The sequence below is a fragment of the Chrysoperla carnea genome, chromosome 5 (genome assembly GCF_905475395.1).
Source record: "Chrysoperla carnea chromosome 5, inChrCarn1.1, whole genome shotgun sequence".
Classification (NCBI taxonomy): domain Eukaryota; kingdom Metazoa; phylum Arthropoda; class Insecta; order Neuroptera; family Chrysopidae; genus Chrysoperla; species Chrysoperla carnea.
In genome coordinates, this window is record NC_058341.1 from 20,555,886 (window position 1) to 20,813,275 (window position 257,390).

General features: G+C 28.0%; 3 protein-coding genes across 4 annotated transcripts; all 3 read right to left on the reverse strand.

Moving 5' to 3' along the window:
* Window positions 1-94,546: 94,546 nt before the first annotated feature.
* LOC123300755 lies at window positions 94,547-95,655 on the reverse strand. Its single transcript, XM_044883402.1, has 3 exons — window positions 95,525-95,655; window positions 94,666-95,043; window positions 94,547-94,606 (listed from the first exon to the last, which is right to left on the reverse strand). Exons 1-3 carry the CDS (start codon window positions 95,544-95,546, stop codon window positions 94,572-94,574), a joined length of 435 nt encoding a protein of 144 aa, XP_044739337.1. The 5' UTR covers window positions 95,547-95,655; the 3' UTR covers window positions 94,547-94,571.
* Window positions 95,656-97,709: 2,054 nt separating this feature from the next.
* On the reverse strand, window positions 97,710-187,232 carry LOC123301857 (COP1-interactive protein 1). The gene is made up of 11 exons (XM_044884792.1): window positions 186,923-187,232; window positions 179,251-179,807; window positions 178,239-178,352; window positions 171,075-171,212; window positions 123,223-123,411; window positions 106,701-106,862; window positions 104,824-104,895; window positions 104,309-104,710; window positions 101,727-101,942; window positions 101,098-101,445; window positions 97,710-99,819 (listed from the first exon to the last, which is right to left on the reverse strand). Exons 2-11 carry the CDS (start codon window positions 179,668-179,670, stop codon window positions 98,032-98,034), a joined length of 3,849 nt encoding a protein of 1,282 aa, XP_044740727.1. The 5' UTR covers window positions 179,671-179,807; window positions 186,923-187,232; the 3' UTR covers window positions 97,710-98,031.
* Window positions 187,233-191,408: 4,176 nt separating this feature from the next.
* Window positions 191,409-226,165, reverse strand: LOC123300104. 2 transcript variants are annotated; one of them, XM_044882576.1, is made up of 3 exons: window positions 226,053-226,165; window positions 192,925-193,032; window positions 191,409-192,642 (listed from the first exon to the last, which is right to left on the reverse strand). In XM_044882576.1, exons 1-3 carry the CDS (start codon window positions 226,134-226,136, stop codon window positions 191,470-191,472), a joined length of 1,365 nt encoding a protein of 454 aa, XP_044738511.1. In that variant the 5' UTR covers window positions 226,137-226,165; the 3' UTR covers window positions 191,409-191,469. The 2 variants fall into 2 exon arrangements, with proteins under 2 accessions (XP_044738511.1, XP_044738512.1); XM_044882577.1 differs by lacking the exon at window positions 226,053-226,165 and adding an exon at window positions 223,269-223,304.
* Window positions 226,166-257,390: the final 31,225 nt, after the last annotated feature.

Consider the following 257,390-nt stretch of genomic DNA (forward strand, 5'->3'; position numbering starts at 1 on the left):
TTGAACTTTATGACGTCATCAAAATCCAAAAAATTTAATTTTGCTCTATCAAATCCAAATTTTATCCAATTTTGATTAACCAAGTATGTAAGTCCACTAAATTTGGGTCATACTTTTCAAATTTGTGATCTAAATTAACATAGCTCTAAAAGGTTACAAGAATGGGGAGTCTTGGTCTCGGAAATAAGCACATAAGTGATAGCTAGCGAAAAACTGATATCACAGCTGAAAAGAATGACCCAAAATTAGTGGGTTTCAAAAAAAATTCCAACAAGATCGGATCAAATTTGCCTGTGTTATCAAAAAATTTAAAAAATGTTTAATTTTTTATCTTTATAACATCAGATGACACCCTATTTCAAGTTCCCCATGACTTCACCTTTCTTTGCGTTAAGTGAGAATTTTTCATCTGAAATGATGAAAAAATTTAATCTAATCCCCTATTCTTATAGAAAAAACTTCTTGTAGAAGAATTTCAACGGTCATAAGCAGAATGATTGTACCAGCATAGATTGCAATCGATCGTCTCAGAGTTCCTTTTTTTATCCCTTTTCAAATACTTTATTATCTTTTTTCGTCACCAGAAAATTTGCTATTTACATAATTGCAAAGGATCACAATACTTGGAGAATTAACAGTAATATGTGTCCTGTACGATTTCAAAACAAATGTTGGGTGAGAAACTGCTGACATAACATTCTCCTAAAAAGGTTTTTCCCTTATATTAAAATAATATTTAAATTTCAATAATAATTCTTATCAATTTCAAAACAAATTCAGAACCCTCCCGTGCACTCCGTCTAACTCCCTTCAAAAAGATATTTTTAACAAAATCAACCAAAACAATAACAATCTATTTTAGGAAGGAAAAATAGACGAAAGAAAAATAAGCACATGATGAAACGAAGAAAAAAAAGAATCAATTTTAGATAACACAGAAAATGGTTCGTTCATATTAGAATGGGTCGAACGATCGACTTACCCTCACTGGCTTACGAAACTAACTAACCATTTCTTTAAGAGATAGATATAGTCGTGTCATTTTAGCATTTCATAGAAGAATTTTTTTGTACTTCAACCTATCGAGTCAGTTTTTTTTTTTTTAAATGACCAGGAAAATCCATATATCGGAATCTACATGAAAATTTTTGCCGTTAAAAAGTTTTGGTTTTTGCTATGGACCAAATAGGCCAATCATTAGAATCCATTTATGAGGTGATTTTAGAAAATTTTAAAACCTTGAAAATATGGGTCAGAAACGTATACTCGGGGGTTTTCGGAGTCTCTGATCACTATTCCGAAATCAGAATTTCGATATAATCTCCCCCTTATGGAGTAATTTACCTCGCTGGTCCTAAATTGCAATATTCTATAAAAATTCAACAAAATGGTTTAAATAGTATACTCAAGAGTTTTTGGAGTCACTGATCACGATTCCGAAGTTAGAATGAAGATGTGTTCCCCTCTTCTGGGGTTATTCGCCCTCGCTGGTCCAAACAGCAGGATTCTGTAAATATTCGACAAAATGGACAAAAAAAGAATACTCGGAGGGTATTTGTTAACCCATCAATGTACGTTTCTGATCATTTTGTTGCATATTTTTTCCACGTTTTGAAATTTTCAAAAATCACCTTTTATAATAATGGGCTTTTTTGGCCTATAGCAATGGCCAAACTTTCTAGCGGCAAGAAGTTAGATGTAGATTTTGATATATGGACCTTCCTGAACATTTAAAAAAAAAACTGGCCCGATAGGTTGAGGTACATAAAATTTCTTCAGTTTAGCCTTTTTTGATCTAAAATGATTCGTCTAATATACGAGAAATAGTGTTTTCCATATAGAACGAGAATTTTCATTGCAATGTGAACACAGAAATGAAAATTCTTTTGTTTCTAGAATATATACGAAAATTTTATCAAGATTCGTTTGAGTTTTCGCATGTTTTGTTTTGTTTTGTTGTTTTTCCCCATTTTCGTTTTTCATTATTCACCTTCTAACAGAGAGATATAAACACCCGAACCAAACTATAATAGGATTATTTTTTTTGAAAAAGATTTTAGATATATGAGAGTTTGTTTTCTTATTTTTATACCATGTATATGAAATATACCAAGGTATACTAAGTTGGCACAAATCTAAAATAGTTCTAAAACTACTTGGTTTTCTGAGAAAACACTTTTAAATTTCTCACAAGCAATAACGAAGTTTTGGAATAGATTACTCTGGTTATAATTTTGTATGACTATAATTGTGGAAACAAATATTTAGCGATATTTTGAAATTTTTAGATTTTACGGTCACGTTCTAAAATTACTTTTGTAAATTGATACTATTGTTTATCATATAGTCGTTAAATTAAAGACAATTTTTGTATTGTTTAGGTCAATTAAAAAAAAATCTGTATTATGCAGACACGTATAGGTAGTTTCAACTGAAATGATACTGCAACCAGAGAGAGTTCTTGTATTACACACACTAAGTACAGTATGCCTACATAAAAAAAATTGTTCATATCAAATGGGACATCTCATATAGTGCAATCATCATCACCTCTTTTCAAGTTGTCAACAGGTACGGAATTCGCACTTGAAACATAGCTAAGAACACTTTCGAAAGTATCTTTCAAAACAAAAGAAAAAAATCAAAATCGGTTCATCCGTTTAGAAGCTACGATGCCACAGACAGGTACACTGCAACAAACAGGGGGTTAAAATTGATTGGATATAAGGCCTTTTAAATTATGACTACAGTTTATATCAGAAATCCCCCGTTCTGTAACTAAAATACGAGTAAGACAGAGAGACAACATTTTTTTCTACTTATTACTATTAGGAAAACTCAGATAGGTAGAACAGTCGTATACTCGTCGCGCTTCCTCCTCTATGAGCAATGCGGACTTGGATAAAGAGACACACAATAAGGTTTATGACCTACAATAAAGTTTATGACACACAATAAAGATATAACAATGATGACTTTGACTTAAAATAACTCGCCCATGCCTGGTCTAGAGGGCCCGGATTGAATCCCTTATCCATTAACATAAATCCATTTTCAGCTCAAGTCATGCTGTTTTATACCCGATTTACTCAGTTTGGGTTGTCTTCTAAATGTCTAGTCTGGTTTTATTTGTTGAAGTAAAGTTGTAACAATGGTTACTTCGACAAAAAATTACTTGCCCATGACTGGTTTATATGATAGACAATTTTTGTAAACCATCTTGTACAGGAGAAAGCACGTCATTTTTCAATAAAACATAAATAAAAATTCTCTATTCAAGGAACACGTACATGCAATTTAAATAATAGACAATTTTTATACGCCATTTTGTCTGTATAGAAGAAAGGATTTTTTTTTTATGAAAAAAGGTAAAATAAAAAGTTTCTATTGTAATTTTAGTATATTCTGACATTTTTCACAATCAATTTAAAAATAAATATTCAAAAGTTTTCAAGATAAGATAATAACATATCATTTTTACTACATTCTAAATCTAGTAGACATTTAGATAAATTAGAATTTCTACTAAATTTAAGATATATCATTCTTCCCCATTCGCTCAATCAGTTTTTATTAATTTCAATTATCCTTAATAAAAGAGATATAAAAAAAAGGTCACCCTGTATACATGAATTACATATTATACAGGAAATGAAAAATTAAAAGAAAAAAAAAATAGAAAGAAAGTTGAATATTTATTTAAAGTATAAACCAAATATCTTACATCCGGAAAATTTGAAAATATATATATAAAAAGAAAAATATTATACGTATATGAAAATTGTCATCAATAGAAAATATACATATTATATAAAACTATACTAGTTGATATATTTCAGTTGATAGTAAAAAATTTGTATTAATCAAAAATACGTTTAGGGAAGTAATACAGGTTATGTAGAAGCTCGTTACTCTTGTCCATAACGCACTAAATTACAGAAGTTATTTATTTATTTAAATAGGTTCAGTATCACGTTCTGAATGTAAATGTACAAAATCATTTTAGGCCATATCTCCATAACCGTGCACTTTAGACCAAAAATGGTAACAATCTTTATTGTAGAAAATTAAATTACCTACCATTTTTGTAAAACAATTTTTTTGTGTCACTAACCGTTTATCACTTATACGACTATGAAAATTTACTTATTGACTATTTGACCGATATCTCTTCTAATATTTGTTTAACTCTAAAGTTCACGGTTATGGAGATATAGCCTAAAACGGTTTTCCTTAAAATGGAAGCACTTCCCTCGCCTATTTTTGTAAGGATTTTGTGCATTTACATTCAGTATGTGATACTGAACCAATTTAAATAAAACCTGTAGTTAAATGCAGAAAAAAATTCTCTGTAGTCAGCAGTAAAGTGAATTAAAATTGGATGAGAGGGTCTTTGTTGTTAAATTATTATTAATCCATGCCCTCCACTTTAATTCGACTCGATACAAGACTCTATTTTACCCGTTATTGATATTTTTATTTCATCTCCGTTCATTTCAAAAAACATTTTAGGCTTTTAGACAAACTTTTTATGAAATTTTATTGATTTTTAATCACTCATAGTTTGTCATAGTTTTTCTATCGAAAAGTATTCATGGCTCTTTTTATTTAAATTAATTTTTTTCCATATTTTTTCTCAGACAAGCCTATATCATAATTTTTGAAATAAAATTATCTTTCTTCTGGAATCAATTTCGATTGAGTAACAGATCAGTGCAGATATGTTCATACCATATGAACAGGGTAAGTCAATAAAGGTAACTACACCGATTTGTTAACCAATCGAAATTGTTATCAGAAGAAATTTAATTACAAAAATTCTTTAGACTTGCTTAAAAAAACCGTTCATGGAAAAAACCTTATACCATCTCTTAGACCACAAGAAGGTTTTAGTCCCAACGAATGTTTCCGATCAGTCTTGTTCCATTTTGATTATAAATGGTAATAGATCGACTTGTAATAAAAATGCACAATCAAGTGAAAAAAGAGATAGGTAAATTGTAAATAAGAAAATGAGTAAAAGAGATAAATGTACTATGTTACAAGGATAACGAATAAATTTTTATTGGACATAACACAATATAAAAATGGATAAGTATGAGAAAGATAGATAGATAATAATAAAAAAAAAAGAAGGAAATAATATCATATTGTGGAAGGTTGAGGAGATGGTGTGTAGAGAAGTTTAACTGTAGATATATGTATGCATGTAGTTATGAATGTGTTTATATATGAATGATACAGGATTATGGAAAATATTATTATACATTATTAAGCAATAGTTGTAGTTGTGCACTTATTTCAGCCAATAATCATGTATCGTTATACCTTGACGGTTATATTAAAAAAAACTAAGTCAAAGTGTATCCCTACACTAGGTTTTCTTACCAAGTCCGGATGTATGGAAGGAAATGTTGGTTCCAAAAGACGGCAACTGCATTAAGAGCATAGAGCTTGTAATGTTTACTTAATAAGTTGCAAGAAAATGAAAGATTGGATATGGTCTTTATGTTTTTATGTTTTTACTTTTCGAATAAAATAAAAATTTTTATTTTAAAAAGTAAAATATTTGGTTTCACTATTTATTTATTCACAAGTTGGCTAGTAGCTTTTGTTCTCATATCTAAATCACTTGTTTGGTGAGCTTCGTTATGTCAAATTTTAGTTTAAAAATAATGTAAAATGTTAATAAAGTAAAGTCTGTTATGTGCTTTGAATCAAAAAACGTCCTGTACCACGGATCAATGATCATAGGTCTGATTGTTACAACGTAAGCCATGAACGGAACTTTATATTCTGAAAATATTTCAAAATTCTAGACTCATCATACGATATAATTGTAAACATTTTTAGGCTCCACAAAAAAAATTAACCTTCAGAATCAGAATTCGTTTCTCGCTAAAAATTTTCTATTAACAACGAGTAAAGGACCTATATTCCATATTGAAAGGCGTAGTAGTTTCAGAGATAAAGAATAGATGAGAAAAGTAAATTTTCGCATAAACACTCAAAGAATGATAACGTCATATTGGTATATCAACTCTTAGAGTAGGATGCTCAAACTTATATAGGAAATAAGAACTAGGTCATCACTATTTCAAGAATGGGAGAAGACTGAATTAGTATCAAATGATTACATCACATCAACGTTCGCTCCAGAGCTTGACACAAATATGAATGTCAAGCATTCGACCAGATCGGAATTATCGGTCTCGTACCAGTATTGGTTCAATCCTCAGTTGTCAGATATTGGCCCAAACCTTGACTACGATATTCATTTAAGCTTAGGCCACAGGCAAAGAAAAATAATTCGCGTCTTTTATGGTATCATGTTTAGTTTTTACTTGGATTACCATTTGATAATCTGTTATTTGTTGTGCACTTATGGAGTGACGTAACACGTATATATAATGATTACATATTTAGTACACTTGTTTCATAAACGAATTTGCCTCGAATGGATTTGAGCCTTTATACGTGCTTACTAAAAGTTTAACGGCTTTGGTTCCCCCCACAATTGTCCCTACTATCATATTATCAAAAAACACAAATGCGAATTACAAAACTTAGTTTATTAGTCTTGGATCAACATTGATTTGCCAGCCATTGATGAAGCGTTGACCAAAGTTATTAATATCATCAGTCTCCGTTTTTAAGCCTTAAACCAGGCTTGTAAATCAATCCTTGAATGATTACGATTGGTCAAGGACTTGGTAAGGTCTGGTAGACCAAGGGTCGATTTATTAGCCTTGGTATAGGCTAGAGCACACATCAAGTCTCGAATTAATGATACTCTCTAGTTTATTAGTATTGGATCAACATTGATTTGCCAGCCATTGATGAGGCGTTGACCAAGGTTATTAATATCATCAGTCTCGGTTTTTCAGCCTTTTCCAAGCCTTGAACCAGGCTTGTAAATCAAGCCTTGAATGATTACGATTGGTCAAGGACTTGGTAAGGTCTAGTAGACCAAGGGTCGATTTATTAACCTTGGTATAGGCTAGAGCACACACAACAAGTCTCGAATTAATACTTTTGGTTAAGGTTTAGTAAACCAATTAGGATCTAGCTTCGATTTCATTGACAGATTACATATTCGAAGAAGAGGATGGATATAATAATATTTTTAGTATGCTTTATAGATATATACCATGATACCCTCTCTGTATATATGTTGTTCGTCAATGTAAAACCAAATAGATATCGATTTTATTCGGGTCATTACTTTGTTACTGACAACAAACATAGAAAGAACGTGAACATGAACAAGATATCCATCCACCATCATCCATTCTATTTTATCTGTTCGCTTCGCTTTGCTTTGCTTTGCATTGCTTTCTTTTCATACCAAACCAAAACAACATAAATGTGGTACTTCTAGCTTCATCTAACTCACTAACTTTTATTTTCAGCTAAAGAAAAGAACTTCCCAATTTATCGCATTACATTCATTCATCGATGATAATAATAATAATAATAATAATAACCAAACGAAATTATCTGTGTGTGTGTGTGTATTTTGTCAATAACAAAAATAATATCGTTTAGGGAAAACAGAATCGTCATTTTATATGTTTAGTGGTTTGAAACTTTAAAGCTTTTATTCAATTTTGTAAAAATAACTTTTAAAATTATTCAACTAATTTTATTTTGTTGCTCGAAAAAACTTTTGGTTTTATAATATAACTACCTGTTAAACCCGCTTCGCTGGGTTGTTTTAGCACATTTAAATATCGAAATTGTTAAATGAAAGACTTTTTTTTAATTCTCTCTGTGTGTACGGAACAGTAAGATTTTTTTGGCCGATCCCAATACAGTAGAATCTCGATAACTTAAACCTCGGTAACATAAAAACCTCTGTTACTTCAAAAAATACTATATTTCCTTCCCATCAGAGCCCAAAACCTCTATAATTTAAAATACGCAACCTCTATAACTTAAATAAATAATCTCTGTACAGGCCCTTAGTAACTACATAGAAACATGTACATACCTCTATATTAACTAGGGTACATAGAAACATGTACATACCTCTATATTAACCTTTACCTAACATAGACACTTGATAATTTAAACCTCTGTAACTTAAAATATTTTGTGTTTCCCTTGGACTTTAACTTATCGAGATTCTACTGTATTATGTCTACACTCTCTGTGTGTACGGAAAAGTAAGGGAAAGATCGATAGAAACCCATGGAACATTCCAGAATATTCGAGAAAGTTCTAGAAAATTCGATAGAAATCCATAGAACATTCCAGAATGTTCGAGAAAATTCTAGAAAATTCGACAGAAACCCATGGAACATTCCACATTGTTCGAAAAGTTTGATAAAATTCGATAGAAATCCATGGAACATTCCATAATTTTCGTGAAAAATCGAAAGACATTTGCGCCAGTAGCGCCATCTAGTGAAAATTGTACTATTGACCGTGGCGCCATCTATTGAAAACTATTAGAACTAAAAAATCGAAAGACATTTGCGCCAGTAGCGTCATCTAGTGAAAATTGTACTATTGACAGTGTCGCCATCTATTGAAAATTATTAGAACTATTTTTATAATCTATTTTCTATGAATTCCTAGATCATTTTTAATTCCACCCCCACCAAACTCCCTTATTCACAATGCACCCCCACCAAACTCCCTTATTCACAATGGGAGCCTAAGGGCTACCCAATGACATAATCCCCTACCGAAGGTCAATGGTTAGTTTTAGGGAAAATCGGAGACATACAAACAAACACTCTCTTTTTATATATATAGATAAATTATTTTGAAAAATATTTATCTAAAAATGTACTCTCATTTTTTGTCATTATACTCCCTTATTCTTTCGAAATATTTATTTCTTTGTCCCCCAAGTAAATAGGGCCCCGAAATGATCACAACACAGTCGAACAAAGAATAAAATTCTACGCAGAAATGTTAAAGATCGTAAATTTTTATTATATGAATTAGTAGAATTAAATCACAAAAAACCTTAAATTCAACCAAATTACAAACTTGGTCTAAATAAATTGTGAAAGGTTGAAGAAAATGTTTTTTTTTTTTTTTTTTTTTTTTTTTTTGGCGTTTTTAACGAAAAATTTCAAGTTATGAATAAAGTTTGTAAAAGAACAAAAAGCTGTTCATTGTCCAAAAAGAAACTCTTTTAGAATACAAACAATTTCTGACCCACTCGGAGTTCAATAAAAATCTTTACAAGAGTTCTTTTTAGTAAATTTAGGAACTTTTTTATATATTATTTCTCTAGCCTTTTCTTTCTATCCCTGCGAGATATCCCTCATTTTAAAGCATATCCTGTAGTTATGACTCACGGTCTAAATATGCACCACTTAGCAAAGAACAGGCTAGAAAAATAATATTAAGATTTAATTTTGTTCAGCATATAATTTGTGCAACATATCTGTAATAAAATTGCCTATAAATAAAAGGAAAATATATTACTATAGATATTTTTTATCAGCTATTAGCGAATTTCCGAAGGAAATGGAGTTAGTTATTCCTTTTGTACTGATGATTGAAAAATTTCTTCAAATTTAGTAATTTCATAACTATTTCCAATTGAGTAAATGTTAGCGGGCCTGCAAATAGTAAAAGAAAATTATGGCTTAAAAGCTTTACACTTTCATAGTATTTTTCTCCGAAAGTAAAAGTTTTATATGTAAAAAAGCGTGGGTCCCAAAAAATTTTTTCATTTTTCATTTCTGAACAAAAATTTCCTTTATAAAATTTAATATATATATATATATATATATATATATATATATATATATATATATATATATATATATATATATATATATATATATATATATATATAAAGTTCATTAAAATGTAAAAACATATTTGTTTTAGAAACAAACAAACAAACAACAAGTCTAAATCGAACAACAACTATAACACAAGAACAAGAATAACATTATTAATATTTATAACAATAGGATGGTTTGTTTGGACGTCCACCATCCACATCCTAGCATCCTTTTGTTTATGATACTGATAACATAACAACATAAACATAAATAATAGCCATTAGTAATATTAGACTGTATACAGAATATATAGATATATGGGCTGCTATAGAATATATAGACTATATGGACTGACTATTGTATGGTTGGAAGTTCCATTGGTTTGGTAGGTCCCTTCCTTTTTATTTTGTAAAATATTATTCCTTCAATTTAATAAATAAATAATGTTATATTATTATATTATAAATATTATGTATAAGTTGATTGATTTAGTTCGAAAAACAAAAAGGTTGGTATTCATGTAATTTTTCTTTTTTTAACAAAATATGAAAATAACGTAATACGCCAGTAAAATCTAAAAAAAAAAAAACCTAAAATCATTTTTAGTTATTTGGACCTCTTAGGGGATTGTGCAACTACGATTTGCTAACAAAAAAAAATTGTGCTACCTGCGTAACACGTGAAAATATTTTTTCACCTATTAAGCAAGTAGCACAACTTTCTTTTGCTTGAAAAACGTAGTTTCACATTCCCCTAAGAAGTCCAATAACATACTGAAAAAGCAACTTTCTATCGCCTTCCTGCCGCCATTTGTACTAATTTTCGAAAATTATGAAAATTTTTCAAAGTTTTTTCCAGAAAAATTATTATTTTTTCGTTTTTCTTCATAAGGCTCACTAGTTTCAAGACGATGGACACCAAATTTTTGCCCTAATTTGTCCCCTCACGAGAAAAGACAATTGACTGAGATAATTGTTGAAATACCTCGTATAAACAGTGTTGATTGCGTAATCGTTTGTTTTTTACCTCATGTAAGTAAAGAAAGATAGCTACTCTTATACACAAAGTAATAAAAGTATCTTTCTTCTCATTCTTTCAGTTTATATAGTAATAAACAAACACATACATATATACAAAACATGTATACTTGATACAATACAATACATGTATGCATATTTATTCTAACAAACCTAAATTTAAAAGGAAGATTTCTTAAATTTAAACTTTTGTTCTATCTCTAACGGTATACAAGAAGGGTCGGTTCTACGGACCCAAGACGAACTTTACCTAACTTTTTATGTCCTTAGGAGGCTATAAAAATATCTTTTTTACTTTTTACAGCTAGATATCTTTTCTATTTTGAGTAATCGTGATGACAGACAACCGAAAATGGATCAAATAGGTGATTTAATGAACACCTATACCAAAATTTTGTTTATAGCATCAATATTTTTCAGTGTTACAAACTTGGGACTAAGCTTAGTATACCTTGATATACTAACGAACAATATAAACTGATATTTCACAAGAATAACTTTAAAAATTCAGAATAACTATATTATCTAAATAACTTTATTATCTAGAATTCAGAATTCAGATTTTTAGAATTAAAAAAATATTTTCATTTTTCTACTTATTTAAAATATACATATTATTTAAAATATGGTGGCATATGAACGTCCTTTAAAAATTCATTTATGCTTTTTGGAGACTTTTATTTGGGTATCAAGGACTATAAAAAGCCAGCTCTCATAAAAAAAATAACTAAAATTTCTTTAAAAAAAACATCATTGGAAATGCGACAAGTCTGTTCAATTTATTAAAATAATAATATTATGTATGCATGAGCAGAATAAATTTAATTAATAATTAATTATACAAATACGATAATTAAATCGAATAACAAAAATATAAAAAACAAAGGTATAATATAGTAATAACACAACAACCAGTGATGTGTGATGGATGTACCAGTGATAGAGATAATAGCTGGATAGCTGGGAGCTGGGCTAGCATGCATAACATATGACGTAATAGGTATATATATAAACTAAATAACTATTGTTATTTGTTTTATAAATGTATTAAATTATTTATTTAATTCAATTAATTATTATTTTAATCAAATCAAATAACATTTTGATTGAATTTTATTTTTTTTTTAACAGGGTGTTTACTAAATGTTGGAATATGAACAAACAAAAACTTGCCATTTTTCTCGTTTAGCCTTTTTTATTACAAGAAATTATTTTTATTGAGCTCATTGTAATGAAAGTAAATATTCCCAATATCTAAAAAGAACGGCTGGTTCGATTTTAATGATCCCTGATTTGTTGGATTCGTCTCTGCCCTGAATAGCAGAACAACTATTAAAATAATTAATTTCCCCCGACTAAAGAGAGCGTATAAAAGATCGTAACTGTTTTAAACAATTATTTCGCTTATAGAATGCCATATTTTCAGCATATTTAACATAGGCAAGGTCCGCACCAAAAAGTTAAAACTCATGAAACTTTGAACGTAAAAAGAGACTTGTGAGAGCAGAGAAAGTAAAGGTTATAGCACGGTAAACTTTGTTTTTAAAATTGAAAATGCCCAAGGAAGTGAGTGCGCAACTGCCAATAGTTCAATAAAGAAGGGATTTAGCTTCAATATCCGTTGCAAAGGGTTGATTTCAACCAAATGTGATCCAACATTTATCAAATGAAAAAATTATGCTTCATTCAAGGGGTGCGACTTTGTTTTGCCACTAAAATCCATTACGAAAAACTCATTATTTAGCCCCCGAACGAAAAAAAGTCGTGTTATAAGTTTGACCGCTATGTGTGTGTCTGTCTGTCTATTTGCCTGTCTGGGGCATCGTAGCGCCTAAGCGGATGAATCGATTTTGATTTTTTTGTTTCGTTTGATAGGTAATTTAATGGCGAGTATTCTTAGCCATGGGTCAAATTAGTTCAGTTTGGAAAAGGCTTCAAGGCAAAAGATAATTTAATGGAATTTAGTGTTCTTAGATATGTTTCAAGTGCGAGTTTAGGTTTCCGAATCCGTTAACTATAAATAACGAACATATAAGGATGTCTTTGTCTTAAATGCGCTACACTGTATAAGAATGAATTGTGATTGACTTCGAGTTGAGACATAGTTATTGTTGATTAAAGACTTCTCAGGTTCACACCACTCAAATTTAATCTTTCATGTACGTACCAAAACATTGGTACGTTTTTTCGAAAAAACAATCTATAATTATTTTCAAGTACGCAATGAGACCATTAAAATGGTCGTTTAATCATTACGTTAACTTTAAAATGACACAGTCATGACCTAAATATTTTTAGACAAACTTTTCTTTTAAGCTAATTATCATATTTTAACCATATTTGTTTTGTTACCTGCATGATTTTTTCTAAAAATATTTTTTATGACTCTGATTTTTATTCTTAGACATTTGTTTTTAAAAATTTATAAAAATAAACTCTGATTACTTAAAATGGCACTTGCTGCATATTCAACACAAAAATGGTATTTTATTATTATTTTATTTGTTTATATGAATATTAATGACTTTATTTTTAGAATTTTTATAATTAATTATTTTACTAAACTGGTAATTTAATATATTTAATTTTTAGATACAGACTGATTAATAACATTTGTAATTTGTAAAAATATATTATTATAATAAAATAAAAAAAAAAGGTAAGAAAAAAACTAACAGAATTGATTGTTTAAATACAGAAAATTTCTTAATATTTATTTGATTTTTGGGGAAAAATTTCTCGCAAAGTTTACTGTACGGTTAATTTCTTTAAATACGTTTTATCAACAACCGAAATAATTGTTTTTCTTAAAGTACTTCGGCCGTCACATGACTAGTCAAGTTAGCTAATTTATATTCATTGTATGTTTTTTTGCATAAATATATGTTTTTTGGGTCAAAATAACATTATATGCAGAGTTTTATCGAAATCAGAAAATGAAACTTTTTCCCGATTTTTACGATTTCTACTAAGGGATACCAATTAAGCAAATTGCAAAAAATCGAACAAATTTTTTTGCCTTCGATATCGACAAAATTCATTTTATAAGGTAATTTTGACCCAAAAAATCCAAAAATCGGGTTTATTTAATGATTGGATGCGTGATATAATCCAAAATTGGACAGAAAGAGCGATTTTCTCAGAAACTATACATCCAATCGATATATAAACCCGATTTTTGTATTTTTTGGGTCAAAATTACCTTATATACAGAGTTTTATCGAAATCGGAAACACAAATTTATTCCCGATTTTTTCGATTTTTTTCAAGGGGTACCCCTTTAAAAAAAATCAAAAAATCGAAAAAAATTTTTTGTCTTCGATATCGATAAAATTCATAATTTAAGATAATTTTGACCCAAAAAATCCAAAAATCGGGTTTGTTTAATGATTGGATGTGTGGCTTTTGAGATATAATCCAAAATTGGACAGAAAGAGCGATTTTCTCAGAAACTATACATCCAATCGATATAAAAACCCGATTTTTGTATTTTTTGGGTCAAAATTACCTTATATACAGAGTTTTATCGAAATTGGAAACACAAATTTATTCCCGATTTTTTCGATTTTTTTCAAGGGGTACCCCTTTAAAAAAAATCAAAAAATTGTAAATTTTTTTTTGTCTTCGATATCGTTAAAATTCATAATTTAAGGTAATTTTGACCCAAAAAATCCAAAAATAGGGTTTGTTTAATGATTGGATGTGTGGCTTTTGAGATATAATCCAAAATTGGACAGAAAGAGCGATTTTCTCAGAAACTATACATCCAATCGATATAAAAACCCGATTTTTGTATTTTTTGGGTCAAAATTACCTTATATACAGAGTTTTATCGAAATTGGAAACACAAATTTATTCCCGATTTTTTCGATTTTTTTCAAGGGGTACCCCTTTAAAAAAAATCAAAAAATTGTAAATTTTTTTTTGTCTTCGATATCGTTAAAATTCATAATTTAAGGTAATTTTGACCCAAAAAATCCAAAAATAGGGTTTGTTTAATGATTGGATGTGTGGCTTTTGAGATATAATCAAAAATTGGACAGAAAGAGCGATTTTCTCAGAAACTATACATCCAATCGATATATAAACCCGATTTTTGTATTTTTCGGGTCAAAATTACCTTATATACAGAGTTTTATCGAAATCGGAAACACAAATTTATTCCCGATTTTTCTAAGGTGTACCCCTTAAGAATATTGCTAAAAATCGAGACCCAGTTTACCTAGGTTGCTCATTTACGAACTCGAACTTGAGCAAGCTATGAAACTATGAAACTTTGAATCTCTTTACGTCTTGAGCAAGCTATGAAAGTCTTAACTTTATATCTTCTTTCGTTTTTGAATTATCGTGTTGACAGACAGACGAACAGACAACCGAAAACGGACTAATAAGATAATTTTATGAAAAACTATACCAAAATTTTTTCGTAGCATCAATATTTTTACTCGTTACAAACTTGGGACTTAATTTAGTATACCTTGATATATTTCATATATACATGGCATTAAAATATTATAAATGAATTAAAATAAAAATGATACTTAAAATAAAATAAGAATCAACCTTGAACTTAACCTTGGTATAGGTATTATAATAGATACCTATTTCTATTTCATCATTATAAAATTTAATGAAATGACTGAATGATTCGATTCAATGAATCATTTGATTTCCATCTATTTAGTACCTATCTGTAAATCTAAACATTAGCATTAGCAGCTTATTGTTACTCTAACTCTACTCTATAATCATAAAAATCTATTATAATTCTATAAATCCATGGAAGTAAGAATGTAAGAGGAACAGAGCATTTTTAATAAAAAATGATATAGTAATGGTAAGTACTAAATATGATTAACATTTCCTATTTTAATGTACAGTATGATGACAAGAGAGTATAAGTCTTATAATATAATACTAGAGTGATACCCACCCGCTTCGCTGGGTTTAAAAGTTAAGATTGATAAAGATTGCTCTCGCTTATCCCCTTTCTATAACACTCGAAATAATGGTGAGGATTGTTTTACACAGGTAAAATATATGTATGATTTTCTATTTTTTTAAATGTATAATAGTCGTAATTATGCATTGAGTATATCAGAAAATATGGCCATGAAATATTTTATATTGACTATTTTTACAGAAATCTGCAATTTATGGTAATGTCAAATGTCAAATTAACTTTTAATTTTTTTTTTTTAATATATCTTTATAAATTATATCTCATTTGTTATTCTTAAGTATGAGCTATATTGCTGTACAGTTTCATTAAAAACCATTCGCTAGGTTTAGCGTGAAAGCGTAACAAATATACAAACAACACTTTCGCATTTATAATATATAGAAATATATCAAGATATACTAAGTTTAGTCCCAAGCTTAAAAATATTGTGTTCATAAAATCACCTAATTAGTCCATTTTCGGTTGTCTGTCCGTCCGTCTGTCTATGAACACAATAACTCAAAAACGAAATGAGATATCACGCTGAAATTTTCATAGTGTGCTCAGTACGTGAGGTTTTGTTCGGAAATGAGCAACAAAGGTCAAGGTCTTGGGTTTGTAGGACCCATCTTATAAAAAACATTAAATGTAATATATTACATGTAACAAATTTCACCTGACTTGACGGGACTTTTATTACTTTTGAAGAGAAAATTTATTACAATCTTATTCAATTTATATTCTATGAAGTCGAGTTTTTTGATTTTCATTAATATTTATTTATGTATTTTGTCGGATTAATATTTTAAAGTTTTTATAAAAATTACACTTCATATTGCAAACAGTTGGAAACAAATTGCATTGTATATTTATCAAAATAAAAAAAATTAATGATTTAAACATAATCAAAGATCAGAAGCACAACACAGCTCACAGATGACATGTTCAATCAATAAATCAATTGATTTAATTAATTCTTACATAACATTAAAAAAATATTAATATTATATTTTTGATACAAGTACAGAATGAATCAAGATATACTAATTTTAGTCCCAAGTTTGTAACAAAGACAAAGAAATATTTATGGTTCGAACAAAATTAGGTGTTCAAAAGATCACCTAATTTCGATATTTCCGTCTGTCCGCCCAACCGTCGACACGATAACTCAAGCACAAAAAGAAATATCAAGCTAAAATTATTTATAGCATCCCAGGACGTAAAAAGTGTGTTTCAGTATGTAAATGAGGCACATAGGTCAATTGGGTCTTACGATCTTACAAAAAAATAAACTTTTGTTTGAAACTTTGTTATCCATTTTCTCCAAAACTATAAAAGATAAGGAGTTCAAAATGTATTCAGAGTATTTTAACAATTAACTCAGTCAATCCATTATTTTCATTTGTTTTCCATTAAGTTCCTTGAGGTAGGAATTTCAGTATGCGATTTTGAAAATGTTTTGAAAAAGTTCCTATGAATTTTTTCAAATTATATTTCTACCATCTCTAGGTTTTATGAGCATGGTAGCAACCTGTAATAAGGGTTGTATATGAAGTTTAAATACTATTAAAGGAATTTCAATAATTTGAGGGGGGGGGAGAGGTTATCTGATTATTTATATAAATAACACAGTTGAGAAATAGGCATATTTAACATTGATCTTATAATTTTCATCTAGATTTGACTGATCGTAAAAATGAAAATATAAAAAACTGTGTCGACTAACTTCATTAAGGATGTTCGATCACTGTTTAAAGTAATTTCAGGAATACAATTTTTGTAAATTTATATCAAAGAATGTTATTTTAGTTCCCCATGTGTCAGATTTTGATCATGTCACTGGTCCATGGTAGACCGCCATGAATCAGTCACGACCGAATCAGTAAATATGCACTGTCAGAACTGTTGAAGGAGCAGCTCTACCCTGTATCTTATATGCATACAATACTTTTTACAGTGTATAAAATAATGTAACATAAAAAGTGAATACAAGGTCATTATAATTACATGTTTATATTTTGTAATACTTACTTTACTTTTTTTTTTTAATTATTATCTTTTTTCTCATTTTATATTTTTTTGTTTATACCTAGCAGCAAAACAAAAGTTGTATATTTACGGTGTACGTGTATATTCAAGTACTTACTGGTAATATAGTTCGTTCATGGAAAGATTAGCTTTAAATTTTTATAAAAGTTGCCGCATCTCACAAAAAAATTTGTGAGCAGTATAGCTTATTTCAGGTTTGTAGTATTTTCAGAAGGAGACTTCATCAGCCGTTATATTTGATTTCGACACTGGGAGTCGAATACGAGCTTTCTGGGTGAAATTGATGAGTCGATAATAAAATTTCATACTTTGAAATATATTTACGGTAAATTTTCAACATATCTCTACGGTTCAGGGTCAGGTCATTGGTCATTAACATCAATTTGGAGAAGAAGTATATGTGTGTGTGTATCGTATCTTTGCGTCACAAAATCTGCACAAGTTGATTATCCATACTTATTAAATCAATAAAAGTTCTAAGCTTTTGTTGATAAGTATATCACATGTATATCACCAAATATATTTTAGAGGCAAAAGTATGACACCTTTTTTGCGTTTGCTCAGTGCAGATTTTGTGACACAGAGATATACTCTAAGTCAAAATAAACGCAAAAGTTGAACCCTTCTAAGTGATACTACTATAGCAGTACATGTAATTCACATATAATGTTATAGCTATAACAATTAGAATGGTAAAATACGTGCATTTAATGAGACACACAGGAGTATATGATTGTACGTACGTAAAATCCGAAGATCAGAATTACTATCAATGAAAGATAAGTAACTAACTAACTTACCAAATACTTCATATTAATACTTATATTTATACTGACCTGGAAAAAAAAAAACAAAAAATTAATTTTAAATATACAATATTTGCCTTAAAATTAGAAAAAAAACTTAAAGACAGAGATATTTTTTAAAAACAAAAAGAAAAAAAACCGAAATCACATAGCTTTCCTGCCGACTGAAGTTGTTCCCTTCTTGAATGGTGTATGGTAAATAATAAACATGACTACATATTAAATTAAATTAAATTTGAATATTGTTTTATGAAATTTGATATTTTATATGTATATATAAAAATAATTAATAATTCAATATTTTTGTAAAAAAAAAAATTAATAATCTAAAAAATATGATTATTTTGTTGTAAAAAATATATTTTGAGGATTATTTGGACGCCATAGACACGTTCGATACTTCATTATTTCATAAATGTTTTGTATAATTTAATAACATTTGGTTTAAGAGCTCTGACTTTAGAACGATTGAATTTTGAATATTTGCGTTTATTAGTACAGATTCTCGAAAAATGATGCACAAATTTCGAATTTTAAAATCGTTTTAATCATTGCGATAACTCAATTTATCGCTTTCAATAAACTTAAAATAACGCAGTCGGTAATATCATGTATTGTTATTGAATAGAGTTAGAAAAATTGAAAGTCTATGGACCCCTTTAATTAGGATTTGATGTGATAACCGCACCTTCTATGTTCTCACACGTTTACAAAGTTCCAAAAAATTTTAAGTGAAGGTTACTTGAATGTGCAACGAATTACATCAACAGTAATTAATTTATTTTTGTGAGTAATTATGTTCAACAGTCAAAGGATACATCACAAAATAAATAAAATTAAATAAATTTTAAAAAAAAAATCGAATTACTCGACAACCTAAAGAAAAATAATAAATTGAGAATCCGCGATAACAAAAATGAAATTATAGATAAGTATTGCTTTTTTTGCTGGTAACTTGTTTAAGAACAATGTCTCAAAATTTTAAGGTAAGGAGGTACATTCATCAGACTGGTTAGACGAGAAATAAAACAAAATTATGATAATGTTAAAATTTAAATAGTTAAAGAAAGAAAAAATATACCGTTGTCGAATTAATTTCGTCGAATTTTAAGTTTAAAAAGAGACAAAAAGCAAGGATATACATGGGACTAAATGGGAAGCATAAATCGATATTTCTCAAAAATAATATCGATTACTATACTTGAAACTTTTATCAGTAAATAATTGTTATAGAATCCTTATATCCTTATATATTATAAATGTGAAAGTAAGGATGTTTGTTTGTTTGTTACGATTTCATGCAAAACCTAGCGAATGGATTTGAATAAAACTGTACAAAAATATACATCATACATCAGCATAACACATGAGCTATAATTTATAAAGATATATTTTTAAAAAAAATCAATAAAATTAAATTTAATCTGACATTATACTACTCCATCTATGATCATCAATTTGAACAATAAATTACAGATTTCAGTAAAAATTTAAAAAAGTAAATGTAAAACAATTCATGACCACCTATTCTGATATACTCAATGAGCTATGTTTATTTTATACTTAAAAAAATTTAAAACTGTGCATACATTTAAGCTGTGTATAACAATCCCTTCGAGTGTTATGGAAGGAATATAAGTCAGAGCAACAGAGGTGGAAACTACGAAGCGGTGGTTTTTACTTTTAAGTCCAGTGAAGCGGGCGGGTATTATGCTAGTATTTAATAATATTAATAACAATTCTAATAAATAACGATCATCTAAGGGTATAATAAATACAAGGATAAAAATTGTAAGAGAAATTCTTATTCCAATACACATTTAGTCACCAGAATGATGAAAGTATTCCCTGTAATTGGTAAAATAACACCATGATGGCATGACATTTGAAAAAATAGATAATTTCCAAGAGTGCAGCTTCTAATATAAAGTGTTTATCGAGTTTTAAAATGAAAAATTAACACCCAATTATAATAAAACAAATTAATAAATAATATATTTTAATTATTGTAAAAAATAAAAAGAGATTAAAATCTGTTTTTTTGTTTAATTAATAAAGGTCATCTAGTTAATAAAATAATTATATTGATCTGATTCCATCTGTACAATAATTTGCAATATATTATTATTATTATTATTATTATTATATTCAATGCAATTAAAAATATAAAAAATAATTTATTTAAAATTTAAAAAAAATGCATACAATATATTGTTATTTTAATTATTTAAACTATCAGTTTTAAATAAATATAAAAAAAAAAACTTATTATCATTATTATTTATAATTAATTATAATCATAGTATAAATAATTAATATTGATCATATTACAATTAACGATGTTTATTAAGGAAGTTGTGGCATCAATTATCAGTGATAAGAAAATTTTGAAAAAATAATACTCATTTGATTGAAATTAATACTATTGTAATACACTAGCGAAATAAGCATAAAATGGGTTCTTGCTTTTTCTAAACTGTTCATCTGGTCGTTTATTTGACGTTTTTGTTCGCCATTTATTTGGTTTTAGAAGTATTTTCTAGAATTTTTTTCGTTTTTCGAGAATATTTCGCAAGGCCATTAGTTCTTAGAATCTATCCTCAACTCCTAGCCTATTTTTTTATAGTTTTGGAGTAAATAGACAAAAGTTTTATTCAAATTTGTGACTTCGAAAAAAAATCGTTTATTTTCACGTGTTATTTTCCTGAATTTAACGTCCATATAGAAATTTGCATGGATTTTCTTTTCATCCCGAAATCAATTTTATGATATATTTACGTATTGAAGATTCTAGAACGTTCTAACATTATTTAAAAAAAAGTTTAATTTTTCTACTCTTTTCAACTTTAAATTCAATTTCAAATCAACCCTATGCTATTGTAACTTTTTAATATTGTGGCCACGTAAGCCGTTTGCTTTTAAATTAAAAACAAATAAATTAGATGAAGGCCAATAAATTCAATTTTTCCAATACAACTTTCACAATAATAAGTAAATCATACATTGTTAAAGTTAAACTGAGTAAGTCATTGACAAGGTTTAAAATAGTCTGAGAGAAGTTAAAATCAAAAGTAGATTAAGACGATGTTTACATTATCTTTGTTCAATTCTTGGAAGGAATAAGTACAACTTGGATAACTTTAAATGACATACAAATAAGTAATTAATCTTTAATTAAGGTTCAGAATTTTTTTTTACCTAATAAAAACCTATTGAACTAAAAACGACTAATTCGAGAACCGGCATCTAACCTCAAAAGATCATATCTATCAAATAATTATTATGGAAATGAATGGTCAAATAAACCTGGTTCAATTAATATCGAAAAGTGAAATGATTAAATAATTAGGGAATTCAAAATAATAATTCAAAAGAACAAACTCAAATATTTCAGCTTCGATTAAAATATTTCCAAAAATTTGTCCCAAAAAATGATAGCTCTCTAAGTATCCTTTTCATCTCATCTGATATCCTTGACCATCACTTTGATATTGCTTTAAGAAGGAGTGTTATAAGTTTAAAATGTTTATCTGTGCGCCTGTGTGTTTCTCAGTGATCGAACGGTCGAACCGACTTGATTGCGAACATTTTATAGCTTCAGAAAATTCCTTACAAGGAATTAATCGCATTTGTAGGGTTTTTTTTTTTTTATTGATAAATTTTACTGGCAATAAAATACGGATCATCAACTCATCCCTTAAAAATAACGAATAATAACGAAGTATAAGTATTTGTATTGCCTGTAAAAAGTTACTACACTATATTTCGAAAAACGACCTTGATTTTCAGATTCAGCAGAAAAAAAAAATACCCCGAAAACCATAAATCTTCTTTATGGAACTTAATCGGCCACAAAAACCGGCACAGCGGCCGGAGTACTATGTATATATATCCTTATTAAACATTTCTTTAGAAAAACTGGCACGTTGATACATAAAGGATCACCACCTCTGAAATAATATTTAGCTTTTTAAAAAGTTTTTATTTTTCATAAATATTTTTAATTTGAAGTGGGACACATGCGGATGCAACTAATGGGAAGAGGTGAAGTGGATGATTTGTTGTGTAAATTTTAATCAAAATAACATTTAAAGTATTTTTTTTTAAATATATATAAACCATATAACATAACATAATTCTCTTCCCATACCTCATTCCCACCTTTCACCCCCTTTAATATATAAAATATTTTGTAAAAGCTCTCCACACTACACTACACTCCACTCCAGTCTCTCATAATATATAAATTAATTAAATAGAAGTAATTAAATGATTGGTTTTGTTCGGGTTCGATTCGTATGTTGTGTTGAAAATAATATATATTTAAAATAAATATTTATACCAGAAATGTATTTTTGGTTAGGTATTAGAGGGGTATGCGTATTGCGTTCGTTACTCTCTCGCGATTTGTAGCTATAAATTGTTGTTATTCATTTTATTATATAGTGGTTCTAAATAAGTCAAATATTTTAACATCCCAGAGGAAGTTAATGTAATGGGGTCGATTTTGAAAATATACAGTTTTACATATTTCCGCGATTTCAATGTCGCAATATTCGAATCAAACCTTTTTAATGTGATGCCTGTGTGTGTGTGTGTGTGTGTGTGTGTGTGTGTGTGTGTGTGTACGTACGTGCGTATGTTCGTTCGGATTCTTGCGCCTCGATTATCTCGCCAACCAGTTATGAAATTAACACTTGACTTTCATTATTCGACGCGTAATCGCGTATTTAAAAACTTAAGTTCAGCAGAATTAGTTGAGCCGTTTCTTAATGGTAATAAAAAAAACTGGACTTAAGAAAGCTAATAGGCTAATGCAGGGGGTGGAAGAGTTTGAAGAGACAGGTTTGTAAGTCGGTAAAAAAAGGTCCAGAAAGGATAACTTGCCAGGCTTCCGTAAGATTCAACTTCCAGGCAGTATAAGTGAGGACAAAGGTGGGAGGAGGGAGAATTTACCCCTTAATCTCAAGGATACGATGTTGACGAGAGCAAAAATATAATATTTTTTCCAAAATCGAACGAATTCGATACATATTCAAATACTGAAGTCTAAAAAATTAAATTGTATATTGAATAGATAGAACAGATGCTTTTGAAGTTTCGACATTTTTCCCCTTCCCAGGATAAAATTCTATCCCATTGTGTCATCTTTAATATGTTAATCGAACAAACATTTTAAGAAAATTTGATAAAAATTTCTTTAATTGTATATCCAAAGTGGTATGATAAAATTATACTAAAAATGTTTGAGATGCACTGAAAATTATAAATGCCAGTATTACATTTATTTTGTAAACCATATATTTAGTTAATAAAATGAATTTATTGATTAATTTAAACAATAATAATATATTCTCATAGATAGACAAAGAGACCGACTCTTTAAATAATTCAAACTGAACGGGATAAAATATATGTGAACTTCATTTCGAGATATAAGAGAAACGATCGAAAATCGACGCTTCTCCAGGCACGTTTTCCCTTTTTCATATTCTATTTCCCCCATCGATTACCACAAACTAATCAGGTATCGTTAATTTGTAGAAAAATGATCAATTGATCATTTCCAAGACTGCGAGGTTCTCTTTTGAGTCAGTTCTCTGAATTCCTCAGAGTTTACATATTTTCAAATGCATTTACTACAAAAATCTGACGTAATAGAGGATTTTAAATATGTTACCCAGTTTTAGTGGGTAAAAATCTATAAGAAACAGTATAAAAAGTCTGTGTTTTTCGTTGCGGCCAGAGTTGCTCAAAAATTTTGTTATGATTGAAAGTAATGTAACAAAAGTTAATTAAAACTCTTTTATTCTCATTGGGGAAACATTTCTTAATTTGATGATATCTATTATATTTATAACTCTTTGATTTTATTACCCCCGCCCCTAACATATTTGATAAATAACCTATATGTGTATATAAATATCGTATACAGTCAAACCTGGATAAGCGAGAGTTCAAGCGAGCACAATCTCATTCTCGCTTATAGAGGTTTCTCACTAACCCAAGTTTCTCGCTAATGCAGGTACATGGATAGCGGTTCTCTCTTATAGAGGTACGCAGCAATAAAAAGTCACAGCAAGTACGAATGTAGTAAATATGTAATATGATAAAATTATGTAGAGGTTTAGATAAGTAGCAGTCTCACTTACGGAGGTCCATGAGGGAAAAACGACTTTCTCTTCCAGAGGTTTCTGTTTCTCGCTAATATTATAGTTACTCTCACTTATAGTTTTCTCACTTATCCAGTTCCCGCTTACCCAGGTTTGACTGTAGATAGATAATATAGATTGATTTCGTATCTGATATTTGATATAATATTTATAAAAGACAATAACAATAATTGTATGTAATTTAATAATACAATTACAATATACTGAATATAATACAACAACAATACACAATCAAGTAATGATTATTTTAATAAATAATAAATAAAATACTATCAATTTACTATAACTAAATTAAACTTTATATTTAATTTACTAACTATGTATGTATGTATATGTATATCGGTATAGTATAACTAGACCACTTTAGATTACTTTGATAGTAATTGACTATATATTAAACAAAGATTTTAATAATTTATTTTAAAATTGTCATTTAATTGTATTTGGAAGACTAACTATGTGGTCTGGTCGATATATTGTTACCTTATAATAGTCCTTACATTGACATCGAAAATTTAACAGATAGTAGAATAAAATGTAGAACTAAGAAAACAATGTAGTACTTTGAATCAGTCTTTAGTTTCTTGAAAAATATTAATATTTACTGGAAAACATTTATATTGAAATAAGGGCATTTTATATGATTAGATGTAGGCTGAAGACTGGTTGTCTATGTGGCTTTGTTTTCGAATAAACTAAAAATAAAAATTTTTGATTCTTCTGACTATCTATTTACAAGCTAATCGAATTTCATATTGTTTTGTAAATTATTCTCAATCACTGGTTAGTGGTGAGTAATTTATTGTAGCTCACAAAATAGTGTACCATTGACACATATACAGGGTGTTCTCTGAATGACTTTGGAAAACTTGACTACGAGATTAAGCTCATCAAGACGAATGAAAAAGATCTTTGCCAAAATTTCGATCTGATGCGTGATTTTCGAGAAATTTCGAGATAACTTTCATCCAGTCACAAAGCATTTAGAGTCAAGAGGCCATTAGATATAATTTGATTATTATTTAAGATTTACAATGATGTAAATGTGATCTAAATTGTTTTGCCGCTCTAAAATATTATTCTTTAATTTAATAAAAATGAACATTTGATTACTTGCCTCGTGACTCTATGCGTTTTGTAATTGGATGAAAGATCTCGGAATATCTCGAATTATGCATCAGATCGAAATTTGCTAAAGACCTTTCTCGTTTATGAGTTTAATTAAATTAAAGAAGAGAGGATTAATTAAAGAATATTTTGTATATGTATACACTAATTTTGTGTTGGAGTATTAACTGTAGAAGATTAAGGTAGGTGAATAGAAGACAGAAAAATTCTCAGAATTCCTACGAATATCACACAAAGAAATTTAGGAATTTATTTTTAATGCAAATCGATTTTTAAATTGTCAAATTAAGTTCTCGGCTAAATAAGGGGAGAAAATGAACAGAAAATTAACCGGAATATTAAATAAAAAATTAAGTATGTTCCCTCCTTTGCTTGTGATAGTTATAGGTGAACGCCTATGCCTATGCTTTGTAGTGTAGCTGTAGATGATAAATTGCATTATAATAAAATATTACATTATTTATAATGTTATAAAATAGAATTATAATTTGTTATAACTTCAATGAATGATTGGTAATGGTAATTCTTTTATTTAATTTATAATATAAAATACAACTTTATAGTTTTATACAAACAAGTACAAATATACTCAAAATATTATTCAATCTATTTTACAATACAAATCAATGGAAATTTTGAACACAACAATTTTAGAGATCCACTATTTATTATAGTACAAGCAATAATAACTTTGAGATCAAACAATTGGTTATATGTAGTTAGTTGATAGAATGTACAATTACATGTTAGAATTGGGAAGATGACTGTTATTCAAATAATAACAGAAAGCAGATGATAAAAACCAATTTCCAAAAAAACTTAGAAAATAGTTTAACGTTTTGTGAAAAATAGTAAAAGCTAACACAATGGACGTCAGGTTTTATAGTGGACGGATCATGTGCAACGGAACAAGGCCAAAAATATCTCCTAAACAACACTTCTTTAGAGTTATATTACAAACTAGCTGTGAACTACCCGCTTTGCTGGGCAACATTCCCACTTGCACCCCTCCCCCCATATTCCATATCCTTTTCTAGGTTACTATCTATCACCTAACTAAATTTCATCAAAATCCGTTCAGCCGTTTAGGCATGATAGAGCAAAACTCCCAGCAAAAACCATAAAAAAATCACTAACTCAATTCAGTTTTCTGCCTACTTCCTACCCCCTAAGTACGATGACGTGATCATTTTGATCTTATATCCGTTTTTAGGTAACCATCTATTACCTTACTAAATTTCATCAAAATCTGTTCAGCCGTTTAGACGTGAAAGAGCAAAAGTCCCAACAAAAACGACTAAAAATCACTAACTCAATTTAGTTATCTGCCTACTGCCTACCCCCTAAGAACGATGGCGTGATTATATAGCCTATGACCATTTCTAGGTTATCATCTATCACCATACCAAATTTCATCAAAATCCGTTCAGCCGTTTAGGCGTGAAAGAGTAACAGACAGACAGACAGAGTTACTTTCGCATTTATAATATTAGTATGGAAGTATGGATGGTCGAACAATATTTTGAGTATGTCTGTAAAATATACTATAATAAGTATGTAGTTTTGATTGCATGCAAATATTATTTTGTATTTTTAGTTGTCATTACAAATACAATGTATACAACAAGCATATATATAAACTACATACGTAGATAGATACCAGATAGGTAACTTATAAGTATAAATATAAATATATAAGTATATACTTGACTTGACTTGACTATCAAAACAAATTATATACTAAAATAATATAAGGTACCTTACCTTACCTAGCTAGGTACTTATTTATTTGTTGCTATACAACTACAACTACAAACAAAATATAATATACAATGCAATGCAATGAAATACTTATGCTTCATTATTATCTATAAATACAAAGGCAGCACAATAATTCTTTTTAAGGGGTGAGTTGATGATCCGTTTTTTTATTACAAGGTGAAATTTACAAAATTTAAAAAACCCCCGACAAATTAGTTCCTTGTAAACTGATTTTTGGAAACTTTTAACTATAAAATGTTCTCAATCGAATAGGTTCGACCGTTTACGGGAGCTACGATGCCACTGCTAAACACACAGACGCACAGATAAATACTTTAAACTTATAACACTCTTTCTTAAATCAATGTCAAAGTGATGGTCAAGGACATCAGATGAGATGAAAAGGATACTTAGAGCGCTATCATTTTTTGGGATTTTGTGGAAATATTTTAATTGAAATATTTGAGTTGGTTTTGTTGTTTTGAATTACTTAATTATTTTACTATTTCACTTTTCGAAATGAATTGAGCCAGGTTTATTTGACCATTCATTTCCATAGTAATTATTTATTTGTTAAAATTATATGTCATGCCTTTTCTAAACTGAATCAATTTTGAAGATCATCGCCAATTTTTTCGGATACGGAATATCGGATACTAATTTGCGCGCACTCACAGTTATGTTTACGAAAAAATGTTTCAAACAAAAGTTGTTTCTTTTTTTATATTTATATAACGAACATTTTTTTATATTTAAACTTTTTGCTATCTTGAACGGTTAATAAGATGAGTCCTGCGGACCTATGTTGCTCATTTACGAACTCGATCTCAATTTTTACGTCCTAGAGGACGCTACAAAAATTTCAGCTTGATATCTTTTTTCGTTTCTGAGTTATCGTGGGTACAAACGTGCAGATAGACTGACAGAAAACCGGTAATAGATTAATGAAGTGATTTTATGAGCATCTATAGCAAAATTTTGTTGGTAGCATCAATATTTTTAAGCTTTACAAACTTGGGACTAAACTTGATATATTTCATATATACATGGTATAATATTCAATGCAAAAACATAGTATGTATTTCGATATAACACGGAGGGGTGAATGTTCAGACTAATTGGCACTTTTTGGATACAATCTGAAGTAACACACAAATTTTCAATGCTCTATTCCAATCTGGAGGAGATGTAAAGATGAGCACAGCTTTAAAAATATTGAATCTAAACTGAACAGATTTTCTGAATCATTGCTAAGAAAACTGTATCAAATCAGCTTTCAAAAACTAAAAGTAAATTAGTATTGTTTCGTCCGTTTGGGAGCTATAATGCCACAGACAGGCACACAGATAAACACGGTAAGCCTATAAAACTCCTTTTTTTGCTTCAGGAATTAAACATCCCGCTTTGGTTAAGCCAAGGGATACAAAGATTTCAGAAAACAATATTTAAAAATTTTTATAAATAATTTCCCAATGATTTTCACACTTGAGCATTGTTATAGTGACTGCATTGTTATAAATAATTACTTAGTTATTTTATTATTAATATTGTTGCTCTGTTTTTTTTTTTGTTTTTTTTAATAAATAATAATAAAGTAAAATGTATAATGAAATATTGCCAAAAAAATAATTTTGGCATGATAATCGTTGACTTTTCTTTTGCATGTTCATGTTATAATATTTTGCCAAATTAATTAAAAATTAATATCGTAAAGTCAGTGAGTGGCTATTTATAGTCACATACTAAAAATATTATTATTATAAACATATTGTTTTTAAACTTGACTGCTGCTGCATAAAATAACTATCACATACTGTTTAGTTTCAGAATCAGTTACTAGGTTTTTTTTTAATAAGGAATATATGTGATTTTTTTTCGCATTCCTTAACAAAATATAAAAATATCATAATAAACAGATGACAAAAAGTGAAATTAAAACTAAATCGGCCAAGAAACATGGATGATATAATTATTTTAAACTCTACTAATTAGACAGATATTAGACAGAGTGATCGGACTATTTGACGTCATATACTCAAAGACAAACTTTATGCTAAATTCTATTTTGCTAGAAAGAGATACCAGCAAATCTTTGATGTCATGGTATTCTGGTATTAATATATCTGGTATTAATGTATAATCTTGGTATTATTATTATAGTTATTCAAAAGATAATTTTCCTCTTCTGTTTGTTATATTAATGAGCTTTTTTTAAAGCAAAAGAAAATCATCGATATTCCCTATTGTTTAAAAAAGTGCGAGCAGGGTAGCAACTTTTAGTTGGTTCCATCCAACCGAAGTTTCTAACGATTGCGGGGGTGGAGATAGATTTTTTGGAAGTACAAAAATCGTTTATTTTGCAAGTAAACGGGCTGGCGAAAGCATAGAAAACAGAAATGTATGCAATCGATTTATGAACCATTTTGCAGTCGAATAAAACTAATACCGAAACGATATAAAATCAAGCCCTCGTGAGATATACGGGTTTTAAACTCAAAAAATTGGAACGATGAGTCGCTAACGGTTATGGATGTGGAAAGAGGTGAATTTAAATAGAATTTTCCGGCTGCCATTTCAAATTTTCACTTTTTTATGGTCAAATACGAATCAAATTTTATAGCATGTACTAGTGAGTGGCTATTTAAAAGTGGATATCTCTTGTTATTTACGTGATATCAAAAAACAAAGGATTGCGTCATCAACAATGTCTATACATGGTATTTCAACAATTAACTCAGTCAATTGTTTGTTTTCACTTGTAACAATTTAATTTTAATATTATTATCAATATCAATTCCTGAAATTTCTTAAAGATAATTCGAATAAATTTACTTGACACTTTCGATATTTCCAAGCTTCCCATTTATTTTTAGCCCACATGGATTAAAATTTGAAAAAATACATTTTCGAATTTTCATAAGTATGTCATTTTTACCAATACATCAAGATAGTATGGCATTCACACCAGATTTTTCTAATTTAATTATTTAAAAAAAATATAAAAATTTTTTAACTATAGCACCTGTGTTATTTCAAAGTTGAAAACAAAAAATGTGTAAAAAACAACATTTAAAATATTGGCATCGGTGCCAAATTTTATGTAATTTATGTAATTATTTATAATTAAATTAAGTATTTTTGAGTGATATGCAAGCTATGCGATCAAAATTAATCTTTTTATAAATTTTAATAAAATCACTACATATCTTAATAAACCAACATGAAATTTTAGTTCAATTTGATTCACGAGTAAGTAATATTGTTTTTAAGAATAATTCATAAGAAAAAATTAAATAAACTAAAGATTTCAAAAACTGAGATGCAATAATTTTCGAATTGTTTTTTACAAACAAATTTATAATAAATTAAAATAACACAATAAAATATTTTAAAGATAAAAAATACGTTTTAACAATATTTAAAAATCATAAAAATATTTGTAAAAACTAAGTTGACTAAAATTTAACTATCAAATTCAATGATCAGCTGTTGTTTAAATTCATAAACATCTTAAATCTAGGGGGTTACACCAATCTAAACAAATACACAAAGTCCCAGAGTTAAATTTTTGTTTACAACATGTTAAAATCTCGTTAAAGGGTGCTTTTACGTAAAACCGGAAATATCCAAAATTTATTCTCTAAAACACTAAATAAGTATTTGATGATATTTATTTGCAATTGTGTACTTTGATATTTACTATACCAAAAAACAAGCCATGGTGGGTGAGGTTTTTGGGGGCCAAATCAATAACTTTCGTAAAATTTCGAAATTTCGTAAAACCCATAATTCTGTTTTTTAAAATGACTTAACTCATACTTGACTATTTATAAAGTTGGAGGCGCGCCATTTAATGTATCATGTGTGATCGGGAACGCCTCAAGTTTTTGCAGGTAGTCAAGTATGAGTGATTCATAGGAAATATTATTTTTTACTTTTTGGTACTAATAATAATAATAATAATAATGGGATTAAACCTCCGTTTCTCAGACCACGTTTATAACAGAGACCACCCACATCATTATTTATTTCTTAATGTACATCCGAATATAATATTAACTTTATGATGTGAGTGGAGTCGGTTTCTTCGTTCATACTCAAGCGACGACAATGTGATCAATTTACCGCCCCATTAACTTTTTTTTGTTATCACTGTCGCTGTCTGGATTCGAACCCACAACCTCCTAGCGAGTAGTCATAGCAAGTCAAGAAGCATTAAAAAGCTCGGCTACTAGCCGTTTAAGTTACCATAAAAGCTTGTTAAGCTTTTAAAAAGTATTTTTTATTTAAATTTATAATTTCAAATGAAAATATGAATATCAAATATGTTGGAAGTATTAAGAAAATCGATTTACACATGCACGCAAAATTTCAATTCTATCGGAAATTGGGACATATATCAAATTTTGATTGCAAAATTCCAGGACATACAAGTGAAGTTAAATAAAAACTTTTAATATTCCAGAAAAATTGTGTTTAGAAGAAAAATTTTCCACATACTTACACACAGGTATTCGGTTTGGAATTTTGCAGAGCATAAAAAAGAAACCATCTTTTATTTTACGTATGAAATTTCATAAATTTTTTTCATTTCGTTTTCACGGTGAAAACCATAACTTGTCGATCAGAAAATTAAAAATTAACTCGTGACCAATTTTACAGTAGAACTACTTTTAAATAAAATAAGTATAGAAGATAGTTTATTCCCTAAATAATTTGTATCTTGTTTTAGTTTTAATTTTAAATTGGATTAATGTTCAAGTTATATTATAATAAATTTAAGGAATTATAATATTAAATACAGATAATAATTTTAGAAGCTAATAGTTTAATAGATAACATTAAAGTTAGTTACTTAAGCAAGTTAAGTTTGTAAGTAATTCTTTAGAGACTTAAATAGATACTTAGGAGATAGTTCAGTTTGTATGTAATCTTATATATATAATCTAGCAAGTTTTTTTCTGTCCTATCCTTATCTTCCTTATTCTTTTATCAAATTCCATGATTCGCTCCTCATTTTCAAGCTTATTAAGGTTTGACGAAAAATATACTCACGATCTACAAATGTACCGCTTAGGAAAAAACACGCTAGACAAATAATTTGAACGAAAAAATATCATAAATTTGAGATGTTCTCGTAATACTCTAGGCATACAATACTCAAAATATTATTAGGCAAACATATTAGTTTTTACAGATGCTCTAATAACACTCTAGAGTTAATGACTATTTAACCCCCGAACTTAAAAAAGGGGTGTATAAATTTGATCGCTATGTTTGTGTGTCTGTGTGTTTGTCTGTCTGTAGGATCGTAGCGCCTAAACGGATGAACCGATTTAATTAACGGAGAGTGTTCTTATCTTTGTTTCATGTGCGAGCTTAGAGTTTTGTACTCGAAAAAACTAAAAAATTGGCGATGATCTTCAAAATCGGTTCAGTTTGGAAAAGAATGGTCAAATAAACATGGCTCAACGCATTTCGAAAAATGAAATGGTAAAATAATTAAGTAATTCAAAACAATAATTCAAAAGAACAAAGTTAACTGAAATATTTCAATTAAAATATTTTCCAAAATTGTTCCCGAAAAATGATAGCTCTCTAAAAGAATACTTTTCATCTCATCTGATGTCCTTGACCATCACTTTGATATTGATTTAGGAAGGAGTGTTATAAGTTTAAAGTGTTTATCTGTGCGTCTGTGTGTTTCTCAGTGGCAACGTAGCCCTTAAACGGTCGAACCGACTTGGTTGAGAACATTTTATAGCTAAGTTTCCAAAAATCGGTTAAGAAAAAATAAATCGCATTTGTCGGGGGTTTTTTAAATTTTGTAAATTTGTTTTAATACATGTTCTCCTAATATTAGTTTGAGAACTTTTGATTTTTTTCACCACTTTTCTACTAAATTTGTTCTATGTTGTTTTTAGCCACGGGTACAGCGTAGCCACGGATTAAAGTAACTACGGGAGCGTAATTCCGTACGGGCCGAGCTAGTATTATTTAAGTTTTGTATGTTCATCTTCAATGTCAACATTGTATTCAATTAATAGTAAAACTATACAAGAAGGTATATTAATAATTGAGTTTTAGCTAATGAAATAAACTTTATAAGATGTTAACTTGACATTTAAAAAAAAATAACGAGCCAGTTAAAACATTCTAAAAGATACGGCAGACTCTACTATCAATACAAGGTGTTCAAAAAGTTCAATGACTGAAAAAAAATGACCAAGACAAAAGTTGTAAAAAAAAAAATTTAATTTCATTAAATGGTGGAAGCGCATATAAATCATATATTACATTATATTCGTTGAGTGTGTAGTCATGGTAAGGATAATAAAATCAATGCCACCGCTTCCAGTGAAAAATTTTGGCGATAAAGGACGCTATTATGACTAATTTGCAGTTCTTTACATGGTAATGTTATAGAAAATTTCAAATTAAAATTATTGAAAAACACTAATTAATTAAATTTAATGCATTAAAAATTGTGAAAATAAGAAATCAAATATTTGTTTTCAAATGTAAATTATCATAATTATTTATTTAAATTTGTGAGACAATAATATTAAATTTTCAATGGAAGTCATTAATGCAATCTATACAATTGTATATGCATCCATACAATTCTATAATTAAAGTAATGAATTGTTACCAGGGAAACACCTCCAATAAAACTCACGCACGGTGCGAATTACAACATACTATGTACTACGTATTGTTAATAGTATTGAGGTATTATTTATTATTAAAATTACATTATTATTACAACTTACTATGTACAAAACATTTTTAGTATTATTGAGATAATATTTATTATTATTCAGGTATTGTGAACTTCACTGCCGAAAGCTCTAGACAAGCTCAGGCTCGACGGTCAGTCCGTGGCGTGTCCTATAAATAGGAGTAATATTTGGGTTAAATGGAATGGGATGGGATGGGGTTTAGCGGGGATTCTAAGCATAGTATATGATTTATGAATTGGTGTTACGTTTCCACAGGACAACGTCTGTCGGGTCCACTAGCTTTATATAATAAATGATAAATCAAACTTACCAGTAAAATTTCATATTAATATTAAATATGTACTAACCTGAAATCAAACAAAAAAATTGATTTAATAAAAGTCCACTAGACACAGTATAATAATACGTACAACAGTAAATGAGTAAATGATACTGAACCCTAATAAATATATTACATAATAAAATAAAAAAAATCCGATTATACTAAAATCCGTTTACATCATATTATTATGAATGGTATTAATAAGAAAAAGACAAATATATCCAATGAATATTGTATATTAAAAAAAGATAGAAAGTGTAATAATATTAACAGTTACATAACATAATAATAATGTTATACTTCAGATATAATTCAACAATGTTTAGTGTGGCCAGATATGGACCAAGCAAACATAATATCAGAGATATAAGGATGATTTTTTTTAAAGTTCGAGTTGAGACATAGTTATTGAAATAAATACCATGATACTCGAAATAAAATGACACAAGAAACAAAAATTAGACCAAACCTTTTAGACTCAACTGATTTTTTTATTGAATGAAAAGACAAAAGATGCCTACTTCATTTTATATTTTAATGTGCTGTGTCATATTTTCTCTCTCGATAGTTTTTCTAGTTTTTTATATAAACTTTGTAGTTTGTGTTCTTATATTAATTTTGTACAGAAGTTGCAAAGTCGCGATTTTTTTGAGTACTTTTTTTTTCGAAGAATTGTACATTGGCACACTACAACGATATTTAAACAATAAAGTGACCCAAATTATAATAAAAAACAATTATTTTAATGTTTTATATAATTCATTTACAAAATTTTTGTTTTCAAAAATTTTTACATTAATCTAGGGCATTTTAAACTATACACCTAAATATCTCGTTTTATAGTTACTAATCAAAAAATAACTTGAACAAAAGTTGCAGAGTTTGATAGGGACATCATGTTCTAACATCAGATTTAACCTAGTGCTTCGGGTTTCTGTAATAGATAATATAGATCCTAAACTGTAAGAGATTGAATAACACTTTAAATTAGAAAGTTGATTCTCATAAAAAAAAACTAACATTTTTCTTCTAAACCAATTTTCCGAAAATCGTCAGCTTTTAGACGAAATGCGACTTATAAATATGTCATTGTTGCATTTAATCAAAGGCTCTTAACTATGGAAAAATGCTTTAGCCAAAATTGTCAAGGACAATAGAGGACATTCGCCCGTTTCCACGACTTTAGCCTACAGTTATCGATAAACTTCAAAGTATTTTCTCTAATGCGTAAGTCGCATTTTCTCCGAAAGCTAACGTTTCTCGAAAAAATGTTTTTAACAAAAATTGTTAGTGCTTTTATGAGAATCAACGTTCTATGTGTTATTCAACCTTTTACCGTTTAGAATCTAAATTGGCTATTAAAGCATCCTCGAAGAACTAGGTCAAACCTGATGTCAGAATATGATGCCCCCTATCAAATTCTGCAACATTTGTTCAAGTTATTTTTTTATTGATTAACTACAAAACGAGATATTTACGTGGATAGATTAAAATGGCTCACTCTGTATATGTATGATATGCAATATACAACATTGTAAACAACATTTCCGTTAAATATTATATATCTATGTTAGGCGAACACATATAGTTCATTTTTCTAGAGTCTTTCTTAGCATTAAAATCCCATATAAATAATTTAAAACGGACATGCAAGATAGTTTCAGTTGCATTTTACTTCATCCTCGTCTTTAACGAAAAGAAATGAAATGAAGAGAAATTTTAGTTGGTTGATAATTTTTCCTTTATTCATAGTTTGAATGGAATTTGAAAATAAAGCGAAAAAATAAAAATATCTCCACAAGCGATAAAAATTTCTTGGTGTTTTAAATTCTCGCTTACTCATTATACTATTGGAAGTATCGAATACAGCCCCATAGAGTGTATAGTTACACCAGTAAAAACAATAAAACAATACAATGATATAGAATATTTAAAATTAATTAACAAAGAATTAATTTGTTGAATATGAAATGAAATGAAATAAAATTCAACAAAATAATAATAATAATAATAAAAAAAAAAAAACGAAATTATTTATTTAAAAAATACAAAATAATACAAAACAAAACAAAAAAGCAGACAGCACAGCACAGAGTTTAGAGATGGAACATAAAGATAACGTTGTTGAGTTGAATATGATAGATATGATGCGAGTCAACGGATTAAATCACCAACAATAACAAATAGCAACAACACTAACAAACAATAACAACAATTCAATATACAGGAGCTACGTATACTAAGTAAATTTCATCTTAAGATTAATTTATAACAAAACGCAAGCTGATGAATCTATATAGCTGATAGTCGAAGAAATAAAGCAATGAATTGTCGATCTTGTAAGCAGTAAGAGGATTGGGATGCGGTTTTTTTGGTTCAAATCGTGAGGGCGTCTTCAAGCTTTCTGAACAAAATTGATGAGGGAGAAATAAAAAACTGGGAAAACTGAAAACTAAATATCGTTGGAAATGAGTCTTATTTTGTTACTGGAGGGTTTTTAGGACCACTGAACTTGAATATCACAACAAAAATGATTCTAGAAGTACCCGGTGTCTTTTGGTGCTTTACGAGAATATGTAATATATTTCGTCGAAACTTTGGGGTTTCGGGGGTTATCGGGACCACTGAACACGAATATCACTACGAGTGGTACCCGGTGACCAAGGTGGGCGAAAGAGGGACGTACAGAGACGAAATATGTTACATATTCTTGTAAAAATCCAAGAAACAAGGTGTATACTACCCGCCCTAGGCACTAGGTGGCCATTTTTTGCTATGAAATTCGAGTTCAGCGGCCCCAAAAACCAACGAGTAACCAAATTATATTCACTTTCATCGATATTTGGTTTCCAGTTTTTCATTTATCCTTCATCACTTGTTCCCAAAGTTTGTAGACTCCCTCACGAAAACCACCTTTTAAGTGCTTTATTTCTTTGTCTATTTGTATACTCGCGCCGAAACCACACGGCACATACTCGGGCGCATCACCAATTTATACCTCATCCAAACTCTCGCGGAGTATCCTAGTCAAAGTTAGTCATTGCTGGCATCGGAATTGTAACAATAAAAAAATTGTATAATTTTTCCGAAATTTCATAAACGGTACAAAAACAACAGCTCATTTTACACGAACAGGAAATTCTCTAACAACACATTCAAACAATAATAACAACAACAATACAAATACTAACAAAATTATTAGACTGCAGTATTTAAATAAGGATGGATACATATACTATTTAAATGTTAGCAACAAAGATAACAATCATAATAAATATAATTTATAAAATGTTATTGTATTTGTTTGTTGTTGTTGAGTGTTCATCTCGAATCTAGACTCCAGTTAATGCATTCACAAATTCAAATAGTTCAAAATACAAAGTGCGTCAAAAACGCATTATATCCACCTAACAGATATTTTAAGCAACATTTTTATAGTCCTGGAGCCCGTGATAGTAAAACTGCACTTACACGGATTTCGAAGTTTTGCATTTGAATCAATACTAGTTAGGTTATATTGCCTGTCCACGAGGGAAACATTTAGGCTATGGAGCCCATTGTGATACCATATATGTGTTTAACCACCTTTCCCCTGATAATTTCATTTATCAGCTCCTCAATTTCAGAGGCTGAGTGCACCTCCTTCATGCATATACCATGCACTACACCAGCCCATCGAAACTATTAATTAAATTAATTATTATTTTAATAGCGGGAATCGAACCCGCTACCCTAAGCATACCGCGGACGGAATTCGTTACGCCTTTACTAACTGAGCTAACAGGGCGACCACAACAGGTACAATATGGACTAGGTGTGCCAGGGTTTTTATTTTTTACTGGTGTGACAGATATTTTGGTTAAGTTTTGAGCTGCCACAACGAGATATTTCTTATATAATTGGTTACATTTAATATTAATTTTAATTGAGAGGCCATCTGTAAATTCTTTCAAGTATTAAAACGTCATAATGAAAAATACAAAAAACGTTTTTAGCAATAAAATGGCACGACGTCGTACGTTGGTGGGTCGTAAAGAGCGTGATCGTAATCGATCATTAATGCGTGATCATCGGAAACGACGAAAACAAAATCCAGAACAATTATATCTTTATCAAGATGATATTAATTTTAAAATGTATGCATAAATTTAAAATAAATAAAAAATTGAATATTTTCACAGCGGATAATAACATGGATCCTGGTTTACAACCTGATGTTGAAGAATGAAGAAATTAACGTTTGTTGAGGAACAATTAAATTAAAAATATTTGTCAATAATTGAAGTATAATTTTATTTTAGAAATATCTATTTTATATGATATCATTCGCGAGCCATTACAAAGTTATACTTTTAGCTAGTTATAGAAAACTTACAAATTCGAAAAACTACATTATCGTATACAACATGGCCGATAAAAAATAGCCAATAGAGAACGTCACATATTGAATTCTGATTGTTGGATGAGAGTTGAGACAGACTGTACGCGTATACTTGTTTGTAGTGGTGGTGTTAAACTACAAATCATTTTTTATAAAAATCGTATAAAATGTAAAATAATTTATATTCATTTTGTTACAGTACTGTAATATACCGTACATAGTACTTAGGGTTGCCAACTTTAAAAAAAAAATCATTCTCATTTGAAAAAGAAAAAATAATCTCTACCTAAAAAAATATAGCATATTTAACACTGTGTCCAAAATATAAGGTGACATTTGAATTTAAACTGCGCGCGTTTTTTGTGCTTAAAAAAGCCGGAATTGTGGAAAGACAATTCATAGTTTTTACACCACGATAATGCATCATCCCATACTGCACTCATAATTCGTGATCATTTCGTCAAAAACTCAACTCATATCGTTCCGCAACCATCGTATTCACCTGATCTGGCGCCGTAAGACTTCTGACTGTTTAGCAAACTCAAAGACCGCTCCGGGGACACCGTTTTGATACGATAGAGGAGATTCAAGCCGCAGCGAAGACGGAACTGAAGGCAATCCCGGAAAGTGACCACAACCAGTGTTTCGAAGATTGAAATTCGTTGGCATAAGTGCATTGCATCGGGAGGGGATTACTTTGAAGGGAATGAAATTGATTTGGAAGAATAAATAAAGAATTTTCAAAATAAATACGATGTCACCTTATTTTTTGGACACAGTAGTAAAATCGAACGATATTTACGTACCCTGATGTGACTTTATTTGATAAACTGAACTTGTCCCAATTGGGATTTTGAACCAAAATTTTATAACAAAAGTGTTTTTATTTTTTATGATAATTTTAAAGTTACAGAGAGTTTTAAAAAGAACTTTTGAAAGAGAAACGAAAACACTCGACAAAAAAAACAGTGTTTGTGATTGGCAACCCTACTAATACTATACTGTTGTAGATTCATTGTTCACGTAGGTACGTACACGTATTAAAAACAATAATTTAAAAATATGAGTGCACGACTTTGGTCAGTCCAGTTCCAGTCACTGTTAGTTCGTACTATGTTAGTTACAGGCTTACAGGTTTGTTTATACATATAAATATTAACTAAAAACTAAAGCTAAAACAAGTCGTAATACTCATGATCTTTGTAGATCTCATCAATAACTCTCAGATTTAAGATCCCTACGCACAATTCCCAGCATCTAGCAATGGTGACGTTATATTTTCAAGAGTTGCACAAAATGTGACGCATAGCGACGAAGGGGGTAGGAAGGTAAAAAAAGTTGTAATTATGTGTGTTTCATAGCTGTGATATTCGAACCCAGAAAAATTGATTGCCCAATATTTTAAAAGAGAGAAATCTGAAAGTCGAATGGATGCAATTTTTGAAATATTTGAGTCAAAATTACCTTATAAAATGATTTTTATGAGGATTGGGGACAGAAAATATTTTTTTGATTTTTCGATTTTTTCCCAAGGGGTACCCCTTAAAAAAAATTGAAAAAATTCGAAAATTATTTTTTACCTCCCATTTTGATAAAAACATGGATTTAATGCAAATTTAATACGGCAAAAACGATACCGTCGGAGAAAATACACTCAGATTTATAATTTTCTAGATATCAGCTTTCTAATATTTAGAAAACAAAAAAAAATAAATCATTTATTTCGATTTTTAGGATGAAAACAATAATACACAATCAAAAAGTTAAACGGTATTGTTATGTTGCAATATAATAACAAACACAATAGAAATGTATATGTATTTGATTTTATACCATGTATAAGTACCGCATTGTACAAAATAAATGAATCCACTTGAAAAACACCAATTTAAAAGATAATAACGACATCAGAATCCAAAAAATTTAATTTTGCTCTATCACATCCAAATTTTATCCAATTTTGATCAACCAATTATGTAATTCTACTAAATTTGGGTCATACTTTTCAAATTTGTGATCAAAATTAACCTAGCTCTAATAGGTTTCCGAATGTGGAGTCCTCTTCTCGATATAAAGCACATAAGTGATAGCTAGAGAAAAACTGATATCACAGCTGAAAAGAATGACCCAAAATTAGTGGGTTTCAAAAAAAATTCCAGTAAGATCGGATCAAATTTGCCTGTGTTATCAAAAAAGTCGAATTTTGAACTTTATGACGTCATCAAAATCCAAAAAATTTAATTTTGCTCTATCAAATCCAAAATTTATCCAATTTTGATAAACCAAGTATGTAATTCTACTAAATTTTGGTCATACTTTTCAAATTTGTCATCAAAATTAACCTAGCTCTAATAGGTTTCAAGAATGTGGAGTCCTGGTCCCGGAATTAAGCGCATACGTGATAGCTAGCGAAAAACTGATATCACAGCTGAAAAGAATGACCCAAAATTAGTGGGTTTCAAAAAAAATTCCAGTAAGATCGGATCAAATTTGCCTGTGTTATCAAAAAAGTCGAATTTTGAACTTTATGACGTCATCAAAATCCAACAAATTTTATTTTGCTCTATCAAATCCAAATTTTATCCAATTTTGATAAACCAAGTATGTAATTCTACTAAATTTGGGTCATACTTTTCAAATTTGTGATCAAAATAAACCTAGCTCTAATAGGTTTCAAGAATGTGGAGTGCCGGTCCCGGAATTAAGCACATAAGTGATAGCTAGAGAAAAACTGATATCACAGCTGAAAAGAATGACCCAAAATTAGTGGGTTTCAAAAAAAATTCCAGTAAGATCGGATCAAATTTGCCTGTGTTATCAAAAAAATCGAATTTTGAACTTTATGACGTCATCAAAATCCAAAAAATTTAATTTTGTTCTATCAAATCCATATTTTATCCAATTTTGATAAACCAAGTATGTAATTCTACTAAATTTGGGTCATACTTTTCAAATTTGTGATCAAAATAAACCTAGCTCTAATAGGTTTCAAGAATGTGGAGTCCTGGTCCCGGAATTAAGCACATACGTGATAGCTAGCGAAAAACTGATATCACAGCTGAAAAGAATGACCAAAAATTAGTGGGTTTCAAAAAAAATTCCAGTAAGATCGGATCAAATTTGCCTGTGTTATCAAAAAAGTCGAATTTTGAACTTTATGACGTCATCAAAATCCAAAAAATTTAATTTTGCTCTATCAAATCCAAATTTTATCCAATTTTGATAAACCAAGTATGTAATTCTACTAAATTTGGGTCATACTTTTCAAATTTGTTATCAAAATTAACCTAGCTCTAATAGGTTTCAAGAATGTGGAGTCCTGGTCCCGGAATTAAGCACATACGTGATAGCTAGCGAAAAACTGATATCACAGCTGAAAAGAATGACCAAAAATTAGTGGGTTTCAAAAAAAAATTCCAGTAAGATCGGATCAAATTTGCCTGTGTTATCAAAAAAGTCGAATTTTGAACTTTATGACGTCATCAAAATCCAAAAAATTTTATTTTGCTCTATCAAATGCAAATTTTATCCAATTTTGATAAACCAAGTATGTAATTCTACTAAATTTGGGTCATACTTTTCAAATTTGTGATCAAAATAAACCTAGCTCTAATAGGTTTCAAGAATGTGGAGTCCCGGTCCCGGAATTAAGCACTTAAGTGATAGCTAGAGAAAAACTGATATCACAGCTGAAAAGAATGACCCAAAATTAGTGGGTTTCAAAAAAAATTCCAGTAAGATCGGATCAAATTTGCCTGTGTTATCAAAAAAGTCGAATTTTGAACTTTATGACGTCATCAAAATCCAAAAAATTTAATTTTGCTCTATCAAATCCAAATTTTATCCAATTTTGATAAACCAGGCATGTAACTCAACTAAATTTGAGTCATTCTTTTTAAATTTTTGATCAAAATTAATCTAGCTCTGATAGTCTTCAAGAATGTGGAGTCCTGGTTCCGACCGACATATCCGTATATGAACTTATACATGGATCTTACAATTTCATCGTTATAATCAATAAGTTTGAAAGGCAGTAATACATTTTGGTATTTCATCTGATGGTATATTTCAGGTTGATTTTATTTTATTGTACTTGATAGTACAAGTATCCCGTTTTTTTGATACCCGTACTAATGTATTATAATACATATCTGTACGAGTTCATGTATTCTGTTGTTTTGTTTTGTTGCATTCGGAAATTCCATCCATAAATATAATAAATGGCTAAAATGGATTTATATGTTTTAGGGGGTTGTAAAGCGGGAGGAATGCATCAAACTTTAGGAAAGAGTCATAGAGGTTACCTTTCATATATATATATGCCATGTATCAGCTAGGTGTAAAAGGAATCACTTTCAATACAATCAGAGCGATTTTTCCCATCAAATTATTTGTATTGTTAGAAATATTGAAATAAAAAATGTATGACTTTTTACTTGTGAAATTCGAATAATTTTTAAAACAATTTTAACACAGATAGAAAGCTAATTTTTCACGCTATATAATTTTCCACAATTGTGTAATACACCATCAAAAATTTTTGGGATTCAAATCATGTTTTGCAAAATTTAAAGTGACTAAAAACAATTTTTTATCGAAAGAATATTTAATATTTAATATATTGTATCTCAATATCTTAAATTTGGTTTTTCCATTTATTTAAATTTAAGGAACTTGTGAAAAGCCACGTAAATATACAAACGCGACTCTGAAAACCGTCGCGAAACAATTTCTGAGGTGAAATTCAGATTTTTCTAAATTTTATTTATCATTGACTTTTCTACAGGTAGTTTTAATAGGATTGCAACCACTCTCAGTTGCTTTTTGAACTCAGATTCGTGATCAGCGATTGCAAAAGCCTCTATAGGGCTGATTTCCGAGATTAAATTTTGAATTTAATAAGTTTTTGGTCTCTGCCATTTCTAGGGGTAGTTATAATGGGATTGAAACTATATTCAGTTCCTTTTAAGCCTTAGCGACCTCGGAAATCCTCGGTAAACAATATCCGAGGTGAAATTATGATTTTCGAAAAAAAATTTTCACTGTTACTACATATTTGGAGTGCTTTGGGAGTGAGAAAACTACCTAAAAAAGTTCTTACATTAAAGCACTTTTGTGCCACAACTTCCTTAATTTTGATTTTACATTTTATTATATAAAGTACATGCTAAAAAGTAATTTGTATATTCAGTGATTTTATTAACGCCCCGTCTAGAGGTAAAAAATGACTGGTACAAAAAAGATAATCGTGAATAAAAATTTCTAGCTATTTGTAATTAAGTTTTAAAAATAAATTTCCTTGATATGGAAAAATAAATTTATATAAGATGAAAAATGTTGAATATGAGAAATTGTATAAAAATATGATGATTACATTTTTATTACACAATCTATATCCATCTCTGTCAGATATTCTGTAGATTGTGTATTTGGTATCCTTCGTCTACACTTATACCACTTGAACTACTCGTTATATATTTTAAAACTTCATTATAGAAGGGATGTGAAACCAATTTACTGGATAAATTATATATTATTTAGGATATCAAATTAATTTTAGGGTAGAGGGGTTAGGCGCTACATGAGAGGGTGAAACATTAAATAAAAACAACACACCATTATCAGAAATTGTTTTGGGGCTTAGGAGATTGCAATAGATTCACTATACTTAGTATAGTCCGCGGGATAGCACCCTTTTTGTTCAATGATCAATATATATAATTTGAAACTTCGTGAGTGACTTCTTTTTGGCAAGTCTAACAGTAATAATTTGTCGGAAACTTGATAACATTAATAATTATTCAATCAAGTGAAAACAAACAATTGACTGAGTTAATTACTTTCTCACACACTATACAATTGGCGCATAATTTGCGCTTTCACGGGTAAACAGTGATGTTTACGAAAAAATGTTTTAAACAAAAGTTGTTTATTTTTTTATAAAAAATATTTATTACATTTAAACTTTTGTTCTATCTCTAACGGGCTACAAGATGGGTCCAACGGACACAAGACCCAATTGATCTATGTTGCTCATTTAAGAACTTGATCGGACTTTTTACGTCCTTAGAACGCTATAAAAATTTCAGCTTGGTATCTCTTTTCGTTTTTGAGTAATCGTGATGACAGACGACAGACAGACAGACAACCGGAAATGGACTAATTAGGTGATTATATAAACACCTATACGAAAATTTTGTTCATAGTCTCAATATTTTAAAGCGTTACAAACTTGGGACTAAACTTAGCATACCTTGGTATATTTCATATACATGGTATAATTAGCACATGTGAATTTGTGAAAAACAAAAATGAGCTTCAAAAATTTTCATCATGAAGAAAATTTATCACAGATTCTGTTTATGCAAAAAAAAGCATTACCTTACCTTTTAGAGCATTTTATTACATTTACTTCATACATATTTCCTAGTTTGAAATATTTTTAGAGCATTTTATTACATTTATGTCATACAAATTGCCTAATTGACTAGTTGACTAGTCGCGTGACAGCCGAACCACTTTAAGTACGGTTTGTTCGAGGTGGTAGACAACCTCAGAAGTGTAGAATTTTTGTTTTATTACAGTTATTTTGCAAAGGCAACGTTTTCGAAAAATTCGTAGAGAGAAAAACTGACATACTCGCCAAAAGAATGCCACTCACAAGTTTCAAGTATGTAACAATCATTTAACAAAAAAAAGGTGCTTTCCCGCGGACTATTAGTAGAACCTACATTCAAAAAATTAATTATCAAAATGTGGTTAAAGTTATTAATAAAAAGGAAATTTGACACTGAAAATAGGTAGTTTAGGAAAACAGGAAAACTAAATTATGTTCAATTCAGAGATTCAGAGAAGGTCTTACATTTAGAAAAGGACACCCAACTGATGCTGACCATATCCATAGCTAAAAATCAATTCATTGGCATCGATTTCAAAGAGTTATTGCTTATTAACTTAAATTATTTTTTACTTTTTGTACAATTTTTGTCGATTATATTTTTTGCACAACATTTCTATTTCATACTTTTTAGGTTAGAGTTTTCATTTTTTTTTTTTTTCAATTGAAGTAATAATTTCAGTCATAAGTCGAAACTTCCCTTGGCGCTCGTATGTACTACCATAAGTCTAAATTCTTACGTAAAGTACAAAATCATTTACATGTTAGGTCATATCTTAAAAACTACTTAACCGATTATCATAAAATAATTATGGGACCATCTGAAGAGGATTCTCTTTCAAAATCAGTCCACAACTGGCGAATAAACGATGAACATACATTCGAATCGATCCACAGATGAAGAAGTCAACGGGGAAACAATCAATCATTCCCTATTTGTTCTACCTTTACGGGTCAAAATTGTTTTGCTTATTTTCGCAATTTTCTTATTTTTGCTTATACAGGGGATTGATAGGCATAGAATTTTTGGTTACATAATACTTGAACATCCTCTAATTAGAAAGACAACGGCGATTAATTGAAAAGGTGGAACAAATACGCCGACTGGTAACTCGAGGGTAAACGACCAGTGCCCGGGGTCGAATCACTCGAATTAAAACAGCACTGGAAAGTCGATAATAAACAGTGCTTGAGGTCGGTATTTTAATCATCTGGAAAGTTGAATGGACCACCATGAGGGTCGCACTAAGATGAGCTAGTTTAATCTCTTCAAAAAACCCTAAAGGAGAAGCTGTGGATAGTGTCGATTATCAACTACGCTCCGTTCATTAGTCCTATGTAAATTTATGATGTTATTTTTAATAGAATAAAAAAGCACACGACCGACTCGGCTCGACTCACATAATCATCTGTATAAACAATACAACGAACCGACATGGACCGAGAACCAACACACTAAACATTATAACGAACCAATTCGATTGTTTTGTTATCTTCTATCTGCTATCTATTTATAATAGAACATATAGAGGAAGAAATATATAATAATTCATTGTCTTTATTCAATCCACGCGTTCTATAATTGATTCGTACTCTGTCTGAATGAAGAAGCTTTATAAGCCTGTATGTACTCTCTGGTGCTGTATGTAGAGTTGTTGGTGTTCCTGCCTATGCCTGTGATGTACGTGGTGTAGAGGTATAAGACAAGGCCTACCACCACCACTCTACCATATATAACAACAAACCTACAGTGTTGCCAGGGTCAAGGTCACTTTCATTCAATAATCTAGTTTTATTTTTGGAAATATTTTAATATCTCTCTGAGAGACGTTTTGAACGACGGATGGATTGTATCAAGTTGGCGAGGGATGGTGTATATGTATGTTATAGGTATCTACCCTACCTTTTTATACCCCAGTATATATGAAATATATGTCACGGTATATTAATTTTAGTCCCAAGTTTTGAGAAATATTGATGTTCGAATAAAATTTGGGTAAACGTATTCATAAAATTACCTAATTAGTCCATTTCCGTATGTCTGTCCGTCCGTCATTACGATAACTCAAAAACTAACCAAGATATTGAGCTGAAATATTTATAGCAAGCTCAAGATAAAAATGAGTTTGGACTCGTAAATGAGCTATATAGGTTATTTGGATTCGTAATTCCTTTCCTGTAAATCGTTTGATATAAAACAAATGATAAGAATGGAAATGTTTAATAAAATGTTAATAGACAACTTTTGTTTGAAACATTTTTTCGTAAATATCATTGTTTATCCCTGAGGGCGTAAATTAGGACCAAATGTTGGTGTCCATTTTCTCCAGAACTAAAAAAGATAGGGAGTTGAAAACTTACAGGTTGCTTCAACTAGTGATCTTGTGAAAGATTCTCGAAAAACGATAAAACAAAATTTAAAAAAAAAAACCCCCGGAGAAATTATTCGGGTACAAAACCCTAAACTCCGACTTGAAACGAAAATCTAATCTAAGAAAACTATCTATTAAATTACTTTTTTCTTAGAGTTTTCTCCAAACTGAACCGATTTTGAGGATCATCGTCTATTTTTTAGTTGTTTCGTGCACGAAAAAGAAAGAAAAGCATTCAACACTTATTCTTTACACAGTATTTCAACAGTTAACTCAGTCAATTATTTGTTTTCACTTGTTCTTTTTTAATTTTCCTTATTTTTCTAATATTGTATTTTCCTATATCTTCCCCGGGGGAAAGTTTTCGAAAAAAAATGATGAAATTTATTATATAAAAGGATAATTCAAGTCAAGAGATTTACCTAAAGAAAATGATTTTTAAGTTTTAGGTAGAATTTAAGGAATATATGTAACCTTCCTAGAAGGCAGATAAATAATATCTAGATAAGCGTATTTCAATTTTACTAAAACTTTTAGTTTTTTCTAATATTAAATAAGGGAATCATACACGATCAAAGCCGGTCTTTTATATTAGCTCTCTCTTTGAGCGTATGGTTTTGACTTGAAAGTAGGTGGATAATTTGCCGCTAATTAGATGTGAAAATATCGATTTTGTCGTTTTTAATTTTGAGTGCTTTGTTAACTCTTCTACGAAAACCCTCAAGTCATTTTATGGAGGCATGCTTTGCTAACTTTATATCATTATATCAAGTTAGCAAAGCACCCAATAAAACGAAAAAAAAATTGATTTTCGATATAATTCCTTCATAAATAATTAGCAATCAATTTTTATTCTATTCCCATTCTTCTACGAAACTCCTAAAATCATCTTACGGAGGCGTGACAAGTGTTTAGCTAACTTGATGCACATTAGTCTTATACAATAAGCGATATATGAGACTTTTTAACCGACTTCAAACAAGAAAGGTGGAGGTTATCAATTCGACTGTATTTTTTTATGTGTGTTACCTCAGAACTTTCGACTGGGTGAACCGATTTTGATTATTCTTTATCTATTTGAAAGCTGGTGTTTCCCGTGTGATCCCAATTCATTGTGACCCAGTTCTGACAACGGCATCCATGAGAAAACCGTAAAAATCTTAAATTTGCATTAAGTATGCACGACAAGAAGACGAATAACTCAATATCATGCAAACCGATTTCGATGATTCTTTTTTTAGTGACAAATTAGTTAGTGTACTTCAGATTCACTAAAAATCACTAAATAAAAAAAAGTTTTAACAAAAAGAAAACCGACTTCAAAAGAAAAACTTTTACAAAAAAAAATTAATATGCGCAAAAAATTAAAAAAATAACGATAATATAATGTAGTTAAAATTATTGTAATTTTTATAGTCGGTGTCAGCCGAGAAAACAACTCTGACAGAACAGTTTGCTACATTAGCTTGGCTGACACCGACTCCAAAAATAACAATAATTTTAACTTCATTGTATTATCGTTATTTTTTTACTTTTAAGTGCACATTAATTTGTTTTAGAAAAGTTTTTCTTTTGAAGTCAGTTTTCTTTCTGTTAAAAGTTTTTCATATGTTACATTTTGAACGCTATAAGTATCTGTAAAAACCCCGAATTGTACTAATCTTCGAAAGGCACATTATTTGTATGACCTCATACAAATTATAAAGTAATTTTGACTAAATAAAAATAATTAAAATGTTGTTTTTACTTTCTAAAAAAAAAAAAAATATGAAATTAACCAAAAATTATGCAATTCTTGTAAATAATTATGAAAAAAAAATCCAAATGAGTGATTTTTTGTATTCTTTGTAATTAATTATAAATGTAATTATAATTGAAATTGAGGTATTAGCTATGAATTTAATTATTTAGTGTATTTAGTATTTATTTTTGATTTCGTTAAAAATAAGTAGCTCTACTTGTATGCCTTTAATTACTGAGTTATCGAGTTTCGGTTTGCTTATTCATGGTTATAAACAAGTCAGGCCGATGTTATAAAAGTACCGGTTGATTTCAACAATTTTTAGGGTATTTCAGCGGGAATTTTCGACGTTTTTAAAGCCCGCACTAACGATTTATTTTTAGCACGTGACCGAAGTGCATAACAAGTGTAAAAATTACAATTTATTGTTTATTATACATAGTTTAAAAAGTCGCAAAAGTGAGAGGTTATGTTAATATAGAAGAAGTGTCAATGGCCCCCAATTTAAGCTATAAGATTGAAAATTTATCAGAGAATTAAGTTAATGACAATGAAGTTCCTTTTGTTTGTGTCAACTCCACACGAAAACACAAAAAATCCATTTCAATAGACAAGATAAGATCTAATAAGGGGAAAATATGACCTTTGTGGCGAAACTCTGTTGCCCTCAAGTTTTTTAAGGGATTTGCTTATCTGTTTCTTTGTTTATTTCCTGCAGAGATAAGATACTCAAAATAGGATAACAATACAATATCAAGCCAGAAAAATATAGTGGAAGCACAGTAAAACTTAATTGATTTTTATATTTAAATGACTTTAAAAAACATTTCAAAACAAAAGCTTTTTTTCAACTTAAAAGTAAAAAAATTGTTTTTTCCCTTGAGGCTATACAAAAACTTCACGCTATCAAAATTCTCTATTAAAACAATATATAGAAAACGATTAATTAAATTTTCGGAAAGTTTTTAACCTTAGGGTCTCAGGTTTCATGTTTAGTAATATATACCTAGGTCAACAGTGAAAAATCTTAATGAGAACTACTAGATATTCTTAAAAAAAATTCCTTAATTTTTTTTCTAGAAAATACAACCCTTATAAATGCATGCCATTTTATACATACATTTTCTGAAAGAAAATTTTTTATGACATAAAACCATCAATCAATATATTTTTATCTATTTTTCTTTTTTGTTATACTTCGATTTTGATGGAAATCATTTACAGCTTGTGAAAAATAAACCTATATCTATCTATACAGAAAAATTAATGGTTTCCATAATACGAACAGAATGAACATACCCAAATTAGTATTACAATTTATCCTATATTTTTTTTCCTACATATTCAGCAAATTTTAGACAATTCTTCTTTTTTTTTTGGGAAATATGTTGAAGACGTACATTTTAGTTAAATTTATTGAAGATGAACATTTTAGTTTAGAAAAAATTAAGACAATGTGCTTTGAATGAAATTAATGGACTAGATTCGGTTAATTTTCAACAGGTCACCTTAGAGGCATATTAAAACATTTTGCGTATGTAGGTGGCTTTAAAAATTACCGTAATAAAAATCTACCATAGACCTTCTTTTTAGTCCTTTAGTTCTTAGACCCTACAAAATCGCTTTGGTTGTTTTTAACAGTTCTCCGGCTCGAGTTATATTTGGTAAATAAGAGCGTAGGTGGATTCAACCGTCAAAAAAGGACTTTTTCTAATTCACCAAATCGTTACTAACATGTTTACTCTATTTAGAACGGCTTCAATGTTCAAGTATATCAAATAGCTTAGAAACTTAAATTTACTGTAAAAATTGCTCAACAATTGTTGCCGTTTTTAAAGTTCAACCAGAAGTCTGTCTGTAAATATTAGATATATTGTCACTATGAATGTTTCCCGACTCATCGGCTGTGAGCTTTCTCTCTTCCGTTTCCTTTTTGTGCCCTTTTTATATTCTTTGACTGTTGAGAGTCCCAAGGCTTGCTGTTCATTTTTATTAAAATTTTCTTTCCACAGAATTTAAATAAATTAAACTGTCATACATTTGAATATCACTTTGCAGACCCCTGCAGCAGTTAATTAAAATTTTACTGATTTTAAGATAATTGGAGTTTGTCGGTGATTTCAAGGTATGATTAACAGTAGGTACATGCAATTACGAGTATATTTCAAGTTGGAAAAATAAAGTAATTATTATTCATAAAATAATTGAAAAAATACACTAAAATAAATATAATTTTCTAATTAAAAATAACAATAAAATAATTTTTGATTAAAGTTAGAAAATGTAAAATTTCCTTACTTAAATAATAAATGCGAAAGTAACTCTACCTCTCTGTTACGCAATCACGCATAAACTACTGAACCGATTTAAATGTTTGGAGAGATAGTTTAGAGCCTGGGAAAGGACATAGGCTACGATTAATTTATGCGAAAAAGGCTTGCAACGAGTTAAAAGGGGATGTGCTTCAAAATCTTAAAAAGTTCTGCATTGATTAAGCTTAAATTTTGACACGATATACAACCATCTTCAAGGATTATTTAATCTATTTTAACCTGCGGGGAATGCAAAGGTGGGACGTAAAAGTCTGGATCAAGAATCGTATATTTTTCAAATATACCCAAGTGGGATATCAAATAAAAGAGCATGACGTGTACATTACAAAACTGTAACCTCGACACGATATATCGGGGAGATGGGGGTTAAAGTGAGGATGAACGATCGAATATTTTCAAAAATATCCAAGTCTGATATCAAATGAAAAGGTATACTGTGAACTCATTTAGCAGAAATTTTATAAATGTTACTAGATATTTCTCATCTATTTCAATGCAACTTAAATGTCTCACATTGAAACGAGGTAGTGTACAGGTATCCTTACAAGAAGTGAAAGTTATACCGACTGTAAGCTCTCTCCTTAGCCATATAAAATATATGAAGTAAGAAGAGTTTTTATGGAAAGAGGGAATGTGTACTGTGTGTTATGGTTATGTTACTGTGTGTGATTGGTAATGTATGTGTAACTTCAAGGGAGGAGTCTGATCGGCTGGGTTCATGTATACATATATCCAATCACTCTTTGTTTTATACATAAGAAATGGCTAACGATATAATTTACAAATTGTATCACACAATAATCTTTGTATTTAAAACAGGGTATTATCGTTAATCAATATTACAATTAAAAATCGTAATTTTTAAACTGTATATATCACGTGACCTAAAACGCTGGTATGCTCTGCTGTGATGTCATAGCGGAATCATAGACCAGCAGTTAGTTCAGTGTAGACAGCTGGGTATAATATATACATAGATAATAAGTATTTATATTTATTATAACCAGATGTCTATGAATATATCTGTCAAACTTATTTGTGTTATTTTTTGAAGTACTTTTTCAAAAATAGTGGAATACCTTATTAAAGTTGGCTAACGAAGCGGGTAGTTCACAGCTAGTAAAAATATAAAACACATTCATACACATTTATACAGAAACCATGTGATATTGTTTACAAAACTTTAAAATAATATTTTATATATTATGTGAACTGCATGGCATCAGTCGATTGAGTCATACCGCACCGTACCGTGTGTACACATCATCATACTATTATTGTATCATGTACACTATGTTACTATCTATCTATCTTTATTTACAATTATATTCAACTAATATAAATAAAAAGAAATGAATATATTGATATATGAATGGATCGGATAAGGAGAGCTATATAAATAATATACATATTATTAAAAAGAGATAGTTGCGAAATGTTGTTATTTATTTTATATACAATATTGATCGTTGGTGAACCGTTGCTGAGGTAGGTAGGAGGGTTTGGTTAGTTAGTTTTGATACTACCATGCGAGAGCCATGCCACTCCAGCCGAATCGACCATCATCGACCATTGTCGTTTTATGTACGAATGTAATATGTAATATGTAAGGGTAACAAACATATTACATGGACAATTTAATGACTTTCTGTCATATTCTATTTAAAGTTAGAATGTTTTCATTTAACACGAAAGTAAGTAATCCAAAGAAACTGAAAATAATAATAAAATTGGAAATGTACTGCGAAAATCAAGTTTCCTTAGACCCTACCCCCTTCACGCAAAGCAGTACTCCTTCCTTCTTCTATTTAGCCCACATTGGTAATATACACTTATTAGGGATAGAGGGCTCCTCCTTGTATTTACAAGGTGGACCATTTTAATCTTGTATGGCTAATAGCTCGCAATAGCCCGTTTTGTAGTTAACCAATCAAAAAATAACTTAAGAAAAGTTATAGAGTTTGATCGGGCATCATGTTCTGACATGAGCCTCAAAAGAAAACTAACATTATTCATTTAAAATTTTTTTTTCGAAAATCATCGGCTTTCGGGGAAAATACGACTTAAAAATATATCATTATTGTATTTTATCGAAAGAAAACAAGCTTGGTACAGAAAAAGGCTTTAGTCAATAATTTTCACAGGACATTTGTCTGAATGACTTTCATTGTCCTTGATAACTTTTGTCTAAAAAATTTTTCTAAAGCTAACGTATTTTCTTTCGATTAAAGCCAATAATAACATATTTAGTCGCATTTTCTCCGAAAGCTAACAATTTTCGATAAAAAAAAAGTTAATTGTTTCGTGAGGATCATCTTTCTAATTTAAAGCGTCATTTCTATCTCTTACCTATTAGGATCTAAATTGACTATTAAAGCAACCCGGAAAACTACTTCCAACCTGATGTTGGAACATAATGTCTTCCTTCAAGCTCTGCAAATTTTGTTTAAGTCATTTTTTGGTTGGTTAAATGCAAAACGAACTATTAGCCATAATATATTAAAATTGTCCACCCTGTATGCTCAAAACAGCCCAAAAAACGACCTTGAGCAGGAGAAAAACGATAAAATGAAATGATATAGAATTTAAAATCCCATCACTACAGGATGTTTGAATTGTGTTGCATAATAAAAGGGTCACTATCATCACAAAATCACTCGATTTAGGCGTCGATCACAGCTCCTTCAAAACTTATTACTTCGGAAATATAATCTCATTTTAAAATAAAAATATATTTAAAATTCGACAAAAATTGGTTGTATTTTAGAATAACAGGGTATTCATTTATTTATCTAGATATCGATTATCCATTACATAAAATTCATTAATTTCAAGAAATTATTCGAGTGATATTCATTTTCGAGGAACTTCGTTTATAAATTGGATATTTTGGACTTCAAATGTTTTATATCTGATAAAATATTATTGCTTTTATTGTTTCAATTGAGCTTAATTATGTCCATCTATTATACATTTTACCCAATCATACAGTTCGTTTGATATTACATGTACATAGTCACTCATTCACTCAGAGAAGCCATCATTCTTTTTCTACAGCCAACTCTCTCATACATGTAACACCGTTACATCTATCTATCTCAAGTTAAATGCAATAAACAGTACAATGATTTGAGCATGACAGTGATAAAAATGAATAACATGAATGTGATAAAAAAAAATATATACCCCCTCCCTGTAATCGTCTCAACACCCTTAAAGAATGTAACGTTTCTTTTCTATTTTCGAATTGATATTTAGAAAATCTCTTTCTATTTGTATATATGTTGAGCTTGTGAATAACATGTGCTTCGTTTCATTTATGTTATACAATGTATGGACACAAAAACCGGAATCGAAATACTTTAGCCATTGCGCAATAGCAAACACAAGTTCTTTGTGTTATAAATATATATAGGAGCTAGTGCGAGCTAGGCTAGAGCTTACAACAGTAACATTATTATCAATAATTGCAATTATAAAAATTCATTCCTGTAAATCGATTTACCGAATTAATTTTTTGTCATATTTTTAAAAAAAATCGAGTAAAAATCAATATGATACATTTTTAAACTAATTATTTTTCAAATTCTATGCCACTTGGTGTTAACTCATTTGCATGACACTAACACTTTCAGTTCAGGATTATTTAAAATGTATTTTGACAGATGACATTCTTTTGTTTTTAATTATATAAGATTTAAGGATGTATGAGCATGGTAGTGGGGGCACAAATTTAAAAATAGATATTTTCAATTTTGATGATAAATTTATATTATTACTTGACGATATAAGACGAAAAGTAAGAATAAAATTTTTCGATATCTGGCTTAATTTTCAAAATATCGAAAATTGAAAATTTTGTTTAATTATTTAGCTTTCGATATTTCGAAAACCAAGACACATATCGAAAAATTGTATTCTTATTTTTCGTCTACATTGATGAAATTATAACAAAATTCATCATCAAAGTTGAAAATAAGATAAAAATAATTTCAACCCTTAATCTACCCTGCTCTTACATCCCTTATATGGACGGTGACACTTAGTTTTTTTCTTTTCTAATTCATTGCTAATATGTTTACTTTCTATTAAAAAGTTTTTTTTAAATTTGTTTTCATTCATTCCAAATGAAAATTATCAAAAACTTCCAAAATATGTCGTTTTTTGAGATTCCTCCATAAGAGCCAATGTATTTTATATCGATTTTTAATGACTTTTTTCTTAAAAATTTGCACGGATACCTAAGCTGAAATTTTAACCACATATTCTTTGAGTAAAAGACTACCTACAAACAAATTTTGAGCCTTTAAATCAATCATTGTTGTCATGCTCATACATCCATAAGACTTAATTGTAAACAATTTAGTACATAATTTTGGTATTTTATAGACATTTTTCCTTAAAAACATCTAATTAAACTCCTCATTAATATATATATCTAGGTTTAATAATTTTAGTCCCAAGTTCGTTTCGCTTAGAAATTTGATGATGCGAACAAAAGTTTGGTATAGGTGTTCAGAAAATCACCTAATTAGTTCATTTTCCTTTGCCCGCCTGTGAGCACGATAGCTTAAAATTAAAAAGATATATCGTTCGTAGGTCAATAGAGTCTTTCGTCCGTAATGACCCATTTTTGTGAACTGTAAGAGATAGAACAAACATCAAAGTTTTTTAGGGAAGCAAATTAGGGAAATATTTTAGTTTCTACTATTTTCAAAACTATACAAGATAGAAGACGATTGATTTGTAGGTAGCTTCAAATAATGAGTCTGTTGATTTTAATTTTATGATAATGCAAGCACTAATATTCAACGCTGTCTATAAAGTAAAGTACATTTCAACAACTCAGTTAATTTTTTTTTTCATTTTTTTTGTGCAATTCCTAGATATTAATTCCAACAATAGCAATTCCTAGAATACGTTCAATGGATATGTAAATGATAACATCAATTTAATTTATCGATCTTCATTGCGTAGTAAATATGAATTTATGGCAATTACATAAATGTATTTAGTTGTTATGTCGGACATATCTTGTTCAACAGTTATAACATGGTTGAAATTATCAAATTATATTACGAATATCGCTCTTCTAACGCGAACTATCAACGGAACTTCAATCCGTGCTTATCAAATCTAATTAAGGAAATTTTTTATATTGAAAATTTTTTGTATTTAAACTTTTCTGCAATCTTTTACGATTTAAAATACGGGTCCAATAGACCCACGACCAACTTTATCTATGTTGTTAATTTTCAAAGTCAAAGACCATTTTGTCGTTTTGAATACCCTAAAAATTATCATCTCGATTTATCTTATCACTTTTGAGGGATCGTGTTGACGGACAGACGGACGTACAAACGGAAATGGTCTAATTAAATGATTTTTTGAAGATCTATAACAAAATTTTGTTTGTAGCGCTAATATTTCTAAGCGTTACAAACTTGAAACTAAACTTAATAATACTTTTATATTTTTAAAAATTGGCAGAAAAAAAATTCTACTTTTTATTTTTCTCGTCAAAATATTTTGTACTATACAATTGTTCTATTTACATACAACTACTTTTAAGGCTATTGTAAACCTACAGGATTGTAAAAAAGTTTTGGTTTATTACACGGTACATACATATAAACCAAATACATGCTTTGTAGTGAAGTACTGAGTTATTTTTAGCATTACAATACCACGCAACTACAAAAATATATTATATATTGTGTGTAAATGCTGCTTGTAAATTTGATAATATAGACATCGCTCTTCAAGCATCAATACTCTAACTATAGTCGTCTCTGTTCATCAAATGATGGATCTTCGATGAACTCATAATTAAATTAAAATTTAGTTTTTATATCATCGACAACCTTATATTTTTATGGTTTTATTATAAACTACAAGATTGTCTACATATTTTAGATAGTTTTTTAACATTCTCTAGATTTTTTGATATAGAAATATCCAAATGAAAAGGATAACCTAAATGAGTCATAATTTTTTCAAGAAACTTTGAACGATAAAATAATAATAAAAAGGCCGGTGACCTCGGAATTTTTTACGATTTTTGGAAACTTTGTTAATCAAAAAATGTATTTATATAAAGTTTTATTGAAATCTCTAATATTATTCAATCCTTGCATATGTCTTTATAAATTCTCCTTTCAAAAACACTACGTTTGTCAAAAGCCTTTAAAGTAAGTTTTGTTTCCTGGTAGAAAAACTTTAGCCTATAATGTAAAAGTTGAGTAGAAAACTTTGAATTAATTCCTGCTTGAAACATTTATTCGGAAGACAAAAACTCAACAGTTTTGCCAATCTTCAAATATAATTGGCCCTCTATTTCACCTTGAAAATACATACATAAATTTCAAGTGGTTTTTCTTTCAAGCGGTTTGTTTTTTTTAGAAGGTAGCAACCAACGGTAGCAGCAGCAGCCAACTGTACTTAAATAACTTATAGTCAAAAAAAAAGGCAAAGTAAGTATTAATATCCGTGGAGTGGACGACGACAGATAGTCGCCAATAAATTTGAAAGTAATAATAAAATTTACAAAAAAATTAAAAGATAAAATAAAATGTAATATAAATGTAATGTTCAAGGACATTCATATATAAGAATAAATATCTTATAATACTTTTAAGTAACATAACCTTACTTAATATAATATGAATTAAGTTTAAAATCTATGCACAGGATGTGTAAGGTAAACTATCACATTCATTATATGTAACTACAATTTTAAACCCCCGACGAACAAAGAGGGATGTTTACATCTGTCTGTGGCATCATAGAGGTAGCTCCTAAACGAGTGAACCGATTTTAATTTTTTTGTTTGTTTGGAAGGTAGTTTGATCGAGAATGTTCTTACTTATGTTTCAAGTACGATTTTAAAATTCCGTACCGCATAAAAACTAGAAAATAGAATATTGATCTTCGAATACTCGTGAACAAATTATCTTTGAAACTAACGAAAACATAAAAATAGGTTTATCTGTTTAAGAGCTACGATGCAATAGTCGAATCGATCAAATCTGATTTTGTGTCGGTAGTCTCTTTAAATTTTTAATTTGTGTGTTATATTTTTTCAACTTACCAATCAAATTTCGTATAGATATTGTAAATTTTACTAACCTGTAACAAAAAAAAAGAAAAATTAATATTAAAACAAGTGAAAACAAACAATTGACTGAGTTAATTGTTTGAATACTATGTATAAACAGTGTTGATTACGTAATCGTTTGTTTTTTATGTCTTGTAAGTAAAGGAAGATAGCCACTCTTACGTGCAAAGTTATAAGAGTATCATTCTTCTCACTTCCTCAGTGGACATAGTAATAAACAAACACATACACATATACAACACATGTATACTTGATACAATATAATACATGTATAATATTCCAACTTTTATTCTATCTCGAACTTTCTTCCGAGTGGTAATTAAGGTCCTGAGTCGATGTGGGGAATTTGCTCGCGTAGGACATATTTATAGCCGAGCGGCCATTTCCGATATAATAATCTAGGTAACATTAATTTAACCCTCTTCCATTTATTACCAAAGATAATAAAAGAAAACCCAAGGATATTTCGAATTACATTTCAATGTTTTCCACAATTTCCCAAAACAACTGGCAATATTAAGGACATGAAAGAAACACTAATAAAAATGTAACACCGTTCGTTCACCTTGTAAACGACCTGGTGATTCTTATATCTTTTTGATTTTATGCAAGATCAATGAGATTCATGATTACCATCTCGCATATATTTGGTTACGCTAATAACCAATTAACCTTAGAAAATGAAATTTAATCTTCAATCAAGTTATTTTGATTTCCTGCCCTTTCTAGGACTGTACATCTCATTTAGCAATGAGATCTTAAAATTTTTTTAAATTACCAGATTGGGTAATAACATTAGGCACAATAAACTAATCTTATATATTTAAACGAGCAATTCTTGTATATATATATATATATATATATATATATATATATATATATATATATATATATATATATATATATATCAACGATCTTGGAAATGGCTCCAACGATTTTCATGAAAATGAGTATGTAGGGGTTTTTTGGGGCGATAAGTCGATCTAACAAGGTTTCATTTTAAAAAAACGTCGTTTTATTCGTTTTTTCATGAAAAACTGAAAAATACATCGCAAAATATGACTCTTCCTGACATCTATTGGTGTATATCGTAGTTAATGAAATACAATGCAAATTATAACTCTTCCTGACATCTATTAGTGTATATCGTAGTTAATGAAATACAATGCAAATAATAACTCGGTCATCCAGTTATTAACTTTAAACTACGTAGCATTTGGGAATCTTCTATCTTTTATAGTTTTGAAACAAAGTGGAAACCACAAGGCACTATCCAAATTGTATTTATGAATAATCGTTTATCATTTCCAAAAGTAAGGTGATTTATTCTGATACACTCTGTAATTTTTTATTTAATTTTTTTTTTTATTTGAAAAAAATCAATTTTAAAGCTGTTTGAAGATTCAAAATCTCCATCATTATCTAAAAATTGGATAATTTTATGGTAAGAACTCTAAAAACTCGTTGCGTTACGGAAGGCAAGAAACAAAATTTTAGTTTTTAATTGAACCAAAAGTTTTTCTCCATACTTAATATTTCCAACCGTTGCACATACCTTGCTGTATCCACCTATAAGGTACATAAATCATTAGCAAATGACCTTCGATAGTATTTTTAATAAAAAAGAACTTATTAAAAATAATAATGAATAATAAAATGTAGTCTGTAACGCATGCGTATAGTACATTATACAATACACATGGTGGACTAATATCTTGAATATACACTGTTCAATGCCCTCTATACTCAAAGTTTATTATAAAATTACATAAATTGTAAGAATTAGGAAGTTGACAAGATTTACAACAAAAAAAATACAGATATTCAGAGATACATAGAGATTTGACAACATTGAATTGGTTTATTTTATGTTCGACCTTACAGACAAAGAGAATAAATAAAAATACATATATAATATTATGTATTTTCTTTGTTTGTAAGGTCCAACACAAAATAAATCAGCTCTAGGTTACAGGCAACAGTTCGGACGATGTTAGTATGGATGTCAGGCCCATACTGACTGGTGATATCCACAATACTTCTGGCGAATAGTACTATTTAACACGGTAATGTCACTGATGTTACCAATGGCATGCCAGCCATATTTATTAAAATGACAAAATAGATTAATAAGAATAGAGTGAACGAGCAGTGTGACAACAAACATAGCGTTTACACCTATACTGAATTCGATCGTAGTTCAATAATGCGTACTGATAAACGCACCAAAAATCATAGCGGGAAAAACAAGTATAATTGGGACATCTGCTGTGTAGTATGGGACTCAAGACCATACTATCGAGTTGAACTGACTATTTACTAATGTAAGTGGCGCCAAAGTTTTTATACAATGAGTATTGTAAATAACGCTATATTTATGGATCTTACGGCAACATTATATGGAGTATTATCAGATGCTTTTTGAGTATTTGTCCCTATACCATACCAGTATTGTTATAAACGCCATGAGTTTGTTACCATGAATTTTCTCTAAGGAAGGTGAGAATTATCACAGACTATTATAGGCTCTGTTTTCGTGTCCTTGAGAAATAGAAGGGTATATTTATATTTGTGTGCGAACACTTTTTCATTTTGTTGATCAAATAAACTGCATCATTTGTTAATTTTTCAACTGGTTATCCTTTGGATAATGATAATAAAACAGTAATAAGAAATAATTTATTTTAATTAATATCAGAGAACAGAACTAAACTAATTCTGGACTGTAAGTTTATTACTTGTAGCTAACTAATAGCTACTATTAAGCTACTGTTTGTAGCTTATGATGTAAATAGCTGTAGCTGGTGTGATTTTAATTGAATGATTATTCTCTTTAAATTAATAAATAAATAAATATTTAAATTTAAATGTTTTAACTACTTTATAGTAGTTACAACAATACTGCTTATTGGTGAATAAATGTTGCTATTTGCAAGATACTTTGCAAATAATTTAGACCGTGTCTTTTTGGAAATGTAGTTTTTCAATTTTCGTCTTTCGAGTACCGTATGACGTTTTTGCCTACCGTATATTTAAAACACAGCTATTCAGAAAATGCCAAAAATTTCCCCTTTCGAAAAAACGTGAAAATTTTAACTGTCAGGAACACTCGTACTTTAATAAATTTATGGTATAGATGCACTAAATATATGTAAAATAAATCTATGTACTTTATTCTTCAACCTTTTTTAAATTGCAAACTTTTTGCCATTTTTTTAATGAATCAAGTTATGAATAAATTTATTTTTAACCGATTTCAAACAAAAAAGGAGGAGGTTAACAATTCGACTGTATTTTTTTAATGTGTGTTACCTCAGAACTTTTGACTGGGTGAATCGTTTTTGGTGATTCTTTATCTATTTGAAAGCTGGTGCTTCCCGTGTGGTCCCATTTCCAGTTCTGACAACTGCATCCATGAGAAAACCATAAAAGTGTTAAATATGCATTAAGTATGCACGACAAGAGGACGAATAACTCAATATCACGCCAACCGATTTCGATGATTCTTTTTTTAGTGACAAATTAGTTAGTACTTCAGACTCACTAAAAGTCACAAAGTAAAAAAACTTTTAACAGAAAACCGATTTCAAAAGAAAAACTTTTCAAATTAATATGCACTAAAAAGTCAAAATAATGTAGTTAAATCTATTGTTATTTTTGGAGTCGGTGTCAGCCAAGCTAATATAGCAAACTGTTCTGTCAGAGTTGTTTCCTTGGCTGACACCGACTCCAAAAATAACAATAGTTTTAACTGCATTATATTATCGTAATTTTTTACTTTTTAGTGCATATTAATTTGTTTTTGAAAAGTTTTTCTTTTAAAGTCGGTTTTCTTTTCGTTTAAAGTTTTTTTTATGTTTATTTTCATAATTTTTTTAACGTGTAATTATTAATGTTGATATTATATTTGCAAGTTAACTTGCAAATAGATAACAAAATAATTACCAAAGTAACAAAAAGGGTTAATCTAAGCCTACATTTATTTAATAATTAATTAATGACTAAATAATAATAATAAAAAATAATCATTATATTATTACTATTAGAGTACCTTTATTATTATTATCGACTATATTATCTAACTGACTTATGAATGCAATGTTATTGGATGAAGTGATAATCAAAATACCAAATTAATTCATTTATTATTAATTAAATAAATTAACCCTTTTTTATTATTAAATATTTAAATCATATAAATAAACGCCACATGACCTCTATATACACTTTCTAATCACCGTGTAAATGAATGTTATGTAAACGTACGCGTAAAGCCAGATTTATTTCAAAATAGTACGAATGTTAACCCAATTAATCTGCGAAACGGATGGCCAAATTGTTATCAAAAAAATAAAAATACGTTGTTATAGAAGAAAACAATCTAAGGAATATCATGTTTTATTTTTACGGCTAATCAATGGCTAAAGGTTATTAAATTTCCAAAAGTAAAAAAAGCGGTTTTCTTACGGTTAAAAAAAAGTTGACGTTCAATGCAAGAAAATGAAATTGAAAAGTTGTATATCTCATTAAAACCTATCGATTGACGTCTAGTAAGTCGGATTTGGATTTTTTAGGTGCCCAGAAAACTAGAAACAAAAAGAGTCGTTTTTGAATTTTTTTTCTTTTTCAATTTTTAAAGTTGATATTTGGTAAGTTATGGGTCCACAAACCTACAGTTTTTCGTTAAATAAATTTTGTTTAGTTAAATAAATTTTGAAAAATTTTTGAAATATCGCATTTTTCGAAAAAACCTTTTCTTTTGTAAAAACTTTTTTCTTGGTCGAGGGATTATGGTAGAGCGGTTTTTCGGGACTTAATTTCCTCGTCTAGACTCTATCATGATCTTTTAGATGAGTAATATATGAAAGTATTCGTTGTAGTAAGAAATTCAGAGATGGATGATTAACCAAGCAAAATCATTCCTAAAAACATTATCCCCAATCTTAAACCTTATCATTGGCATGTGTATAGTAAATTAAAATTTCTCTTATAATCCTTTTAACAGTACACTATTATCTAATTAGATTCTAAACAGGTAGAAATACTCTGTATTTAAACTATTTTTAACACTTCGGAACATACTTGGTAAAAGCCATTAGCAGTATAACAAAATCAAAGTCTGCCCATATATGATTTAGATAACTATATTTTTTCTCTGTTTAATATATCGCGTTCTTTCTCACTCCGATATAAATACCTTAATTGCAAATATCTTAGATCGATGTCTGTATGACGTAGCATGTTCTTTCCCTGTACCTTTCATTTGGTAGATAATATAAAAAGTTGGATAAATTTAGTTGTAAAATTTGAAGAATAATTTAAGTAAAAACAAGTGCAAATAAACAGTTGACTGAGTTAATTGTTGAAATACTATGTATAGACAGTGTTGATTATGCAATCGTTTGTTTTTTTTGCGACATGCAAGAAATATAGTCACTCTTAGATAGCCACACACACATACATATCATAGACACATAACTGATATTCCCATATAATACAAACTATATAATTTCCGCTCTCATGGCTAAACAGTGATATGTTTACGAAAAAATGTTTCAAACAAAAGTTATTTATTTTTTATAAGGAACATTTTGTACATTTAAACTTTTGTTCTATCTCTAACGGTTTACAAGATTGGTGATACAGACCCAAGACCTATATGACCTATTTTGCTCATTTATGTAATCAAACTCACTTTTTACGCCCTGAGCACGCTATAAAAGTTTCAGCTTGATATCTTTTTTCGTTTTTGAGTAATCGTGCCCACAGACAGATAGTCAGACGGACAACCGAAATAATTTTTAAGCGTTACAAACTTGGGACTAAAATTATTATACCTTGATATATTTCACATAAATACATGATATAATTAATCCATATATTTAAGAAGTAAATATTGTTTTTAAATATTTAAAAAAAAACAAAAAGCAAAATGTTTTTTAGTAAATATTTTAAATGGTAGGTATGTAAAGTGATGTATGCAAGTGATTAGTGAATAATGAGCGTGCGTGCATGAACACAAACACAACACAACAAACACTTTATTAAAATTAATTAACAATAATGTAGCAACATTTCAATAATATTTCATCATCATAAATAATTCATTGCATGTTACTATTTTATATTTTATATTTTATACCATACCATGTGAATTGTGTGTGCTATGACTTAGCACCATACATGGAACAGTTTTAACACATGCTTGATTTTTATATGAACAAGTGAAAACAAACAATTGACTGAGTTAATTGTTGAAATACCATGTATAGGCAGTGTTGATAACTCTGTCACATTTCACATACATACATATCTGACATATTTAACTGATATTCTCATATAATGCGCAAGTGTTGATGCGCAATCGTTTGTTTTTTTTGACGTCATGTAAATAACAAAAGATATTCACTTTGATATTCCTATATTAATACATACTATAAAATTTGTACCTAATTAACGCCCTCGTGGGTAAACAGTGATGTTTACAAAAAAAATTTTCAAACAAAAGTTGTTTATTTTTTTGTAAGGAACATTTTTTACATTTAAACTTTTATTCTATCTCTAACGGTTTACAAGATGGGTACTACGGACCCATGACCCAATTGACCCATGTTGCTCATTTACGAACTTGACCTCACTTTTTACGTCCTAAGCACGCTGTAAAAATTTCAGCTTGATATCTCTTTTCGTTTTTTGAGTAATCGTGACCACAGACGGACGGCCGGACAGCCGGACAACCGGAAATGGATTAATTAGGTGATTTTATGAACACCTATACCAATTTTGTAGCATCAATATTTTTAGGCGTTACAAACTTGGGACTAAACTTATAATACTATGTATATTTCATATATACATGGTATAAAAATGTGTGTATATTATATCCATTAAGTATAGGTAAAAATGGCGTGTGTACTTCCAATTGTATATAATTAATTCTTTTAAGTTAATCAATATTTCTCCCCTATGATAAATGGAAGTTTCCAGCTAATTTTTTTATCAAAAATAGATTAGAATATCAACAAGTGAAAACAAACAATTGACTGAGTTAATTGTTGAAATACTCTGTATAGAAAGTTTTAAATGTCAGTGTTTGATTAATTTTAATTAGAAGAAGTTTAAAAAACCAACACAATTACGGCGCGCTTTCGGCCACTATTTGTTTGAGCTATCTGCAAATTTTCAACTTCCTATCTTTTATAGTTTTGGAGAAAACGGACACCAAGTTTTGTCCTAATTAGCGCCCTCACATGAAAAACATCGTTTACGAAAAATTATTCCAACAAAAGTTGTTTATTTTTTATAAGGAATATTTTTTTTTACACTTATGGTCAAATTAAATGAATTTATGAACATATACCAAAATTTTGTTCGTACTATCAATATTTTTAAGCGTTAAAAACTTGGGAATAAACTTAACTTGATATAAATTTCATACATAGGATAGATGAAAATAATTTTTAGGCATAAAGTTGCTTTTTTGAGACAAAGAACCAGAATCTGCTATAAAAAGTACATGTTCTTTTAATAAAACAAACTTGATCCCTGTTGAACCCGGACATTGCCCTCGAAGAATAAAGTTACACATATTTTTTTTCATTCCCTGCAAAAATAACAAGTTGATATTGTAAACTGTTTTTTAAAAAATTAACCGGAAACTTTTGAAAAAATCAACATTTATGAACCTCTTTGTCGCGAGTCTTTGCTCACTTGCTTCGGCAGCTATTTTGTCTTGGTACACGATATATTATAGCCTTTACAAACACATGATACAGAGTGTCAACAGATAGTGTTTTAGAAATATACTCGCATTTAAATACAACATCAATTTCTTTAAACAAGAAAAAAATTTCTAAGAGTAGTTTTTATTCTTTTTTAAAATCTGAAAAAAGATTGCCTTGCGTCAAGAAATACTTTATTTACGTGATAACAATGCATGTACGCATTGTTCTCTTGTATTTGAAATTGTATCAGATAAAAAAAGAGTTGAAGAAATGCCAAAAATTGTTTATTCAAATTTTGGGAAGCAACATCTCCCTAACTGCTTAGTTAGTATAATAACAATCCCTCTGAACTGGCGATTTTTTGGCGGTTGCGCCAATTTAATCTGGACTATTTAACAAATTACAATACCAAATATACTAAACATGTAACAAACTAGCTATTGTTCATTTATTTTTATTACAAATTTGTTTTTGTTTTGCTAATTCAGCTGTTACTTAGCTAAGCTAGTTGCTTGAAATATTTAATTATGTTCAAAAAATAGAACAAAATTTATATATTTTCAAACTTATTATTTTATGGTCATTGCTTGCCTACTTATAAATACGATTACAATTACGATTTTAACAGTTACAACCACAGCCATGTACTATGACGTGGAACATTTTTAATGGATTGTATTGTACTTACTTATTATACTTGGCTTGTAAAAATTATTATGACTCCCAAATTAATATAAACTAATCTAAAACATTTCGATATCTATTTTCGTTTTTAGTTATCGTGCTTAGGGGCTGAGACAAAAATAGATCAAAATGAAGCGTTAAACATTTGGAAAAAAAAAGATTATACCTTGATATACTTCGTAAATACAAGGTATATATGAAACGCCTAAAACAAATAGTCTTCTGTGGATGAAAGACAACTCTTATCTTATTCTTTGTAATTAGTAATCATTATACAGAGATATTGAGAACAAACAATTAACTGAGTTAATTGTTGAAATACCATGTGTAGACAGTGTTGATTACGAAATCGTTTGTTTTTTTTACATCATATAAGTAAAGAATGATTGGTACTGTTACACACAAAGTAATAATCTATTCTCTCACTTCCTCAGTGGATATAGTAATAAACAAACAAACACATACACGATATATGTAACGTATATATTTCAAATATATACAATAGGTACCAGTATACATACTATATTATGTTTCTAAGATAATTTGCGCCCTCAAGGGTAAACAGTGTTGTTTATAAAAAAAAAATGTTTCAAACAAAATTTGTTTATTTTTTTATAAGGAACATTTTTTACCTATAAACTTTTGTTCTATCTTCAACGTTTTACTAGATGGATCACTAGATCAATTGGCCTAGGTTGTTCATTTACGAACTCGATCTCACTTTTTAAGTCCTGAACACGCTATAAAAAAAAAATTTCAGCTTGATATCTCTTTTCGTTTTTTGTGTTATCGAGTCGGCAGACGGATGAACGGACAGCCGAAAATGGACTAATTAGTTGATTTTATTAACACCTATACTAACGTTTTGCTAGTTGCTTCAATATTTTTATGAGTTACAAACTGGGATAGATTGGTACTGTTTTAGTCCAGTATATCTGTATACAGCAACTGACAAACGTAAATAATCAGATACAGAGTTCAAAAAATTAATATTTTGGTACCTTAGCTTAAATAATAAATAATTAAAATAATAATAAAACTCTCTCACATTTTACTTTACATTTTTTATTACTCATATATATATATATATATATTTTAATTTTAATATATATTTAAATTTTATATTTTTAATTTTTTGTATTTTATTTCACATTTGTTTTGGTTGTATATGATGTTGTGTGTGTGTCGTAAACAATTACCCACATATTTATATAAAATAAAATAAAAAAATAAAACAATTACAATGTTCACATTACGTTCAGACTATTTTATTGAATGTCCTATACGTAATGTCAAATGTTTGAAAATACTTTGACACTGTAGTTAGAGTTTAAAGTAATGTCTACAGCAACATAAAACTATCTAAATAAGATTTCTTTCACTACTTTTCTATCTCGATAATATAATAATTATATTTTATCAGATATTCGAAGGTATGTAGGCAAATTAGGTTAATAATGTTTAAATTTGACAGGAAAGTAATTTTAAAAGATATGAATAATTAAATCAATTAAAATGTTAAAAAAAATTTTTTAATTCACAGATTACCAACATTTTTTAGGTGAAATGTATCATGTTTCTAACAGGAAATGTCAAAAGTCGTCTAGGAATAGGGAATATTCATGTATTTTTTTTATAATTTTAATTCATTGTTTACATCGTTATAACAAAGTAAAAAATATAAATACTGCTTAAAAATGCTGTATTTAAGTGTAAACAAATATTTAAAATACATTATAATTTTGAGATATTTAAACGCAGTTTTTTGGCGCTCTCTGTTGATGACGTATAAGTACGTGATCTGTCAATTGGTGACAGTTCAATGTATAGTTTACACTTTTAAAAAAAAGAATTTTCACTCGTTATTTTAATTTTTCTAATAAAAAGCCGTAGAATAGTATAATTTAATGAAATACCATATAAAATGTAAGTAATTAACACCATACAGTATGTCAACAAATTTGACAAGCCCGTACTATGATGTCACGTCCGTTTGAAAAATTTGAATTTCCGTTTTAGAAATTTTTAAATGCCCTCACTGAATTTGTACTTTTATTAATTAATTTTAAGTAATTAAAAAGATATGAATTACTAAAAAAATGGTTTAGTTGAAATGTCCAATCATTGAAGTTTAATATTTGAACCAAATTTAACAACATTGGTTTTCTTATTTCGAAAATAATTGAAATCTGAAGTTTTTGCTGGTATCCAACAAGCTGGTATCCAACCACGTCTTGTTTTCTATCAAAATTATTTCTTTCGTTAATTTTGGGATACTCTTTACTACAGAACTTTCAACGAGTTTCATGTAGTAAATGATAATTACACAATTATTTTAAGATACACTTACTAAAACAAAATATATAAAAAAAAAACTGTTTTAATTACATGTGTAGTTTTGTAGTATACTTTTTTTAGTGTACTTAGTTTGTAATACTTTAATACGGGCAGGGCATGGCAGCGCAGAGCATACCGACTAAATAGTAAAAACTAAATACTAAGTATTATGTACCTCTACATTAATGTTTTATTTTGTTGCTTCGTTACATTTAAAACACCTGTATTTGTCTACTGATATACGAAAAATATTATTATACCCCCATTACAAGTAAGTTCTCTTTGCAATCTTGTGTAAGCAGAAAAGTAATTACCGATCGAAGCTTCGATTTCGGCATCAGTTTTGATTTCGGAAGAAAATCTGCCGAACATTCGACCGCATCGAAAGTCTGAGTTCGTAAATTATCGCACGTCGTTCGGCTGACTTCGAGTCAGGTCCTTTCTGGATAATTTAAGTGTTAATTATTGGCAAAATTTTGTTCCAAGAAGTAGTTAACAAGTCTAAAACAGTTTTGGGTTAAGCCGAAACTCAAGAAAGGAATAATGCGGTGGGGCCATACTATCCTTTTGTACTTACACTCAGTATGAGTAAGTGTCTTAGTGTATGCAAGTACAAAATGAACCTAAGAATTTAATTCGAGCGGGAATTAAAATACGTTTAAAGAAATATAAGTAAATTTAATTGTTTTTTTATTTCGTCTCGTGATGTCAACGAAGTTGTTAAAAAATAAATAAAACAAATAACTCAAAAAAATTATTCTGTGCCAGCAGAAATCTACTAATCAATATACAGGTGATTTTTAAAAAAGTTTCAAGTTTTATATTTCATAAACGGAAATTCATAAAACACTAAATCACGTATCGCTTCACTTCTTAAGGGGGAATGAAAATAGAGTGTTAAGTTTTGGTTTTACTGGGACACATCTTCACAGTCAAACAGGAGTAAAACCCAATTTTTGTTTTAAAATAAATTACAAAAGTTTAAAAACCAATACAAATGTTTTCTATGATTTTCGCAAATTTTCAAAAGTATTTTTCGATAATTATTTATCGTTTTTCAAGAATCTTACACAAGTTTATTAGTGGAAGCCACGTGTAAATTTTCAACTTTCTACCTTTTATATTTTTGGAGTAAATGGCCACAAAGTTTTGTACTAATTGGCGCTCTCACGGGCAAACAATGATGTTTACGAAAAAATGTTTCATACAAAAGTTTTTTTTTTTTTATAAGGAACATTTTTTTCTTTGAAGAATGTGTTCTATCTCTGGCGATATATAAGATGGGTTCTACGGACTCAAGACCCAATTGATCTATCTTGCTGGTTTTGAACTTAAACTCACTTTTTACGTCTTGAGAACGCTATAAAAATTTCAGCTTGATATTTCTTATTTTCTTTATTTCGTTTTTGAGTTGTCATGTTCACGGAAATACTTTATTTTTAAGCCTTACAATCTTGGAACTAACATTAGTATGCCTTGATATATATTTTATATATACAGGATATAAAAATGTTAAATAGATAAAGCAAAGAATCGCAATTGTGGCTCAAATTCTTGAATGCACAATTTTTAAGTATTCGACTCGATATCCGATATTAAAAGAGTAAATTATATTAACCTTGTAAACAATATTCATATCAATATTAAGTACCTATTATTCTCACATTAAAATAAGTTTAAAATTCTACATAATTTAATCCAAAAAATTGAATTTGGCAGAGATACAGTACATGCTTTAAAAAAAATAAAAAAATATAATCAATTGTTTTCAATGCCAAGGATACACTTCAATAAAATAGTTTTTAAAATAGACAAACAATACAATAATACAATATTATAAAAATACAAGTACAAGACTGAAGACAAGCATATTTATTAAGTATACTTTACTTAGTAACTAGACTTACAAAGTACTAACAATAAAGATACATATAATTAACAGAAAATAGAAAACTTAAGTCATCTAGCTATTCACAAATGTTCAAATACTTTTAGTTATTTACACGTTACAATTATTCCATGTGTAAATTGATGATATGATATTGATAAGAGGGATACCGCAAATGTGTCTCTTTCATCAAGACTAAAGGGTCGTCTTTTCCCTCCTTGTTAAGGATGTATTGGCATGACAACAATGTTTGATTTAAAGGCTCAAAATTTGTTTGTAGGTAGTCTTTTACTCAAAGAATATGTGGTTAAAATTTCAGCTTAGGTATCCGTGCAAATTTTTAAGAAAAAAGTCATTAAAAATCGATATAAAATACATTGGCTCTTATGGAGGAATCTCAAAAAAAGACATATTTTGGAAGTTTTTGATAATTTTCATTTGGAATGAATGAAAACAAATTTAAAAAAAACTTTTTAATAGAAAGTAAACATATTAGCAATGAATTAGAAAAGAAAAAAACTAAGTGTCACCGTCCATATAAGGGATGTAAGAGCAGGGTAGATTAAGGGTTGAAATTATTTTTATCTTATGTTCAACTTTGATTATGAATTTTGTTATAGCTTCATGAATGTAGACGAAAAATAAGAATAAAATTTTTCGATATCTGCTTTGGTTTTCGAAATATCGAAAGCTAAATAATTAAACAAAATTTTCAATTTTCGATATTTTGAAAATTAAGCCAGATATCGAAAAATCGTCAAGTAATAATATAAATTTATCATCAAAATTGAAAATATCTATTTTTAAATTTGTGCTCCCACTACCATGCTCATACATCCTTAAACGATAGGAAGTTCAAATTGGATCAATATTAGCGTGTAATAAAAAAAAAATTGGAAATTGTTTGCCTGTTAACATGTAAACAGATCCCATGAATAAAAAAAATTGTCATAAAACCAGTAAAACGTAAGTAAGTATTGTTTTTTTGTAGGTAAAGCAAAGTAAGATAAAATAAAATAAAAATGGTGAATGTATAATTAGATTTATAACATGAAATGTACTTACTGTTTTTTTTTTTACAAAACATCTAATTGCAATTTAATTGTATAATAATAATAAAAAATAAAAATGTTTTAGTTGAGTTGTGCGCTGTCTATAATCATGAGGGCATATCAATCACATATAAAATACAAACACATATATATATATCTACATACAATTCATGTCATTTTAGATTCTGACAAACAGTAGTTAACATATATTATCAACATTGTTTCTATTGTTATTTTGTCAGTTAAGTCCATCCATAATGTTTGCTAATGTAAGCAGTTACAGAGATACAGAACTTTCTATACAGGGTGTATCATGATAAGTTATACGAACTCATTGGAGAAAAGTCAAGTAAAAAATTTTATGTCGAATAATTCCTAGAAGTTTTTTATATGAATACGACTCTGGTCGCCCTATGAGATCAAGTGGTTAAGGCGTAATCAATTCTGGCCGCGATATGCTTACGGTAGCGGGTTCGATCCGCAACAAAATTAATATAATAAATAGTTGTGATGGGCTGGTATAGTGCATGAAGGAGGTGCACTCGGCCTCTGAAATTGAGGAGCTGATAAATGAAATTATCAGCGGAAAGGTGGTAAAACACATATATGGTATCACAATGGGTTCTATAGCCTAAGTGTGTCCTTCGTGGACAGCCAATATAACCCAACCTAACCGAATACGACTCTGTGCTATGGTTAAGATTATCAAATTCTCTAATAAAACACAAACAGTGAACTATTTTTTTTTGTTTTCACTTGTATAACATAGTTTTTTATTTGTATAAGTAAATTTATATTTTAGTAAAAGGTGGGATTTCTTTTTACAGCGTTTTTAAAATCGCACACTTTTCTGCACCATCCTGTACAACTGCTGACAAGTATAAACAGTAGTTAGAAGAGAAAAAAAATTATTTTTTATCACCATAGATTAAGTTTTTTTTTAACAAAATACCAGACATATATTAATAAAAAAAAATATCTTAAAATGTCTACTTTTAGTAGTTTGTGCATAAACATTTATTTTTAAGATTAACTATAATTTTACTTAGCTCTCTCATTCCACTGCATCCATTAAGTTTTTTTTTTTTTTTTTCAGAAATAATAGCTACATTATTATTCTTAAAAAACGTAAAAAAATACTTTAAACTTCGGAACGCAGTTATAGTGAAGGCATTTGGATAATAGGGTATTCCACTTTTTTTGAAAAAGTACCTCAAAATGTTGATTTTGCTAATAAAAAGCCATCAAAAATTTATTTCGGAAAAATACACACGCTTTCTTGCCAGAAGCTTAAATTAAATTTTAAACCTTTTTTAAACTGTCAAAAACGCGGGCATCCAATTTGATGACGTAATATCGGTATCATTATACGAAATAACACAAATAAGTTTGACAGATATATTCATAGACATCTGATTATAAGAAATATAAATACTTATTATCTATGTACATATTATACCCAACAGTCTACACTGAACTAACTAAGGTCTATGGCTCATACCCGATATGACATCACATTAGGGCTTACCCGTGTTTTAGGTCACGTGATATAAGTTTTAAAATTATGATTTTTAATTTTAATATGTCTAAAGAAAGATGTGCTTTTGGGACTCGAAATCCGAATATTTAAGTATATTTTTACATATATGTTAACTTTTTTCAAATTTCATAATTTATTTTTGACTAACGATAATATCCTACTGCTGTATATATTTCTAAATCGATCAAATAAGAAATTGTCACTTACATTTCTGTTCTTACCTAAAATATCCTGATATGATATGATACAAAATATAGAGGCCGAGTGAAGTTCTTACGCCACACGTTTTGTTTTTATAAAAATCACCAACCGGTACCTATATTTTTATTCTTCATTCTTGGAATTATAAAAACTTAAAATTAACTCTCTTTAAAAATAATATTTGTCTAAAAAATAAAGTAAAATCAAGTGAAAACAAACAATTGACTGAGTTAATTGTTGAACTACCATGTATAGACAAGGTTGATTACGCTATCGTTTGTTTTTTGACGACTCTTAAGTAAAGAAAGACATCCACTCTTAGATGGCCACACACATTTAACTGATAATCCCATATAATACATACTATAAAATGTGCACCTAATTTGCACCCTCGTGAGTAAACAGTTATGTTTACAAAAAAATGTACCAAACAAAAGTTGTTTATTTTTTTATAAGGACCATTTTTTACATTGAAACTTTTGTTCTACCTATAACGGTTTACAAGATGGGTCCTACGGATCAAAGACCCAAATGACCTAAGTTGCTCATTTACGAACTCGACCTCACTTTTTATGTCGAAAGCACGCTGTCAAAATTTCAGCCTTGATATCATTTTTGAGTTATCGTGTTGACAGACAGACAACCGAAAATGGACTAATTAGGTAATTTTATCAACACCTATACCAAAATTTTGCTCGTAGCATCAATATTTTTAAGCGTTACAAACTTGGGACTAAAATTAGTATACTATGATATATTTCATATATACATGGTATACAAAAAAATACATTGTCATTATTTATTTGGAATATTTTTCATTAAGTTAAGTACTTTTAGTATATTTATTAGTCGGTAATGTAGAACTCATATATTACACACCACATACGGTTACTTACAACAACAACAACGTATGCAAATTTTACAACAAATACAATAATAAACAAATAGAATGGTGGCTTGACTTTCAAAAACGTTGCGTTGCGCTCGTTTGTGTACATTACGGTATTTTTTAGATAAGATATTAGATTTGTTTATACAATATATTTATTTAAAATCAAATATTTAATTACACATTGTTCAAATCTAAATTGATATCTTTAAGATGATGAGTTTTGTTCCCATATTTCTTAAGAAAATACCGTAAAAAAGATGAAAGACAAAAGGTGAAATTAAAATTAAAATCGATCAAGAAATACGGATGATATAAGCATTTTAAACTACTAAAAAGACAGATATTCGACAGAGATTGGACACACAATATTTAAGGATGTATGAGCATGACAACAATGTTTGATTTAAAAGCTCAAAATTTGTTTGTAGGTAGTCTTTTACTCAAAGAATATGTGGTTAAAATTTCAGCTTAGGTATCCGTGCAAATTTTTAAGAAAAAAGTCATTAAAAATCGATATAAAATACATTGGCTCTTATGGAGGAATCTCAAAAAACGACATATTTTGGAAGTTTTTGATAATTTTCATTTGGAATGAATGAAAACAAATTTAAAAAAAACTTTTTAATAGAAAGTAAACATATTAGCAATGAATTAGAAAAGAAAAAAACTAAGTGTCACCGCCCATATAAGGGATGTAAGAGCAGGGTAGATTAAGGGTTGAAATTATTTTTATCTTATTTTCAACTTTGATGATGAATTTTGTTATAACTTCATGAATGTAGACGAAAAATAAGAATAAAATTTTTCGATATGTGTCTTGGTTTTCGAAATATCGAAAGCTAAATAATTAAACAAAATTTTCAATTTTCGATATTTTGAAAATTAAGCCAGATATCGAAAAATTTTATTCTTACTTTTCGTCTTATATCGTCAAGTAATATTATAAATTTATCATCAAAATTGAAAATATCTATTTTTAAATCTTTGCCCCCACTACCATGCTCATACATCCTTAATGTCATATAATATGTACTATGTTTGCCATAAAAACTTTATGCTAAATTCTGTTTTACTAGAAAGAGACACAAACAGATCTTTGATAGATTTGATAAATTATTTATTATGCCTCGGAAGATTTTAAGATTATTTGAGAGGTAGTTTTCATTTATTGATAATTACTGAATAACTGACATGTTTTTTCGTTCAATTAAGACTTAAACCTATTAATAGGTTTGAAACCTATTACAGACACTAAAAAGTAGGTCAATGAGGTCAATGACAATGGCCGGTCGAAGGTCAAATGTGAGAGGTAGTTTTCGTACATTAATAAATACTGAATAACTGACATGTTTTTTCGTTCATTTAAGATTTAAACCTATTGATAGGTTTGAAAGCTGGTGCTTTCCGTGTGGTCCTATTTCATTTTGGTCCAATCCTGACAACGGCATCCATGAGAAAACCATAAAAGTCTTAAATTTACATTAAGTACGAATAACTCAATATCACGCCAACCGATTTCGATGATTCTTTTTATAGTGACAAATTAGTTAGTGTACTTCAGATTCACTAAAAATCACAAAATAAAAAAAAAAAAAACAAAAAGAAAATCGGCTTCAAAAGAAAAACTTTTCCAAAATAAATCAATATGCACCAAAAAGTAAAAAAATAACGATAATATAATGTAGTCAAAATTATTGTTATTTTTGGAGTCGGTGTCAACCAAGGAAACAACTCGAACAGAACAGTTTGCTACATTAGCTTGGCTGACACCGACTCCAAAAATAACAATAATTTTACTACATTATATTATCGTTAATTTTTGGTGCATATTAATTTGTTTTGGAAAAGTTTTTCTTTTGAAGCCGATTTTCTTTTTGTTAAAAGTTTTTTTTATGTATCTATGTATTTTAAGTGTTATATTTGTTTTGTGAACATTGCCAAATATATTATTGAATAATTTATACTCTGATAGTTTTTATAAGCCCGCTCCCACTATTTTTGTATCGTTTCTGAACAAACAACATACATAAAACATAATATATGAACAATATGTAATTTTAATGTATTTATCTATTTTTATAAGTTCACAGTTGTGATGTTATGTATTATGATGTGTGGTTTTTTTTTTAATTTAAAATTTTAAAAGTAACAAACACTGACTGTATGTGTGTGTGACCTTCAACTTGAAATCATCATTTTTATATTTAATTTATGATTAAATGACATGACAATCAACATTAACTAACTCAATTATACAACACAAAATGTATATTTTTTTTAAATTTTAATTATTTGATTCATTTGAGTCATTAAGTAAGACTTCGCAAAATGAATCAGTCGTGTAGATTGATTCATTTTTATTACAAGTGTATATTTTGGCAAGTTGTTTAAAAAAAGGACTAAAAGTCCTTGGGTTGTATCTAAAAATTTTTTTTAACGTAAATTCACATAAACTTCTTTCTTGAGGTAAAATAAGAGCCGTTAAGGCAAGTTTAGATTGTGGTTGAAATTATTTAAACCTTATTTTCAACTTAGATGATGAATTTTTCGATATTTGCTTTGATTTTCAAAATATCTCGAAAGCTAAATAATTTAACAAAATTTTCGATATTTTGTAAATTACTCTAGATATCGAAAAATTTTATTATTACTTTTCGTCTTATATTGTCAAGTTATAACATAATTCATCATCAAATTTGAGAATATACATTTTTTTTTTATTTTTGTCCCCACTAGTCGAACACAACGGGTTTTTCTTGTTTTCAATACTTTATTGAAAGTTTTAACTTTAATTTAAATAGTTTTTTTTTAATTTCCACCCACTAGTTTCGGAGAAATTTATGAGTTTTGTGTAGATAGGGATCCAAAGCCTCGCATAGATGTGTTAGTTTTTAAAACTTTTCTAATTTATTAAAAAAAAATAATGCAAGCACTGATATTCTTACACTAGCTGAACGAGGTATACTTAATTCTAAAAAAACTGCCACAGTTAAAACATTATAAGCGTACTCATCATATGTTATGTTATAATAGTAACACTTAGAATGTTTTAAAACGAGCATTTTTTTTGACATAGAGATATTTCAACAATTAACTCAGTCAATTGTTTATTTTCATTTGTTTTTCTAAATCTAAATTGCCAGATAGCTTTGCCTTTGCTATAGTTTTAATATAAATGAATTTTATAATTAAAGAATTACTAAGTGCGTTAGTAAACGTAACCGCTTCCAGGTACCTTACTCCATAACTATCAAACTGCACAAGAAAAAGAATATTCTAGATTCATTCGTCTTAAAATACGTATTTTGCCAGCTTTCGTAACATATTATTTTTTCTAAAATTTTTATGATTTACCAAAAATTTAATAATTTTTATCGCAGACTTTGGAATATTAAAAAAAAATTATTTTTCAAAATTTAATTTCTCATGATAATTAATTAATTTATACACACACATACATACTTACATACAATTGATAAATATAATAATTTTAAAATAATAACAAATAAACAGAATCATAAATAAATTAAAATTAAAATAAATATTAAATAAAATAAAAATGTATATATGTGTTTGTATATACTCCGGTAGATGGTGACAGTAGAGTGCATAGTTCGAACTTTGGATATCTTTATATTTGAGGTAGCTGAATCGAAATTTCGAGTTTACGAAAAATACTTGGTCACCAAATATAACTAATTTTTGTTATAGTGGGGGCACAAATTAAAAAAATATATATTTTTTCAATTTTGATGATAAATTATATTATAACTCGTAGTCATAAGACGAAAAGTAACAATAAAATTTTTCGATATCTGGCGTAATTTTCAAAATATTGAAAATTGAAAATTTTGTTTAACTATTCAGCTTTCGATATTTCGAAAACCAAGGCACATATCGAAAAAATTTATTCTTATTTTGCGTCTACATTCATGAAGTTATATCAAAATTCATCATCAAAGTTATAAATAAGATAAAAATAATTTCAACCCTAAATTTACCCTGCTTTTACATTCCTTATATGGACGGAGACTCCATTTTTCTCTTCTATGCCATTGCTTATATGTTTACTTTCTATTAAAAAGTTTTTTTTTAAATTTGTTTTCATAAGTTCCAAGTGAAAATTATCAAAAACTTTCAAAATATGTCGTTTTTTGAGATTCCTTCATAAGAGCCAATGTATATCGATTTTCAATGACTTTTTCTTCAAAATTTACATGGATTTCTATGCTGAAATGTTAACGACATATTTTTTGGGAGTAAAAATTTTTCTATAAAAAATTTTGAGCCTTTTTAAATCAAACATTGTTGTCATGCTCATACATCCTTAAGTCTTCAAAATCAGCGAAGTCTCGCTAATCGGGACTTAATTAAATTCGTGGTATTGTGATGTTACTGTGTTTTTAGAATCATAAAAATAAAAATCATATTAGATATATGGACAAGATATAAAACAATATCATTTTTGAGTAATAGGAGTTGTAGACAGCGGTGTGGAAAGTACGGGATGGCGAAAAGTGTACCGATTATTGGACGTTTCGAGTCTCTACTATACAAATAAAGTAAAATTTCATCAAATATTTCGACAGATCTAAGCTAAGAACACAATTTTCCAACATGAAATTGTAAATAACAAAAAACTGAACCAAAACAATGGCTTGGTAATCTCGAAATTTCGAATAAAATATTTCAAAAAACATAAAGGTACCCACAAAGTATCCAGCGTATCACGAACTATGGTGTCACCAGCTATCGGAGTGTATTTGTATATTTATGTGTGCAAAATAAAATTTATTTTTTATATTACAATATCTAGTATGAATGTGTGGTAATATGGTAAAAAGTTGAATGACCTTTTTATATACATGTTTTACTGTATTTGTGTAATATAATTATGACGTCATTATTACATTATTATTATTATTGTTATTATTACATGATTTTACATATTTAATTATTATTATTTTGTTGATTATCTATAAAAAAAACATACCTATACAGTTTTGGTGCAATTTTCTTGTTGCCTCTGTAGGGGTGCAACTAAACTTAGAGAAAATGGTTTTTTTCTGATTAAACTAATTCAAACGAAAACGTTTTACAAAATAAATATAAAAAAAACAGACTCCATCATTAAAATCATATTTCTCTCTTAGTTTCGGTAGTATGTCCGTAAATCCAGTTTTTTTTTCGGAAGAAATAAGATTTTGTATAGATGTCCCTTTGAGAATTGCTTCATTCAACATTCGATATCAAAGTTGAAACTTTTTGCATGGCTTAAATTTACTAGTTAACTAAAACTGGCACCATTTAAGGACGTTCATGCGTCAACGATATTAGTAGAGAAATTAAAAACAATATGATAAAGCGATAGTTTAAATGATTTTCTATGATTTGAAACAGGAAAAATATCCTGTTATCAAATTAATTTCATTAAATTTTAGGTTTAAAAAGTGACTAAAAGTAAGGTTTAACATGAGACTAAATGGAAAATATAAATCGATATTTTTCAAAAATTATATCGATAACCATACTTGAAACTTTTACCAGTTAACTATTATTTAAACTTTTAATAGAATTTCAAAAAAATTTTCTATTTTCTACTAATTTAAAATTCTTTAAAATTTACATACTGTTTCCCTATGAACGCACATAGCAAAACAGGTACACGCATGAACGTCCTTAAGTCATATTTAAAAAACTTTTCTACAAATTTTGTTCAAAAACAACTTAAGGTGTTTCGATACCGAAAAAATGAAAATGATCCGAAAAATTTGAAATTTTATTAATCAATTAATCATCTTTTTATTAATCATCTTTTGTGAAAAATTCATATCGATTCTCTGTACGGTTAATGAAAAATTAACTATCAAAGTCAGTGTTTTTAACAAAATAAGTTTTTCATTTTTATGCACTTATTTTTGGTATGATTTTTAAGCTTAAAGTAGTGAACTTTTAATTAAAAACAAATGAAAGTAACAACTAAAAAAATAAATTAATTAAAAACTCAGGCTTCAAAGTTTAAATAACAACAGCTTAAAGTTAATGAATCCTTTAAAATCCTAGTTTAAACTCTTTTAATCGTTCATTTAGTTTATCAAAATTTGTGTAATCTTTTCAGATTAGAATGACAATCAATCCATTAAACACTTGCAAAATTTAATAAAAATAAACACTTTAATCAATAATTTATCAAATAATTCAATCTTTTTATCATTCAAATATTACCAACATAAAGTTTTTATTCCACTTAAAGATTTCAAATCATCCTTTCGGTTTAAACAGTTCATCAACAAAAACACACCTGCCTATCTTTTACAGTTTTGGAAAAAATAGACACCAAAGTATTATTCTTAATTTGCGCCCTCGCGGGTAAATAGGGATGTCTACGAAAAAATGTATCAAACAAAAGTTGTTTATTTTTTATATAAGAAAAATTTTTTATTTTTAAACTTTTGTTCTATCTCTAACGGTTTACAATATAGGTCCTACCTATCCAAGAATCAAAGAACTCATCGGTATCTTTTTTTGGTTTTGAGTTATCGTGTTGACGGACGGGCAGAAAAACGGGATTAATTAAGTGATTACATGAACGCCTGTGCGAAATTTTTTTTCGTAGCATCAATGGTTTTAAGCGTTACAAACTTGTTACTAAAATTAGTATACCTTGATATATATTTCATATATACAGGGTATAACAACTATTAATTGAATGTCGGTTTTAATATATGAATAAGTAATGATATTTTTTTGAATTAGTAACTAAATAAAATTTAATTAAATTTAATTCAATTAAATGAAACACATCAACATTTAACACTATAAAATTCAATTTAGTAAACACCTACACTACAAGTTCAACCATAATAAAATGGAATCAAACTTCACTTAACATAAAAAATTTGAAGTTTACACCGCATCAGTTGTTTGTATGAAAGTAATATAATGTCTAACAAATTTCAAATATTGTTATTTTGAAATGCATCATAGTTTTAAACAATCTTTTTTTGATTGGTTCTATCACTTATAAATATTATAACAAAATACTGATGTGATTGACACAACCACACGGGGGGCTTTATTAAGTTTATTAAAAAAAATTACATTGCTTAGAGTGGGACTTGAACCAGCGACCTATGGATTACTGTTGATTATAGTGACTTAGGTACACCGCTGTACCAATTGAGCTACCAAAGATTCCCACTAATCAAAAAGTTTATTTTAAACTTTCTATAGTTTAGTAATAACAATTTTAATGTAGTTGAGTTAACCACATATAAACTAGACATGACAAATATGTGTTCGTAGTAAGCGAATCAAAAGTAATTTTGTCTAAGTTTTTAGGCCTCAATATTTCAAAAACTTTGATAATTATGTAAAAATTTTACTCTTAATTTTCGTCCAATTTTTTCAAGTCCTAACAGAATCCACCCTTAAAATTTTTCATACAGACATTTTTTGGGGAACATACTGAAAAATATCGACTTGACTTTGAAGTGACCTTTTTTGGTGAAGGTAAAGGTCTACAAAATCCTACAACTTTAATCTGAGGAACTTTTTTAGCCATTCTTTTCTAAAATTCAGAGGGTATTTCGAATTATTTGTGACACCGTGTATATTATATTCGTAGTATGTAACACAGTACCTAAACTATTGTTAAATATATTAGAAGTGGTTGTTACTCTCGTTTTAGTGATTAGTCGTTACTCGTTACTCGTTAGTAACACCAACATTGGATAAAAACATGCACAAATAATTGAAATATAATGTATTTCAATTTCAATTATTTTGTAGTTTTTATTTTTGTTTATTTTATTTTATTCAATATAGAAATACACCTCACTAATACATTATACATTATGTACACGTCATGTATACTCAATGTCAAAAAAAATGCTCGTTTTAAAACATTCTAAGTGTTACTATTATAACATAACATATGATGAGTACGCTTAGAATGTTTTAACTGTGGCATTTTTTTTTACAGTGAGTGTACAATTGTATCTACAACACTATAAATATATCATTACATATTCTAAGTAATTAGTTTAGGCATCAAATGTTCAAAAGAGTTAAAAGTATACAAATATTAGGATGTAAGAAGACTTCAGTGTTAAGCTTCAATGATTCGTTTAAGGGAAGGGTATTTCTCCGGTTATTTAAATACAAATAACTTGATGGGATGACAACCTCATCCCGAAATAAAGTAAAAATACTTTCAAACATTTTCCTAATGATTGAAAACAGCCAAATATTTGTATTTACCATAGAATGAAATTGAATTTAAAATATGAATTCATTGATACAAAATCACTGAAGTTAAATAAACAAAATCATGACTTCTATGAAAGAGATTGATTTTAGTTTAAAGTTGTGCATTTTATTGATGGAAAATAAAATTGTACTTCTAAGTGTTGAAATATATAATCGTGTAAATAAAGCGAATATTCAAATTAAAATATAACATATCTTTACGTTTGCTTTAAATATAGAAGTGGGTAAATAAGAAAACATATCTATCATGTCTAGTCCAAATGTGATTGAGTCAACCGCATGAAGATTGTTGTTACTAATAGACAGAATTTGTAATAAACTAGTTGATCATTTTTATAAAATATAGGATATTTTTGTACTTTCATAAAAACCATTGATAGTTCAGTTGATTACCAGACTTATATCTTTCAAAATATTGGGCAACCAATTTTTCTAGATTCTAATATCTAGAAAACTATAAATATGAGGGTATTTTCTTCTTGGGCACCGTTCTCGCCGTATCAAAATAAGCTTAAATCCATGTTTTTATCAAAATAGGAGGCAGAATATAATTTTCGAATTTTTTGAGTTTTTTTAAGAGGTGTCCTTTGAAAAAATTGGAAAAAATAAAAAATTTTTTTGTCTCCGAATCTTATAAAAATCGTTTTCTAAGGTTATTTTGACAGAAAAATTACAAAAATCGCACCAATTTAACTGCCAGACTTATATCTTTCAAAATATTAGGCAGTCAATTTTTCTAAATTCGAATATCACAGCTATGAAGCTGATATCTAGAAAACCGTAAATATGAGGATATTTTCTCCTATGGCTTCGTTCTCGCCGTATCAAAATTAGCTTAAATCCATGTTTTTATCAAAATAGGAGGCAAAATATAATTTTCGAAATTTTTCGATTTTATTAAGGGGTACCCCTTTGAAAAAAATCGAAAAAATAAAAAAAATTGTTTAGTCTCCGAATCTCATAAAAATTGTTTTCTAAGTTTATTTTGACCCAAAAATTACAAAAATCGCACCAATCTAACTGCCAGACTTATATCTTTCAAAATATTGGGCAACCAATTTTTCTAGATTCGAATATCACAGCTATGAAGCTGATATCTAGAAAACCGTAAATATGAGGATGTTTTCTTCTAGAGCATCGCTCTCGCCGTATCAAAATTAACTTAAATCCATGTTTTTATCAAAATAGGAGGCAAAATATAATTTTCGAATTTTTTCGATTTTTTTAAGGGGTACCCCTTTGAAAAAATTCGAAAAAATAAAAAAAATTGTTTAGTCTCCGAATCTCATAAAAATTGTTTTCTAAGGTTATTTTGAACCAAATATTACAAAAATCGCATCGATTTGATTACCAAACTTATATCTTTCAAAATATTGGGCAACCAATTTTTCTAGATTCGAATATCACAGCTATGAAGCCGATATCTAGAAAACCGTAAATATGAGGATGTTTTCTTCTAGAGCATCGTTCTCGTCGTATCAAAATTAGCTTAAATCCATGTTTTTATCAAAATAGGAGGCAAAATATAATTTTCGAATTTTTTCGATTTTTTTAAGGGGTACCCCTTTGAAAAAATTCGAAAAAATAAAAAAAATTGTTTAGTCTCCGAATCTCATAAAAATTGTTTTCTAAGGTTATTTTGAACCAAATATTACAAAAATCGCATCGATTTGATTACCAAACTTATATCTTTCAAAATATTGGGCAACCAATTTTTCTAGATTCGAATATCACAGCTATGAAGCCGATATCTAGAAAACCGTAAATATGAGGATGTTTTCTTCTAGAGCATCGTTCTCGTCGTATCAAAATTAGCTTAAATCCATGTTTTTATCAAATTAGGAAGCTAAATATAATTTTCGAAATTTTTCGATTTTATTAAGGAGTACCCCTTTGAAAAAATAAAAAATTTTGTTTGTTCCCGAATCTCATAAAAATCGTTTTCTAAGGTTACTTTGATCCAAATATTACAAAAATTGCATCAATTTGACTGCCAGGTTTATACATTTCAAAATATTTCGATAGCCAATTTTTCTAGATTCGAATTAGAATCAGCCAACCAAGATAGTCAGGTTTAATAAATCAAACAATTTTCAGGCGAGATAAGATTTGTTTCCTTCAATAACAATACAGCTTTCTATAATCATTTAGTTCCAAAAATGAGAATAGAAAGCTAAAATATAGTTTTTATAAACTGAAACACTTTGTATACATGATTTAAATATTCAATTGGTTTACGATTTGATTGCATAAAAATGCACCCTTTTTTCAAAATATAAAAACAAAGAACTCTTTTTTATTTAAAATATAAAATGACAAACATCGGTCGGTTCACTTCAGTCCAGTCAGTTCAGTCTAATATACGTGAATTGAATTTTTATCTTTTTAAAAATACAACAAATATAAACAAAACACAATGGATTTGATTGTAAAAAAAAATATAAATTCGTCATTTACTTTTGAAATACATTGTTTGAAGTATGTTCTATTTAGCTCAAACTTATCACAGGTATGCACAATGGTAGGGACAATAAAATCGATGCCAGCGCTTCCATTGAAAAATTTTGGCGATAAAGGAGGTTGTTATGATTAATTTGCAATTCTTTACATGTTAATGTTATAGAAAATGTCAAATTAAAATTATTGAAAAACACATTAATTAAACTTAATTCATTAAAAATTGTGAAAATAAGAAATCAATTTGCACAAATATTATTTTTCAAATGTAAATTATCATAATTATTTATTTAAATTTGTGAGACAATAATATTAAATTTTCAATGTAAGTCATAAATGCAATCCATACAAATTATATATGCATTCATACAATTCTATAATTAAAGTAGTGTATCGTTACTATGAAAACGCCTCCAATAAAACTCACGCACGGTTTGAATAAAACGGTTAAAATAATTACAAAAAACACTTACCTATTTTTTTCCAATTCGTTATGCGTTGTCCTAGAAAAAAATAATTAATATTAATAAATTAATAATTACACAAACTTTTATTATTACTATCAAAAAAAATTTTTAAACTCTCTGTACATTAAACGATAAACAAATTTGTTGAAGATACCAAATTACTTCGATTAAGGCAGAGGCTCTGAAACATTTATCCTATACAAATTAGCCTTACCAAACACCCTGTAGACCTCTAGCGTCCATTAGGGGGCGTTTTTGACGTCTGTTACACCAAAGGTAGTCCTTCCTCGGCATTATAAATCGCATAAAAAGAATTCCTTTTGGTACGGAATCCTAGAAATGTCATAAATTTATTTTCATGCACAGGCTTCGCTAATAAAATCGATTTCTCCTTTAACGATTAATTTTTACTAAGGCCATTCTTCCTTAATTTACCATTGAAGGTTCAAAATATCCTGAAATGTTTTCTCCTTATACGCACAGCTGTTAATAAAATTATTTAAACTAATTTATGCAAACGAATTATTTAACGGCATTGAATTTATCTCTCTAAACACATAAATGTAATTTTTCAGACGTTGAACCGAGAGAGAATCCTTGGCCATGACCAAGATAAAATAAATATAAATTGAAGGTAGTATACATTTATTTTAAAAGTATTTAAACATTATTGAATCATAGTTTTATCCAGAAAATCTGTTCGAAATAAGTTGTGTTGTTGAGTTAGCACTCCCGAATGTGAATGTTTCGAAAATTTTTATTCGATTTATTCTTAATTATAACCATTTATTAACCGCCGAGCCAAAAAGAGGCGTATTATAAGTTTGATCGCTATGTGTGTCTGTCAGTCTGTCAGTTTAGGATTCCGTACCCGAAACATTTGTACGAGGTTTTTTTGAATTTTGTAAATTACACTTTTCTGTGTGTATACTTTTGCAAATTATAACAAAAACCTTTTTTTCCAATCACATACAGTGGGCAAAAAGGTATGTAATCCCTTCCCTGCATATAATAAATGTGAAAGTGAGTTGTTTTTTTGTTACGCTTTTACAAAAAAAAAACTACTCAATGGATTTTAATGAAACATTACAATAATATAACTCATACATATGAATAAAACATGAGCTATAAGTTACAAAACGTATTAAAAAAATTAAATTTTTTTTGTTGGTATCTCACGGCTGCTTTAAACATCATTTTAATGCATAAATTAGAATATTTTTGTATAAATGGTGAACAAGATACAATTTATGGCCATCTGTTCAACCAGGGTTTTCTAATATGCTCAATGCATTATGAATATTTTACATTTTGTTTAAAAATTGAAAACTGTACATATACTTTTACCTGTGCAAAATAAGCTCTATCACTATTTCGAGTGTTATGGAAAGGGGATAAGTGTAAGCAAGAGAAGTGGAGACTAAAACGCGGTAGCCTTTTCTTTTAAACCTAGCGAAAGGGCGGGTCTCACACTGGTCTCTTTATATTATTTCTGAAAGGTATTTTTTATCAAAAAAATTCACAAAATAAAAGAGCGATAAATGTCGTAGGGCAATCGGTAGGAATTACGTTCTTTTCGCTTTAATTTTGAAAAAAAAATAATTTTTTTAAAGTAAAAGTTTTAAAAAAACCATTGACGTGGGTGGGTTTCTGGTCCAGACGATTTTCCACATGAGAAGTGGGGTTATGAAGAAATCGAAAATGCCGATTTACTAGTATGGCGTTTTAAAGCACGATTTCTTGTTGAGAATGTATGTACCCTTTACATTATTTTGTACCAAATTAGGGATTGGCTAAAATAGTCCTAATTCAGTACAAAAGTAATAAAAAGGAAAATTTTCAAAATCGGATTGCTAACTTAGCACAACTGCAATTTGCATAATTTACTCAGCAAACATTAATTACTAATAAATGATCACGAGTTGAGTCCAAAGGTAGTATCAATTACAATTTGATACAGGTGTACGCTTAGTACAAACCCGTAGCTTTTGCATAAACTCAACGAATTTTTCATGTTTTTCACTAAAGAATCAAATACGACTTAATATATACAGAGATTTTAAACAGTTTACTTTGCCAGTTGTTATAATTTCTTATTTAAACTACACACAATAATTTACAATGTAAATAAAAAATAATTACCTGCTTCCCTGAGATTTTTTTGTCTTTGGTCTCTTGATAACACTTCTAGAATCTTCCGTAGGCATAGGTAATGTTGAGGCGTAACCATGTTCGGCTTCTATAAAAAAAAACAAAGGAATTCTCAAACCATCTCATGAATTAATTAATCCAAGAAAAAATATTATTGTTTTTATTATTCCTAAAATCAGCTGATCCCATCTTCATTGCATTGCTAGTTCTCTACAGTCTTAGTAAATGTGTACACATATACACATATACTACATACATTTATAAAAATAGAAGTATGGGAGGCCATGTTGACTTGACGTGGAGCTCTTATACAGAGTCTTCCATTTTTTATTACATTAAATAATAAATCAAAATAATTTATTTACCTCTTTCACGTCTTTCTAAATACTCAGCAGCTTGTAATAAATCAGCAATACTCATTATTTAGCCCTTTTTTACTTTGCTTCAATTTACTTTACAAAATTGAATATTAACACCCACGATATAATTATTATGAAACCGTTTTAATAATAAACAAACACACACACTGTTACACACTGTACTCACTAATAATAACAGAAGAAATAAAACACAGACACTGTAGTACAATTATTAAATGATGGTTTTTTTTTTGTTAATAATAAAAAAGTAATGTTTTGAAGAGCTTTAAGATTATTAAAATTATTTATTTTTCTTTATATATATATATATATGTATATGTATATATTATATATTTTTAATGTAGTTTTATATATAAGATATTATTTTATAAATATATATATATATACATACATACATATATATATATATTAATCACGACCGAACAATACAATCGACAAACACAACTCATCCGCCTCAATCGAGCTCACTCTAGCATTTATTGATGTCAAATGTTGAACGGTGTGTGCAGAGAGCTGACTGTTCGATGTCGATGCGCATTAATCGTATGCGCATCATCAATGTATATTATATGTTCGGCTCTTTGTATGTATAAAACGAATACCTCGTATCGGGTATGTTCGTATCATAACAAAATAAAATCCACATTTTCTTTTGTTTCTTCACCTGACATTACCAACCAGCACAATAATAATAAACGCATACAAAAACAATAGAGAAGCATGGCTTCTTATATTTTATAATATTCACCATATAACCCGCCATGATATATGTGTAATGTAGCTTAGTTGTCATTTTAAAAAAATGCATAATAAATAAAACAAGAATAAATGAGTATGTGGTATATAATATATACCTAAATGTCTGAATCTAAATGCAATTATTTGCAACCATCTTTAATAGATGCATTATGCACATATAATCTAGTCCAGTTAAATTATGTTCATTTAAAGATTTCAATAGATATCTCAAATTTACGATTCTTTGGGGTGGGTTTTTTTAACCCAGCCAATTCAGAGAACTCGGACTCGATGCACGACACCGAGTGTTTGAAGAATTATGTAGGATCCAGAAAACCTATCTTACCTATATTGAAAAGTGGTTGTTGGGGCTACGTAATCTTTTGGTATAAAGTAAAACTAATCTAAGCCTTCTTAAGCTTTAGCGCATGCTTGTAATCTTAAATCAAAGACAAAAATTAACTAATAAGTAAAACATTATTGAATTTTCATACTCACTCCCGTCAATTTAAATATTAAAATTTCTGGTCCATTTTATTTAATCTTAGGAGCCTCTATAAGATTTTTTTAAATCGAAATAATTCTCTAGTGGCTATTTTTCTGTCAATTTTTTGTCAATATCAGTAGGACATAAAAAAAAAGATATAAACAAGAATCATTTTGTATGATTTTGATTTAGTAAACGTATCTTATTGTAACCGATTGCGTTGAATCGTTTTGATTTGTAAAAAGCAAATCAAAGATGTTTGTATTTTTATAAAGGAGAGTTTCATAAATTAAAGCTTTATTCTATGTTTTACCATTTTCAAAAGAAAATTAATGATGGGAAAACATACGCTCAATATAGAATAAAATGAAATGATTTGTTAAATTTTTAGTATACTTAAAGCGTTTTATAAAATAATTTCAATAATAAATACATCAAGGAAAATTGTACTTTTTTGTTATTGGTAGAAAAGTAGAAAACATGTAGTGTCATCTATTATTTATAAAATAGAATCTGTGGTTTGAACCCACACTTACCATAAAGCATTCTAAGCAGAGCTTAGACACAATGAACTTACGTAGCAGAAAAAATCCGCTTGTTCTGTTGATTTGGCACCCGTTATTTATTTTCTTTGTAGTTGTTTTGAAAACATTAAACATGAATGGTAAAGGATTATGTTAATAATAAAGACAAAATACGATCTTTAATAAATAAAATATAAATTTATTTTAACAATAAGATAAAATCGATTTACATTTGCGTAATTGGTTGAATATTTAATATTTTTAATGAATTGTATAAAATAATTTGAACACATTTTAATAAATAAATTCGTGCATACATTGTTGGTAACATATGTTCTTTTCTAAACGACTGAAAAACAAAAAGCATAACATGTACTACCATCTATTAGTAATAATATAGAACTAGTGGTTTAGACGTCCACTTAGCTAATATTTTAACCAAAATACTTACTGTTAATATTCGTACTCGTCGATAATAAACACTAAATTTTGAACATAATCCAAATAAAAATGAACATAAATAATGTGGATTGATTTGTTTTTTATCCAACTGACAACAATTTTTTATCATTACAGGAAAATATAGTATGTAATTATATAATAATTCCCATTCTTCCTGTAAATTAATACATAAATATATGAACAATTTCAATATTCCGTAATAGCTCCTTTAGTCTGAACCATGGCATCAAAAAATGTACCTTAAGACTTGTTTAATGTTATTAACTATGTTCGAACGACCGAAGGTACTATATGAACGATATTAAATCGATTCGAAGAGAAAATAATGTAAAAAAGTGCTTTAATTTCGTTTTTTACCTGACGTTGTAGGTTCCCTTATAAGAAAAGTCGCTAAAGGTAGCGTTAGCGTTAAAATTGACTGAAGTATTTAGACACATGGTAGTATCCGAACATCGTTACCGTAATTTTAATATGGTTGCCACACTAAGGACTGTATATTACCATAAACTTACCGGTTGATTTAGCAAAGTAATATCAATTTCTGATAATTGTGGTAATGATAACTTTTCATCTTCAAACTTTTTAATTATTGATGCAATTCTTGCACAATTGTATAAAATAAAAGACGCACCTGTAAAACATAATAATGAGTATCAAAAGAAGCTGCCTTCTAAGTTAATAATGTAATAAACATACCTTTATTATTAGAAACATTTGGATCATTAAAATTAATTTTTAATGTATTTGATGGTTTAATTTGTAACATTTCAATAATAACAGCTGCGTTACCCAAATTAACAAATAATTCTCGCCATGTTGAAATTTGTGAAATTCGCAAACCGTATTTATGTTCGGCTAATAATCTCATATCTAATTCACGTTTGCTGTAAGAAATAATTCATAGTTTAAGCTATTTTTATTTAGTTTAGAACACCTAAAAACTGTACCTGTAAAATTCTTCAGATGTAATTGTTTGATATTTTTTACCATCTATCATATTCACGACTGGCCCAGATAGAATATTAATACGTTCATTTTCAAAATTTGTTGTCTTTGATGTTACATAAATTTTATTTTCGGTTTTATTTAAATTCGGATCCGTTGGAGAATATCCATAAAATTGTAATAATCGATTTGTAACATCTTTCAAAAGTTTTACTCTTAATTGTGTTAAATTTTCAATATTTTCTTGACAATCAATTTCCGATTCAATTGAATATGTTTCATTTGTACTTAATTTCCCATAATTTTCGTTTTGATTCAATACATTATTGAATACAATTTGAAAACAATGAAATCGATTTAAATGAATCGAAATTAAATCGCTTTCAATATTTAATTTATCAATGTTTAAACTCCAGTTTTTACTATCTGCTATCAATTGATCAATATCATCTTGACTAGATAATATTTTTTCTTGTTTGCTACTAAAATCAACGGATAAATAAGGTTTCCAACAAGAAATGTTGGATGGAAAACTTAAATCACCTTTTGATACATTATCGTGTTTTCTAATAATAGCACCACGTGTGGACGCAGATAAATTATTTTTTGTTAAATAACAAAATAAATTGTTCATAAAACTTGTGTATGTGTCCATTCTTTAATATTATGGAGGCATCTATTATTTAAATATAATTATTTCGGTATTTTAAATTGCTGATTCGAAAAACTATTTTTCTCCGTTAATTTGACGTTTTAAACGTCAAAGTTTTACTAACTGTCAAATGTCAGCAATTCTTTGCTGTGAACAAATAATACATTTGAAAGTGTATTCGAAATCGAATTTTTAAACTTATTAGTTTAAATTCGAATATTAATCTCTTAATTATTTAAAATTATTTTTTAAATTTGAGTGAATCATGAGTGTATAAAGGAGCTTCTCACGACAGGATGAACTTATGGCTGCCGACTATGCCACATTTTATATTTATTCTTATTTTAGTGATTACTTAGTTCGAATCCAATAGAAAATATCAGCTTATATACAAATTTCAGCTTGATATGTTTTTTCGTTTTTGAGTTATCGTGATGACAGATGGGCAGACGACAGACAGACAGACCGAAAATTTAATTTAATGATTTTATGAACACCTATACCTAAATTTTGTTCATAGAATCAATATTTTTAAGCGTTACAAACTTGGGACAAAACTTACTATACCTTGGTATATTTCATATACATAAACTAAAGTATATAAACAAAAAATCCAAAAAAATTTATGGTTTCTGATTTGAATGAAACTTAGTATATAAGGTAATTTTGACCCAAAAAATTCAAAAATCGTATTCATTTGATGATTGAAAGCATAGTTTTAGAAATATCACCCATTTTCTCATATTTTGGATCGATATCTCCGAAACTAGTTTCCTAAACGTTATATAAATACGATTTTTGTAAATTATGGGTCATAATTACCTTATAAACAGAGTTTTATCGAAATCGGAGCCAACATTTTTTTTTCGATTTTTTTTGATTTTTGTAAAGGGGTACCCCTTAAAAAAATTCAAAAAAATCGAAAAAAATTTATGGTTTCTAATTAAAATAAAAGTTAGGTTGAAATTTGATTATTAGATGCTTATGAAAACTGTGTTAGTGAGTTAATGACACTTTTAAGAAAATACGAATTTCATATAATTTAGGTATTACCCACGAAAAAAACTTGTTGATTAAAATTTTTAAATAAAATAAACAAAGCCTTGACATTTTATTTTTCCTGTTTAAATCATAAATTAATCATAAATATGCTTAATTTAATCGGATGTTAAATTATTCTGATACCAGTTTTTACATTTATTTTCATTGTTTTGATTTGCATATGCATTTATTTTTCTATTATGCATTTATCAACCCAGAGGCGAAATCAAGCACGCTGCCAGTGAGAGCCGAGGGTGCTGAAATCCCTCCCCCCGAAATTATAGAAAATTCATAGAAACCTGCAAAATCTATGAAAAACTAGTTTTCTATTCGATCATCAGAATCATGTGTGATTATCAGAGTAGATTTACATGTTGAAAATTTCACTTTTGGAACTTTTAGCCGTTTTCTTGATAATAGACTGAATTTTTCAACTAGAATGTACAAAAAATGTCGGGCCAAAATCAGATTCATTTTCTTCCTTAATTTGTAGAACAGCCTTTTCTTTCCTAAATAATAAATTAATTTTGTTTCGTGTTTTAAAAAATAATTTATTTAAATAATTACATTAAAAAATAAATAAAAAAAGCAGTCTTATTAATGAATTCTTGTATTCCTTAATTACGGACACAATCCAAGATAATTTACTTCAACAGCTGAAACAAAAAAATATATCATTAGCTTAATATTATTTTCTAGAAAAAAAGTATATTACCGATTCCACAACGTTGGGCGCATCTTAATTGAGCCACATTATCATAGCTTTCACCATCTGTTCCACAAACCGGATCAAATGTAGCTGGTCTACCGCAGTTTTGTTCACAAGTTGTTCGTGCTGTAGCATCCCCTGGAACAGCATTTGGTGTTGTGGACGATAATGATCCTGCCGGTGTTGTGGACGAAGGAGGTGCTGGTGTTGTCGTACGACGTGATGGTCTTGGACGACGTGTTGGTCTTGTTGGTATACTATTTTGATCGATGCCACCATTGTTTAAAAACACATTACTTGATATATCAAGTTCTTGTGGACTACGTTTTATGCGTAGTTCATCATGTGGATAACAAAGCACGCATGCTGACATTATTGATAAAACTAAAAAGCGAACGATAAAGAAGACATCAATTAGTTTTAATCACGAACACCTTATATGTTAACAAGTGAAATTAACAAAATTAAAAAAACCCCCGACCAATGCGGTTTTTCCCATGTAACTCTGTCCAAACTAAACCGATTTGGAACATAGTTAAGAACACTCTCCATCAAATTGCCTTTCAAATTAAAAATAAAAATCGGTTAATCTCTTTAGGAGCTACGGTGCCACAGACAGACACACACACATAGCGATCAAAGTTATAACACCCCTCTTTTTGCGCCGGAGGTTAAAAAATATACAATTTTTTAATTGTTGCTTGAAATTACACCAAAATGATTACACAAATGTAATTCAAATTGCCTAACTAAAATAATAAAACAAATTCGATCACAATCCCAACTAGATCGTATTTGTCGATGATCACTTTCGAGTCGCACTAATTCACAATCACAACAAAGTTTAAAAAAATTTAAAACTTACCAAGTAAATATTTGAAAACCATTTTGTTTATTTTTGATCAGATAACTTCAAAGTAAAATTATCAACTAATGAATTTCAGAGAGGTAGCATAGATTTTTATATAAAAATAGTTGTATTATATATGCATCATGGATTTCCCCAAAAACACTCTTTTGTTTGCATGTCCCTTTGTCACATGAAATATGAAGACTGAAAATAATACGTTTGGTTTATCCATCAGATCTTTGAACTTAAACATTGTAGACAAGAACAGATATCACCATTGATTCATGTATAAAAGCAAGGTCGACAACATTTCTAAATGAAGAACAGGCCACTAAATTAAGTTTTTGCTATTAACTTTCCTTTGTAAACAAATAGACAACATTAATAACAATAACAACATATTACATTTAAATGATGTTTTTCCTGTTAATATGAGGAAAATACCTACAGATAATTTTTATTGTAATTTATCATTTATTAGTAATGTTGTTTATACACAGAATTCACCTCATAGGTAAATTCTTGGTATAGAATGTTTCATTTATTCTATTAAAATTTTTTATTCTACGTGAATTCCCAATGAAAATAGATTCCCCTCAGAAAACAAAAGAAAAGTAAATATACTTAAAATGATTTAATTAACAATTCTTAAAAACGGTTTTCAATGGAATAAATTTTTTACTTATTAATTTAATTATTGAGAAAAATTGAAATATAATTTCTTTTATTTTCAATGCTCAATACTAAAAAGTGTAGCCAAAATTTTGGATCATACGCATTTGCCTTTAACCATTTGACTATTTCGAGTATGTGAGCGTTAAATATAATTTTGTTTTTTAAATTAATTTTTCATTCCCCGACCGTCTACTTTTCTCTAACCGCTTCATCAGAAACCTCCTCCCCCAACCTTATATGCATTTTATATGGTTTATATGGTTCAACTTAACCTAATGTCCAACTTAATCTATGTCCTGTCCTGTATAGCACGGATATATCTAATCTAATCTAGCCAACCATTTCAAATTATTTGGATCTAAATTGCTAGCTAGTTAATGGCTCCTCAAACCTATGCCTTATTGTTTACAAAATTTATAATGGCTAAATTTAACGGATACAAGTTTAAAACACAATATACTGTCGATGGCGCAATCCGATGGCGCGTATGCCGCAGTTCACTGAAAAATATTAATTTATACTTTAAACCTAATCATTCGTTGAGAAAATCAACTTTCTTTGCCTTATTTATTAAAAATTAAATATTTAAGCATACTTGACAGTGTAAAAAGCATGTAAACGCTTAAAAAGAATACAACCTGGGTAGCAAAGTAAAAAAAAAAACACAATTTAAATTAAAATGAAAATATATTTTGTCAAATAAAATAGGTAATAATTAAAACGTTAACAATACTAGATTCTTTTTTAATTAAATTATTCTCTTTTTTTAAAAAATTAATTTTTTTTTATAATTTTTTAATCGTTATAGATAAAGAGATAGATATAGATAATATCTTTATATTTCACATTCGCATTCTTTTTTATTTATTCTTATAGTTTTGACACATAATTAATTAATTAATTAACGATTTGTAATTAATTAATTATAAGTAAATAAATTGTATATAGTCAGTCTTCATTGAAAAAAATCATTTTTTATGATTAATTATATTGTCATTAATAAAATAAAATACACATTACATATTAAAAGTCGAGTGGGTTGTACATCATTCTTTTCTTGTCAATCTTCGACCATAGAAATGCGTGGTCCTGACAATTTCAAAGAGTTCAAGAGGAATTGGAGTTCAATAACTTTTCAATAGTTTAGAGGTCTATGTTCTCAATGTAATGGACAAAATTATTGACCCGAGTTGATTGATCATTAAATAGATACATTTTTCAAATATAAACAAGATGTAATTTCTCGAAAATATCAGTTTGATCGTATCGGCTTTAAATAAATCATTTTCTAATCAAAAGGATATGATAAGGGAAATAAAATTGAGTTTTATTGATTTTGGGGGTGAAATACTGAAAATTTTAATACTGAATTGTTTTAATATTATTTCTGGTTTCAGTAAATACGAGATCGAGGGATCTAAATTTAGTATTTGTTTTTAATTTCTATTTTAAATTTCGAAATTAATTGCAAAAAATTAACTTAAATGCCCGAATCTCAAACTCAGTAATGAAGATTTAAGTCGCCATATATTCTTATCTAGCTTTCATGTAATCTCCAATAAGTCATCCTATTTCAGTTTGACCGCTGAAGCCAAACTGAAAATTAGATCAATTTAAATCATTTATTTATTGAATATTTCCTTCAGATATAATTTTTTCTATTTTTGACGATGAATATCATGCGATGTAAAAAATTTTCCTATGTTAGTTCAAATTTAATTAAAAAAATCACGACAATCAATTAGCGAATCACAAGGAAAATATTTTAATTGACATAATTCGTCATCTATAACTAATTCAAGGTCCTTTTTCATGTTTAAAATCCTCCAATTCCTCTTTAGAGATACTTAATGTAATGTGTTATTTAAATTAGAATCCGATTTTTGTAATTCATCGCGTAAACTTAAAACATTATTCTGACTCGCGGTTGACGATGCATTTAATAAATTTGATGTGGATGTTGATTGTGTTAACAATGACAAATGTTGATCAAACGAATTAAACGACCGTTTACGAAACAACGATTGTGTATTTTCACGTTGTGACATTAATTCCGATGTTAAATTTTTAATAGTACGATCCGATTGTAAACGTTGTTCTAATAAATTCGTTTGTAACTCACTAATACGTGTCTCGAGCTGTGTTATTAATTCTCGTAGCTCACTATTTGTTATATCTAAATGTAATAATTCTTTGTTTAATTTTTGTAATTGTATTTTTAAGATTGATATTTCTTTTTGATATGATTCTTCTGTATCTTCGATCACTTTTGTCGAAATATCTAAATCATCTTGTAGCGAACGGATTTTTTTCCGTAAACGTTCCATTTCTACATGACATGCACCTTCTAAATTATCTTTTATATGATGCCATTCATTTTTCGCATTTGTTAATTCATCTTTAATACAAGTATTTTCTTTTAATAAAAATTTCTTTTCATTTTCCAAATATTTTATTTGTTCGTATTGACGACGTTCAATATCTTCTAAATCTAAAATACGTTCATTAAACTCTTGAATATTCTTTCGTTGAACTAAATCATTGTCTTCAAGTTGTTTAATTTGGGTTTTTAATTGGATTTCATGATCTTCAATCACTTGAATTCGTCTCTTATATTCAGTTTCCATTTCCGCCCATATATTATCGGCTTGTTGCAACGTTTCGATATACGCATCCTCGCGTTGCTTATAAATATCAATTTGTTTTCGCAATTCCTTATTATTCTCCATTAATTCCACTATTTTCTTATTATTTCCACACGTCACTATATTATTATTACTAGCTGTGTTTAATGATTTATTTCCCCATTCGATGGAGCGTTGATTTTGATGATAATACCATAAACTATAAAGTATTAAAACGGGTAAAATTTGTACCAAAAAATCATGTTTACATTGTAATTCGAGTTGATATTCTTCTAGCTCATAGTTTCGAGCTTCACAGCGTGTAAACATTTGTTCCCAATATTGAGTATGTTGTTTTGCATCCTTTAATTTTCTTTTAACAGCATTTCGTGCTTCTTCTAAATCATGTAAATATTCTTGAGTCATTTTTAACTCAATTTCTAATTGTTGGTATTGTAATCGTGTATCATTTTCGGCTTCCTCAAACTCACATTTCTCTTCTTCTAAACGTCGATTCTCTTGTTCCAACTTATTTAATTTTGTTTGTAAATCCGTTACCTGCGTCGTAAGAACTATTTCATGATTTAAACGTTCTTTTAAACGTTTCATTTGCATATCACCAGATGACTCGTAAATATTGATCTTATTTTCTAACATTTCTAAACGGTTCTTATAGAATTCTAATTCTTTATGAATTGGAAGTGAATGAGCTTGATGATTTACCGTTTTCTTACCATTTTCTTCAATACTAGCACGGATTTTATTTAATTTTTGTATTTCCGCTGTTAACTCACTTAAACGTATATCGGTTTTGTTTGGAACTGTTAGATCTTGTAGATCGGTTTGGGTTTGAACACTGATCACATCGTCCGCTTCAAAGATGCCACTCTCTTGCAGGCTACTTGCTTGTGATAATTGTTTCTTTTTTAATATTAAATGCTTTGTAAATTCATTATTATCGTGATCTTGTTTGGTTGGTGCATGATGTAGCGGTGTTGTTTGTGTTGTATCCTGTAATCGTAATTCATCTTTAATTATCGATTGATTATTTATTAATAATAATTTATGATTATATTTAAATTTTTGTTGTAAATCTTGTAAATACTTTTTAAATGTAAATAATGAATAAACGTACATAATATTAAAAATAATTATGTCAAACATTTTTAAAATTTCCATAGTTATATTCATTTCGAATCAAAAATAAAATTTTCAACAAGGGCCCTGTCCATGTTAAAAATAATAATTTTGTTTGTTTTTAATTGTAAGAAAATTTTTATAATTACACAAGGATTTTTTAAATTATTAAAGTATGAAAAAATAATAATAATATGTCGAGCCATGGATTCTTAACTTTCCGGATGAATGCTCAGATCATTGAGTCGCTGATTTTTTTTCGGGCTTATAGAGCGAGAAAAAAAGTGTTCGCATATTCTGTTAATTTAGAACATGTTAAATATTTTTTCTGTAGTTAGTAAGAGACAGATAAAATGTGCGAGGATGCCAAACTCATAAAATGAGCGGACGCTTTTTTTCTGCTGTACAATCCCATTAACAGTGGCGGATTTAAGGAAAAAGATCAAGTGGGCAAAATCTATAGATGGGAGTGTATGCTGTGTAAGTACTACACCGAGTGTATACAAAAAAACAAAATATTTATTATTGCGTGAGAAATATCTTTAAAAACAATTAAAATGCACGTGTCTTGAGCAGTGGATATTATATTTGAGGGTGTGCTGCAATAAAAATTGTTTTGAAACCTTGGCTTCCACTCTCACCCTTCATGAAGAATCACTACTTCATTGCTCCAGGGCTCTTTTGATCCTTTGAGAGTTTGAGTATTTTGTATTTAAAGTTTTAATTTAATCATAAATTTTAAAAACACTACTTCAGCGTAAGGTCAGTTATTTAAGTGTTATTTAAAATTCGTTGTTATTTTCCAATCAAAATTCAATTTCAAAATCGTAATCTTGAAACCGCAACAATTAACAAAAACTAATTAGCATGTAAAAATTTATTACATCCATTGCTCATACCTACTTTGGACAGTCAGTAGCCTGAGTGTTCACCCGAAAATTGAAAGGTTTATGGTTTGACTAACGGAAGACTGTGATTTCGAAAAAATAGTGTTATTGGACGCTCAGAGATGAGAATGCCTTCAGATGCAATCGGTGGGGATGATTCTAGGTATATTAGTATGTGATCCATGGTACATTGTGATCTATTATGATATTGTACCATGGGTTAAGTTTTTATTGGTGGGTGTTTCATAAATTCTAGCATACTTACTGAATAATAATAATTATTAATAATGGCATCATCATGATGTATATGAATATTAAAATGGTCATCAACGTCATCATCTTGATCATCCACACCACAACAATTTGAATGCTCTTGTGATAATGTCTCTAAATTATCTAATAATGTTGTAACTTGTTGTAAACAATGTCTATCGTCTGGATCTTGTGTTTTATTTAACATAACCAATAAATGTTCACGTATTAAATCATGTTCATTCATATTATCATTATCATTTATTAATGTGCAATCATTTGTATCGTTTGTTATTGGTGTTACAACACGTGATGTTTCTATATCACGTAGTTCTGATGATGATTGACTACGTAATGACCACTGCAAAAGATAAATACAATTATGTTTAAATGATTGTAGTTAGTACCTATAAGTAAAGCATATACAACTAAATATTGATATTATCAAGCATCTTGGGTTCGAATCTTAGTGGAGGTATGTTTTCTTAAAGAGAAATTTCAAGTTTTGTTTTTAAATTTTATATAAATTTTACAATCGCTTTTCTAACGATTAATTGTTAGTTGTTATTTATATCATTGTATTGTTCGATTATAGTTATTTCAAGACTTCTATTATACCTACAGAATGTTTTGCTTACGTACCTTTTCATGACATTCTTCTAATTCTAAAATTCTAAATTCTTGTAATTCATTTTGTTCACGTAATTGTTGTAATTGACGTAATAATTGTTGTTCATGTGCTTCTAAGCACCGAATACGTTCTTTTAATAAATTTATTGTATTGTTATCATTGTTGTTTGTTGTTGAATTTGAATTGTTTGTATTATTATTTTGATTGTTGTTCTTAATTTCTCTGGTCTATAAAATTAATAAAAATTAAAATAATTAGTAATTAGACTTGATGACACTGATATAAAATTTTAAGTTCTTTGTTACAATTATATACTGAAATGATGATGTTTATAGCGCTGCACATTCCCTAAGGCCTCACACAATATTTATGGGTGAATCATTCAAATTTTTCGTCGTTTTGTAAAAAGAAACTATTTAGTTATTAAAAGAAAATGCGCGACAAAACGAGGCGAGATTATTTTATAAGGCAAAAATTTCTTGTCCAACGATTTAAAACGAGAGACAGGAAGTTTTCTCGTATCGTTATAACTCACGAAATTACTGCGAAATTTTCAAAGGATTGATTTACAAAACAAAAAAATTCATTTGTTTTCAGTTTTTTAACAACGAGGTGCAAAATAAGTACAAGCGTAATACATTTTAAATGAATTAAAGAACTATAAAATTATAAACAACAAACATTAAAATTCTTAAGGTAGTTCACTCGTATCAATCACACTATCAGAGACTTTGCAATAAAATTTTCCAGACAGTTTATTTTTTGTCATCAAAATCCAAAAAATTTAATTTTGCTCTATCATATCCAAATTTTATCCAATTTTGATAAACCAAGTATGAAATTCTACTAAATTTGGGTCAAATTTTTCAAATTTGGGATCAAAGTTAACCTAGCTATAATAGATTTCAAGAATGAGGAGTCCTGGTCCAGGAATTTAGCACATGAATGATAGCTAGCGAAAAACTGATATCACAGCTGAAAAGAATGACCCAAATTTAATGGGTTTCAAAAATAATTTCAAAAAGATCTGATCAAATTTGCCTATGTTATCAAAAAAGTCGAATTTTTGAACTTTATGACGTCATCAAAATCCAAAAATTTTAATTTTGCTCTATCATATCAAAATTTTATCCAATTTTGATAAACCAAGTATGAAATTCTACTAAATTTGGGTCAAATTTTTCAAATTTGGGATCAAAGTTAACCTAGCTATAATAGATTTCAAGAATGTGGAGTCCTGGTCCAAGAATTAAGCACATGAATGATAGCTAGCAAAAAACTGATATCACAGCTGAAAAGAATGACCCAAAATTAGTGGGTTTCAAAAAAAATTCCAATAAGATCGGATCAAATTTGCCTGTGTTATCAAAAAAATCGAATTTTTAACTTTATGACGTCATCAGAATCCAAAAAATTTAATTTTGCTCTATCACATCCAAATTTTATCCAATTTTGATAAACCAAGTATGTAATCCTACTAAATTTGGGTCATACTTTTCAAATATGTGATCAAAATTAACCTAACTCTAATAGGTTTCAAGAAGGCAGAGTCCTGGTCACGGAATTAAGCACATAAGTGATAGCTAGCGAAAAACTGACATCGCAGCTGAAAAGAATGACCCAAAATTAGTGGGTTTCAAAAAAAATTCCAATAAGATCGGATCAAATTTGCCTGTGTTATCAAAAAAATCGAATTTTTAACTTTATGACGTCATCAGAATCCAAAAAATTTAATTTTGCTCTATCACATCCAAATTTTATCCAATTTTGATAAACCAAGTATGTAATCCTACTAAATTTGGGTCATACTTTTCAAATATGTGATCAAAATTAACCTAACTCTAATAGGTTTCAAGAAGGTAGAGTCCTGGTCACGGAATTAAGCACATAAGTGATAGCTAGCGAAAAACTGACATCGCAGCTGAAAAGAATGACCCAAAATTAGTGGGTTTCAAAAAAAATTCCAATAAGATCGGATCAAATTTGCCTGTGCTATCAAAAAAATCGAATTTTTAACTTTATGACGTCATCAAAATCCAAAAATTTTAATTTTGCTCTATCATATCCAAATTTTATCTAATTTTGATAAACCAAGTATGAAATTCTACTAAATTTGGGTCATACTTTTCAAATTTGTGATCAAAATTAACCTAGCTCTAATAGGTTTCAAGAAGGTAGAGTCCTGGTCACGGAATTAAGCACATAAGTGTTAGCTAGCTAAAAACTGACATTGCAGCTGAAAAGAATGACCCAAACTTAGTGGGTTCCAAAAAAAAATTCAATAAAATCGGATCATATTTGCCTGTGTTATCAAACCACCCCCTAGTTCCGAACCTGGGACCTAAATAGACTATGGTCCACCATGCATAAACTTAGTTTTTTTCCAATTTTACAGAATTAAGGGAAAACTTTTATTTTCCTGGGCTAGCTATGTCCATAGCGAGACAACAACCTTAACATTTATATTGAGCTCTCCACTCTTAACATAAAAAATTAATTATTGGTATACAAAAACAACTCGCGATAAAAACAACACAGTTCATTACTTAAGTGTAATTAAAGAGTTAGTTAAGTAAATAAAAATAATACTTACAACCAATAAAGCACGTTCTAATTCACGCACTTGACATTTAGCAATCGCTAATTCTGTTTGTAATTCACCTTTCTCTAACGTACATTGTTGTACTGCTTGTATTGCAGTAGTATTATCGATTACATTCTTACTATTATCATTTGATTGTTGATCAACAATAACATTATTGTTACCATTATTATGTCTGTACCAGAGATCTGCAGCTGTTATTGTTGATTGTTGTTGGTGCTGTTGTTGTTGTTGTATTGTTTGATTGTTGTTATTGTTGTATTGATGATGTAATGGTGAGTTAGATGTGGATGAAACATGATGATATGGTTGTGGTGATAATGAAGATGGCGCTGATGATACTGCTGAATCGGTGTCTTCTTCAACAATAGCACGTTCTATATCCACTAAAGGCTGTAATCAAAGATATTCAATTTTAAAAGAATATGCTTTAACTAATTAAATTCATAGCTTTCTGTTACGTCGAATGTGCTAAAAGTAAATTAAAAAATAAAATTAGTACTTACTCGATAATAAAGTTCTTTTCTATGTTTATTGATTTGTGATTGTGGCGTTGTATCATTCACAATATTATCTTCCTGTTAAAACAAATAAAAAAACAAAAATAAAACTTTAAATTAAATTTGGTTGATGACAAAATTAAAACTAACGTTAATTGTATTAAAATATTTAGAAATTATGAATATCATCATAGATATCACATCACTTACACTTACAGTTACAATTAAAATTAAATTAACAAAAAAATATTATATTCTATTCAAATTAACTTTCATATTTTATTCATTTTCATTATTATTTTGTATGCCAGATTAGGCAATGTTTATTACAAATATGTAATATATATAGTATAAGTTGCTTAGTGAATACAATTTTTTATGTGCTGAAAAACGCTTTCGAAACATTTTTCTAGACATAATTCTGAAACCAACGAGCTATCATACGTATTTTTACGATGAGTATTTTTATATTTCACCAATTTGAACTTGCTGACTCGACTAAGTTAAGTATTGAACAAAATTAATTTTTAAGCAAGTTGTATTATGTTTTTAAGTAAATTAAGTTAGTTAGCAGTCTTATTCTTTATAAGTTTTAACGCCAATATGGTGTTCATAAAGACATAAGACATTTTTGCGAGTCTTGAAGTTATTTATCACAAGCTGCAGCATTACTAGTGGGATTTCAACCACTTCATATCGTATCCGCTCTTTTAGCGCTTCAATATTTATTTTATCAAACGCTTTCACAGCGTAAGCCAATGCTGAGTTTTCCTTGGCTAGATTGTGACTTAATATCTGATAGACGAACGGAAAATATGATTATTTGCTCAAAAATACAATAAATTTTCTTCAATATTTAATTTAATGCTTTTTTATGTATTTTAAGATGGTAAAAACTTAAGATGGGAAACTGATGAGATTTCATTTTCAATCGTTTTCAAATACACTTCTCTGTGAGGGCGGGTGGATTATTAAAAAATTTAAGACTCCTTGATAAATCATTTAAAGATATCGCGGTTTAAAGATAATAACAAAGCTGTGAAAGCTTGAATTATTATTTGTTTTTAAAAGCAGTAAATGTGATATCATGCAAGAATATTTAATTTAAATAAACAAAGTATTGTTTGATAAATAAATTTAATTAAATGTTTCAAATATTGTGTATTTAAGATAAAAAGTGAAAAGTTGTGTTTGTAATGTATTTAGTTACGCATAGTTACGCACGCATTTATTTATATACCTACATTGCATACTAATAAAAATAATAAAACCAATAAAAATTATAAATAAATATGCGTACACCAATTAATTAATTTACCATATCATAACCATGATCAAATTCATTTATTTATTTTTCATTTTAATTGTACTTATTTGTTTATTTAAAACTAATCAACTGAAGCTAATTATATTAATTTGCTTACTTAATTAAGCGAATTATGGCGTAAAATATTAATTAACAACGTGTACAGGAAAGTTGTTAATGAATTATGCTTGTAAAATGAGGATGTTGAATTTTGTTTATCATTTCAGATGAAGATTTTTGTCACTTTACGAATAGAAAAGTGAAGTAAACTATTCGATAATCATATTCTGTGCTTGTTTCCTGTCATTTCATATTTTATTCAGTTTGTTTTTTTTTACTTATTTTATTAAATTTATTTATTCTCTTGAGACACTTTGTTCAAATTAGGGCATAAAATCCATTCACTTTATTTTATTTTTGTTTGTAAATTAATAGTAATGTGTTTTGTTCTTAAATTAATGGTTTGTAATAATTTTTGAAAAATTAAATAATAAATAATCGATCTTATATGGTGTGAAAGTATAAAATTAAATACGTAATTTAAAAAAAAAATTGAATTAAAAGTTGTTGTGCTTACTTTTAAATATTGTTTTTGATTGTTATTAATTGTAAATAATTGTTGTTGTTCATGCTTATCGTCAACAATTAAATGTCCAACAGCTAAACGTTCCTTTAATGCTGCTGGCATATCATGTGTGTTTTTTATTATTGATTCTGATTCATTTGCATTTGTTGTAATCTGTAAATAACAAAAATTCAGAAATTAAAAATTGAATTAAAAACTGTAAACTATTTTTTATTTTAGACACATTAAAACCCCAAATCTATATAAAAGCATTTCTGGAAATTAGCAAGGAAAAACAAATTAAATAGAATGGGAGTCCATAATTAAATATGTGTCCTGATTCTAGATGACCAACCGTGTATTTTGGAGAGAAATCCACAAGTAATTTGTCCCCAAAAGTACTATTTGAAAATGTCTGACTATCAGAAGGTTTATGACTACAGTTTGAAGTATAATTTCCTGGTCTTCTGTGGTAAAATTCCATACAATTCAGGACACCAATAAGTTTCATCAAAATTAATTTTTACCAAAATACTACAGTGATGAGACTTGAAGTGGGAGACAACAAAAATGTATCCGAGAATGAGGAAAATTATATATATTTTTTTCATTAATTTCGTTTATAATGTACCAGTTATTGTTTGCTTTCCAGGAGCCCAAATATTCACAATTTTGTATTTTTCCCAAAATTTTACTATTTTCAGAATTATGAAGTATTCTTTTAAATGAGCAAGGTTGCATATTCTAAATACATGATGAAATCATAATACAAAATTATACATAAATATAAAAGACTCACTTCAGATATGTTTCTATTAAAAAAAGTAGGTTAAACTTATAAAAATGCCCGAAATTTGATGCAAAAATGCAAAATCCTAAACATAAAAGAACACATCGTAACTTTATTTTAGTTCATCTGGTATTTTGGTCCAAGAAAACGAGCAACATCGGACAAAGTCAACATTGCTTTAAAGAGAGGGAATGCGATATTTCGAAAACTATGAGGATTATCGTAAAACATTAACATTAGAAAAATTTAAAATAAATAATTCTTCGATTAGAACTTAAATAAACTACTCTAAAATTTCTCTGGTGCCTTTGTCCTTACATAAATCGCAAAAAAATTTTCTATACACAAAAAGAACTAAAAGCTGCAATTTTTTAAAAATATATTGAAATAATATTTTAATATAAAAATAATATAAAAATATATTGAAATAATATTTTAATATTAGTGCCTAAAAAGCCAAATTACCCATCTAAATAGGATATTTACACTTTTAATTAGAAAAAAAAAATGTATTACCAACGAAAAATTACCAATTAATCTTTATAATTCTTTGAATAAAACAAAGAATTAAAAGCACTTTATACATAATACTAATAATTAGTTAATTAATTAATAATTTAAAATATAATATTTAGATATTTCACAAATATTAACTAAATTAATTAATTAATTTTTTAATTTAATTATTTTATAATACAAAATAACTACACAAAGAATTGATTTATTTAAATATATAATAACTATCACATACAAATTTAACAAAATTATTAAATTTAATATTTTAAAATTTTAATTATTTAATTTAAAATAATAAATATATGCATGTTTATAACGACAATATTTATAATTAATATTAATTTTTAATATTAACATCACTTTTATCGTATTTTGATAACGGTACATGGTTATTAGGTGGCGTTAAATAAGGGATACACTGCAACCGAATCATAGTATTGACTGTAACTGAATTGGAAACAATCAAATTTACAAAAAGAAAAAACTATTATTGTGAATTATTAATACGTAATTAATAATTAAAAAAATAATGATTGGTTCATAAGGTAAACAATTATCATATTTTAAACTACCTGTTTGTGAAGACAGTGGCGTATAAATTTGGTGTAATAGATAACTATAGTCTCCTTTACAAGTATTAGTCCGTATCTTAAAAACTACTGAATCAATTTTGATGAAACCATTATGGGGCCACGTAGTCATATATAAGTCTCAGTTACACGTATTATAGTCCATATCTTAAAAACTAGTGAATCAATTTTGATGAAACCATTATGGGGCAGCGTAGAAATATATAAGAATCGGTTAGCAGATGATAATTCAGTGGGTAAACCACCAATCATTTCCTATTTCCTTTACGAATTTTTTTTTTCAAATTTATTTGTTACCAACTTTGAAGCATACCTTATCCAATTATCATACCTTATCCAACAAAGTTTTTAAACCCTTTATATATGTAATATATACCAAGGTATACTAAGTTTAGTTCAAAGTTTGTAACAAAAATATTGATGTTACGATTTAGTATAGATTGTTCATAACATCACCTAATTTGTCAATTTCTGGTTGTCTGTCCATCCGACATCACGATAACTCAAAAACGAAAATAGATATCAAGCTGAAATTTTTAAACAGTTTTCAGGACATAGAAAGCGAGTTTAAGTTCGTAAATGAGCAATATAGATCAAGGTATTGGATCCCCAGGTCCCTAAAAATTTTTCTTATACAAAAATAAACAACTTTTATTTGAACCATTTTTTCGTAAACATCACTTTTTAACTGTATGTATGAATAATTTAACTGTATGTATTTTAGTTGGCTTCAATTTTACTAAGTCGCAGTGTACACCAAGTGATATAATATTACAACTAAATGTTTGATAAACTTTTAATAATTACTTAGCTTAGCTCAACTAGCTCATGTAAGTATGTGCGCTGTGTCTGTTGTGCTATATTTTATTTATTAATATTAATATAAACCGGATATTGATACACAATTAATATTTATTTGATTTTTAAATAACTTCACGTCATATCATTTAAAAATTTTAATAATAACTACCTATACATTATAATATACAGTTTTGATTATATATTATTTGTTTATAATATATTATTTATATACAGAGTGTCTCAAAATAGATCAACAAAGATTGATTATCTATTTTTGGTTGAGAGTGCGAAAGAACTCCCAGGCAGGTATCAAAAGATTCTTTATTATATCCTTAATGAATAACTATAGGGGTATATTACGATAGATAGGGCAGAATTTAAACTTTTGGCTCAAATCATAAGCATATATATAAATTTTTTCATTTCGAACTTCAAAAATTACAAAGTTTCATATAAATTTAAACCCCCAAATTTACTCCCTTGAACCTAATCAGCTAATATATCATTTATAATTTCATAATTAACCAAATATCGCCTTAGTATACACGTACGTTACTTAAGGAACATTTTTGCAAAATTACATGCTTTTAGACCCAGTGGTTTAAGCTATGCGTTGATCGATCAGTCAATCAGTCAGTTAGTTTCCTCTATTATATATACATATATACAAATTTATTATAAAAACAAGAGAAAACAAACAATTGATTGAGTTAATTGTTGAAATTCCATGCATAGTCAGTGTTGATTTCTTTATCACATTACACATACAAACATGTGACACATACATAACTGATAATCAAGTATAGTACATATTATAAAATTTCCGTCTAATTGGCGCCCTCACGAGTAAACAGTGATGTTTACGAAAAAATGTTTCAAACAAAAGTTGTTTAATTTTTGATAAGGAACATTTTTTATATTTAAATTTTTGTTTTATCTCTAACGGTTTACATGATGGATCCTACGGACCCAATACTCAATTGACCTATGATGCTCATTTACGAACTTGACCTCACTTTTTACGTCCTGAGTACGCTGTAAAAATTTCAGCTCGATACCTTTTTTCGTTTTTGAGTTATCGTGTCCACAGACGGACGGACGGACAACCGGAAATGGACTAATTAGGTGATTCTATGAACACCTATAGCAAAATTTTGTGCGTGGCATCAATATTTTTAAGCGTTACAAACTTGGGACTAAACTTAGTATACCTTGCATATTACATATATGCATGGTATAATTACTATAGTTGCAAAATCCACTGAAAACATCACTTCTAATTTTCTAATTATTTTGAACATTATTTGATAATACATTGACTTGTTTGGCAAGACATAAATTTCGGACACCCGATAAATTAATCATGAAAAATTTTGTCTGATTTGAATATTAAATTGTATGTACCTATATTGTTTGTTTATTTTTTAGATTGGAAAGTTTTTATTCGTGAATTTTTTAATACTTCTATATTTGCAAACTTAATTTAAGTATTCCAAAATATCAGTTATAATGTCAAAATACTTGTGTGTTACATGTTCCAAATCCCTTTTTGGATTCGTTTATTTATTTATTGTTTTTAGGTTGAATTATTCCATTTAGTCAAACTATTTCGTATCTATTTATTAATTAAAAATATTTAAATTACAAAAATATACAACTATTTTACAACTTAACAAGCACATAGCAGGAAGAATCGAGTCTAAAGTTAAAAATAGGTTTTTGAAAAAATTCTACAAGATATAGATGAAAAGTAAGGCCAAGGACAGAGAGAAGAAGTCAATTATTAAATACTTCCTCAATACTATTCAAATACCTGTTCGTAATTCTACATAAATTGTGGGAGCGCAAATAAATACATAAGTATATAGTAAGGTGATATAATGCTACTATTTATCTGCGTTTCCACCATTTATTGGATTTAATATTTTGTCTTAAATTTTCAAATGTTCCGCACAAGTTCTTTAATTTTTACTTTCATAAGAACCTTTTTCTGAAAATAATTAACACAACAAAAAGAACTAACGAAATTCTTCCATCCGTTCTCAAGTTATAGCATGATCAGTGGAAATAGGGCTTCATTTTTATATATATTCGCACCGTGTGTGAGTTTTATTGGAGACGTTTCCATGTTTATGATATACTATTTTAATTATAGAATTGTATGGATGCATATATAATTGTATGGATTGCATTTATGACTTACATTGAAAATTTAATATTATTGTCTCACAAATTTAAATAAATAATTATGATAATTTACATTTGAAAAATAATATTTGTGCAATTTGATTTCTTATTTTCACAATTTTTAATACATTAAGTTTAATTAATTAGTGTTTTTCAATAATTTTAATTTGACATTTGCTATAACATTAACATGTAAAGAACTACAAATTAGTCATAACAACCTCCTTTATCGCCAAAATTTTTCACTGGAAGCGCTGGCATCGATTTTATTGTCCCTACCATGAATACGCACACAACGAATATTCTTTTATAGCATTGTTAATTTAGTTAGGCCTTAAATGACGCTAATACCTTATAAAAGAATCATTACAATAAAAATATCGAAATGTGAGCCTTCTTAACTCGTACAAAATTCAGGACAGGGTATTGTTTAAGATTCTTTTACAGAGTGTTCTACATAAATTGAAAGTACTTAAATATAAAAACAAAACAATAATTAGCAATAATTAAGAATATTATTATTTTATTAATACAAAAAAAAAACTATTGATTGACAGACAAACAGACATTAATTATTAAAAAAAAAAAAAAAAAAAAAAAAAAAAGATTACAAATGATGCTTAAAAAATGAGAACATACATGTGTTAGTTACTTAATTATTTATTTATGTGTTGTAAAGTAATATAATAATGACTTAAGTAGTACTTCAATCATAACTCTAATCTCATATTTAGCACAAATTTAAAAGTGTTAGCGTATGCTTATTTTTATTATTATAAAAAAAAATTATTAATAATAATAATAATAATTCATCAAGTCATTCATTATTTAATTCTTTTTGTAATCATAAAAATTTCACCTAATACTAAACTACAGTATGTACAAGTAAATATTAAAGTAAGTCTTACTTATACCAGATAAAAATCCTTGTGGTACAAAAGCTTCCTAATCTGTTTAAAACAATTATTCATAGGATAAACTTCTGCTGTATAATTATTTTAGGGTTAAAATGATCTCCTTTATATAGGATGAAATGATCCCTATTTTGAGAAAAATTTTTTTAGGGAAAATGATCTCCCATCATGTGGCGGGTCTTCAGACCACAAACTTCAGCCAGTTATTGAATTTTTGTTATCATTTTTCTTGGGCATTTTTATCTCGATTTAGCCACCTTGATATTATCGGTTCATGTTAATATGAAATTTTGATGAATAGACTAATAACTTAGCAAAAAGCTGTTTAAACTAAGTCAGAGATACCAATTTTGTATTTTTTAATTATATTATTTTCTTCAATTCCAGTCGTGTGAATAGCTTTGCAACAATTTCTTCTAGGAAAAATTTTACATAATTACTTAAATTCCTTATTCTTTTCGTCAAAAATTTTGGAATTATATTTTGATAAAAACAAAATATTCTTAAAAATAAAATTACAGATTATGCGAAGGTATATCGATAAAGCAACAGTTATTCCATTTGAGAGAAGTTTCGTTATTCGAAAATTTTCGGTATTTTGACAGACTCTGTATACAAAATTAATATTAATAATGATTGATTTGAGTTTGTAAAGTGTGAAAAATTAGGTGATTGAAGTAATTTATTTTGAGAAAAAAAAAACATTATTGCTAATTGTTGTTTAATTGATGATAAATGCAACACACCTGCCGTATAACTGCATGGAGTCATTAGCCAAGCCTGTGTGTCTGATGACTTTCATTAAACATCGTAAATCATTTCGGTTATTTGTAAATAAAATGATTTGCATTATTAATTGCAATGCTACGCATCTTTATCAAATTAAATTAAATGTCTAATTGAAAGTAATTTATTAAATAAAATACAAATTGAAAGTTTTTAACACACCTAGTTATAAGTAAATATTAGCTTCTGTATAGCTATAAAACTAAATTTAGCTGCAGTATTAAAAAAAACTCAATTTTTAACATTTGAAAATATAATTGAAATATTTTTTTTTGGATAGGCAACTTGTATGGTATTTATGTAAAATTATGACATAAATTGTCATAAAGTATTAAAAAGTTTTCAAGCGTATCATCAAGGTTTTGATTATAATATAATAATAACTGTTCAAGAAACGTGCTCACATTGTCTGATTCATGTTATTTAATTGAGTTTAAATCTACAAGTAAAATTTTAACTTCCTGATTTCAATCATATTTTAAAGATTATTTTGTAACTTTGTATATTAAAGTTTATCCATCCATTGTTAGTAAATGGTTCCTACAAGGCTATACCTATAACAACGGAGATGACTAGCGTTAGCTTACTTTAATGTTTGAATAATTTTAACAATTTTTTTTAGAGAGGTGATTTATCGGGACTACAATCAAGCAACTTTAAAAAGACGACTATGTCTGACGACTGTAAAAAGGTTCCAATTAAAATTGGTAGATAGAGTCTTCCTTCGCAGGATTGTACAATATCAAGTAAACAAGACACTCATTATACACAGGATATTCCATGAATTATTTTCTATGATAATAAAATTTTTAATTTTTAATAATTAAAAAAAAAAAATTATGCGTTTAGTATAATAAAAGTGTGTCAAATGTATGTATAGTAAAGTTGTTTCATGTTACCACACCTTTAAGTAAGTGTATAGAGTTAATAATTTAAATATGTCTGGTGTCTCGTGTATCCATATATTTATTTGAATTGTGCGTGATTTCTACTACAAATACAATTTATATTTATATTTGTATAATTTGTATATAAATGCAATTTTTAATCAGAAACAAGTGAAAACAAACAATTGACCTAGGTAATTATTGAAATACCATGTATAGACAGTGTTGATGAATGCAATTGTTTGTTTTTTGACGACATCTAAGTAAAGAAAAATTTAGATCACTTTTAGATAGCACTCATAACTGATAACCATATAATACATATTATAAAATTTGCATATAATTTGCGCCCTCGTGGGTAAACCGAGATGTTAACAAAGAAAAAAAAATGTTTAAAACAAAAGTTGCTTATTTTTTTATAAGGAACATTTTATATTTAAACTTTTGTTCTATCTCTATCGGTTTACAAGATGGGTCCTACAGACCCAAGACCCAATTGACCTATGTTTCTCATTTACGAACTCGACCTCACTTTTTACGTTTCTTTTTTCGTTTTTAAGTTATCGTGATGACACACAGACAGACAGACAACCGAAAATGGACTAATTATGTGATTTTATGAACACCTATACCAAAATTTTGTTCATAGCATCAATATTTTCAAGCGCTACAAACTTGGGACTAAGCTTAGTATACCCTGGTATATTTCATATATACATGGTATAATAAGTGAAGTTAAAAATGATATTGTACAGAGCTCTATAAATGCTGTGTACCAATTATATGTATTTATTTATATTTAATTCAACTTTTACTTTATTTTTGTAAATAAAATTATTAATCATAATCATAATATATATATATATATCATTATATTTATTCAGAGATTAAAGCAGTTGGTGCATGTAATTGCTTCATGAGAAGAAGATGAGTTTAAAAAATACAAATCTGAGGGGAATAAATGTTTTTAATTTTATAATTTACGGGTGAAATTTAAATTATGAAAAAGTTTCATTAACTTTTAACTTGAATAAACCTTTAACGTGAAAAGAATATGTGGTTAAAATTTCAACTTATTTATTCATGCAAATTAAAAAAAAATCATTGAAAATCTATATGAAATATCGACATATTTTAATAGTTTTAGATAGTTTTCACATTAAATGAATACAAATAAAAAATAAAAAAAAACTTTTAACAAAAAGAAAACCGACTTCAAAACATAAATTTTTCCAAAATAAATTAATATGCACTAAAAAGTAAAAAATAACGATAATATAATGTAGTTAAAATTATTGTTATTTTTGGAGTCGGTGTCAGCCAAGCTAATGTAGCAAACTGTTCTGTCAAAGATGTTTCCTTGGCTGACACCGACTAAAAAAATAACAATAGTTTTAACTACATTATATTATCGTTATTTTTTACTTTTAAGGAAAAATTTATGTTTTGATTCACGCTCATACGCTCATACATAACCCGGGTATAGGAGTTTGGAAATTACTATCACTAGCTTTTTTTTTCATATGAATCACGTGGATGTACAGATTTTTGATTTGATAACCATTTCTACATTCACGTGACCATATCTTTGACAACTTTTGTAATAAAACTTTGTATAATATTTTAGCAATAAAGTTAAATTGAGTGTAAAATAAGAAATTCAATTGATATCGAATTGAATACATATCTGTAAGTGATGAAACAATAGATATTTATATTTTATTGTATAAAATAGCTAATAATAATAATTCTTATTCAGCTGAATACATGCATAGCATAATAATTTTTATTATTCATAGAAGTATAATTATTATTACTATAAGATGTCTTGTAGTAAATCGGCCAATGAAATTTTCGGATTAGGTTGCGACCACCTTTACGATATAGTTTTCTCTGTTACATTTTTCATGCTTAGTATGAAAATAAACTGTAATCAAGGGTCGGATTTAACGTAAGCGCCGCCCCTAGGGAAAATGAAAAATGTCATCCCATTACCGAATGTCATCCCATTGGTCAATTAAGAATGTATGAGCATGATAGCAATCTTTGATTTAAAGGCTAAAAATTTTTGTATAGGTGGAAATTTATTCAAGGAATATTTGGTTAAAATTTCAACTTAGATCCGTTCAAATTTTTTAGAAAAAATCATTGAAAATCGATACAAAATATATTGCTTTTATGGAGAAATATTAAAAAAACCACATATTTTGAAAGGTTTTGATAATTTTCATATGGAACGAAAGAAAAAAAATAAAAAAAAACCTTTTAATAAAAAGTTAACATAAGAAATGCACGAATAGAGTAGATTTAGGGTTGAAATTATTTTTATATTATTTTCAACTTCGATAATGAATTTTATTATAACTTCATAAATGTAGACGAAAAATAAGAATACAATTTGCCTTGGTTTTCAAAATATTGAAAGATGAATAACTAAAGAAAATGTTCAATTTTCAATATTTTAAAAATTACGCCAGATATCGAAAAATTGTATTCTTATTTTTGTCTTATATCGTCAAGTTATATCATAGTTCACTATCAAAATTGAAAATATACTAATTATTCATACTACTATAATTTATTTTCTTTCACTTATGGCGACAGTCTCCATGACTATCATTTTTATATGATTTTTTTTTATTGAATCACTCAGTACAGCAATTATAATTAATTATAAAATTCATAAAAGTTATTAAAACAATCATTTTTATTGTATATTTTGTGCATAGAATCTCGGTCAATCAGCTTCAAAACTCCAATAGATCTATAGCTCCATTCATTCTCTCTTATTTTATTTAAATATACTGTTTTTATATTAAAATTTTATTTATTATATTTTTGTTTTTATTTTTCAAAACACTATACTAAGACAAAAGAGATAGAAATAGTAAATATACTTATACATACAAGTCACTATTCATTCAAAAATTATGATTTTATTCAAAATTTAGGTCATGGTCTTTGGTTTTGTATTATTGTTTAGTTAGCTTACCTTAGCTAAACAACGTACGTAAGATTTTTGAATTAAAAATTTAATTTAATTATTAATAAAATAAAATTATAATTAATTATTATTTTATATTGTAATAATATTTTATTTTATAATTTTCTCATCTCCTTTGTCTTTAATTATTGTAATAAAAGTAAAATAAAATAATAATTACTTATTAATATTGGATTTAAAAAAAAAAGTTAATATACCTACACTCCACAAAAGTAAAAACACATGACTTTTTGTTTTGTTAAAAATACACCAATATTTGCAGGCATGTAACTTTGTTATCCTTGATCTTTTTTCGCTCAACCAGGGATGATTTTAAGGGTAAATAAGAGAACTTGGAAATGCGCTTATATACTCTAAAGATCCGAAGTATTATTGCATTCGGATAGTCAATGTTATTTATGAAAGGAAAAATGGTTCTATGCTTATCCTAACACACGGTACTTTTCACGCTTTGAAGAGAGTACTATTCTCTCTTTACCCCTCCAATTTATAAATCGTATATCAAAACTTATTCAAAAACATATACAAACCTTCAATTCCATTCTCGATTCCTTAAAAATAAATGACATATTTTTAAAGCATTTTTCTAGAAAATTTAACGCTCTTAAAATTAATTATCTACAATTTTTTCCAGTTATTCAAGTTTTTGTGAAAATGGCCATGAGATGTGACATAAATACCTTACCATTAGAAGGAAAATAAAGAACGATTAATTCAGACGTTGGCGAGATGATATGAAAACTCTCTGGGGTAATCATGTAAGGAATGCATTCAGGAACAGAGCAGAATGACGTGTATTAGAGGAGGCATTTATCCAAGATAATATCTTGGTCTTAACGATTGAATCCTGGTATTGGCCTTGCATTATTAAAAGCACATTGAAAATTATCTTGGGGGTTCATGAATTATTTTCCACAATAAGTAGGGTAAAAAAACTTGTTATGAGTCTTGGTCTTGCGCAAAAAAGTGTTGGTCTTGCAAAGTTAGATCATTGGTCTTGCAGAGTTAGATCTTGGTCTTGATTTTAATTCATATAGATAGAGTCGCGTCGTGATATTGGTCTTGTTGAAGAGATTTTATATTGGTTTTGGTCTTGAAAAACTTGCAAGACCAACATCAAGACTGATTTTGCTCATCACTACCAATATGTGGGTTGACCTGCAGGCAACATTATTATTAAAATACTGAATCAGTTTTTTCATTTTTGGTTTGTTAATTCGCTAATATTGATTGTTTATTGGGCATGTTTCTCAGAAACTTTTTTTTACTTTCTATAAAAACAAGTAGCTAGTAATCTTTAAAATGCTAGTAATATTAATAAAAACTAGTAAACTTTTATGGGCAGATTCATAGCACTTATATATGTTAATTTTTTCTAAAAATTAATTAAAAAGTCAAAAGTGGCTTCACCTGTTATAATCCTATAATTCCAATTAATTAATTAAATATTAATGAAGTTTTAAATAATTTAATTAGTAATTAATTGTTTCTTGTATGCCTATAGTTTTATAAATAATAAGAATTTTCCCATTTAAGTGCATTTCTTTTTAAATAAATAAAAGCTTGTTTTTTTCTTTCACTTTTATTGATTTAATTTAATTTTTTTTAAAATTTCTTAAGAAATACAAAATGAATTAAATAATGTTTTAATACGTTTTTTTTTTTGGGAAAATGTCAAATGAATACATAATTTTCAATGTCAAAAGACAAATAGACTAACAAACAGACGGACGTATAAACCAAAGACCACAGACAAGGCGAATAATGTGTGTTCGAAGCATGCTACACCTATGTTTGTATGCTTAAAGAATTAATTATTACTTATGTATATATGTTTATATCTTTTAAATCGATCTATTAATAAAAATCAATACAATAAATATCAGTTAAAACTATCAGAAACACGTGTATGACTCATTTTTATAGTGTTTTTTTTTTTATTACTTATAACTGACGGATAGCACGTTGAGATTTCAATTATAGCGTTTTTTTAATTCATGATATCTCTAGCCATTTCTCTGACATTAGATAAAATATTAAGAACTGGCCCTGTTTGTCAATTTGTAGTAGGCTAAGTTTAAAGTTCTGATTTCGGTTAAGTATATTTAAAAATGTGATCCATCACCCTGTGAGCTTGTGCAAAATTTCTAGTCGATATTCCTATAAATAACGAAAATATGAGGGTGATTTAATTTTAATTGTGAATAGGTTTCCTAGGGGGTGTAAAGAATAACCATTTACAATGAAAGCTAGTTAATAGAGGGACCTGCAAATTTGTCTATATCCAGGTATAAATAAATATCAGTCTCATTTACAGAGGGTTCCATTAATAGAGGTCAGAATACAGGTTATTTCAGTTTTAGAGGTGCTATTTCATTGCTACTTCAATAACTATGAATACCGCGAGCTTTCGCGCGAAATCTTGGGCCTTTTCTTTAATCATCAGTACACTTACCGGAACGTTTTTGTTACAAAGTTGCTAGATCCATGTTAGCAAACACTGTTCAATTTCAGGATATTCTGATAAACGTACACGTTTTAGGTTTCCTTGTCCTTCAGAACATTGTGATTGAATTGTATTTTTATTCTGAATTATTCTACAAAGAGTTAATTTTGGCACATTAAATTCGACACAGACTGTTGAGGCCGCAGTTAGTTTCCAAATTTATTATTTTATTTTATGGCGTCGCATCATGTTTTGTGTAGACAAACTATATTTTATTTTTTTTGTACATAAATGTTACATACAAGCCGTAAACATTTATGTAATAATAAGATATTTTTTTTTGGTAATCAGTAGTAGTTTTTTTGCTAATAGTTAATATCGTTCCGTAACGTTACCGCAAAAGCAAAGTTATTTATCTCTATAATAACATCATTGTAAAAGTTGGTGTTTATTGAACTGTTTTTTATAAATTCTCTCGTTAAAACGGGTCCTTATTTCAAAGTTGTGAAGTGCGATTCCTTATCCTGGTATCCCAAATTTTTCCTCCGGTCCAGGACTCGTACCACATGGGATCCAGTTTCAACGGGTAAGTTCCACTAACTTATTTAATGAATTTGTATTTTACATTTTAATTACATCAACAAAACCTATTTATTTATGTTGGACAATCGTCATCCATCAAAAATAGTAGTAGATTCAGTCCACTCAATTCAAGAAGTTGGCGGAAAATCCAACACAGACTTTATCGCGTGTCTTTCCACTTTCATAAACGGATATTAACTTAAGTTTTTCACGTACTGAAAACGATTGGAGCCTTCGTTTCAGAATTTTTCAAATAAAAATCCATATGATAGTCAAAAACTGAAGATCATTTAAGCTCAAAACTAGTTAAGTGATGTCATCTCAGTTCTCAATGAGGTTAATGTATATATAAAATTTGCTCGCTGTCTTAGTTATCGAGTTAACAATGAAGATAAAATCGAAAGAACGAATCCCCCGGATATGAGATTTGCTCCGTCCCACTAAGAGTGGTAATTTTATGTTAAAGTGTTGGGACCTCAACATGAGTTCCAGTTATGGAGGTTTCTCACTTATCCAGATCCCACTTAACCAAGTTCCACTGTATATGGTGCAAAGAACATTTAATATAATGATTTATATAACTAGACAATCAACAAACACCTCTACACTTTTTTTTAATCACATCAAAACAAAACAAAGTACACACAAATGTGATTTAATCATGTTTGGTAACTTGATTTTATAATCATTTATTTATATCGTTTATTTATTTATTTTGTTCATCTATACATCTCTAACATCCAAACTTGGATACTTCAATAATTTTACCTTTGATAATCATAATAACAAGCAAAATTCATTATTCATTGTATATCTGATATTAATAATAATAATCGATTAAAAAACCGAACTCAAATGGTTGTAATGGAATTTATACTCATTGTCAGTAGTTTTTAAATATAGGCATCCAGGGTTAGTTTGCCATAGTTTTTAGATATTTTATTGTGTAAATTATTTTTTAATTTTACCCTTTATAAATTAATTTTGGTAAATCAATACTTTATTGGAATAATTGATTAACAAAATAAAAATTAAAAAGGAGATTGAAAGACATCAAATTGAATACATTTAATTTTTGTTGTTGTTCAGTCTTTTAATAAAGGGTTTCATGAAAATAATTATTGGTTTAATACTTCAATATTATTATGGGCCTCGCCAGATACATTCAGGTGTTTACTTTCGATATCGAAAAAATGGTTGCTATATGCACCTCTAGAAAATTATCTCCAAATATGAGATATTAATATAAATAGGAAGGACCTTCTCATCAAAGTTTTCATTTTTACCTACACCTATCCTGAATCAATTCATATCTTGCCATTTATTGAACGTATAGCAAATGTCAACACACATTTTTGTAGAATTTAACCATTTGAAATATATTGAAAAACAAAATTTGAAAAACTGAAAGAAATTTTTTCTTCTTAACTTTATAATTCGCTAATTAATAAAACTCATAAAATAGGCAATACATATTTTTGAAGAAAATTTTCTGATCTACAAAAATCGTCCTTTTGTTTACTAAATTACTGTGAGCGTTTCAAAGATATTCGTGGATAAAGCTCAAAGCGCACCGATTTTCGAAGTTTTTAATAGTTATACCTTAGATTATATTAGATTATACGATTTTAAATAATATTTTTTGGAAATCTTTCTAATAAAATCGAGTTTTCGAAAGCTTTTCAAACTATTTCTACATAGATACAAGTAAGACAAAGTACATATGGTGATAAGCAAACAAAAATCAAATTCGAATTAAAATAAAAAACCAATATGTATACCTTGGAGCTCTTACACTTGAAGACGGTATAGTTTTTCGCAAAAGTAATTTTAATGAACTCAGGTCTAAAGTGTTATGTATAGGCTGTTTTATTGTTTGGAAGCAAATCGTGAACTGTGGCAAAAAGAACATAAAAACTTCTGAAAGCAACGGAGATACGATTTTATTGATAAATTGAGGGTATTTTATGTATGTTTAATTAATGGTGAGACATGCATTTTTTCGTATGGGACTGTGATGGATAAGAGTAGAGGAGGAAATTCACTCTGAATCTACAATGAGTTTTTAATCTTTTTCTGTGAATTTTCCTTCAAGACAGGAAGGGGGTGCAAGTGCAGCCCCTTCAGGTGCACATTCGAGATCATAGATAGCACTATGAAGGGAGTAATGGTTCATTTATGTTTGACACACCCTGTAACAATAAAACAATTTTATGTGCAATGTTTTAGTTTTTAGATGATTGACGCCACATTAGGCCACTCCATGTTGCTGTATGCTGTAGGCCTTTAATGTAATATTCTAAACAATATTAGCCGCTATAGGTATAATATGAGTATATATGATATGACCTTATACGTATCAAATTCACTTTCATTTTATTATATCATTTATGTTGTATCAAGTGATATCTATTGTATTGTTGTATCCGGGATAACAATTACATTTTATTTATTTTTATTAGACAGATATCGGTTAAAGTAAAGTCATTACAAAATATCTTAAAAAGCACCCCAAACTTTTTTAAGATAAAATGATTTTTTGAATTTAAAGAAATTATTTTTTACCTTTTAGTTGAGCTAGTTACAAAAGCGTGTTTTTCTAGTTTTTTTTGAACTATTATTCATTTTGTGTTATTTTTTAGTTACTTATCAAAAATTGAGTAAAATATGGTGGGAGCGCAAATAAATGTATATATTTTAAGATATGGAAATTGTAAATCCTGAAAAATCCTGACCAGGATAATAAAATAAACTTATGAAATTATTGTTTTGCCATCGGTCCTTGAAGTATGCCATATTTCGAGTTAATCCGACGTTTTGAATGGGATCAAAATCATGTTAATAAAAGAGTGTTAAAATAGTTACCTTTTGCTGAACAGTTGATGATAGAAATTTTCCAAAAATGGGGTATTTCATTCAGGGAACAGCTGTTACACATTTTAAAGTAAGAATTTGAGGTGCTAAGCATACTAAGTGGCATACTTTTGAGTAACGGAAAATGAAAGCATTGAATAAAGTTTTTAAGACTTACCATAGTTGGTTGATAACAACATGCTTGTTTGATAAGCACATCAATTTTATTATTATTATTATGTTCAATATCGGTTGAACATTGATTGGTTATTGATTCGATGACCACTTGATTTGATTGTAATTTTGTTGTATCATCCAAATTATGATCGATAGTCGTTGGATCACGACCATTTATTAATTTTCGCATCTGTAACAATTCAAAAAAATTTATTTTAGTCAATTTGTTTATTTTAATCTTAGTATTTCATCCAGAAATATTTTCTCTGGAAACATTAGTTTCTTATGGTAAATCAAAATAAATTCTAGTGACAAGAATAGAACTTTCTTCAAATTATTTGTAATGTAAATAAACGAAAATAGCTACTCTTACACACAAAGTAATAAGAGTATCTTTCCTATTACTTCCTAAGTGGATATAGTAATAAAGAAACAAACACATACATAATATATGTAGATAGCGTATAAATTTAAAATATGTACAATAGGTATCTGTATACATACTATAAAATGTTTCTAACCTAATTTTCGCTCTCACGGGTAAACAGTGATGCTTACAAAAAAATGTTTCAGACAAAAGTAGTTTATTTTTTTATAAGGAAAATGCCTTTGTTCTATCTTTAACGGTTTACAAGATGAGTTCAACGGACCCAAGATCTTGATCCATGTTGCTCATTTACTCACTTTTTACTTCCTTAACACGTTATAATTTCAGCTTGATATCTCTTTTCGTTTTCATCACATCCACCATCTACATACGTTTTTGAGTTATCGTGTAGGCAGACGGACAGGCGGACAAGCGAAAATGGATTTATTAGTTAAATCCATAAATAAACTTGCCACATATTCCTAAAATATTTTCCACTAGATTTTTTACGTTTTTATAGCCCTAAAAGCTATCTTCTCTATTTCGTTAGCTATCAACTACTGTCGACAACCACATTGTGCCTACTTGCATTCCCATAAAATATCCTCATTGCACTAGAAATACTGTTCTGTTATAGAATTTTTTTCTGAGGAACAGAGAATGATTCGAGGTACATTTGACTCTTATTACAACTTACCCATCTGATACTTTAAGATGCATAAATAAAAAAGAATCTAAAAATCGTAAACTTTTCTTGGTTTAAAAGTTACATACATATTGGGTGATCATATTAGATGTATTTGTAATATTCTTCTTATTTCGATGAGGTCTTTCACCTATACAAATTTTTTTTTGCATTACATTTCCGTCCACTCTGTATAAACATTTTACATATACACATGTTTTACGCTCTATTAAATTTAAATTAATATATTATACTATATTTTTTTTGTTGATAGATTGTATTATAGGTATACCTATGATGGTTTTTATAAAATAAATAATGACTAGCAAAGAAAGTTATAAGAACTTACAAGCGCTTGTTGCTTACTTTGATAATGACTTTATTTATTTATTTACTAGATTAGGTATTGGTATTATTATATCTATACCTATACTATTATTTATAACCAATAATTATTTATAATTTTTTTATAATAATTTTCATTGTCTGTTGATTATTAAATTTTTTTTGAAAGTGATCGTCGTCATTCACGAACTTTTTGTTATAGTTTAAATCGAATTATTTTTTAATAATTTTTTTTTTGACCATTATTTTATTTACACTAATAATTATTTATAGTGTTATAGTTAAAAGTCATTGTTTTCTCACCACGAAAATCGAAATAAAATTATTTATGATATCTTTCTCATTCTGTCCTTATTGTAAATTCTAGTAAATTATTTATTTAAGGTAGGTAGTACGAATGCCAGGGCAAGTTCAGATTTTTAGTTGAAATTATTTGCACCTAATTTTCGACTTTGATTATGAATTTTGTTATAACTTCAAGAATGTATACGAAAAATAAAAAATTCCGATATATGCCTTGGTTTTCGTAATATCGAAAACTAAAAAATTTCCAATTTTTGATATTTTGAAAATTACTCCAGATATCGAAAAATTTTATTCTTACTTTTCGTCTTATAATATCGAGTTATAACATAATTCACCATCAAAATTGAAAAAATATATTTTTTTTTAATTTGAGTCCTCACTACCGTGCTCATACATCCTTAATTAGTCGAGCACAACGGTTTTTTTTTCATTAATTTAACTTTTTTTAATTTCCACCTACTAGTTTTCGATAAATCTATGAAAACATATCATCCATCTACCGTTTTAACAAAAAACCAATATTAAATATGGCAGAGAAAATAGGTAGTTTTCGATGACTTTTTGACAAATTTAGGCGAAAACAAATATAAATCTCAAAATTTGAATCCGATATGAACTTGTCCCACGAATGTATGATATTTTATTTATAATTTTCATAATTTTTTATCTTAAAGACGTTCATTCACCATCCGTTCATAGAAAAACAGTATGTAAATTTGAAATTAATAGAAAACTGAAAATTTTTTTGAAATTTTGTTAAAAGTTTAAATAATTATTTATTAACTGGAAAAAATTTCAATTATCTTATTTGTAAAAAGTTATTGATATTATTTTTGAGAAATATCGATTTATAATTTCCATTTAGTCCCATGTTAAACGTTGCTATTTGTCACTTTTTAAACTTAAAATTCTACGAAATTGATTTGATAACATTACCAATACTTTTTATTTTTATCATAATTTTGTTTTTATCTATAACAAGTCTCATGAAAGTACGACCTTAAGCTCCATAGCTAACAAAATTATCGATAGAGATATTTATCGTCGACAATATTGAAAAAAAGTAAATTTAATCACAATTTATCAATAAATACATTACTTTACTATATATCAGAAAATAATAAATGTGTCCCCTAATACTCACATTCATCACATCCACCAATCTACATACATGTGTGATTATGTATATGAAAGTCATGGAGATTTTGTACATATAATGAAAGTCAGGAATTTTTTTTCGATGAGAAATGAGAAAGTACCAATATATAGTGGAATGATATTGAAAATGATTAATGATGATAATTATAGGCTAAAGAAATTATTAAAAAACCAATAAATACGGAATAAGAAGGGAATTCTTCTTATTATTTTTATTTTAAAAAAGGTTTTTATTTTTAATTATCTATTGTCAAACGATATAGATATAGAGTGTCGTCATTCATCAAAAATGTTATGTCTAGAGCTATAACAAAAAGGAAATTTAATATATTTTAATTATAGACAAGTTTAATAAATGAGATTGGTAAGTTTCGGAGTTGTAAAATAGTTTACAAGGAATTATTATAGATATTCAATCATTACTTGATACTAATTTTGTTTTAAAACTGTTATGTACAAATTTTTGAGTGTCGTGAAACTTTATAATTTTTTTAAGAATCTTCTTAAATAATTAGCTCAGTTGGTTAAGTGATTAAGGCGTAGCATAGGGTAGCGGGTTCGATTCCCGCCGTCGCAACAAAATTAATTTAATTAACATGCATGAAAGTGGTGCACTCAACCTCTGAAATTGAGGAGCTGATAAATGAAATTATCAGCGGAAAGGTAGTAAAACACATATATGGTATCACAATGGGCTCTAAGCCTAAATGTGTCCTTCGTGGACAGGCAATATAACCTAACCTAACCTAACCTTCTTTAATATTCATTGGTGGAAAAAAAATTTATAAAGAAAAGCGGATTTCCAGATAAGAATGGTTAAAGTTACAATTGAATTTCAAGCCATGCGATTTTACCCTTTGCTCTATTTATTTGAAATTTGGATATGTTATAAGTTATAGGCAAGACTAGACTCACTCATTAAAATGGTGAAAGAAAATTTTGCAACTTTTCCTACACAATTTTAATGGGAGGGTATTTTTACCTGTCTGGGACTATAGAAATTTATCTTAAAGAGTATAAAAATCAGGTTAATTCAATGATTGGATGCAGAGTTCCTGAGATATCGCAATAATTGAATCGATTTTAGCCCGTATCTCAAAAACTATTCGGACCAGTCATCAAATGCACCCGATTTTTGTACTTTTGGGTCAAAATTACCTTATAAACTGAGTTTTATCGAAATTGGAGATAAATAAAATTTATCGATTTTTTTAAGGGGTACCCCTTTTAAAAAATCGAGAAAAACGAAAACAAATTTTTTGTTTGGTAATTTGATAAAACTCGGTGGATGGAGTAATTTTGATTGAGTCATTTCTTAGAGGTTTTCACGTTTAGAACTTGGTCGCAAGCATTTTCTCAAACATGTTATAAATTAATTTTAACCATAATTTTAAAAAAAAATCAAAACATTGATCAAAATTAAGTTATAAAAAACAACGAAACCTTTGGACCTTCCACTAATCTTGCAAATATCATAAATTTGAATAATTTTTATTCGAAAATTTTTTCAAACTTCATTTGTAATTGGAGAAAATAGACAAATGCAATAAAATTTTTAATCATACGGTATACACTTTAATACATATATGTATTAAATAGCTATTATTATTTGTGAAAGGTGAATAATGAAGGACAAATTTTATTTATTATCTATTTTAATTGACTAAAAAAAAAAAATAATTTATTTTATGAAGAATCAAGATGAAGATGCTATGATGCCATTGCATTCATTCATTGTTCTTTTTTTGAAATTCTCATCTTCAAATAAATTAATAAATCTTCACTTTTACTTTATATACTAAAAACTTTTATTACTAATCAAAACACATCAAGGACAAACTTAAGGTGGTTCTTGCGTTGTAAGATTTTTGACTGATTTTTAGTTATTGTTACGTGGTAAAATATTTGAAACATATTATGAACTTAAGGTAGTACTATCGGTAATAGACTGTTGTGACATCGGTAATCAGAATTTAATGAAACTTGGCATAGTTGTCCATTATTATATCATAATTAACCAGTTAAATTTTAGGGGCCTTCAGAGAACTGAAAAAACGATATTTTAAAGATATTTTAACATTGATCCTTATGGGAAATCACATATTTTATTTTATTTCACAAAACTGGAAGTTCAGATTTTCAGTTCTCTGAAGGCCCCTAAAAATTTAACTGGTTAATTATGATATAATAATTTACAACTATGCCAAGTTTCATTAAATTCTGAATGCAACATCTATTACCGATAGTACTACCTTAAGTATTTGATTTCACAAAACTAGTACTGAGTGCGAGAGACGTTTTAGTACAATAAATCTAAACTTACGAACATATTAAATGTCGATCATTTTGAAGGATTTGGTGAGGATGAAGGTGGTAAGATCGCCAAGGCAAATTTAGACTTGTGGTTGAAATTATTTGTCTTTTAATTTCAACTGTAATGATGAATTTTATTACGAACTTCATGAATGTAGACGAAAAATAAGAATACAATTTTTCGATATCTGCCTTGGTTTTCGAAATATCGAAAGCAAAATAATTAAATAAAGTTTTCAGTTTTCGATATTGTGAAAATTACTTCAGATATCGAAAAATTATATTCTTACTTTTCGTATTATATTGTCAAGTTATTGAAATTGTAAAAACCATCAAAATTGAAAAAATATTTTTTTTTTAAATTTGTGTCCCCACCACCGTGCTCATACACCCTTAATTACCGAACCGATTTTTATTTTTTGTTTTCTTTTTTTTTTGAAAGGTAATTTAATGCAGATAATTTAATAGCTATGTTTTAATTGCGAGTTTAGGGTTTCGTACCCAAAACACTAAAAAAGATTCTATGATCTTTGCCGGGGGTTTTTTAAATTGTTGTGAAATTCATTTTTCGTTTAGTTATGTATTTAGAAAATTCAAAATATGGTGGAAGCGAAGAGAAGAAATAGAAATTTACTCTCTAGTTAATCGGGAAGTATTTCCAGTAAAAGATTTATACCGAACAGACATACAGACGGATAAATCACTGTGTCTTTAATATTAAGAACTTAAAATATTAAAAAGAATTGGATAAATTGGATGAAATTATGACAAAAAAAATAAAAAATTATATTAAATAAGATGCAAAGTTATTATTTTTATTTAATATATTTTGAATATTTTAATTTAAAATAATTATAATAATTTTTTTTCTTCAAATTATTATTTAATACAAGTATATGAAAAGTGAAATTTGATTACAGATTTTTTTTTTTTTGGAATTATATTTTTCAAAAATAAAAGTAATTTTAAAATTATTTAACACTTGTTAAAGTTTATAATAACTTGATTATAATTTTTATAAAAAATGAGTTAAAATTATTGTAATTTTTCAAATCAATTAAAACATTTACTTTATCTGAAATATGGAGAAAATTACTAACACCTTATTAATCTGTACATATAAAATACTTTGTCCTGAATAACTGACTGACGGATCATCACAAAGCTTAAATCGTTGAGACCTGAACCTTTTAGAGTGTGTTCTTTGTATGACGTAAGCATCCGATAAGAAAGCATTTATCAAATAGAAAAAAAAGCAATAATATATAAAATAAAGCAAAATAGAAAGCAATTTATTAAATAGACTTTAAGTTAAATTTGTATGGCATGTTTATGAAATATATCAACGTATACTAAGTTTAGTCCCAAGTTTGAAACGCTTAAAAATATTGACGCTACGAACAAAATTTTGGTAAAGCTGTTCATAAAAGCACCTAATTATTCAATTTTCGGTTGTCTGTCAACACGATTGTTCAAAAACGAAAAAAGATATCAAGCTGAAATTTTTATAGCGTGCTCAGGACATAAAAACTGAGGTAAAGTTCGTAAATGAGCAACATAGGTCAATTGGGTCTTGAGTCCGTAGGGCCCATCTTGTAGGACCCACTATTTACCCGTGAGAGCGCAAATTAGGTACAAATTATATAGTATATATTATATGAGAATATCAGTTGAAGTGTGCGTCACATGTATGTATGTATGGCTTCTTTCTTTACTTATATGACGTAAAAAAAACAAGCGATTGCGTAATTTTAATACTTTACATGGTATTTCAACAATTAACTCAGTCAATAGTTTGTTTTCACTTGGTAAGTATTAACTTATAAAACACACGTTATTAAGATACATCTAAGCTAATTTTAATTGATTTCTATTAGCACTAGTATAGAGTTAATGAAGCTACAGTTGCAGCAATAGATAATTCACATAATATTTATTATAATCTCATAAATTTTGTAATATGTCTGTGTGAATAAAGTCATTTAAAATGTAATTTTTAATAATATTTTTATTTTATTTGTTTGCTTTTTGGAGAAAGTTTTTTTTGTTGTTGTTTCATTTTTAAAAAGTCACTTACTTAAGTAACTTTTATAATTGAAAACCAAAAAAACAAAAAATCAACTGATATGACAGATAATTTTAATACATAATTTATACATAATAATAGATATTATTTAAAATGGTGTATTAACTAATCATTTTTTGTGTGTTACATTAGGTGGTATGGGTGATGTCGTTCTGAAGTGAATATGGATGGAAAGTGTTCTTAGCTACATTTGAAAAAAAATATACTCAACCGTTGGAAAATGATCGCCTCTTTTCTAGGTATTTCAGGTACAGATCTCTAAATTTGTTCGTGAAACATAGCTTAGAACTCTTTCGATAAAATTAGCTTTTAAAGAATTTCGAAACCGAAAAAAGGATTCAAAACATTTGAAATTTTAGTTATCAACTAACCATATTTGTATACGTTTTTAACCGACTTCAAACAAAAACGGAGGAGGTTATCAATTCGACTGTACTTTTTTTTTTAATGTTTGTTACCTCAGAACTTTGGACTGGGTGAACCGATTTTGATGATTCTTTATCTGTTTGAATGCTGGTGCTTCCCGTGTGGTCTCATTTCATTTTGGACCAGTTCTGACAACGGCATCCATGAGAAAATCATAAAAGTCTTAAATTTGCATTAAGTATGCACGACAAGAGAACGAGTAACTCAATATCAAGCCAACCGATTTCGATGATTCTTTCTTTAATGACAAATAATTTAGTGTTCTTCATATTCACTAAAAATTACAAAGTAAAAAAACTTTTATTAATTAACAAAAAGAACACCGACTTCAAAAGAAAAAACTTTTCCAAAGTAAATTAATATGCACTAAAAAGTAAAAAAATAACGATAATATAATGTAGTTAAAATTATGGTTATTTTTGGAGTCGGTGTCAGCCAAGCTAAAGTAACAAATTGTTCTATCAGAGTTGTTTCCTTAGCTGACACCGACTCCAAAAATAACAATAATTTTAACTACATTATATTATCGTTATTTTTTTACTTTTTAGTGCATATTAATTTACTTTGGAAAAGTTTTTTCTTTTGAGGTAGGTTTTCTTTTTGATAAAAGTTTTTTTTATTTTGTAATTTTTAGTGAATATGAAGAACACTAATTTAAAATTCATATCGATTCTCTGTACGGTTTAGGAGAAATTAACTATCAAAGTTTAACTAAAAAAAGTTTTTCATTTTATGCACAGTTCTTAATTTTGGTATGCATTTAAAGCTTAAAATTTGAGAAATATTGATAAAAGCATGTCTTTATGAAAATGGTAACACTTTAGAAGCAGTTATTGACAAAAAAAACAACATTTATTACGACTTCTTTAAATACCACCATGTAAAAAGGGCTGTCTATAATAATTAATTGGTCGTAAACCGCGGTTCAGAGAATCAACTTGAAATTTATACAGAAGGCGTATTACTCATTTATTAATACACAAAATTTCACTTTTTTGGTGATACTTTCTTTCGTTTTTGTATCCAAACTCCTTAAATAAAAATAAAAATCAGTTCATTCATTTATGAGCTAAGATGCCACAGACAGACACACAGGAACAAAGATAAACATATATGTTAAACTTATATAAACTCTCTTATTAGTCCGGGGTTAATAATAGTATAAAATAAGCATTCCAATAACGCCAATTCCATGGAAATTTTTATAATTTTTATGTAATTAATTTCGAAATTATTTTGGTATAGTAGAAACCTTTTTGTTTTTATTAAAAAGCTGTATTATACCGCCTACAATACCTAGTCTATACATAATTGCATTAAAGTGAAGGAAGTATTTGTTTGAGAAAAAAAAACACACAGATTTACCGGATACAATGATTGTTGTTGATTTAACGGTTTTGTAAAAATATTTCCGTTCGTTGTGTAATTACGTATTTGAGACATTTAATAATATATTACAATAACCATAAATAAGAAATCATTGTTTTATATTGATTGGTAATCGATTAATCTATAAAATTATTACTTATTTTCATTTCATTTTTAATCGAATTTTAATAAAATGTTTGATTTATTCACACGGTCATTAAATATCATCAAAATTTCACATTTACTTCCAGTGTCCAAGGCCATTTTTTTAAAGTAAAATTGTAAAATTTGAACGGAACAATTTATATGCAAATATAAGATTAAATTATTCATTTTCTTATATATGCTTCTGTTTTTTTTTTGCAAAGTTCCTTAATTTATGTTAATAGTTAAAATGGCCGACAATAACTTTAACATTTAACAGATTTTTAAAATCTTAATGAAGAAAAATTATAATCAAAAGGTAGAGTTTCAAAAATTCGCCATGAAAGGGATGGATCTGTATGACTTCGATCCGAATATAGGTATTTTTTCGATCAATCCGGAGACCTGGGAGGGGGATGGTTGGATCTTAAAAAGAAATAATAAGTTCAAAAGTTTAGAATTCGATTAATATTGTCATGAACATTTAGACTTTGGCAAATAAAAAAAATTTCCGCGAACATGGTTAGGTAAGGTTAGAGTGGCTGTCCTGGGGTGGGACACACTTAGACCATAGGGTCCGTTGTGATACCAAAAAGGGTTGACCCATCCCCGGTCACTACTCCATGAACCATTTGGAGCTGTTTAAGAACAGCAGGAGAGCTTTGACGTCGACGGACTCTAGGTCGGAGAGATCGTCAAAGAGAGGCTGGCTCAAGAAAGTCCACCTCCTCATGACAAGAGCTGGGCAGTGACAGAGAAGATGAGACATTTTCTCTTCCTCCTCACCACTGTGACAGCTCCTGCAGTAGTCGTGAAACACTGCCAGGCTCAGGCGTTCAGCATGTCTGCCACCCAACCAGTGTAATGTAATAGTCGCAACAACTTTGCGAACAGAGGCCCTTGGAAGTGATATAAGATCTTCGAAACGCCTGCGATTGTACTCAGACCATATCTGTCTTGTAGTATCACAAATACGTTCCTCCTTCCATCTAAGATTGGCCCTTTTTAAGAAATCCTCTTTGAGGGGCAACTTGCAGATCGCAAATGCAACTTGCAGTTCGCGTGGAATACATGCCAAGCTAAATTTGATATATACATGATGTATACCTGAAAAATGAAGCCACACACAAGACTTTACGTTAAAAATTTAACGTAAATTATCCGTAAATCGGTGATGATAGTATATCTTCACGATAAACTTAAGCTATGTATATATTTATACATAGGCTTTTGTATTTTTTTTTCACACTTTGTCTAAAAAACGTTTGTAATCTGTTAATTCTTTTGTATATAACTAATACATTTTAATTATCTTATATTTAATTATACATAACTTTTAAAAAAGTTATCTTGGCGAAATTCAATATTATTTATGATAAAGAATTGAAATAAAATATAAAAATTGATGATTATTTTTTATTCAAAACCCCAGTTATGTGTTACTGAGTTTAGCGACAAATTTTACTTCATTTTGTTCGACGTTTCAAATGGTTATGCTATCTTAAAAAATATTTATGTACCGGCTCTTGATCTATGAATCTTTTATAGTCATCCATAATAGGTATTTTTCAAACGATGATGAAATAAACCTTTATAACCCTGAAAAAAAAAACCCATAAAAAGATGGGATGTAACTCTGATTAATAATTATAGAAGAATAAAGTATATATCTATCTATATAAGCATAAAACCAAAGATAGTTAATTTAGAAAAAGTGAAAGTCTTATATTAATTTGAATATATACGTTCGTATAAATCAGTAAATAATAAAATTATTTAATAATTATTATTATTTGACAAATAATAATTATTAAAAATATATAATAATAAAAATAATAAATAAAAATAATGATGAAATATAAATAAACAAACAAAAAAAATCTTCCGATTCAAGTAGTAATCAATTTTTAATTGAAAAATCTTTTAATTACTTTCTTTATAATCAATTTTTTATTATATATATATTGCTTAATTCTGTAACCATGGAACAACGTGTTGAAATCATGGTACCCAATTTTTGATTGTAATTGCAACGATGCATTTTGTAAATAAAAGTCAATTATTTTTGTGTTGCGAAAAATTGATTTTGGCAAAAATTGATTCAGACGCAAGTTATGCAATTTCCCAATTATTTTTAACTTTTGCAAAATTGTTCGAAATAAATTGATTTTTTTCAACGAAATCAATTTATCGATGTTAATGATTCTCTACAATTCACAGTTGCTTTGAATATGAAATTTTTGCAATAATAGGATATTTTCTCGAGTGTATGAAGACCAAAAATCTCAAAATGTGGCCAATAAAGCTAATTTTTCATAAAGCATCTTTTAGGGTGCGTTAGAAGCACGATATATCAAGGTTATAGATAATCATAATCCAGTATTAGTTATTTTCTGAGCAAAATATCTAATGTATGAAAATATTGAACTTATATACACGGTAAGAAACTCATGGCGTTTACTACAATGCTGGTATGGTATAGAGATAGATACATTTATTATCTATGCTAGCATAAGTGATATTATAGTATTGAATAGGGCTATACACCAGATAAGCTATATGGATATCGCCAACCAGTATGGGCCTGACGCCCATGACGTTCACACCGATACTAACTAATCAAATTTTACATTAAAATTATATTAATTTAAATATTTCATACTTTTTAGTATATTTTGAAAACGTCAGATGTTGAACACCAAGAAACCATTTGATAAATTATTTTAAAAACAGCCTGTATATATGAAATTAATATAATTAATGTTCGCATCTTTTCAAATTTAATTGATATTGGTCGTTGAACTTGATATTTAAAAAGTATATATTTTGGCCAAAAATATATTATTATACAATCATTCAAATTAAATCAATCAATAAATTGTGTATATGTAAAAAAACTTTTAAACATATCTTTAAAAACCGACATCAAACAGTTTAAAAACAAACAAAAAATAGTTTTGTAATAAGATTGTAAATATTTTAAAATTAATTTAAGTTTAAATTCCCAGTTGAATTTGTTACAAAGAAAATATACTTGAAAAAACACTATTACAGAGTCTCAGTAACTCAAACACTTAGTATTTCAAAACGTCTAGTTATAGCTGAACACATGTAATAGTAAGAAGGACATACTATAATTTTCACATTGATTTTCAGAGTACCCTAACGCCAGAAACTTTTTTTCTTTGAGATGTGTGATCATTCTTTATGCAAAATACCTTAACGTATTTCGATACCGAAAAAACTAAAAATGTACCAAAAAAAATTTGAAATTTTATTTATCAATTAATCATCTTTTTATACGTCTTTTATGAAAAATTCAAAACGATTCCCTGTACGGTTTAGGACAAACTAACTGTCAGAGCCAGTGTTTTTAGTAGTAAAAAAATTTTTTCATTTTTATCCGTAGTTCTTAATTTTGGTATGATTTTAAAGCATAAAACTTAAGGAATATTGATAAAAGTACTATCTGTAAATGGTAAAACATTTTTAAAAGCACTTACTGACTAAAAAATTAACAGTTATTATGACTTTTTCAAATACCATCATGTAAAAAGGGCTCTTTTTAATAATTAATTTATCGTAAAACCGTACAGAGAATCGACTTGAAATTTACACAGAAGGCGTATTAAATACTCATTAAGTCATACACAATTTCCGTTTTTCGGTAACACTTTTGGTATCGAAACGCCTTAAAGACATCATAAACTTTTTTATTTATTTTTTCGATAATTACTCCATTTTTTGAAGTCAGTTAAAAATAAGAGAAATGTATTTAATATGTAATATGAACATACAAATCACTTGTGTTATTGAAATGTGAAAGTTTTTTTTATCACATATTAAATTCTTGATCTCACAGCACAGAGCTATTAGCAAGCAGCAATACAATTCACACATACATATAAATACAAATCAATCAATGTATTAAGAAGTTTAACTATAAGTATAGCTGCAGCTATCTAAACTGAAACTAAAGCTAATCATTTATAAATAATTGTGTACATTTATTATTATTCTAAGAGAAATGATTTTTAAAATTTTTATAATATTTTTATACATATATAACATACCTATATAATACATGCGAATTCATTAGCACAACTTAACAAATAAAAAGGAAATTTTTATAACGAACTAAATCTATTAATTATTTATTAGTTTTATAAACTACCATTTGACAAAGATTTATTTCTGTGCGTTATTCTTCAACACTAGATTACGAGCCATTGTCCAATAAAGATGCAGGGGAGACAAGATTTTACTTTAAAAACAAGTGAAAACCAACAATTGACTAAGTTAACTGTTGAAATACTATGTAAAGACAGTGTTGATGACCCAATCGTTTGTTTTTTTTTTACGTCATGTAAATAACGAAAGCCACACACATGTAACTGATATATCCATATAATACATACTAAAAAATGTGCACCTAATTTGCTCCCGCGATTAAACAGTGATGTTTACGAAAAAATATTTCAAACAAAAGTTGTTTATTTTATAAGGAACATTTTTTACATTTAAACTTTTCTTCTATCTCTAACGGTTTACAAGATGGGTCCTACGGACCAAGATTCAATTGTCCTATGTTACTCATTTACGAACTTGACCTCAGTTTTTACGCCCTGAGCACGCTATAAAAATTACAGCTTGATATCTCTTTTCGTTTTTGAGTTATCGTGTACACAGACGGACAGGCAGGTAACCGGAAATTAACTAATTATATCAAAATTTTTTTGGTAGCATCAATGTTTTTAAGCGTTACAAACTTGGGACTAAACTTAGTATACCTTGATATATATTACATATATACAAAATGGTATAAAAATAGTTTTTAATGACTTAGTTTTACTGAAAAATAGCAAATAATTTTTTGTATTAGTTACTCATTCATTATCATTATTTAGGAAATTTATTTTTTACTTTTGAGTACAATAAAAGCTTCTTTCTTATAAATTATTTTTTATTTAAAACTAAAAAATGTATGTATATCAAATATGGTGGAAATGATGGAAAAATCAGGTCATACTAAACTCTAAACAAAAATAATTTGTATCTTTACTATAGAAATTTAAATGTACGTTTTAAACAATTCTGTATTGGTACCATTTATGAAACATGGTATAATTAAAAAAAAAAAAAAAATTAAATAACCTTTATAATAAATAAAAAATGTTGTTTGAAATTGATATTATCAAATAGTAAAATAAATGACCATAGTTTTATAAAAAATAACGTGTGAAAAATATTAGTTTAATATTCTATAACAGCTAAATAAAATGTTAAAATATTATTAACAACAAACTTATCTGATTTTTTGACGTGTTTTTTACATTTAATCGCCTCATAAAACTACGAATTTTGTTATTTAGATTACCGATTTATCATTTAGTATGTGAATTATTCGTCGGATTGTGCATAAAAATTACCGCTGTTATAAGAAAATCGGTCGGTAAAAATTAAGCACCGATACTCGATACGAAAAACTATTGAACGAGCCACCAAAATGAAACTCTCTCTCCCCCTTGGGAATTTACGTCTTTTCAAGTTACAGCAAATTTCGGAAAAAGAAGCAAATTTTATTTTCCGAATCATGCTGTAATTTAAAAAAGGGTAAACAATTGAATTCTTAATCTGGTAGGTAATACTTACAAAACAAAGTATAAGTCATAAATTCTCACGGACGGAAGGTGGCTCGTGATTTACTATTTGCCCCTATACTTTAAAAATAATTCAAGTTTCGTAACATTCCTAAGTAAGAAAGTTTCACTTCAAATTTCACCATTTTCCAAAAAACCTAAATGAAATTGATCAATTTATAGGAGACTGCGATGTCTCCTATAAATTGAAAACAAAAATAGATGGACGATTACATGCTTATAAATAAAAGCTTATTCCAGGGCATCTGGTTTCGGTTTTTCATTCATGGACTCAGAGATTGTAGAAATTATGTTATTGTGAAAATAATAAATTTAATTTATAAAGTTGGTATTTGAGTGAATAAGATTTCTCCGGTTACCTAATTTAAAAAGAAAATAAGAAATGTGAAAATATAAAATTGTACATAAAAATTTTTGATAAAGAAAAACCTGATTCTTATAGACATTTTCCTGATTCGTGTTTGTTTTATTAATATACGTTTACAGAGTACATATACATAGAGTTAATTAAATCAGAACGGAACTTAACTGTAACTAATCAACATATTGACTTGTTTTTAAAATGGTTATTACATTAAGGTACATTTACTAATAAGACAAAACAGTGATCTATAAGTCTATATTTAGGTATCTATGGCAGGTTTATTTCTTTGGTCATTCATCAGTTTTAATTTAAATAAGTTTATTTATTTAATTATAACAGCTTTTACTTCGAATGTCAATAACATTTAACTAAAATTACCTAATGAAAGATCAAATACAAATAAGAAAATAGGTTTTATAGTAGAAGATAACGATGCCAGCGCTACCAGTGAAAAATTTTGGCAATAAAGGAGGCTGTTATGAGTAATTTGCAATTCTTTACATGTAAATGTTATAGCAAATGTCAAATTAAAATTATTGAAAAACACTAATTAAATAAACTTAATGCATTAAAAATTGTGAAAATAAGAAATCAAATTGCACAAATATTATTTTTTAAATTTAAATTATCATAATTATTTATTTAAATTTGTGAGACAATAATATTAAATTTTCAATGTAAGTTATAAATGCAATCCATACAATTATATATGCATTCATACAATTCTATCATTAAAGTAGTGTATCGTTACCATGGAAACGGCTCCAATAAAACTCACGAACGGTGCGAATAGAATTGAAAATCGTTATTTTTGGGTGGTTTTTCGCGCGCTCTCTTAACAATTAACAATTACTTAAAACTAACAAGCACTTAAAATACAATTATGCTAAAGTTTTTGCAGCATATTGTTGAGTAAGCTTTACACTACAAATAAAATTTTACATATATTAAAAATGTGATTTTTTGAGTAAGGAAATTCCTAAAAATCGCATTAACAATAAAATCCTAAACTAAAAACTTTCAAATATTTTTCTAATACCTATCATTCCAACTTTCTGCACTTATTGTCCCCTTAAAAATACTACTTAAGTAAACATTTGTTTACGTCATAAAAATATGTATAATAATTTTAAAAAAATAATTATTTGAAATAATTATATATTAATTTCAAAATAATAAATATCATTACATATGAAGGGATCAAAGTATAAAAATCAAAATTAATTTGTAAATATCATTTTATATAAATCATTCGATAATAATAATTATAAAATTTTAAATGTAAATATTATAATTAATATCTAAATCAAAATTAAAGTTATGTTATTCTATCATTAATTAATATATTTTTTTGCAATTAAAGCAAAATTAATTAAATCTAAATAATATAATAATATTAATTATACTTATAATATTAAAAATAATTATTTATTATATATAATGTGTTTATATTAGACTATTATATATTATTTTAATATTTTATATATTATTATTATTATTTTTTTTTAAATATTGACCTAAATTATAATAAAAAATTAAAATGAATAATCATTAATTTTTGCATATAATATTAGTATTTATGAATTAATTAAGTAATAAAAACATATTAACAAAAAAAATGCATATAGCACAGAAATAAATCATTTTGATTTCATGATAAACTACATTTGCCATCAAAAAAATCGCTCATTTAACATTGTAACACATTATTCATGCAAGAATGTTTAATGTTTAAGGCAAATTTAGTAAAGAAACCCACAGATCTACTACCTTGCCAGTTTACTGCAGAGAGCGCAACTATTTTGCTGATAGAGGCCCTTGGAAGTGATATAAGATCTTCGGAACGCCTGCGATTGTACTCAGGCCATATCTGTTTTGTAGTACCACAAGAACGTTCCTCCCTCATAGAATTCACCCCTTTAATATAATTCAATATTTTTAAACTTCAAATTTTTGTCAAAACGAACTTATATTCAAAAAGGCTGGCTTCCGTTTTGATGGAAGTTTAATCTTCATTTTGTTGGACTATTAGTTATGCATTTATCAACATAATTTTATTGGTTTTATCACATTCTTTCATTTGCTTCATAAAATGGTATCAAAAATTCTTTGAAAACATAAAATAATGTAGTATATTCTATTTTTTTTCATACCAAAACGATTTGTTTCTCCGATATGAATACATTTTAAATAATCTTTAACGGAACTAAACAAAATAATAAAAAAATTAAACCTTAAAGGTTTAAAAACAAAACAAATAACCTCCACACCCATTCAGATACACATACGTTATACGTATTAATTATTTAATTAATACTTATGAGACAAAAACACACCTCAGAATCTCACAGAAGACATTTAATATCATAATAATATTACAAAAATATTAATAAAATAAAAATATATAAATTGAAGTAAAAGTATTTTGATATTTGATAATAAAAATAATAATAACATATTTTTTTATACATTTTTAATAGCACTGACATCTCAATTGTACAACACTTTTAAGTACTTTGTGGAGAGTTCGTTAAACCTTTCTCCCGTTGGAGACTGACTCTGTTGTGTTAAGCTAACTTAAACTAAGTATACCTATATATACAAACTATATATCTAGACATTTACACAGGTGAAATAAAATAAAAATTAAATGAAAGTATATAAATATATTTAATTTCTTATTTTTATGGTTTTGTTTTTTTATATTTTATTTATTTATTTATTTAATTTTTGGGTGGTGCTATGTTGAAATCAAATATGGAACCAAACCTCAGAGACAGTCATGTTATTTGTCATTTCAAAATAATATATTATTTAAGATTATTTATTTATTACTTAAGTTTTGTTGTAATTTTTTATTTTATTTTTAAATATTAATTTTTGCTTGCTCATTTAAGAAATTACCGTATATTAAGATTATTAGTGTAATATGAATAGGGTAAAATTTAGGCCATAGATTTCGATATTTCTTTGTTTGTTGGGCTAATAAGTGCCAGAAGAATGTTTGTATTAAAAAATATTAAATGCAATAAATGGTGGAAACGCATATAAATAGTAGCATTATATTCCTTTACAATATACTTATGTATTTATTTGCGCTCCCACCACTTTTGTCTAGAATTGTGAGCAGGTATTCGAATAGTATTGCGGTATTATTTATTATTATTCAGGTATTGTGAAAGGGTATATTTTAGAGCTATATCGAACATTTAGAAAAACATTCAGTGGTGAAATCGATGGTGGAGTATACACTGAATAAATCAAAAATAAGGAAATATTCGGTATAATTAAATGGGTAATTATTTAACTGATAGTTGATGTATCGATTGATTGTTTTTATTGTAAATAAAGTGTATAAATTAATTTTATCTATATCAACAGTTAAATCAATATTTGCTTACAACTATTAAATCTAATAGATCTTAATAAATGTACTTAAAAATAATTAATACTTATGTACAAGTTGATATGTTTCAATTCGATAGTTATCATTACCTTAATTCCACTATTCCAGGCTCAAAGCAAAGAAATTTTTTTGCAAAGGGTCATATTTTACAGCGTAAAATATCAGCTGCAAATGACATTATATACCGCCCGCGCAAAAAAAGATTGCCTAATATAAGGAATAGTATTACAAAGTTGTGTTATCGATCGATTCGTAAACAATTTTTTTAGAATCTTTTTTATTTTCATCATGATCCTAAAGTGGAAAAGTTCGTATAAATCACTTTAAATAGAAATTGATTGTAAATAATACACTTAAAATTTATTAACCATTTTAAATTGTGTTTGCCTATGGATTCAAAACAAGGTTGTATAAGTATGATACATCTTTAAATTAGTTTTACCACACGATGACCATCTTTAAAATAGAACAAATCAATTAAGATGAATCACCTTGTATAAAATAAAACTATAATGTTGAGAGTTGTACCTTGATGACAATGTCTTGGTTCACCCTTCAGTTAATTGATAATTGCTACTTATAATCTAAGAGACGGATAACCAGATGAGACATATTCTTCATGAAATTTAATTAATTGATAAACATTAGCTATCATAGCTTGTCTATCGAAAAGTGTTTATGGCTAATTTTAATTAAATTAATTTCATTCAATTTTTTTCTTAACGATATTTTGCAGACAAGTCTATACCATTATTTCTGTTATTCAATTATCTTTTTTTTCGATATCAACAACGATAGTTAACTACACCGATCTGGTAACCAATCGAAATTGTAATCAGGAGAAAGACAAACAAATAATGGACTGAGTTAGTATTTAATTGTTGAAATACCATGTATGGACAGTGTTGATTACGGAATAGATAATGCTCTCACGGGTAAACAATGATGTTTACGAAAAAATGTTTGAAACAAAAGTTGTTAATTTTTGACTCCACGCTTTATCTATTACTACTTCGATGCCAGTCATAGGAATAAGATTTACGAATTAACACGAGTATGTGGTAAAGATTTGTTTTACTTCGGCTCACTTTTTCTAGTATACCCTGCGAGAGTGTGAATGAGGGATAATGTTTTAAAAGAAGACTTTAAAACAATATACAAATGTGACTCAAGGTACAAGACTGTCCCATATACTTAAAAATATTCAATTTAGTATAAAAATTAAAAATATAATTTATTTAAATAGACTTTTTAATTTCAATATAAGTAAAATCATGTAAAATAATATCTAAGTATAGTAAATAGTAAGTATATATTAAGTACTTAAAAGGTTAATGACAAACATATAACATACCTTGGTACTTTTAAGTATTTACATGACTTAAGTTAGTTATACTGATATATACTGTTATTAAAATAATATAAATGTACTCTTAAGTCACTTTTATAATAATTACCTTGAAATTTTAAAACTATTGTTTAGCAAAGTTGTTTTATACATTATTATATATATATATATATATAAATACTGTGCATGTAATTTAATATTTAATATTTTGTATCATGTTATTTGTAAAGTCAATTTAACTTAAATATGTACTGTTTTATATTAAAATAAGTACTAATTTATATTTAGTAAATTTAACTAATTAAATTTAAATAGTTTTTTAAATTGTTATCTTCATTGTTTTGTAATTCGAAACTCTATCATCAAAAAATTGTTGATATATGAGCATGACAACAAAATTTGATTTAAAAGCTAAAAATTTTTATATAACTAGACTTTTACTCAAAGAATATGTGATTAAAATTACAAGTTAAGTATCCGATACATTGCTCTTATGGAGAAATCTCAAAAAAATGATATATTTTGAAAGTTTTTAATAATTTTCACTCGGAACGAATGAAAACAAACTAAAAAAAACTTTTTAATAGAAAGTAAACATTTTTTACTTTTTTTTAAACAGAAATTTTTCCATATTTGGTCTTCATTTCTCCAAGCTTTTTATTTTTTGCCTCTTAGATGATTTATAACGTATTGGAAAGGTCAAAAAGCTCGAAAAGTGGATACAACTTTCTGCTACCGGGCCAAACCATCTCATCAGAGTCCTATTGTGAAGAAATCAATGAAATGTACCCAAAATTTAGTTAGCAGCAGTTGGTAGTGGTCTAATAAGAGGTCTGATCCTGCTGTATACATTCACATATCACCGACCGAAAATTAAACGAATTTATCGTCGAGGTTCTGCCTCACCTACCATATATTCCCCAGGCCTCTCGCCAATCGACTACTATCTTTTCAAGCTCTTCGATAACTTCGTTGAATTCGTCGACTTTATCGAATCCCGAGCAATCAATTTTTATGCCAGCGGTATTAATCGACTTAATTTCATCAAATTTTTAAGAAAAGTGGGTTTATGGGGAAATCAACGATAATGTAATTTCAAAATTATTTTGATTGATTACAATTTTTTATCTTCATAACATATCAATATCTTTATAAATATCAATATCTATAGATAATATTAGTGTATTAACCTCAATAATTTTGATTTGATGATCATAACATGATCAATGATCATGCATGATTCATGATACAACAGTTAAATTTAATGATCAAACAACTCTTTTGTTTTAAATAACTAACGTTCAAACTTACTTTAGGTATTATCTATAGAAGAAGTTAATTTTATATTATAAATATGTTGAGTATTAGTATATAGATAATTAAGTAAAATTAAAAAAGAAATTAATATTAAATTTATATTTTATATTACTTATTGTTCTTCATAAGAAAACTAAATAAACTTAATAATTATTAATAATTTTATAAATTTTATTTTAAAATATAGTTTTAAATTGCAATCAAATGTAATCAAGTAATGTTTACTACAAGGAAGTGCGTAAACTACACGAATTTTATATATACAAACTGGGCCATTTTAATCTATACACTTAAATATTTTGTTTTGTAATTGACCAATCAAAATAATTTTAAAAAAAGAGCACAGTTTGATAGGGTATATCATGTTCTTCATGTCCAATATGATGGACCTAGTTCTTCGGGTTTCTTTAATAGCCGAATTTGATCCTAAACGGTAAGAGATAGAATAACAATTTAAGTAGTTCTTCATAAAAAATCTAACATTTATCATGGATGAGAACAATCAGTAATCTAACAATTTTTGTTTTAAATATTTTTTCGAAAAACGTTAGTTTTCGGAGAAAATTCTACTTAAAAATGTGTCATTATTACAATTAATCGAAAGAATATACGCTTAACCAAAGAAAAAATGCTTGTCCATGACTGTGACCTACAATTATCGACAAAATTTAAGCTTATTTTCTTTCGATTAAATACAATAGTGGCATATTTTTAAGTCGCATTTCTTCCAAAAGCTAACGTTTTTCGAAAAAATGTTTTAAATAAAAAATGTGAGAAAAAGTAGGTTCATAAAGCAATTTTCTGTAGAAAAATGTTTCTTGTTAGAATATGTTCAGAAGTATCCCCCTGAATGTAAGCCAAAGTTTGCAGGGCGAGGGTAAGCGAGCTTCAGCCTCCATCTTGGAAAGCACTTTTTATCAAATATCTCGTGAACCATACATCGTATGACACCGTACGAAAAATAGTAGATAGTAAAATTTCATTTTTGTAGATAAATGGTTTTGAAGAAATCGTGTGTCTTGGTGTTGGCGCTAGGAAATAATCAACGTTTTTCCAATTGCTACATTTAATAGTTTTTTCGATTTTGAACTCGTCGAAGATTAATTTTTCTGGTTGAGTTAAAGCCTTTGTTTCAAATCATACATTCGAACAATGAAATTTCTTATATCTTCTTAAATTTATTTTTATGAAACAAAAAGGCACAAGACAGAGAATATTCACAATAATTATACGCCTTAGCTATATCATTACTTAAAAAAGTATAGTGTACTTAAATGTTATTATTTTAACTGCAAATTAAATTAAGATGAGATTAAAACAAACTTTCTATTTGTAATTTTAATATAAAAAAAAAAACTATCATTTTTAAACACATTCACATCTTTAATTTTAATTTAATTATTTAATTTTATTTAATTAAAAATATAAACAATATTTTTGATAAATTATAACTAAACGCATACAAAAATAAGAAACAACCAGATTATACAAATTATCGAATTACTGGAAGTGAGATTTAACAAAAAATATCGCATAAAATGAGTGGAAAGAAAACAAAATGTAAAAAAAAGTAATTCATCCTGTATTATGAACACGGTCTACCATGTACATCCCATCCTGTATCAAGGAAGCAAAGGTGCATAGAAAAAGTTGATATACATCCCTGTGAGTGAAGGGGGCACTAGAATAGATTGCAGCGCTGCTCTCTTATGAAATTTGCAATAGATCACACGTTTTACTTAAAATATGACTATTTTTCAATTGTTTACATGTAATTGGTATATAAAATGTTAAATAAAATTATTGAATAATAATAATTAATATTTTTTTTTTAATGAAAATGAAATTTTTACGATTTTAATATTGAGAAGTGTTAAACATTTTTTTTATGCTTCACGTCTGATAAATATGTTAATATTTTTTATTTTTAACTTACCAAACATACGTATCCATTTTAGTCATAAATTTTTATGGAACACTAAAATATTCAGATTTTAAAATCATAAAATATATCTATTACAAAGTATGGAAAATGATGCCATAAAACTAAATATATTGCCTTAGCTTAGTACAAAACAATAAAACTTTCCAAAAAATATAAAAGAATATTGATTACTTATTAAAATATAAAAAAAATATGTAACTTAATACTTATGTGTAAAGATTAAAAATGAAAATGATTCCAAAAAATTTAAAATTTGATTGATTAATCACCCTTTTATGCATCTTTTGTGAAAAATTCATGATTCTCTGTGCGGTTTATGAGAAAATTATCCTGTACATGTGTAATATATATCAAAGTATGATAAGTTTAGTCCCAAGTTTGTACCGCTTAACAATATTGATGCTTCGAAGAAAATTTCGATATAGATGTTCATAAAATCATCTAAGGAACCCATTTCCGGTTGCCTGTCTGCTCGCCTGTCCATATGTTAACACGATAACTCAAAAAAGAATGGAGATATCAAGCTGAAATTTTTATTGTGTGATCAGAGCGAAAAAAGTGAAGTTAAGTTCGTAAATGATCAACATAGGTCAAAAGGGTCTTAAGTCCGTAAAACCCATTTTGTAAATCATTAGAGATAGAACATAAGTTTAAATAAAAAAAAAACGTTCCTTATAAAAAAATAAGCAACTTTTGCTTAAAACATTTTTCTTAAACGTCGCTGTTTCCCCGTGAGGGTGCATGGTAGGACACAATTTTGGTGTCCATATTCTCCAAAACTATAAAAGATAGGGAGTTGAAAATTTGCAGGTACCTTCAACTAGTGGTCTTCTTGTGAAATATTCTTCGAAAAACGAAAAATTAATAGAAATTATAGAAAATACTCTTGAAAATTTTTGAAAACTAAGCACTGATATTGAACACATTCTATACAGAGTATTTCAACAATTTTCTCAGTCAATTGTTAGTTTTCACTTGTTTTTTTTTTTTTTGTAAAAATTCTTTTTCGTAAACCGTACAGTTTGTGAATTATGTACTATTTAGTTCTTTTAACGCAAACACAAGAAGCTTTCAAGGTAAATTATGGTACGTCCTAGATGGAAAATTCTAACTAAAAATAGTAAATATATTCTTCACGCCACTTCCACCAAAATTGTTTTTTTCATAACGTAATTTTATCACGAATATATTGGCTTAAATATTAAATAAAAATTTTAATATACTAATCACGCCAATTCATGATTAATTAATTATAAAAATTTTTGTAAAAGTAGGTGTATTGTTTTTACAAATTTTTATGTAAATTTTATATATTAATAAAAATTAATTCTAAAAATAAATAATAATTCATAATAATAATTATTATTAAACATATTTTTATATTAGACAATACCTGACATCAAGAACAGGTTTTATTTATAATATGTATGTATATTTTTTTATTCGGAAGTGATCACGTATAATCATGGTATACTACAATCGAAGAACTAGGATGAGTGTCTACAGCATGTGTTATATACAAAATGGCCTAAAAATTGTTTGACCGATTATGATGGTCTAAAAGTTGTTTGGTCATGAATGTTTACAGACGTTGACGGATATGCCCTTCATTACAATTTTGGTCGTAAATTGAGTAGAAAGTGAAGCTTCTTTTTCTCTCTCGCTATCTGTCTCCTTTAACTTTTTCCAGCGATGTTAGGATTTCCAGTTCATTTTTCCATCCAAAAAATGTCCCAAAACTATCAATTTTCTTTAATAAATTTTTATTTTCTTTTATTTTGGCGTGATAGTTGTTTTAAAAAAAACTTTGATAATATATTTTTGTCATATACTGGATTTTGTCATTAAGTGGTATAATGTATTGAGATAGAAAAAGCTATATAAAGTATCATGTATGAGGGATTTTGACTTATATAAAGTAAACACAAATTTGAGATAATTGTAAAAATTTAGTTTCATAATACAAATATGTAATTTGTATCACTTAAATCGCAGTGTGAAACGTTTATGTGCTCTGTGTACACAAACAAGATGCGAACAAGTTCTCTCATATGACGTATTTATCAAGCGCGGCCATTTCCAAGATAGAAGGGAATAGGGAAATAAAATAAGTAAAAATTGAGAAAAATTCCTGCACCTTACCAAATAAGCTCCTAAAGATCGCACAAACGTTACATACTGCTAGCAGACATTTTATCCTTTTCCTTCTTCCCAAACGCACGAAATAGGACAACTTGGATTGATTGATATTAGTCGGGAAAGAAAAGGGGGATATGTCTGCTAACATTACGTAATATTTGTGCAGTTGATAGGTAACTTATATGACAAAAAGCAGACACTCTTTTTAATTTTTCCACATCGACTTAGGAGCTTATTTACCACGCAAAAGAAAGTTAGATTTCATGAAATTTTTTTTACGTGCCATATCCTAGAAAAATCGATTGAAAAATTTCAATATTTTTCACCAAAGTTCACCAAATTCTTAAGAAAAGTGAGTTTACGGTCAAACTACCTTAACAGTTAAAACTTTTGCTTCATTGTCTTTTAGCTTGAACTAGCTCATTCTCAACGCCGAACTAATACAAACTCCTTTAAACTAATAATCCAAAAACTTTTTTTTCTAAAATCATTATTGCATTTGGCTTCTGTACCGTAACTTTTCTACCACCCTGTATACACACACTTACACAGTACAGGTATCTTATATACCCATAGCTATCAATATAAAGTAAGTAAGATATAAATAAGATATTAAGATGAGTGTTTAAAAAAGATGTTTATAGTATCTTTTTAAAAAATGAAATAAATATTTTTGCCGTTATGTTGAACTGAATGACCTAATGACATACACATTATACAGTACCCCAGTACCACTGTACCAGGTATCAGTACTACATATTATTAAGTACGCTACTACACTATACTATAGATAGTACACTTGTTGTTTTGGTAAGAGTAACATATGATCATGATCATGAGAACATACCTACATTTTATATATTTATATGTATTTTTATTTGGTTGTTGATCAATAAAGTTTTTTATTATTTTATATTTTTACACAAACTAAAAACCTGTTTTTTTAGTTTATAGTTTTTTAGCTAATTATCATGATATGCGATGTGAGCAATTATTATATTATACTGTGACTGACTATTGTTATATTGCAATGTCTAAGAGAGTTTATTTACAACTAGTATGTAGCTTACTTTATTGTTAGGGTACCATATGTCAACATCATTTTTTCTTACTTATCCTTTACATCCCCTGGGAGAAACCCTAGGGTAGATTCTTTGTTGAAAAGATACTTCTTTACATGCATAACTAAAAAATAAATACAGATAGTGAATCGGTAAAATAACGTGACATCATCACATTGGAATATTATGAAACTTGTGTCATATTCTATTGGATTCTACTTGAAAATTATACACCAATCGAATTGAAGAAGCGTGGATTATAAAATCTTGAACGATTTTTGTTAATAGGTAGGGTTTCAAGTGGCTCACATACATTTCAATACTTGTGAGGACAATACTCATTTGTATTTATTAATATGACTGGTAGAGGAAATTATTGAAATGGTTAGTTGAAGTTTTCTTTCTGTCCTGGGTGTCCAAATCCAATCTGTTTTTTTTTTCAAGTAGGGAATGCCAAACAAAATGCTAAAAAATGGTAAATTGTTTCCCAGCTCTTACCTAAACCTCAACCATAGAGTTGATTAGTTTACATATAATATCAAAAGATGTAACATCATGATATAAATATCCATTAACGTACATCCTGGCCTGTGATTGGGCTAGATACTAGGACCAAGATCAGACACTCTTAGACGAAGGATGAATGTCAGATCTATGGTTGGTCAACTTGATTTACTGCACAGCCAAAAATCTTTTTCTAATATTTTCCCAGTCGCTTTTCCCTATATGGGTAGGTTGATCTAAACTCTCTATCTAGACTATATTTTAAACGCTCGTGTGCTTTTGAAAAATAATAAATTCATTAAACATTGCTGAAATCTTTGCTAGTTTTATCCCCTTATTTTACCCTCTACCTAAATCATATTATTTTTTGGAGAAGAGGGTTAATTTCTTACTCGCAAACGTGGAACCTTTCTAGAGGTGTATGAACGACAAAACAATGAATTCTAAACAAAAAATTTTACGCGAAGTTTTCTTGAAAAGTTCACACTATTTAAAAATTATTTGCAATTGAAAATATCGATTTCTCATTTAAAAACGGAACTTTTTGAACACGAAAATTTGAAAACGGTACTGCATTGTGTAAAAAAAGTGTTATCACACTTTTACGAATAGACAAAAAATTGTTTTTTGTTTTAGATCCATTTAGGCAACATTTGATAATGGGACTGGTTTCTGTTTGAAAATAGTTTAAATTTAGAAAAAAGGGAATATCGATGAATTTTTTTTTGCTTTAATAAAAGCTCCTTGAAGTAACAAACAGTAGAGGAAAATTATTTTTCGAATAACTATAAAAACAACCAAGATCAAAGCCATGAAAAATTTGTTTGTATCACTTTCTAGGAAAACAGAGCCATGAAGTCCTTATGGCAAACATTCTATATGACGTCAAATACTATGTTCCATCTCTCTGTCTAATATGTGTCTATAGCTAGTAATTTAAAATGCTCATATCATCCGTGTTTCTTGGTCTATTTCATTTCAATTTCAACTTTTTCCATCTCTTTTACGGTATCTCTATATTTTGTTAAAAAATGCGAAAAAAACCTTTTCGATATTACCTATTTATGTACCTACTATTAATTGAACGTATCCTTTGTATATAAATGAGCTCGATTCATACTTCATCGATTTGTTTTAGGTAAGCGACTTATAGACCGTAGTTAAACATATCTATATCTATCTGTGTTAGTTAAGTCAGTTTAGTTCTGGAAGGTAGGGTGTGAGAATTTTATAATATAAACACACACTTAAAAAAAAGAACTATCTCTTTCTGAATCATTCAAACATTACACTCAAATTATATTTATTATTTTAATATTTTAAGTAAGTAAGCATTCTTTAATCATGACGAAATGACATATGACGAATGGATGTCTGTTAACTGCTGTTATTAACAATAGGATCTGAATATGGTCAAAAATATAGGACCAATGATGTGAAACTAACATGTCTATAAAAATCTTGAAAAACGAAAAAAGATTCTTTTAGTTAATGGGATGTTAAATTAGAATTGAGCTTCAGGATTTGTGTAATACATAAGATTTTCGAAATAGTTCTACTTAAAAAGGAAGAAAAATTCGTTTTTCGGTTACATTCGAAATTCTGTAGCACCACTATGTAATTATTTTGTCATATAGAAATTGAAAGCCTTCTTTTTCCTTTAAAATACTCTTTGAATCCTTCCGATACCCCTTTTTGCTCTTCGAGAATTCACATGGCTTTCAAAAAGGCATTTGAAGGGGAATGAAGGTTATTTTCTAATGGTGTAAGATTTATTGAGGCAAAACAAGTTTTTTTCCATATTAAGGGACGAATTACTCGAAAATGTGACGTGCTGAAGGAACTTTGCGCTAATATTTGTATTCAGCACGCCAAAAACCTTTCAAAAATTTAACTCATATAATATAGTTATCATTGTGAATATATTGCCAAAATGGGTGTTTAGAGAAATGGAAAATTTGATGAAAAGCAAAGGATTCTTCATAATTAAGGCTTATGATGGTAAATTTATGAAAACCAGTGGTAGGGATATAACTTGTTTTGAGAATAAAATCTCTAACGCCACTGACTTCATTGCAAATTTAAAAAATTGCAATTTTTCTATGAAGCTGTTTTGGCAATTTTTTTTTCTAAAATTCCAATACTCTGTTTTCTGTCATTTGTCGAAATGATTCATCTGTCAAGAAAATTTTTATAATCTAAAAAGCGTATTCAAAATTATCTGAATATAGTGGAAGATATTGGAAGAAAAAAAGCAATTTAGATTTAAAATCTTTCCACATTATTTAAGTATAGTCTGCTTTTTCTGAGCTTTATTTCTACCTTCATAAGTAATAATAATAAGCCCACTGCTTGGGCAAAGACTTTGCTTAACGGCTTCCAATTCTTTGCCTTGCGCATCCACAGACAATGTTTTATCTGGCATCATCTTTTGCTTCTGCAATTATAGAGTGTCTATGTAGTCGTTTTATTACTTCGGCAGTGCGTATTCTCAAGCCTCGACACATGTCCCGCCAATTGCCATTTTTACGTTTTAATGTGTACGACTACATCTTTTATTTTGCTTTTGTTTCTTTTTTTTATAGAAAGGATTTTTGGCAACCTTTAACTACTGAGCATGGCTCATTCTTGCACAAGTTATCCTCATAAGTACGAGAATTTAAAAATAAAATTTGTAAAACCCTGATCGGCAAGAAAGTGTTAATGAAAAGCCTTTCAATTGGGAAAATTTATGGAACAAGCGCACTGTTAGAGCATTAACAACATAAATAGTGGCGGATTTACAGCAATATCTGCGAAGCGAATTGCGCAATATTTAAATTTAGAGCAAAGAGCAAAGCCACGGTTAATATATTGAGTACAATAAAATAGAAATCAAACGATGACACAAAACATTTAAAAAAATAAAAAATAAAAACAATTGTGAATTGAATTGTAAATAAAAAAAAAGAGACTGTTTAGCTTATGTGAAACTATTTTTAATGTTGCTTTTTATATTTTTTATTTACGTTTATTTCAAATTCTAAAAATGAAATAAAAATTAAATAGTTTTTAAATATTTATATATTAAAAAACATATCGTTTACTGCTTCCACAATTCATATACGTTAGTTCGTTCGTGTATGTGATGTGAATTCTATTTTAGTTTTTTTGTGAATAAATTATAATATTTAAAATTTATATATTTTGAATAAAAAAAAAGTCGTGAGCAGTAATGCAATCACTAAGGATATATTTTCCCTTTTTTAGATATTTCTTACTATATAAGATGCTTTTCATTATCGGCGAAAGGAGCTTTTTATACCATCATATACCTTGATATATTTCATATACCATGTATATGAAATATATCAAGGTATACTTAGTTTAATCCCAAGTTTGTAACGCTTAAAAATATTGATGCTACCAACAAAATTTTGGTATAGGTGTTCATAAAATCATCTAATAAGTTCATTTCCGGTTATCCGTCCGTCCATCTGTGAACACGATAACTCAAAAAAGAATAAAGATATCAATCTGTAATTTTTACAGCGCACTCAGGACGTAAAAAGTCAGGCCGAGTTCGTAAATGAGCAACATAGGGTCATAGGTCCAAATAACTTTTGTTTGAAACATTTTTTTGTAAACATCACTGTTTACCCGAGAGAGTGCAAATTAGGCGCAAATTGTATAGTATATGGGAATATCAGTTACATATGTGTGACTCGTATGTATGTGTAATATGACAGAGTAATCAACTCTGTCTATACATGGTATTTCAACGATTAACTCAGTCAATTGTTTGTTTTCACTTGTTTTCTATCAAAAGCACTTCTTTTACAAAAATACATGTAATTCACATAGAAATTTTAACTCAACTTAGAAGTAGAAGGAAAGAAATTTGTCTGGGAATCCCAAAATAGTCCACAATGCTCAACTGGATTTAAAGTATTGTTCCACCTAATAAACCCCTTATATACGCAATTATTGCTCATTTATGGGCGGAGCCAGAATTACTTTCAGGGGAGTGTATCTGCATAAACACTTAGGTCAAAATAATCGACTATTTCTTTTACTTTCGATATCGAAAAAATATTTGCTATACCTCTAGGAAATTATCGCGAATCGGGGACTGCGACAAAAAGAACAGAATTTCTGGAAGCAGCGGAGATGTGGTTATTGTCGAATTGACCGTATTTACAGTACGTTTAATTAATGCTGAGACATGAATTTTTTCTTATGGAACGGAGGTGGAAAAGAGTAGAGTAGGGCAATGAATTTTTAACCTTTTTTGGGTGTTTTACAAAATTGACAGAAAACAAATATATAAATAATGATATAAATCGGGCACTCTCAAAATTCCCATAAATTGTACAGGGGCTATAAAACCGAAGTTCCGCTCCGAAGGTCCTTGGTGACCTTCAATACGTGAGTGAAAAAGTCTATATTTTTAGAGAAAATATAGCTAAAAAAAAACACTAAATTATAATATGAAGCAACATATTAACTCAACTGTTAAAATGAGTCAGTCAATTGGTTTGTATACATAAAACAATTGTTGATAAATATCAGTTTTATTTATCTATTGTTTATGAATTTTTTGTTATATTATAACAATGGTTCGTTATGAGATCACACACAAGTCTTTTGTCAATTTAATATGTATGTACGTTAGTTATTTCTGCATATAATTTACTCAAAACATTGAATTTACTCAATAATAAAATATTCTCATAGTATAATTATCCTACATCCTTAAGATCATGTAGACTGTAGACAAGGAGAATTGACAAAATTTGTCAACGAAATGGTAGAAGTTATAGCGTCATTAGCGTTACTTCTGCACCGAAAAGGTGCACTATCCGATGCAAAAGGAACACTACTGACATCTAATTTGTGAGTTGAGCATCCTTGTGTAATCTCCATGCTTAAAATATTCAACTTTGAAAAAGCAACAACAAAAAACGATGAAAAATACTATGTTTGGCAGAAAACATCATGTTAACCTTCATACCTCTTTTTGATTGAGAAACGCTGACTCCCTCTTGCCTCAAAGTTTCAGAAAACATGAGACATGTTACACATAGTGAAATAACGTGCCGAAATTAATCTTCAGATTTTATTAATTTTTTTTCATTTTCTATTCTCTATTTCGTTATATAGAAATTTTTACGTTCTTAACCTTCGTTAGTTTCTAATATATAAGTGAGATTTTTTTGAAGATTAATTAACTGAATGAAAAACCTCCATAAACGAGAAAATTTCGCGATTTCTTAACCAAATTTGTATGTAGTATTTAACGCATTGGTAAAAGAATTCTAAATGATTCCATTAAGTTCTAATATTATTTCCTGTTAATGATTATTTTTGTAATTATCGTAACTGTATGAAATTATTGTAAAAAAAAAAAAATTGTTTAAAAGAAAGAAAATACCAGTTTTCAAATTATTCATAATTTCAGGAAAAATGCATTTAAAAAATAATTATTTAATATTACCAACGCATATTATTTTTGCAAATGGTGCGAAAGCTGGCAAAGAATAAATATATTTTTTCAAGAAAAATTTAACATTTAAACTTTTTTCTATCCCTAACGGTTTATAAAATGGGTCCCACGGATCCAAGACTCAATTGAACTATGTTGATCGTTTACGAACTTATCCTCACTTTTTACCGGCACGCTATAAAAATTTCAGCTTGATATCTTTTTCGTTTTTAAGTTATCGTGTCCACAGACAGACAGACATAGCATCAATATTTTTAAGCATAACAAACTTGGGACTAAACATAATATACCTTGATATATTTCATATATACGCATGGGAAAAAAACGCACTAGTACCTAATCGCAAAGACAACCGCTCTCAAAGGATATATCTAAATCTAGTGAAATGAGTCTGATTGACAAGCAAATGAATCTGATCAGCATGAAAAATTGTGCTTTTGAATCGGTGGAACTACGATTTATCATTCATCCTAAAAATTTAAATAGAAACCCATCTCTTGCAGAATTCTGTTTGTTACGGAATTCTCACCTTCGAAGCTAAGAGTGTTAAACTCAAACTTACCTAATTAAATAAATTTTTTGTTGTTTTTGCAATATATTATATGGCTAACATTACAATGCAAATGTTGTGTTTAGTTGTTGCATAATTAAATATGTAAATGCTTACATTATATTCATTTGACCTTTGTTTTTGACTTTTAAATGGTTATGCTTTAGTAATTAAAGGTTATAAATATTTTATATTAATTAAATTTAATTATATTTATAGAAGAAGCTACCACACACATCTAAAATTGTAATATTAATATTTATTATTTAATTCAAATGTCAACATTTTAAAATTTAAATCTTTATAAGTTTATTAATTAGTATCTAAACTGTATATTTTGGAGTATCTAATTATTCTTCAATATCTAGAGGGTTAGCCTAATCGATGTGGATAATTAAGTTGAGAAATCTAAACTTTTTATGTGCACGTCAATAGAGTCTCGATAATTGGAGAATCGCATTTAAATTTGCAGGTAGCTTGAATTAGTGGTCTTGTGAAAGATGCTCGAAAAACGAAAAAAATTTTTAGACAATATTGTGAAAGATCAACATAATTCTGTTTACTGCTTTTTTCAACTTTTTTAATTTATAAAAAATAATGCAAACACTGCCATTAAACACTCTCTTAGAATATTTCAACAATTAACTTAGTTAGTTGTTTGTTTTCTACTAGCAAAAATAATTGCCTAATATAACGCCTTTTTTCATTAGTATCTGTCTTTTTTAGTTTTTTTAAACTATTATTTTTTTTGTGTTTTTTAGTTTTTTAGACAATTATTTATTTATCAAAAATTCAGTATAAATATGGTGGGAGCGCAAGTAAATATTTATATTTTCAGATATGGAAATCGTTAATCCTGAAGATCCTTTTCAGGATAATCAAATGAACTTATTAAATTATTGTATTGTCATCGGTCACTGGTAAGTATGCCAAATTTAGAGTTAATCTGACGTTTTGAAGGGTTCAAAATCATGTTCAAAGTTTCCATTACATACTAACATACGTATGAAGCTAATAAAAAAAGCGTGTTAAAAAAAAGAAATGGATTTAATTTTTAGGGGGAGTTAACTTAATTTTTTTATATGGAATACATTTTTGCAAAATATTCCTGTTCTTCAACGAAAAAAGGCAACTTTTGATTGAAAATTTTTGTTCTAAAATTGCAATTTTTCGGTGCTTGATTTAACAGTTTTTAAGACTAAAACTGCAGGAGTAATATACGTAGGAAAAAAGTGTTTCCGGCCAAATTTATTTGTTTTTCAATAAAAAAAATGAATCTGTAAAAAAAATTATCATTTTTCGAAATTGTTGGTTCGAATTTTCTTGGTGATATATTTTTAACCTGAAACTATTTTTTTATATATACAGAATTTGTATATTTATCAAAAATACAGGATGATACCAACTCAATAAAAGTCCTCAGGCGTGGTAAATTATAATATTATGACTCGAACTTGGGCAACTCACAATTAGAATTTGAAAATACCCATACGAAATCAACAGTAATAGAATTACAATATAAACCACCTTCTTATGCACAGCTCTATAAAATTACCTAAAACATAATTAAATTTCGCAAAATGAAATAAAAATAAATAAAAAGCAAACCACCTAGTTTTTGATGTGGTTTTGATTTTTTTTTTTTTTTTTTGGTACTTTTGTTGTCTTTTGACGACTGACTGGGTTGACTGACTGATTGACCCAGATTTTAATTCACATAACGCTGTTGTTGCAGCACACGCCATACAGCTAACACATAGTCAGTGTACGTATATAAAAATAGCAAAAAGTAATATTTAATTTAATAATACAATATATATATATATATAAAACAAGTCACTAAGTCACCAGTATCAAACGTATATTATGAACGAATGAGAATGCGCTTAGCACAATATATGACTTAAGTAAATTTAACTATAACTTGACTTAACTCACTACCAAGATACTGACGATTGCTGTGTTATAAAATATTCACTTGTTGCAACAACAAATGCAGGCGAATGTGTATATATGTGTAGCTAATATCTAGCTCAATATACAGGTTGGACAATTTTTTACTTATACAACCATAGTTGTAAATATTTTCCGAAATATATAATTTTTAGAGAAATTGTCGTAATAATGCGAATAATCTATCCAGCCCTTTGAGAAGATAAAGATGGCTTTTTTGTTACCAACTCGTGAGTGGTAAAAATCTAATTTTAGCAAAATGGTGGAAGCGACGGGAAGTCAATAATATATACTGTTCATAATATATATATGTTTGTAAAAGTAATGTTTAACTTAATCAAAACGGATTTTTTTCTTGACTTTCTTGAAAATTTTCATAAGTGTTAAGGACTGATGAGAAGAAAATGTTTCAAAGTAATTTAGAATAGATTCATTAGCTGAGAAGTTAATGAATGTCAATGGGGGTGAAGTATAATCACAAAGTAAATATCTGACTAAATGCAAAACGAAAATATCTTAGTATATACAAACAAAGAATACCATTTTTGAGTTAATGCACGTGGGCAGACGAAAAGTGTTCCGAATACTGGACGTTTCCGATTAACGAGTGTTTCAATTATCGAGATTCTAATGCATCAAGTTTTTAAACTTTTTAAATTTTTGGTAGTCGCTCAAAGAAAAACATGAAAGCTTAAACTATTAATTGATAAATTTAACTAATTTTTGAAAAATATGATATAAAAATATGAAAAAAGTTGCGAAGTTTATACGGGAAAAATCAAGTTTTCCTGCTGGTTTTTTACAATGCGCTTACAAATTCAATCGCTTTGATAAAAATCATGAACTTGATTAAAGTTCCACTAAATAGGAAGTTTGCCTACTTGCGAAATGTATTTGAGCCAACTCGGCAACTAAATCTAAGCAAGCTAACACTTATTTATTCAAGAGTTTCCATTTTCATTTGCTTACAAGATTCATTATGGGGCATCAGTTCTGAGATATGGTTCGATGGATTTAGGAAATAATAGACCGAAAAAAATTTCTGTTATTGTGTTCCATTTTAAAACGCAAGGGCTAAAAATTTCATAGCCAAACCAACTCTTCTGTAGTCGACAAACTCAACCCAACCAACTCGTAATTACAACAATACCCCGGGCCTATAAAATTTTCGGTCTATTTTTTCCGATTACCGATTCCGAAATTATGCTTTATTGGAGCGATTGAGCATTTCAATGCATGATACTTAACCTATCATAAATTTTCTTGATATTAGACAGACAAAAATGTTCTTGCGTTGTCACTGATGCTTTAAAATATTCCTCTTAAGTGTAGACAGACCTGACTGCTTCACAATTTTGTTTTCGACACCGGAAATCTTTTGCAAATCAAATAAATCTTAGATCGTAACAAGCCCATTCTGTATATAAGCAAAGTTTAATGCCCAATATTACTTAAGTCAGTTTGTGATGTTAAATAACATACTTAAGTATGTTGTATTGAGAATACCTACTTTTAAATTAAAAAAAAAAAAAAAGTAAGAAACATACATATATTTACACACATACAAATCAAAACAAGCAGGTCTTTGTGACTTTATTTAATGGGTCATAAAGACCTGTTGCTGTTTTTGATCTCGTGTTGAATGTTGTTGTTTCATTTTTTTTTTATTATTGTATAATCTATACTTCCGTTTTAACAACATTTATTAAAATTTTAATTTTAATTTTTATCGAATAATGCATTTGTCACAAACGGAGCTACAAATTTTTAAATAAGAACATTTTTAATACAGGAAATTAAATACCCTGCATATATGAAATATATATCAAGGTATACTAATTTTAGTCCCAAGTTTGTAATGCTTAGAAATATTTATGCTACAAACAAAATTTTTATACACGGTATGTATGCAATGTATGTATATCAAGGTATACTAATTTTGGTCCCAAGTTTGTAACGCTTAGAAATAAAATTTTCGTATAGGTGTTACTAAATCACGTAAGCAGTTCATTTCCGTTTGTACGCTCGTCTGTCTACACGATAACTCAAAATCGAAAAGAGGTATCGAACTCCGTAGGATCCATCTTGTTAACAATCATAGATAGAGGTAAAGTTTCTCGTAAAAAAATAAACAACTTTTGTTTGAAACATTTTTTTGTAAATATTATTGTTTTCCTGTGAGGGAAAAACTAGAACAAATTAAGCTTATAGGCCGCTTGTAAATGTGTTTGTTTTTTGAACATGTCTAATTCATTAATAATAATACAAGGACAGATTTTCAACATTGTCTATACAGGGTATGTCAACAGTTAACTCAGTCAATTGTTTATTTCCACCGATTTTTTAAACCTCCGAACTAAAAAAAGGGGTGTTATAAATTTAACCGCTATGTGTGTCTGTCTGTCTGCCTGTAGTAGTATCGTAGCGCCTAAGTAGATGAATCAATTTGAACTTTTTTATTTCGTTTGAAAAGTAATTCAATGGAAAGTGTTCTTAGCTATATTTCAAGTACGAATTTAGAGTTCTGTACCCGAAAGAACTTAAAAAAAAAATAGGCGATGATCCTCAAAATCGATTCAGGTTGAAGAAGGCTCTAAGGAAAAAGGTAATTTTATGGAAAGTGTTCTTAAAAACGTTCTAGGTGCGAGTTTAGGGCCGAAAAATTTCCTTGAGGTTTTGTAAATTTTATTTGTATATAGAAATGATAAGCTTTTGAAAAATAGTGCAATTGAAATAGATGAAATTTTCTGTGCAATTTGACGTTCTTAATTAATGTGTGCTTGAAAGCACAGAGCAGATGTATTTATAGTCCTAAACCAACTTACAACCAGTTATTTGTTTTATTTTTTAAATTTTTGAAAAGTTTTTTTTCTCGCAATTAGAGAATAGAATGACTAATTTTCTTATTGTGGGAATTGTAAAGTTATCGCAATGAAATCTCTAAAAATATAAGGAAATAAAATGTTAAAAACTATGTGCGTACCGTATAGATAACACTGTAATAAATTAAACAAAAATTACATGCAATGCTATGCTATTTTATGCTATGCTACGCTCTAAATAATATTAAATATGTTATATGTTTATGTTTAAATAAGTTATATGATGGTAATGTAGATATCCATATCGGTATCTGTTAGTGTTAACAATCATATTTAACATTGTTGATTTTTTTTTACATACTTTTTAACTATTTAATTATTCATTTATGAATTTTATTGTAAAATTTTATACATATTTCCTATATGAATATATCCAAAAATATTTTATATCAATTTGCTTTATAAATTCATTTGTAAACTCACTTTCCTAAAGTGATAAGGATTGTAGTTTATTGGCACCGTTTATAAATCTAACAATTATAAATACTTGTAAGGAGTGCGAATGATAATAAGGAATATTCATGAAATTTAAATTTGATTCTAATATTTTTCTTCCGTAACTTTAATGATTGGACATTCTAACTAAACCCTAAAATAATTAATATCTTTTTAATTACTTAAAATTAGTTAATAAAAGTACAAATTCAGTGAGGGGATTTAAAAATTTCTGAAACGGAAATTCAAATTTTTATACGGAGGTGACATCATAGTATTGGCTTGTCCAATTTGTTGACATACTGTATGATATTAATTACTTACATTTTATATGGTATTTCATTAAGTTATACTATTCTACGGCTTTTTATTAGAAAACTTAATAATAACGAGTGTAAATTCTGTGTTGTAAATTCATTTTTTTAAAGTGTAAATTATACATTGAATTGTAACCAATTGACAGATCACGTACTTATACGTCATCAACAGAGAGCGCCAAAACACTGCGTTTAAATATCTCAAAATTATAATGTATTTTAAATATTTTTTTACACTTAAATACAGCATTTTTAAGCGGTATTTATATTTTTTACTTTGTTTATAACGGTGTAAACAATGAATTAAAAATGTAAAAAAAATACATGAATATTCCCTATTGTTTACAAACTTTTGTTTTTAAATGGGTTATAGTTCAAAATGACAATATAAAAAATAGAGCACCGAGCTGGATTGCAAGACCAGAAGAAGTAGATGGAGACAAGGTGGCCCCTTGTTCTTGTATACTGTTATTGGTTCTCATCAGTTTATAGAGCTTAAACATTTCAGATTATTCAGGCTTTCAGATAACCAAAAACTGAATTGAAATATGCGACCATTTCCTTGATATCAATTCTTTAAAATTAAATTACACATACACGAGTAAATAATACTGTAATTTACGATTTTTTCAAAAACTAAAAACAAATTACTTCATTGACATAATAAAAATTCATACTTTAAAACAATAATTTTTTAAATTTGTTTATGAAAAAATAAAATTGTAAGTATGTAATAATTGTTTTACAGATGATAAAAAATTTATAATTGTACATATCAAGTTACACATGTAGGTGTACCAAACAGCGATTCCCGCACAAAAAAATAACCAATACAATCGATGTTATTTTACAAAAAAGTTTTGTTTTTTTTGTTAATCACATTCACTTTTTATATTATATTATTTGGTTTAAAAGAAATTTTTATGTTTTACAATAGGTAGCAACTAACATAATTTTTTTCTAATTTTTAACTAGCTGGTCTGGCGAATTTCATATTCACCTCAAAATCAATAAGTCTTGTTGGATGCGGATCCCTACATTTTTAGAAAAAGTAGGCCCGTAGAAAAAGACATGAGAGACACACGAGTCAAAAAAAATTTAGACCCATGTTAACTCAACCTCATTAAAGGAATGACCAACCTGTAGATCTCAGAGTGGACGCAAGAGCCAAAAAACATTTAGACCCGTTTTAATTCGACTTCATTAAAGGCACAGTTAACCCGTGCATCTCAGAGTGTCGCAAGGGCCAAAGGGCACGCAGACTCATGGTAACTCGACCCCATTAAAAGCATGGCCAACCCATAGATCACCAGGGAGTATTTCAATGTATCTCTAGAAATATACGATAGGTATTATAATTAAAATTCAAAAACTATTATAATAAAATTTAGAAATTAAGAGTTTTAAATTAATTTTTAAGAAATTTAGTTCCTATGTACTTTATAATCCATCCTGAATGCAATTTAATAACCAGAAGACAATAGAAATCCTAGACATTTTATAAGATAATTTTCGACATACCGCAAGGACATGGAAAAAAAGAATACATTCTAATATTTCTATCGAACTATTGATTGTATATAAAAAATCAAAAAACAACAGTTATTTTTCTTTGTCAAGGAAATGTAATTATGGTGGAAGCGTTGGGAAAATTTAACTTTGTATATTTAGTGTCTTATGATTCACTTTGTATATAATATAAAAATATAATAGTTCACATATACAATTGAACAATTTTAAAACTTAAATTTTATTTAAATAACAATAGATGACTTATTTCTTTGAAAATGACTTAAGACATAAATATTTATATTTATTGTAAGGTAAAAAAATATGACGCTTTTGTATATCTACTTAAATCAGTTTTAGAATTCAGTACACTTAACATTACTATTCAAAAACACTTCATGATATATTTAAAATAAATTTTCGATTTAAATGGAATCTAAAATTGAATTTATAAATAAAAAAAATACATAAATATATTTGTAACTGTCACTTGACTAAAGTCAATTTACAGTCGTCAGTCAATCTATTGTCATTTTTATTATAAAATTAATTATTGAATTTCTAATCATTTTATTTATTATTATTACAATTTAAAATACAGCTAGCTAAAACCATATATATTTATTTATTTGTATGTTTTATTATTTATTAACAATTAAAGTAGGTTAACAAACCTTTTTATAATTTTTTAAAATTCATTTGTATGTATCTAAAAAATATTATTTTATTTTAATTATTGTATTTATTAGCTGTATCCCGCAGCTTTATATCACTTTAAAATAATTATACGAACAAGTACTTATTACATTGATTATTTTTATTTAATTTCGAGGTATGTTTTAATTAAGTTCAAGCTTTTAATTAACTTGCAATATTATGATGAGATTCTCAATAGTGATAAGACTCGATTCATGCTTTATTATCGAAAGCCTCCACCGAATTTGTCTCTGAATTCGTACTCGAGTGAAATCGATTTGGACTAAGGTTTTCCTGAAGATAGACTTCTAGATTCCTGAAATTTTTTAGGATTCAAGCAAATCTGTCAAAAAAGTGACTGTGGGCCATCTCTATCTTTAAATTGTCTATCAAAACTCAAAATTGCTACGAACAAATTTGATTCTTAAATCAAAAACATCACAAATGTTAAAATCCTATTTTAAGTTAAATTATTTTTTAATACTATTATTTCTAGCCTGTTTTTCCTGGGTACGCGATATCTCCCTTACTTCTTTACCAAATTCCATGATTTACTCCTCATTTTAAACCTTACCGTGTTGGCTAATGACGAAAAATTGATTCAAGGTCAAAAATAGCACCGCTTTGGGAAAAACAGGCTAAAGAAATAGTATTAAAATTTAATTTTGTTCATTATTTAATTTGTATATTATATATGTAATATAATTGCCTATAAACAAAAAGAAAGGATAGTATCATTTATATATTATTTCCCTAGCCTGTTTTTTGTCACGGGTACCGCACTGCGAAATTCCATACGGGTCGAGCTAGTATAAAGATAATTTCTATGCTCAAAGAAAGATTCCAATCATTTGAAAATATTGGTTATTAATAATGATTTACAAGAAAAAGGAAAGCGATAATAAATGTGTTAATTAAAATTTATTTTCTCTTAGCTGGGCTGATGCTGATAGTCATTGTGCAATGTTGTAAAACTGTACGTCGTATCTTTAGGAGGAGATAAAATTTAATAAATAATGGGCGATAAAATTTTTAGACGTGGTTTAAAGGTCTTGGGACCTACCCAGTTTATACGTATGTATAATATTTCTACTAAAACCACCCAGTAAGTGAAACGGCTCACCAAAATTGACTTTCCTTTAAGAGAAATTTTTTCCTCTGCTAAAACCGTCCATCCAGGTCATAGATATTATATTTAAATATTGTAAAAGAAGTGTAAAATAAATTTTCAGGTTGCTTCGAAAGAAAAACATGAAATCTATTAAGTTTTTCAATAAAAATTAAAATCCTTCTTCAAAGCTTATCGTATTCCTTAAAAGATAATAGTTTTAGCGTCTTGACAAAAAAGGAAATCAAAAAGTTTAGACAATAAGCTAATAATAATAAAGTAATTAGTTTTAGTTCAGGATTTGTTTGGCAGGTAAAAGATGATCAGGATTTGTTTAGTTACTTTAGAAGTCATGTTTTTGGTGGAAGCGCACGGCAGTACATTAAACATACTTATTTATAGTAAAATAAAAAAGTTTTCGTCGCTTCCACCATAATGGTAGCATATTACAGTGAAATATATTCATTCAGGATAATTTTTAAAAGTTTAAAGCTATTTTACAACTTTTAAGACATCCTATATAAATAGGCTGAAATAAAATTTATTAAAAAAAGAATACCTCAAACGTTGAAACATAGAATTCCATTTTGTGACTTCAGACTGAGTAGATTTTCTTTAAGTAGATTTAGTTTTTTAAGTAATCCAAAATTGTAAACAATTAAGTCTACTTAATATAAGTAAACAGTCGATAGAAATCATTGATTGTTGGGATTTTCAATAAATCAAAAACAAACAAAAAACAAACACTTTAGTAACGGATTTATGGGTCAATTAACTTTATATTTTGATTGTAACACTAAAAAATAACACATTATAGTAAGTCACACTAAAAATCACACTAAAAAACTTAAGTGAACTTAAAAATTGTTGTCATTGTTAAGTCATGATTTTAAAGCAATATAAAAACACTTAAAAATTATTGTAGAGAAAAAAGGTTGTAAATCCTAATGTAAAATTTAAAAAAAAAAAACAAACTCTATGTAGCTACATGTAGTATGAGAATGGAATAGATCCATCCATCATGGACACTGTACTTAAACATACTGAGTACTATAAACTCAATGCAGTGTTTACTGAGTTTAAGAGTTAAGTATACTTTTTAGTGATCACTATTCACAACCAATGGTACATAGGTAATACATATTGTATTGTTACTTCATATTGTGCTGAAGATTTTTAACTTTTATGTCTATGGTTTCGAGGCCAGGGTTGTGTAATACAAAACATTTTCCTTTACGTACAGGAAAATTAATTTTCATATTTAAGAATAGGGACAATTCCTATGTCTACATAGGAGAAATTCATATTTTATAAGTGTAAATTTTGGGAAAATTACAATATATTTTCTCTATATTACATAAAAATTTTTCATATGCCAACATAGGAATTATAAGGGTATTTGACTGATTTCTGGAAACCATCTCAGATTATTAGTATTTATAGTAGGCATGAGCGAGTTATTTTAAGTTGAAGTCCACCATTGTTATAACTTTATTGTGTGTCATAGACTTTATTGTGTGTGTCTCTTTATCCATAGAAGAGAGGAGAATCCGCATTGCACATAGAGGAGGAAACGAGATGGGTATACGACTCTTCTACCTATCTCAGTTTCTCTCATAGTAATGAGATTGGTAAAAAAAAAACTGTTGTCTCTCTGTCTTACTCGTATTCTGAGTTGTCACTGATTAGGTTGGCATTGCCTCACTCTTATGTGAAGTTAGGAGTCCGAGGGACTTCTGTAAGTCACGTTTACCCATGCCTGATTTATAGAGGCCATAAAAAGTGTTTACTTTTAATTATTTTATGTATTTTTCCAATAAATAACAAATAAAAATACTCAAAGGCAAAAAAATTAGTGACGTCATAGCTTAACAAAAAACAGCATACACACAACTAAGTACATATTTACAAGAGTTAACAAGAGAGATCTAAGACATTTGAACCATTTTCATTGAATTAGCCACCTTTCTAATATTTACTAATTTTATTTCGTCACAACGACAGCTATCGAAAAGTTTTTTATTATTATTTTATGTCAAATTTTGTGTAATTTATATAAGCTAAAGTCCCTCATACATAATTCTTTTAATAGTTTTTCCTATCTTAATACTTTATACCACAAAACTTAGCTCAAAAGTTGATAAAAAGTAGTTCTTAATAATATAGACACAATACTCAAACCAAAAGCTTTTGTTTTTCGATATTGTTGTCTATATAAATTAAGCAACCCTGTATGAGACTATATGCAAGAGAATCAAACTAACAAACAACAACAAACAGTCTGCAGCTTACAGTTTACACAAGTCTTTTCTATTGTTTTGTATTCAAACGCCATTCACTTTATTTCTTAAGTGAATGTATATTCAATTTCATTGTATTTAAAAACCAGAGAGAATATTGATAGAGTAGTTGTTATACATCTATATAGCTACAGTCAACGTTCAAAGACCTGCATGAAACTAAGTATGCTATCAAAACAAAAAGTGCAAAGTTTAGGGGTTCCATATTTTCTATCTATTAATTTCCATTTGTCACTGCTGTATTTTAGATTCACGGTTTACAAGATATCAACTATAGAGGAGTAAAATTAAGATTTATAATGAATTACGAAAACCAGCGGTGGAGGCTTGGAGGCCACTGACTTCATTACAAATACAATAACGTTAAGTATTCTTTAAGTTAGTGGTCTAAGATGTTTTTTCGAAACAGGGTTTCTACTGGTTTTCGATAATGAAGAACTGTTTTAATCATGAAGAAAATACACTCGGACCAGGATTCTAGCTCGGACTTATTGGATTCATAAAAAAAGCGTCTTATCCAATTCGTCGGCGCTAGACACAAGATATAATTATACCATGTATATATGAAATATACCTAGAAACAAAATTTTGGTATAAAATTACTTAATTAATCCATTTCTGGTTGTCTGTCTGTTCGTCTGTAAACGCGATAGCTCAAAAAAGAGAAGAAACATCAGGCTGAAATTTTTACAGCGTGCTTAGGACGTAAAAAGTAAGGTTGAGTTCGTAAATGAGCAACATAGGTCCATTGTCCCTTGGGTAGAATCCATTTTGTAAACCATTAAAGATAGAACAAAAATTTATGCGTAAAAAATGTTCCTTTTAAAAAAATACACAACTTTTGTTGGAAACATTTTTTCGTAAAAATAATGGTTTACCCGTGTAAGTGTCCTTTTTCTCCAAAACTACAAAAAGATAGGCAGTTGCAAATTTGTAGGTAACTTTAATTAGTGGTCTTCTTACAGATTGTCGAAAAACCAAAAAATTCTAGAAAATATTTTCGAAGATTTCGAAAAACCAATACAATTGGTGGACTTTCGTTCATCATAATTGTCTTGGTTTTTTTTAAACTCTTATAATATATTAAAAATATCGCAAGCACTAACATTCAACACTGTCTATACATGGTATTTTAACAATTAACTCAGTCAATTGTTTGTTTTCACTTGTTAACAATAGAATGAATAGTGACTTCATAATTTTTTAGCTAATAGCTAATAAAATAATAAAATAATATTAAAGTATATATATTGAAATCAATTGTTCTATGAAGACCACGAGTATATCAATTATATGAATTTTTGAAACGTAAAATTAAAAATAAATAAAAATTATTATTATTACAAACAAATTATATATTTATTATTATCAATCTTTTATTTTTATATTATATTTATTGACTTCCGGTGAAGTGACTGCACATATAGTGACTACATACTTAGTGATTACCTTTTTATAAATACATCCCCCTATGTGGTGACTTGTGTGTTATTGTTCTTGTGTTCGATAATAATCAGAATGCAATAAGAATGATGTCTGTCTGTGATGCATCCGATTGTAAGTTACCTAACTGATATATTGATAATTGATTATATATTATTGTGAATTAACTGTAATCAATATAGTTAATTACTAATCAATTTATTGGTTATTAATTCTAAATAAAGGATTCTTGACCCCCTTTTCAAAAATAACTAAATATATAGTTAATTTCTGATGGAAACTTCATTATATCTTAATTGATCCGTAATTATTTTTATACAAATCGCAAGCAAAATTGTTTTCCATTTTGGCAGTTGTATAAGGGTTACAGTTTTAGGGGGTACAAGCTTATTATCAAGATTTTTTCAAGTTTACGCTTGTGGAAATTTTTGAAATTTGTGAAAATCGCCAAGAATTTTTGTTGCTTGATATTTGTGAAAAAAAATAGCAGGAGGTTTGCATGTTGTTTGAAAAGGTTGAGAAAAATGGTAATTTGTTTAAAATAAAACTTCATTTAACATTATTTTCAATTTGCAAAGTTTTCGCAAATGCGTCTATCAAGTTTTGTGTTGTACATGTAAAGAATTGAAAATATGTTATAACAGCTACCAATACGCCCAAATTATCCACTGCATTCTCTGTCGTCGATTTGATTGTCGACTACGCTTATCATGACTACGCACCTAACGGATATATGTAAGTAAAAATTTTATACATATGTAAGTTACACTGACCAATAGAAAAATATTTTTACTTGTATTACAGCTTCAGTGATGTTCGTGGCGTATTTATACATATTATAACGTTTGCAACTTTGTGAATCGTTATATTTCAGAATCGGTGGCTCTTAGGAAAAAAATAATTGAGACATATCAAATTTAATTATCTGATCTACAATTTTCGCCTGAGCTAATTTTAATAATAATAATAAGAAAAGAAATATCCAAAATTCACCCGTCTTGAAATTAACTTTTTCGTTACCTTCTTCGATTTGTACAATAAATAGAAAAACTACTATTTATATATTGAGTTATATAATAATAATAATAATAATAAATAAACATCATGGACAATAAACAGTGATCAGTGGACACTATATGAGAGTAAAAAAAAAACGGATGTTGAAAGTAAATTTAGCTGAAAAATTAATGTACCATAAAAATATTAATTTTTATATTTATATTTTATATATAGACAAACAAAGGATATATTCATATATTTATTCTTATTTTTTATTTTTATTTGATTTTATTGAAAACTAGAGGATATTCATAAAAAAATTTGATGTAATAGAAGTCAATGGGTGACAAAAATATTGATAAAAGAAATTTTTAAATGCAACGAATGTTGATTTTCACAATTCTTTGTGTAGTCATGGTAGAGACAATAAAATCGCTTGCCAGTGCTTCCAGTGAAAAATTATGGCGATAAAGGACGCTGTTATGACTAATTTGCAATTCTTTACATGTTAATGTTATAGAAAATGTCAAATTAAAATTTATTGAAAAACACTAATTAATTAAACTTAATGCATTAAAAATTGTGAAAATAAGAAATCAAATTGCACAAATATTATTTTTCAAATGTAAATTATCATAATTATTTATTTAAATTTGTGAGACAATAATATTAAATTTTCAATGTAAGTTATAAATGCAATTCATACAAATTATATATGCATCCATACAATTCTATCATTAAAGTAGTGTATCGTTAAAATGAAAACGCCTCCAATAAAACTCACGCACGGTTCGAATTGTCCATAAAATATATCTTAGATTATATTAGATAGTATTTATAGAGACCGTAAAAAGTGTTTTTTTTTTTTTTTAAATTATTTTATATATTTTTCAAGAAATAAGGTAATTTTAGCATGGTATTTGCAATTCCTATGCTAAAGCAATGGTAAAAATTTTTTTCGGCAGAATTTAACGAGAAATTAAATTTAAAAACTGCAAAGTTTCAGAAAAGTGAAAAATTCATACCGTTTCCTCGTACGGTTAAAGAGAAATGTGCCCTTCTTTGTTAAAAAAAACTGACTTTGGTAATTAATTTCTCCTAATCCCTTCAGAAAATCGATATGAATTTTTCACAAGAGACGTATAAAAATATAATTAATTGATAAATAAAATTTCAAATTATTGGGATAATTTTCATTTTTTCGGTATCGAAATATATATATATAATAACTTACCAATTCAGTCGTTTGCGTAGATTTGTTATTAGTTGCATTAATTTTACCATTATGTTGTATTCGATTCTGTTGTGATTGTTGTAGTGGTCTTCGTTTCAATTGATCAATTAAATGGTCCTTCGTCTTTAATTCCTCCAACTGTAACATGAAATATAAATACCATCAAATATATAATAAGTATAATAAATTAGTTAATACATAATGATTTTACCAAAAATAGATAAAAAATTATGGTAGTGTGCAGACAATTATATCTGGAAGGCATTTACATATACATCATGCCATCTTATACTGAATAGTGAGTGATATGTTGTGCACTTAACATACTATTGAAATATTTCACACATCTTATTAGACTTATTTAATAGCTAAAATTAGCTAAAAATGGTTTTTTTAAATATTCATATCCAAAAATGATTTTATCACAATAGTAGGAAAATATATTTATCTAGACGGATAATCTCGAACATCGATTACTCGAATGTAAAGAAGAATTGTAAAACTCGAATTTTTCTACTCGAGTTACTCAATTTTATTCGATATTTGATTTTTATACCCTATACACTATGAAATACTTCCGGATATATTAAGTTTACTTCCGAGTTTTCACAAAGTTACGTGAGAATTATTAGCATATTAAACTCTTGTTTAGAAGAGCAAAATTTCATCGAAAAAAGGAAAATACTCTTTGTTTTCTTTATGTAGAAATGTTAAGTTATATTTGACGGAATCAAAATCATTCAAAAAATGTTGGAGGAAGCGCAAGGAAGTGTATTAACATATACGTATTTGCAATAAAATTGAATGTACCCAGCGCCTACACCAAAATATCATTATATAGCATTTAATCAAAATAAAATTGTTGCAATTATAGTATAAATTAATGGGGGATACTTCCTTGATTTCTTTTGTACGTTCTTCTCTACGTTTTTGAGGGTTACTCGGCAATAAAGTTCAGTTTGGTAATCATCAGTAAAATTGAGTTTTTATTGGTTAAAAGAAAGTTATTAATAACACCAGCAGATTAAAGAGAATCGTTGAAAACATCGAAAAATTCAATTTTAAACTTTAATTTTAATTTTCACCAAACTTATCTTTATTAACTCTTTAAAACAAAGTAGAATTGTAAAAGGATCTCTTTACTTAAAATTTAATCTGTTTCACTATATTTATCGAGATCTGTATGTTAGCTATATCGATACAAAATCGATCTATGCTTGTCAATATATAAGAGTTCACGTGAACGAAGATGCAAGATGAAGTATGCTAATGTTAATAAATAATAATTTAATAATTGTAAAATTAAAATTGTATTTATCAATCAAATAATAGTTGAATAATAATAATATTTTTGAAAACATGCAAAGTGCATTCATTTTATACATTATATTTGAGTAGTAGTACATTGTAACATTTATTAATATTCGATTTCATAGAATTTTAAAACGGAAATTCTTTATTTATAGACTTACAAATATAAATACTAGATGTGTAATAATAACACTATTATACAAAGACATTCTTCTTCATATAAAAATATAATTCATTTCAATACGAATCGGAGCCTTTAGTTTGCTGACATCGAATCTGAGTCTAGCCACGTGATGTTTTCGAACAATTGCACCCAAAAAAATAGAAAATAACGCATGAAAAATGATTTAATCCCATTAAAAAAAAAACATTGGTTTTCCTTCAAAACAATAAGAGTATATATTCTTAAAAGTTTTGGTAAAAAAAAAAAATAAATTTGTATTAAAATGTTTAGAAAAAGTTTAAATTTTATAGTTTCAAATTTAATTTGACAGTACGTACTTTAGTCAAAACAGCTAGTTCGATAATGTTTTCGAACATACTCGATAGAGAAATGCATTAGCTTTCGAATGCATATATTGAATTTCATGCAAAATAATTTTAGCATCCCGTGTACGGTTTCAAAGTTATTAGAATATAGTAAGATAACTTTTCTCATTCTTCCAACACTCGAAAAAACCAGTGGATGATTATATGAAATTTTCGCATTTGTTTTCAAAATCTACAAACTACAATCATTCCAACGAATTTCAATTGCGCGACGCAAAGAATGTATTTATCAGTCTATATATGAATATGTATTCCTTTGTGGCTCGCTAATGACCAATCGGGTGGGCGGGGTGCTTTAATGATTCTTACGTCAATCGATGTTTCTTTATCTTGAGAGGGGCACTGAAAATATGGCAGTAAAGAAAATTCAGTGAAAATTAAGTCAAAATATGGCAGTGAAGAAGAAAAAAATGAAGGTCGACTCACTCGACTAACTAGTCTACTATGTTAAGTAGAGTATCATTGAATAGCTAATTGAAACTAAAAAGTGTAAAAGTAATTTCCATAGCGACTTTAAAAGTTGGAAGTCATTAAAATCATCAGCTCAAATCTTCCCAATAATTAGACCCAACTGTTAAAGTCGCTGTGTAAACTATTGGACTTTTTTTTCAGTTATTCAGTTTTCTTTTATCGAAGTGGGGTTTTTTTAAGTCCATGTATTATGATTAGTAAGTCCATGGTACATAAAAAATAATGATATAGTAGGTATCAGTAAATATATAATTATTTAAAAATTCATTAGTTAAATATTATTATTGAAATATGTATGCAACAAGTTCCCACAGTTAGTTTTTATTTTAACTGCAGCTTGTATTCATATCATATCCATACATAATATATTTTAATGTACCTGTACTTAGCTAGCCTAGTAACTTGACTTAAGTCAGTCAAGTCAAGTCAAGTCAATTCAACTTAAACGTTGACTTACTTGGGAGTTGGGGCGTAATTGTTTCACGACAAGAACATCTTAAAACAAATATCATGAGTTTATGATACATGGCCGAATAGTTTAGTATGTATCAGCGCAGTTTGTAACGCTTAAAAATATTGATGCTACGAACAAAATTTTGGTATAGGTGTTCATAAAATCGCCTATTCTGTGATTACGATAACTTAAAAACGAAAATAGATCAAGGTCTGGAACAGTAGAACTAATCTTGTAACCCGTTAGAGATAGAATAAAAGTTTAAATGCCAAAAATGTTCCTTATAAAAAAATAAACAATTTTTATTAGAAGCATTCTTCCGTAAACATCAATGTTTATATATACCCCCCCCCCAACGTTTCAAACGAACAATTCATCATAGAATTGGTATAATTGAAAAAGTTCGACTTTCAAATTAAGGCCAGCATAAAAGCAGTGCAGGCATTTCAGAACTCAGAGCATTGATTTGTTTCTTCTCTTATTGAAAGAGTTATATTAGGGTTGGAATACGAGCCTGTAAACAACGGTCTATTACCCTTAAAGTTCCTTACCCAGGAAAAACTGGGTACAAATTTTCAACTTACAATTCCCTAAATTTTAAGATAGTATTGCATTTAAAAATACTATACACAAGTAGAAACAGAAAATAAGTTTTGATGATAATCTCTAGAAAAATTCTGATTCTAACTTTTATTGATATAGGGAGCTTTTTCAATTCTCTCTCCCTTTTCTAGGTCTTGCTGTAACTGAAAAATCAAATTGATATCGTAATCGTAACAGATCTCATCATCTGCTAAAATTACCAATTGATTATCCTGTTAAGGTAAAAAAAAGTTGACTAAAGGCAAACATAATATACAGCACTGATTTACCCCAACTACCTTAAGCTACAAAGAAAAAAGATTTCAGTGAGACATGAACACACTTTTAAATGTTTGCAAGTAAGTTATTTATTAAAATGATATGAATTATCTTCTTTTTTATTTTGAAAATATAGATCCATTCATTGGTAAGGAATTTGGAATGTTTTAAAATTTGTGTGAATGAATTCTTTACAAAAGGGCGTTACTTCTGTACAAACCTATAACAAAAAAAAAAAGTATCGAACCATATTAATTTCGATCTACATTATTTATACTTTGTAAACAGCAATAATGTTAGGAACTATTTTGTTTAAACAGAGCCAAATTTCATCCAATTTTAATAAAAAAGAACAAAATGAAATCAGTATGTACATGGCTTAAGCTTAATAAAAAAGTGTATAGATTTATTCACTCGACTTGCGATTTGAGAGGTCATTGTACCACTTACTTGGAAAAGAACAATTTTATTGAAAACACTGTTTCCGAAGTTCAAAACCATGTAAATGTAATTAGAAAATAGTAAAAAAATTTAATTCGATTTTATGTGATTTGCAGGAAGAAATTACCCGCGTTTAAAATTAGAGAAATATGTAGGGAAAAAATTTGTGAGAAATTCTAGAACAGAAAATCTTAGATTGCTACATAGTTGCATTATTTCTCATATGGCTTCCAAGTTGTTGATACTATAATTCCCTACATCTTCTAAATGGATTACAAAACTGAGTTCCAATCCCAAAAATAAGAAAAGTTAATGAATTTCTAAAAAAGTTTTATAATAATTAAGGAAATTCTGCCAAATTATTTAAAAAATTGAGAATTTGTACTTAGTGACGTCATAAAAATTTATAATTAACTCAGTTTAATGGCTTTATTTGATAAAAAGTCCATTAATTTTGACTTAATACAGACAAATATTTTCCAATTTGAATACAATTTGCCTTAGCAACACCATCGTTAAAGCAATCGAAGTTTATTCTTGATACTTCATTAAAATCTTGCTTTCAAAATATGAAATAGGCATTCTTTTTTATTTTTTAAATTTTGCCAGAGAGGCAGACAATCGAATTAGAAATATATCATTAAAATTTTAAAACTATTATTCTATATTCGATTTCTGACTAAATAATAAAAATGGTAAGTGCATTTTAGATCTGCACAAACTATACAGTTATTTTTGTACAAAAATAAAATATTATTCGAGAGCCCTTCAGGGCACACACACAAATAACTTAACTATCAATCATTTATATACTCATAGCATAACAGCCCTTTTTTCAAAATTGAAAAAAAATATATATTGTTACAGTTTTAAGACTATAATTATTATGGTTTTACGTGTAATTTTTTTTTTTAGAATTTATAGAATTTCATATTTTTATTTTTTAAATCGAAACATCATTGATAGAAATTTTAATTAGCAAAGGTTGTTCTCACGAATTTTCAAAAACAGATCAAAAATAATTTCATACTAGCTAAAATATGCAAATTAGTTCAATTATTATAGATATATATGCAAAGTTTATTACATTTTTGTAGTAAAATATTGCCTATGTTGTATTTTAAATTGAAATACAACGTGTGTATGAAATGTACATTTTTTTTGGTCATTTTGTTTCCATTAAAAAAAAACTTTTGATGCAATATTATCCTCCTTTCCTCAAATTTTATTCTCTAAATAAGGATAACTATTAAAAATCAGCTTCTAGCACTGTCTTTAGTTTTTTAATAATAGTATCATGTTGGTTTTTCCTCATTATTTCCGTTTGTTACATATTTTAAGCAAAAATGTAATTAATCTCATGATAACCAGCCACTTAGTTAATTTTCATATCCATTAATAAATGATCCAAATATGAGACATTTATTTTCCATTTTAGATGACGAAAAATTACAACCTATGATATTTTATGTCATAAATTACGGAAAATTTTCGAAAAACTATTAAGTTAATTTCTTTTTAAAACTTTCATATTGGTTGGTAGTATATTCAATTCAAAATTTATGAAAAATAAAGTTCTTTCCGTCTATGAATTGGGCTCAACGATTGTTAAATATATAGGCCCACATTGGGGACAAAATTTATGAGGATAAGTCGCTTGTTATTCCATCTAAATCAAATAATTTTTACTAGCGATTAATTCTTAGAATATCGATTTTTGTTTTGTCTGAAAGTACCAGATAATTTATAAAATATCTACGATTTTAGTAATAGCATAGACATTTCGTAGGTAGGAAGGTTAAAGAGCAGGTTCGGCAATCTCGAAGGCCAGAAGCAAAAGTGTTTCCTTAAATGTATTTTACCAACATTTTACTGATTATTTCAGCTCCTCAATTAATTTGAGAGGCTGAATGCACCTCGTTTGACCATAAGCCCATCACACTTATTAATTAACGATCTTTGATAACATCTACGTAATCTTGGTAGTCGTTTGTAAGGCAGAGATTTTCCCGTGGAAAATGAAAACTCTTCAGATTATTTAATACTTTCATGAATAGAAGTTATAATGACAATTGTATAAGGTTAAAGCTTTTTTTTTCCCCGGTAGCTCATTTTAGAGCTACAAAAACATTTAAATGAATTCGGCATATATCAAGTCTCGAAGAGCTAAGGTTTTTGTCATTTCTTTCTTCCTGTCAAGTTTCGACTGAACCATTTTTGGCCAAGATTTAAACCGTATATGAAAGTAGTTTTTATTCGATATTTGACAGAATGCAAAAAAGAACAAGTAGCCACTATTCTTTGAAACGTCTTGTACGTTAAGAAGTATATATTGTGCTATAGGTAAAGATAGTGATTATGATTTAATGGTCGAAGTAAGTTTGTTTTAAATAGCTTTGGGCATTTTAAGTGTGTCCGGCTCCCACGGACCATATTACTAAAATATTATTATTTCATAACATACATTTATTTATTATATATATACATATATGTTTACTTATAGTATGATTTTTAATCGCACTCGTATTCAATTTTATCTTCTCTAAAAAATCAGATAATTTTGTGGAAATGTAAGGACTGTAATGTGTAGATCCATCAGTAATTTTCCGTCCTTTGGAAACAATAAATATTTTGTAGGGTAATTAAATTGCAGAAAAATTTGTAAAACAATTTTTAGGGTCTTTTATTTTAACTTTGCCATTCGGGGTAATATAATTTTCAACTTTGGTTTGCTTAAAGGTCATAGACAGAAATGCCCCTTTAAATTAAAGGATTGTTTTTTTTTTTTTTTTTTTTTTTATAAAAAAGCAAGTATTTATGAGAAATGAATGGTTTCCTCTATCTGGCGAACCGATCAATTGTTTGAAACAGTTTTATATATATAACTAGTCCCTCACTTAAGAATGGCTAGGAATATATGTAACATACTGTATATTTCAAATTATCTAATTAATGCCTAATTTCTATTCCAACGAAAATTTAACCAGAATTCCCAAACTCAATTTTGGAAAAACAATTGAATTTTAAGATTTTTCGCCAAATTAATATTCAGACCTAGATTTAAAAATAATAATTACCAGTCTTTGTGTTTCAATTCTCGTTGAACGTTGTATTCGTTGTAATTCGATAAGATGATTTTCATGCTGTGCCCGTAAATCTGATGCTTTCAGTCGATCTGCTTCTAATAAATTCTGAAAATCAAAAATATTAAATTAAAGTCATATTAAGTCAAAATAAGTATGATTTTATACGTCTAGCCACTAAAATAGCTTAAATTTGCCATCGAATAAATCTATAACACTGAATAAAAACCGGAAATCAATAACTGTACTATCAACTGTACTAATAGCTATACTATCCTGAAAATTTTCATTATTTTGAAAATAAGCATCATTTTTTATCTATTCCTACTCTTAGTTCAAAAGCTCATATTTTGATAATTTGTTACGCCGTGAGCTTTGCTATTGGTAAGCTTTCTCAAGATTAAAGTTTAATAAGCTTCAATAGAAAATTTAACAATTTTTGTGAGCGTACTGTTAAAAAATAGCCCCCAATAAAATCAAATTTGGCTCGCACTACATAAAAACGGGTGGGCTGACTCAGAGTTTTCCCCGAAAATTTCTAAAAAAACAGTCATTGAATTCATTCGGATAATTATTTAGTGAGTAATAGACTCGCTAAAATTATAAAACATTAGGACTGCTGATTTAGAAATGACTTCTTTAAACATTTCTTTTATTAAACTGGAGACAAATGATCAGGTTTCTGGTCCGAAAAATGGGTTGGGACTCTGATCTGGTTACCACTCACATCAACTGTTAGACTCCGCCCAAAAATATTTAGAGCCTATCATGACAATTTTCAATCACGTTCCCTTCGAAAAATAACGGTTTAACGATTATTCTTATGATTATTCGTATGATAAAAGCTGTAAGAAAACTGATAATTGGAGAAATTTTTACATTATTTATGAAGCAAAAGTCTATGTATCAAATCGTTATATTTCGAAGTAAAGATAAAATTATCGAAATTTGCCATAAATGTTAATTATACGAATCAGTCAATAAAAACTATAATAAGAAAACTCACCTGTAAACGTTCTTCTAATTCCTTATTCGTTTGTTTGAACGTTTTATTTTCATTCGTTAATTTACGACAGTTTTCACAAAAATCACTCGAATTACCGCTACAATTCGTATTATCGATATTTTTCGTTTGTCTTTTCCCACTATCAGTCGTATGGTCATTACGTGACCGATTATTATGTGCTGTCTCACTTAACTGTCGTTTAAAGCTTTGTTCCCGTGATTGTAATTCGATTTTATGTTTTCGTAAATTTTTATCATTTTGTACTTTTAATTCACGCACAGCACATTTTTCCGCTTGCAGTTCCGCACGTAATTCACTAATTTCTAAACGTAACTTTTCTGTTAATGTCTTTAATTTCAGGACATCTGAACTGTTGGAGGTCGTATTTATTGTCGTTGTATTTGTTGTGGTCGTCGCCATTTTGTTGAATGGATGGACGACCTTGGATTCGGCTGTCGGCTAATTGCTATTTTTAACGAACGAAATGTTTTATTTCGATTATGGGTTTTTATTTCGTTCGTTAAACCCGAATTCTTCGTAAACACACCTTCACCGATCTGTAATTTAAAAAATGTAATGTTTTTAAACAATTGTAATAACAAATTTCTTATCATACTTTCATTATTCATACAACAAATTTTGCCTCGGTCATGCAATTCTTAAAAAACCATGAGTTTATTATTTATTTATTATTGTTCAACTGTGCATTCATCTTAATGTTCTAAAGTCCAGTTTACAATCGATGTAATCCACAGCACAGCGCCATTTACTTACTTAAGCTGAAATTTCATATGTGGCGCTTTAGGACAAAACAAGTTGTCCGAGAAATTTTTCGCCCAGAAATTTTCAATTTTTGTATTCAATATCACTTTTCTATTTATTATTTACTTATATCAGATTAAATTGGCTGATGGATTTCATTTCACGTCACTCGACAGAAACGTAGCTTCTTAAGGATGTATGAGCATGGTAGTGGGGGCACAAATTTAAAAATAAATATTTTCAATTTTGATGATAAATTTATATTATTACTTGACGATATAAGACGAAAAGTAAGAATAAAATTTTTCGATATCTGGCTTAATTTTCAAAATATCGAAAATTGAAAATTTTGTTTAATTATTTAGCTTTCGATATTTCGAAAACCAAGACACATATCGAAAAATTTTATTCTTATTTTTCGTCTACATTCATGAAGTTATAACAAAATTCATCATCAAAGTTGAAAATAAGATAAAAATAATTTCAACCCTTAATCTACCCTGCTCTTACATCCCTTATATGGACGGTGACACTTAGTTTTTTTCTTTTCTAATTCATTGCTAATATGTTTACTTTCTATTAAAAAGTTTTTTTTAAATTTGTTTTCATTCATTCCAAATGAAAATTATCAAAAACTTCCAAAATATGTCGTTTTTTGAGATTTCTCCATAAGAGCCAATGTATTTTATATCGATTTTTAATGACTTTTTTCTTAAAAATTTGCTCGGATACCTAAGCTGAAATTTTAACCACATATTCTTTGAGTAAAAGACTACCTACAAACAAATTTTGAGCCTTTAAATCAAACATTGTTGTCATGCTCATACATCCTTAAGCATTACAATAAGCAAATATTTAAATAAAAATTTAGAATCAAAAGTATTATTTAGAGTCAAAATCAATAAAACTCAACTTTACCATGGTCTTGATTAAGTGTTATACAACAGCAAGAAAGTTTTAGGCCAAAAGGCCAATTTTGGCCGCATTTTGGTGAAGGAGGGTAGTCGATAAAGAGTGAAGGAAGTTAATTTCCGTACACTTAGAGCATAAAATTCTTAATCAGCGACCTTACAACTCTCAAAAACGATATGTTACTCGATTATATTAAATATTACATGATATTTTACGCCAGAGGGTCGTCGATAAGAGGTGAAGGGCGTAAATTTACGTAATTTGATGTAATTTTTTGTAAGCAGCGACACATGCTATTCAATTTTGGAGTGAAATACTTAAATGTTCGTTTTTTGGCCGCATTTTTGGGCTTCGGTAGCACTGTGGCTGCCTAGTAGATAGTGATTCTAAAGTAAAAAACTAAACTTTCAGTTAATAATATATTTTATGATGCGACTTACTACCGTACAACATGCAAAACATTGTAACACAAATTTAAAATAAGTATTGTTCATAGTGACGAAACACAGAATTCTTAGTATTCATTTTGAATTTTGAAATAAAAATTTATAATCTTTTCAGTGATTTTATTAGAATAATTTCGAATAGTTAAAAATGTGAAAAAATAAAAATAATATAATAAAGTCGTTTAAAAAAAATTTTAGTGTTTCAAGAAAGTATACTTTATTTCAAAACAAATACATCAATTTACAAATCATGCACAAAATGATTTCTTGAAGGAAATAATAATTTCTGGAAAACCGGGCAACTTGGATGTAGCCTTAATACGGTAGGGATCAATGGTACGAAAATCTACAACGAATTTTTGTTGCTTTTTTTGTAAAAGAAAAAGTTATTACCCCAGTCCTAAAAACAATAATACCGAAATACAGTGTGCTTAAAAAATATGGGCATCCTACAATATTAATAAATAATGAAAGGTCACATGTATACATCATATATTTATTACAATTAGTACATATTGTGTGACTTATTTAGTGTGTTAGCAGTCAGCAATATATGAATTGTATATGTAATTGATATTGACAACTACAACAAAAAAAAAAAAAATGTAATTTTCAATTGATTCAATTAAAATTTAAATTAAAAATAACATCATCAAATCCTCTTCACATAATTTGCAATTTATTTTTAGTTTTATTTATTCTTCAAAGATGTTTTTAAAAATCAATTTAGTAATTCAATTAAAAAATGATATATGAATGAGCCTTCAAATATTTTAATTTTTCCCGTGAAATTTTTAATAAAATAGAAAGTAAAATCCATGAGGAGATGGACTCATTTGAGTCAGGCTTTCTTTGACGATATTTCCGACCTATACAGTCCGTTGACGTAAAAGCTCTCGTGCTGTTCTTAAACAGCTCCAAATGGTTCATGGAGTAGTGGCCAAGGATGGGTCAAACTTCTTTTCGGAATCACAATAGATCCTCTGGTATAAATGTGTTCTGGCCGAGGACAGCCACTCTCACCTAGCCTAACCTACACATCAACGATTTTTTAATTCTTTTTTTATTCACCCAAAAAATTTAATAGACGATCTGTATAAATTTTCAACCCTCTTAATTAGATAACAAATTCTATCACTACATAATAATATATTCATAAGGTATACACACAGGTCATGACCTGTGATTTTAATAGACAGTACATAAGCACACCTTTATAATGTAATCTTAAAGCCACACCCCATATCCCAACTGCACCCTAATAAATGCATAATTATTATTAATACTGATTTATTTCCGATTGCAATTTTTTAACGTAAAAAAAGATTCGTTTCAAAGGTAGGTAACGATAACATCCATCCATCAAATTTACTTATTGAAAATAAAAATACTTAAAGTGCGAGCTGGACTAAAGCGGAAAGGGTTCTATACTATCAAGCATCGCATTACCGTTAAAATATTTTTGTAGATCCCATACAAATTTGTTTATAGTTTACAGTACCGAAGGGGGTATGATTTCGTGACTAACACTCTTTGCACGAAATTTCGTGAGTGGCTTCATTTCAGTGTAACCTACAACGTTTTAATTCGCGGAAATTTTGGAAGTTGGGGCGTTTTCAATGTGGAAAGCATAAACATGTCAATAAAACGACCTATTAAAAAAATTTGAGGAACCATTTGCTTTTCTCTTGAATGCAAGATAATTGAATGTAAAAAGAGAGAATATTAGGGGCCTACAAAAATATTGGGCCGTTTGGTGTGACCTCCAACCCCAACATGTCGGAAAACCGAGGGTTTGACAATTTATCAACAACCGGCTTTTTACACTATTTTTTAAGAAATATTAGTAAAATTAAATGCTGATATACTGGCCTACAAATTGCATGAGCCGTTTACTCTGACCAACACCTTAAACATGTCAATTTAGTTTAAAGTAGATATATTTAGTGTAGTTATGACAGATTATGGCACTCATTTCCGATAAATGATCATTTACCCTATTTGCCTTGCTAAAATGACAAAATGGCCAAAAATTAGTAGGTTTATAAATGAAATTGCATTAAAATGAGATTAGAATTGATCAAATTACCGGAATAAAATTGTCTTGTTTTAATGAGTACAGTATAATGTTTAATGATTTATAGTTTCTCAAACATTTATTTAAATTGTATATCCGAAAAAGTTTAATATAAAAATGCGGAAATCAATTTCTTTTAAATTTGTATTATACAAATATTATGCGAATACGTTTTTGAACTGCCATTAAATTTTATAAATATTTGTAACACTTTATAAATAAAATTGTTATAATTCTAATTAAATGTTTTGGCAAAGATTCAAAAGTAAATTTATTAGCTAAATAAATGACATTTTGAAAATGAAATAATCAATGCTGCAATTTGTTCATTATTTATTAAAGAAAAATTATCCATATTTACAATCTCATCTTCTTGATAAGACAATCAACGATCTAGAAATATACAGGGTTAAGTTAACATATGCTTGAAACTCGAAAAATAACTTTTATCGATAAAATGCTTCGAGCGAAAAATGTTTGGTGTGTAGGCTCGCAGACATTAAACTTGACTTAGGTTTTCAAGCTCAAAGAAAAGCTCACTATACCGGAACACAAATTAGAAAATCATTGATTAAAATGTAACATTTTTTGTTCGAAACATTTTTCCGCAAGCCGTACAGTTTAGGCAAAAACGGACTTTTAAAACGGACAAAAAAAAGTTTTAGCCAAAATTGATTATTCGTAGGAAAATTGTTATTTCGTATAATTGTTTCTACGAAATCTAGGTACTGTTCTATAAAATTCTTTCGAATTATTTTGAAAATTTCGAAAACCAAAACATACAGCAGCCGAAAGGACGCCATAATTGTTTTGGTTTTTTTTAACTTTTCTAATTTATTAAAAATAATGTAAGCACTAACATTCAACACTTTCTACACAGGGTTAACTTAGTTAATTGTTTGTTTTCACTTGCTTTTTATCCAAAAAATTGTTTTATTGATTTTACTACGCTTGTACTCATGGACAAAGTTAAGATGCAGTACGACAGTGTTCCTTCCGTTTGATGTAACGAATCAAAAATTTGATCTTGATAAAAGTTTATGAAAATTAATTGAATTTCTCTAACCTTGACTAAAAAACATAAACAGAGTTAGAATAAAAACATTCGATTTTATTAAAAATGCCCACTAAAGCAAAGCATTTTTTTTTTGTTTGAAAATTGTATATTTTCGAAATAACAAAAAAATTTCGAAAAAAGTATGCATATTTCATTCTTTCTTTTTAAATCAATAATGGACGGACCTTAGTTCTTGTTTAGATTTCGAATTCGTTTATTCCAGTCAATGAACCATACTATATCTATCATATTACATAAATTTATAAAATTTTTAGGTCATAGACATGACTACAATAACGGTATTAACAATTTGAGTATTATCAACAAACAAGTAAACCACTCCACTATGTCATATGTTTGCAGGATAAAGTTAATTTATTAATTTAGAAAATATGTGAGTAATTACTCATTATAAGCACTCAGGTCCGGACTAAATGTATTGCCAAGGTCTTAGTACTTCAATAATAGATTAGTACTTCAAACCAGGTACGGATTTAGAATTAAATATTTGAGAAAGTCCCAAACCAAAGTTTATCTCACTATATTTGTCGCTTTTGCTACCTGTAAAGTGTTTTTCGTATCTTTACTCTCTAATTTTTTAAACAAAAAATTCGTCTAGATTCATTGACTTATTTTGATTAAAAAATGTATATTGTAAAAGTTGAAAATTGTATTTTTCATTTTTTCAGTAGGCCAGGCACAAATACGATACTGATATTTATCAATTTGAGAAAATTAATGAAAAAAAAATGAAAAGCCATTGAATGTTATCTCAAAAACTATAAAATTTAATAAAATTTTCTGAAAACATGGCCTTGAATAATTTTCAAATACATCCCACAACGAATCTCGTATAAAATTTATTCGATGGTGTAATGTCTAAAATTATTTTCAATACAAGCTGCAACTCATTGAAAAATCATTTATTTTAAGTACAATATATCATTTATTTTTTAAATAGACGTAATAAAATAGAGATACTATCGTAGAAAAAAATGTTTATAAAAAATACTTTTTAAGGGACAAGCTTTTATCATAGTAAAAAGTAGAAAATAATTTTATCTATGAGTCACTCATACCCGACTATTTGTAAAAGCTTGAGGTGATCAATTTAAAATATCAAAAATGAATCGGAACGCCTCATCTACTCCAGATACCTAATTATTTTTCGATTCATTCTTGATATTAAGCGCCTCAAGCTTTTACAAATAGTCGGGTATGAGTGACTCATAGATAAAATTATTTTCTACTTTTTAGTACAATAAAAGCTTCTCCCTTAAAAAAGTATTTTTAATTTAATACTAAAAAAATATAAATGTATCAAATATGGTAGAAATGATGGGAAAATCAGGACGCCACAACCTTACCATGCATTGTCATCCAAAGTCAATGAGCATGCAAAATTTCAACTCAATCGGAAACCGGGAAGTGGATCTTTGACATGCAAGATTTGATTACAGACAGACAACGGGACATTTGAAACTAAATAAAAGCTTGTAATAATGGTTTAATGTCTAATTTAAAGTTTTATTATATTAGCAGACAATTAACATAATTAATTTTTTAAATACTATATGTATACTAAAACCCATTAATTTAAGAAAAACCTGAATAAATGTCTCACTCTGAATAAATAAAAATAAAGCAACAAATGCATAGTAAAGGGGTGACTTTACGAATTACTCTATCTTTTCATTTTAAGCAAATCCGAGTGATTCAAGAACTTGTTCTTAGTTGTTCTCTAAAATATGAATTCGCCTAAAATATACAAGCAAAGTCTGTCTCACTGAACAATTAGAATTCAGCGTGAGACGTTCTTCATTGACTATTGGGGAAGTTACTACTGATGTCATGTAGTCATAGGCAGGGTTAAATTTTTTCTATGGAATTCTGAACAGTCTATTGAAAAGTATTGTTGTAAATTACTAGGGTTTCTTAATAATATATCTATTTATTCAACTCAGTTTAAGCTCTGTTCCATTTCCAGCCACCAGTTGTCGCATGGCAAAATGATTTTCCCAGTACATGCATGTTTATGTATATGCTTATCGATGCCGGCTTATGAATTAGAGTTTGCACAATGAAATAAATCTGTATGTGACTATAACAGTTCATCTTTTCGTATAGGTTGGACCAAAAGTTTTCGTCATCTATTGAAAACCTCATAAACCAAATGTCCAGAAGAAAAAAAATTTTGACCAAAACCCAAAGATTAGTTAGTCCTTTATAAAAATATCAACATCTCAAAAACTAGCTACTCATTATTTTATTACAACTTTCTTATATTGACGTTCTTTACCAATTTTTTGGACATTCTGTATTTATCTGCATATAAAATTTTCGCCAGCCAGTCAAAGCATAGAATACAGAGGACATTTCATAATATAATTATAAATAATAATAAACATAAAGATATACCTTTTTATTAATAAAAAAGAGTCGTAAATAATAATAATATTAATCCCACACACTATTTGATGATTTGCTCCTATTTTGGAATTAAACACTTCACTGTTAATCCACAAAAACTCCACTACCCATAAAAAAAAACTGAGCAAACCAATCAAAATATAACTTTTTTATTTATAAACAATAAAACACAAATATTTGATAATATATTCTCTTTTATTTTATCAAAATCTGTATAAACAATCCTTGTTATTTCATATGTTCGCGAAGCATATAATTTAGCCGCAGCCGAGTGTATGTGTAATTTGTACTTCGAGATTCTAGTGACTGACTAAACTTTTACATTGCAAATATTTTTAAATGATGTAGGTACTATAAACATCACACACTGCGGTATTATAATAAGAGCACATCGACGCTATATGCGGCGCTTACTCATTGTAGTATTTTTGAATACAAGTTTACACAAGTCTATTTCAATTTGTCTATACTAATAAATTATGCTGAGGGAAAATTTTCTTTTATCAGTCTTTTTTTTCTTTTTGCGTAAGATTTTAGAAGTAAAAACATATCCGTTAGTTTTCAGGCTTTCGCCAAAATTTTGGTAATATTAAACATTAGTACAATAAACGAACTTAGAATTTTTTCGATCCTTTCGAAAAATTGTTTGCTGAGTGTATTGACTTACCGTTTTTATACCATGTATATGAAATATACTAAGGTATCCTAAGTTTAGTTCCAAGTTTGTAATGCTTAAAAATATTGATGCTATGAACAAAATTTTGGTATAGGTGTTCATAATGATGTATAGTCCATTTCCGGTTGTCCGGTTGATAACTTAAAAACGAAAAGAGAAACCTAGCTGAAATTTTTATAGAGTGCTGAGGACATAAAAAGTGAGGTCGAGTTCGTAAATGAGCATCATAGGTCAATTGGGTCTTGGGTCCGTAGGACCCATCTTGTAAACCGTTAGAGATAGAACAAAAGTTTAAATATCAAAAATATTCCTTATAAAAAAATAAACAACTTTTGGTTGAAACATTTTTTCGTAAGTATCACTGTTTACCCACGAGAGCGCAAATTAGGCGCAAATTGAAAAATATGTGTGACATGTATGTATATGTAATATGACATAGTAATCAACACCGTCTATATATGGTATTTCAAAAATTAACTCAGTCAATTGTTTGTTTTCACTTGTTTACATTGGCTTCAGGCTTAAAGCGAAACTTTAAACCCCCCTCCAGGGACCCCCGAAAGGGAAGGGGTCTAAAAGACTCTCAAAATAGTCCATTTTTTTTCAAGTTAAGACTTTTATTGACGTTTAAGGGGGTTTTTGAGGTCACTGATCTCAAATTTTCAGTCAAAATGTTTCATTTGTTATTGTTCCCCCTCTTTTAGTCCAAATAAGCAGACCCCTTAAATAAATATTCCCTTTTTTGGAAATTTAAACCATTTTAAGGCATGTTAATGAGTTTTTAAAGTCGCTGAGCTGGAATTTATGATAAAATTGATTCAATTTGCACCTCATATGTAAGTTAAAAGAGAGTGGAGGTATCTTGTTTATCGATTTTCGCTGATTTTTTAGCAATTTGATGGTTATATATATCTTAAGAAATCGCTTGGCCCTCCTGGTGTGAATTCTGACCTCGTAGTCTTCTGCTCGTCTTATATTACAACCGTTCCTCATCTATGTCCTTTGATGACTAAAACTTACTAGCCGAGATGTACACCAACTCTCGTCAGTATCACAAAGGCAACAGACCTCTGGTAAAATAAGAGTAATCCAAAATTTGTAGGGATTAAATAAAAGAATTTGTAACACTGTGTGTTAAACTTCTAAACACAGTTATAGGAAAGAATCCTAATGTCTGCAATGTTTATTAAAAAGTGTTTGCCGAAAGTATAAAAAATAAATTGGAATTAAGCCAAAACTGAATATGATTCGTTTATTTGAATCATCTAAAATTTTATTGAATATTTCATGTTTTTAATCTACTTACATTTTTTAACATTTGACATTCATTTGACCTACTTATTAAAAATAAAATTATTATTACAGTTAAATTCATTATTGACAAAAATGTTTTTTCATGAATTTTTTAGAATTATTATTAAAATGAATATTTTATTAAAATAAGATTCGTTTTGAAGTTTGATACACGACCGCATACACAACAATGCTTGCGCAATAAGCTAATGCTCAAATTTGATGTGTTAAACTTGAATCTTTGCCTGTTAAAATACTTTAAAATTAATTTAAGTTTTTCAACAGACTTGCTTTGGTAATTTTTTGATAAAAAAGAAAACGTGAATCGTGAACAAAACGCTTGAAATTTAGTGTAAGAGTAAAAAACCATTTTTAAACAATTTTTAATCGTTGGTTTTATATAATTTTATAAGTGTTTTTATTTAAAACTGTCTTGGAGCTCTTACATCCTTAATTGATATTCAGTAGAAGAAGGTGGCGCACAGTAAACAACTTACCTTATTCCAAGAAAAATTTCGGATCGAATTATATAGATTTATTCATCATTTTATTGTAATCATTTTTATAAGTGTATTGTTCAGTTGCTGATAATAAAAAAAAATGTTTTTTTATTTAGTAATTCTACAGAAATACTTTTTATTTAATGAAATTATGTACAAATGTGTTTATAAAAATAAATTACAATTTTTTTTTAATGTTTATTGTTGCTATTATTTAAAAACAGAGAGCGATTGCATTGTTATTTATTTCATCTTACAATTAAGTACAAAGAATCACGCCTCAATTTTTTTTTTAAATAGGCAACTTTCATGTCATTTTAGTTCGAAGTTGCCTATACGTATTTGTGAAGCTAACAAACAGTCAACAAAGTCAACAATAAAATAAATTAAAAATGTGTATATAGGCAGTTTTTATTTACTTGTCATGTAAGTTGCCTAAAAAATACATAAATTAAATTTTTTTTTATCGTTGATTTTATGGATGTTAATAGTTATAAATTCCTTAGCATAAATTTCTGTAAGTTTTACTTATGATTCCTGCACTCTTTTGGCTGTTTTTAGACTTCTAATGTATTAAAAATAATATAAATTCAGGCGGAATTATTAAATTTATTCCTTGAATTTATTACTTTATTAAAAATAATTAAGTCATTGCTCAGATTTTATTTCCTATGCATACCAAAATTTAATTCGCTTAAAATTGCATGATTTACACACAGCCCGGTGTATACGTAGGCAACAGAAAATTTCCATTTTAAAATCCACTCGCTTTACATTCTCGACTTAGGTGAAAGTTGAAAATAGAAGCGTCTAGTGGATAAAAGCACTTACAAACAGCCATGAATGTCTTGGTCGATCAGAATTAATTATCGATCAGAATTTCCATGAAAGTTTTATGATTATTTGGTTAACATGAAAACAATTTTCTAAATCTGCCTTACAACTAAGGCAGCTTTTACCAGCTTTAAATTAAATTGAAAGGATTAGTAAAAGTGAATAATTTTATAAAAATAAAAAAAGCTTTTTTTCTTCAATACTAACTCACACAGTTTTGACATAGAAACAATTTGATAGCTCTGTTTTAAAAAGCTCCATTTGGTGTGATGACAGGATTAGTAGCTATAAATTAGGAAAAGCCAAGGGCTAAAATTTGAAAGGCAATCTTTTAGATTGTTGTAAGAGTTTGTCTGGTTTATCTTAGAAATGACCATCATTGTGGCTCAGAAATGTACTTTTCAAAACTTTTTAACATTTGTTTTCACTGGAACGACGTGACGACGTGAAATTTACACGTCTTCCTTTTTCTGTTATCCCTTTTTAGGATACTGTTCTTTAATTATCGGAGAAGATGAAATAGAAAAGTCCTACTTTGAATTGCTTATATGTCTAAACTATGTGACCATACAAGGTGAGGCCGAGAAGTAGGCGATTTTGAAAACAAAAACTTAATTAATTTTATTAATCATTTTCTTACCATTTTGAAATACATAAAAAAGCATTTAAGAAAATCGCATAAATTGTATTTTCAATTAAGTTATAAATTGTATTTAAACAATCAAGAAAAGTAACTAAGTGAAACTGAGCTTAAACAAAAGTTCAGTAAAATGAGATACATTTAGGTGTGTACATTCTTCCAGACGATCAAGTTATTCATCAGATTCCGCAGGATTAGAACCACAGCTATTGCCATTTTATTGCCGCTTATCCTGCTACATTTTTTTTTCCCTAATACTTTTATTTTCAAATAAACTCCCAAGAAAAGGTGAAAGTTTCTAAATCCGACAAATTTATAACTTTATTTGGCTAAAAATACAATTATTAAAAAATTTATTAATTTTATTAAATCATTTATTATATTTCTTAAGATGGTAAACTTATTATTTTCAAAAATTGATGGGTTTTGGTTTTATAGCGTTTTCAGAAATCGTACACTTCTCAAGCCTACCCTGTACTAAAATTTAAAAACTCAATTAATACTTTTTTCGTTCGTAACTTCTTTTTTAAAAAATACAATAAGATGGCAATCTATAAATAATTATAAGAGAAAGGTAATAAGTTCATTGTTTTTATCGTTTCACTAAAATACATGGTTGGCATGTGCCTGCAATAAACATTTTTGGATCACATCGTTCCGGACAATCGGTTTGTGGAGTAACCGACGGTGGTGGAATATTCGTATCATTATTACTAACTTCTCCTGTAGCTTTCACTTGATACGATGAAAAACTATCGTAGCCCGGACGTGGTAATGGATCTAACGGGAAATTATAATCGGGAATAAATAATACTTTACGTAGATCACGAATTTTTCCTTCGTCGTAAATAGAATTTGTTCGATTTAAATTCTTTGAATTATCTCCCAATTTTGGTGGTAATAATTCTTTGTTTGGAATAATTGTATTGAAGATTTGTGGATCGATTGTACTTGTTTGAATTGAACTGTTTTCTTCCAATTTCGGTGGTTCTAAATCTTTTGATGGTGCTTTTAAATTAATATCTTCGCTTTCGTTCGATATATTATTGATGTTATTAATTTTAACACTACTTTCAGTTGAGGAATCATCTTCGCTGACAGATTGTTCAGTAGTTGTAGTTATATTCACTTTTAAACTTTGTAAAGTCAGAGCAGTTTGCTCCAAAATGTTATTATTTGGTAAATTACGTATTACTTGATAACGATTTGTATCAAACGGTGGTAAAAAGTATTTTGATGGTGATTCTATCAAAAATTCAGTTGTAGTTTCTAGCACTGGTGGTGTTGATGTTGTTACTACACGCCTAATTGGAGACCTTGTTGTAGTTTTAACATTATCCTTCGTTGCTGTGGTTTGAAGTTTTCGTGGATTTTCTGTAATTGTTTGCTGCGACAATTCCGTAGACCAATGAGATGGTACAAAATATTTAACATTCTTACGATCTGATGAATCACTCTTAATAAAATCCCCTCCAATTAAATTACGCTCCTGATTTAATTGATCATATTTACGACCCCGTACTCCATCATATTGTGGAGCGATGCCAAAGAGATCTGGACGTGGGGTACGTTTATGGACAGTGTTATCATCAACAAATGGTTTATCTCGTTGTCCGATTAATAAATTTGCACTATAATCAGTTTCGGATTGACTACAGTTGACCATGTACCAATGGTCACATATTAACATGCGCTGTTGAAATAGAGTTGTGTTCGGGCATGCGTAACTAAATTGTCGCCCAAGTCCATCACACATATGATAAACCTAAAAACAATAAGCAAAATTTTATTAGGTAGTCATTTTGACGAAATCAATGAAAAAAATGTTTAAGTTCGCAGTCTTTGGGATAAAATTCGTTGATCCTAACTAATATTAAGAATACGATAAGTTTTGTTTGACTTTTTGGGGAATTTAATGAATGTACGACCCTTAAACAAAAACTAATTTGTATATAATTAGATTTCTCGACTTGATCGGCTAAATTTCTTAAACATTTATTTAATTTCAAAATAATGAAAAATATTAAAATAAAAAGATTGCACCCACTTGACATCCAGTTTCAATATCAGCATAATAACCAGATGGTCGACCTTCACACGAAAAACTGGTGGTATCTGTTGGCCCAAGAGTTGTACTCGACGACTCCTCAACATTCTGAAACAAAAATATTTAACTGTTTTTAGCTTGTTTTTCAAGTGATTTATTAGCATATATAATATATTATTAATATGTATTACAAAAAAAAAAGGTGTATGCAATTCAACTGTATAGTACGCGCGTTTATAGCACTACGCAAGTAGGCGTTATGTAACTCCTTAACAGTATTATAAAGAATATCTTAATTTAATAGTGGTGTTATGTTTATATAAATTGGCCAAGGTTTGACAATTTTATTGATTCCGTTGTCTCGGCAAGTTTTGATCCATCGTTGACCTCGCATTTGATGAAAGGTTAACGTCAACTTCTTTAAATGAATAAACAGAGTGAATGTTAATTTGGTTATAGTCATCTTGACTTGCTACTCTAAAAAAATGTTGCACATTTTCGGAGACATTTGCCAAGTTTGTATATGGACAGAAAGGCAGGCTCAAGAAGTATATGTTTCGAATCCAATTGCAGATGGAAACTATTTTAGTTGGATTCTTCTCATCAAGAAATCAATATGTTTCCACAACTTTCAACTTTTTAAATTTGAGCTTTTTCGTTTTGGGTTTTATTCTGACAAAGTTGCGTTCGATTTATTGGACCAACATCATAAAAAAGTATGCAAAAAATCAAAATTGCCGGATTTGACGCAAACTACCCTGTACTTTCAGGCTTTATGGTTACTGGATTATTTTGAATAAAGATGAGTTACTAAAACTTCTGTGATCTGTGTAAGGAAGAATTTTTTAAATTTACTCTGCCTTTAGAACTATAACTTTAGAACTATATATGATCGTTACATATCTGACCTAAGGTGCATATTCTACCATCACCGCGATCGTTAAAAAACTAAATAAAACTCAAAATTTAAACAAAAAACACATTTTTATTTAACAATAATACACATCACAAATAAATACATAAAATAAATATTTTTACTACAAATATTTTAACCAAACATCACTTTTTGGTCTCTTTAAACCATATTCATCAAGTTCTACTTTACCCTCATCGACGTCTGGTGTTATAAAGTCAATTCGCGAATTTGATTCCTTTTGAATTGCAATAAAATACAACATACTAAATATCATTATACATAATAGTGACATTACTATTATTAATTTATGTCGATTTATTCGTATTGATATATCATTGATTCGATTTAAAATATTTATTGATATCGTTGAATCAGCATTGGTTTCATTATTTTTATTATTTTTATTTGTTTCATCCGGCGATATTTGACTACCTGATAATTAAATATATAAATTAAATTATTGAAGCTCCAAATACATTAAAAAAACTCAATTGTGTCTCTGCTGAAAGTAGTCATTATAATAATAAACCATATACGGAGTGCCCATAACTCGATAGTTTAAGAGTGTATCCTTTTGACGATTTTAAATCGAAAGTGCCTTATATGCTTTTGCCAAAATCCCACTAGTTAAGCATGCATTTTTAAATTTAGCCGATAAGGTAAAGACTTTGTGGAGTAAAGTATAGTTTAATGTTTTTTTGATTAAAAATATTGGTATTGCTAACAGAAATTTAATTAAAGTTTTGGTTCAAAATATCTTCCTGCTGACTCAACACATTATTGCTTTCAAAATAATTGAATACGTAGCTTTCTGAGGAGTATCTGGACCATCTCGTATGGATCCAGCTGCAGCCATTATAAACCAGAGATGAGCTAATTCATAATATTATGTCAGCAGCTGGATACGAGACGACGCAGATACTCTTGAGAGAGCAACGTCTTCAATTATTGGAAGATAATAATGTGTTGTGAGGCAGTGGAAGGACATTTTGAGCCAAAACTGTCATTACATTTGAGTTTGCAGAGGAAACAATATCTCATCTTTTCTGGCACTACCTAGCTCTTGCCATGAGATTGAGTCAGTCTTTCTTTGACGATCTGTCCTACTTGATGAACGTTGGCGTCGAAGCACTCTTTTTGTCTTAAACAACTCCAAATATTTCATGGAGGAGTGGCCAGGAATGGGGCAACCTTCTTTTTCGTATCACAGCGGATCTTATGGTCTAAGTGCGTCCCACTCCAGGACAGTTACTCTAACCTAGCGTAAAACAAACAAACCTCTGGATTCAGTTGTAGTTCTTGCACGCAATGTGAAATTCTGTTCACTTTCAGTCTCAACACCAATAGAAGCTTGTTCCTTCTGTGTAGGTTTGTCCAATTCCATAATACTAGTATTTATTCCAATTGATTTATTTTCAATCAAATTAATAGTACTTGTTGTTTGACTAGCGTATAGACATATATCATATGTCGTTGATTGTGTTCTTTTTATTTTACAATTTTCATCAGGTTCACGTACGCCACCCATATCATTATTATTTTGTATTAATGTTGTAATATTTTTATAATTTTTGAATGATTTTAATTGTATCGATTGTTGTGTTTCACCAGGCTCCGAAGGTGGTACAGGATCTATGTTGATTGTTGGTACACGATGTGATTTCAACATACGTGGTATTAATGTTGTTGAATGTCGTATTAATAATGGTTTTATTTTTTTATTTTTAAGTGTTGTATTTTTAATTTCATTTAATTCTATCTTATTATTATCCAATTCATTACTAAAATAATATTAATATTTAATGAAAACTACAACTTTTTTCAAATTTTTCTGGTACAGCATCCTGAACTCGTACTTTAAACATGTCTTAGAACACTCTCCACAAAATTACGTTTTTCCTTAGAGTCTGCTCCAAACTGAACCGAATTTGAGTACATCGCCTATTTTTTAGTTGTCCCGGGTACAGAACAGTAAACTCGCACTTGAAACTCCCTCTATTAAATAGTTGAGACCCTCTTTTTTAAATTACTTTTCAAACGAAACAAAAAAAAATCAAATAGGTTCATCCGTTTAGGCGCTACGATGAAACTGGCAGACAGACAGAGACACATACACAGCGGTTAAACTTATAACACCACTTTTTTAGTTCCGAAGCTAAAAATCAGGTTTGATCGATTCGTTTGTGGCATCGTAACTCCTAAGCCGATGAACCGATTTTATTTTTTTGTTTGAAATATAATTTGATCGAGAGTGTTCTTAGCTGTGCTTCAATAAAATCCTGCTAAGCCATTTGAAGATCATCTGTTCTTTTCTAGTCGTTTTGGGTACGGAACCTCGAACCCGAAATGATTTTTCCATTTTATATTCTTTCAATTAGAATAACAAAAAGGCAAATATCTGTCAAGTTTAAGCTAGTCCGTTGGTATACATTCAAAAACTTTCCATGCCTCGTGAAAGACACGGAAACTCCTTACTTAGAAGAATCTCCAATTAGACATTTGTTAGAAACATATTACCTTTTATAAAAATTTGTATTTTCAATATCACACATTTTCCCAAATACCAAAATTCACTATTTTTAAATTTTATTCTTAAATTTTCTTCAATAATTATTTGTTTGTAAGCTGATTATATATTTCAAAAAAAAAGAAATTACTCTAAAATTTTGACATACATTGACAAATTTCAATATAAATTAAGACAAATGAAGTAATATTTTTGTACATAAAGCTGATAATATACATGCTACTAAATAGTACGGAGGATTTTAATACTACTCTACTTTCGAATAATTGGCTTTATTTCGTTAGTATTTAATCCAAAAAATGGGTCGCCTACTAGCTAGATAACCCACGTATTCCATCAATTATTGTTCGGATTTCTTTAAATAGCATATCCTTCATACGTCAACATTGCTATATATTATTTCTCAAAGGAATTCTTTTTCTGGCGCCTTAACAATTAATACCTATATGAAATCTACATAAAATTCTGTATGAAATATATTTATGTCATACGAACCAATATAAATTCAATAAATAATTATAACCTTTAACCTGGAGAAAAAATATAATATTAAGTATTATATAATAGTTGTCAAGATGCTATATGCGTTGCGTTAATATACCTATACGTTACGCTACACTGGTTTCAAGTACCAAAAGATATCAAATGAAAATTAATTAAAAATAAATTATTATAAATCTGACATAATCAGGATTCACTAACAGAATCTTACAAAAAAAGCGGGCATAATTTATTTATTTATTTTTATTACTGACTGTGAGTTAGTCAAAATATGAAGAAAAGATATCTATTCACGATTATTTCGAAGCTATTCGGAAATAGCTGAAAGTTTTTAACATGAAAATTTAATTTCAAATCAGGGAGGTTTTCCAAAAAGGGCTAATTCAACGAAAAAAAACTTTATAGCAATAGATTGATATTGGTTCACTTTTTTCCTGCTTCCAGTTCTACTATTGACTGTTTCAATCTATTTATACAAATTATAGAAAATTTTTTATTACTATTAGAAACACTCAAATTGTAGAAGTACCTTCTTTACTAGGCAGGATAAAAGTAGTATTAGTAGTATATTAGAAGCTGAGGCTTGAAAAGTTTGCTTTTTTACCGTCCTCCTAATGAAAGTGCCTCCGCAAGCTCTTCCACTTTCTACCAGACATGGTTCGTTTTGTCTAAATCGTTGCTCACTATTGAACATCCTTGTCACAGGCCTCAGAATAAAATTTCTTAAAAGTGGAACTCCACTAAATATTTCCCCGAAAAATTTCTAGTCTTTAACATGGCTTAAAAGAAAGCACTCATCTTAATTCTACCGCCTACATTCAAACATGACACGATAATAAATATTCAACAATGTGATGTCTGTAACTGTCTGTACACTTAAATATAAGATTATTATAAATGGCATCCACAATGGGTGTTCTAAAATCATTTCTCATTTCTTCAATAAAGAATATCGATGATTTTGCTCTCCACTTTAGTAATTTTACCTGGAGTTCCTTCATTTTAGCCGAGATATATTACGTAACCGTTCCTGGAGGAATCCCTATCTTTATTAAACGTAGTTCACATCTAGATTAATATTTTGAAGGAGATTTGCAGAAGTTCTTCAATCAGGAATAGAAGTGCACTATTTTCGTGCAGTACTGCACGTTAAAAAAAACTCTAATCTAGGTGTTATTTTAACTGAATTAGTTTCCATAGAAGGAATCGAGTAGTTTTAAAAGACGAATCTGGATAATAGGTAATGTCGATGATTTTTCTCGTATTTTTTAACAAATTAATAAGTATTTTAAACTATTAATTAGACATATATTAGACAGAGAAGTCGGAAATAGTATTTGACTTTATATACTACGTTTGCCATAAGAACTCAGTGCTAAATTCTGTTTTGCTTGAAAGCAATACAAACAAATCTTTGATGACTTTCATAGTTATTTGAAAAATTATTTTTCTCTGCGGTCTCTTCATGAAAGAGCTTTTATTAAAGCAAAATCATCGATATTCTTTATTGAAGAAGTGAGAAATGATTTTAGAACACCCATTGTGGATGCCATTTATAATAATCTTATATTTAAGTGTACAGACAGTTACAGACATCACATTGTTGAATATTTATTATCGTGTCATGTTTGAATGTAGGCGGTAGAATTAAGATGAGATGCAGATGTTCCCCCACCACCCCTAGCAATAATAAATGACACGATATCATTTATTTATTAAAATATTACAACAATAAACTAGAAATTATTGTAAAAGTTGAAGAAGGATACGTGATATGTATCTATCTTTTCTTAGTTCAATCATTTACAAATTGCATATTACATATATCCATTTAAGGTAGTTCACGCTTAAAGTTGATTTTCTTTATTCGATATCAGATGTTTTATAAGTGGACGCTTTCATGTTCAAACAAAGGTCAACTCAATTTTTTGGGTAAAAATAATTTTTTTTTATAAACAATTGAAAACAAACAATTGACTGAGTAAATTGTTGAAATACCATGTATAGACAGTGTTGATGACGCCATCGTTTGTTTTTTGACGTCTCGTAAATAAAGAAAGATATCAACTCAAATTAGCCACACGCACATAACTGATATTCCTATATTAATACATACTATAAAATTTTGCACCTAATTAGCGCCCTCGTGTTTAAACAGTGATGTTTACAAGAAATGTTTCAAACAAAAGTTGTTTTATTTTTTTATAAGAAACATTTTTTATATTTAAACTTTTGTTCTATCTTTAACGGTTTACAAGATGGGTCCTACGGATCCAAGACACACTTGACATATGTTGCTCATTAACGAACTCGATCTCACTTTTTACGTCCTAAGCACGCTAAAAAAAATTTCAGCTTGATATCTCTTTTCGTTTTTGAGTTATCGTGCTTACAGAAAGACAGACGGACAGACCGACTAAAGAAAAACTGTTTTTATTATACATTTTTTTTTCAAATTCTGTTTTTAACGAATGAACTACCATAAAGAGTGCTAAAAGGTATTTTATTAATCGCATCATTATTGCACGGCGTCTCCTGCCGCTAGTATTTGTAGTCGGGTCAAATACATCTTTCACAATCCGTATATAACACAACAAGAGTATAAAAGAGTGTAAGAGAGAGGTTATTAATTAAACAATAATAAATGGATCCATCTTCGGACCGTGAGCCCAGAATGAAGCCCAATTTGTATGATTCTCTTTGTCTGCCATTTAGAGACTTTAACTATGGCTCGAATATCGAATTTATGGAAATCGCGTTTTTAGAATTTTTGTGTACCAATTTTTGTATTACGACGATTTTGTTTTGACTATCGTTTATGTTAAAAGAAATTCATTCAAGAAACAAAAGCTAGATGCTTTTTAACTGTCAAAGGATTGAAAAATAGAATGCAATTATTGTTCGATCTTTCGAAACAACTTTTTAACCCTTTTGATATTTGCAAACTTTCCACCATTTGTTTCGGCGTATATCTTTTTGTCAATGACTTTGTTTCAATTTAAATGATAGACGTCGACAAAATCGTCTATCGAGGCACAAAAATTTAAATACCCGATTTCCATAAGTTCGATATTCGATCCATTAAAACTTCAGTTTTCTTTGGTACTAAGCTTACCTTATATAAATTTGTCTAAATAGTAGATCAAAAAAATAAAGAAATTACTGAAATTTCGCTTCATTGTGAGCTCACGATATATTAGCAGAGTTAAATAAGTTAAGTCGTTGTACTTAACTTATATGTTACGTCTTTGTTAAAGCATTATTTTGTTTTTTTTGTTTTTTGGTCAATAAAAAATAGAATGTCTCAATATTATCGAAACATTATGTAATTATTAAGATCATAATGTTCTAAAGATTTATTGTTTTAATTTATGGTTTAAGTAATCATATATTTAAAACTGTCAAATATTATTATTAATCAAGTAATATATGTGTTTTGATTCAGAGAATTTGGCAGAATTTATTTAAAATTTTTGCATATAAATATAATTTGTTGCGATTATTATTTGATAATCGTAATTAAATGTCTACAAAGTTTAAAAACTTTGTACTAATTTTCAGTTTTAGCATTCATTAAAGTATCATCTATATTCTACTTAAGTTTAATTAGCCATTATTTTCATGGAAATAAGAAAATAAAATGTATAATAAAAATTTGTGTTCAGAAAATTTTTATTAAAATGCAGATTTTTTTCGCCAGGGGATTGCATAGAAGTGGAGTTGTTGCCCAAACTAGAATGTATCATAACTTTTAACTGGCTCATAACTTTCAAAATATCACTCGTATTCGTCCAACTTTTAAAATTAAAGTTTTTATCAAAATACAAATACTTGGATAGTTCAATTACAAAATAGTTCATAAAAAAATGTTAAAAACTCTTTTGCTGCACGATTTTTCGTGCTTTTAAGTTGTTTGTCACACGAAAAACAGTTCGCAAAGAAATAACTTGTATGCTGAGTAGAAAAAAGTATTTATTTTTTTTTTAATTTTTAATTGAAGATTTAAAAGCGTACCTATGAAGGTATATCAAAGTATGGTGGGAGAGATGGCAAGAAACAAGTTTTACCCAATAAACCACTTTATAAATTATTTATAGAAAAGCACGTAATGGGTAACAACGTCTAACAATTCGGTAACAATTTTTGTGTGACTTGATTTGCACATATTATGTAAATTTAAGCTCCCTATCTGATCGGGAAATACATCAATTTTTACATGTAACAATAGTTGCTCCAAACAAACAGACAAAAAACAAAAGTTTATAAAAACGTGGTAAAAATAATGTAATTTTTGGAATAAGTGAAATGAAGAATAAAAAGCAAAAATATCCATCATTGAATCTCAGTCTGTCATCACTTTAAAAAGTTAAAAAGATTGAATTTGATGTAATTCGTGAATTTTAATTTTTAAAATAATAAATTATTATTTTTCTTTGTTTCATATTTTATGATTAATGAAACAAATCGGCGGCTAAACCTCTAAACCTACAGATTTATTTTTATAGACGTACAAACTAGTATTGTTGAAGCTTAAATTATAACTATAACTATGTAATTATGCAACTATATGTATAACACTAAATGAAACTGGTTGAAAAATTAACAATACAATAACAGATTCATTTAGATAGACAAAAATACTGGAAGGGACTGCATTTTATGAGTTCAATAAAAGCCTTTTAACAGCATACTTATCAAAAAAATTTTATCAAAATTACAGAAATAAAAACTCTAGTTTTATAGGAATTTAACAAATAAATTTACATTACTTAGGGATTCGATTTTCCTCGTTAAGAAATTTTAACACCTTAGATGTTTGAGATAACACAGGTCATCGAACATTGGTTATAGGATATTTAAGATAATTGAATGTATAATTATATATATTCACAACAATGATGATTTATTATTAGATAGTTCAAAATAATTTTAGTGAAATTTTACAAAAATAAAAGAGTAATTGTTTATAATATAAAAAATATACTATAATTTAAATTGTACTTTTTTATTTGTGAATATTTATACCGAACGTTATATCATTGTACTGCATCATTAAAAATATTATTATATCCTACTAGACTCAAATTATAAAGACACAATAAGAACATCTTATACTGACTTGAAGAAACGGTTATGATACTCATAATATACTCACAATGTTTTACAAGTAACTTATAACTAAAACCTCTTTTTCTTAGATTTTATTTCGATGGACAGTATTGCTAAATTATTGAGTTTATCTTGTCGCATTGAGAGCTACGCAAAAAGTTTGTGACGGCTTTAATTTAGATAAAGTCCGCTCATTTTTCAGAGTAGTGAGTAGCTAGCTGTCCAGCTAGCAGCATCAGAAATCACATCTAAATAGCTGGATGATGATGACAAATTCTGAAAGATAATCTATCCCCTGCCAAGATACAGGTACTATCCTGGTTGCCCTATTGTAGTTTCGGGCCTGGTAACATTCTTTGGTACTTTTTAATTCAGATATAATTTAAGTGTGTTTTCTAACTTTTGAAAACTTCTAACGTAAAATAAAACTGTTTCTCTAAACAATTTGTAAAAAATAGACTCATATCTGAAGTGAATATGTCTGCCTATTTTTAATCTCCATGTTTCGATCTTTTTCAACCAACCCCATAATTGGACAGATTTAATTTATCTTGAAACATGCTTACTGCCATGAGTCTATAATGGGAACAAACACAGCAACTTTTATGCTTGTATGAAAAAGGCTGAAGCTCTGATATCATGAATTGGAAATTGACTTTTATACTACCAAAATGTTGGAAATGCTCTGAAAAAAAGTGATCTGTTGTGATACTAACATTGGTATTAATACTTACCACTTTGAAACACAATTTTAACTCTTATTAAATTTCAAAATATTAATGAATTTATATTGCGATACACTTTATAATAATATTTTTATGATTGCTGTACACTTTTATGTAAAACGTACGAATTACCAATGCCATTATATAATTATATAGTTTATGTAACACGTACAAAATATGAATGTCATTGTATTAGGAAATTAAAATAATTTTATTTAAAAAAATAAAATCGATTTTTTCTTTAATTTTAAAATAAATTTTTGCACGTATTGCGATGTACAATGATGACCATAGGTCATACATTAGTCATGTCATACAATATTAAACTCAAGACACAACATAAACGATGCGATGTAGGTATTTTAAATAAAATAATAATTGAAATAAAATGTATTATGTAAACAGTTCACAAAATGATGTCTTTAAAATGCAATTATTTATAATTAGATGGATTGTAGTTTATATATATTTTGTACATTCTGTGAGAAAATAAAAACCTACAAAAATTATATATGCATAAAATAATATAATAAGATATAAGACTTTTTGTTTGTTTTGATCGCGTTCTTCGTGAGGTGTAAGAAAAGAAAGGTTTTCAAGATTAGCAAGCACTGTTGTTGCAGTATGGCACTGGCAGGAGGCCCAGGGGGTCACGGATGGAACACTCTCTCGCTATCTGCATGCATCATGCATTTTAGATCTAAAATTATATATTTTGTTTTTTTATTTAAAAAAATATTCACATGGTTATTAAATAAAAAAAAATAATTATGAATTTCTTTATTAAATATTTAGAGCATTTGTATTTTGTATAATACTTGGTACAGAGCGTCTCTGTCAAGAACAAATAAAGGAGCATTTTGTTTTAATTATTTGGTAATTTGGTTGCGAAACCTACTCGGCAATACTGAATCATCTATGGAATCTTAATGCTAAGAAAGGCTCTATCTAGCGATAGAAAAAAGAACTATATATGTTAGCTCACATAGATATATAATATTTAACGAAAATGTTGTATACTGCACATGAAAGATGTTAATTTAATAATTTTTGACACCAGTGTTGCTACCTTCCATTTCGTTTCTCTATTTACATTTTTCATCAAATTTTTTTTTTATCCCTATCCCTATTATATTACAAATGTGAAGGTACGGATGTTTGTTTGTTTGTTACGCTTTCACGCAAAAAATAATGGATGGATTTGAATGAAACTTAACAATACATAGCTCATACATTAGAATAACACATGAACTATAATTTATAAAAATATATTTCAAAAAAAAAATTTAAAAAAATTATATTTAATCTTTAAAAGTTAAAATTACATTAGCATAAATTAAAGATTTCTGTAAAAATAAAACAATTCATGGCCAACTTTTCTGATATACTCAATGAATAATGACTGAGAGTGAGGGCAAGGGAGATTAAGGCTATAACGCAAGCAAAGGGGGGGTGGGTATCAAGCTAGTAATGTTATAATATTGTTAACAGACATACTGGCAGCAAAATTTTAATATTTTTAATAATTTTTTTTTAACAATTTCACAGATTGTCTATTCTGTAGCTGGTAGTTGGTGACAGATAAAAAATATGACACAATATACATATTTAACTATACTTAATGGCCATTTAAAATTATTATATAATAGATTTTAATTATTTTTTATTATTTTATTTAAAAATATAAAGTATAATTTAAATAATATCTAAGTATAAAAAGTAACATAATACTTAATAATATTGTAGTAATTAAATAATTAAGTAATTTATAACAATAGGAACGTTCATATCTGCTAAGTTAATACAAACAATATGTTAAGTAATATATTTTTAGCGAATTTATTAAAATAAAACGATCTATCGGTTTAAAATGGTTGGTTTTGTACCAATCAAGAAATTTGTAAAGATTTCGTTTGCGTTAATATATGACTAATGGGCAAAAAAAAAATTTCTCGATTAATAAAAGTAAAATCCGAATTTTTGCAAAGTTATAGCAAACTTTATTTATTTACATTAGTAATAAATTTTAAAAGTTTTTCACCACAATTTCAAGAATGACATATTTTTGTTTAATAAATATATATCACAATGTAAAACATTTTTTGGCGTTTGTGATTCCTGAATATGCTCCATTCTATACTCCATTAATTAGAATTTTAATTTAACGCTGAAAATAAACCGCCTTGCGTTCAACTAGTTAGACAGTTGAAAAAATTGCATTCGTGCCTAGAACTCGAATAGCCTTATTGGTAGGGCGCTTGACATGAATCCAAGAAGGCCGGGTTCGAGTCTTGGTTCGTGTGTATTTTTTTTTCAATTCTCTTTAATTAAGTTAGACAGTTGTTTATTCAGAAAATCTTCTGAAATTTTCGTTTTCATTGTAAACTTAAAAAATGTCTAAACAATTGGCGTAAAATTTTTTGGCTTCATGGAGCCCTTCTTATTTTTATATCTTAATATATATATTTCTTGTGTGTGTGTGTATGTAATTGAACTCCTCCTAGACGGCTGGACCGATTTTGATGAAATTTTTTGTGTGTGTTCGTGGAGATTCGAGAATGGTTTAGATTTACAATTTGGTCCAGTACAACTGTTTTTGAGGGCTCCGTACCAAAAAAATGAAATTTCATTAAATGGTGGGAGCGCATATAAATCATATCACATTATGTATACTATGTGTACTATGTATTTTTAATAGTATTCAGGTATTGTCAATATTCATTTATTAGAGCCATATGCGAGCGCAGCGAGCTCTACTATCAAAGGTCAGGCCAAAGGTCGAAGGTCAGGCCACTCCAATAAATAGGAGTTAAATTGGGGTTTAGCGGGATGGGTTTAGCGGACAGGCTAAACGTAGTATAGGTATTCATGAATTGGAGTTACGTTTTTACGGGACAACGTCCGTCGGGGCCGCTAGTATATACCTAAAAAGATCACTTCTCACATTTAAAATTTTAATTATTTATTAGAGAAAATTCACTAAGTTTACGCAGCTACTGTTTGACGAATTTTTATATATTTTTATATTATTTGTATATGACATTCAATTATTGTTTTTTAATATTATAATATTTAATTTATTTTTCTCAACAAATAGCCTAAGTAAGTTAAATTAGTTTATTACCTTTTAGAACAATAGGAACCTATAAGTATTAACTTAGCATACACGCATGCATGACTTAAATTAGATACTAACTTCAAATTTATATGATTAACTAATTTTGGTGAAATATTATGAATAATTAATTTAATGCATGAATACATAAAACAATGTGACTTTAATGTAAAAATTGTTGCTGAAATCATTTTGGTAATACAATTTTTTTCACTCCATGAAATATATAGTTTTATTATTTGAGGAAATTTAAATAAAAATAATAATTTTTAGCATGCTAATTATTAGCTTGATCCGTATGAAATGAAATATGTCAATTCATTTTTCACACACTTCTGTCTGATATCATAAAACCTTTTCTAGATATCGTCAAAAATCTATTTAAAATATCGTTTTTCTTAGAAACTACATACTTGTTCGTCAAATGAATACGATTTTTGAATTTTTTGGGTCAAAATTATCTTGTAAACTGAGTTTTATCAAATTCTGAAACCAAAAAAATTTTTCAATTTTTTCGATTTTTTTAAAGGGGTACCCCTTAAAAAAATTCGAATAATTCGAGAAAAATTTTCCATTTCCAATTTGGATAAAACTCATAACATAAGGTAATTTCGACCCAAAAAATTCAAAAATCGGGTTCATTTAACATTTGGACCATTAGTTTTCGAGATAACGTCAAAAATCGATTTGAAATATCGTTTTTCCCAGAAATTCTTAGCTCGATCGTCAAATGAACACGATTTTTGAATTTTTTGGGTCAAAATTATCTTGTAAACTGAGTTTTATCAAATTCTGAAACCAAAAAAATTTTTCAATTTTTTTGATTTTTTTAAAGGGGTACCCCTTAAAAAATTCGAATAATTCGAGAAAAATTTTCCATTTCTGATTTGGATAAAACTCATAACATAAGGTAATTTCGACCCAAAAAATTCAAAAATCGGGTTCATTTAACATTTGGACCATTAGTTTTCGAGATAACGTCAAAAATCGATTTGAAATATCGTTTTTCTCAGAAATTCTTAGCTCGATCGTCAAATGAACACGATTTTTGAATTTTTTGGGTCAAAATTATCTTGTAAACTGAGTTTTATCAAATTCTGAAACCAAAAAAATTTTTCAATTTTTTTGATTTTTTTAAAGGGCTTTTTTTAGAATGTACAACTTGATCTCTACCATATTCTTTTCATGGAGTCTCAATAATCGATACAACTTTACAATTCGATGATACTGCAAGTACTTTAATATTGCTACCATCTGATTAGGTTTTACTGTAATAATTATGAATGATAATAAAATCGAGATATAGACTCATAGAGTACATAAATCAACTTTCTAGTGTGATATTTATGACAAACACATAAGCACATTTTATGAGAACATCCTAGTGTTCTCTTTGTTTATTACGTACAATTCTACAATAACTATTTCTTTTTTCAGGTGATCGTATAAAAATTTTTGTTTGAAATGATACAATAAAAATTTACGCAAAAAATGATAACAATTTTATACAGAATGTCTTAAGAGTTACAATTGAAAAAACAAACCGACGTAAAACCGAATTTTTTTTTAATCGTATATCCTACGGTAATCGGAAAAATAGATCCGGAAAAAATAAAAGTAGATCGAAAATTTTATAGACCGGAAGAATTGCTATTATTAAGAGTTGATGGGGTTGAGTTTGTCGAATATCGTTAGGAAATTATTTAAAACCCCCAATAACTAGATAGAAATTCAGATGTTTTACTCTTACATTACTCTTACCACTGCACTTATCCAAATTTATATCATTCTTCAGATTTCTATATTAATAGAAAAGTAATAATTTTGAAAGTGCTAAGTAAATTTACGTTAAATAAAGCTAAAAATAGAAGAAGTTATTATAAAAAGTGATACCCTTTTGATTTCAAAAGTCTAGAAAACTTTTAGATTTCTTTAAACATTTCTGTCTTTTCGAAACAAATATCCATTGAAATTGGATTGGTTTGGTATGAAATTAGAATCAATTGAACAAATTTTTGAAGCTACCAATTTTGGATTCTGATTAATGATTACTGATTAAATTTTATAGACTGAATCAAGAGTCAGTCTATAAAATTTCCAGCTCAGTACTTCAGACGAACAAGCGAAAATGAATGACAAAAAACTAAAATTCAGGGTACAAAAACGCATAAATAATAAACGCTACCAAAAATTGCCTGTTGATTTCAAAGGGTGGGTGATTCTTTCACGCAATTGTATTGCATCACATTCACAATTCTATTGAATAAAAATATTTGATCTTACACAGACGTTAATTTATTAATTAAAAAATTAATAATCCATTAAATATTTATTCATTAGTTACGCATAATTAAAATATAATGGCGATTTAAAACTATTAACAAATATTGTGAAAGATTTATGGATAATAATAAAAAATTTTGTGTGAAATGGGTGGATAAAAGGATGACACCCGGTAATAATTATTGAAGATTGATAATAAAAAAAAATAAAATAATTGATGAACTCTTGTAAATGATTATGTAATACACGAGTATATATATATATATATAATTTCATCTGTAGACTGTAGAAGAAGATGCAGCCAGCGAAAGTAATTTTAAATAAAATTAAAACAATTTATAATTAATTTTATATTGTTTTTATCGAAAATTATTCAGCTAGTTACAAAATTTTAAGCTATATGGTCATAGGTTAGATTGCATTATATCATTGGTCCCAAATTTTTTGGTGTTAAATGTGACGACAATATTTTGTTAATTATACCATGTATACGAAATATACATAGTATATTAAGTTTAGTCTCAAGTTTGTAACGCTTATTACGCAACGATTGCCGTAAATCATCACTTTAAACTTTCATTCACGAGAAATCGTAAACGAAATATTAAAAAAATAAATTTATTAATAGAGGATAATGCTCATGTCGAATTGGCCATATTACCCATTAAAATGTAAAACTAGGCTTGATAACATGACAAAATTTTAAAGTGAAATTAAAATTGATTTAAAAGCGAAGAAGTTATAAGCAATCAAAGATTGCATTCAAAGGTTATCCATCTCCTTTCAGCAAAACAAAGTTTTATCTGTAATCCCTATAGCGATACCCACGTAGGACGTCACTAGTGGGTATCTTCCTCTTCGTTTAATAAGGAATTTTAAATGTTCATATCTTGCATACTAGTAAAGATTTTTAAAAACCAACCTTTACTTTTCTATTCGTGAAGTTCGAATTATTCATCTGAAGTGATAAAAAAAAATTTAGTCCGATCCCCTATATTGGTATATACCGGGTATATAAACAATTGAGTATAAAAGTTACTGAATAACTTGTTTAATATTTGTAAATACTATAAGTAATAAAAGAGTTAGTGACCTAGAGATATTAACAAAATAGGAGATCTTCGTTAATAAAACCATTAATATTCATAAATTAATATTCAATAAAATAATATAGGAAATATTTATTGATATTTAATTGATAAAACTCATAAATTAATATTCAATAAATATTTGATTTTATGCAATAATAATTATCAAATATACAAAATTAATATTTAAATTAGAATATTAGAACACATTTTAAATGAATTTAAATAAATATTTCAAATATTTTTGTGACTTTTTTTTAAAATTTTGAAAACAAAACAAGTTTTTTATTGAAAAATTTTATTGCAAGTAGAACTATAAATTATTATGTAGCTCGTGCCATATTGCATTCTTATATAAAACAAAAACAAAAAATAAATAATGTCATCACAATCTCCCACGATTTTTATTTTGAATTTAATCGATCTTATGAATATTATCTACTGTTTGTTTTCAAAAAAAAGAACACATTATGTCTTTGAACTTATCTCTATTTAATGTTGTTGTAGTTTGTTTAAAAATATGGAAGAAATAGTGTCAAATGATTTTATTTACAAAAAATAAAGTCTTTTATTTTTATTAATTAAACCCTTTTTGTAACCACAGCTAAAAACGTTGGATTCTTGACTTTAAGCTGAATTTCACAACTAAAATTTACAAATAATATTGAGCCAATATAAGATTGATTTTCTACCTAGTTTGTAGAACAACCCATATATTCGAGATAATAACATTAAACTATTGACGTAGGTTTTATACTAGCCATGCATTGAAGTCTCCATGTAATAACATAGGACAAAACAAAGTTAATAAGACATACTATTATATTGTCGTAGATATCTTGTATTATTACAGTTGTTTTAATCAATTTTAGTAATATATATTTTTAGAACATCAGTTTTCTTGTATTTTTGTAAGTACTGTTAAAATTACAGTAAAAATGCAATTTTATAACATTTTTAAAGTATAAAAAATTAATTATTTTGTAACAAATGTACCATTTTTATAAAAATTCTTTAAAAATAATCATTTAAAAGTACTTATAGGTATTATATCTAATTTGTTATAAATTCTTGAAGAATGATGAGTTGTGTGAAGCTGTCAAAGGTATTTTTTAACCGCTATGTGTGTGTGTGTGTGTCTGTCTGTCTGTGGCATCGTACCGCCTAAACGGATGAACCGATTTTGATTTTTTTGATTTCGTTTGAAAAGTAATTTAATATCGAGTGTTAGCTATGTTTCAAGTGCGAGAGTTCCGTAGTCGAAAAAAGTAAAAATTGGCGATGATCATCAACATCCGCTCAGTTTGGAAAACGCTTGAAGAAAAAAGGTAATTTAATGATGAATGATAACGTGACTATTTGTAAAAGCTTTAGGCGCTCCTTGATATTTTAATGGTATATTAAAGTATATTTTTGCATTCCATATCTGAAATAGTAAAACACAGAGAAAAACCTACAAAATTGGCCTTGATATAAAAATTTGTTGAAACATTTTATATATTTATGAAAAATTTCAATAGATTCTTCAAAAATTGAATGAAAACACAACAAGATATTAATAAAATTTTTGACTCAAATTCCGCCAAATCTGTTCCAGATAAAAATATAATTTCTAATAAACCGAAGAGTGGATCTGGTGCGACCCTTGAGATCCACATGAATAGCTTTCCAGTATAGTTAACAATTTAAAAAAAAGCATCTTTTTGGATCATATTGCCGTTAATACGCTTCGATCAACACCTCAACGAGGTCGATATCAATTAAGTTCGCGCCAGAACAATAATTATCACGAACTTACACAAACATACACACACAAATACTTCTTCTCTAAATGTTGTGACGCTATTTCCACTTGGAGACTTTAAGATATATTGAAAACCACGATTTTTAAAATCTGGACCATTAAAATTACTTCCTTATAGTCTAAAAAGTTTCTAATTTAATGTGGTTTTCTATTTCTTATCAGTCTCTCTTAGCAGTCTATCTTAGCCAAATTCAAGGTCCTTTTAGAATGTTCTTCCTTGAACCTAACAGTTTGTTTGCACTAATTTCTCTCTGATACTTTAAAAATTAGGAGATATTTAAGGTGTTACTAATTACTACCCCACCTTCTATTTTACATATAGTATACACCCAGTGTGCAGGTTATAAAATTTAAAACAATCCTCTGCTGCAGTCACCCACAATTTTTGAATATGTAGATACATCTATAATTCCCACATTTTTCCTTGAAATTAATTTTTTTTAAATAAATATTACAATTAGATGCATCAGATGATTATACCGATCCTATAATAACACTTTAGGTTAGATGTGTTTATTTAAAAATAATAATAATAATTAAAATTTTATTTAATTAAATAAACAAATATTAAATTATTATTTTGTAATTATAATATGCATATTAAATTGTATATTTATTTATTTAAAGTGAAATTTATCAACAAAAATTATTTAATTAAGTGTATATATATGTATTTGTGTGTCTATACTCTATAATCTTAATAAATATACTTTTAATAATTAATTAATGTGATTAAAAAAAGATGTCTTTTAAAAATTAATACATATTTTAATAAATAATTAATTAATGTTAATAATTTTTTGTACATAAACTAGGGTTCTGTTTACTTAAGTAGAAATTTATTTCAAACTAGTGTATAGGAGATCGGACTAAATTTTTTATCACTTCAGATGAATAATTCTTACTTTACGAAAAGAAAAGTGAAGGTTGGTTTTTAAAAATCTTTACTAGTATGCAAGATATGAACGTTTAAAATTCCTTATTAAAGAGGAAGATACCCACTAGTGACGTCCTACGTGGGTATCACCATAGGGATTACAGATAAAACTTTGTTTTGCTAAAAGGAGATGGATAACCTTTAAATGCAATCTTTGATTGCTTATAACTTCTTCGCTTTTAAATCAATTTTAATTTCACTTTAAAATTTTGTCATGTTATCAAGTCTAGTATTACATTTTTATGGGTAATATGGCCAATTTGACATCAAGATTATCCCCTTTTGAGTTTTTATGCTTAACCAGCTGTATCTAGCCTGTCACGCTTCGTTTTGCACAATATGATTGGTTTTTTCTACTCAAACCTCGAAAGTAGAACCACTTTCCGGTTATCGATTGAGATGAAATTTTACATGCATATGTAAATCGTATGTTAAAGTATTTTTATTATACTTTTAAGTTTGGTCTGATTTCCCCATCCCTTCCACCATATTTGATATAATACATACGTTTTTCAGTTTTAAATTATAAATTTAAATAAAATATTTAATTTTTTAAAGACAAGCATTTATTTTACTAAAAAGTAAAACATTTCTTATGATCTACTCATCATACTTGACAATTTATGAAAGCTTGAGGCGCTCCGAACAAATTGATATATTAGAATAGTAGATAATGTATGAGTGATTCATTAGAAAAATTATTTTTACTTTTTAGTACAATAAAAGCTTCCCCTAAAAATTATTTTAGTTAAATTTTTAATTTAAAAAATTTAAAACGTTTTTTCTCTTCAATGTCTGAAATTGTTTGATTTGGGAATTTTGGGGAGGTTTAGTGCCTAAGCTCATTAGAAATCAACTTTTAGATATAAGAGATTCTATGCTAAAATTGTAATTTATTCTAGATTTGAAGCTATGCGATTCGAACCATGTACAAATAGTATATGTTCACACCTATTCATAATATTAAGTTACGTGTTCATTAAGTATTCCTTCGTACTTATCTTTTATTCAGTGATATGATGATGAAATGTTGACAAATATAATGTATTTAGATGAATGCATTTATGACGTCATAATAATATATAATGTTTATTTAGTACAGACAAACAGACATACATACATATTTAATTATTTAATTAAACCTACCTACGTTTTCAGGACATTAAGCAACTAAAAATCTTAAAAAATATTATCATTAAACATGAAAAGGTCGAAATATATTGTATGCCTTTTCATATAATCTTGTTCAACATTATGCTAATTTATAAACATACTTATTACAACATTTTAAAATCTAACTGAATACGTTTGAAGCTGTTATAATGTCTTAGCAGTATATATTAGTGATGCGCCGAATAACCGCATTCGCAAGAAACTATGCGAAAGTTTTGCAAATGTTTTTGACAACAAGTGAAATTTACAATATTTAAAAAACCCCCGACAAATGCGATTTATTCTTTGTAAACCGATTTTTGGTATAAAATGTTCTCAATCAAGTCGGTGCGACCGTTTAGGGAGCTACGTTACCTCTGAGAAACACACAGACGCACAGTTAAACACTTTAAACTTATAACACTCTTTCTTAAATCATTATCAAAGTGATGGTCAAGGACATCAGATGAGATGAAAAGGATATTTAGAGAGCTATCATTTTTTGGGACAAATTTTTGAAAATATTTAAGTTGAAATTGAAATATTTGAGTTGACTTTGTTCTTTTGAATTATTGTTTTGAATTAATTAATTATTTTACCATTTCACTTTTCGAAATGAATTGAGCCAGGTTTATTTGTCCATTCATTTCCATAGTAATTTTATATATGTTAAAATTATATGTCATGCCTTTTCCAAACTGAATCGATTTTGAAGGTCATCGCCAATTTTTTAGTTTTTTACATGTATGAAGTTATAAAACAAAATTCATCATCAAAGTTGAAAAATAAAGTATAAATAATTTTTAATACTTGGTACTTTGATCTCCTTAAAAACTCTTTATACGAAGTCGAATGTAGGACAAAATTTGATTTCATTAGGCTCTTGGGTTATATACCAACAAAAAAAAAACAATAAACTAATGAATATTTGTTCAAGTTTTGAAATTTCCAATTGTTTTTCCAATAAATACATCATAATAATTGATTACAAAATAAAATTATTTTTAATTGAAATGTATACCAATTAGTTTTAATGATTACATAATTATTTTTGTAAAAATATGTACATTTTTTTTTTAATAACATTGTTCTCTTAATATATTTGCAAATAATTAAATAATAAATAAAATCAAAGTTGTTGGTTGGGTCGGTCTGTGCGTCTATTTGTGTATGTTTGTATATGTATGTGTTTAATAGCCATCACTAAAGAGTAAAGTGTAATTCAATTCCGTCATAGATTTGTTTGTTTTGTTTTGTTTGATTGATCAATTTCCCGTGAAATAAAACAATTACCTGTTGCTGTGTTGAGATAAATAACATTTTTATGTTTTTATTGTGTATAACACAAACTTATTTTTAAAACTTAATTATATGTAATGGAAGTATTTTCACTTCTATTATATCATTTAAGTATTAATAATTTGTGGAAGTTTTATGGCTTTAACATAAAATTAGTATTCAATTACACAAAGTTTACCTAATCTATGATAAAAAATTCTGCCCCGTTTTCTAAGAGGGTAAGATGTTGTACCTACAGTCAAATGAATCTTACGAAGATAAATAATATATAAGATTCTATTTACTAAAGTGAGCTGCGATTACTTATAGAAGAGAGAGCTTTCAAGTACAATGGATAAGGATGCTTGTAAATACATTAGGTTGTGGTCCATGATACATTATGATATTGTACCATGGGTCACTCTTCATCAGGCATGGGCGAGCTATTTTAAGTCGAAGTCACCATTGTTATAACTTTATTGCGTGTCATAAACTCTATTGTGCGTCTCTTTATCCAAGTCTCCATGGCTCACAGAGGAGGAAGCGGGTCGGGTATACGAATCTTCCCTACCTATCTCAGTTTCTCTAACAGTAATGAGATAGGTAGAAAAAAAATGTTGTCTCTCTGTCTTACTCGTATTTTAGGTTGTGGTTGGTTAGGTTGTTACTGTCTTACTCGTAGATTAAGTGAGGAGTCCGAGGGACTTCTCTGAGTCACATTTGCCCATGCCGGCTCTTCATATATCATAGCTCGTACGTTTTCATCGAAGATTGATTAATATTAAAGCTCTCGAAAAAATACGTTATATTAAGTAATAAAATATTTCTCTAAACAGAGGCAATTTTTTAAATGGCTTTAAAAAACTTTTGATTGGTACTACACCTTTCGGTTTTTTTACAGTCCATAATTTCTAAAACCCAATATATTGACCTAATATGATTTCACTATTTAAAGTTCTTCATTCAAACATAAAAGGTAACAATCTATAAATTACATAACGTTTATTATGCGAGTATTGATGATGTATTTGAATTGATATGATATGCAAATATCCGTTCATTTAATTGTTTTCTTACATTTTCTAATAATTTTATGATCGTTCTAAAACAAATTTAAAACAAAATTACAATTTTATTATCTCCATGCATATTATTTTATTGTGATAATGATAAATGGTAATTACCATTTATTTTATATGAATATAACATGCGAAAAACTGTGCCATCTCGTCATCAGTAAATTTAAATCGATGTTCCGGGACGTAGACAAATTTCACATTTAAATGTATATTCTACTTACGTTTTGAGTTCTACCTACCAGTTCATATTTTATCTGCCCCTGGTGTTTTTCGAGATATTTACTCTAAAGTCCTTATTATAATTTCAATTAATGGATAATCTAATTCCTTGAAATAGGTGGCTCACATGAATTTCATTTTTAAGTCATAGAAAATGGTTTGGTTTAAATTATCTTAGAAAATGTTTTTCATTCAAATTAGAAGCTAAAATGTATCCCCATTACAAAAATCATAAAAAATTGCTTACAAAAAACAATTTTGTTTAAAGATTATCAGAAAACGTTACGAAAACATTGTCGATGGTTAAAAAATTTTTTTAATAGCTAACGCATTTTTACCTTGAAAACCATACCCAGTTCAAAAACTAGCATTACTTTTAAAGTAGGGTAGAGTAGGGCAATTTTCAATAATTGATATTTTGACATTGAATATTTAAGCCAAAACCCCGAATTGTACGAAACTATACATTTTTTTAAGATTTTTAATCCACACTTCATATATTTATCGACATTGCTTATGCGGTTGATCAAAGACTTAATTCAAAATTAATGAACTTTTATATATTGTCATTCTTAACATCTATATTTAGATGTTAGATGTTTGAGAATGTGTTTTTTACTATAAATGGAAATATCAACTTATCGTGTTCTTTATACTAATATAATTGTTCAAGCACATCTGCAGTTATACATACTGTGTAAAGGCACCTGTACACTGTATCAATATTTGCTTAAGAGAGTTTTAGCTAAGACCTCCTAAATCCAAGGTCCTTGGAAGCTACATATACAACGCAATGGCGCCAAAAGAATAAACATGATGATTTTAAATTCTATAACTGTTCATGTATCTAAACATTGTCTATATTTAGGATTTCGTATTATTTATTAGTGACAACGAAAAACCATTAGATACTATTGATTTGTTATTAGAAAAAACCAGTTTTTCTAAAATCATTAATTATAATAATATAATATTAATAGTAATCTAAAATTGTGTTTTAAAAACTTTTATTGCAAATATTGATTAGTTTCCAATTCATAAATCAATATTTTATAATTATAATATTCACAATTTGATACTAAAACCAGTTTGTTATTTAAAAAAAATATATACCACCCAAATCATCCCACATTTATAGATCATTTTTATGGCGGGTAAAACTATAATATTATGACCGTAATTAACAATTTTACAACATTTTCATACCTTATTAAAATTAAAAAGTAATAAAATAAAAATGATGTTCTTAGTACAGTAAAAATATTAGTTACATAAAATTAGATCGAAAACAAAATAACTCAAATATCTTGAAACTCCTATAACAATTTGTAAAAAAATTATATAGTAAAACCGTGAAAATTCTACAGCGACTGTTACAAACATACGTTTCCTTACATTTTTGGGGTAGAAGATAAAAAGTCATTGGGAAAATCAACTTTTTAAAAAAAGATCAAATTATTAAAATAAGTTTTAGCTGATATAATTCTGCATTTTGGTTTCTTATCCGTTTTTTTAACATGAAAATTGACTGAGATATGACAGATTTAAGTTTTGCATTCAATTGAGTTTTGAGAATGATTATTATCTGCAGCCTTTGATGACAATCTATCTGTTTAGATGTTTAACAGTAATAAGCTTTTTTCTAGAGAATCTTCATTTATTGGTGGAAGCGTAAATCAATATGCTTTGACCTTATATATTTGTAACATAATTGGATATTCAATTTTGTTATATGCATCGCTTTATAAGCAAGAATATCGTGAAACATTTCATTATTCGATTTTCTAGTATATTCATCCAAGAATACTAAAAGATAAGTAAAAACTAGTAGGGGAAGATGTCAGATAAAACTAGATACAATATTATATATAAAACTAGATTGAATATAATAAAATTAGAATATTTCGTAAAATTTTGCTTGCTTTCGAACGAATTAAACGTAAAATTTTTAATTAAAGTGAATAATCAACAACAAATGATTAACTATTTAATAATTAAATGTATAATTCAAATAAATAAGATAAATATTATAAATAATAATTAAATATTTTATGAATATGTCAATGTCTACTACACTATAAAATCACTTATTTTACAAAAAAAAAGAAAAAAAAAGAAAAATTAAAGATTTTATTCATACCTATTCACATAAACTTTGCAATTTTATTATTTTTAATATAATTTTTACTTGTTTTACTTATTTTTATCTACAATTTTATAATATTAAATAGACAATCATTTTTATTGAGAGGAAACTAGTCATAAAAATTATCTTTTTATTGAAAAATATTATTTTATTATTGTGGAGAATATCTTTAAATTAATTAGTTGAATCAAAGATGACAAATAAAAAAACTTTGAGGTGATTATATAAAATTCAAAACTTCAATTCATTGCAATTTAATTGTAGAAAATTAAAAGTTACAAAATCTCTATCATAGCATCTCCGAGTAATAATTTTGTTTAACCTGTTCTGGCAAGTTTAATGTCTCAAATTCAAAATTCTAAGTACTACCTTGATTTCAATTTTATGGCAAGTATCGGCTTTAATGATGGCAAACTAAGAAGTCATATTGCTATTATATTTTGATATATATTAATATGTGTATATAACTTATGACTGATCAAATTAAATAAAACAATAAATTGAAAGTTGATAGCTACATACAAAATAAAAGTACATGATCTATTTTTCTTTCTTTTCAAACGGCTTTCGTTTCACTTTAAACCCTTTTTCTAAAGGAAATATTTGTATTTTTGGAATTTTATTTTACTAAAGGAAATAAATGTATTAAGTACATATATTTTTCTACGAATTTAGTGATAAAATTACATTAATTAGACTATATGACTTTTCAGAGCTTTGAGGTGGTCCTAATTCAAATATTTAGTTACTATTAATGCAAAATAGTGGAGTTTATCTGCGTTCTTAATTTATTTTGCTTTCTTCATTACAATGACCAACTTGTGAAATTTTCTAACAATAAGATTAAAGAATTTGATGATACAATAAATATGGTATTGTTATTACATAATTAAAATTGTTATGAATCACTTTGTACAATTAAGTACATTTTATGTGTGACAAAAATAAGTGACACAAAAGAAACGGATGTATAATAAAACAAAGTATTAATTATTAATTAAACGAGTCATATAAATAACTCTCATTATACAGTGTTGGGAAAAAGTTCTGCAACTCTCAAACTAATTTAAACCGTTCAAGATAAAGGGCTAATATTTTAAAACGTGTTAAAGACGATTATAATAAGAATCTTTTTACGGCAATATCGCTCTTGCATCTTGGTAAAGAGAGGAAAAAAGGTAAAGTTCGTTTTTTTAACGGGGGCTTAAGTTATAGCTCATTTGAAAGATTTTCGTATTATAGTCCTCAAAATTCACCTTTCAAAAGGACCTCTTGAATTTTAGCCTTTTATTTTGAAGTTTGCCGAACTTTTTCTCATCACTGTATATGACACCTGTGTTTTTATGTACTTACATTAAAATCATAATATTATAAATAAAACTAGTTTTTTTTTTCTTACAAACTTCACTGTTAACTGCAAGTTTTTTTTAAATGCTCATCAAAGGCAAAGTTGTTTTGTATTTTAAAAAGACCGTAAATAAGACAAAAAACGTGTTTAAATTGATTTGATGTGTGTAGATTTTATGTAATCTATTATCCATAATTCATTAATCATTCAATTTGTTGGTTTTTTTTTATATTCGTCAAAATTTATTGACTTTTTTTTTTGTAAGAGTATGACATTTATAAAAATTTGAAAGATTCCATGCGATGTAACAAAATAAAAATAGAATTGAGGGTTTGGGCGATTTTTATTTTAGTTTAATTTTTCACGAAAAATTTAAAACAAACTTTAAAAGAAAAGCGTATCACTCAGAGCGTTACAAAGGGACCCGTGGAAGTTTTTGTTATAGAATTAATATTATAAGTATGCAAAAATTCCAGTCCGTATTGACATTTGTACAGATATTCGAGTGTATGGCAGTCTAATTCATTTAATTTCTGAATAAAAGGGAAAATTTCATAAAAAAGAAACCGCAAGCCTTGGAACTCTCAAAAGTCAAAGAATATGAAAAGGAAACAAAGAGGATACGGAAGAGAAAGCTCCCAGCAGATGAATCTTCCGGAGATCTTACTTCTTCATTATCTGATCGACAATTTTCACATTTCACAGTAAATTTTCGTTTTTAAACGTTTTGAACACTGAATAATTTCAAAACAAAATCGAAAAACAAGAAAAAACAAAAATCGATCAGGTTTCCGGAATTCATGCCACGCGTTCTACCAACTCGAAATTACGACTAGAAGGTAAGTAGGTACAACTTTTTTGTAACTAAATTAAATTAACGATAGTTTTTGTGTACTCATTTCCAAGAGAAATAAACGACCTCGAAAATGAGTTTACTTTACTCTACAAAGTATAAATTGAATGATAAATTTATATTCGATAATTTTTCGCAAGATACAATATTTGAAATTACGGTAAAATCTTGTGTGTCCTTAAATTATCATTAAAATAATTTTGTTGATTATATTTTTGATAATGTTGGACAATAAATGGACTGTATTTACGTGAACGCCATACAAGTCGTAATATTTGACTGATATCGACGAATATTCAATGTACACTAGCCTTATACCTAATCTACAATTTTTCGAACTGTTCTCATTCATTTTTATCTTCTTAAAATACTCCTCTAGACAAATTATTACTAACAAAAATACAGTGATATTCAATTAAAAATGAGTAATCGTAATATTTGAAGGTAAACAATTTTTATTTTTTATGTTTTGTTTACATAAAATAATTCATTTTCGTGAGAATCTCCATCAATTATATTTATTATTAGTATTATTTATAAATATTTAAATAAAAAAAAAATGATTATATAACAGTAGTAATAATAATAATTTAATTGTAAAAAAAATCACCCAGCTGGAACTGCATAAACTAAGCGAATTCCTTCTTAAAAATAATTTAAAAAGCAATTATCACTTATTGAGAAAATTTATAAATAAAAATTATACCTAAAAAACTATTATAATATTTTATGAACTATTAAAATAAATCAAAGAAGTTCAGGGGTTGGCGACTCATACAAATAATTCCATTTGGGTGTCCAAATCCATAATAGCCTTTCTAACAAGATCAGTATTTCAAGGTATACAGTATCAGTATTAAAATGTATGTATAACGAATACGCAACTTGACCGCTTACAAAATTAGTTTTTCAAATTCATGTAGGTAAGGCTACGTTAGGGTTAGATTGGCTGATACCATATTTGTGTTTTACCACCTTTCCGCTGATAATTTCATTTATCAGCTCCTCAATTTTAGAGGCTGAGTGCACCTCATGCATATATCATGTACTACACCAGCCCATCACAACTAAAACCCTAAGCATACCGCGGACGGAATTGGTTACGCCTTAACCAACTGAGATAATAGGGCGATTCAAGTAAGAATTAAAATTTAATTCAAATCGAACTGGAATTGATTTAATAAATATACCCATGATTCTGGGTACACAATCAATAGTTCATTTTATTTATAGAGGAAATTCCCTATAATAATTGTAAATAAAAAAACAATTTAAAAAAATATTAATTAAGAACACCAATTAAATAAAAAATAAATAAATAGATAAAGGTCATTTATTTTATATTTTATTGATTTTATTAACCACAACATTGTAATTGTAATTATATATATATTTATAGATATAATTACAATATTATTAAAATTATCATCAATAATATAGGAGTTAAAACGTGATGAATTTTTAAACAGCTACCTAGTCAAAATATCAAAAGAAGTGGAACATCAGCCTTTTGTTAAATGATTAATACATACTTGAAATTTCGTGAATGCCTTCCTTTTGACGACCCTACCAAATTTTATCTCTACGACTTTTTTCGAAAGTGCTTCATTTTCAAATGAGTTTCATTGATTTGCCGGAAACTATGACAATCCATTTCTGATTATCAAGGAATAGAAAAAAAAATTATCTACTGAAGAAAAAAAAACAGGAATTTAATAATTTTAAAATTCCTCTAAAATTTTGCCGGGCCCAGAAATTAAGAAGTACAGGTCTTTCAATAACAATATGCCCATACCAAATTTTTAATTATTGCAAATAATCTCGAAAAATAAGTGCTAGTTCATCTCACTTTTTACAATTTGTAAATTTCACTTAAAATTTACTTAAGGAGGTTCGACCGAATCTTATGTAAAAAATAATTTTCATAAATAAATACGTAATTCATATAATCTTAAAATTTGAAAATTATTCAATTTTAGGATAATATGAATTACGTATTTTTTTGTATGTACACTGAATTTCAAAGCTCAAAGTTGAAAATTATTTTTTTTTAAAAGTGAATTATAGAATCTATAATGATTTAACAAAATTTACCAAATATAATTAAGAAACGGTTTTTTTTGCATATTTAAGTAAAGCCACAAATTTAATCACTATTTGATTCATTGGTATTTCTATATTGTTTATTGTGTAATTTTTTTCCCCTAAGTATATACACTCATTTTTTTTTAATAATAATAACCAGAGATCATTAAACAATGATTCACATCAAAAGTTTCCGCGTTAATGGAATTATCCAATAAACTATAATTTTATCTTGGCGTGTTTAATTTGTATAAAGTGGATTCAAAGATTAGAAGTTGATTTGGTTATTTAATTTATTTATTCAAAAATTAGACATAATTCAAAATCTGATGTGGCATCGTATAATTTTTGTAAATTTTGTAAACTAAACAAAATGAATTCATAGCTAGTCGAAAAGAATTAGTTCACAGTACATCGTCCATTTTCATAAAAGATGGCTAGCAGGCTAAAACTTCATTATGGCGAACCTAAAACGTTTATTTATTTGAGAAATTTGGGGAAAATAGGCGAATTTTTCGTAATTTATAATGTATCAGGCCAGAAACACACAATTTTAAACTATCAGATACCTTTATTTTGCTCTTTTTTAATTAATTATCTTCTTATTAATTATTTTCGAAGCCCGTCGAAAAAAATTTCCCTTTTTTTCCAGAATTATCCCAAGGAACAATCCCCATATCGAAGCAACATACGAAAGAAATTTCAGATTCTTAATTTTTTTCCAAAATTCAAGGACATACATATACAAGTGAAGTTAACTAATAATACTTAAAAATCAATTCAATTCAAAAGATCCAATTCAAAATTAGCCCCCTATTTAATTTCCCATAAAAGTTCATTAAAACCATAATAATTTATAAATCATTAAAAATAATTAAAAAAATGATTCACATTAAAAGTTTCCGCGTTAATGAAATAATTCCTAAAAACTACAATTTTATCTTTTCAATTTGTATAAAGTGGATTCAAAGATTAGACCATGGTTCGGCTCTTCTATTTAGTCACAAATTAGAGATATAATTCAAAAATAGTATGAAATGTTTAAAAAATAAATAATGTAAAAAAACCTTGACTTTTATATTATACCAGAACTCAAAAAATAAATCTTTATGAATAAAATATTATATTTTCAATAAGATTTCAAGTATTTGTTTTTACCAATATAAAAAAAAAATTAACCTTTTTTATGTCATAGAAACTGCTCAAAAAAACCATGTAGATATTTAAATTTTATCAAACAAAACATGAGTATTTTTATCACATGTTATACATCACATCAAATAAGCTGTACCCGCAAATTCGCGCTCGTTGTTCACAGTATCATTATTTAAAATGGAAATATTAAGTGTGTATACAAGGTAGACCATTTATGACTAATAGCTCGTTGTCACCCTATTAGTTTAGTTAGTTTAGGCGTAACCAATTCCGTCCGCGGTATACTTAGGGTAGCGGGTTTGATTCCCGTCGCAACGAAATTAATTTAATTAATAGTTTTGATGGGCTGGTGTAGTGCATGGTATATGCATGAAGGAGGTGCACTCAGCCTCTGAAATTGAGGAGCTGATAAATAAAATTATCAGTGGAAAGGTAGAGTAAAACACATATATGGTATCACAATGAGCTCTATAGCCTAAATGTGTGCTTCGTGGACAGCCAATATAATCTAACCTAACCTAATAGTTCGTTTTGTAGATAACAAAACAAAAATTAACTTAAACAAAGTTGTAGAGTTTGATGGGGGACATCATGTGCTGACATCAGATTAGACCTAGTTCTCTGAGTTGATTAAATAGTCAATTAAGACCCTAAAACGTAAAAAAAGAACACTCTAATTAAGAAAGTTGATCTTCATGAAAAAACTAACAATTTTTATTCAAAATTTTCTTTTCTAAAATCGTTAGCTTTCAGAGGAAAGGCTACTTACATTAAGAAAAATATTAGAGACAAAATTTATCAAGGACGATAAAACTCATTCGTCTGTGTTAATATCTTTTAAATCCAAGTAATTTTCAAAATCATTTGAAAATCAAGATCAATTGACCTTGAGACTAGAATTCCAAGTCAAAGTCATGGACATTGGTGAATTTTCTCTATTGTCAGTTTTACATTTCTAGTCTTACATGGTAATTACTCCTAAGCAAACATAGAAAAATATATTAAGATAATTTATGCAATATCCAATGAATTTTTTTATTTTTGTTAAATTGAAATTGATATATATTTCTTGATTTAATCAATCAAATCAATATTGTTTAAAACAAATAATTGCCCACACAAATATTTAATTGAAATTGAATATTTGACTTTTTGCATAATCGCGCCCCCATTTCAAACAATCTCAAATTCGTTTGTTTTTTTTTGCATATGACAAAAATTGAATCGCCTAACAGTCATCAAAATTCTTCTTATTAATCAATTGATTTAATAGATCAAAAAAATAAATAAAACCCATCCTACATTCCATATGTACCTACGTGCGTTACGTTTTGCGTAGGCTGACGATTTAATCATTGTAAGTATTTTGCCGATGAATAATCAATGGGAAACTTAATACTTTATTTTTTTTTATTTCTCTTATTTGGAGCGATCGTGATCAGTTTTATGTATGACCACTATCATCTTAAAAAGTACAGTTTGATCTGTATCTTTATTCTATATATCTCTAATTGTATAAAATTATTATGTTACTCTTTCTTTCAAGGTTATGTGACTTTTTTTCTTTATGGTTCCGTTGCATAAATTAATATTTAACCAAAAAATCTTCACTAATACGAAGATTTATTCTATACTGCAAAATACGCTACAGATCTGATTTAGATGAAAATTTTAGACTCGGGTATGGTTGCTGTACATCTTCACACGCAACAATTAGTACGAGAACTTTAAATCATTTTAAGATAAATATTAAGGTCAACTTGAAAATTTGTTTAACATTTCTTTTGCAAATTTTGAATACAAAATCGGCTCATAGGCCAAGCGAGTAGAGATGCAATTCACTGTTAACTGTTTGACTACTTAGACTGGCAGGTTGCGATTATAATTAATGAGGCGGTAAATTGACTACACTGTCATCACTTGGATAATTATAAAGTAACTGACTCCACCCACATCATAAATTTAATTGTATGTATATATTCCGATTTAGTTTAAAAATAAATAAAAATTAAAAATAATGATGTGGGTGGTCTCTGGCTGGCCTTTAATAAACTAACCTGACCTTCAGCCTGTTCACAATTCTAGATAAATACGGTGGGAGCGCAAATAAATACATTAGAATAGTAAGAAGTAATGCAATATATAATTTATATGCGTTTCCACCATTTATTTCATGAGTTTTATTTTTCTGGTGCGGAGAAACATTTTGTAGTGGATCGAAGTATAGTCTAAACCATCCTCACATCGACTTGAACAAACACAAAAAATTTCATTAAAATCGGTCCATCCGTTTTGGAGTAGTATACTTACAAACACTGATGACGCGAGTTCTATGATTTTTGTTCACCCAAAAAGTACTCAACGTGTCAAAAGAAGTTTTCACATAAAAAATTACTTAAAAATTAATGCTGATTGGTATTTTTTAATATAAATAACTCATAAAAAGAATAATTACAATTTAATTTTCAGTAAACTTTTATTTTGTACCTTTTAGTACAGTCAAACTTGAAATACTTTCAAATGTATTATTTTTAACGTCAATTTGGTATACTTTATTTATAAAAAAAAGAATATCTATTAATATTAATTTTTTAGTATTCGGTCTTTAGTGACCCATTAAAAATTATAAATGACCCAATAATAATTGAGTTCGAAATTTAAGAATTGGGTAATGTTAGTATACAAATATATCACATGATATTTTTTTCTTATTTCAATAAAAACAAACAATTTTAATTTTAAATCTTAAGTTCACTTTATACACTTCTAGTAAAAATTAATCGAAAAATAAGATGAAAATTTATTTACCTGATTTAAACAAACGTCACTAAAAATAAACAAAACCAAAGAACTCAATAAAAGCGTCTTTTTCCTGAACATTTCCATTTTCATTTCAAAATATAAAGAAAGTTAATAAATCTTATACAAAAATTTTAAAATAAATCACTTTAAATTTAATAAATTAATTAAAAGTCCACATATCACAGATAAATCTACACCAACGATCTAAGTGAAAATTAAATTTTAAACAAAAATCGCTAAAATTTCACTTTAGTAAAGAAACACGATCACACGATTATTGTTAAAGATTTTCACTGCACGCATTCAATATTATATTTATAAAATCGCTAATTTAATAAAATAATAATAATAATCGTTCGTATCCAATTGTTAACTGTACGATTGTTTGGTTAAAACTGAATTGAATTGAACTCTGTTGCTGTCTGTTGTTTGTTGTTGAAGTTTGTTTGTTTGTTTATTAAGTTAGTGTTTGTATGTGATGCGGTCCGTGTGTGCTAAGATTTTTATTTTAATATTGCACTTTAAAACAATTCACACTACATTGAATTAAAGTGGTCTATAGACGTTCACTTATTTTACTACATTGTTATTGATTGTTATAGTTCACATCACTAATTAAATTTCCTTCAAAAAATATTTCTAGTCTACTCCGATAATTTTCATTCACGTTTACTTCTAGTGGGAGTAAAGCTACCGGATTTTGATAATCAATTCCACAAATTATTTGAAAAGCATTTTTGTTATAATAAGGTTCTTTCGTTGTAAAAAACAGAGAAAAGGAGTTTTCCGGTTTTGGAACATTCTACACCACCTACTGCACGCGATTTTGGAACAATTAATCTCTACATTGTTTTCTTTGGTGACGTGTTTTTATAATATCTCTGCTTCTATTGATCGGATTGAGGCGAATAAATGAATATTTGATTATTATGAATTTGAACCCTGAACATAGCAAAACAATCTCAAAATCTCAAGAAAATGTCAGTAACCTCATATTTTCAACTTTCTCTGAAAACTTTTCGAAAAATGTAAGAGAATTGAGTCAAATTTAGTTTCCTAACTTTTTTCTAAGCCCAGAAAATATTATATTATCTTTCTTATATTTTTATTAATCCAATATTAAGTACACTTAAATAATGGTCGGCTATGGACCTTCTGTAGCAGTTTATTCGCTAGAGGTATTTTGCTATGACTTTCCGTAAGTTTCGGAGACGTTATTTCACTATTACTTGGCGAGTGATATAGATGCAGCTCTTAAGAAAACCCTACAATAAGAAATCTAATTGGTCATAATCTTCGCGTAAAAATCTAAATACACTTCTTACAGAATTGTCATTTCTGTAGAGCAAGAAGAAAAATTTGAACGTTAGTTTGAATGTTTCAAACTAAGAGTTGACGTTTGAAACAAGCGAAAGTATTCAAACCATTCTAGTTTACAGAGTTCGAAACATAGGAAACTGAAATTGGATCACCTTTTAGTTTGCTGGTGATCTTAAACATTAGTCTTGTAGGTATACAAAAGACCATATTTGATTATCGTTTAATCGAACTAGTTTTACATTTTTGTCTTACACATTGGTTTTGTTTCTTTATACTGTTGGTAAAAAAAATGAATTAAAAGCAACTAACCATAATTAACGTAATGTTAAACATTGAATATGAATTATAGAACTAGGTACGTTTATGTACCGCATTAGAATGACTCTGATGGTATGTAAAAGATATTGCCTTATTGGTATTGTAATAACAATAACTATATACTTTACTATACTATACTTATTCAAAAGAATATAAGTAATAATATTAAATTTTTATTATGTAGAAATGCAAGACGTTTTAAAAAGAAATTATGATATTAAAAAATTATTTAAGAGTGAACAATACCTACTCAATCATATAAATATTTAATTTAATGTATGGAGTATGTTGAATTTAATATCTTGTGTGCAATTATTTTTTAAATACTTTTATTTATCTTTGTATCGGTACAAGGTATACCAAAAGTTATTAATTTTATTGCCTTTAATTGAATATATTAATTATAAATCAGTTGTTAAAGACAGTATATGATAGTGATAGATATGGCCTCCTGATTTTCTCGCTCACACTAAAACCTCCAAAATTATATTATTGCTGTCATAACAATACTGTTTTCTGAGCTGATACATACCCTTCCTGTGATTTTGAGTATTTTAATTTTATTTTTCTCACTTGAGAGAACTTTATCTCACTTGAGAAAACTTTAGGTTTTTATAAACAAACTTTGTTTTAAACATACAAACAGATAAGAAAATGAATTCTTAAAAACGTCAGTTTTTCATTAAGGGGGTCCCTGGTGTGATGCCCATCTGTGTTTGAAATGCCCATCTGTGTAAAGGATTTGAATGAAATTTGACACGCAGAAAGTCTATTGACTGGATTAACACAAACAACTTTTATCCTGGAAATTAGACTCCGGCAGGATTATCAAAAAAAGAACCACAGACGTATCCACTGAAATTTAGTAAAGATGTCTCTTATGGAACGTTAATCCAGAATAATAAAGAATTTTGACTACTATTATTTTAAAGTTCGGCATCAAAAAAACTGAACTTGAAATTGCCCAGCGAAGTTGGTGAATAACTGCTAGTAGTCTATATTTATTTAGCTCATTTGCACGAAGCTTGAATAAATACTTTCGTTAATTTAAAACTAAAAGTGATTCATGAAAATCATTAGCCTGACAATGAATTTCAAAATGCAGTATATTAATTTTTTTTTAAATTAGATAAATTTTATCATAAAAAACGCATAACAATAAATCTTTAAATTAATTATTATTAATATTTTTCATAATAATAATTTATATTCATATTTTGTTTGCATGTTGAGCGTATTAAAATTTTTGATGTGAAATGATACGTGATAAATACGATTCTAATGAAATCCCTAAGTAATAAAGATTAAATATTTGAAATACATTGTATGATAATAATAATAATTAATAAAAATATAAATAATAATTATTATATTTTACATTTTTTGATAGATATAACTTTAAAAATTTATTTTTTTAGAATATTCAATTACACATGAAATCACATCACATGTTCATTAATTATATAGGGTTTTCCATTACGAGGGAAAAGAACTTTAAACCTTAATTACACAGGTGTATAAGAAATCATATACCATTTAAAAAGAAAAAGGGAAAACACTATAAAACTAAAGCTAATCAATTTTTCCAAAGTTTTCCTATTTTATTAATATATAATTTTATTAAGTAAGTTATAGATTAGTCGAATTAGCAACTTTCGTTTAAATTAAATGAATTTTGAAAATTTGAATTGGTTTATTTGATAATTTAAATAAACAATTGACTTCCAATGTAGGCATATTTAATATTTGTCACATGTCAAATTGGCTGATACACGGAATATTTTGACAATTTTACGATTTGACCGTAGAAAATGGAAAAGGAACTAACTAATAGTTGAGAACTTAATAAAGAAATTAAAGACCGACTTAAATGATAGCCGATTAGTATAATTTCTAGTATCTTAGGTTTCGAAAAATTCAATTGTCAATGATTACACTGAAGATTTAATTTTCAGGACGCTCTAAATGGGAATCCTGTTAGATATTCTCTGTGTAAAAACGTATATATTGTATTTTGATATATTTTTATTATTTTATTTATTATTAAAGTAATATTGCAATAAAATATGTTATTTTAAATTATTTAAAAAAAATACATTAAAAAAATAATAATTTTTTAAGTTAAATGTGTTTAATGAGTTATGTATCATTTAACACGTATCAAAGATTTAAGAAGGTTGTTTTCAAATCATTACAAAATCGAATTTTCTGTTTTGAGATGCCTTGGAAATTTATTTACATAAGTCGAAACTAAAATAAGATCTGAATTAAATACATTGAATAATTTTCAATTTGTGGTTCGGTTTTTGATAAAGTTTTAAAATTAGAATTTCAAAATGTATACTTTTCTGGGATTTTTCCAAGTCGTGATCTCACTCAAACCTAGCTCAACTCTACTCAAATAAAACAAAAATCACATTTACCAAAAAAAATTCTATTTTGGTTTTCGGCAAGTTGATAAAATGAAATTTTCCTTATTAATCAACTTTAACTGTGATATGTTATATATTATTTTTTTAACTTGACTCGAAACCTCGAAAAAAAGCTTCAAATAGGCTCAATGAACAGCTCATAATGAGTCATAATTGGTAAGAAATAGAAAAAATATTAAAAAGGTGATAACATTTTTTGTACGAAATATTTTTCAAAAACCGCATAGTTTAGGTAAAAACTATTAATAAATCTATTCTTTCTAGTCTTCTTAAATCAATGATATTTTATGATAGATGAAAAAATACCTTTGACAGCTTCACACAACTCATCATTCTTCAAGAATTTATAACAAATTAGATATAGTACCTATAAGTACTTTTAAATGATTATTTTTAAAGAATTTTTATAAAAATGGTACATTCGTTACAAAATAATTAATTTTTTATACTTTAAAAATGTTATAAAATTGCAATTTTACTGTAATTTTAACAGTACTTACAACAATACAAAAAAACTGATGTTCTAAAAATATATATTACTAAAATTGATTAAAACAACTGTAATAATACAAGATATCTACGACACTATAATAGTATGTCTTATTAACATTTTTGTCCTATGTTATTACATGGAGACTTCAATGCATGGTGAGTACAATACCAGCGTAAATAGTCTTGTGTTATAATCGCAAATATATGAATTCTTCTATAAACTAAAGAAGAAAATTAGTCTAATTTTGAATCAATATTATTTGTACATTTTAGGTGTGAAATTCAACAGTGTATCAAGAATCCAACGTTTTTTAGTCGCACCTTTCCGATTTATATTAAAAAAACTTCCTACACTCCAATTTGTTACGTAATTATGTTTTCTTTGTTATTACTGTTTTTCTCAAAAGTATCCCGTTAAAATACCGGACGGAAGAATTATTTAAAAATGTGAGGTATTTCCTGCACTAAACTGCATTCTATTCTGCAATAAATATATATTCAGATGATATTTCTAGGTCCTTTACCAACAATATTGTTATACCATGTATATGAAATATACCAAGGTATACTAAAATTAGTCTCAAGTTTGTAAGGCTTAAAAATATTGATGCTATGAACAAAATTTTGGTATAGATGTTCATAAAATCACCTAATTAGTCTATTTCCGGTTGTCTGTCTGTCTGTATGTCTGTCTGTCTGTCGCCTGTCGTCTGTCCGTCTACCATCACGATTACTCAAAAATGAAAAGAGATATCAAGCTGAAATTTTTATAGCGTACATAAGACGTAAAAAGTGAGGCCGAGTTCGTAAATGAGTAACATAGGCTAATTGGGTCTTAGGTCCGTAGGACCCATCTTGTAAACCGTTAGAGATAAAACAAAAGTTTAAATATAAAAAATGTTCCTTATAAAAAAATAAACAACTTTTGTTTGAAACATTTTTTCGTAAATCTAACTGTTTACCCGTAAGAGCGCAAATTATGCGCTAATTGTATAGTATGTATTATATGGAAATATCAGTTATACATGTGTGACATAAATGTATGTGTAATGTGATAGAGTGATCAACACTGTCTAACATGATATTTCTACAATTTACTCAGTCAATTGTTTCACTTGTTACAGATTTAAAAATAATTATCTGGACTGATTATACATGCAGGTGGTAATACATGTGTTCTTAAATCAAATTATATAGTATTAAAAAAACATTTTTTCGTTAATAATTGTTTATAAATGAAACATATAATTATTATTTATATTTAATATATATATTTGTTATTTATCTATTTCTAATATTATAATTTGATGATATTTGTTTGTTTCTAGGATTGTTTTATGCACTATACTATATTATTGCATGTTTAAAGATGCTTTATAATCTTGTAATCAAATATAAATTAAATAAACTGTTGTTAAGTTACTTTATATTACTAGTTATTGAAATATTTCACATATCACGATCGAATTTTAATTCTATACCTAATTCTATGTTCTAATTCTATATTATAGAATGTGATTTTTAATTTTATCTATACATATAAAAAGCCTTGTCTTGAATGACTGACTGACTGATAGATCAATGTACAGCCTAAATCACTGATCGTAAAGACCTAAAACTTGGAAGGTGTGTTTTTTGTAGGACGTAAGCGTCCGATAAAAAAATTCTACCCCAAAGAGGGTGAAAAATGGAGGCAAAGTTTGTATGGGACGACGTGATTTCTTGATATACTTCTTTCTTTTTTTTTTCCTATAGAAAGAGACTAATTAAACTTGCCAGAACTAATTAAACGCGAAAAATCCGTTTTGGTGACCTTTGACTGCGAGTAAACTTTTTCCGAAGTATCGGATCGATGAGGACTTTTTACATTTCATTTACGATGGTGTTTTAAACAATCTCATCAACTTTGAGCTGAGTGCGAATTTTTGTATTTTCAGTTGATTAATTTGGTCGGATAAATCATCGAAAGCCAGTTTCATACTTTAAGTCATTTTTACGTATTATAAATTTTACACTCAATTTGACACTATCGATATTCACGGTTTATATAAAAAAAACCGTTTCACGGTATGTAATATCAGAATGGTTAAATATTAAAAGCGCGAGACACTCTTGATTTCAATGAATATTCAATTAATTAAATAATAATTGTGTGATGTATGAGGCCATCATAAATTGTTAAAATAATCTGCTGTTAAAAATGTTAAAATAAAAGAATAATTAGATATGTTCAAAATAATGATATATAATTAAATCAAAAAATTATATATCAAAAGATGGTATGAAGGTCAATCAGTCAATCAAGCATCTTAACATGCCTATAAATACCTATTTAATGCCTATTTAACCCTAAATATTAACCATTTATTCAGAATACAGGATGTCCAAATTAAAATTAAATGAATTTTTTTCTGTTCTGATCTGGCTTAGAGTTTTTAATGGGAATCCAAAACTAAAGAATACAAGGTTATTTACAGCTCGTCTTCTTTGGGCATTAAATCAAACAGTCAAATAAATTTTGACAATAAAGTCAACTGATGTTCAGCCAAATGAAACCTAGAAAAAGTGACCTTTAGTATAAACAACTATAGGACTTTGAGGAGTTTGGTAAGGGTGTTATTCTCCTACTATTTATCTCCTACCGTCTAGGATTTGAATAGGCTATTAAAGAATCCTCGAAGAACTAGGTCCAATCTTATGCCAGAACATGATGTTCTCCATCAAATCTTGCAACTTTTATTTAAGTTAGTTTTTGATTGGCTGACTGTAAAACGAGGTATTTAAGTGTATAGATTAAAATGATCCACTCTGTATATTAATTGCAACCTTGTTAGTGTCTTAAATGAAAACAAAGCTTTTTTTTTAATAAAAAAAATCCAGGTTTGTCAGTAATGAAGGCATATACAAAGCTACAACCGAAGTTCAAAAATAAATTTGTAAATAAATAATTTTTAATTTAATATTTTTTCAACTAATAATTAATAATTTCAGTATTTTGCATTTATAATACAACGATGGTTATAATTATTTATTAATTTTAAAAGACAAAATTATTAATTTATATGTTTTGATTTTGGAAATTAAATATTTGTTATATAATGCCTAATTTATTGGCTATAAAATTTTTTTAATTGCTTAAAGTTTTTAATAGTTTTCCTATTTTACACCTGTTTACTGTATATCTTTCTATAGTTTTAATAATTTTTAAATATAAAAATCCATAAAAATTTCAATTTCTACAAACCATAAAACATAAAGTCTAGGTAATCCACTTTCTTTCAATAACAAAGAATTCCTCCTATTTAAAATAAACAAAAAAGAAGTAATTTTTAAAGGGAAACAACTTTAAATCAAAATTAAATCTATAAAAATATTATCAATCACAAATTGGGTTTATTGGAAAGCTTATTTTATGCCATGAAGTGTAATCTGGTACCTCGTAGTTTTGACTTTTTATCGAGCGAGTAGGAGCGTATACCGATAGTATCCCGGTAAATATTGGATTCTAATTAGTCATATTTGTGGGGTTCTTAATTCATAAAAATATTTTGAATAAGTTAGTATAATTTCATGAATGATCGTAGAAGTAAGGAGGTCGCCCTGTATTAATATAGGTAAGTATAAGGTGATGTTTAACTAATTGTTAATAATTAGGTAAAAATAAAATTTAAATGTTTTATTATTATTCAGTTTTTAAATACATAACTAAACAAAACCTTGCTGTTCGTAATTTGTTCATTAACCTAATAATTTCCTATCTTTATATAGAATCGAATCGAATTATAAAGACATTCTTTTATTATTCTACATATTATAAAAATATTTTAAAGATGAATCAATTTTAAAATTGAACATCGTAAATCAATTTATTTTTATTTATTTAATTTATCAATTATTAAAGTCATAAATAATTAAAATATTTACAATTTTTTTTTTATAAAGGTCATATTTCCTTTTTTTTTGTTTACAAGACAGAAATTGTGTGCAAATAAATCCTTGTTTGATTCTCATCTTTTAATATTTTTAGCATTTTAGCATCAATAAAAAATTAATTAATTAAATTTAAACATAAAATGTAATTAAGAAATCTAGCCATTATAGTACAGTCATTTTGCTGAAACTAACTCTCACAAATTTGGAACAGAAATTTTATTTCATAGATTTTAGGGAAGTAAAAGTGTTTGACCATACCATAAGAATCCATCGAATTGGGGAAGGGTGGGGGACAGTAAAAGGTTTTATTTTCATGACCGTTTTATTTTTGTGTCTTTGAAAGGTGATTTGCTCGAGAGTGTTCTTAATTATGTTTCAGGAAAATCTACTCAACCCTAAGCTCACACTTGAAACAAAAAATTAAAATCTCTTTAGGAGCTACGATGCTCCAGACAGACACACAGGTAAATAGATACACAGGCATGTTAGTCTTATCACACTCCTGTTTTACGTCTTGTTATCTTATCACACTCTTACGTCTAGAAGGCGGTAATTAACATAAAATGATTCAAATAAAAATTGTTTATTTTTTTATAAGGAACATTTTTGTTTTTGTATTACAACTTTGTTGCAACAGCTTTCTAGTTTCGAATACATCCAAAAGATAAACTTAAAACAGAAATATGCATTCATAAAAAACTTATTATGGCATTATACAATCATTAATTGTATCATAAAAATTGTAGCATATTTTTTATAACGATGACTAATATGTGAAATTAAAATTGATTAAATTGTTTAAATTCAATGACAGATTTGTTTTGGGTGAGATAATAAATTGATCAATAATCCACATTGTGAATGTTGTTGTTGTAAATTCACTTTCTATTATAAATATTAAATAAATAAATTAAAACTATAAAAAGCTTTTATGGTACATAAAACTGTGATGTCCAGCGTTTCCTAAATAAATTCTACAACTCTAAAGAAAATTCGATCATATTTTTCAAAATGATTTAATCATTTGAAAATTTTCTCTTTACCTTCTGTGAGCCACTTTAAGAAATTCAAGAAGGTTCTCGAAAGTTTTCACTATCTAGAACATTCTCTTCTCAAGAAGCTATTTAAAAAATTCTCTTTAAAAAGCTTCTTGAAAAAAGAATGTGCCAAGAAGACATTTTCACCACAAAAATACAAAAATTACCTCCCCTCAGATTCACTTGGTTTGGAAAAACTTCAAGGTGAACCTTTACCTTTGACTCAAAATATAAATTCAATAATTGATATATTACCTGTACTGTTTTTACTTCCCATCGCTTTCACCATTTTTTGGAAAAAATGACTTTCATCATGCAAGGATGGAATGGAGATTAATTTTTGAAAAAATCCTAACTAGCTAGCTTTAAAAGACTACGCATTGAGTTTGTGTGAATCATTTTTTTTACTTATTTGCAACAAGCCAAAAATTGGTGTACACTCACTGTCAGAAAAAGTGCCACAGTTAAAACCATTCTAAGCGTACGCATCATCATGTTATGTTATAATAGTAACACTTAGAATGTTTTAAAACGAGCATTTTTTGTGACATTGAGTATACGTAGGTCTAAAGTGACTGAGGGCATTGAGAGGTGCGTTTTTTAAATCTTGGGTCAGAAAGTTTTTAGCTACCCCGTCAATTTAAAATTGATGAATATCTGTTTTTTGCTCTTATTATAATAAGAAGGTTTTAATCAACAGGGTATATTTTCAGTACCAATCTTGGTCAGCGCTATTCGACTACTTTAAAACTACATTTACACCAATTTTTATACACAGGATCAATTTAATATATTATGGCAAATAGCTTGTTTCGTTTTAATTTCAAATTCCGTATTATTTAAAGCTTTGTTCCAATTAACATATAAACTTTTGAACAATTACTAATATTTTGTGTTTTTGATTTTTCTACGATATTTCGCGACTGTTATAGAACGAAACACAGTCCAAAATTAAGCCGATAATATCCGAAACAATATATAATTTATTAAATATTGAATTATAAAAATTAAAAGATCAATATCAATAGTTTGATAATCGCTCAACGGCATAGCTCATAGCATAGCATGCCAATATCATCCCATATTCTATTTGAATTATATGTATTCGTTGTGTGCGTAGTCATGGTAGGGACAATAAAATCGATGCCAGCGCTTCCAGTGAAAAATTTTAGCGTTAAAGAAGATTTTTATGACTAATTTGCAATTCTTTACATGTTAATGTTATAATAAATGTCAAATTAAAATTATTGAAAAACACTAATTAATTAAACTTAATTCATTAAAAATTGTGAAAATAAGAAATTATAATTGCACAAATATTATTTTTCAAATGTAAATTATCATAATTATTTATTTAAATTTGTGAGACAATAATATTAAATTTTCAATGTATGTCATAAATACAATCCATACAATTATATATGCATCCATACAATTCTATAATTAAAGTAGTGTATCGTTACGATTGAAACGTCTCCAATAAAACTCACGCACGATGCGAATAATGTATATTCTATCTGTGTTAATAATATAATCTATTGTATATAAAAGTTGAGTTTATTTAATGTTATTATTATTAGTTGTGTCATGTCCTTTCACTTTTATTTTAACTAACTATTCATCTATTTTATGTTTTTAAATGGATTTATTTATATATGTATACTTAGATATCTTTTTAAAATCATCATCATCATCAACTAAATCTAAATTCTCAATTCTAAACAAACAACTATGAGTGATTTTTTATTTTTATTAAGTAACCTCTTTATTTAAAATATTCACTGTTAGATGTCAAATCTTTTAACTATGTACAAATTACTTGAGACATTTATGCGATAATATAAAATATTAATTAATTAACAACTTGAATCGTAAACCCACGCGAAGTGTTGAATCGAAGACGCACCAAGATTGCTTAGTTTGTTAAAGTGTAAATACTTCCGTACATGCTATGGCTAAAACACTTATGTATTTCAGCCACCCTAATTTTTTTTTTAAGACTGGCGTGTTTTGCGACGGTTGCATAATAATAATAATCAAATATGGGGTTTTCTATTATCACAAAACACGTCTTCAAAAAGTTTACGTAAAGTAAAGTTTGAGTTATTATTTTTTTTAGTTTGAGTTTTGTTTTTGTTTGTCCGTTTAGTGGAAAATCGTAGCGCTTTATTCAAATCTGAATTTGCAATTTTTTTAAGGGGTACACCCTTTGAAAAAATCGAAAAATTTACAAAAAATTTTTTGTTTCGGATTTTAATAAAACTCATTTTATAAGGTAATTTTGACCCAAAAAATTCAAAAATCGTGTTAATTAGATGATTGAGTTAGTAGTTTCGGAGAAAAACGATATTTCGAATCGATTTTTTACATTATCTCGAAAACTAATCGCCCAAATCGTAAATGAACCCGATTTTTGAATTTTTTGGGTCAAAGTTACTTTATAACATGAGTTTTACACAAATCTGAAACGGAAAATTTTTTTCGTTTTTTTGCAATTTTTTTAAGGGGTACCCCTTTGAAAAAATCGAAAAATTTACAAAAAAATTTTTTGTTTCGGATTTTAATAAAACTCATTTTATATGGTAATTTTGACCCAAAAAATTCAAAAATCGTGTTCATTTGGCGATTGAGTAAGTAGTTTCGGAGAAAAACGATATTTCGAATCGATTATTTACATTATCTCGAAAACTAATCGCCCAAATCGTAAATGAACACGATTTTTGAATTTTTTGGGTCAAAATTACTTTATAACATGAGTTTTACACAAATCGGAAACGGAAAATTTTTTTCGTTTTTTTGCAATTTTTTTAAGGGGTACCCCTTTGAAAAAATCGAAAAATTTACAAAAAAATTTTTTGTTTCGGATTTTAATAAAACTCATTTTATAAGGTAATTTTGACCCAAAAAATTCAAAAATCGTGTTAATTTGGCGATTGAGTAAGTAGTTTCGGAGAAAAACGATATTTCGAATCGATTTTTTACATCAACTCGAAAACTAATTGCCCAAATGGTAAATAAACACGATTTTTGAATTTTTTGGGTCAAACTTACTTTATAACATGAGTTTTACACAAATCAGAATCGGAAAATTTTTTTTTATTTTTTGCAATTTTTTAAGTGGTAGATTTTTATGAAAAAATTGAAAAACTCATATAGCAATCAATAAAAAACTCTCCCGAATACGTAGTGAAGTATATAAAAACTAGTATATATATTGACTTTAAATTATTATTTTTTTTAAATTGATCAATCACACAAACTATAAATATCTACAGATATAATATTTTTTTATTTATTTATCTATAGACGTCTTTTTTCTCAATTTTTATATTTATAAATAAATATTTAAAAAAAAACCGTTAACAAAGATATTTAAAGATACATAAGTAATGTAGGTTAATCAAAGGCGGTATACAATATCATGATTTTTTTATTGTTTGAATATTGATTTATTTTTTACAAATCAAATATTAAGTTTTTTATAATAATCATGTTTTAATGAATTTTAAATCATTGGTATAAATAACATCATTTTGCAAATGTTACTTCTGGCATAATTTTGATATTTGATATTCATTTGGTAGGTTTTTCGATATAACAAGCTTATTCAACTAAGAGTAAGGAATGGATAAGGAAACAGAAAAACCATTCAATTTGTCATTGCCTGCATTCTCATAAAAACTTTAATCCCTATATAATATAAATGCAAAAGTAAGCATGTAAAAGTAGTAAGCATACATCATCAGAATAACACATGAGATATAATTTATAAAGATATATTAATAAAAAAATAAAAAATAAATTAAAAATTAATTTAATTTGACATTACCATAAGTTACAGACTTCTGTAAAAATAGTCAATATAAAATATTTCACGGTCATCTAATCTGATATACTCAATGACTAATTACGACTATTACATTACTATACATTTAAAAAAAAAGAAAACCATACATATATTTTACCTGTGTAAAACAATCCTTACCATTTTTTCGAGTGTTATAGAAAGGGGATAAGCGAGAGCAATCTTTATCAATCTTTACTTTTAAACCCAGCAAAGCGGGTGGGTATCACTCTAGTTTCAATATAAATGCTGTCCAGTAAATGACAATAAATATTGAGAAGCTACAGAAAATTCAAGATACATATGACTCTAAGTAAGTAATACATCTTACCCTACAATTAACTAATTTTTTCTTTAAAACAAGAATATTATTAAGAATACTCTAGTAGTTTTTTATCTATTAGAAAATTTAATATCTATTTTGAGGAAATGTTCTGAGAGGTCAAAGAATATTATCCAAAGAGGTCAAAGGCCACTATCAATAATTTTTACAAAAAATTTGAATTATTGCTTGAATATAGAATTAATCATATTTTTGTTTGTATGATTAATAAATGCACAAATGAGTTCATCTTGAAGCAAAAATATTTACCTCAAAACAAGGTAATCTAATCACTAAATCAATTTTTTTTACAGTTTATGACTAACACACTTTTTACCTAAAATACCCACAAAATATCTTATATTTATTTGGTATTTGGTATTTGCAGTTCCTGTGCTTAAATTACAGCTAAACCCATTTTTCGACAGAATCTAACGAATTTTTTTTTCACAGGCTAAGAATAGGGCTTACTATTAAATTCCAAAGTTTAAGAAATTTTTACCGTTTAAAACATTAAATAGTCAATGCCTAAGTTTCCAATTTTGACCAATTTACATCAAAATTAATATCTCGAAAACAAAAAGACATGATTTTCTTTTTTTTTCTAAAGACATTCCTTTCAACTCTTCTACTTTTTCAATTCTGTCGAAAGAATTTTTTTGTTTAATAGTTGAGAGGACAGTGAGTTTTACATGCTTTGACCATCGAAATCGCGAACTTTGCAGCTGATTATCTCGCGATTCTGAGAGTCTGCGAAAAAAAAATAGGCCAAAACAAAACACAAAAAACTATTGAACAGTAAATCTCCATTACTCAAGTCGTAATTACCACCCATTTAATGTTAGGGACTATGTATATGTGCAAAGCCTTAAAAACCGTGAAAAAACAAGAGTTTGTAGTATAAAAAAGGAGGGTTGGGAAGTTGATAACCCAAAAAGCACATCCTTACCGATATTCTTCCTCTGGGAACAAGATCTCAAATTCATTGTTCCCTGGGAATCCCCTTAAAATTGTTTAAATGAGGCCCTGTTTTGATAACTTCAATTCGGCTTGTATTGATGAAGAGATACCCTCCCCTACGGGTTTCGATAATAAATAATGGTGGCTCATTATACCGTTTTCTTTTATTCAAATACTACATCAATGATTTTAAAAGACACCTTATTTAAATGCGACACGGATACAGCGAAATCTACCGCAATATAGCAATCTATTTTAAACTTAACCTTAAATCTTACAACATAATTATACAAATTTAATAAAAAAAAAAAAACTAATTTTTAGATTTATATACAAAACACACGCCTTAAATAAATTCATGATCCACGATTTATAATAATAAATGGCCTAAATTATAATTGACAATATAAAAATAATAATAAAATATAGGTTCAGTTATGGTCATTTTTATGTATAGAAGATAAAATATTAAACATATTTTGAAAGGTTTTTTAAAGGTGGTAAATAAATGTAATTCATAAGATTTTTATAAAAAATATTTATGTTATGTCATGGTTAACTAGATCTATATTCATAAAACAGATGAGAATAGAAGGTAGATCATCTTATATTTATCTATACATCGTTCACTTAAATGTCGTCAACGTGACCTTGTTTGGTATGTTTCCAGTTTGATCGAATCACTCCCAACAAAACGTCTCGTTTGAAAAAAATTGAGTAAAAATAAGTGAGAACAAACAATTGACTTAATTAATTATTAAAATACCATGTATAGACAGTTTTGATAACAAAATCGTTTGTTTTTATATGTCATGTGAGTAAAAAAAGACAGTCACTCTTATATATACAACACGACTGTCGTGTCACACACACATAACTGATATTCTCATATAATACATACTATATAACGTAAACATTGATGTTTGAAACAAAAGTAATTTATTTTTTTATATGAAACACTTTTTATATTTGAACTTATGTTTTATCTCCAACGGTTTACAAGATGAGTCCTATCCAAGACCCAAGACTCAATTGACCTAGGTTGCTCGTTTACCAACTCAACTACAATTTTTATTTGCCCTGCCCTGGGAACTTTTATTTTTCGAAAATTCTGTTAATATTCACAACTTTCATTGTTCACACTCAGGTACCTTTTTGTTATTTCACTGTACCTGGGTGTGAACAATGAAAATTGGGAAATTTTTGGGAGTTTTCGAAAAATAAAAGTACACAGGACAGGTAGAATATTGATACCTATAACATATTCAAATTTAAAATCCGTTGAGTGAAGGGTATAATTGTAGTGCTTGATATTCAATTGTAACTTTAACCATTCTTATCTGGAAAATCGCTTTTCTTTATGCATTTTTTTTTCCACCAATGAATATTTAAGGGGATTCTTAAAAAAATTATAAAGTTTAACACCAATAACAACCTATATTCTTCTATGCACTTCTTATATTATTTACTTATGCACTTATCTGCACCTCCACCAGAATGAACATATAGTTACAAATTTAAAAAAAAATAAAATGAAAGCTCTAAAAAAGGAGTTAACTTACACGTTTGCAAATATTTTCATCAAAGGCTTGAAGTTTCAATTATCAAATGCTCCAAAAACTTATTTGTCTTCATTCAGAGTTAAAAAAATCTGGTATGTACACCAAATAATTACTTAAAAACACAGAAATTCCAGGGTCTGGGTGGCACACGAAAAATTCCTTGACCATTTTTCATAAATTTAACTCATTTCAAAACGCAAACTAAATATCCAATGATGTTAAATATTTTTGGACGGTTTATTATTCCAACTATAATTTGTACGAAAATCGCAAGTTGTACCTGCCAAAACATTATTATTTTTAAAACCTTGTCCAATAGTGAAAAGGCTTTCTTTTTCTAGGTCTCTTTTGTAAATCCTGAACCGCCAACTATCACGCTGTCTTTGCTTTTTCGTGGTCAGCACTTTGCCATGCAAATGGCAAAACATTAGGACATTCTTTAAATAATATACAAACGTACAGAGACGTTTTTATGAAATTAATCAAAATGGATTTTTTCACAGTTGCAATAATACTTCAAACAAATTAATCAATCGTTGCGGTACATAAAACATTACTTTCTCAAAATCAACGTAGGCGTAAATCAAAACGATGTTTTAATGAACAGCATTTTAATTTCTACATTCTTTGTTTTTATTTATTACCTAGAGCATCAAATCAAACATCAAATAAAAGTACTGTTTTTTCCTGATTTGATGTTGTTGAAATTTTTAATAAATTAATATAATTTTAATTCAAGTATCAATGTCATTTTTTACATAAGTATTGTCATCCTTTTACCTACAACTAAAACTTAATAATTACTTACATTTTATATTTATTTATATACATAATAATGAGGTAAAATGTTGTACCTTGACGGAAATATTCTAGTCGTCCTGATAAAAAAAAAAAAAACATACTAGTATTTTTTGGCTTGAGGACAAATAAAAATTGTGTAACAACAAATAACAAAATTTTTTTTAGCAGAAAGCCAACATGTGTTTTCAAGTAAAATAGAAATGGTAATTTTTAGTACCAAACTAAAAAAAAATTGTAAAATCAATTTTTTTTGTTTGATTCAAAATTTATGCCGCTAAAGATTTGTAGATGAATAGCTATTCCATAGATCGGTGCTGTATTTAAAAAATTTAAGACTACTTATAACTGCCATATTGATTGTTTGACGTCGACAGTGATTTTCCCATGGCAATATTGAATTTTAAAGATAACAGATTAAAGGTAACGTTCCCAGATACTATCTGTGGGGTGTGGATATAATCTGTGGGGATGATTCAAAATATATTAGGGCGTGATCCATGGAGCACAATAGTCTTGAAACATGAATCTCTATCCCTATATATTATAAATGTGAAAAGTGAAAGTAAGGATGTTTGTTTGTTTTTTTTTTATTTGTTCCGCTTTCCCGCAAAAACTGCTTAATAGATTTGAATGAAACTGTACAATAATATAGCTCATACATCAGACGAACACATGAGCTATAATTTATAAAGATATTTTTGTTGAAAAATTGAAAAATTAAATTTAATCTATGACATTTCACTACACCATCTATGAGCATCATTTTAAACCATAAATTAGGATTTCTGTAACATTGTGAACGAGACATAATTCATGGCCCCCTGTTCTGATACACTCAATCAATCAAGACTATATATACCTAACATTGAAAAAAAATGGAAATCTCTAAAAATAATTTACCTGTGTAAAACAAGCTCTACCCCTATTTCGAGTGTTATGGAAGGGGGATAAGCGAGAGCATGACAAGTGAAGGCTCTAACGTGATTGTCTTTACTTTTAAGCCCGGCGAAGCGGGTGAACATCAAGCTAGTTAGTATTTATATAAAATATAAATACAATATATATCGATATATGTTTTAAGTTTAGATCTACAAAAATACATAATAAAGTAGGAATAATATCTGGTGCTATAAACAAATGGCTTCAAAAATATGTTTAATGTGATCCAAGACACAACACTCACTTGTAAGTATACTAATTATAGGTCCTGTCTTCAACTATTTATCTTGTATAGATCCATTGATATATTGATGCGCCGCAATGCGTTATTAATGAGTATAAAGTGATGTGTTCAGTTTAAATAATTATATGTTTGTTTATTTGTACAAATTTAAGTTAAAAACTGTTCCGCATATTTTTTGTTAACTAATAATAATTTATTTAAATTACTCAATTAAAATTATTATGAAGGTTATTACAGTTTTAAATAACTTACTTTTCTCATAATTAATTAAATGAATTTAACATATACATAAATAAAAACAAACTAATTTTATTTTATTCTAGTCAGGTATTAGTAAAATCAATCTTGATCTTAGTGGTTTGCTTTTGATCTCACTTCTTCTTTTGCAAGATTAAGTTAAAGATAAATATTATACAAACTATAAAATTACTGGTATAATGTGTTTAGATGGCGAGCTTAGAGTTTCGTTCTCGAAAAAACTAAAAACTTGGCGATGATCTTGAAAATCGATTCAGTTTGGAAAAGGTTTGACGTATAATTTTAACATATCAATAATTACTATGGAAATGACTGGTCAAATAAACCTGGCTCAATTCATTTTGAAAAGTGATATAGTAAAATAATTAAGTAATTCAAAACCATAATTCAAAAGAACAAACTCAACTCAAATATTTCACTTTCAATTAAAATATTTCCAAAAATTTGTCCCAAAAAATGGTAGCTCTCTAAGTATCCTTTTCATCTCATCTGATATCCTTGACCATCACTTTGATAATGATTTAAGAAGGAGTGTTATAAGTTTAAAGTGTTTATCTGTGCGTCTGTGGCATCGTAGCGCCTAAACGGTCGAACCGCCTTGATTAAGAACATTTTATAGCTAAGTTTCCAACAATCGATTTACAAGGAATAAATCGCATTTGTCGGGGGTTTTTTAAATTTTGTAAATTTCACTTGTAGATGGAATATCATGGCTCTCAAACCTTTTATGCGAATTTGAATATAAAACTATTTTATCAAATCTATTTACAAGGAGTTTATTTACGACCAAAGGCATTTAGTATTTTAGTGCAATGCATTACAGTTTACAATATTCATTCCACAGCCCACACCTTAAATAATCTTAATGAATTTCAAAAAAATGACAAACAATAAAATATTATATACAACACCTTTATTAAAGGTACTAAGTAAGTAAGAATCCTTTGTGTAGAAATATTAAATAATATCTTAATTCACACAAACTTAGCAATATGTATATAAAGTACAGTATGTAAATAAATTATTAATGTTACGTAACAATGTCATACAGACAGATAGTGTAATAAAGACTTTTAAAAAATGTAACTTTAACTCAAATTCTATGATTCACTCCACATTTTCAAGCCTTTCATGTTGACTTCTGACGAAAACTAGACTCACGGTCAAAAAACACAGCGCTTAGGAAAAAATAGGCTAGACAATAATTTTTACGAAAAAATATTGATATTTCAAATGAAACTATTTTTATACCATGTATATATGAAATATATCTAGGTATACTAAGTTTAATCCCAAGTTTGGAACGCTTAAAAATATTGATGCTATGAACAAAATTTTGGTATATGTGTTCATAAAATCACCTAATTAGTCAATTTCCGGGTGTGTGTCTGTCTGCCTGTCTGTCTGTTTTTCCGTCCGACGTCACGAAAACTCAAAAACGAAAAAAGATATTATGTTGAAATTTTTACAGCGTGTTCAGGACGTAAAGAGTGAGGTCAAGTTCGTAAATCAGCAACATAGGTCAATTGGGTCTTGTAAACCGTTAGAGATACAATAAAAGTTTAAATGTAAGAAATGTTCCTTATAAAAATATAAACCACTTTTGTTTGAGACATTTTTTCGTAAACATCACTGTTTACCCGTGAGGGAAAAAATTAGGTTCGAACATTGTGTAGTATGTATTATTACTTTACTTACATGACATGAAAAAACAAACGACTCCATAAGCAATACAGTCTATTCATGGTATTTCAACAATAAACTCAGTCAATTGTTTGTCTTCACTTGTTAAGTATGAATTTAAGAACTTTTAATTTGTTCACCACTTTTCTACAAAATTGTCACGGGTACAGAGCAACCACGGGTTATGACATCTACGGGTAATGACAGCCACGGGAGCGAAATTCTTCCCGGGTATGGATTTCCGCATTTAATACTTACTTATAGACGGTAAAAAGCTAACGTTATAAAAAAAATACGGCCTTTTCTTCATACATAAATATTTAGTTAAAAATTTGAGAAACACATTATATAAAATCACTCATTTTTGAGGATCCTGTACATCATATTCATTATACATATTTTATGATTATGATATGTTTGTATCAGTGGCGCCTACGCTTACATTCAATTGATTTAATCTTCAACAAACATCAATAATAATCAATTGTTTGATTTATTACTTAATAAAACTCTCACCCCCTTTTTTGATACATACCTACCTTTTCTGTAAGTGTAATAAATAAACGCACTTATTAATTGATGTTCATGCAATTATTAGGGTGTATTTTAGATTGGAATGTAGGAGAAAGTAGTCAAGGTAAGGCCGTTGTCTAGATCGGTCTTATACTATTTATACCCTGTATATGAAATATATCAGAGTATTTTATGTTTAAATTTTTAACGCTTACAAATATTCATGCCACAAACAAAATTTTGGTGTAGCCCCCCCCGCCAATAAACATGTGAAATCATCTATGAACAGGCCCTTATCTCTATTTTAATATCTAAAATAAATTCTAAAATACCCTGCACAAATTAGATGTAATTTTGGGAAATGATACTTTAAGGCATTCTAAAGAAAAGTTCCCATAGTCACAAGTCATGAAAATGACAGGATTTCATGTTATAGCTATATTAAAGTTGGAAAATGTACTCATTTGTATAATATATGCCTATGTGTGTATAGGCAAATACATATACAGATATGTATTAGTGCATGCATACGTATGTTTTTTAATGTAAGGGTGTGGTTTTTTAATTCGTTTTTTTGAAGAATATGTTACGAAATTCAAAGAAGAAGCTGTGTTAAATGTTCAGTGGATCAATAATATGAAGTGTTAAGATCAATTTTTTCAGCTACTTGATTTTTTACAATTAAATTACAATAATTTTTTTTTACAAATGAGTACATTTTCCAATTTTAATTTAGCGATAACTTGAAATCCTGTCATTTTCATGACTTGTGACCATGGGAACTTTTATTTAGAATGACTTAAACTATAATTTCCCGAAATTTGAAAAAGTTTGAACGAAATGCAGATTACATGTAATTTGTGCGAGGTGTTATTGAATTGGTATAGAGACAAAATAGTAAAACTTGTCAGGCTCTATACATGGGAAATCGAATATTTAAATAATAACTTACAAATTTCATTATTTCTCTAAAATGAAAAAAAAATGTCCTTGACTTAAATTTTCAATCATGTTTGTTCCAAATAATTACTTTTATGTAATATTTTAAATTTGTTATTATTAAACGCATCATTCTCTATTGTTTAAGTATAAACAATACCCAAATAACATTAATTAATCATTAAAATAAATTGAATTCTATTTCTCTCAATAATGAGTTCGTGTTTTTTATAAATTAATTTAAAAATATTAATTTACATTTATGAATTTCAGTTATTACGTATATTCTTACTATAAATCCCAAAAGACAGAATCATTCATGGTAGGAAAACTGAATCAGATCTCTAATACGGTAATTGTCTAATGTCGAATTTACCATATTACGCATGAAATTATGAAACTAGACAAAATTTATACCATGAAAAAATTTAAGATCTTCTCGAAACATACATAGATCTGACAGAACTTTTTGTATTTGCCAGCTTTACATACTTTAAAATTCAAAACTCGTAAATCTTGAGAAGATGGTCTTAAATATTGTTTTATGCTCGATTACAATTTTAAATTTTCAGCACAGTTTTTTTGTAAAAATGCAAAGATATAGTCAATAACTTAAAAGATTACAATCATATTAATATAAATTATAATAGATTCCACAAACTCGCATCACCGTTATAAAATAAATAATCAAATTTTATGATGAAATGGACCATACAAAAAAACATGGTTTGAAAGTTTTAACACTCAATTATTAGATCATAAATAATTATCGATAATATTTTGTGGCAATCAATAAGTTTTATCAAATATAATCAATTTTTATGGTTAATTATATAAAATTTTATCAACATAATCAGTTATCTAAAAAGTTGTTGCGTGCGGTTTTATTAAGTTAATCAACTGAATAAAATGTTTCAACGGGAATTTGACCATCTTAAAATAGTCATTATTGCTCCAAAAAAAAAAAAAATAAAAGTAACTTTTCAGTAAATTTCGTGTGATCTATTTAGAAACATTAAGCCGTTAGTTCTTTGAAATTTAGATTGGAGCTCCAGGAAATTGACTGATATTTCATCAGCCATAATCAGATATTTACTGAACTACGACATCATTTTTATTAAATTTTTATTAAAATTCAAGACAAATTTTTGGTAATCGGAAAAAATACACCTAAAAGACCGTAAATTTCATTACGAGTTTATTGCGTTGAACTATAGAAGAGTATTGTTCTGATGTTTTTAGCCTTTGCGTTCAAAAATGAGACTCTATTACAGAAATTTTTTCGGTCTCTTTTTTTCCGAGTCTATTTTTCCGACCTATCTTTTCCTAAATCCAAAATTTTAAAAAGTGACAAAAAACAATATTATGCTAAGCTATGAAAATTTTACATGAAATGGTTTTTTATTGACTTTATTTGATAAGACTATAAAATAATTATAAAATTCAAACACTGACTGTCATTTCTATAAAAATGTAATAGATGTAATACTGTGTCCAAAAAATAAAGGTGATTACTTTGAAGGGGATGAAATTGATTTGGAAGAATAAATAAATAATTTTCAAAATAAATACAATGTCATCTGTTTTTTTTGGCACAGAGTAAAGTAAGTAACACAGGAACTTATAAAAAAAAGGCGCCACTGGTTAAAGGCGCAACTTTTCCATAAACTAAAGAGATTCTACTGTAATTAAACTTGGAGCAGCGATTCATAATGATTTTGTACATGAATAATAATAATAATAACTCGAATATGTTGTAATATATTCAAATTAAAACACTTGATTATAAAGCCAAAATCAATAATTGACAAGCATATTAGGTTTGTATGCGTTTGTTCTGTTCTGATGTCTTGTGTAAAAAATAAAAATTATATTTCATAATATTTTGATTAAACTTCAATAAGATATTTTTTTAAAGATAATTTAACCTCCTATCACAAGCGATCACTTCACACTTGAATACTTGAATAAATAAAAAAGTGTAAGCATATACAGAATGTTCGATTTACATCTAGGCATATAAATATCACGAGTATGACAGAGTATATGCTTTAAGCAATGCATCTCAGTAAGAGGTATTATAGGTGTTATATGAAATTGCAAAAGTGACTTGTATCGTGGTTTATCTGTTGTAGTTCATTTATTCAACTAAGAAATCCCCACTCTCCAAGTGTCTTACAACTATCCCAACGCATATCGAAGCTTCAACACATGTATATAATACCTCTCACTTTAACGCATGTATTCTGTCATACTCGTGATATTTATATGCCTAGATGTAAATCGAACATTCTGTATACCTACTGATAGGTGTATATTTAATATTTAGAAATATTTTGATATGTAATTTAGATAAGTAATTATTATTACATACTTACATATATTACACTTGTAGAACTTACATAAATGACGCTAATAATTATGTCAAAGATCACATCACAATATTTGAAATTTATTTATTTGACTTGTAAATGATTTAGGATTCTTCCTACATCTGTTTGCTATAGCTGTATCTAAATTACAGAGCCCAACTAGAACTTAATTGACTAACCAGCCTAAAATTTCGTAAAAATAAACAAATTCTCTAAAAAAATTGGCGTAATTTCAGATACCTGCTTTTTTGGGAGAAATAATCCAATCTTAAGAGTATACAGTTCATTCGAAAACATAAAAAAAGCAGCAAAAGTGATTATTATCCCCTGTTTGGTGCCAAGAGTTGTAAGGTTTGGAAAATGTTTATCTTAAACGGTGAACGCCGGGTGCAAAAAGTATTTTGCATGTAAACCAATAAAACCTTTGACAAGATTGTTCTTTTCTCCATGCTTGACGAGAGGCGGAAGTTGGGCAAACCCACCAGGTTTGGGCTCTTCAAAAATAAAGCATAGGGTTTCCAACGCAATGACTATCTATAATGTTAAGTATTAACAATTTTCCATCTGAATTGCTAATTTCGAAGAAGAGCTACTTTGAAGACGAATTTGGAAAAGATTTGGAGATAGAGAACTTATGAGAGACGGGAAGATAGGGGTCCGAACTTATTCAACCCCCCTGGCTCAGGTTTTCTCACGGTGATCCTGTTTTTGGCTACTGGTGTCACACGAGATTTTTGGAGCAAGTTATATATTAACTGTCAAACCAGAATTAACACTTTTTACTTTAAATTACTGTATTACATGTCGTTTAGAATAAAGCTTCTTTTTCGGAAACCATAAACGTGTTTTATTAGCTTTAAAAGATGATTGTACTGCAATTCTAACTTCTTACATTTGTTCCGAATTAAATCGCCCGAAATATTCAAAGTTATGATAAATAAACATTTTACTTCAAATTTAACTTGAATATAGCCACCCATATTGAAGCTGCAAGGTACAGCTAAACAACAAATCTAAACACTTAACTAACGAGATGAACATGTTTTGATTTGATTGATACTTTTTGTATTCAGAAGGAATTAAATTAATTTTATTTTAATAAAAGTTTCACTTGATTTACGTAATCAAATTATGATTATGATTTTGATTACAATATTTATGTCAACTCAATAATTATTATAAACCAATCAGATTAATCAATTGATTTCAATTGTACAAAAAAATTATGTCATTTAAATTTGTGGCAGCGATTATTGAGAAAATCATTTTGCCGTGCGACAACTATATGTTACTTTAAATACAAATGCGTTAATAGGCTTAAAATGACTTTTAGCAGGCGTTGAATCCCATGTACCAAAACATCTACCAACAATAATTATGTATTTTTTAAAGTCTGCTCAAGGACTATTGAAAAAGCCAAACCTTAAAATAGGTACCTTATCAAATATTTGGTCAAATTTAACTTATCTTCAATAAATTTCAAAAATGCAGTATCGTGGCTTCCATATTTGGCATAATATAAACGAATAACTATCATGAAAATTAAAAAACGTGACCCAAACTTAGTGAGTTTCAAAAAAAAATTCATTCAAATAGGATAAAATTTGGCCAAAATATCGAAAAAATTGATTTTTTGAACTTTATGACGTCATAAAAATCCAAAAATTTAAATTTTGCTCTTTCACACGCAAATAATATCCAATTTGGATAAACCAAGTATGTAATTCCACTAATTTTGGGTCATTCTTTTCAAATATATGGTTAAATTTAACTTATCTCCAATAAATTTCAAAAATGCAGTATTGTGGCTTCCACATTTGGTATGAGGGCTAATATAAACGAATAACTATCATGAAAATGAAAAAATATGACCCAAAATTAGTGGGTTTCAAAAAAAAATTCATTCAAATACGATAACATTTGGCCAAAATACCCAAAAAATTGATTTTTTTAACTTTATGACGTCATAAAATCCAAAAATTTTAATTTTGCCCTATCACACGCAAATAATATCCAATTTGGATAAACCAAGTATGTAATTCCACTAATTTTGGGTCATTATTTTCAATTATTTAGTTAAATTTAACGTATCTCCAATAAATTTCGAAAATGCAGTATCTTGGTTTACACATTTGGTATAAGGGCTACTATAAACAATTAACTTTCATGAAAATTAAAATATATGACCCAAAATTAGTTGGTTTCAAAAAAAAATTCATTCAAATACGATAAAATTTGGCCAAAATATCCAAAAAATTGATTTTTTGAACTTTATGACGTCATAAAATCCAAAAATTTTAATTTTGCCCTATCACACGCAAATAATATCCAATTTGGATAAACCACGTATGTAATTCCACTAATTTTGGGTCATTATTTTCAATTATTTAGTTAAATTTAACGTATCTCCAATAAATTTCGAAAATGCAGTATCTTGGTTTACACATTTGGTATAAGGGCTACTATAAACAATTAACTTTCATGAAAATTAAAATATATGACCCAAAATTAGTTGGTTTCAAAAAAAAATTCATTCAAATACGATAAAATTTGGCCAAAATATCCAAAAAATTGATTTTTTGAACTTTATGACGTCATAAAATCCAAAAATTTTAATTTTGCCCTATCACACGCAAATAATATCCAATTTGGATAAACCACGTATGTAATTCCACTAATTTTGGGTCATTCTTTTCAAATATATGGTTAAATTTAACGTATCTCCAATAAATTTCGAAAATGCAGTATCTTGGTTTACACATTTGGTATAAGGGCTGCTATAAACAATTAACTATCATGAAAATTAAAATATATGACCCAAAATTAGTTGGTTTCAAAAAAAAATTCATTCAAATACGATAAAATTTGGCCAAAATATCCAAAAAATTGATTTTTTTTAATTTTATGATGTTATAAAAATGTCGTGAATCTTAAGAGTATTTCGGTGTTAATAGGCCATAACTTCTTACAGCCTATTTCGGCAGCAACATTCATGAGTTATTATATTCGTATTCAATGGGATTCCATGAATACATACCATACAAGTGCTGAACATTTATGAGATAATTTTTTTAATTTGATCAAAAGTTAATTAAACAAATAATTACAATTACAATAAAATGAAATAATAAGTTTATAATTGAATTTATTTATGATCACTGATTCAAGGTCACTTATTTTTTAAATTATTATCCACAGCCTTCAATGGATAGGCATATTTATAGGCGTGCTTTGGAAAACTCTCCAAAGTACGAGCATCTCCAAAGTAGAATTTAAAAAAACTATTTGGGAAAACCTGAAATTTACCTTTTAATAAAATAAGAGAACTTTCCCAATTTATGCAGTGTTTACATCAAGTTGGTATTTGGACAAGGGTATTTCAGTACGTACTCGACTAAGTGGTGGCTCTTGTGAATACTATACAAACTACTCCACCGAGTAGTAACGATATGAAAAAATTTTAATTAATACTGTTACTTTAGCATGCTGGATTCTATAACGCTAGCAGATTTTTTTTACGTAGTATTCTAGACTTAAGGTGAAATTTTGTGTGTTAATTAATGAGTATTTAATACGCCTTTTGTATAAATTTCAAGTCGATTCTCTGTACAGTTTACGATAAATTATTAAAAGCAGCCCTTTTTACATGATGTTATATGAAGAAGTCGTAATAAATGTTGGTTTTTTAGTCAATAAGTGCTTTTAAAAATGTTTTACCATTTACATAAAAAACTTTTATCAGTATTTCCCAAGCTTTAAGCGTTCAAATCACACTAAAATTAAGAACTGTACATAAAAATGAAAAACTTTTTTTTGGTAAAAACACTGACTTTGATAGCTAATTTCTCATAAACAATCTTTCAAATTTTGTTCATCATTTTCATTTTTGTGGTATCTTAGTGCCTTAATATATACAAGTAAACTCGCCAAAGAAAAGCTATGCCATTATATGCTTCGACCACCTTTCGACATCTTCCAGTTATTTTCTTTAACGAAAATTAACGAAATTAGCCTGTGTTTTTTTGTTGAGTGTATATATATTTGTGGTTTTTAAGTTCTATTAATAGGTACAATTATTTTATTATTATTTAAATTATTATTAATTTTTTTGTTTTTATTAAATATCAAGGTAAAGAGCAGCAGCAAGTATAATGAGTTTTAATAATTAAAAAAAATAAAATAAAATAAAACTAAACACAAAAAAATTATGATTGATTGACATTTTTACTATAAATTTTATGCATCAACTGTTGAATAGAATCAGTTCAAGGGCATCGATCTATCATCATCTAAATATAGGTACCTGAAATAGTCATAATTGAAATCTAAAACAATCATTTATTTAGCTAAGTGATTGTTTAATATTCGCACCGTGTATGAGATTCATTTCAAAAGTTTCCATGGAAATGACACACTAATTTAATAATATAATTTTATGGATAGACATATAAGTCTATGGTTTGTATATATATGATTTACATTGAAAATTTAATACTATTTCTAACAAATTTAAGCAACACAACGAATACTTATCTACCATTAAATTAGCCGACCAATGTTATCTGAAAAGTTAAAATTTCATAAAAATTTTTTAATTAATTTTGACAAAAAATTATCATTTTAAACTTAATAGAGCTTAGACAAGAAATCGGTTAGATCTTATCTGAAAGCAAAGAGCAACCACTTCTAGTTTTGAATTAATGTGATTAGACTGTAATTATAAGAATTAATCTTTGAGGTTTATTTTAAAATGTTGATTCAAATTCAAATTTATTTCTAAATACAGAATATGATGAAATAAAAAACCAGCAGTTACCCATCCACTTCGATGAGTAATTGCAAATTTTAAAAGGAAGGGCTGCCTTCACTTCCGCTTCCATCACGTATTCGCCTGTTTGTTCACAATTTCATCGGTTTTAATTTTTCCGTTTTTTTTTTTTTCGTTAACCCTAATTTCTAAAATCAAATTTATCTAAATATTCCTTGGTTCCGTACTCTCACAGCACCTGGCAAATTAAACATTCCCGAAGCTCAAATTTTAAATACAATGGACTGATTATTTTAACTTAAATGAAAACATGGTTTTAAGCTAAATAGAACATAGCGAAAACGATGCCATCATGGAAAATTCTTTTTGACTTGTGCTTCTTCAGGTATCAAGCTTTTTGGAATTCAAATTTAAAATCCAATGGACTGATGATGCCATAACTTACAAAACATGCAAATTTAAAAACCTACAGCTTTACTCATCCAGGTTTGACTGTAATATGTAATTACTTATGTACAATTAAAGTACCTACATCTGTAAACAAATCTAAAAATAATACTTTAGTAAGTCTGAGAATTCATTCATTCTGTTAATTTTAATTTTTATGGAAAATAAACTTAATCTTTTCAATTGTTCGAAGGTTTACGTAATAAAGTAAAATAATAAAAAAAATAATTAGAGGTGATTATTATTATAATTTCAATTATTCTTAAGTACAAAGAGATTTAAAAAGAATGAAGCAAACTTATAAGTATGACTGCAGGTCTAAGAAAAACATAAATATGAATTATCAACCTTGGCCACCTTGGTTCACCAGCCTTGGCCAAGGCTTGGGTGAGAGTCGGCAAATCAAACTTTCACTGATTGACGTTATTTGAAGTCTTGGAAACGAATCCGGAAACCAATTCTGACCAAAAGTGCAACTTTCATTCCATCATAAGGCTTGACATTTTCTACTTGAAAGTCATTCTAAATTATATTGGAAAGTCGCAAAGGTCAGTCATACTTTCATAAAGAATTTAGAAAATCAAAGCACGTTCTTGCAAAGATCTAAGGAAAATCAAAAAAATATTTGCCGAAATGATTTTATTAATGATGTGTTTGTTATAATTTTCGAGAAAACGAAATGTTTCGCCATCATACTCAATTTATTTCTACGATACTTTCTTCATCTCCTGGTCCACGATATGTTTTCCGATGTTATCATGGCTCTCTTTGTTCTTTTGGTTTCAAAAAGTATCCACCAAATTAGCGTGATCTCTGATTGACTATAAATGCCGTGTTTCGAAATATTAAAATGAATAAAATAGAACAATATATATTTGACTTCGAAAATGGTCTGATATTTGAACCAAATAAAATATAGGAGTGAATTATTTCCCTAGGCATATTTTCCAACGTGAATCTCAAATACATTCACAATACTTACTATGATTACATGTTTTTGTTTTATTTTATAAACAAGAATAGAATAATTTTTATACCAACATAAATTATTTTAATAAAATTGTTTTATGGCATTATATTTATATAATCACTCTTTATTTCCTGTTTTTATTCAAATTACCTTTTGATCTCATCTCAACTTATAATTACTTGTTACGTATAATTCATTACAATTTTACCTCTGCAGACATATTTCAGTCAAAACAGAAGAATTATAGCTTAAAATTTTCTTATCAGAGCTAGAATCAATGAAACGATTAGAGACACTTTGAAAATACACTACTAGAGACCCTATATTGCCTGAAAAGGTACCTGGAAGTTTTTGGTGTACCTGCATGATTACGAATCTGAAGTCACAAAAAAAGTTACAGAAAATGTATACAGAAAATTCAATATGTATTAAGTAAAGAGATTGTTTTTAAGGGTAGCAAAATATGGAGGTTCGAGTCCAATTTATTTAAGTTGGGTGAATGCATCTGAAGGTCAAAATAACATATTACAAAAAAAAAATTCGATTTTAGCTGTTAGATAAAGAAACTTTTTTAGTTTTCCCTTTATAAACTTTAATAAACGACCGACATGGTCAGCACTTTACAAATTTCTACATTTTTGTGCCAATAATCAATCGAGAGCATATTTTGAAGTTGCCAGTGTTTAGCTTTTTTTAGTCATAATTTACTGAAACTAAGATTGTTAGCGCAGTTTGTGAGATGTTTTTTAGTATCGTTCAGGTGTATCACCCAGGTACCAGCAGGAAGATCACTGAAACTAATAAAGCAATGCAGAATTATTTTATTATGGGAGGTATGTCGACCTAACTGACGAACTTTTCCCCGTTAAAAATACAACCGACGCTGAATTTAATTAATCAAAATGTACAAAAATTCAGTGAAACTGCTACTTTTTGCTACATAACACATATGCCATATAGATCTATTCTCCATATGGCATATGCAGAATAAAAAGTTTTGACCAACATTTTGTATAATTTTGCTAGCGTACGACGGAAACTTTCTATAATTGACTGAAGGCTATATGTCACACTATCTTCAAAACACATGCTGCGCGGTAATAATGGATTCATTTGATGTTCTCTTCGAAAACCGGTAGCTAACAATACTTAAAATTGTCTAATAAAATAGCAAATACCGTTGGTATAGG

Excerpts from the sequence above, each read along its gene's own strand:
- LOC123300755 (XM_044883402.1), bottom strand. The coding sequence starts at position 95,546 with ATGGTTTTCAAATATTTACTTG. Across the intron at positions 95,044-95,524 it reads GGTTTTCAAATATTTACTTG|TTTTATCAATAATGTCAGCA; the intron begins GTAAGTTTTAAA and ends TTCGCTTTTTAG. Across the intron at positions 94,607-94,665 it reads CGCCCAACGTTGTGGAATCG|CTGTTGAAGTAAATTATCTT; the intron begins GTAATATACTTT and ends TTTTTGTTTCAG.
- LOC123301857 (XM_044884792.1), bottom strand. The coding sequence starts at position 179,670 with ATGGCGACGACCACAACAAATACAACGACAATAAATACGACCTCCAAC. Across the intron at positions 178,353-179,250 it reads AATTAGAAGAACGTTTACAG|AATTTATTAGAAGCAGATCG; the intron begins GTGAGTTTTCTT and ends TTTGATTTTCAG. Across the intron at positions 123,412-171,074 it reads CTACGCAAACGACTGAATTG|ATGCGAAAATTAATAAATGG; the intron begins GTAAGTTATTAT and ends GAATTGTTACAG.
- LOC123300104 (XM_044882576.1), bottom strand. The coding sequence starts at position 226,136 with ATGAAAATGGAAATGTTCAGGAAAAAGACGCTTTTATTGAGTTCTTTG. Across the intron at positions 193,033-226,052 it reads GTGACGTTTGTTTAAATCAG|AATGTTGAGGAGTCGTCGAG; the intron begins GTAAATAAATTT and ends TTTTTGTTTCAG. Across the intron at positions 192,643-192,924 it reads ATATTGAAACTGGATGTCAA|GTTTATCATATGTGTGATGG; the intron begins GTGGGTGCAATC and ends TATTGTTTTTAG.